We start from the raw sequence: 288,358 nt of genomic DNA on the forward strand, positions 1-288,358 counted from the left end.
TCCGTCTGGTGGTGTTTGATGATATTTTACTCCGGACAGCTAAGAACGCTTCTATTTGGCTTTTTCGCTGATGCTGATGGATAGAAAAAGTGGGAATGAAAGGTCCTTTATTAATAGTAAGCCACTGCCTAATACCCTCACGAAGCAAAATTCCTGATGAAGCTGGACAGGCGCCCACAGCTCAGGCTGGAAGCCGAACGAAGCCTTGATTTTGCCAGGTCCTTGCCTGGATTGCCGTGGAGCACCCCGGGCACTGGGCACGGTGAAGCAGGGCTGTGAGAAGAGGAGAGAGAGAAGAAATACAGGACTCTCCAAAGGAACCACAGCTCGCTGACTGAGATCACAGAACAGCCAAAGAAGCAGAGACAAATCACATCCACGTAGAACACCATAGAGTCACGTTCATAAAATCAGCAATGTGTGGTGCATAGCAAAGGAAAAGCACAATGTTCATAATGTCCTAACATGCTGCTCTCAATGGATGGGAGATAAAATAGTCAAAAGGCATTTCACAAGGGGTTCTGCCCTAGATGGGGGATGTGCTGGGTCATTTCACGTGTCAGCTTGGCTAGGCTTTGGTGCCCACCTATTTGGTCAGACATTAGTCTAGATGTTATTGTGAGGGTGTTTTTATAGCAGTGATTTATATTTACAATCAATTGACTTTAAGTAAAGCAGCAACCCTCAACCAACTGATTGAAGGCCTTATGTGCAAAAACTAAAGTTTCCCCAGAAAAGGGAATTCTGACCCAAAAATGTAACATAGAAATCCTGCTTGAGTTTCCAAACCCCTAGCCTGCCTTGCAGATTTTAGACTAAAGACTGCAACATAAATTCTACCTGAATTTCCAGCCGGCCTGTCTTCCCTGCAGATTTTGGACTTGCCAACTCCACAATCATGTAAGCCAATTCCTTCAAATAAACATCAGCCAATCAATCAGTCTCTGAAAAGACAGAGATAAAGAGCTGAACTCAAACATGTGGAATGATTAATTCGATAAGGCAGAGATAGGGACACTTGAGAAACAGTATTTAAATGCTTAAGATATGTGACAATATATTTTATAAACTATCAATGACATACTGGTTTTCATCTGGCTAAAAACTTAAAGTGATTATATTTATGATTGTAAAGAAATTCAAAATACTTTCCCTCCAACAGAACATTTTCTAACTCACAAGGCATCAGTACTAGTAATTTAAAATATATATATATGAAAACTCAAAAGACAAAAATTATTTTAAATAATTATTGTAATACAACCAAAAATCTCCTAAACTACTCCTGGATCGAGGGGGAAATTTAAGTCTCTAATTACAGAGATCTTTGAGAATGGGATGTATACCCAATGGATGTACTTGGCTTCCTCAAAGAATATGTCCCTCCAAAATTAGATTGGGGCCCTAATCTCTAGTGTGGCAGTGTTTGGAAGTGGGGCTTTTGGGAGGAAATTGGATTTGGATGAGGTCATGCAGGTGGAGCCCCCATGGTAGGACTGATACCCATAGAAGGAGATAGAGACAACAGCTCTCTCTCAGCCTTATGCGGATGCAGCAAGAAGGTGGCTGCCTACGAGCCAGAAAGGTGGCCCTCATTACAAGCTGGCACCGTGATCTCATACTTGCAGCCTCTAAAACTGTAATAAATAAATACTTGTTATGTAAGCTGCCAGTCTATTGGTAGTTTGCAGCCGGAGCTAAGACACTTACCCTCTTAATTTTCTGCTGAGATAAGCCAACCAAAACAAAATGGTTGGGAAAACTGTATAGCACTGCAGGAAAATCACAAGGCATTTTTAACTGCATGTTCCAAATGTCAAGGATCTGTAACTTTTAAATAATGCAGTTAAAATAAAATTATGAAGATGGAGGAGTGACAGCTTCTGCCGCCACCACCAGCAAAGTCAGAAAGAGACACCTTGGAAGACAAACACCTGCCCTGCATTGTTACTGCCAAGAAAAACCTGGTCAAAAGATAATTTTTTAAAAAGAGAGAATGATTAAGATAAAATCGTGACTCTCATACAGGTATACAAATGAACACACATCACAGGTTTTATTTTACTCATTAATGAGGAAGCATGAGGTGTCCCAACCAGTTCAAGAAGCTAATATTAGAAGTACAGAATTCACCAGCACATCAATAGAAAAGAATCACTTTGCGTTGCTACCAGTTACCTCCAACCTATACAGTTGTAGCATAGCTCCCATAGAATCAGAACCACACGCTGTCTTTCCAACAGAAAACCAGGTAGATGCTTCAGCAAATGGTTAGGAGATGCAGACTTTAACAGCTCTGGTTTTAGTGACTTCTGTGTAATATGAATAATCTACTACAGAAGATTTCCCTCATCCTCAGCCATTTAAGAGGTCATGATATTAATCCATTCAAGTTGAATAGTTGATATTTATTTTATACTGCAGACTTGAGAGAAAACCAGAGCCTGCTCCAACCAGGCTCTTTATAATTCCTTTTTTTTTTTTTGAACACCAAGGGGATTTTTGAGTAACAGTCTGGAGGACGTAAAAGAACTTGCCAGACAGACACTTGAGGTAACAGTATTTCAGGTAGGAGGAGCAGTAAGCACAAAATTCTGGAGGCTGGAGTGTACCTGATATACACAGCAAAGAGGCCATGGGGCTGAATTAGACTGCGTATGGGAGAGAATGGTAGGACACAAGATCAGACCAATATTGGGGGTAAGAGTGAAAGAGGGAATCAGATCCAACAGGGCCCTTGCAGATCACTGTAAGGTCCTACGTGGCTCTGACCGTCTGTTTCAGTTAGGACAGAAAATTAACCCAAGAAAAGATCTATTGGTAAAATAAGGAATTAGTTCTCTCATATTTAACATGCACAGAGGCATGGGTATCCTCTTTAGTTATTAGGACAGAGAAAAATATTTCCACGATGACAAACCATTCCACAAAGCATGAACCAAATCGATGTCCTCTGAAACACGGGTGTCCAGAAATCCTCAGGAGAGATTGCTATGATTCAACATCATTTTGCCAACCTCAAATATCATTCACAAATATGTGTGGCAATATTATACAGAGGTCAAGAGAGGAAAAACAGATACAAGCTGTACTAAGTATTTATAAATAAAAAATGTAGAGGCAATGTCAAAAGAGGAGAAAAATACACAGCATCTCTGCTCGCATGTTGAGTAGAGAAAGGAGGCAGATACATTTACAATTTTAAGTTCTTCTAAAATAAGAAAATTCATAGTTTCTAGACTATTTTTTAAATCATCTGTTGAGGTCATAAAATCCATTGAAGCCCTTTCTGTTCCCACTTCCAAGGGTGATTTATTTTACAAAACTATTGCAGATCCTGTAAGGTGGTTTTCACCAAGAACGTACAACCTTGAAATGCAGGCGAAGTTCCGTTTCTGTCTTCAGGAAGCAGTAACCCAGAGTCATTCTCTGTGGGCGCTAAATGAACATTAATTAATGATGAATGGAGGATACTTTACCATCTGTTCAGCACTGATTCAAAATATACTGTTGTTACTTAATTGGATTATTTTTAGTCTTGTAGTTTCAGCTGGGTGAACACTAATGGCTGGATCTGTGAAATGCCCTGGCAAATCATAACTCTCATTTTGAAATCCTTGTCTGGAGGGGTGGCTAATTATTGGAGGATAAGTACATCCAAACAGCAATGAAAGAAGGTCTTTTCTAACATTTGGTTTTCTTAACGTGATAAAGCATTCCCTCTGCAGTAGAATAATTCAAGTCATGTATAACAAGTGACAGCCTAGAGGACTGGGAGCCAGTGGAAGAAAAACATGAAAAATATTTTTTAAGGAAAAAAAGATAAATGGGATTTACATATACATAACATTGTCTTCTTTTTGTCATTAAACCCCCAGCACTTCCTCGCTCGTATGGAGCTGCCATACTGTGCTGCACTCTGAAGATATGTGCTATGATATACCGTGGGACCAACAAATAAAATTCCAATTCAGATATATGACATATAATAATAATATGACAGCCGTTTCTTTATGAAGGAGAAGTGAGCTATTCTTAAAATTACTTAAGGCAAGAGGCTTCTGAGAGGCTACATTCCTTTTTTCAAACTTTCAAATTAAAACTAAGAATAGGAAGTAAAGACATTTACTTAGGTACCCAAGAGGGTTGTGGTTCGATTTTAGTGGACTCTTTTTGAGTTCGTGGATTGCATGCTGGAATAATTTATTGATAGCCCCAAATGCTTTATTTGCCCCAGTGAAGGACTTTATTAAAGGTATGATTTTCCCTTGTCTGCTTTCAGCTGCTCCCACACACCATAACCATCTTAGACATTTAATGATATCAGACTTAAAAGACAGTCAAAATCACGCTTCTGCGAGGCATGCTCAGATTAGCAGAGGGTATTACCGAGGCCAATTGCCAGCATTCAAGTGCTAGTTCCACCAGTACCAGCTATGTGACCTCAGCCTCTGCAAGGCTCAGTTCTGCCTCAGAAGAAAAATGAACATTTTAATAAAATTTGCATCACACATTTGGTTTGAATATCACATTAAATAATGCATGTAAGGTGTTTTGTACAGTACCTGGCATTTTCCATGTTTTCTGAAGTATGTATAATATAGAAATTGCTAACCACACCACCTGTCCTGAGGGAACCCTAACCACTGTCACTCACACAGGCCCCTTCTGAAGGGCCTTTTGCATGTGGATCCCATGAGTTGGACCCAGGCCACGGTGGGTTTGACCAGGGCAGGGAGCCTGGTGCAAGGACAGGCAGCATATAGGCTGATGAGAGACCGGTGAGGTAGCCTAATGCAAAATCTTTCCTCTAAAGGTATGACTGTAATTAACTAAACCAAGGCGGGAAGAACCCTCTTGGGCAAGAAGAATGAGATATATCAGAAGAATCCAGTGGCAGCTGGGGTAGAATTTAGATGGCACAAACATGGGAAAGATAGCAAATAAAAGACATGGGGCAACAGTATATATGAATAAGCAGAAGCATGAGGCAAGGAGGGAGTCAGCCTGCAGGGGCAGAGCTGGTAGGAGGGGGCCAGACAGGGAGAACATGAGTCCACATGGTGAGTACAGAGCAGGACAAAATACATGCTTGCTGCTGAAGAGGCTGCATAATCCCCTGGCCCCTCGAGCTGACCACCTGTGCCTTTCTCTCCAGCTGGACCCATCGTGCCTGTGCCTAGGCACGAGCAGAAAGGGTATTTCTGGCAGCACGCTGCCCAGACTGCTCAGAAACCAGGTCAACTTGTGCAGGGAACCAGGGCTGTGAGCATCCACTTCTCCTCAGTCCTCAGGCTCCACATGAGCAGCAATGCTGAAGATCAAACACAGTGTCGGTATGTAGCTGCCTGCTTTATCACCCCGTGGACTTTGGCAAAGTCAGCAGGAAAAGCTACACTTTTTCTGTCCCTGGAAACCATCTGGAAAATGCCAGCTCAAATTAACCCTTTATACGTAATGTCTTAGTCCTTGCCTGTCTCTGCCTCCTTCATCCAGCCCTTCACTTCCTCAGTTCTTCCTACGTGTGTGTGCGCAGTAACTGCTACAGCAAGCACCTCACTCTCAGCATATTTTCAGTGATTCTGTTCTTTTGATTGGTATTATTTCTAACCCTAATTAATAATAATTTAAAGAGCTAATGAGGTTTTTTGAATGTTTGCCTTATGCCAGACACTGGTCTGAGCATGCCACATGAATTAAATCATTTATTCCCCACAACAATTCAATCAGTTGGTATTGTCATAATCTCCGTTTTTATAGATGAAGAAAGTAAAGGACAGCAATTCTAAGAAATCAGTTCAAAATCATTTCCCGTAACGTTTATAGGTATGGCTGTTCATGTTTTATTTGCTTCTCACTATGTCATTACAATAAAGTCTGAATACTCAGGTTAACATGCACGTTTACTGGTTCCTTGAAGCCTTTAAAAAAAAAAGCCAGACTAAAATTCTTTAATATGTTTTCACATGTATGTGTCCTTAAATATTTTTCCTTTGAAAGTCAGAGTCTGTACAAAGAGATTACTTACTGATGCAGAGTTATAAAGAATCACACTTGTGCCAATACAAATGGCCTTGCTATAGTTAAGAAACAGGGGGCCAGTGTGGCATTACAAACAGAAACAAGGGAGAGTTAAAGGAGGTGAGGTCAGAGTGGTAGCCAGCGGTAAGATCATATAAAGCCTTGCAGGGGGAGGTGGGGGTCTTGGTGAAGCCAACAGGGTGGCAATCATTTGCAGATTTTGAACAGGGGAAGGGCATAACATGATTTGTGTTGTAGAAGAATGACTCTGGCTGCTAGTCGGAGGAAAAGAGAAAAACAGTTGAAATGTGAGGGTAGAAGAAGGAAGATCATCTAGCAATCTGTTACAATTATCCGAGCAATAAATATTGGTGGCTTTGATTAGAGAAGAAGAGGTAAGAGTGTAAAGAAGTGATGAGATTCTGGGTACATTGAGGAGGTAACTGTCAGGATTTGCTAATGGATTGGACGTGATGTGTGCATTCGTTTTCTATTGCTGCACAATTTACCACAAAAGTATCAGCTTGAGACAACAGCCATTTGTTATCTTGCAGTTTCTGTGCCTCGAGATTCCAGGCATGGCTCATCCAAGTTCTGCCTTCAGAGCCTCACAAAGCTGAAATCAAGTGTCACTTAGGCTGCACCCCCATCTGAAAGCGCAAGAAGGAAGGATCTACTTTACAGCCTCCTTGAAATGTGGACAGAATTACTTTCCTCGCAGCTGTAGAACTCACAGCAATTTGCTTCTCCAGAGCCAGCAACAGAGATAGAGTGTTGGTTATTTGAATTCTCCATCTTCAGGGAATGTCTAGGTCCTCTAATAATAGGCTATAATAATGGGCCATGATCAGGTCTGGGATACCCAGGATTATCTACCCTTGGATTAACTCAGAGTTGACTTATCAGGGATCTTATCTCTCTACTTTTACATATAGCATAACATAATCACGGAAATTATGTCCCATGCACTATGTATGCCATGTTCTATAGAAGCACATCATGGGGCCCACTCACACTCAAGGGGAAGGACTTGCACAAGGGTATGGGTATGAGGGGGCAGATATCATGGGGGGCACCCTAGGTTATGTCCCCCAGAAAGTGTAAGAGTTAAAAAAGGGACCCAGATGGCAGCAGATCTTTTGCCCAAGCAACTATAAGAACTGAGTTTCTATTTACTAAATTAGAGAACATGGGCGAGAAGGCTTGACGTGGGAGCAGAAAACCAAATGTTTGGTTTCAGGCATATTGTATTTAAGAAGTTTTTTTGACATTCCAATAGAGATGTCAAAGTAGGCATGTGCAAATTGCAGGTGACATGGGAAGACTGCATGAGCGTCCAGGCAGAAACTAACATGTGGTACCTGCCTGGGTGAATTACCCACAGTGCAGGTTCTTTGCCTTCCATCTTGATAGTTCTGAAATGTGACTGAGTCAGTGCTCAACAGCTGATCAACCTGAGTCTGCTCACTTCTAAAAGACTAAATAAAACACTAACAAGAACACATCAATTTGCTGGAGCAAATGTCACCATAAAGCAGACTGGATATTCACCTAACTATGGTGAGCACTTCTCCTTTAAGGTCTAGGATGGACACTGCTCATCTTTGATGTAATGGCTCTCATTTTTCTATGAATAGACCATAACAGACCACCTCCCTCACCAATGGACATATTCTTTCCTTAACTCAGAAACTTTCCCTTTCTTTTCTTCTTCCCAAACTTTCTTGAAGTATGACCCACTTTTGTGAGAAGTAGTGGCTTATCATCATAATAATTTCTAAAAAGGATTGGAAGGCTTTTTAATAGAAGGATGGGAAGTATAGGAAGCTTAGAAAAACCTCACAGCCACCACATATCATTCTGAAATGTGTCCTGAGTGGGATGACTCCCTCTTGAAAATCCCTGCTTTTGGTTTTTTAATAGGATGGTGCACTTGGATGTTATATATATTAATTTCATAACTCTCCAAGAATAATTTATCACTTTTTTCACAATTTCTTGAGTTTCATCTAATTGTAGCCACATACTGTCTGTACCTAATAAGTTATATATACTGTCCAATTTTACACATAAAAATTGAAGCTCAAAAAAGTTAAATAACATCCCTAAATCTCATAACTAGACAGGATCAAGGAAATTCATGCTCAAGTCTAGAAAATTCCCAAAGCACAAACTCTTTCTTAAACAACTACATTTTTAAAACTGTGGAGGCTGGGGTGGGTGGTGAGGGAGGGTATAAGCTAAAAAAGTTAGAAAATTCTTCCTTCCCTTGTGGGGTAATTAGAGGTAAGTTGAATAATCCTAGAAAACAGTTGTCTATCATTCTTCCAATGTAGTTTCAATAAGTGGGGTAAGCAGATTAAAATATCTCCAAATCCCTATTTCCTCCCGAATTCACTACCGATCCTTCAATATCTAAGTTCAGATGACTCTTCAGTAAACCCCAGATAAAATCAATACCCCTCTCGTAATGTTCAAGACATGCATCTATTTTAGTACTTACCATGTTTATTACAATGTTCCTTTCTGGCCATCTTCCCTACTAGCCTAGGAGTATCTTTAAGGTGGATGTTGTGTCTCAAGCAGCTTTTTATCTTCAGCACCTAGGACAGTTCACATGAGCTTAAATGATGTTCAGCAACTGCTGAAGGAATGAATGAAAGAATAAACAAATGAAGGAGCAAATGAACAATGTTTATGACTTACCACTGTCACCATTATTGCAATAATATAGTGCCAAGCATGGAATTCTCCAAGAAGGAATTCTCTTCTATTTGGTTAAACCAAAGTTAAATGTAGATTCCAATTTGCATCCTGGAATATGTATAGCTTTAAGTAAATAATAATGGCTCTTATTTATGGAGTATATGTTTACACTGTGTAAAATACTGTGCTATGTCTTTTACATATATCTTCAGTTTTAATCCTAACAAAAGTATGAAGAAGTGGGTATTACTGCCCTCATTTCCATATGTAGTAACTGATACTCAGACCTTCCTGCAAAAACCACACATTTAGCATAATATAATACCCTTAAAATATTGCTAAATAAATCAAGGTCTGTGGTAATTCGATGTGGAAGAAAAGATAAAGTAGAACCAACATCTTACAGTTTTGCTTTAGTCTCTATGACTAATTGTTCAGTGTTGCAAAGTGTGTACACCTTTAATAGCTATTTTACTGGGGGACATTAAGAGTGACTCTGGAGAATATCTTCTATCCCTGTAGCATCTCAGTTTGGCACTGGTTCTGGTTTGTCTGATGAAGCTGTTTCATCTGAGATTTCTGTGCATCTAATGTGCGTGTGTATTTTACACTTTGCCCAGCCATTCTGGTAGTAGCATATGGTTAGTTTGTTAATTGGGCTTTTTGTTATGCTGTGTCTGCAAAGCTTCTTTTAATTTATATTCAAATGTTTGTCATCCTCTGGCAGCCTGTTTTGTGATGTCTGTGTTTGCTTTGTGACCCATGACTATAGCATGTTTTTCAAGCTGTATTCTGACACATTATTTGAGGATGCCCACCATGTGCTGGCTTCTTACGACAATATAACTCCTGCTCTGCCTTCTTAACTATCCAGTAAAGCTGGCCTTGGGAGAGGGCAAGGAAAGGGCAGCGTCATTGTTTCAGCTCATTAGGTAACTGCACTGTTAAAAATGCTCTAGATGGGATGAAATTTGGCTTGTTTATCAAAGACAGAAATCTAGGTGATTCGTGTAGCATCTAACATCTACAAAAGCCTACCTTTTGCCAGGCACTGTGCATGGGTCAGGTTCAGAGGATTCAGTAAAAGAAGATGAAGTAAGGAAGCCACCAAGGATGGTACTAATTGCAAACTTTCGAACCTACCTTCCTGGGCTCAAATTCCAGTTTCACTAATCACCAGTTGTGTGACCTTAGACAAGATGCTTTACCTCTCTGTGCTTTAGTTTTCTTGTCTATATAATGTGGGTGACCATAACATCTATTTCATAGGATTCGTGGAAACCCTATGAAATATGAAATCCTATGAACCAGCACCTATAAAGCACTTAGAATAATGTGTCGGACATAGTAACCCTGAGGAAATATTAGCTCTTATTGTTATTACTTTTTTATACAAGTTCTAATAAATATAGTAATCTGGTTAGTACAAGGGGGTTAGTTAATCTGGTTAGTACGATCTATTGCAAAGCAGAAATAAAAAGCCCAAAGGGTCTAATCAATATTTTCCAAACTGCATTCTGGAGCAAATTAATAGACTTAAAGAAAAACGTTCTTATGTTTACATAAGTATGGGAAATTCTGAGTTAAAACAGATGGCTGTACACATCGCAGAGCCTGCACTAAGCTGATGTATATTGTGACTCTCCAAGAGAAAATTCAGCTCTCAAGCTTTTTGAATACAGAAATTCCATATAGATGTACATCTTAAAGGACTAGTTTCCACACAAGATCCTTCGGGAAGTTCTGATCTGGGTAAAAGCTGTTAACAATCATAAGTAGCAATTAGAGGAAAGTTAGAGTTTAGGATATCAACCATACTCCTAAATATTTAAGATTGAGGTCTTGGATATTTATGTGAAATTGCAGCTATGCAATTATGTGACAGCTCACACGTGCACACACACGCACACGCACACACACAGAATTTATCCACGAAGAAATCTTTGTTGTCACCACAGGAGACCAAATCCTGTGACATTTTTGGTATCTCGTTCGTTCTGGAACAACATTTCTCAGAGGAGAAGACTGAGAGCCTCCAAATCTCCAAAACAAAAGAGACAAAACGCGCTAGGATTCTGCAGAGTGCTGGCACTTCCACACTGCTCGTGTGAAATCATGAAGATAGAGAATATTATCTCCAATTTTGCTCCTGGCAGAGAATGTAAAAACATATTGATTTGCTTGTTGGTCTGATAATTTATCAAATGTTTCTCTAATTACAGGGAAGTTGAAGAAAAAAGAGGGTAAAAAGGGAACCTTAGGGAATGTAATGACAGTAGCCAGAAAGTAATAATGTCTGGCAGACAGAAATAAATAAAGCATTTCCTCTTGGCTAAGGAACTTTTATATTTGGCTTTTTTTTAATTAAAAAAAAAAACTTGTATGGAAATATTTAACCAGTTTTAATGTAAATATAAATCTTAAATATCCTTTCTACACTGTGCTAGATGCTAAGGGGGAAATGATGAGAGTGGCACAGTAGTCTCATACCTGTGCTCACAGATAATCACACAATTTCAATTCACAGCTCTGAGCAAGGCCATTTAAGAGCTGGGGAAACACATGGATGAGTCCCTTAACCCAAGCTGACTGGGGAAGAGGACAAAGAATCCTTCCAGAGGAAGTGGAAGCTAAGCTGAGGCGTAAATAGGAGCTAGCAAGGCGATGGCCGGTGGTAGGAAGAGATGAGTCTTATAAAAGAGAAAAGCCTGAGGGCAAGAGAAAGTGAACAGGGCTTGAGAACCAGAAGTAAGCTTAGTGGGACTACAGTACAGGGTGTAAAGGAGCAAAATGATGAAGGGCGAGAGGGAGGGGTGAGCCAGGGGTAGATCATGAATGATTTCACAAATCAGGGTAAAGGACTTGCAGTTTCTCCTGAGGATTCCTGGGAGCTGTGGAAGCGTTCTAAACCAAGCAGGGACATGATCAACTGCTCTTTGGAATAACTCCAATAATGCCATGAGGAAATTAGTTTGGTTGGCGGCAATATTTGTACCCAGAGGATCATATAGGAGACTGTATCTGTTAAATGAAAAGAAAAGAAAAGAAATGATGGTGGATAGTGGATGGAAAGATGTGAGAAGTTCAGGAGGCAAAATGTATGACTGGTTTAATGTGGGAGATACAGAGAAAGAGGAAGAAGGATTAAAGGGTGACTCACAATTTCCTAGATGTGGGTGCCACTCATTGATTCTGGAGAGCAGAGAAGGAGAACAAGGGCTGAAGATAGCACATTTAATTTGAGATACGTGGAGCTGGGCATCTACCTGGAGATGACCAATGGGCAGTCGGAGATGCTGGAGACACACTTGGGTGCTGTTATCATAGAGTGAGATGATGTCTACAGAGTGTGTATCAAGGGAGAAGAATTTCTAGGGAGATACCCTCAAGGAGAACCAGAAGACAAAGAACTCTCAGAGAGACTGAGAAGTCACGAAAATAACTGGAGAAGGAAAATCAGCAAAGGGATAAAGGCATGCTCACTCATGTGTGTTGCGTGATGCTAAGAGAAGAAAAGGTTCCTCCTGGGAAGCGTCTTTTAAGTGCAGCACCACTACCATTGTTTTTAAAAACCAGTAGCTACTGCAGATGGAGCGAGCTGAAGACTGAGAGAAGACCAGGGTGCAGGACAAGGATGTGCTCTCCAGAGGTGGCTGGGAGGAGCGATGTAGCAAGAAGCTGTAGGAGGTTGCAAGATCATGGAAAGAGGTTTCTCCTAGTATCTTTTTCTTTATGAAAGCCTTAGATACTTAAATACGGATGAGAAGGGAATAGTAGATAAAGAAAACATTTCTTTTGGAATTGTAGATTGAGTAAAGCCTCTGATGAGACAGAAGGGATAAGATCTTGAGGTCAATAGTCCTTGGCTTTTTATTCATGCCCAAAAAAACTCAGTTATACGTCTATCATATCACCTCTCAACAGGCCTCGTAGGCCTCCTCTGTAGTAGTTGTCTGTCATGAGCTACATGCAGACAGAAACTGTCTCCATCTCACTCATTATTGTACCAGTCATACCTATAGAAGATGCTCAGTAAACATGCAGTTAGACGTAGCAGGTGATTGTTAGTATTTCCATAATGTAGGTTTTAGGAAAGAGGACTTGATGTAAAGACCAGAAGCCACAGCCGTTATTTCAAGGTCTAAATGTTTCCCAAACTTAGCAGAAGCTCAACAACGTCCTTTTCTAACTCAAACCCTGAGACTCTACCAAGAGGCAGTGTGGTTTAATGCATGTCCATTTTGCTGCCTTTGGACCCAGTCTGAGTCCTATATTCTACCACTTATTAGAAATAGTGGACCTCAGACATAGTGTTCAACATCTCTTAACCTCAGTTTCTTGACGTGCAGAGACTAGGAAGAAAATAGGCCTGGGGGAGAGAGACAGAAATGGAAGCAACCCCAGAGCAACAGAACCCTCCAAGGGCTGTCCGGAAACAAGTATTCAGAACCAAGGGCTGTGTATCTTAGCATCCAAAGATTTTCAGGATTTCATAAAGAAAAATCGAACAGAGTCCTACCAAATAGATATTTTTAGGAACTTGCTTTATTCATAACTAAGGATGATTTTTTTATTAGCATTGAAATTGTACATCAGATGGTTTAAAACATTTATTCTCTTAAGGGCCCCTCCAGTAGACTGATGGTCCCAGCCCAGCTTAATGCCACACAGTTAGCAAGTAACAAAGCTGCGATTCAAATCCATATCCAGCATAAAAATTCGATCTCAAATTCCTCTTAACACACCTACTAGAAAAAGACAGACATCTCATAGAAAGATGGGCAAGAGACTAAACAGGCACTTCATGGGGGGAAAAAAAAGGTATCCAATAGGTAATAAATATATGCAATGATGCTCAACATCATTGATCATCAGGGAAATGAAAAGTAAATCCACAAGGAGATACCACCAAACCCTGGCCAAGTGCCTAAAACGTAGGGGGTTCCCAGAAGAGTCAGGCATCTTATCTTTATAACACAGGAGTCTTTCTGGAGTTACTATTGGATCTATTTATCTATGGTCTTATCTTAAAACACACATTTGAATGGGCCAGAGTTAAAGGAGTTTGAATTCAGCATGTGACGGATTTCATGGTTTAGTTTGGTTTGGTTTGGTTTATCTATTTTTGCAAGTTATAGTGAAACCCCTGGTTGATTTTTCTGTTTCAATTCTGTTTTCCTTTCGGAGTCTAGCTGCCAGCAGGACAAATGTTATCTTTATTGCTACATATTTATATACTGCATATTAATACATAGGCACATATTTATTTATTGAGTTCCATGCTTAGGAAATGTGCACTTTCCTGAAGTATTAGACTTCAAAAAACTTTCTCTAAAAACAGAAAAATGAGCTTCCCCACTCCTCCTCTGCTTCTCCTCTCTTCGTCTTCCCTGACTTGTGGTCCACATCCCCTAGGGCACAGCTCTCCTTTTCTAGCCGACGGTTCCCCTGGCTTCTCCCCAAGCCCTCCTCTGGAATGTGGTTGCCCTGAGTCTACACATCTTCCCTGAGAAGCCAGCTCCCCTCTCCTCTGCTAAGACCTACCCTCCCCCTTCCCACAGGAAACCCCTCTGGCTGTGCGGACTGAGCCTTTTCCCAGCCCCTCACCAGGGTGCCTTTGAGGGGAGGGGAAGAAAGGCATGCATTTCACCTTAGGGTATCTTTCTACATATTGGATCTATTTGCTTCCTGTACTCTCATTTATTTCAAAATGATGTTGATATGGAACTGTGCTGTTCATTTCAAAAATTTCCAGCTAAAAGTTAACCATCTGGGCCCCTTAGACCATGACAGATAGACATACACATGACCACATATATATTAAGATCTTTTGATGGCATCATAATGCCTTCTTTTAGAACTATCCAGGTCCACAAATGCCCTTTTTATTGTGAAGTGTAAAACTATGCAGCAGAATTTGCTACCCATGTGATATTTCAGAATGGACTTTTTATTACGTGGGAAAAAAGAGAAGAAAGCAGCTGTTTTTTTTTTTTTTAATCAGGAAGTTTCTTTTCTCTTATTTCTTTCCTTCTTTTCCTCTCTCTCTCTCCTTCCTTCCTTCTTTCTTTCTTTTTAAATTGTAGATACACTGAAATAGTATCTTGCTCTATAGAAAGAAAAGTTCTTATAATTTACATAGAAGTCATTATAAAGCTAATATGAGAAGCCCTCTGTGATTATTTTTAAGATTGCTTTGCTGACACCTACTGGATAGGATCTTTTACACAAACATATAACACAAGTAAAAGAATGAGGATTTCCTATTCTAATTTGGATGCATGAAATTTTCTTAAATAATAAAATGGATGAAATTAACTAATTAGATTAATTTTTAATTCCTTGTGTGGTTCAAATTAATTTTCTTTTTTATTCTTCCTCTTTCTTTCTTTCTTTCCTTTGTTCTGTCTTTTTTTGTGGGCAGGGGATGTATAAAGACCAAACATTTCAAAGTTTCACCTTGGAAAGAAAAGGTACCACTTTCCTTTAAAATAGTAATAAATTGAAAAAATCTATTTATACTTAACATACTATCTAAATTGTCATATTCCTGCTAGTAGATCTCCCAGTTTAACAAAACAGATGAGATGGGGGAAAAAAAATATTATGTAAATTAATCAGCTGGTTTCCGCTGAGAAGTTAATGTGCTCTCTTCGGTCTTTAAATAAGGACCTTTTGATCCCAAGCAAGCATTTATGAGTATCTGGAATTCCAAAATAAACATGAAGTTTATTTAATGGTTAACTAGAGATAATAAAGCTATACCTCTTAGAGCTACAATTTTAAAACCCTTAATAAATTTATAGCTACAATGGGACTTAAATTGATTCAGTTTAAACATTTGATTTTTAAATTGTATAGATAGTGAGGGCAAGGGCCAAGAACTGAGACAACAAGAAATGTCAGAATGCTGCCTGGAACCCAGAACCTGAATCCCAAACCAATGCTTTATACGGTTTCTACTGCATCATTGGCCCTTAATTGTTGCTTTATTATTTATCCCTTGATATCAACTATTTGCATTAGTTACGGATCACAATCATTCCTTACTTCAACTCATTGGCTTATCAGATGCTCTAATGGAGAACATGATCTGGTGAAAAACTTAGAAAATGTTAGTTATCTGTTGACACATAATCAATAATCACAAACATAGCAGCTTAAAAATGCTTATTTATTATGCATAGTTTCTGTGAATAATCTATAGTTTCTGTGGGTCAGGCATTCAAACATGGCTTAGCCTGGTCCTCTGCCTCAGAGTCTGAAAAGGCTAAAAACAAGATATTGGATAGGGCTGTGACCTCATCAGAGGCTCAACTGGGGGGAGGATCTACTTCCAACATCTCTCATGTTGTTGGTAGAGTCCATTTCCTTATAGCTGCAGGACCAAGGCTTCATCCTCTTCTGTGTGTGGGCTTTCCAAACATGGCTGCGCACGTCTTCAAAACCAACGAGGGAGAGCAAAACCCTTCAAAAGATTGTGCTACGATTTTACATAACATCACCACAGAATAATGCAGTACATGTAATCATAAACACCCATCACCTTTGCTGCATTCTGTTGGTTAGAATTGTCACAGATCCTGCCCACACTCAAGAGAGCACCATGTGCTGGGGATCCTGGGACCCACCCTAGAATCTGTCCTCCACAAAAGAGACCCAAGAATTCTAATCTCAGGTTCATATCCAGTTGACATTTTAAAATATAAAAGTGGCCCAGATATAATTTTGCCTTGAAAATGCTAATGTGTGTCTGTTTAATTTAATATAAAACATGAAACAACACTTGAGTGCTGCTGGTCCCTTCCACAAATGAAACTGCTCCAGGGAAAGAACCTAGAGTGAAGCCACCTCTGATCAGTTGCCACCCTCAACTGTGGGACGAGCCCGTCACTCAAGCGGGGCTGTGAACGCACTTCAGGGAGGGACGATAGATGTGGCAGAGGAGAACTTGCTCCAAAACAGCCACAGAGCAGGCAAAATAATGAAATATATCCATTTGCATGGGCCCTACATAGCACACAACTATTTTAAGTTTTAAAATTAGTTCTTCCGTAAAGTGTACAACCAAAATATTTATTGCTGACACATTTTTCAGCACTTCTTTCAACTGTCTTGATTATATTTTTTAAATACCATACATTTTAGAGTTGTCTCCTAGGAGCCAAGCAGCTGCAGTTTTTTCAAATTGTTTGTCCTTCATTAATTCTTGGAATTCATGAACTTGGATTTGAATAGCACCATAGACAGTACCAGAACAGATGTAAGGAATGTTTTATTGACGTGAATAAGCAACACGAAGTTGTCTCCTAGATGGAGAGAGTTTGGCTATGGCAATATGTGACGGTAATTTTGTAACCTTAAAGATGAGTTATAACCAATTAAGCACTGACTCAGCAAAGTTAGCATAGTGCCAAATTGATAATATATATTCAACGATTCTTATTTAATCTTGGAAGTAACCTTGTAAGCCACAGTATTACCCTTACTTTTATAGATGAGGAGAGCAACGCTTAGAAGTGAGGCAACTAGCCCGAGGGGAAGTAGATAATGAGTAGGAGTGTGCTGCCTTCACATCTACCGCCGTTTCCATCACAGAGCAGCCACCTAAGGTTCTTGTTTTAAATCAGTTTGATTTCTTATGCCTTAACATATCTAAAGGAAGTATCTTTGCTCCCAATTGATATTGTTTGCTGGAGTTCACCCAAAGCTTATGTTGCCGAAAGATCAGCCCCCATCCCTGATGAGGCAAATAACCCAGAGACAAAGTCTTGGAGCTTAGAAGAGAAGAGGCAATTTTATTGCTTTGCTGGGCAAAGGGGACTCACAGCAGGCTAGCGCCTTGAAAACTGTGAACCCACCTTGGGGATGGGGTGGGGTGGTTATACAGCCATGGCTCAAACAATAAAGCATTGATAACAATCAACAGAATCATTTTCTCATCAGAAGACAGAATGGCATCATGATGCCGCCAGGCGACCTGTTAGCAGTTAGATTTCTTTATCTCATAAGCACTCAAGGTGTGGTCTTCTTGGTAATTCAGGCTATTTTGTAAGGTTATAGTCCTGTGACCTCCCTGGAGAAGGACTCAGAGACCAAGCATGATTATTACTTTCAATGACTGGAATAACGTAGAAACAGTAAGACTGATAGCTTTAGTTTTAACAGTGGGCCTGGAACTGTGAGTAGCAACCAATCAGTCAGGTCAGTTGACCGTTTTAAGGGCAAGCATAAGAATGAGTGATCCGTTAGCCTAAGTGCGGCCATTTTAGTAATCTTCCTTCACTTATACCTATGTCTTAAGTTGATTTGAAGAGTGTGGGTGTGTACTTTACAGTTTTTTAATACACCTTGGATAAAAAAATGAAGTGTATAAAAATCAAAATGTCCTTGATTATCCAACTTCTGCCACGACAGTGCTCGGCAGAGAGGGGAGATCTCAAGTTGAGCTCTTGGCCACTGAGATGCACAGATTCCTGCAGGGCTGTGAGAGCCAGTCCAGGAGGCAGCCAAGAGACACTGCAGGGCTTCCATGACAGGAGGTGCTTTGTCGCAAATAGTGAAGCGATCAGTCCGCTAATTGCCCTGCACATATATATGGTGGTTTAGATTTTTAAAAACATGCTCGTTAAAACCGGTTGAGGAAGGATGAATTATTCAATAAACAAAAAATAGCTCTGCTTCACACCAAAACCAAACTTTTATTGCAGTAAATGTAATCGTAAAAATATTAAAATATTATACTTTTGTGTTGGGAAAGGGTTATCACAGCACATTAGCTAAGTGTACACACACACACACACAAATACGCATGTAACTGTAGAGGTTCTCTATTGCTCTCTCTTGCCAGCATCCATTGCCTTGTTTAGAAAGAGAAGACGTCTGATGCTTTCGGGAAACATCCCTTCCTGTTACGTAGTCCTTTTGACTCCTCTTCTCTACTCTCCAATTCCAGATCAAAACCAAGCCCTGAGATGTGAAGCCTTTCAAAGATTCTACTAGAATTCTCCAGAAAAGGACTCTCTTTCCAAGGTCTTGGGAATTAAAGATCCAGTAAGTGTGAAACTGCTGAAGCAGTCAAGAAGGACAGGGAGGGGAGACGAGTTGAAGAAGGGAAGGAGGACAGCAGAAAATATAAGAAAGGAAATGAAAGATGAAGGGAAAAGAGGAAAAGAAGACAATTATCAAGAATCCTCCCTTTGCAACGTGTCTTTGAAATAAGTTGTTTTAGACTTAGGATGATATGCGTGCCCACAGTTTACTTAGAATTATGGAGTGAAAGGCAGTTACCAATTTTCAACATTTGAATTTCTTTAAATGACTATATTCAATCTTGCTGTGTTGGGAAGTTCTTCAAAATTAAGCCAGAAAAAATGGCCTGCTGATGGAAGTGAAAAAGACTTCCCCTAAGAAAGAAAGCTGTGAGTGTGTGTGCTTTCTGTTTTGTTACACCCTGTGCAGGAGACTACCTAAGACCTCTTTTCATGTCCCTTCATTGTGCTCTGTTGAAATTCATAGGGTTTAAAGGAAACTTAAGGATAACGAAGAGGCTGTGATTTGTTGTTATGCAGAAAATTTTAATCATCAAAGAAACCAAGAGCTATGTTAGCAAAAAATACTTAACGTCACATTTTATATTTACCAAAATTGATGCACAATTATGTCAACTAATTTATACTTAATCCATTGTTGGAATAATTTATTTATGAAAATTAACTTGAATAACATTGCAATCAGTGGGAGGACTGGGATGGGGGAAAGCATAAATAGCATAAATAAATAATGAAGTGAAATAAATAAATGAAAAGGAGCTGTAGTTCACACTTAGAAATGAGTTAGGGCTGTGTGTCTTCCCCTCATGTGGAAGATGAGTACAAATGATCTGGTGTGCAAACGTCAAAGAAATGTGAAATGGGCTGAATTCCTGGGTTTCGGGGAATGGCTTTATTTTGGAACAACCAACCACCGCCTTCAGCCATGCTCTGTCCACATTCCTGTCCCTGCTTTTCGTCAGCGTTTGTGGAAGAGTCCATCTTTTTCTGGTCATTGTCAGTTTTGAGAACAACTTCATACAGGTAATTATCAAGAGCACTTATTTTCCACTCCTCACGTGTCCGAGGGACAGAACGTTCATTGAAAGAAGCTCCCATCCCCCCTTTCTGCCTCTCTCATTACTTCTTGAACAGCAGTTGTCCAACACGGCTGTGACAGGGTGAGCAAGTTAATTTAAGGTAAGATTTTAGCAGAGCTGTGTGCAACACAAGAGAAGCCTTATTCTCCAGCCAGAGTTACCTGTAGCTGAAACAATGCTGTATTTAAATTTCCCCCTGTCCAACTTCTAAATCAATCAGTTGCTTTAAACAAAGACCAGGCAAGGAAGAAGGATGTTAAGTGTTCGTTTCTCGAATCCCAATGATAATTGAGATGCATTTTCAGTCATTAGAATTACGGTCTAATATTACATTTGATTCAAAACTTCTCTTCTTCCTTCATGCAGGCCTGACCCACTGTCCACGCACTTCCAGTGGGAAGAGGGGTGTGGTTCACTCTTTCACTCTTCTCTGCCCTCTTATTCACTAGGCAATATCCACCCTTCCAGGCCTCTGTGATGGCCATACTCAGCTCTCCTTCCTCACAGCCAAGGGTTCCCTCACTTCAGCAAGCTTCTGTCTTGGGTGAGTTCTTTCAAGGTAGCTTGAGCCCCTGTCACCATCATGGGAGGAAGTATGCCAGTCAGACTTGCAATATTTAAATCTGAATGTTTCATGTACCAGCCAAGTGACCTTGAGCAAGTCTCAGTGCCCCGTACATAAAATGGAAAACTAAATTACCAATATCACATGGTTGTTTAATGACTAGATGAGATACGTGTGTGTGTGTATACATAACAGACATGAAGTGTTTACTATACTGCCTTGCATTATTATGTGTTATATAAGTGTTAAATAAAATAAGGTGCCAGGGTCTCTTTCTGGGAGGCACTTCCAATCTTTCCAGTGGCTCTCTTGGTGCTCTTCACTGACTTGGATCAGAAGCAGATCCTCAACACCATCTCTAGGCTGACCGCCTCCTTCTCTTTGGGACTTCTCCCATGAACTCCCCTTGAGAGTCCAGCCATCTCCTTACACAGGTCAGATGAAGAGTAGGGGGAGTTACAACGGATCATTGGCAACCTCTCAGCAAGTCCTTGGATGGGGGCATCTGGCTATCATCTTTACGATATGAAATACTAGTTGCCAACTTAGGAACATAACCAAGATTTCAGACAACGGGTAAGCGATTACTTATGAAAAGCTTTCACTATATCCAACAGAATCAAACATAATAACTGAACTGAAAAAGCCTCAAGCAATATGAGTCAGTTCTGGTTAAACCCCATCAGATTAAAGAGGTAAGAGTGTGAGACACCTAGTTAACAGGGATGCAGGTCTCTGTCTACCTTTCTCGTCTCTCATCCCAGCATCCCTATACTTTTTCCTCCTGTCCTCACTGAACTGTTTGTAGTTGCTTAAACCTCACTTTTCACACTTCTCTGCATCCCTGCGGTTCCTCTGCATGGAATGCCCTTTCAGTCCCTCTCTTATGAAACCTTACGTTGCCATCCAGAGAGCAAGTGCTTCCCGTAGCCCCTGCATGAACCCCGTACTTTATCTTCCTCCCACAGCTGCTGTGGGTTATTCCCATGTCTGTCTCAGAGACAGGGAGCCTCTCACGGTCAATATCTCTCTTCCTCTCTTGGCTCCAGCACACAGTAAACTGCCTGGCTCTTTCACAGCCACTCAGGGTTTGAGTAAACAAGTGATACCAGATCGTACATCATGGGTTAAATTTTTGTTAATTTGAGACCTGGGTGGAAGAATTTGTCTTGGGAGAAAGGAGCTAACTAGACTCAGTAAACACCTTAATGGGATGCTTTTGTCTGGAGAGGAGGCATAGAAGTTTGGGGGCGGGGACCTAAATTTAAAAAATGCAAGAGTTATTTGGGATGGGATAAAAGCAAAGAAGGAAAAGAGAGGAGGTCAGGCAAGAGGGAGGACGGGCAACGGCATGATGGGAAGCTCAAGACTGAGTGAAAGAGGCAACCAGTGAAAACTAAATGGGCTGACAGGCTCGGTGTGCTCTCAGCACAACGCCCATTTAGCTGGTGAAATTGCTCTTTTTTAATTATGTAAAGTCTCTAGAAATCGTCATAAGCCAATTATATACGGCAAATAGAGAAACATATTCAAGAAAATTTACTAAATCTCAGTAAGCATAGCGAGAGCATAGCATTTGAAACATGATTTGTTCCAACCCCCACCCCCAGCTGCGTGTTATGAAATCTTTAAACCAGGGAGCTGCATCCAAGAAGATAGGACTTTGTCTCTGCTCCTCCAGCTCCCAGTCTAAGGCTGAGCTTTCACTTCAGGAGGACCAGGCTACTGGTGTCTCTCAACATCCCAGTTCTATGTTATAGACACTCTATTCCCAGTAGGCATGGTAGGAGGGACAGAGGCTTCCTACCCTCATCTTGAAGCCACTTTGGGGCAAAAGCTCTATCCCAGGAGTGGTAGGTCAAAAACTTCGGGGCCCCATCCCCTCTACCCTGCTTATAAAGCAGAGTTTCTATGCTTGAAGAGGCAAGACAATAAGATCAGGGGCCACTAACGCCCCCCACCCACCTCCAGAGCCCTCTTGCAGAGCAGGGAGTGTCACTTGGGTTCTGCCCAGAGAGAGAGGCAGGCCTTATGCACAAATTGCTGTACAGCTGTGCCTGAGAGAACCGACTTTATTTGGAACAGAGCATGAAGAATTGAATACCTCAGTGTCAAAAATAATGGAGATATTAGTGGTAAGCAATTATGAGAAGCAGATAGTTTCATAATATTAGCAGCAATAAATCAAATGGAAGAGCAACAGAATTTTAACAAAGAAAGCCAAGAAAAGAGACAGTCTAGAGAACTCTGGGCTGGAAAAACTGTGTGCAAGCAACAGATTGCCTCCACTCAGGAGCAGTCAGAGCAGGATGTGGGATCAACTTAAATGCTTTGCCTAAGCCACACAAAGAAGCATCAGCAAGGGGCAAGAGCCTCACTGGCACAAGATGTTTAGTAGGTCCCACATATGCCCAAACACTGACTTAATATATAAGCTATGCTGACTCAGGGGCTAGTCCTAGGAAGCCAGGCTTTAAAATAAAATCATACTCATGCCTTGTGGTCTGGAAGAATACACACACCTTCAAAATGTCACCCTCTCAGGGGTGAGTCCAGAGGGTACTGGCAAACCACCAGTCCCTGAAAGAATTTTGGACAAAATATCATAAAATACCTAAAAAGCAGTCCCCAAGCCATACATACATCCAGTGAAAAGGGAGGAAAGTCTAACTGGCTAAGATGCCAAAGCACAGCTTAGACCAACGACCCAGGAGCCACACCTAGGTCGCTAGGCTGTAAGACAAAAACAAGGGGAAAAGAAATCTAAGTAGGGACATCTGAGCCTACGGACTGCTGGGGAAGTAGACTTCACAGAACTAATTCATCCAAGTCTCAAAATAAATAAATAAGTAATGAATCAAACAACCAAAACAAACCCTATGGAGGAAGAGTAAAATCAGTGTCCAGACTGACTGCAGTTTAGTATCTAAAGTTGTTCTATTTTCAAAAAAAAATTTTTGAGACATGCAAAGAAACAGGAAATTTGACTAATACCCAGTGGCAAAAAGTAAGCAATAGAAATTGCCTTTGAGAGGGTCCAGATGTTGGACTTAATAGGCAAAGATTTCAAAACAGTTATTGCAAGTATGTGCCAATAGCTAAAGAAAACGCTGTTTAAAGACTTAAAAGAATTGATTCAGTAGAGTATATTAATAAAAAGACAGAAATTTTTAAAAGAATCAAATGATAATTCTAGAATTGAAAATTAAAACGCTAAAAAAATTTTTTTTTAAATCACTAAAGGAGTGTGTATTAGGGCTTCCATAACAAAGTGCAACTTAAACAACAGAAATTTGTTGTCTCACAGTTCTGGAGGCAAGATGTCTGAGATCAAGGTGTTGACAGGGTGGGTTGCTTCCGAGGGTCATGAGGGAAAGTTCTGCTCCTGGCCTCTGTCCTAGATTCTGGCAGTCTTTGATATTCTTTGACTTCTATATCATCTCAGCCTCTGCCTTCATCTACACATGGCTTTCTCCTAGAGTGTATGTCTCTATGTTCAAATGTACCCTTTTCATAAGGACACTAGTCTTACTGGATTAAAGGCCCATCCTACTCCAGCATGACCTCATCTTAATTAATTTTATCCACAAAAGTCATCTTCTGTGGTGCTGAAGGTTTAGGTCTTTACACAATTCACCCCATAACAGAGTGCAAAAGTAGATTTGATTTGACAGAAGAAAGAATAAGTAGACTTGAAAAGAGATCAATAGAGACTGTAAAAATCTAAAGAATAGGGAGGAAAAAGAATTAGAAAAAAATGAACAGAGCCTCAGAGAAGTGTGGGTATCATCAAACACACCAACTTGCATAATGGAAGAACCAGAAGAAGAGAAAATATGTTCAAATAAATAGTGCCTGAAATTGGAATTAGAGGGTTGAAAGCAGGAACAAGAAAATAGGTGGGACGCAGGAAAGTAGGTGGGGTAGAAAGTAGCTAAAACATGTTTCAGAGGAACAATGTCTATTCAATTTTAGTTTCTACACTATGTTGTGTACCATGTAACCCAAATCTTCAGCAAAAGCCTACTGTACACAATAGCCATATGCAACTAGAGTTGGGGAAATTAAGGAAAAGAACCACTGAAGTGGGGAGGGAAGCACTGGGCACAAGCAGTAAAATGGGAGGAAGATGGAGAAACCAAAGCCAGAGCTGACGGAGCCAAAGCCGCCAGGAATCTTCTGAAAAACTGCAAAAAAAACTTGGGCTTTATCTTAACACTGCACTTACGATGGGGTTTGAACCAGTTTTAACTGAATCTTCAGGGACAAGGAAAAACCAGCCAGGTTGCAACTTTTATTACAAGTTCAAAAATGGAGAATACAGGCTATTATAAGACATTAACTTGTAATGGAAAAGGCTCTGAAAAAGAATATATATATATGTGCATGTATATATACATACTTTTATTATATATATACATATATATATAAAACCAAATCACTTTGCTGTAGACCTGAAACTAACACAACATCATAAATCAACTATACTTCAATAAAAAAAAGAAAAAATTGGAATATAATTATTGTCCAAATGGTACTAAAATTTTATGGAAAAAGAACTTGGTCTGAGTTGCTCTTTTCTTAACTTACCACATAGCTTCAAAAATATGTCTGAACAATGAGTTGCTGAGCCTATGAATTCATATTGCCTTTTTCTTGCATCAGAAAAATATGTGAATTTTTTCCTTTAAGGGTGATTAATTCACATCACAGTTTTCCATACCTTGGGGAATGGGAGTAAGTCAAACTTACAACCGTGATTTCTGCCGTAAGATCATTTCCCCATCTTTCAATACGAATCTTCTCATCAGTGGGAAAGAATTCCAAACTGCCTGGCTGCAGGCTCACCCCATAATACATCAAAACCTCAGATAAACTCCAGCAGGGAGCTATTCCAGAAGGGACCTGCCATTCGCATCATTTCAAATCTCTTCAAAAACAGTGTATTTATTCTGTTCAAGGCGAACCCTTTTGTGTAAGAGATAAACACACTTTAATAAAAAGATTCTGTAAATCTCAGATCTGAGGAAATCTGTAGACATAAACATATATGTGAATGAAGAGAAGAGTGAGATGAGCTAACAGAAAAGTCTTCCTTTGATTGTAGAGAATGTCGTCATCGGGGATTTTCTATTTTTAATGGCATGTACCGCACAGCTGCCCTCTCACTCTACAACATTCTTCTAGAATCAGAAAGACCAACATTAATGTCATTCTTTTCTTGGAATAGAAAGTCATTTTTCCTGGAGTTAAGCAACCTGTGATTTAGATTTAGCAAAGCAAAAGCCCTGCTGAGAAAAGAGCAGTGGCAGCTCCCTGACCCCAGTCAACTTGAAGGTCAAGGAGTAAGTGAGAGAGAACATGTTTGTCTCCAAGCTGAATTTCAGGGTGAGCTGATAAGGACTGGCAGAGACGAACATGGGGGCTGCAGCACTGAATCCTGGGCACCTAGAGGAGGGAACATGAGTGCTGCAGCCAGGATGGCTGCATCATCTACTGACTGAGTGACCTTGGCCCCTGGCCAAGTTACCTATTTTGCACCTTGGTTTTCTCACATGTAAAAGGAAGATAACCCTTCGCACCTCACAAGATTGTTCTGGGGCACAAATGAGACACTGTGGGTAAAACATCTATAAGTTAATTTTGCAAGCACAGGTTTTTTCTCCCCTGTCATCCCCACCTTATAAACTAGGTCTAAAAACAGAGTCTTGAAGAGTAACGATTGATCATTCTTTATGAACAATTGTTCCAAGAAGAGTACTTTTATTGTCAATAAACACATAATGTGGAGACTCTGTGACCATAATTTAGAATGAAAGGAGATTTGAGCTGAAAGCAATGTTTGATGATCAGATGAAGGAGAGTAAAGGGACGACTCAATGTCACCTAGAAGCATCACACCTGATAGCATTTGCTGAGAAATTATTCATTTAAATCAGCAGACATGAAGTTATTAGGAGACAGAAAATGCCGCAAAGCCCTCATAACCCTTTCATAGACTGTAAACAGGTCTCCACCCCAGTGCAATGCAGTGTCTGCTTGTCAGGTTTTTCATCTGTGCAAATGAATAGGAGGCAGATGGCAGGGGTGATACTTGTGTTCTGCTTCTAATTGGCTTTTTTTTTTAACTTTCTGCAAAATAATTTTATTTCATTAGCCAACACTCAGGCCATTGACTGACTGATCCTTTTAGCAAGTCTACAAAATTATCTAGGACAATATTATTTAGAAATGCTGTTCTTAGGGAGCTCAGTTAATCATTCTTAAAGATAATTGATCAAGATAAGATAGTTACAATGTATTATGGGGCTTATAACACATTTAAAAGTAAAATGTATACCAATTATGGCAGGAAGGATGAATGAGAGGGATTGTAATGTTCTCACACATGAAGTGATACAATTTGAAAGTAGACTGTGACAAGCAAGGGTGTATATCTTAAACCCTCGTAAAAGAAAAATTGCACTGGACAATTGTTAAAGACAGCAAGGAAGACTTTACTGAAGACTATTGCAATAGAGGGAAGGAGACTGAACACAACTCTGCTGAAACAAAAGGCAGGAGGATTTTTGCATGCCGGGTGAGCTGATGGAAAAGTGGAGAAGGATTTAGGGAGAGATTTTATTGGTGTGATGAGGCAGTCTGTGTCGGCAAATCGTTTCTTATTGAAGTTAGGCTCCTACCCGCCCACAGAGACTGGGAGGCACGGCCCCATCTTTCTTGATGATTACATTTCGAAGGAATGGCTCGCAGATCCTTGAGAAAGATTTACATCTCAAAGGCTCAGAGAAGGGAATCACACGTTTTCTAAAGTAAATGTTCTCAGAGAAGGGAATGCGGGGCCCAGTAGTCAGGAGTAAGCCTGGCTACAGCTGGTCCAGTTGAGGGGTCAGTAAAGCCATCTCAGTCCCCCTAGGACAGCCATCAAACAGAAAGGACAGTGAATGAGGTGTAAGTCATAAGTCAATAGTGGAGATTAAGTGGAGTCATAAACAATACTTAAAAAACGAAGCAGAAAAAGAGAAAAAAAAAAGAAAGAAAGAAAGAACCAGGAAGAGATGGGACAAATGGAAAACAACGAGTAAGAAGGCAGATTTAAATCAAATCATATCAATAATTACATGAAGTATCAATGGTCTGTACACTTTAAAACACACATATCACCTGTCTTTATTAAAAGGAACAGAATTCTACAAGAAGTCCAGTTTGATTATAAAGGCACAGATGGTTTAAAAGAAAATTAAAGGATAGGAAAACATAATCAAAAGAAATCTGGAGTAGCTTTTTAAGATCAAACAAAGAAACACCAGGAGAAGGAATATTACCAAGGATAAAGAGAAGTATTACATATAATAAAAGAGTCAGTTCACCATGAAAACAAGACGATCCTCAATGTGTGTGTGTGTGTGTGTGTGTGTATGTATATATATATGTCTTCAGAATCCACAAGGAAGTATCATATGGTGTCTTGTCAGCAGCCCTGGTGGGACCTGGGAGCTTACTAGGACAGCCGAGCCTCAGGCCCCATGCCTGCCCTACTGATTATAATTTGCATTTACAACAAGATCCCCAGGTGATCCGACTGAACAGCAAAATCTAGTGATCCTAATGTAGTGCATGATGCCTCACTTCTAATAAGGAACTCCAGTGACATGTTTTCATAACACTTCTCCCAACCAGGGGAAAAAAAAAAAAAAAGAGGTTAATCACGTGAGGTGATGACATGTGAATGAACTTGACGGTGGTGATTGTGTCACAATGTACATGTAAACCAAATCATCAAGTTTTATACCTTAAATATAGACAATCTTAAAATATCAATTAACTTAAAGGTAGGCGAAATAATTAAAATATATATTCCATCCCAAAGTCTGCAATAAGATCCAATAATTCAATAAACCTATAAACACTCAGCCCAATAGTTATAATTATTTTAATTAAAAAAAATAATCTCTTAGCTTCATGGTTCATAGAGAATGCAAAATTTCAGCAATAATATAACAAAGATTTGAAAATTAGAGACTGAAAGAGTGTTCATGTGAGAAACATTCTAATATTACTTTTTTAAAAAGTAGTTTCTCCCCCATCTCAACTCTCTTTCATTAACATAACTGCTCGAAGACGTTTGAGCCACAAATATGCTTCCCAGTTACTTTGTTGGTGAGTGCTGTTCATAGTCTGCACTTGTTCAAGCTTCCATGTGGTGGTTCTCGACCCAAGCTGCTTTAACAGGAGGTCCTGGTCCCGCTCCCAGACGTTCTGGTTTTATTAGGCTATGGCGGGGGACCTGAGCACCAATATTTTTTAAAAGCTTCCCAAATGATCTTAACGTACAGCCAGGGATAAAAGCCATTATTTTAACAAATTAAAATGTAATTAAATAAAAGCAGTTCCTTTGATTTTGTAACCCCCACACCTGCTGCTCACTGTACTTCTCCCTTCTGTCATCTCACGTAGAGGTCACTGGCTTGTGAATGAAATAATCTGCCTCACTCATCTGAACAAGCACAAAGGGAAAGCAAGCTCATTTGACAGCTTATGGTGTCAATGACATCAGCATCAGATGGCATATTAGTGCCCATACTGAGGATATTTATGACACACAACGCAGGGAGAAATTGTAGTGGCTGGACATCTTTGCTTTGGAACTGACTTACAGACACGCACAGGCTAACCCTCAAAAAATGAAAGGAACCCCGAGAAATCAGTTCTCTTTTAAATTGAAAACAAGGAGGGAATGGGCTTGATGGAGAAAAAGCTGGGCTGAGTGCCTTATGAGGAGGAGCAGAAGGACCACACATGCTGAGCATCAGGGTCACCTCTGAAAGAAAGGTCCTCACAGCAGGTGGTAGCAGCCTGCCTCTCCCCTCCTTACATGACCTGACGTGGAACCAGGTCGGGGAAGGAACTGACCTTTGCTGAGCCATCCTTTGTCCTGGGCACTTTCTAGTTGTTTGTCTCTGTTGTTTCTCACAAAAGCCTCACACGTGGAAGGTATTGTGTACCCATTTTGCAGATAAGAAAACATGTCCCAGAAACACTAATCAACTCTGCCAAATTTACCCAGCTAGTAAGTGGTAGAACCAGAGATTGAACCTGTCTGTAGGCTCCAAATGTTCCTCTTTCTCTGATCGCCCTGCTATCTCCCAGGCATCTTACTGGTCAAGAAAGGGTGTGGCCAGAAAGACAGCTGGTAGTAAAGAGAGTCTGGTAGTCTCAGAGAGGAGGGAGTCCCCCAGGCAGATCGCCAGAGCCTAGAGTTACTCACTCTCCCATTCCTATGGTGCCCCAGAAGATAACAGCCACCACAAAGTGGCTTGAGCTGGGCGGGTAGATGACAAAGGTGGGAAAACCAGAACCTTCAGCAGAGCAAGCTTGGAAGTAGGGCTTGAGATGCGGTGTGTGTATGGCGGGGCATTAGCACCCTAGTTTAGAACTCTGATTTTTCCCACGAACATTTTGCTGTAGGGAAGGCTCATTACCTGTGACTAGTGTCACGATTATATAGAAAGATGCTTGTGGTTAGCAGAGCCTTCGGTGAGCTGGTTAGCATCTAAAATAATGTGCCAAATAGAGTGAACAATCAGGCCAGGAGATTCAGGTTTACAACTACTGTCCTGAGGTGCCATTTGGTTTTGGCATTCCTGGACTTTTCATTTTATAGCAAAATAGTATTATTACACTGTTGATGGGAATGTAGTTTGGTGCAGCCATTATGGAAAACAGTATGGAGATTCCTCAAAAAGCTAAAAATAGACTTACCCTATGATCCAGCAATCCCACTCCTGGGCATATAACCAGAAGGAACTCTAATTCAAAAAGATAACATGCACCCCAATGTTCACAGCAGTGCTATTTACAATAGCCAAGACATGGAAGCAACATAAATGTCCACTGACAGATGACTGGATAAAGAAGGTGTGGTATATTTATATAATAGAATACTACTCGGCCATAAAAAAGAATAAAATAATGCCATTTGCAGCAACATGGGTGGACCTGGAGATCATCATTCCAAGTGAAGTAAGCCAGAAAGAGAAAGAAAAATACTATATGATATCACTCATATGTGAAATCTGAAAAAAAAAAAGACACAAATAACTTATTTACAAAACAGAAACAGACTCACAGACACAGAAAAGAAACTTATGGTTACTAGAGGGGAAAGGGGATGGGAAGGGATAAACTGGGAGTTTGAGATTTGTAGATACTAGCTACTATGTATAAAATAGATAAATAACAAGTTTCTCCTGTATAGCACAGGGAACTATATTCAATATGTAATAAAAAAGAATGTGAAAAGGGACATATGTATGACTGGGACATTATGCTGTACACCAGAAATTGACACAACATTGTAAATTGATTATACTTCAATTTAAAAAAAATAGTGCTAATAATAATTCTGTTGAAATAGACCAGGATGAATTTGAACCTACAGTTTCTGCCATGGTCTCATGTGTGAGACGCAAAGTGCCCCTTTTAACGTAGGCTTAAATTTGAAAAAGAATCCGTGATATCTACGGATCAACACCTTTGCCCCACACCAATATTAAGATGCTTCTGTGAAAATTCTGGCTGTGCTTCTTGAAGAGCTAAAGAATAGTTTTTGAAGTGAAGCATAGCAAGCAAGCAAGCATCTCTTTAAGTCTAGGACTCTCTGTCTAAATGCAAGTTTTCCTCCAAGGGGTCTCATCTTAAGCATTTCAATCTGCTGAGAGCCAAGGATATGGCTGAAGGTGGCAATGAGGTAGAGGAAAGGGTCTGTATGTAAAGACACAACTAAGGGTTTCACAACATGGCGGAAGTTTGCCCCAGTCTATACAATCCAATAAACCACCTTGGGATTTATGTTAAAGCCCTACAGATCCTACAGAGCCACGGCTCACCATAAATGCTTTCCTGTCACAGGGACTGGGTGCTGTGGACTGATCCAGTAGAACCAAGAGGACGTGATTTCAGCAAGGTTCAGACCCACGCTGCAGGCAGCAGTACGACAGTGCTCTGCCTGGTGTCATATTTCTTCTACAAGATGTACTTATGAATTAGGAAGAGGCTGGCATGAAATTATATTGCTAAGGTCTATTTGATTCCCAGATACTTCCTCATTCTCTTTTACCATTCACTTAGAGACCCATTCATATTATATTAAAAAAAGGGATTTAAATTTTCCTGAAATGAGCTATTTGATTTTCACTCACATAGAAGACATCGATTTTTAGAACATTACCTATTTGTTCAATGTATTGTACATAATACATATCTGTATGAGTAACAGTATACTACATCTAAGTGCAACATGTCAGTGTTAGCTGGATTCAAAATAATTAAACGTGCGATGATTCCACACCTTTAACAAAAGCTAAGGAAAGTTGCCTCACTATTCCACACTCAGCCCAAATTTGTCAGTAAATTCCCCAATCTTACATGGTGTCAGGAAGGGTCAAACAACATATTCCGCTTTTTTTCATTGAAGACTATTGGTAGGCTTAGCGTAGGGGGAAACAGATTAGGAAAACAAGCAACAAATAAAAATAAATCAAAATAGGCTACAGCAAACAAGATATATTCATTAGCTATATTTTCCAGTTAAGGCTTAATTTTTTAATTTCTAATACAATCATAATTCTTGTTTTCCCAGGACATGATTCAGTTTACAGCAATCATCTTCTTTTTAAATCCCCTCATTTGTGTCACTTATAAATCTTTGTGATCAGTGGTGTAATGTATCAGGGGTTGTAAGATGTGAACAATGGCAATTTATGATGTTCCTAAGACACTGAAAACATTTTCACTATTTGCTAGAATAGGAAAATTTTCTCGGGTCCATGCAAACGATCACTGTTCAAATGGTAAGACACTGAAATGGGGAGGGGGGGGGAATAGCTCAGTGGTAGAGTGCGTGCTTAGCATGCATGAGGTCCTGGGTTTAATCCCCAGTACCTCCATTAAATAAATAAATAAAAATTAAAAATAAATCAGCAGTAAGCATGCTTGCCCTTAAAATAAAAACAAAAACAAGACACTAAAATGTTTTATAAGCTTTTTCCCTACAGGCCTCCTGGGATTTGCTGTATCTGCATAAATTATCAATGGCGACATCACAGCGGACTGGGAGGAGCAAGATGACACTTCGTGTAGATTTTTTTAAATTATTTGTATATAATATTTAAAGGTTACACTCCATTTACGGTTATTTCAAACTATTGGCGCTATTCCCCCTGTTGTACAGGACATCCCTGTAGCCTCTCTTACACCCAGTAGCTTGCCCCTCCCACTCCCCACCCCCGTCTCCCTCTCTCCGCATTGGTGACCACCAGTTTGTTCAACAGAGTGCATGTTAAACCACGCCCAGCAGTAAAGAGGAGTGCCCAGCCTCAGCTGGAGCACAGGTTCTGCTTCATAATCCTTCACAAGCCTGCCCATTCCACCACTTTCCAGGTAGTCTCGCTGGTGTCCTCCCCCACATTCAATCTTTCTCCCTTCTCGAGTGTCCACGGACACTCTGTGTGGCCTTATTAAAATCGACTCCTGCACATAGTATGGGGGAAAACTTAATTGGCTTTCCAGGCAAGTGTGTTTGTGACTATCTTCGATGTGAATGCCATGCATATTAGCCGAAGCGGGGAAATAAATGAAGAAAGGTATTCACCGTGACCACAAAACATGGCTAGAGCGGGGGCAAAGCATCTCGCGGCCCAGTGCGCCCCGGCTCCACCCGCAGGACACAGAGCGGGGAGCAGGGACGCGGGCCCAGTGAAAAACAGCACTTGGCATGCGCGTCACAGGCAGGGCGAGCCTCCCAATCTTGGCCCTGCACCCACCCGACATAAACTCAAACTTGGAACCAATTAAGCCTGTCTATAAATCCAGAGCCTTGGGAAACGGAATGGAGTCCTAAATCAAAAAAGGGACAAAGGAGGCGCAGGAAAAATACTCACGAGGCAAATCTACCCAGCGGCTTCACGGTGTTACTAAGGGAGGAGCCGCCAGGACGTCCAGAAAACCTCAGATTAAAGCCTTTAAGGCATTGAAATTACATTATTAGATCGTAATACTGTTGGCATTTCATAATGAAAACTTCGAAATCCAGGGGATAAGCTATTTTTTAAAGGCTCATTTGAGGACTTTGGGGGAGATCACTCATTCATCATCTTGATCTGCTAGAGTGATTGCTAATCATCGAATGCTCACAGGGTCTGAGGAAAATAAATCCTGACTCTTTCTTATCCACCATCTCACCCAGCTCAGGGTACCTCCTTCCATCCTTCAGTTTCCGTTCTTCCCGCTTAGTCATTCTGTTTTCATTTCTTCTCATGCAAATAAAAGGAGAGCGTAGGATTCAACCTGTAATCACTGTCTCTCTGACTGCTCGGTTTTACAGTTTTCCAAGCTGAGGAACCCAACCATTAAAGCCCCCCCCGGGGTGCAGATGGGGCAAGCAATGCGTTCTGCTCTTGCGATGATAAGATTCGCTGTGTTCAAAGCGCATCACTGAATGAGGTCCCCATTTAGGACAGATGAGAACCTGTTTGTGGATTCACAGTGTCTTAGCCAAATCACAGAGCTGATTCTACAGCTGACCTTGAATTCTCCTCTATCCTTCACTGATGATATTTGTGGACACTTAATATATATACATGTTGGATTCAGCAGACAGTAGTCAATTAACCAGAAGGTATAAACTTTAAAAATTGCTAGAACTCAACACTAGAAAAATCACAAGCTAAAACTCCCAGATCTTTTGTTTTTGTTTGTTTGTTTGTTTGGTTTCACCTAATCTAGAAGACCATATTGTGAGTATAAGTTTATCATTTGTTTTCCATTAAGAGGCATTATTTTGACGTGCTGACGGGGAGCTACTCATCAACAGTAATCAGTTGCACAATATAATTTTTAAAAATCACTTCTAAAACTTGCCTTGTGCTGCAGCTTTGTCACCAAGGGGAAATCGTGTCTTTAAGAGGAAATGGCTCGTTCATATATTTAGTAATTTTTACAATTACTTAAAATTTTTGTGTTGTGAAAATTTTATAAACTACGTTATCAGGATGCATTAACATGTCAGTGTTTTAAAATGTCACATCTTTGAACAAAAATTTATCATTGATAAACACATTGCTGACACTGCGTTTTGTTTAAACTGGAGAATCCTGCAAGCTATGTAATTATAACATTTATGATTTGTCTCATCGTGCCTCTTAATGCTGAATAAATTATTTACAAGATTTTTCCATTGTTGATAGCATTTAACACAAAGAGGTACTTTTCGCTCCAGTGACTTAGAAACACACGATTTCCATCAGCCACTATTCTGTAGTGGGCAGCAGTCAGTACAAGGTTTGCAATATCGTTTAGAAAGCAGCCGTCCTCAAGTCCTGCACTCCAAGCTGGTTTCCGGTCCACTCCTCTGTCAGGCACCATGCATACCTCCTCCCTTCAGGCAGCAAGTAGTGAGCCCCCAGTGCTTGTGAGTCTGAGATCTCTCCCCTTCTCCTTTAGATCTAAATGTAGACATCACCTTCACAGAGCTGTCTTTCCTTATGGCCCAGTCAAATTAGGTCTCTGCAGGGGAAGAGCATCCTTGGTAGAGATACGGCTCAGCAAGACCTGGGCACTGGCTCTGCTGCTCCCTCTGATGGGGGCGTGGCCTCGCTGACGCGGAGTCGGTTTGATGTTTGCCAACATCCCCCTAAAGCGAAGCTCAGAGAGGACTGTAGGAAGTTGCTGTGGAATGGTGATGTAAACCCCAAGCATAAAAGGACAGTTCTAATGTGTCAAAAGATGGTCTTTTGTACCTCAATTTGGAAGGACTTTACTTGCGCAGAGAGGGTCACCAGCCACTGTGAGCTGCACAGGGGAATCAGAGGACCAGGGAAAGCCAGGCAAAGAGGCACAGTGGCTGCCTCAGCTCAGGGTAGCTCCTCACGGCTGTTACGTTCTGTGGCCTTAGTTAAAAATAAATGGGGACACGTAGTATGGCTTCTACCTGCTAATCTGTGATCCCCGAATAGCTGTCATCTCCCTGGTTCCTCTCACTCGTGGCATGCAGTGTGTTTCTTTATAGCACTTAACTCCCGATCTTTGTATCTTTTTCTGTGTATCACCCACGCGTGTCAGGTTATCCAACTATAAACTGAGATCATATAAAATTATGTGCCTGAATAACTGCTTATTTTCTGTGTCTAGTCGTCTTCTGTGATTCCATGAAATCAGGGGACTGTGACTTTTTTTTCCCACCATCATTCCATCAGCACACCAGAATGCCTGACCCACAGGAGGTGCAAAGTTTAAAATGAATCAGGATGGAGATAGAGGAAAGAGACTGCTCTATCATCCTGCAGTGGCATCAAGACCCTCACTGTAGTCTTCTCCATGTTCAAGGCAGCCAGCGACTCTCTCCGTCACCCAGAAGATTCAACTGATTCGTCCTCCCTCGGTCCCTGATTCAGAAGAAAGCTGAGCACCCTTCAGCGGGGGGGAGCTGGGGAGAGGGAGGTGGAGGCGAACTTGAAGGGGCCTCACTGGCTCCCCGATGCCTCAGTGACCTTCCTTGCTGAATGAGTTCCTAAAAATTTCCAGCTGTTTTCATGGTATTCTTTTCCACTCTGGGTCTCCAAAACATACATAAATACTAACGGAGTGTAACTATCACAAAATTACATGAATTATACAATTTGCAAGTTATTTGAGTGTAAAAAAAAAATCCAATTTTGAAAGCTTATTTCTGGATGCTCAATGACACTCAGCCCCATTGCACAGAAACAGCAATTACAATTCAGACATCCATGAACAACTTTTTATTAATCTTCATTATTTTTACATTTTCATTATTTATTCTTCAAAATAAAATGATTATTTTGACCGCAATTCACACAAATCAACTGATATATTAATTCAGACACAAAGCAGCTGCTCAAATGAAAACAGCATTATCCAAGATGGGTAGGTGTCCCATGGATCATCCAGACTTAATTCTCATCATAATTAGCATAAAATGAAACCTGCCAAAGAGCAAACCCTCCTGCAAGGTACCCACACCAGTCTCCTTGTAACCCTTCCTTCTTATAAAACCCTTTATCACCAGAAATACGAAGTTACGCGGAGCTGAAGTTAACCAAACACCTGGAAGCCACAATTCTAAGTCAATACTGACCAAGTTTCCTAGTCAAGGGGTTCTAGATGAAACAGTTTATAATTTATAACCAGAATTTAAAATACAAATATATGAAAAGTTTCTTCAACAGTGTTTTCTTAATTAATCAAAGGCCACGTGAAGTTCCCACCCACCATCCAGATTTATTCTTCCCCTTTTTTCCTCCCAATCATTACATTTTTTCAAGTCAATGGAAACTTTTACCATTTAATCATACCTGTTTTTATTTTCCCTTGTTATCTTCTCATCTTTGTCCACACCAAATACGTCTTACAGGCATCACCACAGCACGTGCGCTAGTCTGTGAATGGCATCGTTCACTTAGCAGTATGTGCTCACCATTTCCACGTTATGAAATCTTCACTATCATTTTTCGTGGCTGCCTAATATTGTCTAACTTCCTTAATTACAGACTTATTTTTGAACTTACAGGGCATTTATATTTTTCCCATTATTAAATGCATTTTTATATATAATTGTGGTCAGTCTTTTAAATTGTCTTCTTGGTCTAGATTTCCAGGAGAGAAAATGAGGATCAAAGCATGTCAACATTTTTCTGGTTCATTCTGTGCTTGGTTATTGAATCATTTCACAGAAAGGATGGGTCGGTTCACATTGCTCTAAGACCTCACTGCAATTCACTTTCAGATTTATTTTTATTACAAGAAATATCAGTTAGTATCTCATTATTCATTATCAGGGGGCTGAGCACTATTCTATTTGTTTATTCTATAAGATTATATGGTTGCCTATTCATCTATTCACATTTTTAACTCAACCTTCTATTTCCTTCCATTTTTTAAAAGGTCTGTTTAATTGGCTGTTTGAGCCATAAAAACAAATCTCTTACCTGACCTAAATGCAAAAGGCAATAGAAGCAAAATCAGCACAAACGTGTCGTGTTACCTTAGAGAACCAGCCTTTCAGCAGAACCACATTAACAGAAGAATAATCCCTTCAAGGGAAGGACCATCTGCTTAACCTAGTCAGTCTTTGGAGTTGAAGGAGGAAGAAAATGTATTACTGCGGACTTGAAGGCCACGCTTTATTAGAAAGTTGTAAATTTTACTTCTAAATCACCAAATAAACTTTTTCAAACACACAGTGATTGGTCATGAGGGATGGAACAGGCTAAATGTAACTAAGAGTCCAACTACGGAGTAAAAGGAAAACCAATGTAGCTCATTCATTGCACAGTCAACCTGATTTACACGTTGTCCAGCACTCACAGAAGAACCAAGGCGATGATGCTTTGGAGCCTCCATTTATCGGGTGAGGGCCACGCTCCACGTTACTTGACATCACAGAGAAGGGCAACCCCACGGAGCACCCAGTGTTCAGGGACCTGGGTCGTCCTGAGGTCCACAGCAGCGATGTAATTCAGGTCTGTTCGGACTGGCTTCTTGTAGATGGGGCAGGAGTACAACCGAGGATCTCTTACAGCTACAAAAAATTCATTTAAAAAAAGCTTTGTGAATTTCTAATTTAAGCAGCCCCAAACAGAGCACATGCAGAGCCAAATTTGTGCAAGCTGAAGGTCATTCCCAAGAAAGATGGGCTTCGTAGAATGAGGGAAACTCTTCCCGAGGTCAGGTAATCCCAGACACACCACACATTTCCAGTGGGTGTGACAAGACACCCAGGTGTCCTCAGGCTTACCCTACTCACCTTTGGCCCCATGTGCTTGACAGTATGACTTCCCATTGCTTCCTCACTCTGCTTTCCACCTGTCAACTCAACTCTCCCCCTCCACCCTCTCTCTTGTACTTCCCCACCGTATCTTGTGCTCACACGCCCTCTCTATTTTTCCCTTATGGCTTGCCTTTGGCACAAGGTACCTGTTCCTTTTAATCAGACATCCAACACCAGTTAACTATTATTTCACTATTATTCTGACTTCAAAATCCTGCCTTCAACCCTCTGTGCCACAGTTCAAACCACATCTGAAATCCCAGGACAAAGATGCTCCCCACCCCTACCAGGTATTATGAATTCTCCACGCATGCAGAGGAATAAAAATGACTGAGAAGCAGAGAGTCATGGCACAGCTCAGCTCTCTAAGACTCAATCTGCCTGTTAGATGAAATAGATGGAGTCCCCAAAATCACATACACAATGAAAGACAATCTGTGCATCCATCCTTCAGATATCCTCTCTAATACATTCTCTCCAGCCTTGGAAACCCCACGTCGAGGACAAATGCAAGTCTTGTAGGGCCTCAAACTTACACAGTTTGAGGAAGGGACTTCTTCCCAAAACCAGAGTGCAGTTTGCAAACACAAAATAAGCTTTGGAAGGAGGCTCTGCACTGAGCAGCCTTGGAGTTCAAGCTTCACCAGCTTCTTGTTAAATCCACTCTACCCATGGTCGTTTATTTGCGCATCTCAGAACATCCATCTCAGGAAGCAGTATATTATCTCCTCTTCTCTCCCAGACTATAAATTATTTCAGAACAAAAGTTATGTCTGCACTCATCCATGCTCTCCTCTGGAAGGCCAGTACTATAAATGACCCTCACATAACTATTGAGACAAAAACACATTTAACTAAGTGGGCACTGTGACAGGAAAACAGTAACTTTCTAAGCGCAATATTAATATATTAATGATACTGGATTTATTTCCCAAAACTAGCTTGCTCAATAATTTAGCTTTTCCTAATACATTACAAAAGCAAGGCACTATCAGAAGTTACAGTCTCATTTTTTGACCCATGTGTTTTTATACCCCCACTATAAATTTAATTAATTTTATTGGAAGAAAGCAAACATTTGAATATGATAACATTATACAAAAGTTTTGATATAAAATAAATATTCTAAAGCTCTGATTCTTAACCAGGTGGAATTTTTACCCCAGGGGATATTTGCCCGTATCTAGAGACATTTTTGGTTATCACACCTGGGAAGGTACCACTGGCATCAGTAGGTAGAAGCCATGGATGCTGCTAACATCCTGTGATGCACAGGACGGCAAGAGTTATCTGGACCAAAAATGTCAATAACACCAAGGTTGGGAATCCGTCTTCTAAAACAAAGTCACAGATATTTCATAGTACTTTAAAACTATGTATTTGCTTAATCCCTTGAAATTTATCATTAGAAACCATCTAAATTAATGTAACACCTAATTTTTAAGTCTAGGCAAATTTTTTAATTACTATGAGAATATCATTAGTAATAATAATTATGCAAATATATGAAAATTCTGATTAAATAAGTCAATGACAGAGAATTTATGGAGTGCAGTTAATACTAACTATATTAACTGATACATTTAAACCCTTTAATCCTAGGATCTGAACATATAACAAATATTTAACTAATTGTTCTTCAATGCACATTTGACGAACAGTCATTTTCTAAATCTTGAAGCAAGCCGTTAGAGTCTTACTTTTGAATCAAAGGATAATTTTAATAATTGCGCCTTGGGAAGTATCTGATTCCTTGGTTTTAATCTCTAAAGAAAGATAGAGTTGGAAAAAATAACATTCTTTTCAATAAGTAGGTTAAAAAAAGCAATTCTCTGAAATATTTATCCAATTTTATTGATTTTTAATTGCTTCAGAACGGAATGCGCCCACGCCATGCCACAGCATGCAGCAACCTCCTGCAGCAGGATTAGAAACCACTGCAAATATAATTTCATAGCGGAAGTGCTGACAAACACTAAAAAGCCACAGAAACAGATCATCTGAAACCATTACCCCTGGTTAGACAAATAACTTTAAAGACAAAAGTAAACATGCGAGGTAGGAAGAACAAATCAACTAAACAGGTTTAAAGCTGTAGGGCCCCCGAGAGAAGAGGCTGTCTAAACTGGTGAGCTATCTGCTTTAAGAGGCTGAGGTTCCTAAAAAAACACCTCGAGGAAATTCCATTTTCTGACTATGTAACGTCCCTCTCCAGCCTACATTTTTCATCCACGTGTCAGTGTTATCATTACATCGTATATTTCTCCCAATATCCAAAATAATCAAGTTACATACAGATCCCCTTTATGGTCTTTAAACCATCCCTTTATTTAACCGCTTTTTTGCTAGTAACATTGAAGTTATTAAATAGCGCACGCTTACATGTGATATTTCTTTTAGTCCTTCAACAAGCATGTGCGTTATCATATTAGTAGTAATAATAATAAAATTATTTATTGTATGCTAATTACGTGCTAGACATTGTTCAGTTTAATTCTCTCAACAACCCAATGAGATGGGTATCGTGATTAAATCCATTTTACAGATGAGGAAACTGGAAGAACACGAGGAGGTGGGTTACTTAGCCAGGGTTGCAGAGCTGTAGGGGATGAGTCACACCTGCCCAGAATGGGTCCAGAGCTTCTGCTCTTAATCTCAGCAACATTTGGGACGTACTATGGGTATGTGCCTCTGTGTCTTTGCAGAAAGACGTAACATGAACTGGAGAAACCTAGATGACTGACTTGTGGCACAGCTGAGACCCCTTCAAAGCCACGTGATTAACTGCTAGGGTGATAAAGCCAGGAGAGCACCCCAGATGCCCAGGCTCCTAGCTCACAGCCTTTTATCGGAGCCCATGTGCCTCCCTAGCGGGCAGGGAGTAACCGTCTTTAACCTGCAGCATGGGGGAGGAAGCCATCGGGAGCAACAGCCCTCACCCACACAGGGCAGAGGCCTTTACTGTGTCTACTTCACCATGTACCTGAGAAAAATAAATCCATGACTCCAAAATGCGAAGGAGCTGTCCTCATTTTCAATTTAGCCTTTATTTTCAAGCTTGTCCCTAAACGCATAGTCCTGAGTCGAACACTACCACGGGAACTCCCAGCCGCCTGCATTCATCCCACAGCAGACAAAGGTGATTCAGGAATCATAGGCAAAGTACACAATGTTTCTAAACCCTAATTTCCCCACCTGCAAAATAGGCATGCTATATCTTACAGATTTGTTGTAAAGATTAAGTAAGTTAAAACATATGAATGCCTGACATAGTATACTGCCTAGAATGCAGTAGATACCCGAGATGTGTTAGATTTCTCCTCTCTCTCTCACTATACACACAAACTCACACACACGTGCACATGTGCACAGACCACTTACCTTTTCACTGAAACAAACTGCCCAGACTCAGGTTCCCCATGACTTTGTTAACAGAGTTCCAGGTTTACAAACTCAAAGTGGATGAAATGCTGTGGGGCTCAGGAGTCAGGAGATCTCCAGCCCCAGGTCACTGCACCAAGCTATTCCCACTCCCAGCCCCACATCTGCACAGTGCTGGATTAGGGTGGGTCACAGGGCATTCTTAGAAACATCTTTTCTCCTGCAGGAAATAGTCTCATTAGCTGTCGGGACCCTGAGATCCTTCTCATCCTACTTGGCAACCAGAGGTACATTTAAGTCTTGCTTTGTTCCCCTAAACGTTCTAATCACTGGCTTCCCATCACATGGGCTACAGCGCTGTAAAGTTATTAGAAGCATCACTCTCTCCATAGACTAAATCTGTAAGGAGACGTATCTTTCCTACAGCTGCCTCTTCCTCTTCCTTTGAGAACACAGGGTCTAGAGTAGGTGGCTTTACCCTCTTGGAGAATTTCGTACTATTTGGGTGACTCTCCATGACAACCTAACAAGAAGCATAAATAAAATAAACATTTGGGGATATATCACTCAATTTTTTAGAGCTGAAATAAATATCTAGACTTCCTTTTGAAAACAAATAAACCAGTCCTGTGTGTAAAATTCAACAGTGAATTATTTAAACTGAAATTGCCCTTCACCTTAATGCAAAAAACAATTCACTGTAAGAATTTTAATTTTAAAACACTGTAACTTTGGAGAGTCCTTTAGTTTATAACATTGTATCTCTTTCTCTCAATTAGAGCCCTATTTAATCATAAAAGTTGAATGAAAATTAAATTTACAGGATGCAAAGAGCAATGGAATGTTAGTTTTCCATCACTAAAACACCTGCTCCAACCACAAAGCTATTTGGCAAAAAGTTTCCACCAACTTCTATTGAAACCAAAAAATGAATAAAGAACTATAGTTTTTCTTTACTTTCTTTTCAGCACTTTGAAATTAGTAGGCCCTTTTTCCTTTATGTATTTTTACTTCCTCCCTCACCTGCAGCTAATGAGCATCACTGCTGACTAATGCCCAGCAGGGTAAGAACAGTTCATCCATAAAAATCTGTCCTTATATAATAAAGGATGGCCTCTATTATAAAATTGTTATGTTACTCCTACCATGCTGAGATGCTCAAAGCCATATAGCCATGGATTTTAACAATTTAGTCACAAGAAATTAAAAAACAAAATAAAACATCTAACTGAACGTGAGAAAGATTTTTCTTTTGCTTTATAAGGGAAACATTTCTGCAACAATGTTGACTAGATGCAACAAAATCTCTAAAATATTACTTTTGGCTAAAAGAACACTTGATTATTATTTCTATAAAATAATCACTTCCCTGGGACTTCACACCACCCTGGGGACTAATAAACATGAAGCCACAGGCCGCTTGCTTGCCTAAGCCCAGGCAGACACTGGGATCCTTTCAGACTCAACTGGGCGTGTAAGGAGGGACACCTTGTACCAAGAAGGATGCTGACCATCCTCACATCTCTCTTCTGATGCTGAGCTCCCTTCATGGGCCCCCCTTCCTTGCACACCATCTTTCTGTTCCTCAAGCACAGCATATCCACTGCTACCTCTTGCCTCCACACCCTTGCCTTTGCTCCTGGATGTTAGTTCGACGTGCGGTGTTCTCTCTGAACTCCTGAATTCTCTCACTCCCTGGAACACCACGGGTGTGTGTTCTTTACAGAAACAAAAACTACGTGAAATTGGTATGTCCATTTACAATCTAGCCTGTTTACACTATTTGTGGGACTTATGTATCGATAGTCCCATGAAATCTGAATTTCCAACCGCTCCTAGGGGAAATGTAGGGTCAGGTTCCGGTGAGTGGCTGGTCACAGAATTCCTACCAACCCATCAATACATAACCTTGCTGTATGTGTGTTTCTGTTTAAAGACACCTTCTTAATGTGCACTGTTGATTCATTAACACTGAAGTCAAGGCCAACAGCACTGTAACTCATGCCTGAACAAAGCTTGTCTAACCCTTGTCTTCCCTCCATAGGGCACATCACCACCTCTTGAGCTTAGGAACAGTAGACAGCCCTTCAGGACTACACTTGGGGGGCATTTTGAACAATGAAAAGTAGAAAAATGTGAAAAACATGGCACTAAATAGACCACGACAAGGACTCTTGTATACAGTCTGAGCTGAAACTAAAAGACAGAGCACAGGCTGGCTCAGCCTTAGCCGGGAGCACACATGTTGGGAGGCCCAGACTGTTTGCTGCTTTGTCCATGTCCGTGAATGACCATGAAAGTGCCACAAACATCGATCTAGGACTACAAATAGATTTTAGCATGTGGGCGAATTCATAAATACAAACTCCTTGAGTAAAAAGGATTGACTACTTTTGCTTCCTTTTTTGGCTACCCTTCCCTCTTTGTGCTCCATGCAAACAGGGGTCCTGCCTGGCCTTTTCTCATTGCTGGATCCCCAGAAACAGAGTCGCGTGTGTCAGATGGTCATTACCAGACAAATGTTCATTGGATGACCTAGTGAGCTGAAGCTAGTTCCCTCCTCCAAGGAAAGTCTGACTCTAATGCCCCATCATGCCCATTCTTCTCCTCCAAAGCACATCACAGAGGCAGTCGCCACCAGCCTCCTAGGCCTGGTTATGCTCTTCTTCTAAATGTCCTAAGCATTCTGAGAGCATCTTTATCACAACAGGTATCATATTCTATTTAAATTGTTCATTTACTTATCAGTTTCCCTCACTAGACTGTGAGTTCTTTGTGGGCATGACCTGGTTCACAATTACCTTTGTCTCTTACACCTAAGGTTGTGGTTGATACATATTAGGCATCCAGCAAATATTTGCTTAAAAAATAAATACCCAAAGTTTATAAACTCTCTTCCCTTGACACGTGTTTACAAATGTGACATTTATCTAAGGGATGGAGATATTAAAAGCTATCTCTTAAAGAAATATTATTTTAGCCCTTGTTTAAAGAAAAATATTTTGTGCTTCTCTTGTAAAATTAGTACTTCCTTGGGATACACTGTCATGGACACCTCTTGAGTTGATGGCTTAGGGCGACCATCTCACTATGTATATGCATATCAAATTATCATGTTGTACACCTTAAGTGTATGCGATTTTTCTTTAAAAAGAAAAGTAAATACATTTTTTTTTAAATGAAATGAACAGAGAATCTTCTCATGTGCTGAACAGTGGTTACTGCGGAGGAGTTGTTAGCTGAGCGAAATGCAAACAACGAAAGCCTCTAGAAAACATCAAACCAACAATGGAAAATAGTTTAAGAATTTCTAGGTTTGTTGAATAGAGCTTTGATAACTTTGTCAAAGTATTCTGCTTTGACACGTGTACTTCACAGAAGCGTTATCACATTCACAGGTTATAACGCGAACCCAGCATTTTACCATTGGCTCCTGGGTGAAGCTGAATGCCCCTGAATTCAATCTGGATTTCATAACCTGGCTTAAATCTCCAAGCCATTGGAGCCACTCACCTCCAGCAGCCCTGTGCAGTGCTGCCTGGAAAGCCTTCTTTCCACCACTTGCCATCTTCATCACATCCATCCTTCCAAGCCCATCCAGGCCCAACAGCCCCTGATGACTTGATCCCACTGTTACCTCACCCTCCTTTCTCACCACTCACTAGCTAACTTGTTTCTTGTCTCATCAGCTAACACTTCATGAATATCCATATATATTTCATCTGCTTTATTAGATAGGCAAGAACTATCTAGAACCAGTGCCTCTCAGTAGCACTCAAGAAAGGCCCTAGTGGTCAGTAGGTACTCAGTAAACACAGGCATGAATGTGAAGCCAGTTGATAAAACAGTATAATCCTTATCACATGATAACAAAAGTAACAAGATCCTGTGTTTATAATGTCACCCAACCCGATAATATGAACCATCCCTGAACACACAAGATCACTTACTGTTGTTTTCGGCATAAATCCTTATGACAGGCATTAACTCAAAGAGCACTTTTGGTTTGGACTCAGTGAGTTTCATGTTTCTTTTGTCCCAGCCAGCACCTTCAAGATACAAGCCGTAGACGTAGACACCCTCTGTGGGAGGGGCAGAAATGTCATCCTTCATCCACTTGGTGACTTCATTGCAAAGCACCATATTGTCCAGGGCCCAGCCTTTGTTGGCTCGAGTTATTTCCTACTCAGGGCAAGAGCAAAGCAAAGGATTAAACCAGCGACTAGAGGTTTGTCTTAATAGAAGGAGCATAACTGTGATGACAGTGCAGCCCCAAATTATCTGAATTCAAAGGAAATAGGATAGTATTTTTAAAGTTTTAAAAGATTCTCTCATAAGCAATACCAATGTCCTAATTTAACCACTTGTACTTTTAAAAGAAATATCAAATCAAATATAAAAAGAACAAATATTTTGAAATCCAAGCTAGCAGCCTGAGAACAAGTTGCTGGATTAACATTCAGGACAAAGTAACTGCTGATAACAAAAAGAGACGATCATTCTCTGTCTTGTTATACTCTTTAAAACCACAATAAAAGAAGAAAGCCTTGTAGAGGCAAATTATAGTAACGCAACAGGTGCAAATCAGAGCTATTACCTGTCGCATTGCAGTCAAAAATCCCTGGGGGTTGAAAAAGCCTGTCATCCAGAAGCAGTGGGGTCGGCCGTTGAAAACCCAAGAGGTGAACTGGCTGTTTCTTTCTATAAGTTCAGTAAACCAGAAACCCAATGTACTTGAAACCCAAGACACCTGAAATGCATACGTTGAAACAGTGGATTAAGACAGGTTTAATTCTGCTGTGTAATTGGCTTATGTTCACAGAATGAAGAAAAAAGATGAAATATCAGTTTCACTCTTAGAATTCAGAAGCCCCTAGGACATCAATTTCCCCTGGGTTCTGACATTTAAGTTTTCAAATTTTTCTTCGTCCTTAATGATATGAAGATATGATAGAATAGCTAATCACCCCGTGACTACCAGATCAAGCTAACTCGGCACACTGTTCAAGACAGCTGAGGTCAACAGACTCACCCTCCACATACGAATACAGTCATGACCGATTCTGCTGTAAAGCAATTAGAACCCTTAATGGAATTAAATTTAACAGGTTTCAACTATTTTTTTCCTTAGGCTACATTTTCAATAGACACATCATAAAACAGGATTTCTATTTACATAAATGTGTTCATGGCCTCATCAGCACTTTAAAATATATTCTGCGAGTGGTAAGTTGCAGAAGCCTTTCTCCACTTATCATTTTTAATGAGGAAAACACCAATTATTTTCTGAAGTTTTTGTCCCTTACCATGCACTTTTATTTCCCCTGATGCAGGACTAGAAATAGAAACACAGGTCTCTTTACCACCAACAAATTAGCTGCATTCATTGCCTGTAACATTCTGCCTGAATTCATATGTGGAATTCTATTTTTGGCACAGACGTATCATTAATTCTATCAATAGCCACGCTGGTAGGTATCTCTAAATCATATTTTATACCGTGTTATTGTAACTGCAACATTTTATGTGTGAATAAAAGTAGGGATCAATCTGGATAGATAAACTGCTTGAATTTCAGATATCTAAAGAACTCTCTTTCAAGAGACACTGAAATTCTCAAAGACTGATAATAAATTGAGTAGAATAAAAACCTGTAATAAAAAGATCTTAATTTAAAAATGAGACAACTCATTCTATCATAACTTTAGAGACATGTTAACTGAAAGAGATGTTTATACATTTGATCTGAGGGCACAGGGAAGCATTCATGAGAGGACGTCTCCTGGCAAGGACCCCTGTTCCAAGGTCTCCGGGTGTTGACCACGCTGGGTGAGCCGGTTGAGTGGGGAGAGAACCTGCAATGGCCAGTAACCAGGTAGGTTCCTTCTCTATCATTGGCAATGAGAAGAGTTAATTCATATTAAAAAATAATAATAATAAAAAAAATAAAGAAAGAAAGGAAAGAAAAAACCCTCTGGCTTTGGCAATAAATTTTTTGAAGGTGAGAAGAGAAAGGCGTCTGGTCAAAGCTGATTCTGAGTTTCTAAGCTGTGTGACTAGAGGGATGGACGATGGTGTGTCAAATAATTTGGAGAAGACAGTGGGAGAGCATTCCCCAGTTACTATAGCTGCCGTCAGGACCCACTGCCGTGGAATCTGCCAGAGCTCTGGGCGAGGCATCAGAATCTCAGCACTAAGGGAGTCTCTTCTGAGAGACTATCAGTTCTAACCCCATCCTGTCTCCCTTTCCCATCTACCTGAGTAACTTCCAGAAGATTCCAGTCACCCCAGGACCCAATCTCATCTCTATATGCCGCCATCCACGGATAAATCTGAGCCCTCCCACCCTCCCAAGTCTTTCCACTGGACACTCAGCATCCTCAGTGCCGTGATCAGGAAGCTCCTCTGCAAGGACACTCAGGTACTCGTTTTTCTTTTCCAAGTAGAAAATTATGTCCTAATGCCACACCTGTCATTTAGCACAATTACCAACACATAATCAGTAAGCATGCTATCAAGTTATTATTGTGTTATCTTGAGAGATACACACTCACATATTTACAGACAGAGCAAGGAAAAATGTTTCTCTTTGGTATGACTTTTGATATATGTGTGTGTCTAGGAATATTCCCTTCTATACCACTAACATCATAAGCTTTAAGTCCTTGAGCTTGGGTTACAATTCTGATTGTTTGACTTCTTAGGTGTGTGATCTGGGGAAAAGATTTAACTTCTCCCAAACTCAGGTTCCTCATCTGCAAAATGAGAGTACTAAATTGCAAGATTTAAATGAAATAATGCATGTAAATTGCCTAGCAGAGCACCTGAGATATGAGAGATGCTAAGTAATTTCCTTCCCTACGTACAATCTAAAAATACAGAGCTGGAGGGGATTAGTCCCTACGCAAAAGAACCCTCCTAAGTACATTATCCTTACAGGGTTTCCACTTGCCAATTACAACTGTGCACAACAATAAAGTGATTAGGCAGAACACGGAGCAACTTAAACATACTTTTTTCCACCCAGCAGGAATTCTGGCGTCAAACATGCAATTCAGTGCATCTCGTAAATTTTCACTCATTATGATGGTGCCGTCAATGGCAAGTTTCAGTTCAGTCAGGGTGCTTCGGACGAGGGTGAGTACCCGTTGCATTCTGTCTATCTCCTGCCTGAGGAAAATATTCATCGGCTGGAAAGGCCCCATCTTCTGCAGCCTTTCTTTTACCTGCCATGGAGACAGACATCCAGCACGTAAAAAATTAGACGGCTACTAATATATATGTAACTAGTGCCCAGGGGCTTCTGAAAGGGCCCACAACTTTACAATTCCATATATAGGAAACTTTTTTTTTTCACTGCCAGGAAACCAAGAAGAAATTTTAAAAAGAAATATCTATTAGATGACCAGCTGATTTTTCATCCCAGGTGGGAGAGAACAGGCAGCCATTAATTCACAGAAAAATCTAAAATGCATGGTCACAACCACACAGCCTTCCAAACGGCAACTGCACTGCCTGGGAAATATTCACTTACTGCCAATCTAAGACCCGCACACACACACACACGGACACACATGAACACACGGACATGGACACACACAGACATGTGTACCCATACACAACCATCATATTCTCTGTCTCAAAAAAGAAAAAAAACTAGACTTCTGTTTTAAAGCTTTCTGTCTTTTCCATCAAAGGATCTATCCATCCATCCATCCATCCAGCCATTCATCTCCATCTCATAAGGATATATTGAGAGTCTTTTGTGGGTCAGATATGATGCCAGACTGAGTTGCTTTATCCTAAGGAAATTCAGCAAGAGGAAGGAGACTCTTCTAAACCCCATACTTACCATGTTTATTTAGGTAATTATCAGTATATCTTGGGCATTTTTATTGCTTTATAAATATTTCGACCCCTGTTAGACATGAATGACTGCTTTTCTGATACTGTAATGAACGGGGCTCATGAAGGCTGATCGCAACATTGATTTTCTCCAAGCAAGTGATCAGAGTTTCTTCCAGGGGAAATTATTCCCTTGGTGAGATTTCCTTGAGGTCAGTCTACAGTACTAGCAGCCAAAATGACCTGTTTCATGGAAAATAATAGGATGCTGAAGAAACAAAATGCTAGAGGTTTTCTTTTGAAAACCAGCTAGAAAGGGCAATATTTAAAAAATGATTGCTCTGTGACAAAAAATGTCTTTCACTCAGTCCAGGTCATTTCTTAAGTAAGCCACTTACTTTTTGCTTTTATCGAAGATTTAAACATGTTATCGGGTAAATCTTTTCACAATATTTGCTAAAATGTCTCAAAAATTAACTTTCATAATTATCAGTTTTGCTTAGAAGTTACTTGCATAGTAAAAAGATAAATCCATTTTCAAAAGCCTTGAGATGAGGAAGCTGCAGAGTTAATGATATAACTACAGACTCCCTGAAATTAAGAAGGCCTGAATTTTAGGGTGCGCATTAAATTGCATAACACTTTTTAAATAATTCTCGCTTTACTCTAAGAATACATTATTTTCCTTCGAACAGATGATAATCTGAAGTACCTCAAGGGAAGGTTCTAAAAAAGCAGTCCTAACCCATCAGCACACACTTGCAGTTTAGTTATGAAATTAGCATTCTCATCAGGTTTCTTTATTGTTTATATCTTGAAATGATTACATTTTCAGATTCAAAAATGTCTTTTTCTGGTTCTTCAGGAAGTGAAGTTTTTGAAGGATTTTTTAAATTTCAGAAAAATTATCCTTTGCCCTCCTCCCTTCATCCCCAGTCCCCCACCCCCACCCCACACCAACCAGACACAGCCACAGCGACGTTTTGTCAGGATGACGTCAACTCACTTCAAATGGACCATAGCCGGGGGGCAGCTTTTCTAGCATATCATCAGCCAGCCGGGCCACCACCGCCTCCCGGGTCTCGTCCCCGCCACCAGAGCTGTCCTTGGGCTGGATGCCCAGGATGGTGTCCAGCACATCCTTGGCCAGCTTGCTCTGGTAGGTGATGTCAGCGTTGGGGTGCAGTCCAAACACCTCGGGACTGTCATAGGTGGGCAAACTCTGAACAACAAATACCCCAGGTAAGCACAGACTGCTGACCCAAGCACCAGTTCCGTGACACTGTCTTAGGAAATCAACATGCTTTAATTAGGACAAGCATTTACATGACACGCCTTATTTGTGGCAGGCCACAATCAATAATCTCTACGCGAAAGCATCAAAAGTTGCCATGAAGAAAATTAACCCATAGACTCACACCTCTTTAATGTCTGCCCCTCAAGCAAATTTAATCAGAGACACGATCTTGTTTCATAACATGTTTGTGAGATGGGAAGGGAACTATAGACTGGTATTTTGCTTTCTGAAGGTCTCATCTAATACAAACCGATTTTTTAAATAAATGGTGTATAACTAATGGTTACTAAAAATGACAGTTTTAGCAATGATGGCCCAAAACAGACCAGAGGTAAGAAATGGATTCTCCCAAGGAGGAAGACAGAGACTAGGAAAAGCGGGAAATATTGAAAGAGCAGCAGAGTTAGAAAAACAGACAGCAGGAGGCAAGGAGAAGCACGGCTAGCAGGTAAACATCCCTCAGCTACTTGAAAAAAAGCTCTCCTACAATTTGACATACATTTATTTCTGTGTGTGAATTGTATCCCTAACTTTATTCATGTTTTCCCTCCCTTCTAGTCCATGATTTTATTCCTTTTTACATAATGCCTTCTTGTGAGTTACCTAAAATTCATTGTGAAATGAGGAGTATATAAATAAATATATGTACAGGCAGATCTAAATTTATACCTTCAAAGGCACTTCTCCTATTCAGGGCTAACGATTTAGAGACACATCTAGTACAGTTAAGACAAATATATTCGTAGATTTGAATTAATAAAAGTGTAGGGGTGGTAATATATGATAAACTCATTACACTCATATATCACAGAAACCTCTAAGTGTACTGATAAATTTAGCTCTCTGGGGCTCTTGTGTTTTAGTTTCTTCACCTGAGATAAATCTTAGGGGCATAAGAGATAACTAAATAGTGATCTAATGAATTCAAGGTATAGAGACAGAAAATGTAGTTACCTTGGAGCACAAATCAGATATTTTCTCAAATTTCTTGTCAAACTCTTATTCCTTCTTAGAGGAGTGCTTCTCAGTCAGAGGTGATTTTGCCCCCCACCAAGGACATTTGGCGATGTCTGGAGGTGTCTTAGGTTGTCACAACCAGGTAGGGAGTGTTACTGACACCTAGTAGGTAGAGGCCGGGGATTCTGCTGACCGGTCTACACAGGACAGCCCCCCACTGCGAGGAGGTACCCAGCTCTGAATGTCAACGGTGCCGAGGCTGAGACATTCAGTCTTACAGGAAGCTCTTATACAGAGTGTGTTCCCAAACATACTCAGATGCTCTTCATTAGGCTAAGATTAAGGAACGGATGTTGCGGGATAAGAGAAGTGGGTAGAGAGTTGAGTCTAGAGGCTGTCTTTGCAACCTCAGGTAGCTGAAGTCTCACACGGAGAGCACCCCAGGGGACTTGTGTAGGTTCCCTGGTTCCAAATCTGCTCAATCTGTCATCTCCCCAAAGGACATTCCTCACTGAGGCATTAAAAGAGAAGGGAAGGAGGGAACTCACGCAAAACACACACTGAGAACAAACATAAACATTTTAATTATAAAATGAATATAAACATGAAGAAAGAAACTATGGTGCTTGAGACCTTCCATGTCCAGTATGTATCACTATTAAAATGTATGTTTAAAGAAATACATGTAGTATAAATAAATATCAAAGAAGTCAACTGGCCATAGACATTTGCCCTGTGCATAAAGTTCTGAAGACGACAAACCTGGATATAGTGAAGATAGTTGTCCACCGTGCTGCATTTTGGAATATTATATCCTTGGTAAAAATTGAAATCTGGTCCAAACATATTTTCACTGAACCAAACCTTAGCAAGTGTGTTCAGCAATCTCTTGTCGTAGTCATCAGTGACTCTGCCTCCGTACTGGATCTCTCCTATCATGTAGCGGATGGTGGTCCAGGAGACACCCTGAGGAAATTTGTAGAATAATTGTGCAAAACTGACCGCTCTCTCATCCCCATTTGCCCCACCACGTAACATCCATATGCTCGTTGTCATCAATGTCATTAATTCCTCATTCATTCAGTCATTCCTCAGTAATGTGAAAAGTGCAGAAAGAAAATTAAATAGGCAAACATGAGAGTTCACTCAATGCTCATGATTATGATTTGAAATAGATTCTCTTGGTGCATTTACACGTTATCATATTTTAATTTCAGCAGAAAAAAAAATTTTTTTTTAAAATTTTGGGGCCATTCTTTAAATATTACACCCTTCAAAAGTGATCTAGACTCTGATTTTCAGTGTTCAGGACTTTAAGAAACAAGTTTCCTTACCCACTCCCTCCACCCTCCAATAGATCCTGGCAGGTTGTCTATATACATAATGTCAACTTGCCTTTGAGAAGTAAAAAGATAATCAAAACTTGTCCATTTTCCCCCCTGAAATCAAGAGGTTAGTGTGACCCAAGTTGCTATGACTTAAAAAGAATGACTTTGCAAGCACAGAAAATCATCATTCTTACAGGATTTACCCCAAGGCTGGGCAGTCTTAGCTCGAGGACCCAAGACCACAGTCACCAGTGGCACGAAGCAGTGTGCACACAGTACCTTTTTGAGATCCATGTCATCTAGGTGGTTTTGGATGAACTGCACCGTGGCGTTAAAGTCGGCTTGGTTAAATTCATAGGGGATGTTCCAGCCCAGGGGGCCGAACTTGCGCCGCTCCTGGACCGTGGAGTGGAGGAAAGCCACGGCGTACAGCAGGGGCTTCCACTGGGCCACGGCGCTCACATCCAGCAGGTCTTGGCTCACGCCTGTTGGGGTCCGTTGTGTGAAAAACTATATCATCTCTCAAACATCTTTATTTTCTACTACTTTTATAAGTTATTAGTTATTTTTGTAAATTCTTGATATGAAACTTCACTGACCTTGAATTATTTTGATCATATTCATATGACAATTATGACTTCACTTTTGGGTATTCCCTCGAAAACGTATGCAAAGAGACTTGAGGGGAGTGGGGGATTGCTAACATGGACCAAGTTCCTGTCAACCTACCAAAATAATATGGGGATAAAATAGAAGTGGAAGAATCATGGCAGTAAAATAAGTACTATGACTATTACTACTACTACTAATAATAATGCTTATTGTTGTTGTTATTACTGTCAGGGGCACGTACACAGGTTGCAATGGCTCCAATAAACTCTATTAACAATTTAATATTAATTAAAATAGTGTATGTAGAAGCCCGTTGCTATTAAGAAGTACAAACTATTAGACATAAAATAAGCTACAAGGATGTATTGTACAACATGGGAAATACAGCCAGTATTTTATAATAACTATAAATGGAGTGTAACCTTTAAACATTGTCAATCACTATATCATATACCTGTAACATATAATATTGTACAGTGATGGTACTTCAATTTAAAAAATTAAAAACAATAATAATAAAATATAAAGAAGCCCACTGCAATCTGAGTATATTCCCCAAATATTAATTATGATTATTATATATGTATATATTATATTGCATATATAAAATTACAAATTCTTTCATTTGCAATCTTTTTTCACTGACATCATCCTTCCACGTCTGTTTTATTGGCAAAAGTTTGAGCGTTGTTAACAACTCCAAGAAAAAATTTCTTTGTTGATTTTTCAGATTGACATGTAATAATTATTACATTGATCATTATTATTATTAAATATACTATTTTAATTAAAATTTATTCCAACTGTCCTGGATAGTTTTCATTATCCCTATTTTAGATACGAGGAAACTGAAACTCAGGTCGTTTAAGTGACTCACACCCGAGAAAGCAAAGCATTTGTTCAGATAGGACCAGAATCAGGATTTCTGACCCCGAGGTTCACACTCTTTCCATGACTGTGAGTGTCAGACAGGAAGCTGTGAAACAGAGGGAGCAAATGTAAAGGGAATAACTCAGGTCCCACTGAGACACAAGGGGCATTTGGTCTGGTTTTGCTGCTAGTGTCTGGTTTCTAACTTAGCTAACATTCTGACAATCCGACTCACGTCTTCATGAAATGAAGGCAGGCCGCAACTTCCATTCAGCCTCTCCTCTTGGAAGGGGCTGCTGTCCGACTTTGGGTGTGGAGCATGAAGACCATCAACAATAGAATTATCAGTTTTAGATGGTCATGGAAAAAGGCAGGGGTCTAGTGGAGAACAGCATAGGCCAAAGCAGAGCAATGGGGAGCTGGGAAAAACAAACAGGAAAAATACAAGGTGGGGTCCTGAGCTCTGGTGCCCTCCCACTGCCGGAGGTACTTAACGTGGAGCATGACAGAGGGCTGTCCCCCCGCCATCACTTCAAATAACAGTACCACTCGCTACAACTAGATCTTAGCTAACTCCTTTTCCATAATTTCTTTAAGGAAACAATTTAAGCACAAGAACGCCCATAAGCTCAGAAGTATTCTTCGACTCACCACCGTACGTTCTTTTCAGTCCTGCCCGGAGGCCCTGTGGAGGCTCATTGGCAAACTTAATGGACATCTGGAGGAGTGTGATGGGAAACTGCTTATGAACCTCGGTGGTCATCCAGAGGCGGAAAGCATCATGTACGGTCTCTGTTTCCACAATTGTGTCCATCAGCTCATCCATGAAATCCAGTCCCAGGTGGCAGTTCTGCAGAAGTGCCCATCCTCCCTAGGTCAACAACGGGAAGTGGAAATTAGGCTATTCTTGTGTTTCACCCAGAGATGCAAATTAGTACGTTCTTTAGAAATCAAGTAGTTAAAATTTAATAGAAAAGCACTTTAAATTAATCAGGGTTAAATCTAAGGATAAAATAATGTCTGACAGAGGTATGCAACATTTTTGTTTTATTCCAGGTATGTGTCCTGCAATTGCAGTAATGATATATGCTAGGATTCATGAAAGTCACCAGACTGAAACATAAAGAGAGATAACAGCACTTTGAAGAGAGGTGGTTGACTCAAAACATCCGTTTTAGCTCAGCTCCTTCCCCAAATTCCATGAAGGACAAAGATAATGAGGGTGAAGACAATTTCAATAACATTTAAAACAGACTCAAGAAAGCTGAACCCTAAACTGGCATTCATGGAGAGCAGAGACATAGCCTGATTTATACCCAGTTACTCCCCACACACTCAAGAATGGGAGACAACGGTCCCTCTGAAAGTGGGAGAAGATGATGGACTAACACAAGGAGATTCAAAGTCCAGACCCCTGACGGGCTCCCCTAATGGAAGATGGAAAGTTGATTTTCTTCAGAAGGCAAAACAGACAGGGTTCCAAGTAGAGGACAGCAGACAGTTAAGAGTGTAAGGACTTCACTGAAAACAGGTGAAAGAAAGTTTACCTATTGAATTTTGAGACCTATTACCTCCCTTCTCAGAGTTCCCAGAACCCAGGCAGTGGGGCGTATACACTCTGGAAGGTGAAAGAATCTTCTCTGGGGAACCTGACCACTCTAAGAACAAGAGGCTTAGAAAATAGTAAGCCGTATCTCTTGTGTAAATCATTCTATGAGGATAAGAAGATTCCTTGGGTAAAGCTACACAGGCAACAATCTAGGTCGTGCAACAATAATTAACTCAGTATCTAGTCTATAGAATATTTTTACTAAAATCATCTACAATATCCGATCATAATCTTGAGTTGTTTTCTTGACTCTGCAACTTCCAATTATTTAGATTTAATTAGTGGAACCTGAGATATTTTTCTTTTCAAGAAACAAACTAAGCACCAGATCTAAAAATCCTAGTAGAGTAACAAAAAAAACTGATGATTTTGGAATTTCACATATTCCCTTAGCTTTTCTTAGAAGTATACAGCACTGCTGAGGGAATAACTTTTTTTTGTCCCACAAACATTTAATTGACACTGTCCATCATTCAAACAAAGGAGAAATTAAATGTGACACAAGCACAAAGAGGCTTCAGAGGCTCGGTGTCACCCAGCACACAGGCGGCTCCTGATTAAAGCTTCTTAGGGGAGATCTTTGAGGCGTCAATCTTCACCCACGGGATCCCTTCGCCAAGGCTGTTTCTTTGTTGTCACCACTTTCTATGTTAAATGTTTTGCATTTTTACTGAGCAGATTATCCATTTTGCTGTTCTTGGGTAGCTGGTCCATTCTGTCTTAGCGCCTCGAACGTTTCTCACAAAACTTTTTAAAACCACTATCATCTCTGACAAGTTATAAGCATGCTGAGAATAAAAATAAAGATTTGCTTAAATTTTACTTGAAATTTGACTACAAAACAGAAAGCATGGATCAACTGAAGGCCAAAAAAATCCCATTTAAATTCTAATTGAGTTGCTGAAACTGTAATTATTAGTCACACCATTATTTATTTTAAACTCAAGTTAAACAAGCGGCCTGTGCCTGTGAGTGTTTTTGTTCTAAGTACAGCGCTGTGCAGAGGGAGGGATGGAGGAAGGAGCCAGGATGGAGGTCCACCAAACCCTCATGTTGGACCAGACCTGGGATTCTCAAACATGGTGGAATTTTTTCATCTCTAAAGGTATTTAAATCACACGCTTTCTGCCTTCCCCCTCCTAACTGCAAACCAAGTGCATCAGACACAGCACAGCACACGTGAGAGGCCCCTCCCTTTCATCAAAGCTGGGGCAGGGCACAGCTTGAGGATGGAAGAGCCTCGAAGTAAATATGGAGGTTCTGGAACCCAGTGGGCTCAGTTCTAGACCGGGGGAGGGACCAGGATGCAGTAAGGTTCTAGATTCAGCAGCTGCACCCTAGAACCCAGTGGTTTCACGGTGAGCCTAGTGTCTGGGGGTTGCAGGGAGACAGCCAGTCCTATCCTCAGTGGGAGGCATTCCCTGGAGGGCACAGAGGAGTTTTGAGATATTGGGAGGAGAGCTCAGACTCAGGGAAGGAAGGTCAGGGTCTGCTCCCTAAAAAGGGCAGAAAAGCATCTGGACCAAGACTGCACGTTGTCCAGTAGGAATGAGAAGCCAAGTGGTTCTTCCACCTCTTGCTTGACCAAAGTGTGGAGGAAGAGGAGACCAGGGATGGAGGCACCCCCTGGGCAGAGTCGGGCACCCCAGAGAAGGCTAGATTAATGTACACGCAGAGGGTTCTGTCCTGGAGCTTGAGTTCTAGAGACGAAATAGGACCTTCTGTATTCAGTTACCTTAAATCCCTAAAAGTGCCTCAGCTCTAGATTTGACTGTCCCAGGAGCAGGGTCACCACGTGTCTCCAGCGATGGTGGCCCCCGGGCCAGGCCTGAGCACGGCATGCTCTGTACACTGCGGAATTTGCAAGCTGCAAAGGGCTCTAGGAGCCCCACCTGGAAGGCAACAGGCCAGGTTTCCTGAAACCTCTGCGACCACCACAGGGTAAGGGTAAGATTCCTGGCGTCTGGGATCCGGGCCAGGCCTAGGGGACTCCAGGATACAGATTACGCACTCTGGAACCCCAGAAAGGCACGGTGTTGTGGATTCAGGAGTGTTGTAGATTCCAAGAGCAGCGCTGGAGGGGCTGAAGGGTGTGGTGGAAACAGGGAGCTGCGAACCCCCCAGAGGGTTCGGGATCCGGAGTGGGCTTTAGCTCTACGCAAACTGGTCGGGAAATAAGATGTTCCGACTGGGCACGTTTTCCATAAGTCAAGGATCAGTAGAAAAAGTTTTAAATTGCATTCATTTTTCCGTGAATATTTTCTATTCAATATCATGCTTTTCCCTATTTAGTAAACAGCGTGCGGTACATTGATCTGAACAATTTACAGGTTCTTTTCTGCACTGCTCTTTTAGAACCTGTAACATCAACATCACAACACAAAAGTAGACATTTGGCCTTACGTTCACCATGGTTTGCTGCAAGAGCTTGCGAGCATGCACCTCCTGGCCCTGGCCCACTGACACGTAACGGGTTTCTATTTTAAGTCTCTTTCCCAAGGCGATGATGGAATCTGTAGGATCTGAGCCCATAGACAGGAGACAGATGAGTGGTGTCCGTGGGTCAGATTCCTCCCACGTCTTCTCCAGGTCCAGGAGAACTCCTTCTGCATAGTTTTCTCCCATGGCATCCACGATGTACTTGCGGGCCTGCCAAAAACAGTACACAAGTGACCGAAACTGGTTCCAGCCCCTTCATGTTATGTATAATCCAGTGTGGTTCCAAAATTCATTTTTGTAGATTATCTCAATCACGTCCACAGTAACCCTGCCAGAGAAATAGAGCAGAGGCTTTTCTCTTGTTTGTTCATTTGTTTGTTTGAAGCCCCACTGCACAGACTGGGAGGCTGAGTTACTTGGCAAACACACGATCACACAGGAAAAAGACCAGAACTCACGTTGGCTGACTTTTTGTCTGGGACCTGTTTCAATACACTGGCTGCTTCATGCTATACAAAAAAAACCTTTTTTTAACTGAAGTGTAGTTGATTTCCAATATTAGTTTCAGATGTATTGCAAAGTGATCCAATATATATATATATATATATATATATACACATACACACACACACATATACACACATTTTATCACATAGGAAACAAACTATGGTTACCAAAGGGGTAGGGGGGAGGGATAAATTAGGAGTTTTGGATTAACATACACACATTACTATATATAAGACATATAAATAGCAAGGCTCTACTGTATAGCACAGGGAACTATATTTAATTTCTCATAAAAAATGCTAATTAGGAAACTCTATTATTGAGGATGCTTTAAGGGGAAAGTATATGCATTCAAATAATCCAGTAAGCAGTACAATGCCTGCTTGTTTATCAAAGAACTAATTACTGAATAACTACTTACTGAAGGAAATTTACTGGAGACTTGTTGAATTAATTAATTAATTTTTTAAAGATTTAATCCATAGTCTTTCTCCTAATCACTATTATCATTCCTTTTCATTTTCTGCTTTCCCCTTTAATGTCTTTTTTTTTTAACTTAAATCTGTGTTTACAATATCAGACTTTGTCACCTATTATTATCAACCACATAAAAACTATTTCTAGTAACAACACAGTGCTTTTTCAAACAAGGTAAAAGAATTAATATCTACAATACTTTTGTGAGTATGACCTTTAGTCTACAATTTCTTCCTAGTAAATAACTGGATTCCCTCAAAGAAAAATTTCCTCCTGATACCTTCTCCCACCACATGGGAGTAAAAGCCAAGTTCGTCCCCACAATGGAATTCCCTGGAAAAGCTGTTCTCACATAACAAGCAGAGCCCAGTTGCAAGTGCACTATGATGTGGAACCTTCCGAGGGCACCATGACGTGGAACCTTCCGAGGGCGCCATGACGTGGAACCTTCCGAGGGCGCCATGACGTGGAAACTTCCAAGGGCTGGGTAGGTAAGCCTCCCCGCTCCCATTCTCAGAGACACAAGACAACTTCCTGAAATCAGACAGCCTTCAGATAGACCTGGACCAAAGGGTGACTGGAGCTGGTTAAATAGTTTTCTTTGCCTTAAAAAACAGCCAGAGTTTAATTCCAGCCAGCAATACAGGTTTTTCCTCCATTTTGCATACCTAGCTATGCTCCACACATCCTCAGAGTGATCGTTGGACCCCAGGTCTCTGAGGTTACTAACTGAGAGGATGTCCCCCACTCATGTTTGCTCTCTTTGCAGGTTAGAGTGAGAAGGCAGTGGATACAGTAAGAACATCTTCCAGCTCCCCTATCTCCTCTTCTGTCTCTGTTAGAAGAGGAAAGGGGTGCTGTGTCTAGAGGATTGAATGCCCAAAGTGTTTCTACTTCCTGGTTCCTCCTGGTTTGTGGAGACTCCCCTCAAAAGCCTGACCATCCACATTACAGAGTAAAGATTCCTCTTTAAAAGCAGTCTGTCATGAAATCACCATTTCTCCCACAAGAACACACAAACAAAAATGACAATTTCCATCCCCTAAACTCATAGCAGCTCATTCAAAAGGGCTGGGCCATTTTGCTCTGGGGTCCCTTCTCCTTCTTCTCAAGTCGTAATCCCTGACCATGATGTCCAGGTCACCAAACCTGTGGCAGATTAAGTGGTACATCAATTTGGTAGAGTGCACAGGTTTTCCTGCCTTGGCAATTATCTCAAAATGACTCCCCAGAGGTCCCAGACGTGGCTGGCAGGACTCGGCCAGTGGCAATGAAATGACCAAACAGCACTTGGGCCCCTCACTCATGAAGATGCTCACCCACCCTACCCTTCTTCTCCTTTACGAGCTCCAGTGCTTGGGAGAAGTTCCGAGGAGGTGGAGATTAGTCCAACTGCATTGGGAGCAGAAGACACCACTTGTTTTTGTATCTGTCAATTTTTTTTTTTAGGTTGGCCAGATCCAGTATCGAATTCCTTAGCCAGAGTATAAACACCTACACGTTTTTTACAGCCTTCTGACGGGTACTTCAAAAGTTTGCCTGACATGTCCCTTAGCTTCTCCAAAAGTCTACTCTGTGTACACATTCGGTCACTCAGGCGTTGTGCTCTGTGGTCAGGAAGGACTTCAAAGCCTGGACGCTCAGGTGTTCCACAGGAGGCAGTCGCTTGTTGGCCACAGATACCTGCCATCAGTGCAGCATCTCTACAGTGTACTCGTCAAGATCCGGGTGCTTCGTACTGTAGCACAGCAAGGAGCTCAAAATGGCTACTCTTGCCATACACCTCAGCACTGACCCAACGTGGGCTTTCCATTCAAGCTACAAGTTAACACACTGTTATGCACATCAGGGGCCAGGTGCTAAATATTGCAGGCTTTGGTGGCCATATATGCTCTGTTCCAGCCACTCTACCTACCTCCCATTGTAGCACAAAAGCAAGCCACAGATAGTCCATAAACAAATGAACATGCCTACGTTCCAATAAAACTTTATAGACACTGGAATTTGAACGTTATATAATTTTTACATATCACAAGATATTATTCTTCTTGTGTTTTTCCCCAAGCATTTAAAAATATAAAAACCATTCTTAGCTCACCTGTACATAAACAGGCAGATGCACAAGACAGCCTCCTACAGTGCATCATTCTTGCAACCAGGCTTCTGAATGCCCCAGTCATGCTCAGCCAAAATGCTGAGAACAAGCCTGATGCTGCTTCTGGGGGAATAGGGATTAAGGAATCTACATTGTAGACCTTCTAATATGCGTCCCAGGAAGATGTCTCATGGAAAATTATGAAAGCATTCTAATGTGTGAATAAGAACTTCAGAGGAGAGAACAGTTTTCCAAGGAACCTTCTAGATCTTGTTAAAGACTTGGGTGTTATCATAAGAGCCATAGGAGCCATTAAAGGAATACCATAATGATATTTCCCTTTCTTCTAGAATATATAGGATGGATTAGAGTGGGCAAGAATGAACTACAAGAGGCAAGTTAGGAAGCCATGGCTGTTGTCGGCTAAGGATGACAAAGGGCAGGATGAAGAAGACAAAGTTACAGAGGAGCGGGGGAGACTTCAGTTTCAGCATTGAACCCAATATAGTGTTAAATTAAAAAAAAAAATAAGAAAGAAAGAAAGAAAGAAAGAAAGAAAGAAAGAAAGAAAGAAAGAAAGAAAGAAAGAAAGAAAGAAAGAAAGAAAGAAAGAAAGAAAGAAAGAAAGAAAGAAAGAAAGAAAGAAAGAAAGAAAGAAAGAAAGAAAGAAAGAAAGAAAAGGAAGGAAGGAAGGAAGGAAGGAGGAAGGAGGGAGAGAGGGAGGGAGGGAGGGAGGGAGGGATGGAGGGAGAAAGGGAAAAAGAAGAGGAAAAAAGTGGGGGAGGGAGAGAGAGAGAGACTACTTGAACCTTCTATACTTCCTTTAAATAAGGCAACTGTTTGACAATTCATCTGGGAAGGATAAAAATAATGAAGTCGAGAAGAAAAACCAAAGGAAGGGTGATCTTAGTGCCCTGAGTGGCAGAACTCATTTTTCTTTTCTCAATAAACCATTGAATCTGGTTGTTTTTATGACTCCGCAGCACCCAGGTGGGCTTGGAGGTGGTTATTCCATATGTTTTGAACACTCCCTCTGGAGGGTGACAGGGATGACTTCCTACATTCTATTAGAAACTCTAGCCTATTGTTACTTTATGGCTTATTTAAGAAGTCTGTTCAAAAAAATCAATGTCTATGAATATTAAAGTTTAACTTTTAGCTGTGAAGGCAAGACACCACACGTCTGTCTAGTGGGTGAACTTCTATGATAGTAGGGCCAGCAGATGAAAAGCCTTTGAAAAGATGGACCTTCTGGAGGAAGGGTTTACATTTAAACCGTATGTACCATTCAAAGAACGTTAGGCCAGCCTGCTTTCTTACATGGAGGTTTGTGACACGCTCCAGGGAAATGACTGTGAGTTTGGGAATACTCTGCTTCCCTCTGGCCTCTCTCTCCCCTCTAGTACCTGCACATCCTTCCTCCATTCAAGAAACATTATCTTTCTTGTAATAACCTTTAATGAAAATGAATGCATGTATACATATGTATATGTATGACTGGGACATTATGCTGAACACCAGAAATTGACATATTGTAACTGACTATACTTCAATAAAAATAAATTAAAAATAAATAAACAGATAAAAAAAAATTTTTAATTAAAAAAATAAACATTATTTTACTATTTCCCCCACTAGCAAAGTGGAGGAGCTGTATCACTTTTGAGTTAATATAAAAATGATATGGAAAAACATTACATCACCTTCAAGCTATACCGACATACTCACCTTCAAAACATGGTTTCCTCATTCACTCTTATTGTACCACTTAGACCAAAGAAAATTATCAAATCACGTAGCCCACATGTATGCCCCAGTATATTTATTTGTTTGTTTTTTCCATTTTTCACATCTGCATTGCTAGAAAATTATATAAAAGCCTACAAGAAAAATTCTCATTGGGGTGAACATTTTAAATAGTCTCTTAAATTTAAAAGGAAATTCTCCTTTATAATATTCTCCTATTTTTAAAATATGTACTTTTTACCTGGGCAATGGTTCTGTCAGGACACCAGGCTCTAATAAGGAGAAGACGTCTGAAGCAGTCAAGAGATTTATCATAGGCGTTTGGAAGGGGTTCCTCCTCAGGGTTTTCCTTATCAAACCAAATTTTCCACATTTTTTCATTTCTTGATATCTGAAAATGCCAGGGGATAGGAAATGTGTCACACCACAGAAAACTCTTTTCCTAAGAGTTCACATTTTTCCTCTAACTTTCTGACCATTGCAGACATGTGTGAATGATATCCCTTGACTATTCTTTAAAATTTTATATTCTAGTGCCAAAAGTTGGAGAGTCTAAAATCAAATGTGATTTGTTCTAAAGTCAGTCTGTATTAATGCCAGCCTATGTCTCCCTTTCAAAGGAGGGTGAGTCCCGGGTTGTAATTTCTTCTATGCCTTTGTGGTAGCAAATTTGTAACAGAATAAAGAGATCAATAGAAATTCATTTTCATTATTTTAAGGAAATATGATTTGCTCCAAGAGATCCCCTATGATTAGGAACCAAGTCTCGTTCACTTATGTTTCCTCATTTCCCAGGACCGTTCTTGGAACAAAAGAAGACATTTAATACGTGTTTGTTATTGAAGTTTTTTGGTCAATACTGTATCAATCTAGAGTAATTTGAAATATACCACTTAATATTGTCATCAAATGAATAATCGCACTTGCTTCCTACAGGCAATTAATAAAGGGAAAAAAAACCACAGCCTGTTATCCTTTGGAGCTTAAAAAATCAAAGAGAAACAAGCATTATATGGGCAAGTATCTGAAACTCATAGAATAACATCTGCAGATAAATTTAATCTTATATTCTCTGGTAGATCCCCTTTGATTAAAGCCCCAAATATATTTTTTGAAGGTCTAATTAAAGGAAAACACATTTAGGTTCGTAGTCAGAAAATATCATGTAAGAATAAAAATCACCTCTTTCAATCATGAAAGACTATATAATATGGGTGGATTTCAGGCATAAAATATAACCTCCAGAAGAGAGCTACTCGACAGACAACGGTCCAGGAAAGGTCACTCAGCGTCATCCCCTGGGGGAACAAGCTAGAATGCATTAAAATCTCCCAGGTGAAAGTTATTTAACCCAGTAGGATGGTTTGTCCCCTAATTGCATGGTAATCACCAAGATTAAGCCGAAACATAAAAATATAGCAGAACTTAATCTTCCAGTCAATTTAGAGTAGAGAAGTCAAGAACCAGCCCTAGGATGTTTTTTGGTCAAAAAAAGCCTTCAACTTGCAGCTAAGAAAGCCACCTTGCTGGTCCATGTGACTTCTCTCTGGTCACCAGATTTTCAAGAACCTGTTTCCTGGCTTGTCCTAATTCAGTTTTCTATACCCAGCTTCCATGGTCCCAACAGATATACCATCCATCAGGAACTGGCTGCTTCTGAAAGGACAGCTCCTGAAGATAAAAGGCCAGGTGGCTGCGTCAGACTCACACGCAGACGCCTAGCTAGGGCAGTACAATGAGGAGCAGGAGGAAAAGGAGGAGAGAGAGAGGAACGAGACGCAAGAAAGAAAGGATATTTAGCATTTAGACACAGGATGTTCCTATTTCTGTCCAGTTAATCTCTAGAAAGAAGGCAGAACCTCCTGAGCATCTCTCATCATGCGACCCAACTGAACCTGCCAGTCTTCCCGCTTGCGGACCTCCAATTGGTGAACCTGACATACGGCCCAGGTCAGCGCTGGTTAACCTTCCTGGGCAAATAACGTCTTCCTGTGAGGCCAGTGGGCCACGGGTGGAGTCTGCTTTATCAGAGCACGAGTGGGCTGTAGAGAAGGCCGGGCACTGGTCCTACCATTGTGTGAGTAACCATAGCAAGAAATCTCTCTCTCCCACAAGTAATGTAGCCACTGATAAATCACTGTGACATTATCATAAGTTTATTCAAAGCATAAGATACCTGATCAAGGACATCTGAAAACTGTCTAAGTTTGCTGAGTTCCACCAAATTCAGCCAGGTCATGTCCAGGATCCATTTGGACGGTTTAGGAGGACAGGCTTTCAAGTCCAACGAGGCACCACCTTTCAAGTGAAACATCTAAAATTATTACATTTTTCTTTCTTTACTGTAAAATCATTTCTTTATAAAAAAAACTTGCTGAAACTATTTTAATTTCAATTATTTTACCACCTTGACATTTATTAAACTCAGAAACATGAATCACAGTGACGAACAAGCTTTAAAATGTAAACAGAAATACATGGTTTTAGGGGAAAAAATTTTTAAGAATCAATACTATAGGTTTGGATCCAGACAAGTGCTGGATTCTATCTTAGCTCCACCTGGCCACGGTCCAGGACAAGCTCATCTGTCTGGGCCTCAGTTTCCAAATATGTACAATGGGAATAATGAAGCCTGGGTGTCTGAAAACAGCAGAATGATAGAAAATATATGTGTAAGCCACTCAAAACAGGATCAAGGACAAAGCAGAGGGTCGCTAAATGAGCAGCTACTGTCAGCATTAAGAATTGCCGAATGTTGACATAAGCTCATTTTAAGAAGATAATTTACCTAGAAATGTTAGTAGCACTACCTGTGTTTGAAGGCTTCTCCCCTATAAATCAGTGTATCATTTACATCATTTTGAGCATACCCAACGGCCTCGTGTTATGGCACTTATTTTTGGTCAGTCTAACCACAGCAAACATTTCCACTGGGTACCGACTCTTACCTTTTTCCTGATGATTTACCCAAGCTCATGTAACTCCCATAACTCTCACAACACTATAAAATAAATGACACCTTAAAATGTTGTTGCTGCCCATCTCAGAAAAATCATATTTTAAGTCAAAGAGTTAGCAAGTCTTCTACAGGATGAAATACACTATTTAATAAATAACATCTATTAAAATGTTTCACAGAAAATATGCTCTAAGCATAATTCATAAAAGGATGTAACCAATCCATTTGGCTACACTATTTTTTGGAACAGAGCAGGTCATAAACAAATGATAATGCTCAAGATATTTATCGAGCCAATCTCTACTTTATTTAGATACCATGGACCCCACTAAATTGCTGTCTTTTGCCAAATCTATCTTAGTATACTTCCAAGGTAAGCGGAACAAAAGGTAAGGGAAGCCATTTCAATGAAAATATTAACTCATAAAATCAAAACAGATTGCTTGAACACCAGGGAGCAGTTAAAGACAATGGCACTGTGTTGAAAAATGTCACACCAATTTCCAAGGAAACTGCCCATTTTCTGACCAACTGAAAAGAATAAGGTATTCACCACAGAGTTAGGGAAAAGCTATTCATGGGAAAGAAAGGATGTTCCTTGCAGCCAAAGCATTATTCATTACTTAGTAGAGGGTAACGAGGTCATGATTATCTTGTCTGCCTCAAAAGTGTACAATGGGCCACAAAGACTATTGTAATGGGCGGAAGGAGGAGGAGGGACATATTCCTGGATAATATGACACCAGATTAGATGGACTCCTGCTGAACGAACAGCTGGGATGGGGATAATTCAAAATAAATTATCAACATGATTGAGAATTATGCCAGTCCCTTCAAACCCTCAAACCCTCACTCTGGGGAAAAGTAGATTTAAATCTTTATCATAATTCTTTGTAAAAATGATACATGCTTTTAATGAAAGATTTATACAAGTTATACCATGCAGTCATAGAGTGGCATAGCTAAGACAGATTTAGAAAGTCATCTAGGCTCATCCTTTCCCATCCAGAGATGAGTAAATTAATTGAGACCAGTATCTAAACACTGTTGCTAGCTAAATAACATTTTCAAACAAGTGATTTAAAAGTTCCTACAGAGGGATCATGCCGTTGGGCAGCTCTCACCAACATAATTAGCAAAAGGAAATCTTATGAAACTGTGTCTTAAAGCAGTACAAAAACCAGCTGTTGAATGCCAAAGGCCCACGAAAACCAGTCCAACCCATGCAAGCCTCAGACCAAGCAAAATAAACTAAAAAACTAAAGCTGATATAATCTGTCACTTGCTGACCATATTCCATCTGCCAGGGTTTGTGTAAGTTGTGTGAATTCTCAATAATCCTATTACGTATATTTGACTACCCTTGTTTTATAGTGGAGGCAACTGAAGCTCGAGAAGGCTGTCACCTGCTTAAGACCGTTCATCCAGAAAGAGGCAAAGCCGCTCTTTTCCCTTCAAGTCTTCCTAAGCCTAAATACCATGTTTGATACCATCATGCCAAACTGTAACGTAATTTACAATATTTCAACCAGTCCAGGATGCTATGTCCAATGTCATTTCCATGGGGAGATGGCTCCCATGCCTGAATTGAGGAGGTCAGGCACAGCTTTCCCATGGGAAGCCCCACCAGCTGGAGGACCAGACCCACTGAGGCCAAGAATTAGTGATGTATGAAGACTCACTGAAGGGAGAAGGCAACCCCTACACCTGCATGTCTATCTAAGGGGATGTCTCTCCAGACCATTCATCTTCCCTGTGCTCTGATTTAGGAAACTGGGAAAATAAAGAAACCCAAGGAGCAAAGGCTTGAGGGCTAAACACAAAGAATAGAGAAAGAAATCAGCCACAGATCAGACATTTCTAAATTTTCAAGTGTAACTGAATGAGTCTTTGTTGCTGCTATAAGATATATGTATGCACAGGCCTGTGTACATGAACATGAATATGTGTAAGTAGGACTCCGACCTATACACCCCCACGTGGGCCCTTCCCTTCTGCCCCGACCAGGGTCCTCTTCAAGCTCCTCTGCAAATCTACTCTCCAGGTGAAATCGTGAAAATCCACCCCACTCTGAAGATAAAGTTGTGTCTTATCTTTAAAGATAGACCTGGGACTCTATTCAATTTCTTGTAAAATAATGGAAAGAATCTGAAAAGAAAAAAAATACATATATATGCATGTATATGTATAACTAAATCAATCGGCTATACACTTGAAAGAAATACTGTAAATCAACTATACTTCAATAAAAGTTTTTAAAAAAGAAAGATATAGTATATAAAACCGTTTCAACCCCAGCATCATTTCCACGGTTATTTTAAATAGTTTTTTGTCCAGACTTTCAAGAATGTGTTAGTAAATGTAGGTTTCCCAGCCTTCCACAGGGCCGTCTTGTTCCAGGGGCACAGGGGACCCGCCTGTGAGTGATGTCACAACAGATACAGAGGAAACATTCAGGGCATGCGCGGCACGGTCACCTTACCCGCTCTGCTCCAGCCCCCCTGGTTGCCTGGCTTTGCCTCCATCACACCAGGCTCTGAGCCCTTGATGCCATCTCCTCATCCTTCAAACTTCCTCTAAATGCCCCAGGACCCGCATCCCCTGCTCCTTCAGGCCTTGGCTCACCTGTCCATGTCTTGGGAGTCCTACCCAACTAGAGACCCCACTAAATATCTCATTTAAAATGTTAAACCTCCCCCTTGCACACACCCTGTAACGCTCCCCCATCTCCCTTTCTCTGTTTTTTCCCATAGTGCTTACCACTTTTCTATGTACTACACAATTTACTATTGTTTATTATCTGTCCCAAGTACCTATTCCGTGTGCCAGCACACAGTATGTTTTCAATAAATATTCATGCAATAAATGAACAAATAAAAGATCTCACATAAATGCGATCTTCAATGAGATGCAAGGAAAACTGCCATTGCCAAAAAAAAAAACAAAAACTGCACAGGACCTTCACAATGATTCCTACATCTGCACCTGTGCACAGCGCTTCCTGTTCTTATACTGACCTTTGATAAGGGTGAGAAACTCTTCGTGCTTGACTCGGTTCCTCTGGATGTCGATCTTTAGGGTAAGCAGCAAGGTGAACAGGAATTTGTGCTCCTCGTACAATCCCCGGGCTGTGTACTTGTAAACCTCGTAGGTCATGTGTTCGATAATATTAGCGATCCTCTTGCTTGTGATTGGGCTTTTGACAGACCTGGAGAACAGAACACTTCAGTCAGGCTTATCCCATCGCCCTTTTCAATCGTCCCTAAAAACAACATCTTTAACGTAAAATAAGTAACTCTGGAGGACCAATTCTTACTTTTTACACATCTAGAGTAAGCCTCCTACATCTAAAATAACAAGCATTTTCAATTGTCCCTAAAAACAACATCTTTAACGTAAAATAAGTAACTCTGGAGGACCAATTCTTACTTTTTACACATCTAGAGTAAGCCTCCTAAATCTAAAATAACAAGCATTTTCTCAACATGAACTAATGTAACAGAATCCTCCACATTTTTGTCTGAATCAGTTTTACCCACGGGGCATTATCACTCACAACAACGTCTTGGTAATTTTCTTGTTTAGCAGAAACAGGGGAAACCAAAGGAATCAATCAGTCAATGAATAGTTGGTAGAGCTTTCTCTGAGCATAAAATGACAAATGAGAATGATTTGTTAACACACTGGTAATTATGCTCATCTGATGTTAAAAAAAAAAAAAAAAGAATCTTAGTAGCAAAGGGAAAAGATGTTATCAATGTAAGGTCATCATCCTAGCCCACAGATAAAGAATTCAGCTTGGCTTCCTGAGTACAGACGTACCTGGCTAAGGAAAGGTCAAACAAGCCAAGAAACTGGCGGAGCGAAGTCTGATACATCTCATTAACCAAGTGCATCTCCGTGATGAGGAAGTAGAGGATGCTGCCTCGTGTAGCGACTGAAAAGACAAAGAGCAAGGTTGCTGTCACTACGAGCGTGGAAAATAAATGACCTGTGCACAGAGCAGTCTGAAGCCTAAATGAAAACAAGTTTTATTTTTATGTCTTTTCAATGACCGTCTACCAGCAATGAGAGTCTAGAGCAACGTTCATCATATATATTTAATTCTTCTTTATAAGCTTGGGACAGGGAGTCTGCTATTTGTGTTCATTAAATGATACTTTCCTTTTTAGAATCTCTAGATCCCTTATAAATATATTTTATTACATTTTTTCATAGATAGAAAAGACAACCAATGGGATAGCACAGGTTATAACACCCAGCAGATTGTGTGTGTAAGCGTTGTAAGGACCTCCTTCTTATGCTCCATGAAGAAGCCCTGAATAACCTTGGCCTCAAGTTGGCAAATCAAGGCATCGTAAATATGACGCCGTTGACTCTCCACTAGCAGATATTGTTTTGATTATTTTTCCAGGAGGAATGATAAATTACCAAAGGAAATGGAAGTCTTTTAGCAGGTTCCTTTTGTAACCCACAAACAATAACGATTTGCTAATTGGTAGATAAGGCTGACGCGTTCCCATGAGACCAGAGAACTAATACAAGGCTACAATCAAAACATACAGGCTTATGGTTACCAAATGATAAACTAGAGAACAGCCCACAAATGCAGCATGGATTCCTCAACTTCACTAGTTTGTAGTTGGATATCCTTTAAAAATTCTCCTCTTTAATTTCTAGTTTAAAAATAAGTTCACAGGAACCTTAAAGAATTTGTCAACTAACATGAATTATAAACACCTAGAAAATCTGCACCATCAAAAAATGTCTTCATCTTTTACTGAATATTTCCCAAAGAAAAGCGACAAAACAAATAGCCACTTCACTTTGCATCATCATTTACATAACATCCTTCCTTACTTCAATTCCTCTAATTCTCATTTCTTGCTTCATTTTCCTGCGACATTTGTCTTTCATTACCAAACTCACCAGGTCTGTATTCCTCCCGGGCTGAGTTAATTTGAATTTCTGTCTCGGCCGAAATTTCCAGCTTCTGTGTCACCTCCTCGGCTGTCTTTTTTGTGTTACTTAGCACAACGATGAGACTCTCATCTTCCACCAGGGACCCCTGGGTACTCGTCAGCCGGTAAAGCAAATTATCTTCGAGCTCCTTCATTCTCCTTTTGTTTGCAGTTACGTCTTCCATGAGACGAGTTCTTTCTTTCTCCAGTTCCTGTCAATTTGCATAAATATATTTTCCTCCTTAATTAACAACTATTGTTTGGCCATTTCTTGAAAAGTTAACCTATGGGGCTACTCTCAAGCTTCTGTACTGTAGTCACCATATTTGACTGAGGGAAATACAGACACCAAAATAAGAGGAGAATTAATGGAGGAAAAAATTGGTGGCAAAGAATGTAAAATTTGCTTTAAAAAAAATTACCAAAATCTCCTTTACTATCTATTTATTTCCTAAAGTCAAATCATTTTTAAGTGACTTTTGTGATTATATTTACTCCTGTTTTGAAACTGAAATATATTTGAAGACAAGTATATATGTCTCGGATTAAATACATTTACCCCTATTTGATTTCTGCTGTTGTTTGAATGTGATTATTTTCAACTTGCTTGTTGAAATAGTACCCAATTCTGCGACAAGCAAGTGTCCAAAAAGTTAGGCAAGCAAACTGTGCTGCTACTGCAGGTACATTTAAATTGAAAAATCATCTTGACCTGAAAAGATGCTGTTCTCACCAAGAGAAGTGAAGCTCTGACTCTTTCCTGCAAGACCTTTATGGATAACTGGGGAGAGAATGGCTTTGGAAGATTATTGTCCTTACTGGCCACCTTTTCCACTTGGTAGTTTGGAGAGGGGGAGACAGTGAAAGAGAAGGAAAGAAACGATGGGGTTGGTGAGGGTGGGGGAAGGAAGAAATGGCCATGACACTGAACAAGCCAAAGGCAGCAGGAAGCCCAGAGGCTGGGAGACAACAAAGAAAATATGCTTCTGGCACCAAGTCAAATTGTACATTCATGAGTCACATTGTTTTATGAGAGACTTGAAGCTCATAAAAGAATTAAAATAGGAAAAGGCAATGAGTAAATAGTATTTAAGATTTTGAAGAGAAAGGTAGGCATTAGTGGGTAGATCCTATTGGGCAGCTACCCGCGCACGTGGTACCAAGCTCACATGGCTAGAGTAAAGCTTCAGAAAGATAAATCTCAATCAGGTATTCTGGATATGGCTCAGCAGGTTTTGTAGATCCGACTCCCTACTGAGAAAACTAGAAATCTAAAGTTAAATGCAGTGATGAATCATATGAAATAATATAAGACATAAGAGGACTACTCATTAATTGCAATGATTATTTACTTACTTTCTAACATAAGACATAATTTAATAGTTACACTCCAAGGATTTTGGAGTTCACTGACACATTCTCCAACTCTTAGCAGAATGCCTCATACGTAGTAGGCTCTCCATTAATATTGTGGAGTGAACGATTAAAGGCTATACCCATTCTCAAACTGATAAACTGAAACATATGGTTAACTCAAAAATCTAGTCATGTCTTAATGCTGGAAATACAAATATGAAAATTCTCCCTTTGTAACTGAAAACCATGAAGTTAAAAATAAAGGTTGTGGTGACAAAATCGCATGAACACAAAGAGCATTGGCCTCTGTTTTAAAAGCCATTTAATAAGCATTATTCCAACCAGTTAATAACCATTGGTTGAACAGGTAAGGGAAGGAAAGTAAAGCAGTGGGAAGAGGGAGGATTTTGACATCAGGAAGATATGTCTGAATCCTAACTCCCAGGACTTATTAGCTACACAAGTCTATAAGCCTCAGTTTCTTCATCTGCAAAGTGGACATAAAAACAGCTCAGAGAGTGATTGTGAGGATATCACTAGACAAGCAGCTGAAACCAGTGACTGGATCATGATAGCTGCTCAGAATACATCTCTTCATCCCCTCCCTTGATTCATTTCCAGCATGTATTTTCAGATGTATTACAATATTTATTTGGAAATGAGTAGTTTGAAAAATAAAATTATAAGTTGGCACAAAATAAATCATACTTTAGAATTTCACATATCATCATAAAAGCACAATGAAGTAGCTGAAAAGGAATTTTTAAAAAAGGAGAACCTTCTAATCTTGCACATGCTTTCATGTCTGCTGGAAACAAGACCATGGGCTGTCAAATCCCAAAACTGCACCAAGTCTTATTGAGCCTTCCAACATAATCATCTTTCTTCTCTCCATCTGTTCCAATTACACAGCAATTGCCCTAATGTAGTCTTTAATTACTTCTTTAATCATAACTGGTCTCCCCGCAGACCCTTTGCTCTGCCATCACCCCCTTTTCTGCTCCCAGTCACTGAGGGATCTCCCTTAACTATTTGGAAAGGTCCAAAATTTTCAACATAGTTTGTAAAACCTGTTACAACCTGTATTTCCAATCTCATCTCTCGCTGAGAGCTATGGGACTGAGACTAAAATCGTGCCTCCACGTTGCTTATGAAAACCATTATTAGTAAAATGAACAGTTATCAGTGATGCATACAATAAGGTGCAAATTATTCCATTTCTGATTTTAAAGATAATAAGTAAAAGCTTGAATATTATTGAGATGATTGTGGTCAATTTAATATCATTGTTAACAACACTAATTAAATAAAACTTTCAATAAATGTAACGCGTATATTCCCAAAGGATTAAAATAAGGCTAAGAAGTAAATTTCCCCCATAGTTTGAAACTGATGAAATAATATACTCTAAAGTAAATACTACAACTTAAGATAATATTTTGGATTATGAAAACAAACTATTAAATAGTACACCAGCAGCCAGACCCTAGAATAGGACAACAGTTACGGGACAAAGAAAGTGATCTCTGAAAGAAAACAGAAAAATTGCTATTTGCTTTTTATTTGAGATTTTAAAATGGAAAACCTAGTTTGGAGTAAAGTTTTCGGCATATTTTCATTTGTATAACTGATTTAAACACATTTCTGTTGAATTACAACTTTAGCTCCATAATATATAGGATCATTCTTTTCTAAATTAATATTAAGAAATTAAGAGACAAAATTAATCAAAATAACTTTGTCTATAAGCATTTTGCCCACAAAAGGGAGTATCTCAATACACACACACACACGGAACAGTAAACATTTGTGCTATGGATTGTATATACTAAGGCTAAAACATAAAAATTTTACAGAACTGTGATAATGTGCAAAGTATCGCCGAACTGAGTAAGAAAATGCAGCAGTGATTCCATAAAATTTCATGAAATGTACTACTAATTAATTAAATGATCAAAATTAAGTGGCTCATGAAGGTACAAACAAAAACTAAAATTCTTTGTGCACATAAACTTCATCATTTTTAAAGCAGATGACAGCCTTCCAGAGCTCTCATTTTAAAATTATCAGCCAGGCTTTCATTCCTGAAGATTCTTTCTCTTCTTTACCTTAATTAAAATAGAAAGATTAAACAACAAAACTCAGAAACATTTTTTTTTTCCTCCACCACCAGTGAGCCGGTGATAACAATGCCTGTTTGGTGTCTTACTAAATTACTTCCCATGTCAGTTCCACCGAGTACAGGTCCTTCCAGCTCCAAAGGAAATAAATCACACATCTGTTCACTCAACCAAAATTCTGAACAATGATGAGACTTGAGGCCTTGTATTCTGTGACCAGTAGCTATTAGTCAATATTAGTATTTTTTCCCTAATAGTACATAGCTCTCTTTGAGATTCTGTCTTGTTCTCTAGGATCAAAGTGAGAGTGACCCTAAGAGACTGGGTTTCTTTAAAGGAAAGTTTCTGAAGGGCCACTGGTTTGCTGCCTGTTTAAAACGGTCTCACCACACACCCTTCGGGTGACAACAGCAGGCTGTCTAAATCTACTCCCAGGTACATCAAGTCAACAACTGAATATGACCTTGATGTGAACTTGGCAACAGCCCAGGCATTTAAAATGACTGCCTTGAAGCACACAGAAAAGTATAAAGCCAGCTGAAGATCTGCCGTCCTTGCATTCGTATGCTCTGAGGTTTCCATTTGTTTCTGAAGCAAACAAATCGGAGGGTCCAGCAGGCTGTACAGCTGAGCATTCATGAGACCAGATCCTGTGTGACAAGGAGGCTCCTCACTGCCTGGATTCCCAGGACACTGGGCGGCTGGTGAATTTATGAACTCCAGAGGAGAGCAGCCTTTCCCTTGCATCCTAATTTACTGTTCTAAGCCGCCTTTCACCAGAAGAATCAACAGAGCGGTGAAGGCGTAACTCATCCTGACAGGATGTTCACCACTTACGTCAGCCCCACTTTTGGGGAGTTTCTTAGATGCTTTCCAATATCAGCCTCCCATCTGTGGGTTCTTCCTAGCTTCCAATAGCCCCGACTTCACCCAATGACATTTTATGTTGATAGTTTATATTTACAGTCACCTAAGAAGTAATCACGGTCAGAGAGACTGCATTGTCACGGAAGTCAAGGGAACAATTTGGACTTAAAAAAAAAATTTGTTTCCATATCTGAGTCCATAGGCAAAGACATAGGCTCTTTCCAACCAAGTCACCAGATGATCAGAAATGCCCTGAAAGCACCAGAGATCAACTCAGACTCACTTGCCACCACCCAGGCTGAAAAGATTCCTCACTGTGGGCTGATTCGGGAGTATGGTGGGCAGAACAGATGCTCCAAAACAGAAAATCTGCTGGCAGGAAGAATACTACGTAAAACCATCAAACTGACATCCAGCAGCTCACCTTTTGCGTGAGTCTTTGATTTGGAGAAAAGAAAACGCAGGTTACATGTTGTATTATAACACGATTCCGGGCAGGATGACCCTCTGTTACTCTAAGAGAGTATCATGTCACTCTGCCCACACTTTGCTAAGAATTATTTACTGTGAGTCTGGAATGAAGTCTGATAATAAAACGATGGTAATTTTAAAATTTCTCAAGACACTCAAGTTTGCTAGGATATTAAAAAAAAAAGGTCTGGCCTGGGATCCACACTGGCTTTTCAAGGCTGTTCAAAATCTTTTCAAAGGAGCTCAGAGAGCTCCTCAGTCCATCTTTAACCTCTGCTGCAACAGTTACGGCTCAGTCCCGGACCTGTTGTTTTGTTTTGTGGCAACCAAAACTCTGGGAGGCCAAATTATTTTTTCCAAAGAGACTGTATTCATCTCAGCTGAACAGAAAGAAAACCAAGGGCAAGGATATTATTCAAACTGCCATCAAAGTCCCTTATCTCCCTGAAGCCACCACCAGAGGGAAAGCAGAGCCTGAGAGATGAGGGATGGACGCTGCCCCGAAGATTCTGAGGGATTCCCCATCTTACCATGACTTGCTGTTGATCAAGAATCCCAGTCCTTCCTGAAGAAAGGGTGTGGCAGGGCTAAACTTCCTCAACCACCTCGACTGACCCTCCAAAAACAAACCAGCACATATCTGGAAGGCTGGGACTACTTCGATAGCCAGTCTGTGGTGGGAACTCCAGCATCCGTCCCTGCCACACTGAGGTCACCAACCATGTGAATTTATGAAGCTGGATTAAATACTCTTAGTCAACTTCCAAGTGTATAACTCTGTGATTTATGTACAATAAATTTAAAAATAAAAAGAGATGATTCAAAAAAGGAAGAGGGGAAGGAGAGAGAGAGAAAGAAACATAAGGAAGAGCTCAGAAAAGCAAGCACGGTATGACCTACAGAAAAGGTAACAACACTGGGAGGGACAGAGTCCAAAGATTTGGGCCAGTAGTTTTAACCTAAATAAATCTCTAGGTCAGTGTAGAAGGGGGGCATAAAGTAAAGTAACCTCCTCATTGCTATTGAGCCCAGGAAAAAAAATCAATAGCCACTCAGAGTTCATGCAGTATCCCCAAAGCAGTTCTATTAAAATCCTCTAGATTTTTTTCCTTAAGACTCAAATGTTCCCTAGAGAGATGCTGACTTAGAACAAGGAAGTTTATAAATTATTGGACATTTTTCAGGGAGAGAAAACAGACATGGAGTTATGCTTAGAGCATAATTAAGCCAGTAGCTTCCACAAGTGCAGAGTGAAATCTGGCTTCACAAGCTTCCTGCACAGAGCTCTCTCTGAGATAACAAATCAGAATTGGCAATGCTGTGTCACCTGAGTACAATGTTTTAAGTTGTCATTTTTATATTCCAAAAGCATAGTAATGAATCAAACGAAAGAAAAACCTAACCGTGTGCTAGAAAGCTAAAAGTCAACAGGTGACTAGAGCTACTAATAGAACAAACTTCAGAAAAATAAAGTAATATAAAACCAGAACAATGAGGCTGAAAATGAGAATAATAGTGTCAGAGTTACATCATTCCTCTATATAAAACCAATTAATGATTTATGTGATTTATGAGATGCAGATGAAACCTACTGGGTAGATAATTGGTTAGTGGTTATCCAAGACACTTGGAAATATATAATGGAAAAAATATAGGAATTAAAGGGGAGAACTCAATCCTGTTACCACCTTTACTATATTATTTTCATCAGTGAAAGAATCACAACACGATGCAGAAAAGGGGGTGGCCATACTTCACTCACCTGCTTCTCCGTGAGAATGACTCTCCCCAGTAACTGGTCTTCCAGACCTTTCATGGTGACAGTGAAGTCGATGATGGACGTTCGTGCACTTATTTCAGGGGTGTAGGCTGGATTAGGCAACTTGGTGGTGATGTAGAGTCTGAAGCCATCCATCACATCTACCTCTTTGTCACTGACTTTCACCTTTTTTGTGAAAAAGAAAGTTAAAAGTAATAAAATAGAGATATCTCACCAAGTCCTTTCTGTATAGGATCCAGTATTCCTTTAAACGGCTATGTACCTGGAGATCATTTGTATACTAAAGAAGAAATGGTCATTAGGCATTCACAGGGCTTCAAGCCACGAGGACAGAAGGAAGGGAGGAAGCTCAATATACACCATACAATCAAGATAGAACTTACCACCAAAATTGCAATGATCATATTGCAGAGTGAGATGGATACCCCACCCATAACTTGGTTCAGAAGTCAAGACTGATGATGTCACATACGCATCAAGAGAGAACGAAAAGGTTTATTACTCACAGGAGCTTCTCGGGGGATATTAGGTCCTAAGCAGCTCTGAAAAATTGCTTGAGAGAGTACAGAAGGGCAGCTATTTTAGGTTTTTAACAGTGGTTAGTGGATTGGGCTGGGATGAGGATTCCCACACATGGGCGTGAACAGGGGTTGCATGGTTTGAATTTCCCACAAGTATCAAAGGAGAAAGGATCCAGGTTTTCTTATCATCTTGCCAAGACTGGGGATGGAGGGGAGAGGGGCATGATGAGGCTTGAAAACTGCCCGTGGTCAAACATCAAAATGGAGTCAGACTTTATTACACAAGTGAAGTAGACATTTCTAAAAGGACAACTGTTGAAGTCTTTAATCCCAACTCAGGAAGTGTGGAAGAGAAAAGCAAATGCCTCTTGCCACTGACTCAGATTTGAGTTGCTGCCTGTTGAGAAGCCGTCATCTGTGCCACATTTAGCTGGTCCCAGGGTAATCACTCTGCACGTTGTTCTCTACTGGCTTAACCTACCTTAAAGGTGGACCCGGTCTTAATGAAGTTTCTCTCCAAAACATTATCCAGGGCTGGATCTAGTTCCTCCCCAACATCTTCAATAAGCAAGGGCCTTCCAAGAGAAAGACTGTCTTCCAGGTGGTTTCTGAAGTACTTGTGATTTAGAGATGTGACCTAGAAATAGGACCAAAGAGGTGCTCTTGACAGACAGGATCACAAGACAACTGACAGAAAATGGTGCCTTAGCATTCTACACCAGGAGACAAATACTGAGATTTTCAGAGAACCTTACTTGGAACCATACTTGGTGAAATGGTACAGAAAGCGTAAACTGTTTGCATTCTCTCCCTTGGCGAACCATCACTCCCTCTAACAGGGAAGCACATAAAGGCTCTAGGTGGCAACACTGCCTTTTCCTCACCAACACCACGCTTGTGACAAACAATAATGGAATAATGAATGGTGAATTGTCCTTATAAAGTGCTGCTCACTTGGGGTGATACAACCCTGCTCTGGTCTGTTTATCAAGGAGATCCTCAGGTCCTAACTGGAGTCTGAAACCTTTAAAAGATGGCATTAGGAAAGACCAACACAAATGCAAATGATGCAATTTTTTTAGAAATTGTTTCCAAACATTAATATCTAGATAGTAACATTTAAGATTCTTTCTAAATATCAAATATTTCCTTATCCTCAGATACTCATTGATCTGGGGCACTAAAATGGATTAGTAACATAAATATACTCCAACACAGATTACCTGGAGTTCATTTCGGCTTTCTTTATTTTTAATCCAGATCTTGCCTTGAGTCTGTGGATCGATTAACAAAGGATAGCGAGATGCCTTTGTGACAATAATTCCATTCTGAATGGACAGGTCATCGTTTGGCAGGCCTTGGAGGTTCCATTCGCTAATTGTAGGAGCATCAATCAACATCTCATTGAGATTTAGATTATCTCCAAATGGAATTTCGCGGGCTTTCATTTCCTTCTGCCAGTCGTTTAACAGCAGATTGCGAAATTCTTGGTTAAATGGACCAGAATAAGATAGAAAAGCTGTAGCCAACAACACATCCCCTAAGACAGAAAACAAAACACCACTGAAATACTTTTTACTCAGCCTTGTCATTGTGCAGAGTATTAAAAATGAAAAAAAAAAAAGACAACTATTCTTTCAAACTAAATTTCAGAAACCAAATTGTAACCACACGTGGCTGTGTCGCAAATAAGCCGTAGTTCAGTTCACTGTTAAACAGACTGCAAACTGTCCGCCGAGTAATAGCTGCTAGCACATAAGCACTGGATTATTTTGACTCTTGCGGGATGTGAGGGGGTGACTTCCAAGTTTAAGGGATGCAAAGCCTCAGAAGACAGAGCCTTCATTCAAAGCGACCTTAATCAACATGACCATTCACTCCTAGGAGAATTCAAAAGTGACCTGATAAGAGCTTTCAAGGTCATTAACACATCTAATAAGAGTTGCCGAGATGCCAGACCAACACTCGCCCTGCTGAAATAGCTGGACACACACACACAGAAGAATCTGAAATAATCGAGTCTTGGTTTGATTGCTAATGTTGACTGAAACAAACGCACAACCAAAAAGTTGAGAGTTATGTTTTATTCGGCGGACGTTTCTGAGGATTCAAACCCCTTCAAGCCTGGGATGACAGCCTCCCAGGTCGCTCTGAGGGACTGTTCAGAAGAGGTAGGGGAGGAGCTAGGATATACAGGAGCTTTACCACAAAGACCAGGTAGTCAGAACATTAAAAGATTACTTGTTAACTGAAGAAAACCAGGCATCTCAAGTTACAGAATTTAGTGCCTTTCTATGTATGGGAGGGAGAAAACATTTGGGCTCATTGAATTCATTCCTTTGACAAGCACCTAGCTATCTAGGGCCAGTGTCCTGTCCTTTCTTATTCTGAGTCCCCTCAGGGTGCACCATTGTGAGTGGCTGCAGGGGCCGGGCTGCAGGCTTGTCTTCACAAGGGGGTGGAGGCACCCGCTGATGACTTAATGGCTTCAGCATCCTTTGTTTACTGATATAGTTGGCAGTATTTTTCGTTCACAATGCTCCCCCTTGGTCCTAAATTCGACCATATTTTGGGAGAAAAATCACGACCAATTTTATCCCAAGGTGCTGGGAAGGCTCACTCCTAGATCAGACAGAAGATTTTGCTGACGTGCCTCTCAAAAGTGTTAACAGGGATCAGGCCCTGTTGATACTCAGAAATTCTCTGGATCATCTGTCTTACTCATCTATCATGATCCAGGAAAACAGTCCCCCTTGTTGCTTCTTTCCATATCTAGAGTCGCACTACCACAATCATTGGTCTCATACAGAAGTATATACCTGATCTACTGTTTCAAGTTGCCTCGTCATTATTTTATCAGAGACTCAGTCATGCATTTGATAATGCAAGAAACAACGATTTTGTAAAACAGGCAAAATACAAATGATGCAGTTAGCAGTGTTAGTAAGGTCATAAATAAGAATTAAAGCCAAAAACTTCCACTAGGTGCAGCTCAGTGTATCCCCAGGTCATCTGACTTAGTACCAACCCTTACCTTTAAGGAAGATGTTACACAGACATTGTTCATAAGACACACAGCCAAATCCTAGTGTTATTAGGTTGGTTATCTTTAGTATAGTTCAATTTTTTTCCAACATTAGAGAGCCTTTAAACGTAAATGTCCATACCCTGGTGTTAACCATATAAGTCCTTTCTATAATTGAGGGAGGTTATATTCTTTGGCTGAAATTTTGCTTGTTGCCTTGATTAAGCTTGAGTGATTCTTATAAGAAAATTCGTATTTACAGCCAGGCTCAGAGCAGGTATTATTAATTGGCCAGATGATTAAAGCTTAAGTTTGTTCACTCCCTCTCACAGTCAACACAAGATCTCATTCATAAAGGAATCTACATACCTACAAGTCTTTTGGTTTGTGCAGCAAACTCTTTACTTTGCTCCGTCCACCTTTCTTTTTCTCCTGCCAACCCCCCAATCAGTGCAGAAGCCGCCTGCATCTTATGTCTGCACCTCTCTGCATCTTCAAGCAAGGTCTAAAAACAGCCAGAAGCAGAAGAAAACTTTGTTCAGATAAATATAGCGTCAGGCTAAAAAACCATAATTTTAAAACATTAGATGTTATCTGCCTTTCTAAGACATGGGAGCCATTTATTTCACAGGAAGCATCCGATTCCATTTCCGTGTGTCAGCTCAGCTTGTCTCTTACGCCCTGTCTATGGAACATGGATGGATTCCTCATGAGGGGCCCTCTGCCCTTGGGCAGACCCTCCCCAGATGTTAATAAACTGAGAAGTAATGGAAATTTGCATCATTTATGACTTCCCTACCAAGAAAAATTAGAAATAAAATACAAGCATACGTGCTGATACCATATAGCACAACAGGATGAAAAGGAATCCACATTCCGACTTTAAAATGAGGCATATTTCTCCTGTTAAAGTTCTAGCATCATTATTGCTTTGTCTAACGCCACATCTCCTTTCACTTCAGGTGAAACTTCAGATTTTCTTCAGGTTGTGAATCCTGAAGTTCATTCACAAATTCCAGCCACGCTGACTCAGCAGGTCCCTCCCTGCTGTTCCCCCGTCAATAAAAGCCTTTAACCCGACCTCCACACACCACTGACCTTGGAGTTTTGTTCTTAAAAACAAATGGTTCTATTTCTCTATGTTTAAGAGACAGCTACTAAGTCTACTTGTAAAAATGCATACTTATGAAGTTATAATGGATATGGATAAAGTGACTCTGGGACCAGCCACTGGAAATTCATGTATAATATTTATATATATTCATGTAATATTTTACATATATAGCATGCATATGATAAATGTCTAATAACGGAGGATTATTTACATAGGTTATGGTATATTGTGAACGAGAATACTCTGAAGCCATTAAAAATATCTTATAGAAATGTTTATAATGAAGAAAAAAATCCTTAAATTAAAAATTCAATTTATAAAGCAGTATGCACTGAATTATCTGTCAGAGTTTTACATGGACTTTTAATATATGGAAAGCAGGCAGGTGTGCAGATATGAAATGAAAAAGAGCAAAATATTTTTAGTCTTCATCTCCAGGGTTACTTATGTGTATTTTCTATAAGGGACATGAACTGCGTTTGTAATAACAACACAAGGCAGTGTTTTTCAGAAGCAAGATACTTGTTCCGGTTTGTTCTAGTCTATCTACTCTGTTCTCTGTCCCACTAGACTTAATGCAGAAAACTCGAAAGCCCAGCTGAAAAGTGCACGTGCAAACCTACACCAGCCATGTTTGTTTGCTTGCTTCTCCCCAAGAAGGAAGAGGCCAGTTGGGAACAATGAGACCACATCGCTTATTTCTGCCTACCTTTAAAACAAATTTTTCATCTGAAAGATACTTTTAATATTAAGTTATTTCCCCTAAATTCTGCATCCCCACTCCCATGTGGCCAAATGAAAAAATGGCCAGCTCCTCCCCTCCTGGCTTTTGCTTTTGGGAATCTCCCTTTGGGGGACTGGGAAATGGGAGGGAAAGGAACAAAGGTCTGAAAGCACAGGAAAGACATGCAGACTTTCCCTCCGAGCCTGGCTGGAGGAGTGTGCAGAAATCCTTGGTTTCTGTGAATAGGGCTCCAGCCCTCTCTCTCCTAGCATCCCAGAGGGTGACTAGCTGTCCAGAGTCCCTAAGGAAGTGGGCCCCACCCAAAGGCACTGCCCTGTGCACAGAGCAGCAAGACACACACTCCTCTGAGAACTGCACAAGCCTGGGTGGTGAGGTGACCAGTGATGACTATGCACTATAGACTCGAGACCCTTCCCCTGCCACCCTGTATTCCATAAGCTGCTGGACTCTCCTGGAGCCTCATGGAGGGGGAAGAAGCAACCAAAGGACGAAAGGTCAAGTTCACTCCAACACATTGGGGGCAGGAGGGTGCACAGCCAGATTTTGTTTTCTTAATGAAAAATACGTGACATTTGTTGGGCGTGGGACAGTCCCTCTGGTGCCGGAGGACAGCCACCTGCTTTTCGGTCATGGCCTGCTCATACTCGGCCTGCACCACATCCAGCTCTGCTTGCTTGTCGTCCAGCTCGGCCTGGGCCTTCTGCAGATCCTGCATGGCCAGCAAGTAGCGATTCTCCTGCACCACCAGGTTGGCCTGCACGGGACACACACAAGGTGAAGGGATGGGCAACAGACCAAACATCGGCAGGTTAGAGTCTGAGAACTCAGCAAGGTCACGTGTTATACCTTTCCTCTGCTCCACCCCTGGAGTCTTCCCCAATTGCATTAAGTTAAGACCAAATCTTTTCTTTTTTAATTGAAGTATAGTCAGTTTACAATGTTGTGTCAATTTCTGGTGCACAGCATAGTGTTTCAATTATACATAATCTTTTTTATTATAGGTTACTACAAGATATTGAATATAGTTCCCTGTGCTACACAGTATAAACTAGTTGTTTATCTATTTCATATAGAGTAGTTAGTATCTGCAAATCTCTAATTCCCAATTTATCCCTCCTGACCCGCTTCCCTTCCTGGTAATCATGTTTGTTTTCTACACCTGTGAGTCTGTTTCTGTTTTGTAAATAAGTTCATTTGGTTTTTTTTTTAGAGTCCACATATAAGTCATATTATATGGTATTTTTCTTTCTCTTTCTGGCTTACTTCACTTAGAAAAACAATCTCCAGATCTATCCATGTTGCTGCAAATGGCATTATTTTATTCTTTTTTGTGGCTGAATAGTATTCCATTGTATAAATATACCACAGCTTCTTTATCCAGTCATCTGCCAATGGACATTGAGGTTGTTTCCATGTCTTGGCTATTGTAAATAATGCCACAATGAACACTGGGGTACTGTATCTTTTCAAAAAATAGTTCCCTCCAGATATATGCCCAGGAGTGGGCTTACTGGATCATATTGTAAGTCTATGCTTAGTTTTTTGAGGAATCTCTATACTATTTTCCATAAGGCTGCAGCAAATCTTAATGGGAACTTGACATAAATATATGTGAGCAGAAAATTATAATTCATTAGAATAGAAGTTAGCAAAATGTTTCCATCAAGTGTCAGATAGTAAATATATTAGTCTTTGGGGGCCAAGAGGCAAAATGAAGACTATTGCTTAGGCACTTATTTTAAAATTTCATGAGCCATACAAATACAGGTGGTGGCTTAGATTTGGCCTGTGGGCCAGAGTTTGCCTGTCTCTAGATCAGAACATTATAATATTAAATGCATAAGGCAAATTGCAGAACATTGTAATATTGAGTTGTAGGGGGAAAAAAACTGAGTATTTAGAACCATCTGCCTAGCAGGACCCATCAGTGTTGATGAGGCTGTTAAAACAAAGGATGAAACAGAATTAATCACTGAATTTAAAGATGCAGGTTTTGTGGGTAGTTGTGATCTGGATGTCACTCTTGTAATTTTCATATATTGCTTGCCTTCCAGAAAAGAATTAATACTTGAGCTGTGACCAGATAAAAACATTCATTTTAAGGAAGCTACTAAATTAGACTCAAAAGGCATAAAAGTAATATTGGAAAAAGATAGAGTGTAGAAAATAGTCCATGCTGGCAGGAATTTAAATCCTTTTGAAAAAAAATTTTGAAATCATAGTTCTCCCTGTTCAAGTCTTTAAAATGTTAAAATTAACCCTCCTACACTGCTGGTGGGAATGCAGTTTAGTGCAGCCACTGTGGAAAACAGTATGGAGATTCCTCAAAAGACTAGGAATAGACTTACCATTTGACCCAGGAATCCCACTCCTGGGCATATACCCAGGAGGAACCCTACTTCAAAAAGACACCTGCACTCCAATGTTCATAGCAGCACTATTTACAATAGCCAAGACATGGAAACAGCCTAAATGTCCATCAACAGATGACTGGATAAAGAAGCTGTGGTATATTTATACAACGGAATACTAGTCAGCCATAAAAACCAACAACATAACGCCATTTGCAGCAAACTGGATGCTCCTGGAGAATGTCATTCTAAGTGAAGTAAGTCAGAAAGAGAAAGAAAAATACCATATGAGATTGCTCATATGTGGAATCTAAAAAAAGAACATAAATACAAAGCAGAAACAGGCTCAAGAACATAGAATACAAACTTGTGGTTGCCAAGGGGAAGGTGGGTGGGAAGGGATATACTGAGAGTTCAAAATTTGTAGATACTGACAGGCATATGTAGAATAGATAAACAAGATTATACTGTACAGCACAGGGAAATATATACAAGATCTTGTGGTAGCTCACAGTGAAAAAAAATGAGACAATGAATATATGTATGTTCATGTATAACTGAAAAATTGTGCTCTACACTGGAATTTGAAATAACATTGTAAAATGACTATAACTCAATAAAAGATGTTTTAAAAAAAAGAAAAAGAAAAAACAAAAAAACGTTAAAATTGACTTTAATAGGGAGACCCACTACTAGAGCCATATTTTTTCTGAAGTGTTTGAGACAAAAAGATTTATCTTAAAAATATTCTTTAGAGATAAATTTTTTCCTATCTGATAATCTCAGGTTCCCAAATTTTGGCAGAATAATTCTTGAAAGGAAAATCAGAGTTCCGGAACTGACTAGAACTGATGACAGCAAAAGAGTGGCTTAAAAATGACAGATTACGAAGAATCTGTCTCCTGGAACATTTGCTCCAAGCAGCATCTGTTGCCTTGGCTCAAACAGAGAAGGAAAGCAAGGCCACTGCGTCAACTTACTAAGGTGACCCGCTGAGTCAAACTATCACAGCCCCAAAGATTTTGAATATTTTCTAGGACTTTACTCAGGAAAAAAAAATACTAATTTTAAATGAAGCTCTCAAAAGTTACCAACAGAAAAGCATAAAATCTTTAAAGTCCAACTGCTCACCTTAGGAGCTGGAGGAATCTTTTAAAATTACTTAAACTCTGTGAGCTTCAGTATCTCCATTAAGATATTGAAAAACTACATCCTAGGATTTGTGTGTGTGTGTGTGTGTGTATGTGTGTGTGTGTTAAATACGATAACATATGTGAAATCCCAAGTCTGGGACCTGGCATATAACAAATTTGATAAATAATATTGTCATTGTTATTAACTGTATTCAATATTTAAAGCTCCACTCCTGTAACATTCCGTTTATATGAACTGATATTTACTGGTTTTCACAGAGTTTCCAAGAAGAAGTCTCAGTAGAATGAAACTGAATAGAATCTAAATTGTTACTCTTGCAATTAATATTTAAGTTTATTCACTTCCAGAAGTCACTTGGCCCTTCTGTAGGAATTGTAAGATGACAGAGAACCGCCCCCTCACTGTCTCCATGACTAACTAGCATAGGAGAGGTTCTGACTGGGTTTAAGGTGTGTCCTTAACCTCTCTTTACTTGGGAAGTGGGAGATTGTAAGTGAAGTCCCTCCAGGAATAAGTGAAGTTAGAGGCCTTGGCCTGTGTTTCCTAATACACTGAGCAGAATTTCCCAATGATAACCTGCACTAGCGTTGCCCTCTGCTTATCCCTACGCAGGGAACGTGTAGCATCCATGTAAGTACGTTTATTTTTCTGACTGCCAATAGGAGGGACCTGACAAACTGAACGTTCCCAGATGCTGGATGCTCCCAAGAACACAGGAAGGCACGCCCTGGACAGGCTTCTCAGAAGAGAAGCATACTTCCAGCCACGAGTAGAAGATTCCCCTCCTGATGGTGCTCTCTCCACTTCCCACGGTAAAAGCTAGGTTGTCCTGGGACTGGGCGGAGCCTGAAACATACTGAACACAGGGGAGGAGGTATCTTTGTCCTTACATAAGACTTGTCAGAACATCCATTATTTTGTACTGATTTCAGCTCATTTTACTTAAAGTTACTTCTACAAAGTAAATACTCCCCACTGTGAATTCTGCATAATTCCTTTAAAGACACTTATATAAGCTTGCCCGGAAAAATTTGCAAAGGATGCCCATCCTTTTCATTGCATGTGGTGGTTATAATTCAGTCAATATCAGAATGTGCAATTGTGAGCTAGGCTGGAGTCTTCAATGGTCCCAAAATCCATCATGTCAGACAGCATGACATCAGTTATTTGCTCTAAAAATCTCTGAGCCAAGTGAGTCTCCTCTCTTTTGAGTTGCTCTAGGACCCCAAGGGCCTCCACAACTGAATACACGGCCCTGCTACGGTAACCATGAGAAAATAAAATGGGACCTGTAACTCTAGCCCTAAATTCTTTCTATTCTTGATTATTTTTAGCATGACTATTAAGTTCCAAGGGTTTAGAAGTGTAAATGGACTTTAATTGATGGTTGAGAGAGTGGACTCATACAAAAGCAAAATAATCATCTAAGCCATAAGGTGTGATTTTTGAGGCATCAGGGTTTCATTTTCAAAACACGTACTTGCCTCTCCAGCTGCTAAAGACTGAGTGTCACTGAATGGTGGAAGGATGTGGACACATGTGAAGCTTAGAAATGTAACAATTTAAAGGGCAACACTGACATATTCTCAAATTACATTAAATATCCAATGATACTCAATTCCTTTCCTGAGGGACAAAGGAGGATCTCCCTACAGTCAAGATCAGCCACCAGCAACTGTGTGTCAACCTGCCTCCTTCCCTGGATTCCCCAGCAGGAGATCTTAGACATTATTGGTGGATCCTATGCTACAGTTTTCTATGTTTCTTTTTTTCAAGTTGACAGTGGGGGAAAAAAATTGTCCAGCAGCCTCACAATGGACTTAGGATCTTTGTAGGGAGTTTATGCTTAAGGCTCATGCAATTCCGACTGGAGGAGAATCACAGAGGAGAAACATCCTGTGCCTGGCTTATCACCAGCTCTCCCTGTGGACTTGGGTGTAACAGCAGAAGCTGAAGGCCCCGGTGCTGAATGAAAAGAGAAGCCCAGGTGACCTAGAGACCCCCGGCCGGCACACATCAAGCAGCTCCCCCAAGGAGGCTTACCTTCAGAGGCAACACCTCTCTGTTTATAGAAAAGAAGGAAGCCATGGCCTTGGTCCAGGAACAAAGACCTGCGACGTTCCCACACACACGTTTAGCTGTCTCGATGTTGTAGTCTGCCATTTCAAAGTAGGGATTCAGAAATTCTATCACTTCTTCATTGATCGTGTCTTTTGGGAATTGCTATGGAAAAATGGAGTAAAACAAAGTCAGAATACTTCTTGCCATATGCTCACAATGCCATTGAAACCATTAAAAAATAAGAATGAATGAATGACATCTTATTTTGTCAATATTTCAAAATATTAGACAAAAGTCATATATATTTCGACACATATAAACATACATACATTTAGCATTATGTATAAAGCAAATATATAAAGCATATATATTTAGCATCAACCAAATGCTTGCTTAATACATGCAGACAGAGGTTCTAGTAAACTTACCTAAAATGTGAGGATTATAAAATAAGTTGGACATGAGGTCTTGAGGGTGATGAATTCATTTTTAATCATAGAACTATCAAGATTATGAGAGAACTGTTCTCTTCTGGAGGGATAACATTTTCAAATGCTTGAAATAAATTCAAAATGATAGTTTTTCTCTCCTGTGAATTTTCACTATTGAAATTATTAAAGGAACACTAAACTTTCAAAAAATAATAAAAAATAAAAATAGTAGCAGAAACAGATTAAGAATACCTTCCAGCATCAAAAGAGAAGACTGACCAAACAATAAAATTGGACCTTTTAAAAGTGGTGTTTGATCATCTAAATGAGGGTGATTAAATGTTTTCCAAGTAGAAAGAAGTTTAGCACCTAAATAATTCAGAGAAAAAAGCCTTCACTACATACATAGAGTGAAATATACTCTCGTTCAGTTCTCATTTAATGCAAGTTTCTCTTATGAGATTTAAAAAATAGTGAAGCCAGAAAAATACCTGGGAGCATAGAAGGGTGGTGGTGACAAAAGGCAACTAGCAAGGTAGCTCCTAAGAGCAGTGGCTCTGTACCAGGTATATATAAGGCAAGTACAATTCCACTGTCACATTTTTCAGTGAACACTTTTTGAGCCACCCCCCCCACCCTGATCCTGCCGTCACCACTGACACTCCACACTCTCACAATCAGATGAATCACCACCTCTTCTCCACTCAGATAGCATTATTCCTTCATGGTGGCACCTGTGTCCTGGAGTCTCATATTTTAGTTATCTGAGACAAATCTGTATGGCCTACTGGTTTCATAAACTTCTTGTTGTAGCTGCTCTAAGGGGCTTCACAAGATGCTCTGGCCATAGCATCCACATGGGCAATGGTGAATTTAAAACTGAATGACAGATAGCGCTAGGAAGTTGGGTGGGTGTTGCCAATTCATTGTCTCAAGATCCAAATATGAAAGCTAAAACAATAAAATTTCTAGAAGAAAACACAGAAGCATTTATTCTGCCTTAGAGATGGGCAAAGATTTCCTAAACAGAACACAGAAGGCACTATTAAGGAATATAGTGATAAACTGGACCATACTAAACTCAAGAACATTTGCTTATCAAAAGACATTATTAATGGAATGAACAACTAAAGCAAAAAGAGGGAGAAAATATTTGCAAACATATAAATGACAAATTACTCATTTTTATATATAAAGAAATTCTACAAAGTAATAAATAATTTAAATGGACAAGAGACCTGGACAGGCACTCAACAAAAGAATTCCCAAGGGGCTCATAAGCTGATGAAAAGATTCTCAACATCATTAGTTATTAGGAAAATGCAAACTAAGCCCACAGTAATGAAACACTACTACAAACCCCTCAGAAGAGCTAAAAGTAGAAAATGGTCAAGATGTGGAGCAACTTATACACTGTCGGTGGGTGTGGAAACCGATACGACAACTTGTGAAAACTCTCTGGCACTATCTACTCAGGCTCATTAAATGTATAACCTAAGACCCAGATATTCCACTCCTGAGTACAGAGCCAATAGAAATGCAAATATGCCCACTAAATGACCAGTATTCACCGTAGCTTTATTTCTAATAGCCCCAAACTAGTAACAACTCAAAAATCCATCAACAGTACAATGCACAAACACATTAAAGCAAATTACAGCAGTTCACACTGGTGCTGACTCATATAAGCTCATGAGAAATGATTGTTCAATTTTCTGAAACTTCGCAAACTGGTTGCTAAACACAGCCATTATTAACAATTAAATTACATAAACTTACAATTAAATAAGCGTTATTTTAAACAAAAATAATGTACAGGAAAATTTGCCACTTTCTAATTACTGCATTTTACTATCTACGTTTTTGAGATCATTTACATTTATATGGCAGAAATATCTTATAACAGCATCCTACTACGTACCACTTCTCAATTCTACATTCGGCAACAGCATTCTAGTAGTCTGAAATCAGCCACTGTGGGGATATTTATACCATGAAAATTGGCAAACACTCCAAGTCAGAGCTTTTTCTTTTTTCTCCCCAGAGAACTAGTTGCTAAATAGCTGTCACATACTACTGCATTACTCATAGATTGAAAAGCTATATAGCAATGAAAAAAGAATGAACTACTGTCCTGTGCAACAATAAGAAGGAATCTCACAGACATGCTGAATAAAAGAGGTCAAAACAAAAGATTTTTATGACATGATGTCTTATATGTAAATTTCAAAACAGGCAAAACTAATTTTCAGGATAAAGGTCAGAATAATGGTTATTTTAGGGGAGATTATGTGTTGGGATACTAGAGATTTCTGGGGTCTGGAAGTGCAAATCTTGATGTCAGTGTTCATTAATAGGTTCATTAATGAATATGTAAATATTCATTCATCTCTACACTTAAAATTTGTGCATTTTATCATATGTAAATTATATCTCATAAAATTTAAAAGATGCAAATCAATACTCAAAAATTTACTATTGAGACTTGCAAAATATAAATATACGCATGTATTTGTACATACAATATACGCACACATTTTGGTTCCTTAATTTTTTTAACTTTTACTAAAATATGTCACTGATGATGCTTTAATACACCTAAAATCTGTCAGGAAAAACTCTAATGCTTACAAGACCTCATATTTAAAGGAGAAAATTCTACTCTGAAAAAATACATACATGTTTAAAATATGTACAGAGAATATTACTCAGGCTTAAAAAAGAAGGAAATTCTGCCACTTATGACAACATGGATGGACCTGGAGGCTATTATGCTATGTGAAATAAGTCAGACAGAGAAAGACAAATACTGCATGATCTCACTTATATGTGGAATCTAAAATACTCAAACTCATAGAAACAGAGAGTAGAATGGGGGTAGCCTGGGATGAGGGGGAGGAGAAGGAAAGGGGAAGACATTGGTCAGGAGTACAAAGTATCAGTTATGCAAGATGAACAAATAATGGGGACCTAATATACAGCAATGTGAGTATAATTAACAATATTGTATTGCATACTTGAAATTAGCTAGGAGGGTAGACCTTAAGTGTTCTCACCACAAAAAGGAAAAACAAAGAAAAAATGGTAACCATGTGAGGTGATAGACATTTAACTGGCTGTTCATTGGATTTAATGGATGGATTGTAGTGATTATTTCACAGTGCAAACATATATCAAAACATCAAGTTGTATACCTTAAATATATACAATTTTTATTTATCAATTATACCCCAGTAAAGATGAAAAAACTTAATAAGTAAAAATACGCATGTAGGGTAAATTATTTTTAGAAGCATATTCAATTAAAGGACCCAGATACTCTTATGAAATCTGAGTCCCCTCTTAGCCCATCATTACTAAACTACCAACCTGTAAATTCTGTAGAAAGTTTCCTGCCGTCATCAGTTTTAAAGATTCCTGCCAGGAAGGAATTGTACAGCTTTTTTCAAGATCAATTTTCACAGCATTGACTTTCCTTTGAAACAGCAGCAACACACAATCCATGATCCTCATGATGAGATGAGGGGGTCGGCCCAGCGTGCGGACAGTGGCGATGTCTGAAGGCTTGATGGTCTGGGGGAGGAGAAAAGGTTATCATTCAATCTCAGACAAGAAACTGCAGACAAAAGAAACTTTGGAGTTGGTTTCTAATCGCATAGTGCTGTGGTCGGAAAAGATGCTTGATACAATTTCATTTTTCTTAAATTTACTGAGGCTTTGTATAATTGAATCACTTTGCTATACACCTGAAACTAACACAGCATTGCAAATCAATTATACTTCAACAGAGGAAAGCAAGCATCTTTAAGTTTGGTGCAGTCATGGGGGCTAGATGTATATTTAATCCCAAAGAAACACATGCCCCACCAAAGTTCAGATTTTTACAGTTCCAGCTGACAGCGAGAGGAGAGACAGTGAGAGACATGTTGGTGAGAAGATAAGGAGCTGTGTCTTCTCTAAAATTGTACAGACCACTTAGTGTCAGAAAAAAAGCTGTCACCTGAAAGGAAAAGAATCTTCAGCACTTAAGTAGATTCCAGGGATTCCAAGTCAGGAAAACTCCAGGATTTGCAGTGCTTTTTCACTCATTAGATACGTGGGTCGAGAATCTGCCTCTTTCTCTCTCAAGACCTGTCACCGCGGACTGACACTAGTGAGTAGCCTAGAGGCTGCCAGATTGAATAATTAGAGGTTTCTTAGTGGGGAATCGACCTTTAAATGATGGATCTTGAGCCACAGGAATTTCACTAAGCTCTTAGAAGAGTTCTGTTCCATTTCTAGTACAGAGATTCTTACAGAGTAAATTATCTAATAGTTACCTAGACCCACTGTGGTTGATAATAACTGTTCTATCACTTACACTCTTTATGGAATTGGAAAAATATTAAAAAGAAGCATCTGCAACTGTCCTGTTTCTAAGACATCGTGCACATGCATCCCTTCTAGGTCTTGAAAACCTTCCATCTTATTTGCATTTACATTCCTCCTGCCAAAGGAAGGTACCCAACAACCTTCTCATCAAAGGTAATGACCTTTTCTCTGAGGACTGGAAAAAAAAAAAAAAAAAAAGAGGGAAAATCACAGAACGTGGTAATTAGGAATATAAGTACATACACTTGCCTTTGTGAAATCCAGACAGCTGGACGTGAAGGAGAATTTGTGCTAAAGAACTGGAAATGGCAGACAGATCTTTATTTGAGATGAGAAATATCGTTGCCGACAGAGAAGCAGGGTCAAAGTGAAGTGATATAAAAGAGCTGGACATGCTTATTTCACTTCAGTTTTAAAAGGGGGAGTTTTCAAACAGAATTGGGCTCAATTAAGTTAGGTAGCCACGAAAAAGGAGATGAGGGGAGGAATATATATGAAATTCAACCTATTTCAACTAAGTATTAGATTCCTATTTTTCCTTCAGGCAAAGCAGTATGACTATTATATATATATATTTTTGTGTCTAGTCAGATTAGCATTAAGATAGGAAGAGACATTCTTTGCTGTTATCTTATTTGTTGTTTAGATTTATGTAGCCTGATGCCAAAATGTTAGAGTTTAGATGCACCTGGAAATTTCCTCAGTATAAATTGGAAGTAGCAGATTTCAAAAGCTCACAAAGAGGCAATAAAATGGAGACAGAACATGAAGGAAATTATTGAAAACCTCCCTCACATGCCCCATCATCGTATTCCTGTTTCCACACATTTCTGCATTGATGATTACATAATGCTGAATATTTTAGTGGTAGAGAGTGCAAAATTAAGAGGATACCGGAAAATGTTTCATAATGTCAAGATAGATGCCAAGCTTTTCAAATCTTGGTAAAATGTAGGCCTTTAAGACCTGAGATGCCATGTGCTCTATTCCTATGATGTTGTTAGGTGACATGTGTCCAATAAAGGTGTAGAAGTTTCTTTACACTGTCACTGTTTTCTCTGTTGATCAGAGACTTTCTGCTGATCAGAGACTCTCTGTGAAGCCAGTGTCTTAAAAGGGGCAGGGGAGGATAAGGATCAGGATCTTGAAGAGATACCTGCACCGCCATGTTCCCTGCAGCATTACTCACAGTGGCCAAGATAGGGAAGCAACCTAAAAGTCCACTGATAGACGAATGGATAAAGAAAATGTGATGTCTACATACAATAGAATATCATTCAGCCTCAAAAAATGGAAATTGCAATTTGCAACAACATGGTGGATCCGCCATGATGCTAAATGAAATAAGTCAGACAAATAAAGACAAATATTGCATGATCTCATTTATATATGGAATCTAAAATAGACTCATAGACACAGGGAGGAGAGTGGTGGTTGCCAGGGGCTAGGGGGAAGGAGGAAGTGGGGAGGTGATGGTCAAAGGGCACAAAGTTTTAGTTATGCAAGATAAATAAATTCTAAAGATCTACTATACAGCATAGTGCCTATAGTTAACAATACTTCATTGTATAATTAAAATTTGTTAAGAAGGTAGAGCTTGTGTTAAGTGTTCTTACCACAGAAAAAAATAGTAATAATAATAACAATAAAAGGAGAAGGAGGAAACTTTGGGAGGTGATGGACATATCTATGGCCTTCATAGGTGAACACTTATCACCAAACTCACCAAGTTATATATATTAAATATGTCCAGCTTTTCATATGTCAATCATACCTTCATAAATTGGTTTTTAAAAAGTGGTGGGGGTAGAAATGAGGTACCCACCAATCTGAGAGACTAAAGACCCTGGAGGACTTCTAGGATTAAAGAGGACAGCTTAGCCAGTGCAAGGAGGAATGGAGAAACAATGAGGAAAGATATAACACATATAAGAGTAGCGTGAAAAGTTGCAGAGATAAAAGAGAAGGCAATATCTTCATTGTCTCAAAAGAGCAGAAATTCATATGTTGTATATTGACTCAGAAAGCTTCAAGACTTAACTTGGATCAAAAAGATTCAGAAGTGTTTCAGGCAGTGTGCTGAGAAAGTGGTAAAAAGATTAATAATTTAAAAACATTGGCGTGGAGGGTGCAGAGCTTCCACGCCCTCTCCGGCAGTGTATGAGAGCGTCTATTTCCCTGTAGCTTTCCCATGAAGTATGGTGTCAAATTTCGAATTTTTGCCAATCTGATAGGTGAAATACAGGATATAAGTATAGTTTCTAAAAACTATTTGTTGAAGTACAATATACATACAGAAATGCACACACCACGAGTATACAGCTCACAGAATTTTCACAGTGAACGCATTTGTACAGTCAACACCCAGATCAAAACCAGAAGGTTAGCTGCACTCCCGACCCCTCCACGTTCCCTTCCAATCGCTGTCTACCTCGCTGCGCCCATTACCCTGACTTCTAATAACAGAGATTAGTTTAACCTCTTTTCATCCGTTTCATAAATGGAATCATATAATCTGTTTCTCATTGGGTTGGTTCCTTTGTGGGGGTGGGTAATTAGGTTTATTTGTTTATTTAATTTTAACAGAGGTACTGGGGATTGAACTCAGAACCTCATACATGCTAAGCACGCACTCTACCACGGAGCTGTACCCTCCTGACCCCCATTTATTATGATTAGCAGCAATCTTTTACCAAGATGCATGCCTAACTACATATATTTCCCAGTCAAAAAATCCATAAATACTGGCTCCTCCCCAGTTCCTCAGAGCTATTAAGAGACTGTCTTCTGGGCTATAGTTCTCAGTAAGGTCCCCAAATAAACTAAAACTCACCAAAATTTATTATTATTATTGTCATTGTTGTTGTTATTATTATTAATTTCATTATCAAGTAATGATGCGTGTTCAATGACAATTGTATAACTTGAATTGGCAGTGGACAGATCAGCAGCGTTCCATTTCTCCAGCCACTTTCTAGGCCAAGAACCAATAACAAGGCAGTGGAGGAGTAAGACTAAAGTAAAAGCATCTTAACTTGAGTCCAAAAAAATCTCAAACTGGGTCCTCAAAGAAGGACCAGCCCTTTAAGGTGCAGCCCATCTCATATTTTCTCAGAATGCAACCTCCCTTCTAATTTCATCATTTCTGCTATTGCCACACAACCACATTGGATAACGGTGTCGGAAGCCTGGTCCAACTCTGATGTTCATGAGCTACATTAGATCAGTAGTCCTCTACTTGGGTAATTCATAGAAATACTCAGAGAATATTGTATCTTACAGACTTAATCCAATGTCCTCAATGAATGAGTGAAAAAAATGTTATTTTAGAAATTTTGTGTGACTTTCCCAATGTCACAGAGCTTACTGGTGACAGAGTTAAACTGAGAACCCAGGACACTGAACCACCATTCCTCTGACACTGCTCACTACTCATGAGTGAGGAAGATGAGATGTGAAGCATTAAGTGCAATATTCAAAAAAAATAAAAAAGCAAACATCTCCAAGCAGAACATGTGACTGAAATCACTCCAGGGGAGAGAGCTCTGGTCTGAAGTGCTGGAACACTTCCTGGATGTGACTAACCATTTCTGCCTTAGTCCCCCTCCCAGGCCCTGAAAGCTGGCATCTGTTACACCACACAGATGTACCTGTAAGGCTGCCTCTGCTTCTTCTAACGCTGGTTTGGCTGCTTCCAGCTTTTCCTCAGCAATGGCTTTATCTTTAGAGATGCTGTCGACAATGGCCTGGGCCTTGTCCTTCACCTTCTGTACCTCGGCCTTGACCTTTTCGGCAGCCTGTGCTTTCATCATCACTTCTTTTAAGACCTAATTCAACACAAAACAAACAAACAAGAAAACCTCCTCAAAAATCACCAAAGACCCAGTTTGGACATGCACATTTTGCTCGAGTTGTTGATTTTGTCCACTTACACGATGTTTCATACATAGAGTTAAGAAAATTGCATTCTGATGGAAATAAAAAACATATACTTCCATGGTTCTGAGTGAAGGAGCACACAGCATTAACATGTATGAACTGGGAATTCAAAAGAAAATGTGGTCCACACGTGAACGCCCACCCACCGTGTCGGCTTTATCATTGGCCACTTGGAGCTCCTTTTCTTTCACTGCCAGTTCTCTGCTCAGGGCTGCAACAGACTCAGAGGCTTCTTTTAGCTTTTCCAATCCGGTATTCATTCTGATGGAAAATCCAAGCAGGCAGTGTTAAAATGTGTGGTTCTTGGCCACATTTTCCGGGTCCCGGTCTACTGATACAGACAGTAATGGTCATATTTGAAGACTGATGCACCTACAATAGCAAACCCAAGAAGGCTTGGCAAAAAACGGTAAACCTCCAGGCTTGATTCCCGACTGAAGACACTTGTATGTTTGCATAGACCGGGCGTGGAAAGAGTGAATCTGCTAAGGACGCTGCATGCCGTAAGGAACAATGGTGTCCAGATTCTATTTCACGCAGGAGACATGCTGAATGACCTTTTAGCTATTATGACAATAGACTGCAAATGCTTGAAGCCCTATCACGGAGCGAAGGAAATAAATAACTTCTGTTTTTTTTAAAGACACCAATGAAGTTAAAAGAAGAAAGACTTGGTATCAAGAAAAAAAAAATTTAAAGCCATCAGAACAGCCTCCTGAAGGGACCAGCTGCCTGCCTGACCCTGAAATAATGTGATCTTAAAGACTGGAGCCCTTGGAGGCATTTAGTTCAGTCACCCACCCAGAGGTCCCTTCCATAACCACCCTGGCTGATTCTGGCCATCTTCAGGCAGAAGATACAAGTGTTCAGAAAAGAGCTGGGCAGAGCAGAGAAATGTGGAACAAATTTCAGTGAAGTAGGATATTTACTATGCACAGCACATAAGCGTCAAGCAACCTCTTCTATCCCAGACACTCAGAAAGGGTGGGACCAGAGAGATGAGAGGACAGAGGAGAGGATGTCTGTATTCTCAGCTTCCTTCTCAGCCCACTATTTCTATCATTGTCACTCAAAATTATAGAAAGTGTTGGGCCACATGAAAACTCAGCAACACTTAATCCTGTTGGGTGAGAATAAAGCCCCTCGCAACTATGGAATAATCCTTTGAACGCACTTGAGAATGTTTCTTAACCTCAGCACTATCGGTATCTGCAGCTGGATGGCTCTTCGTGATGGAAGACTGTGCTGTGCACTGTCAGGATGTTTAGCAGCATCCCTGACCTCTAACTCTTGTGATGCCGTTAGACCCCTTAGCCCCTCAACCCTAATTATAGCAAACAAAAGTGTCTCCAGTCATTGCAAAATGTCCACTTAGAGCAAATGTGCCCCTAGTTGAGAATCACTGCTTTAAAATAACTTTATATTTGATCTTCATCCCTACCTGTTGGCCAGAGTTTGCACTTCCACAAGCTTTTCTCCATAAATGAACTTATAGCCCCGAATAAAGGAGAGGTATGATTTGGGCGTCACATGGGTAGAACGTCGGAATCTTTGGAAATAATCAACACATTTCTCAGCCACCCCATCCTGGAAGGAGCCCATGCACTGGACCACTTCCTTCTTGGTTTCCAAACTGCAGTCAATATCATAGGAAGAGAGGAAGTGTTCAGACACTGGAAAGAATAAAGACAGCAGCGTGTGAGATATGAAAGTGAATTATCATTTTAAAAGTTAACTGGCTATTTTTTAAAACTTAGACAATCCTTAGGAATGCATGCCATCTTTATAGCCCCAGCTAGCTAGATATATGGCAGCAGTTTTGGCCCCAGGTCTCTGACATCAGAATTTTATCGTCCCTTTCATGTACAAAACTAGAACAGACTTTAAACCTATCATAATTCTTTGTTTTCTGGTACACGTACAAAGAAGTCTCTTCTCCACAGCTGTAGGTTCTGGTCAGCAGCCAGCTTGTTTTACGGTTTACATAAGGACAAAAGTGGTACAAACAACTCAGAAATCAATACCCACCTGGTACTCATATTTAACAACCCCAGTTATTTATTTATTTATTTATTTCACTCAGAACCTGCCATAACCTTAACTCTCCAGGTGCGGACTGCATTTGGCACGTGGAATGCTCGTCATTACATTTTTTTATGCCTGGGCCATCTTGTCCTTAAATGTGGCAGCTGGCCATCTGTAGTCAATTCAAATTTATGGTATCCTTTAAAAATGGATGAACAAAAGTCTCCTGTTGTAGACCTTTATCTTCCCAACAGTGCCAAACACGGGACCAATTCTAAGACAGTATTTCTTATTATAAGATTAGGCCATGAAGTCAGAGCTAATCCATCATCACTTACATAGAGGATGTGTGCCAAATGCCCACCACTATGACACTTGGTCTCAACTCCAAGGAATTCACAAGGGTTATGCATTACACAGTTAAAAATTATCAAAGCCATCTTTATGCATCTTAGAAAAAAAATGGCCTATGGATTGGCTTTAAAAGTGCTAAAAAGTATTGAATAATAGACATAAAAGTTGCAAATAGAAATACGGCCCATAAAATGGGAGGGAAAAGAGGAAGAATCAAGGAACCGAGTGAACAAACCTATCAAGTCATAACTTGACAGAAAAATGGTGCCTTTCATCAGTAAGTCTCACTATATCAAGTTCTTAATGCCGTAATTGTAGGGTGGTGTTTACATTTATGTAAATAATAGAGACAATTGATCAGCGTGGTTACAAATACAGTTTAACATATACACTGAAAGGCAATAAATTAAGACCCTCAGAAGTCATATTTTTTTCATATGTAGTTAAGCAAATCCTATCAACAATTTAAATTCTAGGAAGGTTAAGTCTGATCACTGGAAATATAGGAACAATTCTTTCCCGTGACAAATTGTTTGTCAGTATTAATCACAGTGGCTGAAGTACTGTCTGTGTGCTAGGAATGACACCAAGCTTTATCCTCAGGGACAACCCCACTTTCTGAAAACTTTCTTGTATTTATCATATAACGATTTTTTTCTTTCTTACATAAAACAGAGAGTATCAAAATGGTGCCTTTTTTCTTGATGTAGCAAGTTGTCTTTTTGTCTCTCCCAAAAGTCAAAGAATAAAAATGGGATGGATTCAAAACATATTTTTCCATAGACCCGCAATCTCCGATGCCAGAAAGGTTAAGGGGGGGGGGGTTGCAGTTCCTCTTAGGGTGACCTAAGCCTGCTGAGACTCAGACGCAAGCCATAGAAAACCCTTCTGTCACCTTCACTGTCCAGTCACCAGAGCAGCAAAGCCAGTTTGGGGGCCCACCTTTAGGCTGCTGTCTGAGGCTGCTGTGGGTTATATCCTGGTATTGTTTGCTCACTTCACCTGATGTAGAACAGATGAGGTGGGATAGAAGGGAGGACACTGACCTCGGTCCCTGAATTTTGATGCCCTCAAACTTCCACCTCATTTGGATTCGATGAACTGAAGGAATAAAGTGAGGAAGATGCATTTGTTGCCTATCCAGTAGCCATTCCCTCTTTGTTTTGTGTTTTTTTACTTTTCACTTCTCACATGTACTTTATTTTTTGTATATATATATATATATATATATATATTTTTTTATTGAAATATAGTCAGTTTACCATCCCCTCTCTTTGTGACTTAAAGAATCCCAACTTTGCTTAGAGTAACAATCTAACTCCCAACTAAAACTCTTTGATTCCCCAGACTGTCTTGTCACTGGGGCAGGGGGTGAGGTTCAGTTCTGGCCAATGACACATAGACAAAAGTCCCCAGGGCAGAATCTTGCCCTGAAGTAAAAGGCAAAGCTTCATGAGGCACCAAGAGACGCAAAGCCTTGAGATGCAGCCGCCATCTTGTGCCTGTAAGAGCCACAGCCTAAGGGGGTAGGAGTAAGGTTCCCAGCGGCATTGCTTTGACTGCACGTCTCTGCATTTTCTTGGTACCAGGAAAAAGAAACAAACAAACAAAAACCTACTTATTTACACCACCGCTTCTCTGATTTTCTCTTACAGACACATTCTTAACCGATCCATTCAGAGGCAAGCATATCTAATCCCAGCAGATCCTAAATCACAAAACTTTATCAGTGAATCCTTACAACACCCCTAAATGATGGATATCACTATGTACATTTTGTAGATAAGGAAACGAAGCTTAGAGAAGTTTGCTGGTAAGTAGCAGAACTGGACTTCAAAGCCTGAGATGATGAATTCCAAAGCTCACATCACCTTGATTTAGAAATTCAAATAAAACAATACTACACAAAGTCTTTTTAGTGCCAAACAAACATTTTTTAAATTAAAGCCTAAGTTCAAAGATATCTGCTAATGTGCTTTATAAACAAAAGATGCTAATTTTTCTGGGAACCAGTGGGAACTACTGTGGTTGGCTTTACTTTCTGAGCAGTTATTGTGTGCAGTTGTCTCACCTCTCTTTCTGCTGCATCATTAGCTGCAAACAGTTGCAAAAGCAATGGTGGCAAACTCATAAGGCCAAAATCTTGTATAGTATAAACTGAGTAATAATTTTCAAAGAGGGCCAGTTTATTTACATAATTAAGATGGCGGTCTTTGAAATATGCCAAAAATATGCTATTGATTTTAGTTCCAATTTAATAATACTGTACTGATATAAAATGGTGTCTAGTCAAACATTAATAATTATCTTTGCCTTGGAGAAATCTAAATGAATTTAATTGATTTAATAGTAACTTTGGAATCACAAGGTTTCATTAAGAAATGCGATACCCCCAGAATGAAGATAATACAGATACTTAGAAACAACTCAAAACAACTCCACATAAAGCTGAAAACAAAGATTTGCCAAAATGAAGATTACTAAATGGTGGGAAAGCCTAGAGTTTTACAAAGCATATTTTCCTTTAAATGTTTCACCCAGAAATTCAGTCCATTTCAATTCATACATATTAAGAACTCACTTTTTAAAAAAGCAATATAGTTATTAAAATCCTACAAAATCTAGCATCTATTGTATATGTGGGATAAAGGGGAGGACACTTGGCTCTTTCTGACTATATTTAAATTAGAAAAATACTCTAAAGAACAAGAATAAACTATCCAAAAAAGAAATTAAGATAATAATCTCACTTATATTAGCATCAAAAATAAAATAAAATATCTAGAAATACATTAAACCAATGATGTGAAAGATTTGTGCTGAAAACTATAAAACACTAACGAAAGAAATTACAGCAGATATAAATATAAAAGAAAGATATCATATGTTAATGGGTTGGAAGAATTAGTATTTTTCAAGTATCTATACTACCCAAAGCAATTTACAGACTTAATGTAATTCCTATCAAAATTCCAAAGGCAGTTTATACAGAAACAGAAAAAAAAAAAAAAAGTCCTAAAATCCATAGGGAACCACTGAAGAACCCAAATAACCAAAATCATTTTGAGCAAGAACAAATCAAAATCACTTTCTGATTTCAAAATATGTAACAAACCTACAGAAATCAAAACAGCATGGTACTAGCATAAACACAGACATGTAGACCAGTGGAACAGAATAGAGAGCCCAGAAATAAACCCTGACACACATACAGTCATACGACCTTCAGCAAGGGTGCCAAGAATACACAGTGGTGAAAGGACATCCTCTTCAATAAATCCTGTTGAGGAAACGGGGTAGCCATATGCAAAAGAGTGAAATTGGACCCTTATCTTACACCATACACAAAAATCAACTCAAAATGGTTTAAACACTTAAACATAAGACCTGAACCATAAAACTCCTAGAAGAAACTGTAGAGGAAAAGCTTTTTGACAATGAGTCTTGGTAATGATTTTTTGGATGTGACACCAAAAGTGCAAGCAACAAAAGCAAAAATAGACAAGTGGGATTACAGACTAAAAAGCTTATGCCCAGCAAAGTAAATAATCAACACATGAACAGGCAATTTACAGAAGAGGAGAACATATTTGCAAACCTAATAAAGGGTTAAATATATATATAAGGAATTCCTACAACTCAATAGTAAAGAACAAGTAACCTGATTAAAATGGGCAAGGAACTGAACAGATATTTCTCCAAAGAGAAATGGCCAACAGGTATATGAAAAGATGCTCAATGTCACTAAGCATCAGAGAAATGCAAATCAAAACCACAAGGAGATATTACCTCATACCTGTTAAGATGGCTATTATAAAAAAATTTGTTTAAATTTTAAAGATAAAGTATTGGCCAGAATGTAGAGAAACAGGAACCCCTGTACACTATTGGTGGGAATATAAGTTGGAACAACCACTATGAAAAATAGTAAGAGGTTGCCTCAAAAACTTAAAAATAGAACTACCAAATAATCCAGCCATCCCACTTTGGGGCATATATCCAAAGAAATTGAAATCAAGATACTGAAGATATATCTACACTCCCTTGTTCACTGCAGCGTTATTCACAATAGCCAAGACCCAGAAACACCCTGAGGGTCCATCGACAGATGAATGGATAAAGAAAATGTGGTATTAAAAAAAAAAATGTGGTATTTACATACAATGGAATATTATTTAGCCTTAAAATAAGAAGGAAATTCTGCCATTTGCAACAACATGAATAAACCAGACCAGAAGGAAAAGTACCACATGATACCATTCACATGAGGAATCTAAAACAATCAAATCATAGAAGCAGAGTAGACTGGTAGTTGCCAGGGGACACGAGGTGGAGAAAATGAGGAGATATTAGTCAAAAGATGTAAAGTTTCAGTTACACAAAATGAGTAAGTCCTACAGATCTTCTGTACAGCATAGTGCCTGCAGTTAGCAATACTCCACTGAATAGTTAAAATTTTGCTAAGTGGGTAGATCTTATGGCAGGTGTTCTTACCACAAAAATAGTCATTATCATTGTCATCATTAAAGAAGCGAGGAGGGATCTTTTGGAGATAATAATGCATACATTTATGACATAGATTATAGTTTAACAGGTAAACACTCATCTCCAAACTTGTCAAGTTGTATACATTAAGTATGTACAGCTCTTTGTATGTCATTCAGACTTCACTAAAATGGTTTAAAAAAAATAAAAATAAAGTACATCTTGAGGACTAAATAAATTAGAAAAATGCACAATAATTCAGTACTTTTATGGAAAACATTTATTATAATCTAAATGAAATATGCTAACAAAATGGTATCTTTTCTTATTGATGTGCCTGGAGATAATAATTTAATTCAGAATACAGATCTTAAAGGCACCTTAAATGGTTTTTCTCGAAATCTTGTTCCTAATTTTCTAAAAAGAATAAATAACACTTACACCCCTAAGTGGACTGAGTACTTCCAATGCCCACAGATGGTATTCCTTCAAAACAACACAAGGCAGATTAATATTAAGTGTAGATGTCGGTTTTCCCAACAAGGTTTTATATTCATAAAACAAAGAAGGTATGTCTCGTGTCTTATAATTATTTTATCCACGACTATGACTAGCACGGTACTGTGTATGCAGGCAGTAGGCTGGCTCTAAACATTTACTAGACTAGATCAGAGACATAGTCACAGTAGCTCACTGGTTATCAAAAGGTTTAAAAAGATTGAAATGCCCAGGTGCATTATATACGGTTTAAGTGCTATAGACATAAAAGGTCTAAGAAAGGGGGAAAAAACTAAATATTCCTAAGTGAACAAAGGATCTGATGTGTCTTGATTAAGCTTTGAAACTTAGATAAAAAAGATGGCAGAGAACAGTCTTGATAGGGGAGACAACATGGGGGAGAACACAGATAATCAGAGGATATTCAGGGTTCAAACAGAAGAGGTATATCTGAAAGAAAGAAGGTTTATGTTGGATTAGAGAAGACTGCAAGTAAGTCAGGGCCATATTATGGAAGGATGATGAATCTTAATGGTCTGATTCATTGACTCAACCCTGCAGGCGTCAGGCCCTGTAGCTCCTGAAATCGTGAACAAAGATTATGTAGTCTGTGAGCCCACGAAGTTTTAGTTTTGTAGGACAGATAAGCATTAATCAAATCACACAACTAAGTATTTAAATTGAAAACTATGGTTATTCCGAGAAGGAAGAGCAGAGCGCTGTGAAATGCATAACAGGACAATTGGATTAGTGGGGGGTGGGGAGGAGCAGGGGACGTTTTCCCTGAGGAAGTGACATTTAGCTGAACCAGCAGTATCCGGACAAAGGGAGGAGGGCTCAGGGAGAACGGGAGGAGGAGGGCAAAACATGGGAAGAAAAAGGCCACGTTCAAGACTCAAGGAGAACAGAGCAGGAGGAAAAAGTGACCTCAGGTGAGGCAGGGGAGGTGGGCAGGGCCAGCTCTTCCCAGCCTTGCAGGCCATGCTAGAAACTGCTTTTTCCTGAGAGCAGTGGAAGGTTTTGAGTTGAAAGCAATGTGATGGGGTTTGTGTTTTTCTCATTGTTCTGTCGGCAATGTGAGATGGATGAGAGACAGGCGAGAGGAGGAGCGACCACCAGAAAGCGATTTGAGTCTTCCAGGTGAGTTACAATGATAGCTTGGCCTAGGATGCCAGCGACAGGGAAAGGGTTGGATAGTTTCCAGCAATATTCAGGTGATAAAGTTGACATGAGTTAGCGATGGAGTAGACTTGAGAGTTGAAGAAAAGGAAGATGTTAAAGACAAAGAGTTCTCTGATTGCCAAGTTACATGCACCATCGTGAGACTTCCTGGGAGACAGTAATCAGAAGAGAACCAGTTCAGTTTTAGACATTTTCAGCTGAAGGAGCCTAAGAAACATCTATGAGAACGTATCAAGCAGGCAGTTGAGGGCACAGGTTTTGAAGCCAGAGGACAGGAGAGACCAGAGATAAAAATTGATGGTGCATATTACACAGGAGGCTGTGGATGAGCTTGGCAGGGAAGAGGGTCTGGAGTGAAGAAATGAGTCTGCCTTATCCTCCAATATGCCAAGCTCCATAAGTGGCAAGAAGCTCAACAAATACATTCTAAATAAATGAGCAAATAGACGCATGCATGAAAGTCAGGACGCTTGCTAGGAACTGAGGAAACAGAAACAAAAGTTTCCCTGCCCTCCATATAATCTTGGCTTGGGTTGTTGCAATAAGATTTTTTTAAATGGGGCAGATTTGTGAGAAATAAACAAAAGAAGGACTTTTGTCTTGTAATAGGAGGGACGACCGAAATAAAGACTTAACAGAAAGAGCTCCATTATTTAAATTAAATCATCCTAATTTTGGTATTAGGTGTGTGTCACTTGAAATTAATTTTTTATTGAAGTACACTGAAGTTACAATGTTGTGTCATTTTCTGGTGTATAGCATAATGTTTCAGTCATACGTATACATACATATATTGGTTTTCATATTCTTTTTCAGTGTAAGTTACTACAAGATACTGAATAGAGTTCCCTGAGCTATACAGTAGAAACTTGTTGTTTATCTATTTTATATAGAGTAGTGAACATTTGCAAATCCCGAACTCCCAATTTATCCCTTCCCACCCCCTTTTCCTCAGTAACCATAAGTTTGTTTTCTATGTCTGCAAATCTGTTTCTGTTTTCTGTAAATAAGTTAATTTGTGTCTTTTTTTTTTTTAGATTCCACATATAGGTGATATCATATGGTATTTTTCTTTCTTTTTCTATCTTAAAATGTTTATTTTTATTGTTAATAATACCTTACATGAGATTCCGCCCCCTTGAAAAAGAACACAAATGCTACCTAAGAGATTAAAACCTCAGTGCCCTCCTGTGACATCCCAGAACTTGCCTGGGGACCAACTGAGACAAAGCTTTCCACCACACTGAAAACACTGAAATTTCTGAAAATAAACCCAAGGAGTATAGACTGAAGATCTCATTCTCTGATAATCACACTCTGGTGGGAAAAAAAAAAAAAAATTACCTGCCAAATGAGAAAGAGCACCTTTCAAAAATCTGCAAACTTTGGGCAAAATTGGGCAAACTTTGGGTTCAGTCCAGTAGAGAGACAGCAAACAGCACAGAGTGTAAATAAATAAACACACACACACACATACACAGAGCAAACCAGAAACTCTGACGTAAAAATTTCCACCACACTAACCAGCAATTAAGGCATCCTTGGGCCATCGGCTGAACCAGTCGATAGTGCATCCTGAAATGAGGGCGGGGAACTTCAAAGCTCGATTTCGAAATTTCTCCCCCACCGGGGAGAAGCAGAGCACAATGTGAAGGTTCTGCCGGACTCGGCTCATGAAGTAGTCATACAGGTTCTCGTTCGTAGGAGGGCGCCTGGGGTGTTCCTTTTTCATGGCAGATATGAGATCACTACTAATTTCATCAATTTCTTCACGAGCGAACAGGCTGGAGACCTTCAAGAAAAAGTCAGACGTTCCAATTCAGCACAGGCAACAGATCAGAACAGACAGCTTGATACGTATGATGTCTTTCCTTCATTTGTGTCTTTAAATTCACCTTTAAAAAAATCCACCAAAAGTCCTCAAGATGAACTACACCACATTTTAAAATACACAAATGATTCTATTATTAGCTGGAAAGTCATAGCCCTTTAAGGGGGTAAATGGACATATCAAAAATCCAATCAGCTTTCCTTATAACCTCCTTCTTCTGTTTTTCCACTTCTCATTTGGAGCTTTCATTAACGTTTTCAAAGCACAGCTCCACATTTTGACTGGAAGTTTTATTCTTCAAAAATCTAATAGAAAAAGCCATTCTTCATACTGATCACCTAATCCCCAACAACAGCTCTTATTCAGAACTCTAATGGAAGGAAAGACAGGGAGCTCAAACGTTGGAAGGAGTCTGAGGAGGCAAAACACATAAAGGAGAAATGAGCTCTTACCTCACCCGATGATAAAACGTTGTTCATATATTCCAAAAATGACTCATCTTTTATCTCATTGTCAGTGAAAATAAAAGTGACTCCTTTGCCTTGCTGACCGGCTGTTCTATACAAAACCTTTAGGTCTTCCATCAGATTTGATGTGTTGTAGGATCTAAAGAAATAGTGTCATTGCGTCATTAGCTCAAATATTTCAACGGGAAGGAAAGATCCTTATAACAATGCTTTATGACATTTGGTTAAAAAAAATGCTAATATTGTTCCATCAGACTGCAGGTAAATGTTACTGGTTCATTATATTTACACACAAAAATGAAAATAATTTTTAAAACTGTATTTTATAAAACATTCTATTTTTACACACACTCAAAAATCTAGAGTGAAAAGTCAACCTGAAGCAAAAAGTACAATTTTTACCACAACTAAATGCCATCAGAATGTGTATACACATGTATCATTTTGAAAACATTTGTTGGTCAAGATAATGAAAAAGCCAAACTGGGATGTTTCCTAAGCACCCATCTGCAACTGATATTTTAAAAGAAGTCTCATAACTTGAAGTAAACTAAACTCAATCATTTCAAGCCTTTGCTATATGGGGTGAGGGAGAATCTCTGAGATAGATGGTACCCTCCTCATCCCCCAACACAACTATCTTCACTGCATCTTTGGATCTCACGCGAAAGAATGTTCAGAGCAATCAGTACACGGCAGTAGAATCACTGGAAACATTATTAAATATCCCACTCTAAATCTTCTCTCAGACCCAAAGCAATCCTTTAGTGGAATCAAGCAGCAACCATGAAATGTTAGAGATCTCAATATAGAATAGCCCATTACTGCCAAAAGTGAAAATTTAAATATCCCAATCCTGGAGACTCGGATTCGCTAAATTAAGTTTTCTCTCTTACAGGAGGCAGCTATCACTGTCTTTGCCAAATAATAAAATTAGTATTTAAGCTTATTTTCTTCTTTGTCTTTTTTAATTCCATCATCTATGCTGTATTTTGGCATATTGCATCATTAAATAAACTCAGAGTTCAGAGTACAAAAGCAAACACCTTCCGATTTTTAAAAGGCTACCAAATATTTAACTTCTATAGTCCATGCTTTTTTAGCATCTAAAACCATAACCGTAGAAGTAGAAATATCAGTACCATGCATCAGTATTTTAAGTGAGATCTGAGAGATCAGAAAAAAAAATTTCAGAGAAAGGTCCCTAAAGGAAAGAAAAAGGAAGGAAGGAAAGAAAGAGACAGAGAGAGAAAGAAAGAAAGAGAGAAAGAAAGAGAGAGAGAAAGAAAGAAAGAGAGAGAGAAAGAAAGAAAGGAAGGAAGGAAGGAAGGAAGGAAGGAAGGAAGGAAGGAAGGAAGGAAGGAAGGAAGAAAGAAAGAAAGAAAGAAAGAAAGAAAGAAAGAAAGAAAGAAAGAAAGAAAGAAAGAAAGAAAGAAAGAAAGAAAGAAAGAAAGAAAAAGAAAAAGAAAGAAAGAAAGAAAAAGAAAAAGAAAGAAAGAAAGAAAAAGAAAGAAAGAAAGGAAGAAAGGAAGGAAGAAGGAAAGGAAGAAGGAAAGGAAGGAAGGAAGGAAAAAAGAAACGGAAGGAAGGAAGGAAGGAAGGAAAGAGGACAATGGAAAATACCTCACCCCAGCTTCTCATGACGTGAGGGGAAGATCTCAGCCCAGTCCCCTCGATCTCAATGACCCCACTGCCTGAAACAATACGACCGTGTCATCTAACCTGTGCTTCCCAAAGGAGAGGCACTTGCTTCCTGAGCCTTGGTCACGTGGCCGTGCAAAGGCTAAGGCAGTAGGATGGTCTCTGGAAGACTATGAGAAGGCAGAGAAGGCCTTGCCCCTCCTTTTCATCAGTACTGGAGCATTCCCATGACAACACGCAGAGGAACTAATGTATCACAGGAAGAGGAGAGGCAAGGTATTTTTACTGAGGCAGCGGGGGGTGGTGAAAGTCATGGCAGACCAGAAACCAGAAATATTTTTGCCAGTTCCCAGGTTTATTGGAGATTTCAAACAAATCTTAGCCTCTCTGAGCCTCAGCTGCGAGATGGACTAGATGACCTGCTAACCCACAAAGCCAAAAAGTTCTTTTGAAGATCAGATTAGCTCATGCATATAAAAGTGCTTTGAAAACAATAAGGTTTCATAAAAATGTTACGAACAAAAATCTCAGAGTTCAATCCCTTTCCTGTATAGGTTATCCTTTATCTAACTCGGTTTCCATCCATAAAGTAAAAAAATTATACACAAGGTAACGAATTCTTTCTCTCTGTTTTAGTAGTTGGTAAAAATGGCGAACTTTTGGATTTATTCTCCAAGCAGAACCCTACAATTTAGACCAAATAAAAGGTGTAACCACAACAACTTGAGTATCTGGATCTCCAAACCCAATGTTTAATAATTTTCAACCTTTATCCCGGCAGGTGACTATGGATCTCCATCAGTGAGACAGATCAGCAGCATGTCTGCCCTACAGGGCCAAGTCAACACTTGGTCAATGCCCAACAGGCAAGACTCTTACTCTCACGCCTAGAAATTAACTTCTGATCACTTCCAGCCCAATTAAATTTCCCAAACTGGCCTCCTGCTTCTCACCTCATCTTGGTTACTCCCGAAGTTCTGTTGAGCCTCTCTGCATCACCCCTGCTTGTATCTCTTCTGTTCACATCCCACCTTCTACTTCTCCCTGCTCTGCACACACTCCAGGGGAAATTCTTCTGGCTTCCCTACCTTGATGAATAGCAGTGCCATATATCAAGTTCCTCAAGCCAGAACTAGGATGTACCAAGTCCAAAAGCTCCACCTTCCTGAGGATCTCTTAAATCTGCTCTCTTTTCTTCAACTCTCACTGCCACCACTCATGACACCACCGCCTCTCGCTGAGATCCCTGAGTCAGCCTTCAAACCCTTCCATCTTAGCTCCTTCCATCCACTTTCTGTACATGCAAATCCAACATGCCTTCCCTAGTGATGACTGGTTTCCCATCATACTAGGATGAAGTCCCAATTCCTGATGACACTTTTAAAGCCCTCCATTTCTCTTCCCTTCCCACTTTCCTCCTAATCTGTACACCAGCCATATTTAACTGTTTCCAGGGCCTCAACTGGGACTTCACATGTGCTGATCCTTTTGCCTGGAACATTCTTTACTGCTCCTCTTCTCTGAGATAACTTTACCCATATTCAGGTCTCAGGTGAAACATCCCTTTCTCTAGGAAGACTTTTCTGATCATCCTCGAAACTAGGTTAGGAATTCCCTGCCCGTGTTTCAGCAGAATCTTATCTGCATTTATTTCCTTATCAGAGATAGCGTCTACCTATCACACCTCATTTAATGAGTTGCTCAGTTGTCCCCATTGAACTGCTATAAACTCCATGATGACACAGATCTACCTTGTAGATTCTTGAAATCTGAATTAACATTTAGTAAGGATAAATCTCTTCTGAAATGCACTAAAAGGAATACACACAATATTCATATCAAGCATAACATAAAAACAGAGAGGCAATTCTTCACTGTAACGAGATGCTGGAGTGTTTCCAAGGCAATTTATTAACGTGAAATTTTCATGGTCCATAACAGAGGTTGAAAGGGGAAGGTGATAACTCGGCATTCAAGAAGGAAAACTATTATAATTCCTTCAGGTATGAGAAAAATGCATTCTTAACTCCAAGTGGCCTCTGAGAACCGTTTATCAAAATCCATTTCAGGTTAATTAGAGTGGAAGCGTGTTACCTTGTCAGAGTGATCTGGAAGGAAGCGTAGCCAGCAATGAATGAAGCCAACCTTGTCAAGCTCTGCTTTCCCGATCCGCCCACCCCAACCAGGAGGGCATTTCCCCGGGGAGTACGAATGACACGCGAGATCTAGAATATGGAATACGAAAAGTATGTATCATTTAACAAGTAAATATTCCACTTATTCCGTTTCCTCAATACAGGCATACCTCGGAGATACCGCAGGTTCAGTTCCATACCACCATAATAAAGTAAATATCACAATAAAGCAAGTTACACAATTTTTTTTTGGTTTCCTAGTACATATAAAAGTTATGTTTACACTATACTATTCATGGTGCAATAGCATTACATCTTTTAAAAGTACATACCTTAATTAAAAAATACTTCATTGCTAAAAAATGCTAACCATCATCTGAGCCTTCAGTGAGTGATAATCTTTTTGCCAGTGGAGGTTTGAAATACTGTGAGAATTACTGAAATGTGACACAGCAAAACAATGTGAGCAAATGCTGTTGGAAAAATGGCGCTGAAAGACTTGCTTATTTAACACAGGATTACCACATACTTTCAATTTGCAAAAACCTCAATATCTGCTAAATGCATTAAAGCAAAGTGCAATGAAACAAGGTATGCCTATATAAGCATTTTGGAAGGCATAGATGTCTTGGGGTCAGAATAGAAAGATATGCTGGTTGGACTAATGCAGGCATTTCTGAAACAGAACAGTGTTTAAGAAGTATTGGACAGGGTGCGGAGTGGGGAAACCGGGAGAGACCAGCACAGAAAAGTCAGCAGACAGCCCAGACTGTGGCTTGCTCTGGGTCTTCAAGGAGAGAAATAAAGGGGACTTTGGGATTTCCTTTCAATTTGCCAACCTAACTCAGTAGGATAGGAAAGACAACAGAAATTTCAAAATAATGTGTATCCTTGGAATATAGAACACATGGTTATTTAGAATATCCTCCACATTTGGAAACTAACAGAGTTTAAACTGAAGGCAAGAAAATTTTCAAAATGTGGCAAAGGTGATGGAATTAAAAAAGAAGAACAAAATAAGCATAAGCGCTCTCGTTATTTGGCAAAGTGATGACTAAGGCATCGACTGCGAAGCGGTTACAGATGGAGCAGAAGTCTACTCTATGCCAGTCAGCAGCCCCAGACCATTCCGAGTCACGGTGGTGGTCACAGTCCACGTTTCTTTGGCCTGATTGGCATTGAATGAACTACTTCCACCATCAGGTCTCCAATCCCACCTAAAAGGGATGCACTGTAGAATTCTCCTGGATGCATTTTTCACCTCATGTGATGACTAGCTTTCCTGCCTAACTGCAGTTTGAGCCTGCAGTGTTGCTGGCCTGTCCGTTCTAATGTTCTCCACAGCTACATGGGGGCTGAGAAAGGGTCACTTCTCTGCAGCTGGGGGAAGCTTTCTGGTGTAACCCGGGCTGTGCATTCTGACAAGGTTTTGTTCAACACCCTTTCTCAGGATTCCCTCTCTGGCAGGGGCTATACTCTATTTCTGTTGGGACTATTCCTGCTTTTGGATTATTTCCCCCAATTTAGTGGAGACCATTTTCCCACCTCTGTTGTGGACCTGAGAACCTGGTCCACCGATCCCAGCAGGACTGGTAGGTGGTCACTCTGCTCTTCCAGCCTCCTGCTCCTCCTCTCCATGTGATTCTCTCCAAAGTCACTGTGGGCAGGGAGGAGTGGCTCTGGCAAGAATTCTTAGGCTTGTGCCAGAGTCTGTTTATGTTCTTTCCCTGGCATCACTTCTAGAGGCATAGATGAGGCAGGTAAGAAGCTACCGCCGGCCAGCCTAGAATCTCCTGTGTCTTTCCTTGGTTAACATTTTTCAAAATACATGGCTTTTGTCATAACCATTTCCTTTAGTTGATACTGGTGAATATATTAAGGATTTAAATAATGGTTCTTACTTCGGTATTAGGAACTTTCATCCCAACACTCTTTTCCTAAACTGGACTTAGGTCTTAACATCAAAATTTTCCATTCCCAGTTTCTGGCACATGATAAACCCTTTAAACATACTGACAAATGACTACACATGTGAACAAATAGAAGACTTTAAAAGCAGACTCAAAAAATTCATGATCTAGTTAAAAGCATAAATTATAAAACACAGTCAAGTGAGAACGTAAAATGGGGCTATTCTGTCCTATTATCTATAGATTGTGAGATAGAGATATTCATTTTTTAATACCTTTAGCAAAAATTTTTTTAATTTTTTTAATTGAAGTACAGTCAATTACAATGTGTCAATTTCTGGTATACAGAACAATGTCCCAGTCTTGCATAAACATATGTATATTTGCTTTCATATATTTTTCCATTAAAGGTTATTACAAGATATTGAACATAGTTCCCTGTGCTATACAAAAGAAACTGATTTTTATCTATTTTTATATATAGTGGCTAACATTTGTAAATCTCAAACTCCCAAATTTATCCCTTCCCACCCTCTTTCCCCAGCAACCATAAGATTGTTTCCTATGTCTGCAAGTCTATTTCTGTTTTGAAGATGAGTTCATAGTGTCCTTTTTTAAAAAAATAAATAAAATCATTTTAAAATTTAAAAAATAAAATAATTTTTTAAAAATTTCAAAAATTAAAAAAATTGAAAAGCAAATATTTTAAAAATAAATAATGCCCACCCTGCCCTGCAGGTGTTCACACTCTAGTGGAGAAGAGACCATGGACGCAATACTGCACTACGGTGAATGCTGGAGAGGAAAGGAATGGTGGCAACGGGAGGAGAAAATGGAGAGGAAACATCACTGCTTACGAAGATGAGTCCTAGGTGTGGAGCTGGAATTTGATCGAGATCTTGAGTGATGACTAGAAGTTTATTATGCAAAGAAGGTGGCACACTGGGCAGGAGTTGGGTTAAATTTTAAGAAGAGGGGATCCATCCAGTGCACAAAGTCTCTGAATCAGCAAAAGGCCTGAGAGGACCTCACAGGGGTGGGAACTTCAGTAGCTTCAGTGCCAGGTATGGAAATATTGGGAGATGAGGTAGCAAAGGGTTGTTCAGGGCCATACTGGGGACTTGGTTAAATTCCAAACGTCTTTATCCAGCATCACAAGTGTGCCTGTCTCCACAGTACTCCAACCTGTGAACACTGAGCTGAATAAACCGAGTACCTGCCCTCACAGAGCTTATGGTCCAGTAGAGAAGAGGAACACAGGTAAGTTCGACGCAACACCTGCTGGGGATGCAATACTGGTGAGGTGCTCTGGAATCAGGATGTGTTTAATCATAAGCAGTTGACCTTTTCTCTGGGGTGCACCCTAAGCAGAGAGCACCACTCACCAGGAGTAGAGGGGTAGGTAGGGATTAGATCATAACAACTATGCACATTATGATTTGAACTTTAACCAAAGAGGCAAAAGAGATATGGCAGAGATATTCTCCACTTTCAAAGAAAATCATTATTTTAATTAAGAAAGGAACTAAGAAGTATGCTTGGTCTCAGATCACATTGTGTTTTGCTGCAGTTTTCATCTTCAATTCTGTCTCTTGGCTTCTATCATGTCTTACCACTAGGTCACATATTTCAAGGCTCACACCCACGTAACACAGAGTTTGGATGGAACTGTACACAGAAAGCAAGAGTGTAGAAAAGAGGGTTGGCCTAGAAAACAGTGAGGAATGTAGCATTTTAGCTCAAAACCTCCAAACATGGATTCTTTGGCCAATCCCAGAGCAGACACGTTAGAGGCTGAGAGGGAGGAAAAACACAATCAAGGACCCTGTGCTGAAGCACACATGCCTTGAATGTCAAGCCCAAACAAAGTAAAGAAATGCTTGTAACTCATCATCTGTGCTGTAAAACCCATAAAAAAGACAGTTCTAGGGAACTTCCTCAAGCATAAGACTAACATAAATAACCTTGTTTCAGTTTGAGCTGTTACGAATCTGATTGGCTTGGGAAAGCCAATCAGATTTTGTCTCCAATAGACAACAACTCATGAAGCTGCCTTTGATATTATTTATTTAGAAAATGTTTTCCTTTTTGTCTTCTTTCTTGTAATCATTAAATATGACAGTATCTCTATTCTTCCTGAGAACAGACTCCTAATTATAAATTAGGAGCTAACTTCAAACTGTTATTTATATTTAGCCTTGGAAGAATATTTGTGCTCATAATTCAGTAGACATGCCTCAGATTCCAAGAATTCAGAGTTTCCAAGCTAAATGTCCTCATGCTAGGGAGAGCCAACCCCAGAACACAGTCTTCCTCCCTCTCCCACACTTACTCCAGCCCTACAGAAATGCCTTCACACTTTTCAGTTTTCAGAGGGAAAGTTGACTAGATATCCTCTAAAATCCTCTCCATTTCTAAGACTCAGTAATTATTACAGGTGACAATTTGTAATTACAAGATTGTTCCTCATGGTGAAACTTAAGTAATGGAAGACAGCCCCAAACTGTCTTCTTTCTAATTAAAAAGGATGTAGTCTGAAAAAATAATTGACATCAACATAGTGAGAATATCAACAGTGGGTTTTTAATAGCATTATTATGTTCCACCATCAACAAATTAGGCCATGTAAGTTATCAGGTAAATAATATATTTTACTTCCAACCTTTGAGGATTAACTGTCTTCTGAACAGAAACTGTAATGACTCGTATGACAAAATAGAAAGGAAACTGCACTTTCCTGGCAAATTTCATTTTCACAGAATTTTCATCCCAGCTCATAGTCAATTGTTTATGCACTATTTTTCATTATTGTTCCTAAGTGTGGTAAAATACACATGACATAAAATTTACCATCTTAATCATTTGTAAGTGTATAGTCCAATCGCAATAAGTACATTCTCATTGTTGTGCAACCACCACTTCCTTTCATCTCCAAAACTCTTCATCTTGCAAAAATTAAAGTCTGTACTGTTAAACACTCCTCATTCCCCTCCACTCAGCCCTCGGCAACCAGCATTCTACTTTCCACCTAGAATGTACTCTAGGTATCTCATATAAGTGGAATCATACAGTGTTTGTGCTTTTGTGACTGGCTCATTTCACTTAGCATAACGCCTTCAAACGCACTATTTTTTTATAGTTATCCTTTGCATGATGCAAAAGATAAGCAGACTTTGTGCCTGTGCTCTGGACTCAGATGTCAAGCACATTCATTCTACGTAATGAAAACACTGTGCTGAAAGCTGTACAGCAACGCTGAATCGAATTATCACATCCCACATTGGAAGTACACATGCTCTGATTTTAAACCTATAGGCATGACACGTTGCATTCAGTTTAGAAAGTAAATTGGAATGTTAACATTGAGTTTATTTTTAAACTGAATACTCTCTTAGGAGATGAAAATGAAAGAGGAAGGAAAGAACTTCTGGTGTGAAGGCAAGTGGTCTGTCTCTTTGGGGCGGTGCTACTGGGCGTGGCCACTGACCTTGACTAAGTGAACCATCGCATCTGCAAAGAACACCAAATCCATGCCTGCGCCACGGATGCTCTCATTATAAAGTTGCAGGAACATATTCAAACGCTCCTTTAGGTGATCAAAAGACTCAACTGGCTCATAAATTTTGGGCATCTCAGCATCAGCTTCCTCAGACGTTTCACCTGGGATTGGGGAAGATGAATCGACTAAGTTTCTTCACATCACTGGACTTTACCGCTTTCTTCAACCTAAATTAATACACTCATAGCTCTGCAATTTAGCACAAAATAATACTGATTTTCATCCAAATGTCGTAGTACATACTTTTAGAAAAGAAACAAACAATAATAGAAGCATTAGAATTTTTCTGATCATATGCAGTCTTAATTCTTCCACGTCTTCAAAGGGCCAATTTCAGATAATGACATATACAGTGAATTTAATTTGAACCCATAATTTACCATTGTCATTTCAAGAATCCTCCCTGAGATATTCGCTTAGTGGTCAAAATGAAGATCAGAAAAATAGGGATTTAAGGTCAAAATCAGCAAGAGAGATCAAGAATTAAATGATTTTTAAATAAGGATAAAAAGAAAAAGGTCATTGTATTCACTTAAGAAATTTTTATGATTCAGGAATTTGGGGCTAGTGGTGAGGACAGAAGTAAATTTGGGGGAGGAGGTGGAGGATTGAGAAAAAATAGAAAAAAATTTACTAAATAAATAAACTTACTGAATTATTTCACTGGGAAAAGTATTAGAACCAATACACTTTTTTAAAAATTAGAAACACATAATATACCAGTTTAACACTTTTCCAACTTCAACTTATAAAGCATAATGTCAAAGAAAAAGCTAAATTGTACATATAAAAATTTGCTACCGGTTGACATTAGTCAGGAAACAGTGACAGGAAAAAGGGTGACATAGTTGAATAAACGAATAAAACTTAGAAATTCACTGGGTACTAGAAAAGTGAGTGGAGCTTCCAAATCTAATAGCAAATAACTACTTTCAATTGATCCTGTCCTGATATAACAGTGTATTAAACATTTTATGCCATAGCAAATAAATTGATTTAGCATAATCATTAAGATTGGCCTATTTGCAAAGCTCTGACTAATTTAATTTCAATAGTTAATTATTTCATAAATGTTCAACTCAAGCTTTGAGAAACAAAGTGCTTTGAAGTCATGAAAAGGTCTATGTTTGCCTCTAGACTCGTTCACCCCATCCCCACCCAAACTCCCAACCCCCAACCCTACCCCCACCCCACCCCCACCTCGGAATGCTTCAGTTGTGCTTTGCTTCCTGAAAACCATCATCTAATTGTTTATCCTTCTGCATTAGAAGAAATTAGATATATAAATTCTAATTACCTTGTAAACGCTCTTACCCTTACACAACTTTTGAATATGTGTGACCTGATTTAAAATAAAACGTGTCAGCTTCTTTCTGTGGAAGGATCATTCCAACTGCATAGCCAGCAATAAACCTCCTTTTGCAATTGTCACTCAGAGACTTAACAGATCACACACACCCTCATCCAATCTAGTAAAGGGCTGCCTGGTCATTTTCAATCATTTGGAAGATATAAATAGCATGTGTTTAAATATAACTTTTTATATATGAAAATTAACTTAAAAGTCACCTCCAGTATTAGAGAGGCTTCTAAATGAAAGAAAAATGTTCTGCTTTAAGCTCAGTTATTTCTGAGGGAAAAAATATAATTGGAATACTGCCTCTTTTCATAAGAAAAATAGTATATTTCAATTTTTCATGGAACCATAACCACAAAATCTTGCCTCCAAATCGCCCACCTCTTTCTAATTATATTCAGTGGCCCTCTCAGATAATTTGAGGTTTTTCTTTTTATTTTCAACACCTGGGAATACTCAAGTAATAATGATCATATTTTTGATACCTTTCATTTGGCAGTGAGCACAAGCCACAGACTGCCCAAGCCGTCTACTCGTAACATTTCATCTACTTCCCCCAGGATGCATATGTTAATATTTCCATTTTTATAAAAGAGGAGAATGAGGCTTAAGAAAGTTCAGAGACCTGTCCAGCTAATGTGTGGGAGATCCCTTCCTTGATGTGACAGCCGTTAAGCCTTGTGCACTTTATTCCCTATCCTGCCTCCGGACTCTACCTTAGTACCCAAGACCGATATGCATGAACATGGTTAATCTTTCAGTTCCATGAGTATGCATTTAACCACTCATTCTATGTTCACTGAGCACCTACTATGTCCCAAGCTTGTTTCAGCAAAGTTTACTAGACAGAAATTCAACATCCCTGAACTGAATCTTCTGTTGTCGGGTATACCTCTAAGGAATTTCAAATTCTGCTTCAGTGGTTTACCTGTGGCTTCAGGGGCATCCCTCAAGAAATCCACAAAGTAAGTGTCAATTCCACAGTCCACCAAGAGTTTTTTCTCTGCACCAAACTCCTCCTCCACCAAGCTGACTAAAGTCCTCTCAAACCAGGTCACATCATCAGACACCGTGAAACGATCCGCTATCACACGTTTGCACTCGTGCTTCCACAGCCGTAACAGTTCCTGTCAAAATCATTATTAAAACGTGTTACTAATCCCCATGATGCTAGAGTTGGGAATGCAAGTTAACGCTGTCGCAGAGTACTATCCTTTCTGTTCTAAGAGGCTACGTTTTAAAAAGTTAAGGCTGACATTATTGGTTTCCTTTTAATGGGAACAACATTAGAAAAGGTCTGGGGACACATTAGAAAAGATCTTAGACTAACGGTTTTCATTTGGTATTTTATCACCAAAGGACATTTTTGGTTGCCAAAATGATCTAGGGGACATTACTGGCATTTGCACAAGGGATGAAGAGATATAAAACTTGTTTTGCACAGTCTTAGTAGACAATAATTTTTCTATGGAAATAACTGCCCTGTTAAATATAAACAAATAAAATTAAATGAAAAGTTAAGGTTAAAATATACTTCATTTCAAATTGGTCTCATGCAAGTATATTAAATAGAAAATATTCATTTTCAGTCTTTAAAACAAAAACATTCCTAGACAAAAATACTAAAATCATTCTGAACAACCTACAAACTAATATTCTATGTAAAAGTCTTATGTTTGTGATCAATTAGTCTGTTTAGATAAGACACCTACATTCATGTGTCCAGAGCATAACATAAAATGTAGCATATAAACAACTCTCATCATGCAACTGAGATAATTACAAATGTATATTTACTTAACACAATTTGAATGAATATATGGGAAAAATCTGGATTATCTGAACAAAGCAATCACCTAGTCTACATAATCCAGGGCCCAAATCTAACTGGAAGTTGAGGGAATTAAATGCTTAATATATCTGTTCCTATAGCAAGAATAATGAATGTTTGTCTAAACTCCTTATTTGATGTGAAAGACTGGTGGAAATTTCTTAACTTGGTAACATTTTGCAAGTTAGAAGGTTTTTAAGCCACTATATTACTATTGATAAAATGTTATTGGGTTGCCAGGAAATAAAAGTTTAGTAAAATATTTTTAATGATTCAGTTAAGACAAAAGGTCACAGTAACACCAATTGTTGGAACTGTTTATGTTGATTTTTTTTAAAGCACCAAAAAATAGCTACTCAAAAAGTAATATTGGAGAACTACATTCCACAATTTAATTTCTCAATAACTTTGAGGGGGAAAAAATTCAAATTAAAATGTTCATGCTGCTAAAATGACTCCCAATTCTCTGTAAAAAGGAGAGTGAGTTTTCCCCAAAATGTCTTATCTTGGAGTCAGCCAGTGCAGTTACCTACTTTGTGAACATCTGTGGCAAAACTGGGTTGTTGTTTTTTTTAAAGTCAACACCTGATGTGCCTACAGTTTGATGGATACCTCGGCTGTCTCTGTGTTTCTGTGGAGAAGTCTCTGAACACCTGCTTCCCTAACCAGCACCCCGGGTCCAGGAAAGTCTGCAAAGGAGGCTGATACTGCCATAGCCTGAGTACACAGGCTATACCTGGGCCAAAAAAAAAAAAAAGGTGTACTGTGTTTTTACGTATTACATGCATACTGCAATTTACATACTAGAATTCCCTTCTAGTTCAAAGGGGATTCTTGTACAGCTGGGAAATGTTATAATCAAGTGTATGTACAAATGCTCCTTTTTCTGTCAAGTGAACATTCTACTCTTCTGCCTCTTTTCAGTTTTACCAATATTTGTCATTATTTTAGTGCATCTACTTATATGGAGAAGAAAGATCATGGACGATCAACAAAATGGTTTTATTCTTCAGTTTTGGAAACTTATTTATAATTACTTTTTAAAGTTAAAATGTCAAGTTTATGGTATGAAGTTTGTAAGATGAATAATATGAAGACTCTTAGATAATAAAATCAACAGAAATTCTTTCCATTATTTAGAATAAGAAAATTATCTGATTATGAGAAGATAAAATCAATTACTTCTTTTATTCCATTCATTAGAAAATAATACTATTTCCTTAAACATAAACCAAATCTATTGGAATTTTTTAAGAGAAATTTTCTGATGTACTTCTCCCTTACTGATGACAATGAAAAGCAGCAAAGAAAAAAATCCAAGCGAAAATATCCCAAAATATGTTCATAATTCCACTAAATATGACATTACTAAGAATATCTATAGTTTGTAATAAGTAACAATGTTATTTGCTTTACTTTCTAATGTATCACTTACGTCTGGTTCCTTGATAACCTCTGAAGTAGTGTTCAGCATTCCCTGCCAGATCCTAGAAAGATCTCGAAGGTTAAATACGTAATGGAATTTTGCAGGGGTAGGGAGCATTTTAATCTTAGTCATCTGCCACAGTCGGCGTGTCAGGGGAACCAATTTCGTCACTGAATCTCTCACTTCTTCAGAGTAACCCCTTTGGGTACAGTAGTACCCTCTCCCAATCACACCTGAAAAAAGGAAAAAAGCCGTAACATTTTCACTAACAGTTCAAATTCACTAAATTAAAATGAAAAACATGATAATGTAGAGTACAAATAAACTACACATTTTAATAGATAACCACATATTAAAAAATTTCCATTATTAATGTTCTTTGAAGGTTTTTTGAACATCAAAAGTGGATATAGGTTCAAGTAAATTAGCATTCAAATACTGAAAAGTTGATTAAGAAGTTCTACTAAAAACTCTAGCTGAACTAATTAAATATTATTAAATGAGTAACAATGACGAATATATAAAATTGCCTTATAAAAAGAAAAGAAAAAGGGAGGGTTTGTGAAGCCTTTAAGATTTCTCCATTCTTTTGTTGCCTTTCCATGCATTATAAAATATTTTAATTTACTTTATAGGTAAACCTTTCCAAGCAAAAAAAGAATAATTAGAAGCGGTAATAGTCCCTCTCTCTGGTCCGTTTTACTTCTCCCAAGTTCAGATAATTCCCACGTCACTTGGTTTCCAAACCTTTGCCCATTGCTGTGAATGAAGGCAGATACTGTCAGATGCCACTAGCCTGGGGGGCTAAGATGACATTCTAGTCGGCCAGAAAGTAATTAGGGTAATCCTAAGGAGTTTGTTCTCAGTCCCAGTTTCAGAAATGGTAAATCAATACCGAACACGAATGCATGAATAACTTTATACTCTTTTTCTGGAAAGAATGATTCCACGATCAGTTTCTAAACTCATTTTCATTACTCAGTTAAATAATTATGGTTATCTGTTGGGCTAGTGTTTCCTCAGTGAACTTATTTCTGAAATACTACATATGTAATCAATGAATAATTTATTACCAATCATATAAATTACTCTGAGGATCAGACTCTTGACTAATTTCCATGCTGTGCAATGTTATTTCTTTGGTCAAAATCATTATATGAGTTGGTTAAAGTATCAGCTACATAAACTTTTGGTATGGTATTACATCAATCCAGACCTCAAACATGTGCATCCGTGAAGAAACTATCTCACCATGTCCAAGACCATTTGATGTTTAATCTTGCTGGCTTAAGAAGCTAGCAACAGTTACTTAAAGAAAAACATAGGGATAAAAGATCCACCTACACACCCAGCTCAGTACATATACACAATAAATCCTTAGATAAACAAAATACACTACTTGAGAATGATGGAGGCAGTAGGCTAATTAATCACCCAGTGCTCCCCACTGTGTTGACCTCTGAGTGGATATTGTCTCATTGGAACCCAGGCTGGTGTTCTTCCCTCCCAGGCCCTATTGACATTCATTTTACCAAAGATCTTGTCCATGGAAGCATCAGAGGGCAATGTGCAATTAAATATAGAGAACTGCCTCTTGAGTCTTTGGGGTATATCATTGCGTCCACCCCCAGGATGGATCATGGCTGCTAAAAGCTGGATGTCCACAATGCTGGTAAACTCCCCAGGCTTCTCCAGGTTATAAAATCCATTCTGTTCCATCAGCTGTCGTACTATCTCATTAGTAACCTAAGAAAGACAAGTCGAAGAATTAAAATGTCATTTCTTTATATCCCGGAACCTAACTCTTTGAATGTTTTTAAGTAACGGACTTTATTGGAATTCAGGAATTTACACGCTGAAAAAGTAGAAAAATATTTACTCATCAAAAAGTAAATTGATGATGAATTAGACAAGTAACGTGCACAATAGGATCGGTATACCTGGTCTCCCCACTCGTTGATTATGGGCATATTTACATCATCAATAAAAACAGTCATCTTCTTTCCCGCTGGAGGGCCATATGTTGTACCCATGCGTTTATCCACATAGCTCTCTATTGTCCTCTGTTAAACAAAAAGCCAACAGGAGCATCTGTGAAAATATCCCCTAAGACTTGGTCAATTATTTTAAAATCTAGGAACCTCTGAAATTACAAGGATTAGAAAAACCCAAAAATTCTCCCTTAATTCTGGAAAGCAGGGCATGAGGTACCAAAATGTTCTTGGGTAACATTCATAATCTTTGACAATCTGGTTTGATTTAGGAGTAAATAAAATTCCAATCAACGTGAATTTTGAATGGGATGAGACTCTTCTGTTTATTCCTACAGATTTTGTTTTGTCGTACTGTGCCCCTGTTGATGACACTATAATCCCCAACCCCCATTATTCAAAGGGCCCAGCCCTGCTCAGTTTCCTTAAATTCAGAGACAAAGCTAACCGGGCTACTGTCCAAGAAGCTTCTCAGGGCTGTGCTCTGAGCCCCACCACAACCTGCCCTAATCTGAAGGATGGTCTCTCTTCGCTGAGAAGTCTGCCAACTGACTTCTGTAGCCTGACACGATCGGCTTTGGGACAGACGCAGTGACACTGAATCATTTCTCTTCCCCTTCACAAAATGGGGGACAATGCCTTCTCTTTTCTATGTTGAGCTTGGGTGGTACAGGAGGGTCCTATACTCTGCTCTATAAAAATATTCCTAGCAGTGTGGAAAGGAGTTATTAGAACAGATAGAAGGGGTGCTGGCAGGGGTAAGGGGGACCTGGAGGAAGAACCCCAGACTACTGACTACAGTATTATTATTTCCATGGTAATACAATGTAGTTTGGAAATCAATCCATCATTCAAAATGTATGTACTGAGTAACCAGAGCTAGCACTGCAGGGAAAACAAGTTTCACAAAGCTCAGTCTTAAAAACCTCATTTCGTTCCCACTATGACAGGAACCTACTGATTCATGATTTTTAAGTCATGTTGAAGATAATATATAAATATAAGAGAAAGTGGAGATGTATTGAGATAAAAATGCATTCTCCTCCTATCCAAAAAATGTCTTCTTATTTCATGATGAAGAGCAAACCAGTTAAAATGACATTAATAATCCTTCAAGATACAACCACAAAATAAGGCCAAGATATAAACAAAAATCTATATATCTGTTCTTGGAAATCTTCGCAGTTTGGTCATTTCAAATTGTTAAGTTTCCATCAGTTTAATGAATAATAGCAAGAGATGTAAAATTTTCTCACTATTTTTTAAATAGAAAGATACATAAATATATTACAATCCATTCAATTACAAAATAAATTTCCCATGACAACGGTACAGTGGCAAAAGAAAAAAAAAGCCACATTCCCTTGACATAAAAGCAAACTGTTTAAAGTAATGCACTAAACTAAATCTAGCTCTGCTTCTCAATGAATCTAAATGCATAAAGCAATTAATAATCTTTTGACAACTCCCTACGGCAAAACAGAGCCTTTCAGGCATCCCCTTTTCTGTTAATGAGAACTTACAGGCACATGAAGATTTTATGTCTTCAGGAGCCTTCTGAGAACTAAAGCCACAGATGGAACAGGTGAGATAATATGGAGTCATAGTCACATGCCTGCACTTTCTTCCCCTTCATTACAACCCTAATTTCTTTGAAATAGCAGGAAATTACTAGTGAGTGATAAATATCATAAAAAAAGCTAAGTTGACCAAAATTTAAAAAAAAAAAAAAAAAGGAGGGAGAAAAATTAAATAGTTTGTGAACCTGGAAGTTGAGACTTCTTCCTGTTTCCAGAATTGCTGCCCATTAAATAGATATCGAATGACCTGGGGAGTCTGATAAGAGCTCCTGAAGCCCTGAAACACAGTAACTTCATGCTCTACTCCATCTTAGATCTATTTCTCTGGGAATGGCTGGGAAAACTGTACAATTGGACTGGTATCTCCAACTGGACTTTCCCGTGTAGGTGATCTATAGCATTGCAAAGCCAACATATCCAAGCAGACGTCTCTCACTCATCACAAAGTCTGCACCCACTGCTCGGTGCTCATCTCACGGATCAACACATCTACCTAACGGCCCCGCCCACACATGTCCACATCCAACATCCATATGTTCTTTCTAGTATAATTTCAGTCTTGCTTTCTAATGTCTCTCCTCCTCTCTGAACAACGCTGTGCCCTAGATCTAGATACGCCTAGCGTTATCTGTCTTTCTCATATGGATTAGTGTTACAATCTCTTAAATTGCCCTCCCTACCTCCAGTCAGCCCTGCAAATTTCTTTTTCTAAGAAGTCATATACACTGTCTCTATTGTGTGAGTGACAATTTTATCCAGATTCTTCTGTCTCCCCAAAGGAATCAGTCTAAAGAATTACCATTCATCTTTGTAGTATTCTGCCATTCACCTTCTCCCTGGTCTCCTTGATCTATGTTCCCGCCTCATCCATTGTTTCAGTGGAATAAATCACAGTCCAGTTAACACAACCAAATAGGTATAGTTACTCATTTGATTTATTGTCTGTCTCTCCCACTAGAATGCAAGGAAGGCAGGCTCCTTGTTTGTCTTGTTCATCACAGCCTCCTCAGTGTCTAGAAAGGTGTCTGGTACAATGTATTTTATCAGTAAATATTTGCTACATAGATCAAGAAAGACAAGAAACTTGGGAGTTATCTTTAATTTTTTTCTCTCTCTCTCCTATCCCACTCCTCCAACAAAATTCACTCAACCAAAAACAAGCCCTGTCAGTTCTGCTTCTCAACCACAACTTGAATGCATCCTCGTACTGTTTTCATTCCCGCTTTTACTCTCCTGGTCCAGCCCAACCCCTCTCCTGAGGAATTACTGTAACCACCTCCTCTGAAGTCTCTCTGAGGAAAGCCCTGTCTCTTCCATCTGCAGCCAGAATGATCTTTCTAAGTGGTGATGTAATCCTGCTCAGCATTCCAGTGGTTCCTTACTACTGATTTACAGGGAACATCATGATGGTCCCAGCTCAACTCTCCAGCCCTAATGAAAACAACCTATCGAGTAACAGATGTGTGTCCTTGACACATGTGCCATCATGAGGACAACAGAGGGATGGACAGTATCTATTTTCTCATCTACAATTTCAATTTGGTTTGGCTCCAGATAAATGGGAGACACAGAGACCAATGCTCAGCTCCACCAGCCCTTGTTTAGCATGAAGAGCTGAAAATTATAGTGAGAAAGTTAATTACAGCAGTTTAGCTAATTGAAAGCTTTCTGAAACTAATGAGTCTAGCTTAATAGAAAGCTCTGATGCTTAGCAGTCAAAACAGCCACTAAACAGAGTAGATGATCCTGTGATAACTCTGAACAGAAAAAGAAATAGTGAAATGCTGAAACCACCTTCTTACTGAAGGCTGAAGTTCAGTAGTTGTGAATCAGATCATGGAACCCTAAAGAATACAGGTGTTTATGTCTTGAACGCCTGCTTCATAATTCTTCTAATGATTATACTTCAATGCAGTACTGCTTCTAGAAATTTATTATATGGTTTATGAATTTGTATATTAGTAAAAGATTGTTTTCTAGATCGTGTGTGCCCTTTCCCAAGAAATTAATAAATATTTCATGTTATAGAGACATAAAGCACAGATCTTTACCACCTGAGAGGGGTAAATATCACCAAGAGTTACTAGCAAAACTATGTGACAACTCCTTGCCTTATACTAAAGAATTTCGCTCACTTTTGTCCCTGTTTCCTAGGAGGGAGCCTTTAAACCCTTGGAGTGTCCTGAATGATAAGAATGTCTTTGTTATTCATGGTGGACCTCTCAGACCACTTGTGACAGAAAGACCAACCATGTGATTAGAGGGTTAGAGCTTTAAATCATGGGGTATCAGCTGACTTCCTTGGCCAGGGGAGGGGGGGGTTGGAGATCGAGTTCAATCACATGGCCAATCAATCATGCCTGTGGAATGTCACTTCAATAAAAACTCTGAACACTGAGGCTCAGGTGAGCTTCCTGCTTGATGACATACACAGATGTGCCTGGAGAGTAATACATCCTGAGGACAAAGACAGTTCACACTTGGGACACTCCCAAACCTTGCCCTATGCATCTCTTCTTTTGGCTGATCCCGATTCATATCTTTTATGTTAAAACCATAATCATAAGCATATCATTTTCCTGAATTCTGGAGTCATTCTAGTTAATTACAGAAGCTGACACGGTCATAGGAACCCTTAAGTCTGCAGCCAGTTGTTCAGAAGTGCTGGTGGCCTGGGACCCCCTGAGCTTGTGGCTGGTTCTAATGTGAGGGAAGTCCTGTGGGAGACTGAGCCCTTCACCCATGAAGTCTGCACTAACTCCAGGTAGTCACTGTCAGAACTGTATTCCACCCCTAAAGATGTAATTCACTCTCAAGAAATGTGAATAGCTAGATAGCGACCCTACATAATGAAAAGAAATCATACTTTAATGCTGATGAGGACAGTCTAGTAAAGGAAGAGGGAAATGATGTGTAGGAGGAAGAATAAAGGATTGATAGAGCAATATCCTCGAGTAGGAAAAAGGGGATGAGACCTCGTGAACAAGTGAACAACTAGCTTTGACAGAAGCAAAGATGCTTTATTTGAAACAGAAGCAGAGTGTATGGTGCGGGTGTTGGTAGGGAGGTAAATGGGATGTGGGATTTTAGAAATTCACTTCTGATTAGTTCAATATTCTCAGTGAAATAAAAGTTTATCCCTGAGAATAAGAACAGGGAAGCAAAGCGGAGAAGGTGGGGAACAGTCCTTCTAGGCAAGGGGGGAGAGAGGGAACGGGGGATGAACACTTCAATGGCCCAATCAAATCAAGAACCCACTGAGGTTTACAAAATGAGACAACATGACTGTGTTTTTTCTCCAGAGATATTCAGTTGCATGGCTACAAACTTGGAAAGGCAGAGAGATTCTACTTATCTAGGGTTGTGACTTTGCTAAGCAAGTAAGGAGCCAGAGAGGGCAAGGGGAAAAAAATTCAAAGTTTAATTAAACACTTAAAAATCTTCATCAACAAGTAAGGTGATAATTATAACCTATAAGGAGAACTTCTCTTAAAGTAAACAAGAGTTCTTTAAATATAAAACAGTATCCAGGGAATGTGTATAACGTTAGTATCTTGCCAGTCCAGGATAATTTAGTGTGCTGTTCCCCAAACACAAGAATACCACCGCTGAGTCACTGCGATTTGGGGCTGATAGTCCATCCAGACCTTCCTGACACCACACTGTGTAAATAATATTCATTCGATAGAAGGCCATCCAGTTTTGGAAATTCCATCTCTAACAGAGGAGCATAATGTTTTGGCAGTCTTATTTAGAGACTTAACCAATAGTCATTTTATTTGCATTCTGCAGTCATCAATTACACTCAGTGATAAAAAGTCACGATTTAGCCTTGATCGCAAGAATTTTCATTGCTCTTTGATAGTTTATCCCCTAAAACTAAACAACAACAAAGCTAATCAAAAGCAAAGACCTTTGGAGCTTGGATTCCCCTAAAAACTTCCCTTCCACTTTCAATTTATGAATGTACCTTTTCATAAATCTTTTTCGTATGTATCTCTGAGTGTATCACCTCATACAGTTCAATTTATAAGGTGTATCTTTTTATTCATGTCTTAATGTTCTAGTAAAGATATCAGAGGTTATTTGATATCAAACCCTTGAAGCATGGACTGACATTTAGGATTTCCTATCTGGTTTCAAAAAGGTCTTAAATAATTTAGGAATGGGAGAAAAAGAACCAGTTAGCCTATGCAAGCCCAGTTCATTCTTGGCAGCTTCATTGACAAAAGCAATGCAAACTTGAGAGTTTTTCTCTGTTCCTCCTCAGTGATACCATAGAGTAAAATCTTTAACGTGATAAGATTCTAAGATTTGCATTCCTTGCTGCAATTGATAATAGAAGTTATTACGGAATATTAAGTCAGGGAACAGGATAAACATGGCAATATAGGAACCAGAGATTGGAGAAAGAAGAGAAGCTAGGTTGCAAGAGAATTAGACTTGAAGCAAGACCAGCTGGGGCTTCTTTGATGCTAACACCCTGTTGTGGAATCATGAGGAAGCGGATTATGTAGAGATGGGTGGGGAGAATGAAGAAAAAAGGAAGAGATGTGAAAGTATTTCCTTAGATACATTAGCAACCCCTGACTCAAGAGAGACCCACCAAAGATGACTCTAATGTGTCTAACCTAAAGGCTAGAATAACAGTAACACTCCCAGAAAAGCAGAGAGTGGGGAGAAGCAGTATGTTTAGGTGGGGAATAAACAATATTTCTTTTAATTTTGGATTTGGGGGGATGGTATGCTCAGTGGTAGAGCGTGTGCTTAGCATGCACAAGGTCTGGGTTCAATCCCCAGTAAATCCATTAAAAATAAATAAATAAACAAACAAACAAACAAACCTGATCATCTCTCCCCAAAATTAAAAAAAAATAATTTTGGATTTTTGGTGTTCACAGGCTTTTCTACATAGATATTCTAAACAGTATCAAGGTTTTGAACATCTTATTTAAGCTTTTTATTTCTCCATAAGATTATATGTTATAATCTAACGAAGGAGAGATTCCATTGCAATTGAATGATAGAGATAAAGAAGACATACACAGGGGACTTAGCACAGCTGTGAAAGTACAGGTGCAGTTCGATGGGCACAGTACAGCTGTCAGGGGATTCAAGCCTCTGACGTCTATCACAAGCCTGGGCTAGATCAGCAACACCAGGGAGCCAGTACCTGAAACGTGAGCGGGGTGGTTGCAGAAGAAAAGTTCAGACTCTTGATCATGTGGTTTTCAGGATCATATTTTGACATAAATCCTTTGATTATGACTGTTTTGGCTGTTCCTTGTTCACCAATTAACAGCACAGCCTAAAACAGGAGTCAAGAAAGAAATACAGAAAATACAATAAAATAATCGTCATGGGCTGAACGGCATCCCCACAAAATTCATACGTGGAAGCCCTAACCCCTCCCTCAGAATGTGACTGTGTTTGGAAACAGGGTCTTTCAAGGGACGATTAAGTTAAAATGAGGCTGTAACTGTGGGCCACTGTTCAATCTAACTGGCCTCTTTACAAGAAGAGGAAACTCTGATACAGAGAAACCGCAGGGATGTACGCTCAGAGATAAAACCATAGGAGGACGCAGTGAGAAAACAGCCCCCCACAAGCCAAGGAGAGAGAGAGAGAGAGAGAGAGAGAGAGAGAAGGCTCCAAAAAAACTAAACCACCCACACCTTAATCTTGAACTTCAGGCCTCCATAACTGTGCAGAAAGAAATGTTCATTGCTTAAGCCACCCAATCTGTGGTATCTTGTTATGGCAGCCCAGGCGAAATAAGACAAGGATCAAAAGAGAGGGCTCTCTCTTTAGAAAACTAAGTCAAAATTCACTTTCTCTCAATATATGAGAAACAATTACTTAATTATGAATTAGAGCTATGCAACTCTAAGACTGTTACTGAGGACTAATAAAGGAAGGGCTACTAATCTGGGCAATAGTTCTATTGATTCTAAACAGCAACATAAAACAGCCTAAGACGAACGCAAGACGCCTCATGTTTTCAAGTGATGTTTTTATTTTTAATGAAAGTGAAAGAGCTGTACCTTGCCCTGTGAAGCGATGGTTTTAATTAGGAAGTCAGTTCTCACGTTGTCAACACTGGGCACCAAGATGGAGCCATACTCTGGGGTGGAATGAGGTGGAAACACATACGCCTCAGTACGTGTGTTCCAGTGCATCCATTGACCTGAGGTGAACAGACACCATTTACATCTTCATATCCCAGTGAATAATTCCTATAATAATTGTAAGACCAAAAATAAAAGATCCCAGGCTGCCATATATATAACTATTGCATATCTATGTACTTCATATATGTGTATATGTGTGTTTTATACACGTGTAGGCACAAATAAATAAACTTACAGTGTATATACAGAGATACAGGTGTATAGATACACACACCCATTTCGTAAAAACATACTTCACACTTCGTAATTGCTTTTCTCTTTTTCTTTTCCTTTTTCTTCTTTTCTTTTCCACACTTTGTAATTTTTATGTAAGTTGCTGATTACATCAAATGAATAGCTGAAATGGATCTGATTTGGGGATTTTTAAAATTTCTTTGTAATTCATTAAAAGTTCAGTACGCAATATTTTAACAAGAAAATGTGCATTTGGAACATAACTGAAATAAATATTTGAAAAAGAAACAAGTGACTATCATACACATATGAAAATTTCCATTTTAATTTTACAGCCAACAGTTTTAACTATCATTTAGAAAAAAAAAATATATATATATATATATATACATATACATACATACACACACACACACATATATACGGTGTCTGTGCAAATATTAGCCACTTGGAAAAAAAATGTCCGCGCATGTGATGGGCAGATGGAAGCAATGTGCTCACCATCGGACGCGACGTAATAGTCAAACACGGTGTCGTCCGGCCCCGCTAGAGGCGGCAGGTCCAAGGCCCCCGCCTCCCGGGAGCGCAGCCAGAGCTCCAGCCGGCGCCGGCCGTCCAGTTCCAGCACCGCCCCGACGCTCCACATCAGGGCGAAGACGAACAGCCTCCCCAGGTGCTCTGCTGTGACCTCCGCACCCTGCTCCTGAGCGCGAGAGACACGTTTTGTTTTTAATTGCTTCATCCTCAAACCAAAACTTTGCTTTGAGGTTTTAATGAAAACAGTGAAGATCTAAAAGAGACAACAGTTCCCCACACACACACACACAAAAAAAAAAGGAGGGAAGGATGAATAAAGCTGGAAAACAAACGCAGAACTGATCTCTGGGAATACCACACTGGTTTCCAAAATAAATTTGGAATGATTTTTAGATGATTGCAAAAACCTGCCACAAAATTACAAATTCATGGTTTGTGTGTGAAAAAAAAAGAAAAAGAAAAAGGAAGGAAGGAAGATGAAAAAGACACAAAATATGTAGAGTCCATGTTTGAAAACTTCTCCCCTTCCCCATGGTTCTAAGAATGGATTTCAAATATTGCAGACCCTGCACAGAGTGGCTCAACTAAAAGGAGAGAAACTTCTAGAAAGCTGAGAGATTTACCTTGGGAGGGATCAGGCCTTGAAGCATGCTGATGCTCTGCGTGATCACAAAGGCCTCAAGCATCTCCATCCGGTGTTCTAAGCTCTGAACACTGAAGCGATACAGGTCTGGAAACGACTGGGTGTACAGCTGCCGAAGAATTTCGGCTTCTTGAGGCGAGCATTTCTTAAGAAAACCCTGTCAGTTTATAGATGAGTGTGTTGATTAAATTTATTAGCACCCCAGAATAATGGCCATTGTTGGACGAAAGTTTTTAAAATATCAACTAACAGTAATAATATCTAATGATTAACTTGTGCTTCTGATGTACTAGGTCTTGATATAAATTCTTTCATGTATTACCTCACTTAAGGCTCAGAAAAACTCTGTGAAGGAGGAATTATTATGCTTTTGCAGATGAGGAAATGGAGGCCCAAGGAATTTAAGTAACGTCCCCTGGATCCCATAGCTGGTAGGTAGCAAGGTCAGATTTCAAACCCAGATTCCGACTCCAGCGTCTCTACATTCAGCTATTACATACACTACGCGTGAGCTCAGGTCTGGAAGCCAAGACGGAGGACAAGGTTTTCAGCTTTTGATTCAAATATACTAGAGAAAATGAGGAGGATTGAACATGGAAATAATTTAGAAAAAGGAAAAAGAATAAAAGATGAACAAAGGAAATCTATCCTCAGATTTTTCAACATGGGAAACAAAGCTTTATCCCAAGTTATTTTCTTTTATCTCTTCTAATTTAACTAATAACCAATGCAGAAAACATAACAAAGAATACGCAGGAAAATAGAGAATTTAGTCATTTGGGAAAGCCAATATTCGGAAACTGCATGAACTCTAAATATTTGTTAGCTAGAAGTGTAAAAGTATTTTTTAAAAGCCTCTGTGAATTTGAAGTATTTGGGGAAAATCACAAATACATTGGCGTTTGCTCTATCTGGGATTACTAAGCCTGAATCTATTGTGGTACTTTAAAAAACAATTTTTTAAAAACAGTAACTCTTGCACCTCCCTCTCCAGAGGTTCTAATTTGATAGGATTGAGGTATAACACAATCATCTGTATTTTAAAGCACCGTCATTGGTGATTATTTTTGCAAAGCCAGGGCTGAGAAATCTTGCTCTGTTTTCTCTTTAGTGGGTGGATAATGTAATGGTAAAATCTGAAATCTTCAGAAGCATTTTTAGTGACACGTCCAACTGTACATCAGTATCATTTTGCTTTATAATCCCCTCCTTCACACCTTCATCTACTTGATTTAAACTATGAATTCATAAGTTCTCAATCAAAATACCTTCAAAAAACTTATATAAATGAGAATATTTATTTGATCAACAATGTCAAAAAAGATTTTACAGGTAGCTTATCTAATAAGGATTCTGCCTTACCTTATAGTATTTATTTAGTAAAATATCTAAGTATGCAAGGCATTTAATTATAATCTTATAATCAATATATTCTAGCATATATTGATGGTAATAAATAATATACTTTATCATGAATTGAACAGATTTTACCTGAAATATTATTTTCAGGTGCAAACTTAAAACTAACATTATGACTATAATAACTATTGAATCTCATAAAAATTCTTTATATGCAATTTTAATAAATTGTCTCCTTCAAGTTAATATTCTAAGATAGTTGCTTCCAAATTTTATGTGAATGAGTGCCTTTTTAAAAAATGTCACGAATCCTCAAAGTGAATGCAATTAAATTTTCCTTATTCAGTCATAGTCTGGTGGGATTATTGATTCACTGAAGCCCTGCAGTTACTCTCCAGCCCACAGGGTGGACATCACAGGTCTAAAATGATTGGAACTGCAGAACCCTGAGCACTCAAGAAACCTGTAAGGGACAACCTGCGCTGAATGTCCCAGAGCATTCAAGGATGTCCACAAACATTAGCACTAAAAGGCAATGCAGGGCTGCAGAAGAATCAGCACACACTCTAAAAGAATGCTAAAGGATCTGTTTTCCCCTTTAATTATACAAAAAAAGAAGAAGATTGCAATCATACCTCAAGAATAGGACTCCAGTCGAGGATAGAAGAACTCATGAAAACCATTCCATTTCTTGAGACAGTAGCGGGCGAAGCGTTGTCGATGTTATGAGGTTCAAAAACAATCTTGCAGTTTGGAGCCATGGGAATCCGATCGCCATTGGCAAGGGTTAGAGTTTTGTTATCATCCAAAACGGAATTCAGATTTTCAATCCAGATGGCGTCTACTGGACCATCGAGAACTATCCAGATGTGCTCCCCTAGAACATCCCGCCAAAGGCAGGAGGGAAAGCACGCATATACATATGTGCATATATACGTAATCACTGTGCCTAAAGAGGTACAATCGTCTGATGTAACTTTCATTAATTTTTGAATAAAGCTTTCATCTAAATGATTAGCCTATTTTGTCACAGAGGACTCTTCCGGGTCTTAATGGAGTAGTTGTTTAAAGCCCATAATCAAAGCAAAAAGTCATTTGTTCATTGAACAGATACCCACTGAGCACCTTTTCTGTGTCAGCATTGTTCCAGGGACATCGTGATAAAAAAGACAACATTCTGTCTTCACAGTGCTTCCATCCTAAGGAAAAGCTGATAATCACCAATACGTACGAAATAGATGTGATAAGAAGAATTAAGCAGGATAAGAGGATGGGGCATTTTAGATAAGGTGGTCAATGGAATATTTCTGGAGGAGAATGAAATGATGTAAATAAAGATCTAGAGAGAACATTTTTCAGGCAATGGGAATAGTAGTTGCAGGTACAAGCTTACAAAATCCTAATTATGCTCTTTAAACTAGCAGTTTAAGTAAAATGATGATTTGATCACCAAAATCCCTGTGAAAGAAAAGGCACATGTTGCCTTTTTTAAAAGGTTTAAAAAAAAGAAAAAAAACTCTCTGAGTTCCTATTCTTTGATGCAACATTTGGTTACTGGATCTGTGTTTATATAGTATTACTAGACCAAATCAGAAACAAAATTTTATTAAATTCCAGTAAAACAACAGCAGTTTCTAATATGAGCACACTTTAGGAACGAGGTGCCTTCACGTCTCTTCTGACAGTTGGTGTTGGGTTGATGAGCCATGTTCCCTACAAGGGAATGTCAGTGGAGCCACCTCAAACGGTTTTCAATAGAACACTGTGACCCAAAGCATGGACTCGTGAAGTGAGCCCCCATGTCCTGTCCTTCTCCTGCAGTCCCCCCCGCCCCGTCCCTGCAGCTGCATTCACTGTGCCTTTCACCCACTCACTGAGGAGCAAGAGAATTAACAAGAGGAGAGTTGATATCCCCTCTCCCATCTGAGCTTACCTCCTGGGACCACTGGGCTCAATTTACAGAGCCCATAAGTGAGAGAATATTCAGAGTGAACCACTAGCCCTTAACGAGTTTGTTTAAACAACAACCAAACACCAGTGTACATCTAAAGAGAATAATTTGTCAGGCTTCATCTTTGATGTACACAGTTTTCTTCCCAAAGAAGCCCATTTCCTCCTGTGATACAGTTGCTCTACTAATTTTAAATAGCCACCAAGGCTTTTATTTAGAAGTACATGTCAAAAATAATACTTGCAATTCATTTCTACCTTTTTTAGCCCTCAACGTCTTCCTCCAAAGAGTAGAAAATATCCCATCGGTCCAATCATTCGTCGCCACGTCAAGCCGACCAAACATCTGCGGGGCTGTAATCGCTTTGGGATTCATTCTCATTTCCCGGTGTGGTTTTCCACAATCTGTACCAAGTAAATCCAAATTTTAAACAACTCAGATGCAGAATGAACCATCATTAGGCAGCATTGCACCCATCGGCAGTGTACTGTCAGCAGGTGTTCAAAGTGTGAGAAATGCAAAATTAATCATTCAAAATGTATGCCTTACTGCATTCCAAGTTATCATAATTAGCCTCATTATATCTTATTGACTAAAGCACTTTTTTATCTTCTGGAAAAGAAAACTGTATGTTACATAAGGGGGAGAAAAAAGATACCATGCTGGAATTGATGAAGAGATTAATACAATCTAGAAGTTCTTCAAAATGTCACAGCTCAAAAAATCTTTTGGTTTATGGTATATTAAATTAAATCTTATGTCTGAGCTATCACTTAGAAATATCACTATCACTTAGATTTGCTGAGATATGTTCTTGGCCATTTGGAAAAAAAATCAGCTAAACTAATGTTACAGGAATCAAGGATTTTTCTTTGGTGGCCAGTCTCAAAAAAAGGCATTCAAATCTTTCAATCCCTAAAACTACTCTTAAATAAGACAGATTCTGTATGTAGGGGACTGTGGTTAATAAGCAAAAAATCAAAGAATAAGGCTTAAGGTATAAATTTAAAAAAAACAGATGCTAGAATATTACATACTGTGTGGAAAGATGGACAAACACAGGCACACAGACATAAATGTGCACATTGGAAACGAAAACCCATTTAGAAAATTAGATTTAAAAAGAAAGAAAAAGAAAATTAGATCTTAGTTCTCTTTTTTCAAAATCACAAGAAGAATCAGGGCAATTATTTGCAATATTTTAAGATGCTAAAGTTCAGCTTAATCACAGTTCAGCTTTTTCAGTAAATGACATCCAGAAGACTGGGAACACATTTTTTTAAATCTAATCACACTCTACAAAAGGGCAGCAAACTCTTCAAATGTATGACAGCATCATAGGTGAAAACTGGACTTGGTCTGTTGCCCATACAAGAGAAATCATCAAAAATTATTTCATTACAGTTATAGGTAGATTGTATCATTTTCATTTAAAATACCATAACATTTTTATAAGAGCTTGATAAGAAAAAAATGCTTGACTTTTAACTTGTTGGTTAAACTAATTCCTCTTAATTCTTTTCCTAGGCACTGCTTGACTGTCCTGATCACTCTGTCTTCATGGACTCTGTCCTAACGCAACCGCCCTTTTCTTGCTGTCACCTCCTTATGGAGGTCCCTAGACAGCCTCTCCTGTCGTGCAGTCTCTTCTCTACATGGCCACCAGGTGCTCCTCTACACACAGGGCTAGTCACATCACTCCCCAGCTCTCTGGCTTCCAATCACCTACAGAATAAAATCTAGATATTTAGCATGACCTACAAAGCCTCTATGCCATGCCATCCACACTTAACTTGAATTCTCCCTGGAAGCAAAGCCTCAAACAAAGACATGGGTACTGGGAATTTGGATTCAGGGGGAAAAAAAGAGTGAGAAAGGAAAGGAGAGAAAACCCATAAAGGGCTCCTTGGTGAGCTGGTCACAGATGGAGTGTCCCATAAAAGACAGGAGGAGATGGGACATTTGCTCTTCCCCCCACTGGTTGAGGGAATGGCTGCCTCGGAAGTACTAATTTCCATCCAGCCCCTTCTTCCAGTTCCCTAGCTTCAAGGAAAGTCACAGGGCTGAAAAACCAGGAGACAGCACTGGTGTTTGGGGGAGAAACTGTCCAAAAGCTACATCTGTAGCAGGGAAGGGCCAGAGGGATGTGGCACTGGGCACCAAGGGCATCTGCTACAGCCCCTCATCTCCCTCACCCCACGCATACACACATGACATTTCCTCCACGCCAAAGCACTTCTCCAGGTGTATCGTGCTCTCGCCAGTCCCCTCCTACCTGCTCTGCCTCTTCATTCTGCTAAGAATGCCTTTTATCCATCTGCTGCTCAACCTTCAAACCTCAGGTGAAGTAGAACCCACTCTGTAAGCCTTTCTAGAATTCCTTGGAAAGGTTTCAGATCTCCTTTGCCTCTGCCCACAGGAGAACTGTCCAAGTCGTCCTCCCGTCCAGTCTTCCATGCTGAGTTACAGTTACCTGTTTCACTAAACCACACTGTAAACTCCTTGAAGACATGGCCATTTTTTTTCATGCCTGTTTTTCCAATTCTAGTACAAAACTCAAAGTACAAAACATCAAAGATATTTGATGAGCAAATACACGATGAATAAAGGAACAAGTAACATACATGGGTCTAGTAGAAGTCCAACCTTCTCAATCTTTTGGATAATGAAAGTTTTCAGTAAGAAGCAATGGATTATTTAACATAACAAATGTTTACCCTACATACTAAAGCCAAGAACAGGCTAATAAACAGCAAGTAGTCTAATAATTAGTTCATCTTTGCAAGGAACTTCTCCGAAACCAGAGACACCATACTGACTACATAATTCAGTCACAGTACACATAGTGTTTCATATTCGTACTCATTTTGTTCAAGTCATTGTACCACGTGCATCTGTAGTTTACTGTTGACAGGAGGCAGCTTCATAACAACAATAAAAGTATTATTAAGCATAATTTGAGAGGAAGAATATGTCATTTTAATGTTACATAAAAAATCCCAAAACAGAATCTTAAAGGCACACGTGAAGCCACATGCTAAGTCCTGCGGGTGCGACCTTTCAGTCTGGGTGGAGGTCTGTGCCAGCTGAAAGCGTACCCCTATCTCAGTGTGCAGACCCCTGGCAGAGTCCTGATGTACAGAATTTACTTCCTCCTAACTGAGGAAACTCAGAGTAAATCCAGTGAGTGCAGGTCAGTAGAGCAAATATACACCATTGCCACTGACCACCAACTTAATATCAGTGCACTGGGGCTCCACCAGCTGACTGGAAACCCAGCCAGGCAGCTTCTCCCTTTGGGACAATGTAGGATGCACTCCAACAGCCAAAGTTCTGGGAGATTTTGGAACTTAACTGCCACAGCTAAGGGCTATCAATACGTTTAGGAAGAAAGTCATTGATGTCTAATCAGAACCAGAGAATACAGGAATAATCATGAACATGGCAACGTCCATGATCCCTAGATGACCTCGAATTAAGGACTTGGGTGTAAGGCTTAGGGACATCTGGAAATTAAATGCATTTATTTCACTCCATAAGAAAAGTATCTGATTCTGGGTGGAAAACTAGTTTGTAATTAGGAAGATCTTTCAATACATAGAATTTAACAGTTGAGATTGGAATTATTGAGAGGTAGCATCTTGTATCAAGTTATTATTGGGAAATGGTATGGTATACTGGGAAAAGTCTGGGTTTCTCATTAATGGACCCTGACCTTAATTTTGACTCTCATTACTTACCATCTTTTTGACCTTGAGCATTTCCAAAATTGAGCCTTGACTTTTTTGTACAAAATGGGGTTAGTAATAGCCACATCTCACGATCATTTTGAAAGCCATGTAAAACATACAGCACAGTGCATAAAGTCACTTTTAAAAATGTTTTTCCTGTAGCATTATTCAGAAGAGCCAAGATATGGAAGCAACCTACGTGTCTGTCAAGGAATAAATGAATAGAAAATGTGGTATACATATACAATGGAATAGTATGCAACCACAAGAAATGACATTTGTAAAAACATGGATGGACCTTGAGGGCATTATGCTGAGTAAAATAAGTCAGACAAAGACAGATATTGTATAACATCACTTACATGTGGAATCTAAAAGAGTCAGACTCAGAGAAGCAGATTGTAGAATGGCGGTTACCAAAGATTGGGGGGTGAGGGAAATGGGAAGCCACTGGACAAAGGGTACAAACTTCCAGTTATAAGATTAACAAGTTTGGAGATCTAATGTACAGCATGGTGATTATAGCTAATAATATCGTATCATATACTTGAACATTTCCAAGAGAGTAGATCTTAAATGTTCTCATCACAAAAATGAAATGGTTATTATGTGATGCAATGGAGGTGGTAGCTAATGCCAGGGTGATAATAATTTTGCAACATATAAATGAATCAAATCAACATATTGTACACTTTAAACTTAAACATGTTATGTGTCAAAATTATACCTCAATAAAGCTGAAGAAAAATTGTTTTTCCCCTCTGGTCCATTAATTTAATGTGTTATCTCTAAAACGTACTCCATGTTCAATAAAGCAGCATTCCCTCCTATAAAAATATATTAACGTATCTACCTTAGTGTCCTCCTTGGAGCATTCACAAGTGTCACAACTATTTAAACGTGTTGCCCAGAGTCATGCAGCGTGGCAGCCTCCTTACCTGTCATGGCTTTCATCAAGGTGTGGATGCACGTGGTTTTCCCTGCTCCACTGGGTCCCAGGGTCATCATTCCATGCCGCACTCTCTGTGTTTCAAACAGTTGGATGACCTTCAGTTTCCAAGGAGGGTGGTTGATTAAACCAGCCTCTTCAACCTGAAAATGTAACAAAATCCCCACATTGGGCCATATGAACAGCTATCAGGACTCATCATCGTGCTCAAAATAAGTATAGACATGCAGTGAGGTTAGAGGTGTGAGGAATTACCGTTAACGCATATGAAGTTTCAGTTTGGGAAGATGAAAAAAATTCTGCAGATGAACAGTGGTGACATTTGCACAATAGTGAATGTACTTAATGCCACTGAACTGTATGCTTAAAAAATACTTTAAATGATAAATTTTGTGGTATGTATTTTACCACAATTAAAATAGTGCATAACAAGTACCTATACACAGACAAAAAGCAAGCTAACATAATCAAAATGATAGCCCAGAAAATTAACAAGAAACACCTGCGTTTGTCTTTGGGAATTGACTACATTCATATTAACATGTTATTGAATGTACATATTAGGAGCAACTTAAGAATTTAAAATGCATTTTAAATTGTTAATTTAAAAGATGGTATTTAATTTAACAAGGTAATTTCAAGCATACCAAATTGACTGACTGTCTTTAGACATCTATCAAACACATGTATGGAAGTTCTTTTTTTTCGGTGGGGGGATAATTTGGTTTATTTATTTATTTTATTTAAGTATTTATTTTTTTAAGGGGATACACAAGATTGAACCCAGGACCTCATGCATGCTAAGCACACAGTCTACCACTGAGCTGTACCCTCCACCCTTCAAATACATGTATGGAATCTACTCCACCAAGCACTATTCTACTTGTAATATTCTATGAGATTAGCACTATTGATACATTCATTTTACAGAGAAGGAAACTGAGGCACAAAGAGGCTATGCAATTTACCCAAGATTATTAGTTATAAAGTTATAGAGCAGAGATTTGAGCCCAGAAAATCCAGCCTTATGGTCCATGCTTTTAACCATCAGCTGTGCTTAAATCCAGTATAAACGATGCTTTTATTTTTACTTAAGTAATTTTGGGACAGTAACCATGTATCATTTTATGCTATGTATTTGCTCTTCAGATTTTTCATATGCTACAAATCACTAACATAAGTCACCCCATTAACTACTCTACATTTAGCTTTTGTAGGCAGTGCTACAGTTAATTTGGCCAAATGATGAAGAAGCCATTTGCAAATGAATTATCACTTTTACATGATTAGGAGATTAAGATTTTTATACACTGATTTTTAAAGGGAAAATATCCACTACATAATACCATATTTGATTTTTATTACAAATCTCTTTAAAGAATTGAAATGTATTTTATAAATATGAGCTAATCAACCATTTCTATCAAACTTTTTTTTCTCCCAAGCTCTTTTCCGTAGGAAAGGAAATTGAGGCATGAGGTTTTTCATGACTCATTTCCATTCCTAGGAAGACTATAAAAATTTAAAGCTGCACGAAGTATCATGGGAAATCCAGACACCTCACGAGACACTTGACATGATGGATCCCCAGGGCCCAAGGAAGAAATCACGAGTGGTCCTGAGCCTGGGGAGAAAGAGTGACAGCGGAGGAGCCACATGAGATCATTGCCAAAGACACTCAGAGGCAGGAGTCCCGAGATCAAAGCAACGTGGTGAACACCAGGGCCACAGAGAGAACCAAGCCACACACGGGCAACGCAGCCGGCCAAGCCCCACCAGCACCTCTTGACCCATCACATTCCATTTGGGAATCCAGCGTGGAATGTTCGCCATCGGTAACCATGGGCCACTAGCACATGGCTAGCTGGACACATGATTGTGCAATAGTAGGAGACCCCTGGAAGGAAGACCTCTATCATTCACGATGTGCAATGACTTCTCCCAAAGCAGTCATCCCATCCGCCGGTGGTGTTCTTGGAGCCTGTAGATTTAGGCCATACCAGCTCCATTAGGTTCCCATGAAATTCAGATGAAATGGACACAGTACTCGACGTCCCGTGAAATGTATTACCTGTCTACTAATTGCTGTTTCCAGTTCAGGGTAACCTGCCTTGTCCAGAAGAATATTTGGGAAGAGATCTTCAATCAGACTCAAAAATAAGGGTTCATCCTCATCAATCTCAAAAAGAAAATAAAGGCAAATCATTCCAATTATTTTGGCACAATGTCAGATCAACTGAAAATGCCCAATTCAGCCGAGATTACTGTATCACAGCCAGTAATTAACAAAATATCACTGGTTCTGAAGTTGAAAATATTTTCATCATGTTGCCCATAAATCAAAAATTAGTTTTAAAAAGGAGGAAGGGAAGGAGGAAGAAGATGGGGGGGTGGGGAGTGGAATAGAAGGAAAGAAAATACTGCCTACCTGAGATATTTTCCATCAAATAACCAGTTTGGGGAGTTATTATATAACCTAGAATTTCTCATTTAAATTAGAATTTTAACTTAAAGACTTTTTCAAATGAGATATAGTGGCAAACTTATGAGTTAGAACTTGGTTTCTGTTTTTATACTGAAATAAAAATGTATCACCCTGTCACCCCATACGTAGATCCACTGATACTGGACAATTGATTGTCAGTCTCTACCGTGAAATCAGAGTGTGAAATGATTACACACTTGTCAAATTTACATATAATTTCCTGCCAAGATCTGCTTTAAAGAAGGCGAGATTTTTGCTCTAAAACACAAAAATGATTCAAGGTATTTGGAAATGTAACATGGCGATTTTTGAAAATCCGTTTCAATTCTATCAGAATAGGCATATGTTAGGCTAAATGTGAGTCACCACAAAAAGTACTTCTGAAAAAAGGATTAATTTAAACTTGTGTTCTCCGGCGCTTTATCTGATAATTAAGAATTTAAGCGAGCATTTTAAATAAATATTTCTAAATCTCTTTTGCGCTCAGTTAGTTAAACTAATATTTAAGTGGGCAGAACAGTTCCATCTGTGACTCTTACCAGTTTAGAAAGATTCATGTCTCGTAGTACACGCATGACAATTGTGGATTCTGTATCCGTGGGGCTGGCTCTTTTTGCTGCTCCCAGTGTTCGCAGAACTGACAGAATGTTACGCAGACCAAAGTCATAATGTACCTGAAGAGTAAGAGGAACACTGGGGTTTATTTTCTAATATTAACTTACCCATGAAAATGGTACAGATTTGGCAGAAGACCCATTTGCAATAATGAATAAACCCTGACTTTCCTTTAGAAAACTTGTACAGTGGGTGGAGCAATAAACATTTTTATCAATAGATTTTTTTGAGCAAATGGAGAATACCCAAGAGTCCGCTCCTGAACCATCATTAATTTAAGTCCTGAGATCAGAACTACTAGACAGAGTTTGACAGGGAGGAAGGAACAAATTTCCTCTTGGAGTATACATGTCCCCCCGAGCCTCTTCTTAATCAATCATCCATAGGAAAATATCCTCATATCTTGAAAGCTAAAACTCCGAACAGTATTAAGCTCTGACCTCACTCATGACCATCACATAAGGTTAAAAGGCAGGGGAATTGAGGAGAAAGAAAAGTAGCTACATTCCACGATCACCCAGGGTCAGGGGAGAATAAGGACAAATCAGAATGTCAACCCCACCCCCAGCTTTGTTATTCCCTTGATATATATTTATAAAAGCTCAATCATGCCCGATTTCAGCACATATAAAGTGAATAATTAAAAACCAATTATCCAACCACTATAGGAAACAATATCCCTGGAAATTCCTCAAAAATTTTAAAATAGAGCTGCCATGTGACCCAGCCCTCCCACTTCAGGGGTTATGTCCAAAAGCACTGAAAGCAGAGTCTCAAAAAGATAATTTGCACACTCATGTTCATGGCAACACTATTCACAACAGCCAAGAGGCGGAAGCAGTCCAAATGCCCATCAGCGGATGAATGGATAAACAAAATGCAGCATGTGCGTAAATGGGAATGTTACTCAACCAGAAAAAGGAAGCAAATCTTGTCACAAGCTACACCGTGGATGAAACTTGAGGACATTATGCTGAGTTAAATAGGCCAGTCACAAAAGACAAATACTGTATGGTTCCACTTATCTGAGGGACTGAAAGTAGTCAAATACATACAAACAGAAAGCAGAATAGTGGTTACCAGGGGCAGAGGGAAGGGAAAGGCAGGAGCTGTTGTTTAATGAGTATAGTGTTTCAGTTGTACAAAATGGAAAAAGTTACGGAGGTCTGCTTCACAAAAACGTGAATATACTTGACACTACTGAACTGTACACTTGTACACTTAAAAATGGTTAAGATGATAAATTTAATGTTACATATTTTTTACCATTGTAAAAAATAAACCCATAAGAAAAAAACATTATCTGCTAAGATAATTAGGAGCAGTGTGCCTCACTTAAAGCTAATCATTTGGAGGATACAACACACAAAAATATTCAGATTGAGTTTCTGCCTTCCAGGAGTTTAAGTTCTAATCATGGTAATAAAATAAAAATATGAGCAAAATTGCATACGAGTAACAATAACTTGAAAGGGCTGCCTGGTGGAATTAATCATGGAAAACCTATCAGAGTTAGACTCCGTTAAATCTGCGGGCACAAAGTGAGATTCACAGAATGTTCCCCGAGGGATCAGCATGGGGCCAATAGTATTGTACACATGGACTCATTTCATTTGACGATGACCTTGTGAACAAGGGCAGGAGGGGCGAAGGAAGCAGAAGTGAATTAGAGAAGAGGGCAGAAGTCAGTGGTGTGGGGGATTTCTCTACATACACGAAACAGCGTAGAAAAGAGAACAATGAGTGGGTGAAGGCTGCAATGGGCAGAAGAAACCAAGGAGGTTTTGAGTGCAAATATAATTTAGTTGAACCCGTGGGTAGAAGCTAAAATAACCTAGATTGAAAGACGTTTGGATGGAGAGGCTCCTCAAAACCATGAAGAAACATAAAACATATCACGTTAATGTGCAGGTGGAATAAAGAGCAACTATCAATATCCATAATTCTTTGACTTTTTGTTGGTTCAGATAGTATTTGCTTCATTCCTATGCCGTAAATATTAATTTCTTCAAATGTACTTAATAAAACAATGTATTAAAATTATTTGTGTAGTATTACTTTCTACTCTGTATCAAATGAAGTAAGTAGTCTGCCAATAAGCCCTGTCTGCAATTTTTTAAATGAGAAAATTCCACTGAATAGAACATTCAAACATGCCTACGCACATAGGGACCTTCAGAACATCACACCTGCTTAGAAAGCTGCTCCTCACACAGCTTGTAGAGCATGAAAAACTTCCTGGCCAAAATGATGTTGTCAATGAAGCCACAACTAGCCAGCTTCACCCTTATGATAATCTGTCGGTCAGGGACCATCATGGCCACGGAGCGGAAGTTAATCTTCAAGTTTTCAGGGAGTTCCTGTCGCCCAGCATAGCCAGGATTCTGTACAGAAAAGAAAACCCAAGGATGAATGATACCGTCACCAGGGAACAAGCGCAACACATCAACATGATATTAAAAGATTTGTTAGGCACAGACAGCAAATCTGGAATGACAACCGGGAAATTCATTCATGTACCTCACCCTCCTTTTAAGTGGAGAGACTAGATTATGAGTTGCTGATATGAGCTTTACTTAAGACTGAAGGCTTTCAAGCAGGAGTGAAAATTACAATCCCAATTTCCATTCATAGAAAATAAGTGACACATGACCAGGGAGATGCAGGAAAACTGTGATAAGAAGGTTGAAGTTCCGTAGCTCTTCTTGTGGTTCCTTACCATGGTCAGAAAAAGTCCAAATTCAGGGTTCATAGTCACATTATCCCCATCAGTAAAAATAAAAGACTTTTTACGCTCCTTTTTACATGTCAGAATGATGGAAATCTGCTGGGCTGCAACGGAGAGAACTGGTAGGTCGATGCGGTTAAATTCATCAAAACAGCCCCAGGATCCAGACTGTGCCAGTCCTTAGAAGGGAAATTAAACAGAAAATCCAATTAGTATATAATTTTGGAAAACCAAGGAAAAGAGCATCATGCAGCTGCCAAGACAAGCCAGAGATAAGTTTGTTCAAAAATAAGGTTGAACAAATAGATCATACATAAAACATCCCCAAAATAACACACAACGTGACACAATAACTCAATCTGCAGTGATAAATTAGGAACGTTACAAAGGCAAGTGATGTTGACATTTGACCCACACAACGCTGGTAAGATTCAGGTTTTCCAAAAAGTTTTACAAAGTTGGAAAATGACACTAAAACATTGAAAAATAAATCTCAGCAAGGTAGTTCACCTTAGCTTAAATTTCTCATCAAATAAAAAATATAACCCTCACCTTTAAAAATCCGTCCAAGTCCTCGGAAATCCATCTGGTCCGAACAATTGAAAACCACAACATATTTCCCAAGACATCGTCCCATATCTTTGGTGGTCTCTGTTTTGCCTGTTCCTGCAGGTCCAGCAGGTGCTCCCCCCATGCTCATCCCCAGAGCTTGAGCCAATGTGATATAACACCTTGAGGGATAGAGAAATCACTAGAACCATCCCAGTCGCATCTGGAAGACCCTTCTAAGACATCACAGTGAAATGAAACTCGCATGAAATTAAAAAACGGAAGATCCTGGCCATTGTCCCTATGCAACATGTCCAAAATTTCATTCTAAAATGCACTTATCCTTATATTAACATGTGTTGAGGTAAAGGAGGGGCTGGTCTATGGTCAAGTAAGTTTTAAAATTCTTTAAAAGGTTAAAAATTTTTTATGATAATGCATACTGACAATGTCCAAGGATGAAAAAGAGTACCTAGCACTTCCAAAACTTATTTGGCAACTTCTTCACAAAAATCTACCAACATCTAAAGAATAGTATTCTAGGAAACAGATTGGAGACAGTTAAAGTAGATCAATCCCCTTTTGAATCTAAGAGTTGATAATTTGATGAACTTGGCAACAATGATCACATGAGATTTAAATTGCTAAATAATCACACCTTAAATCTATTTCTCCGAGCATCTGCTTTACCTGCCAATAAATTCTACTGTATATTACAATACGATATTAGCAAATAAAAGATTCTGGTGAGAGAATGCAAGAATGCCTGTGAAAGAAAATAATTAAATGATCACTTGCTGATGAATTATTCAGTTTTCCAGCATCACCCAGTGCTATAAAAGGGGTAGGACTTTCTTATGGCCAAACTCGAAAGCATTCATCTGGACTTGCAATTTTTTTAAAGAAAATAAAGCTACTGTCCAGCATGAAAGGTGGGAACGAGGAGCAAGCACACCCACTGGAAGCCCCCAGGGTCTCAATTTTATTGGATCCAGATTCCTAAAAAAGGCAAGTAAATGACTCAGCCCTGAAGGCACACAGAGCCTGGATCCAAAGATGCTGTGAGTGTAAACTCAGAAGGACACCTGAGCTCACTTTGATTCTGCCTTTTAACACAGGTCTTATCTCTTGAACTTTTATCACCCCTTGCAGAGCAGTCTGTGTAACAGCAGCTAACATGATGCTATAGGAGCGCCACCTACATATCTCACTTCAGCCCCACCGAACCCTGCGGGGAAGCTACTGTCACTGTCCTCATTTTACAGATGAGGAGAGAGGCTCATAGAGACGGGATACTTTTTCTCAGAATCACGGGGAGACAGCTGAGACTTGAGCCAGCCTATTGGGCCGCCAAGTCCTCATGTTGCCCAGATCTAGGAGATGTCCACACTCTCAGGATAAGGGCTAAATCTCCAAGAACTCTGGCCACCCAGGTGCTCTGTCTTGCAAACCATCTCTGTAACTGAGATCATTTGGGTTTGCATTTAAACTGAAGAAGTAGCAAGTTGTTAAGTTGCCATAAAGAAATGATACTATTTACGTAAAAGATGGGCAGCCATGCCAGGTGACATCGTTCACTTTCTCCAATGGGTGGGGCTTCAGTCCAACTGCTCTGCTGTACCCACACCCTCTAGGACTTGGCCTTTCAGAGACAAGCCTGGATCTGCCAGAGCATCTTCATGTACATGTTGACATGACTCTCCCCAGAGCCTTCTACATGTATGTGTATCTCACTCCCTCCCTTCTCCACTTTCCTTTCCAGTCTCTTTGCTGCTTTCAAAAATGTCATCATTCATGGATGGCTTTGAACTTTTATGTGGTTTTATGGCCTTTTCACAGCTCTATTACAGCTTCCTGCCTCCCCACTAACAGCCATAAGGTCTCTGCTGTCAGGAACAAACTCTAATTCACATTTGCACCCCCAGCTACTTGCCTAACCCCCAGGCACCATGTGCTTTATGAACATTTGTTGAATAAATGGCTTGTGCTTGTCCAGCCATACACTCTTGTCTGCTTCCTCCTGTCCCAGTAAGCTACCAGACTCAGAGATGCAGAATGTGATCACGGCACCAAATGAACAATGAACAACCCTGTGACTGAGGACTCATTAACATGCAGTGTTACTGTTAAGTATTCATAGTACTCTGGATGCATTTCACGGCACAGAAACCAGAAACGCTTTCCGTTCTTAACCTTAAACAACATTGAGTCCAAAACGCTGAAAAACTCGCCAAGACAATAATGGTAGGTATTTTTCAGGAAGGTATTTTTCTTTGTTGAGAGCTTGGTTTAGTTACAGACTCTTTGATTACAGGACATGCTTAAGGAGAAATGAAAGGAAAGGTTGGTAAGGAATGTGTTATCAGTGATGAACTCAATATTGAAAAAGCAAACAACCCAATCCAAAAATGGGCAGAAGACCTAAACAGCCACTGTTCCAAAGAAAACATATAGATGGCCGAAAGGGACATGAAAAGGTGTGCAACACCACTAATTATTAGAAAAGGGCAAATCAAAACCACGATGAGGGATCACCTCACACTGGTGAGAATGGTCATCATTAAAAAGTCTACAAATAATGAATGCTGGAGAGACTGTGGAGAAAAGGGAACCCTTCTACATTGTGGGTAGGAATGTAAATTGGTGCAGCCACTATGGAGAACAGTATGGACTTTACTTAGAAAACTAAACATAAAGCTACTGTATGATCCAGCAAACCCACTCTTGCGCATATATCCAGAAAAGAGGAAAACTCTAATTCAAAAGGATACATGCAACCAAATATTCATAGCAGTACTATTTACAATATCCAAGACGTGGAAACAACCCAGGTGCCCATCAACAGATGATTTGTTTAAGAAGATGTGATAGACACACACACACACACACACACACACACACACACACACACACACACACACACACTGGAATATTCCTCAGCCATAAAAAAGAATAAAATACTGCCATTTGCAGCAACACGGATGGACCTGGAAAATATCACACTAAGCGAAACAAGTTAGACAGAGAAAGACAAACATACCACTTATATGTGGAATCTAAAAAATTATACAAATGAATCTATCTGCAAAACAGAACCAGACACACAGACATAGAAAACAAACTTATGGTTACCAAAGAGGAGAGAGAGGGAGGGACAAAGTAGGAGTTTGGGATTAACAAATACACACTACTATACATAAAATAGATAAGCAACAAGGATTTACTGCTAGCACAGGGGATTATATTCAGTATCTTATAATAACCTATAATGGAATATAATCTGAAAAAAAATGAATCACTTTGCTGCATACCAGAAACTAACACAATACTGTAAATTAACTATACTTCAGGAAAAAAGAAATCCTAAACAAAAAAAGAAAAACAATAGTCACATTAACAATACTAATGATGACTAACACTCACTCAGTGCCAGGCCCGGTGCTGGGTCCCCTCCCTACCTCACTAATAGCCCAGAGGTTCATTCTGTGAAAACGAGTAATATTCAGCTTCAGTTTCTATTTACACCAAAAACGGATTGTAACGTTCAGCCATTTTGTCCAAAATAAGCACTCAAAGCATCCCTGAACAGCACATATACAGTTGGCTGATGCCACAAAGTTCAAGTTGGACTAAGTGAATTACAGAATTGGTCATGGAAGGACCCTTGGAGATGAAGAAACTGAGACCGGAGAAGCCGCAGGGGTGCTAGCTAACACACTTGGTAAATAACAGGCAGAGGGTACCACGAAGAACTCCAGGTGTTCAGGGCCATGTCCTCTCCACCACTTTTCACCAGTATTCATACTCAGTTTCTTTCCTGCTAAAAAGCCATCTTAATTGTCTCTGTAATCACAACAGGTGCCACAGTCCCCTAAAGCAGCCCTCAGAGCCCATGGTGACTTGTACCCACTGACACGTGGTGGTTCATATTCCCTCTTACCCCATCTGGTGCCCACTGGGGTCATGTAAACCTACGCTCCCTGAGGCCGAAGGCAAAGGAAGCAGAGTCCGCTTCAGTCACCTCCTAAACCCCATGTGAAGATACATGTGTAAACCTAAAAATACTGACTTTCAAAGACTTTAATATAAAAAAGCTATAAACCCTAAAGAGGCCGTAAGTCAAAATCCCTTGAGCGCCTGGAAAGAATGAAAATGTTGGGGTGAGGGAGACAGAGGTTGCAGAATCACAGAATCCTTCCATCACCTGTCTGTGAGGGGAGTTATGACAAGCCTGTCGGTGCAGCCTAAAAATTCGTTCTGGTAGATGAACGGCACATCTGTGATGTGGATCATCATCTTGTCAGCATCTTCGTTAAAATAAAACCTGCACTGCTTCAGCCACTCAAAGTCTGCAGGGCTCTTGATGTGCATGCGACACTGAAATGCAAAAGGCAGGTGTGAAAACTGAGGTGAGAACCACTTATTAGCCACACACGCTAGCATTCAGGTAGGTCGTGATGTGAAGCAAGTAGAACTCAAAGACAACACAACTAGTTCGGAGATGCCAACTGCCTCGTCATCCAACTCGCTCATTTACTGATCAGCAAAAAAGATCCTTTCAAAGATGTGGGAAAAGGAAAATTCAAGAGAAACCCATAATTGCCCCCCCCCAATTTAAATAGCATGATCTTTAATAGTAAGATGTTCATTTCTTAAATTTCATCCTCAAATGCCCAATATCACAGTGCTACCCATGAAATACAATCTATGAAAAACATGTTTGGGCTTACAAAGATAGAAATAAACAATCTCTTTGGGGGTGGGGGGAAAGGCATCTCTTATGATTATAACAAAGTGCATTGTTGGGTTTTTTCCAATCCATCCATTATTCTTCCAAGGACTTGTAGCAGGCCAGAATTTCTAACATCTAAATGGCAGGTTATTGTCCAGTAATGCTTTCGTTTGAATTTTTTTAACCAAAATTTTAAGCCACTTTAATCGTTTTTCCTTGACCAATAATAAGAAATCTAAAATTACCCTGAGCCCTTTATTTCTCAAAGAGGCAAACGGTGTGCTTAATTCTTAAGAGAGGAGATTAGCACATAACAGCTTGAATTTGCTGCCTTTATTTCTGTTACATCAGAACCAATTTTTCATAATCTTTTTTTACATAATGGGGTGAGACACAATCCAGAAAATTATTATGAAAATAAGAGCTTCATGCCTCTTATCTAATGTTGTATTTTAGAGTAGAGGACACATTTCATTTCTTTCCACATTTCCTATTTTCTACAGCTACTAAACTCTCTTTCCCATCCCTGTTCTTTCTTTAAAGGCGAAGATCTGCATGACACCTGAATGTCACAAACTATATTAGGAAAGGCCATTTGCAATCAATGACATGAAATGTAGCAAAACTTGTTAAAGATGTGATTTATAAAAAGCCTTAAAGGAAGTGCTAAGTAGCTCTACCAGCAACATTACTTATTATTTCTGTAGCTCGAAACTAACAGTCTTCAAGTTTAATAACCAAAAGGAGCACAAGACAAACGCAACCTTTTCAGGGTGCTCCGTGACATTTCAGCATTAAAAAATGATCACATAAAGAATTTTAAAATGAAGTCTAATGCCTCCATAACACCTTAGCAGAGATCATTGGAATATAACTGAAATCTCGTCTAAAGGAAAATCTGACAATCTCTCATCATGAAGATGATTCTTCGCCTGAATTCGACCTTTTCTTTTGAATTCTTTCCAACTATTTCCAGTGGGTAAACACAGACAGGTTCTAGTATTTGCTTTTCTGTATACGCCACAGCGTTTGTAAAGCATTTACCAGGTCATCAAAGATATCTCTTTGGTGCACATGAATAGTAATCAAAGTCTCGTATTTAACTCGCTCCATGGAACTCAGATCCTTTGTTGTCATGTCTATCAGCGTGTTCAGTAGCACCAGGAAAGACTGATTGGTTTCCTGCATGATTTTTTTATCAAACTTGGCATTTTTGAGGGCCTCTTCTGAATCCCGTGTCCATATCATTTGAATTCCTAATAATCCAACCTTATGGAAATAAAAAAGGATTTCTGAGTGCGTATGGCATATGAAGACATTTAAATAGAAATTACAATATCGTGATCAGTTGTGATTATTATGCAAATGTAAAGCCATCCTTGATTGCATCATCTTGGTACGTTATTTTGAAACCTGTGGAAACTCCATTCATATCGTTTACCTGACAATTAAATATGTACAGCCTCATGATGTGTCTACAATTTTTCTTTTTTCATTTTAAGTCCTATCTCTCCCTAGACAGAGTTTAAGCACTGGCAGGGAAAGAATATGTCTTAAACCTGCTTTCCCCAAACTAACACGGGGTTAACACTTAGCAGATGCCCACAAAATCTCTATTGAGCACATGACTAAGAAATATTTTCTGTACTTTAATGCTGAAATAGATTTCTCATTTTTCTGGTAAAGCATACATTCAGTACGTTTTTAGGATTTATATACTAAAGAGATTCAGTAAGAAAAAATTATTTTAAGTTAAAGGAAATCTATCAAATATCTCTACAGCACAAATACATATATTTGAAACTATACACATATATAATATACCACATCAAATAATTAAAATCTTTAAGCTTATTTATGTTTAACAAATCCTCATGGAAATCTTAATCTTGTTCCAGAGTTAAATTATAGGCAGTTGCGTAGTTTGCAATAGACAATGCCTGTAGTCTATAATGGCTATCCTGTAAAACATACTTCCCAATTTCAATACACTGACCTGAGCAGGGAAGGAAGAAAGAAATTCGATCAGTTGGAAACCTGTTTCCCGAATATTTGCAGCTGCTTGGCGAATCACAAGATGTAATGAGGACTGAGATTCCTCCAATAGAGAATTAAGCCAAACTTCCACATTGCCCTCTGCTATCACGGGTTTATCCAATTCAATCGTCTCACCCTCTCGAGAGGAAATTGACAGAATGCAATCATAGATCTGTGTTGAAAACCCAAATAAAAAAGCTATATTTTTATAAAGAATAAATTCCTCCATTGCCCTCCTGGCAATGTTATCCTTTCCGTAGAAAATTAAGCTACATAATACAAAATAAAAGGCAAAGTATGATACAAAATCAATTCCAAAACATTTTTAAGCTATCCATGAAATCGAAAAGGGAATACTAAATCAATTGCAAATAGTCTATATTTGAGAGAGGATAAACTTGTTTTCTATAAGAAATATTTGATAGACATGTGATGATCAAAAAAATGTCTGAAGTGTCCCCAGATGACTTCTCTAAGAGCCTGTCATTCCCCCCACAAGCTTCTCAGCTGACAGCAGCAAAGGCCTGGTCAGTAGATCAATGCGAACATCTTACAAGGTAATTCCAATCTGATACTAAACATTGTGCTCTTTACAGGAGCCCTTGGTTGCGCATCATGTTTTCTAGTTCAAACGCAGCTCCTAGTCTGGTCATTTCACTTTAATTTCCATGGCATAATGAGAACATTTGGAGTATCTGGAGTTCCAAAATACAGTTCAAACAGTGCCCTGCTATTCACCGACCATGCAATATTGGAAGGCACACCACTGAGACTAAATTTCTTGCCTCTAATCAGTCATTAAAAATCATGTCTGCCCTACTTCCTTAGTCCCTATTTCCCTACGCATCTCACAGGCTACTCATGCCAACTGAAACACAGTTGGCCCTCTGTATCCACGGGTTCCGAATCCACAGATTCAACCAACAGCAGATGGACAATATTTGGGAAAAAAAAATTCCAAAAGTTCCAAAAAGCAAAACTTGAATTTGCCACATGCTGGCAACTATTTACACAGCATTTACATTATATTAGGTATTATAAGTAATCTAGAGACCGAGGGTATGTTATACATAAATACTGTAACGTTTTATATAAGGGACTGAAGCATCCGTGGATTTTGGTATCTGCTGGGGTCCTGGAACAAATCCTCCCAACAGATACCAAGGGAAGGCTGTGATGCAAACCATAAAATAAATACAAATGTTTGTTGTTGGTTTTGTTCTTTCATCAGTGGAATGGTGTTCCCTCGGGCTCGGACTTAGTCTGTATTAATGAAATCCTCCTTAGTTGTCCACAGAAGTGATCTACGAAGAAGCTAATGAGCCTTAGGCTTCAAGGACCCTCGCTTACACAAACCCTGAATATAAACCTATATTTATAATTGTATAAGATTTAGAACCCACAAAATCAGGATCTGCCCCTGGTTGTAGAAATCCTACAACAGGAACAAGAACAAAACAAGAAAAAGCAAGCTATTTATTTTTAAGAAGTAATTGCTATGGACAGAAGCTAAAAATGAGGAAGTTCAAACTATCTTCAGTGTACAATGAGGTGGGGAGAAGCTTCACTCCAGGACCAGGAAGTCCTGATGCTAAAGCAGAAGGATTTAAGCAAACCATCAGGAAGAACTTCCTGGGTCATTCAGTCTCCTCTTGCAACCCACACATCCAGTAGATCTACAAAAAACATTGATTTTTACCATTCAATCTATCCTGTCTTTCTCTCCACCCACCCTCCTCATCAGGGCTTTCTTGTGTCAGCTCAGCCTTTTCCATGCTGACTTTGCAATCACTTCTGACACTGGTTTCCTTGCCCCATTCTATTCCACCTCCTACACTGAGCCAGAGGATCCTTCTGAAACACAAATCAGGTCACTGCGCTGCTTAAAACCCCCTATGCCTTTTGTCATGTTCATGAGGAAGTATGTGCCTGAGTGTGATGGACTTGGCCTTTTGGAATTTGGTCCATGCCTCCTTTTCCCTTTGCCCATCACCCTGTGTCGCGGTTTAAATGTGTCCTCCAAAAATATATGTTCAAGTCCTCAGCACCAAAACCTGTGGAAATAGAGTGTTTGCAGATGTAATCAAGTTATGATGAGGTCATCCTGGATGAGGGTGGACCCTCATCCAATGACAGGTGTCCTTTGAAGAAGAAGGAAATTGAGACCCAGAGACACAGACACCCAGGGAGAATGCCATGTGAAAACAAAGGCAGGGATGGAAGTGAGGTGTCTATAAGCCAAGGAGCACCAAGGATGGCTGACTACCACCAGGAACAAGGAGAGAGGCACCGAGCAGATTCATCCTTGGAGCCTCCAGTAGGAACCAGCCCTGCCAACACCTTAAGTTCGGACGTCTAGCCTCTAGAACTGTGAGAGAATAGATTTCTGTTGTTTTAATCCACCGAAGCCCTAGGAAAGTAATACACTCCCTCACATACCCACCCTTCCGGCATCCTAGGCTGCCACACCTCCGGACCCTTGCACCTGCCCTTCCTCTGGCCAGACCACGTGTCCTTTCCCCACCTGCCTGGTCACATTCCACTCGCCTTCAGAACATAAGTGCAAACACTGTATTCTCCTGCAGGAAGCCCTCTCTTACACCCTTTACACCCAGGCCAGGGCTCCCTAATGGGCACTCCCATGTTCCTTGTGTGCAACACAAGCACAGCAAGCCAAAAATATCAACATTTTAATTGCTAAATTTCTCTTGAATGTTGTACTGCATAAAAATGACATCAGTATGGGTTATGCCATAGTCGTCCTTGAAACCCTAGGACTGGCATCATGCCTGACGCACAGCAAGGGGCTTTTAATGGCTTCCAATGAACCAGCTCTACCACCGCATGAATTGCACTCTGTAGACTCCACCAGAGCACGAGTTCCCTGAGGATGGTACGTTCTCACTGTTAAGCACAACATCCAGTCCAGGGTATTTGCTCAACAGACGCAAATTGCATTCTAGGATGAATAAATAAATGATACTGAGGTTTGTACGAAGCACTAAAGAGGAACTCGATCTGTTATCCAACAGGAAGGGTCACTTTTGTAGGGAAACTGGGCTGAAGGGGTTAGACAAAATCTTCTGGCAGCTGTGCGAATATAGTCTCCCTCACATGCAATGACCTCTTTTGGGTTCTATACAAGTTCTTCCGTGACTCTAGAAAATTGTTGGGAGTGTTTTAAAAAACGAAAAGAAAACGTTTTCAATGGAGAATGATGAAAAACATGGAAGACCATCATGCCGAAAAACGTCTGAAGCCTGATCAGAACAGTCAAGTCACTGCGGCGATTCTGTTGAGTCAAGGCACTGTCTGATGAGCAATTAGTTTCTTTGCTTTGTTGAATTTCTAAGCAATTAATTTGGCATGTAAAGCCATGAATGCCACATATGACGCATTCCTAATCATATTTAAACTGTTTGTTATTCAAATCTACACGCTGAATGTTAAGAAATGACATAATCCTGAAGGCAAATTGGGCCCCAAAGTTGTTGGTGTTTTTTTCTCAAGTCACTGGCTGATAGTTAATGGACAGAAACGTAATTCTTTGTAAACACTATTGGAGAGCTACTTAATGAAGACAGCTGAGATTCCATGATATGGTCATTGCTGGCCAATAATGAGAATCAGGCAAACCTTTTCGTGAAACTTGACGGTTTTAATGTTGTCAAACACATTCAGCAGATGGGCTTGTATAGCGTGGGTGTCCGATGCCTGCCCCAGGATCTCCAGAAGGGTAGGGTCTGAGACAAAGAAGAACCGAGGAAAGCAAAGTCGTTTTTTCTCCAAGTATCTAAGTGGGGAGGGAAAGACAGACTTCATAAACACACAAACCAGGCTTTTCTAGGAATAAATTAATCTGGATGACAAAAGGGGGAAAGATTTTGAGACAATCTAATTTTCCTGCACACTCCTCAATGTTTTCGTTTTGTTCTGGGTTTTTTTGTTTTCTTTTGTTCTGTTTTGTTTTGTTTTTGCAACTCATTTGACCAAGTAGCATTCCATATTCTGATGGGGAGACATATTTTCCCCCAGAATTGATAAAATTGCTTCACTTTTCACAAGTGTAATGTATACATTTGACTTAATCTGGAAATTTTTATACTTTTTTTGTAGAGGACAAGAAAAATTACACACAGGGAGGTTTTTTTGGTTTTGTTTTTATTTTGTTGAAAAGCACAGTGCTATATCAGCTAAAGGCTGCATCTCATTCTTGGAATTGTATCTTAAAAGAATCCAATGATCCCATCACTGAAGCAGAAGCGAAATTCCAGCTACAAATGAGCTACATGGAAGGGCCCTGGCACTGCTCTCCACCTCCAGGAGTAACGGAAACCAAGTGAATGAATGTTCCTCTCTCATCGCCCGGCTTTCACTGCACTTTTGTTTCTATATTTGCTTTATTTTATGGTGATTCCTTAAGTCATGGATCTATTTTTCTGTCATTCTCAGATCTATACCTCTGTGTCTTCAGTGTCTAGCCCGTCTTGAAGTAATTAATGCAGTTTTAACTACAATTTCTCTTTGAAATCTCTCTTGTATCAAATATCCTTCAACATTTACTTGACTTGATTCAACAACTTTATAAATTAAATCATAATACCAGATCGTCTAATTTTTCTAAAAATTTATGTTGGAAAATCTCTTTGCAATTGTTCTGTTTTTAAGTAGACATTTAAAGGATGCTCCACTGATATTTTATTTAGCTGTGATCATAGTGTTTCATAATGCCTGCTTAGGACAATTTTTTTCAAGGGAAAGTTTCAGAATAGGCTTGTCAGTTAAAGTTTCAAGTATTTTCTACAGAAAACTGTGGCCCTGCCTCCAGCTACTACTGAACCTGCCTTCGTATGCAGTGGGACAGACATCCTTGAAGGATGGTCTTGTTGGCTCTTCAGCTTTCCTGAAAGCATGTCAACTTTGTCACCTCCCCGCAACTGAACGCCGAAGCCTGTGGACTTGTCCTTAACCAGCAGTGCGGACTGTCTTTCCTCTAGACACTTTTCAGGGTTAAATCTCCCTCATTTGCACTGCCCCATATTTTCCATCAACTTGAATATGAAAACGATATTAGTCAAGGGTTTTTTGAGGCGGATGCAGTCATTCCGCTCCCCCAGTTCCCTGGATCCGGCCGTTTTACGGGACAGGCTCACCGACTCACTGTGACAAGAAAGCATGTGAGGATTCTTCCCCGTCCTCCCTTTTAAGAGGACGCACAACAGAATTTCCCCCATGGTATCACTTTAAAACAAAAATATACTGTTTTCCTGAGCAACTGGGACCTTTTATTTTCCTGTGAATGTTGTACCTAATCGTACACCTCTCACTGCTCTGGTCCCTAGGGAGGAACTTTGGTCTTTGAGCCTGGGGTCTATTCCCAGCTTTGCTCTAAGCCAAATTTACCATCTTCGTTTATTAGCCCTTATTTTCCTTTGACTTTACTTTTCTCAACACTTTATTTTTCAGCAGCCATTTCTAAGGGTTCTTTGGTCAGCCAAGCATAAATAAGTAAACCCTATTATTTTCATGTTATCACACAGGTGTTTCTTCTAGTTTCAGCTTTGTCACTATTTTTTTTTTTTTTTTGGTTCAAGTTTAAGCAACTTCTCTATTTCCTTCACAGAGATCTTCCCAAAGTGCCCAGTGTTTTAACCCCCACCCGTGACTATGAGCACAGTCCAGCATAGGCGGCCTCAATTCTTCAGTGCACAGGACAGCTGCCTGTTCACAGGCAGTGTTATGGGTACTATTATAGGTACTGAGGACAGGGGGACATCTGGATGGGGACAGGCCACCCAGAGTCAGCCAAGGCAACATGATCATTTAGTCTGAGTTAAATGCTCATAGTATATGACACTTCATAAGTGTGCATCTCAGTGCAGTTTTTTAAAAATCTTCCTTTTATTTTATTTGTTTATGTAATAGCAGGACTGAGGATCGAACCCAGGACCTCCCACGTGGGAAGCACGCACACTGCTGCTGCGCTACGCTCGCCCCCACAGCAGGGTTTTCATCCCTGACGCTACTCCCACCCAGCACTACAGATAACTGTGATGGCTTATTTTAGGTGTAGGTTTGATGACACCACGACACCCAGTTATGTAGCCACTGTCCTAGATGTTTCTATGAAGATTTTTTTGGATGAGTTTAACATTTAAATCAGCAGACTTTGAGTGAAGCAGACTACCCTACATAATGTGGGTGGGCCTTGCCCAACCAGCAGAGGAAGAGGGAATTCTGCCAGGAGGCGGCCTCGGGGCTTCAGCTGAAGCAGCCTCGACTCTTCCTGGGTCTCTAGGCTGTCAGCCTACCCTGGGATTTGACTTGCCAGCCTCCACAATCACATCTCTCTCCATTTCTCTCCTCGTGTGTGCGTGTGTGTGCACACATGTGCGCATGTGTGTGTGTGTGTGTGTGTGCGTCCTATTGGTTCTAATTTCTAGAGAACCCTGACCAATACAGTAATCACTAGTTCACCCAAAATTTCTCCATAGACACTGACTATTCTAAGGAGATTAACAGAAGGGGAGATATTCAAAAGCATGTGGATTCCAGTTATAAAACAGTTAAGACATGGGGATACAATGTACAGCAGGGTGGCTATGTTAATTATACTGTATTGCACATTTGTATTGCTAACAGAGGTGATCTTAAAAGTTCTCATCACAAGAAAAGAAATGTGTAACTCTACAGGATGATGAATGTTAACTAGACTTACTGTGGTGATCACTTTGCAATATATACAAATATAAAATTACTACGTTTTACATCTGAAACTAATATTATGTGTCAATTATACCTCAATTTAAAAAAATAAAAAGGAAATAAAAGTATGTGTAGGTAACTGGTTTTTATAACATTACTATTTAACATATTTCTACTTCATGATTTTATCTTGATTAGCGAAAGAGGGAGAAAATTCATTATCATTCTTGGAATTCATCCATATATGTAAGTGCACGTGTGTGTGTGTGTTGATGGATATCAGCTCAGGCTCTCATTTTTGTATAATCTTGACTTCTTGTGTACACTACACACTATTCATATTGTTCTTGGTTGAATAGTAATGGAATAGTTTGGTTCTTCAGATGTTTATCAGAAAGATCGGCATATTAATTTTAAAAACAAGGACTGTATGAGAATATTCACAAGATGTTGTCCCAGTGATGGAAGAAGCCATAAGTCCTATAATTCCAGCATCAGGGAAAATCCAGTAACTTGGAGAGACTATAAGTCTCCAAACTATCAGCTTTATCTATGCCACAACATTCGACATGAATTAAGTCTTAGAAAAAGAAAACCAGTTTGGTTAATCCTGTCTAGTCTCTCTGATCCCTTTCATCTCTAGGCAACTAAGAGCCTTCACAGAGCCAGCGAACTCACCCAGTTAGGGATTTCTGGCAGATCTCCAACTGGTCCAGCAAGTGCGGTAACAGCTGCCCCATGGTCTCATCGCCAATGCAACACTGAACCACGTTGGGCGTCTCATGCGCTCGAGTCATGATCTTCACCCAAGATTTATCTATATTGGAAAAGCGCTTGGCTTCCTGTAAGAACAAGAGCAAAGCACACTTCGACACGTTGGTGATCTCAAGGACAGAGCATCTCACAAACCTCCCACTGAGGCCAGGCTTCTGACCAGTCTGGATACCCAGCTACACATGCCTGAAATGTCACATGTGTTCTAGTCCAGCTCTCCTCTGGCCTTTTGTACCATAGCACCCCCTTTTCTTAAGCAAGACTCTTTAGCTCAAACTTGATACCCCATTTTGTTAACTAAAAACAGTTAAGACTAATAATACAAGACAAGCCCATTTGGGAGGAAAGGACCCTCCCAGTTGTTTCCAGCAGTTAACGGCCAAATGCAGTGAATCTTGTGTTTTTCAAGTTTTCTGCATAGAACATTGAATTGTTTGTGTATTTAGAAAACAAACATTTGAAAATAAGGTACAAAATTAATTACAGGATGACCTTAATATTCTGAAATTTTTAAAAATTGATTTTGTATGAAAAATGGAAAATGCACAGATTATGTTGAAAGAGTAGGAATAAAGTTTATTTTCTTCCTTAAGAAAGAAGGTGATGTGCATTTTACCAACAAGCACATACCATCAAACATGAGAGCAAGAAACTTCACCCAGCTCCCTCAACAGTGTATGTGAAAGTTTCCATTATTAAGTCCAACTTGAGATGCTTCCTCGCCCATCAAAAAGAAAAACAGGCCAAAATATAAAAGCAAAAATAAATACTTAAAATTTGAATGTCTGGATACAATTCACTGGTAGCTAAAAAAATAAATCAGCTAACAGATCTGTCCCTTATAATTAAATTTAAAACTAACCTAAAAGAAAACTAGGAAACGTAAACGAAGCGAACACTCAACATAACTGTGTTTCTAAAACTCAAATATATTGCTAAAACGTTATAATTTTGCAAACAATTTAAGGTAATTGGATAAGAATTGTTGAGATTTGGCAAAAAAAAAAAAATTTTTTTTAATCTCAAAATACACTAGTACCTAGTGAGATGATTACAGTTTGATGAGAAAAAACACACTCAACATCTTGAGAAGAAGCCCTTTTTGTTTGGGAGTTCTGCCCCGCAGATTTCCACCCCTCAACTTTACAGTACAGATATAATTGAGTACATTGTATAGCGTGAGTTATTTTAAACTGTCAGTGGTAGAAGAACAAATTATCCTACCATTGTCAAGATAACTAGTCTGTAATTCCACCCTGTTCCAAATTCCACCTTCAAATTATCTGAAGAAGCGTATCAACTATGCAGGCATTCATTCTTTGTTGTTGTTTTTTTTAACCCCCCCATTTCCTATAAAACTTCCCGGTTTGGGAGCATTCTTACTGTCATTTGCACGCCCCTTCTTTTCCACAATTACTCTCTCTCTCTCTCTCTGAAGAGAAATTCAACAACAAAAACAAAAAGATTGGGGAGAGGGTAGCTGAAATAAAGGTTAAAATATAACTGCATTTTTTAAGGAATTATGAGTTGTTAGCTAATTCTTTAAGTTCAAAATCTAATGAAATCATAAAAAAAAAATTCTAAAACCTTGGGAAGCTGCTTGGCAATGTCTCCTCCCACAAAGACGGCTTCTAAGTAAATCCACAAGTTTTGCACCATCATCCAGTTCTCGATGATGTCTGTTGAGTTGGAAAGGTGATGCACCCACTTTTGAATCTGGGCTTTGAATGGCGTATTGTACCTAAAATGAGAAATATGTTCAGAATTTGATTTTTGGGGTGTTTTGTTTTTATTGGTGTTTTCCAACTAAAGAGGTTTGTTTTTTTTTTTAATCCTAATTTTGACCTATTTCTTTACAACTATGCTTATGCCACTGGCTTTTAAAATGATGCTACCAAGTGATTAATTCATCACCACATACTGGATATTGTACCAACTTTTTCCCTTTTGACCCAGAGCACAGGGAGGCGGGAGACGTATCATCTAAGGAGTTCAGGGATCACCCTGGACTCCACCCAGCTGCTGGAATAGGATCACTCTGGTCATCGTTGCTGCGGCCACGAGTAAAACATTTTCTCTGCTGAGCTTCTGTGCTTATTCCGGACAGCCTCCGGTTTCTCATGTGATATGGAGCAATTACAGAGCTGTTGGCAGGGGCCCAATAACTAATTCAATTTTCAAATATGATACTATCTGGACTCTCCCTGCAGCTTCCCCTCTTCTGGGCCTCTTTCCAACTTCCCATCCGCTCCTGTCCACCCACGTCTGTGTGTATAAGCATGTGTGAGGGTTTCTGCGTGTACACACGTTTACCCTGATGGCCACTTTTCTGCCTCTCTCCCAGTTAATCTATCTTCCCTTTTTCTTCTTGAGGCAGAAACTGACAATGGTCCCCTAATGTCTTTTTCTCCTCCTTTAGAGAGAGCACCCCATTTCTACCTTGATTCACAGCTGCCTGGTTAAAATACTGAATTTCACAACCTCCTTTGCAGCGATGTGCAGTTGCAGGGTTAATTTCCACATCAATTGTCCTCAGGCTTAGCTGCACATTCTAACTATCTGATAAATATTAAAAACTACCAAGGCCTGTCTAGATCCCACCCCCAGGAACTCTGATTCAGTCAGTCTGGGATGGGGCCCAGGCGTTGAGATTTTTTTTAGATTCCCTAGGGGTTTCTATTGTGTAGCCAAGGCTGAAAACCACTCTTCCAGACGAGAAGTGAGCGGCACCATTGGATGTAAGGGGTAGAAGGAAGGAGAAGGGCTACACCTGGACAAGACAGAAGAGTGAGCCAGACAGAGTGTGGGTCCCCAGGGACGTGGTGGAGTCCACACTCCGACCTGAACCATCGATCTCGGGACTTCTTTAACTTGAGAAAGACATCAACTTCAGTTTTGCTGAAGCAATGTTGAATGTGGTGCTTCTGCTACCTGCAGACGACCTTAATCCTAAACAATGATACTGCCTTCCATTGTTTTCTTCTTCTCTTTCTTCTCCCTTTATTAATCTCTCCAGGCCAACATAATATGGACTTGAAGTCATCACAAATATTAGTCGTATTAATGAGTAAAATTTTAATTTCCATATTCTTAATTGTTAACCAGGTTCTTTTAATAATCTACACATCTTTCTGGGGTTTTTTGTTTATGCTTTTCACAAGAATATAGGTCCATTGCAACAGAGATCTTTGTTTTATTCACTCTTCTATCCACAGCGCCTAGAAGACCACCTGGCGCATAGTAGGTGTTCCATAAATTTGTGTTGAATACGTGTTCCTCATACAACTCTGTGGATCCGATGCCATTGGCAAGGAAAGTTTCCCCATCCCTAACACAGGTGATGTTTACTTAATTTATACATGTACTTTTTCTGCCTCCATAGGATATGTTATCTTCCACCTGTCCTTAATTCTGACTGGGTGTGAAGAACAACCAAATTTATTAAAACTCACCAAATCCTAAGTAGTTCAGACTCACGGTTAGCAGTGGTCTAACTCTCTAAGATCTAATTTTATAGTCTATATTACTCATTTCAAACACTTAGGTGTATCAAGTAAAGTAGACGAATTTTTATCAAAACAGTCTTAGGTGGTTATTACTTCCTATGTTAAAATGATTGATACACAAATTCACAGAGGATAGAGTGACATTTTAAAGATAGGATAGTACAAAAATTCATATCTCAATGATATCCACGTTTTACACCATTACCATTTACTCGAGAAAATCCTGGTGAACAAAAAATTATTTCAGAAAAAGCAAAAGGAAGCATTGAACCAAGGAAATCTAAGTTTATGAGTCTCTGGCTCGCATGTCCAAAGCATGACGGCTCTGCTGTTACTGTCAAATGGAAACGTTAGGCTGGCATTAGTCTGTGCTGTTTTACTTCTGTTTATGAATGAAATTCATTTTCTATCTTAATCTGTCATCACATTAAAGTATGTACCCAACTGAGAGTGTCTAGTCCACAGATGTTGGCAAAAAGGTTTTCCAAGTGGCATAATTATTCTAAAATTCAGAATAATTTTCCCCCTGGAATCTAGAGCCTGTTGAGCTGTCAGCTGTGCAGTGAGGCTTGTCAGAAGTGAAGTTGAAATGTTCCGTGAGATGCAAGTCGTTAATTACATGTTGCATTATTTCGTCCAACTGATGGTCCCAGACACATCCCACAAGTAGAGGATAATTAAATAGAAACAGTTTTATCCGTGCTGTGCCAAAGGCTAAAATTAAAACAAGTACTTTTAATGCTGAATAAATTGTACAAGGGGCATTGTTGCAATTTTTGATCAATTTCCCTTGAAGTGTTTGTTAGTATGGTTCTCAAATCTCAGGGAAAAGATGGATGGTTTCCCTACCTGTTGCTCAGTAGGGAGCCCAGTAACATCAAGCTGTCCTCCATGCTGGCGATGATTTCCGACGTACTGTCTCCTCGCAAGAGGAGCTCTCCACGGGTTTTAAAGCTGCCAAACGTGAATGTTTTGTGGTCCCATTCATTAATCACTTGCTTCAGCTTTTGCTCAATGTCTCTCTCTTTCACCGCACTGATACAGATGTCCTATTAAAATTTCATCATTTTATCACATGAAAGGCACACATGCTTCTTGAATAGTCTTGATCAGCAGAGGTCCTATCTTTTGCTTTATATGTCTCTAAATACACTTATATTTCTTGACCTAAACTGCAATATAATAAATGGCGTCTATGTAGATATAGATTTACCCTAATTTGTAAAATTTCCCACCAAACTAGTCCAGAAAGAAAGATGACAGAAAAGATAGCACAACAGTGAAATATTATTTGGCCGTTAAAAAAAGAAAGAAATCCTGCTACTTGTGACAGCATGGATGGACCTTAAGTACATTGGGTGAAGTAAGTCAGACAAAGACAAATACTATATGACAGCCCTTGAATGTGGAATCTTTAAAAAAAAAAAAAAAAACCTTGAAAAAAACAGAAAGTGGAATGGTAGTTATCAGGGGCTGGGGGTGGGGCAATGGGAGAGATGTTATACCCATTCGCAACTAATAGATAAATAAGTTCTAGAGTTCTAATCTATGCTACAGTGATTATAGATTGAAAACTATATTATAAATGTTAAATTTGCTAACAGACTGGATCTCAATTGTTCCCACCACTAAAAGAAATGATAAATGAGATAGAGTTGCTAGCCAATGCTACAATGGTGATTATGTTGCCATATAAATGTATCAAATAATATGCTGCAGATCTTAAAGTTACATAATGTTAAATATAAATTATATCTCTATAAAAATTAAGATTAAAAAAGATATGCAATAGTCTTTTAAATTTTGAAGCTTTAATCAAAGACAAAATTTAACGTGTCTCTGATTTAACTCTAAAGTCAAATCAATGCAGTATGAGAGGAGGGAATTAACAGAACCTGACTTCTTCCCAGCTCTCTGATCACTTTCTCTGTCTTCTCTGCAGCCTTATCTTCTCCTGGACCATTGGTCAAACCCTTCCTTGCCCTCTTCTTGTCTCGCTCTGCACTGCCTCTCTGAATAGATCCACATTCATCTGCCTACTGGGCTTCTCTGCTTGGATGCATCAAGGGAATCCCAGACACAGTCTGTGAAATATCAAACTCATGCCCTAAATCAAGCTCATAGTCTTTGCACCTTGTCATTCCACCTGATTCCCTTCCAATATTCCCTGTCTCAGTGACAAGCACCATCATCCACCTAGATCTCTCAGCAACAAAGCTGGAGTTCATCCTTAGCTCCCCCCCATTTCTCTACCATGTTCTCTCCATCGTCAAAGTCTACCCAGTTTTCCTCCTGTCTCATCAATCTTTTCTCCCCTCTCCAGCTTCGCTTCCTGCCACCTCATCTGACCATCATTATCTCTTGCCTGGGATATTTGTATAACCTCCCAATTGGTCTTCCCAGCATTGCCCCATGGCCTCCTCCAGTCCTTCCTCCTCACAGCGACCTGAGTGATCATCACAAAATGCAAATACCATGTCATCCCCTGCTCAAAATGCATCTCCCAGATGGCCTCCTACTGCTCCAAAGACTGAAATCAATGGCATGTTCTAGCCCCACTCCGTCTCCCCATCCTTAGCTGTCTCCTTTCTCCCCGCTCTCCATGCCTCAGCCACCCTGGCCTTCTGGTGCCCCAAACACACCTCAGGACCCTTCACACATGTTGTTCCATCTGCCTGACATTGTCTTCTTTGTACTTTCCAAGCCCCTCATCACCTCTCCACACAAGCACACCATCTTCACCCAGCAGTCATGCACACACACCCCAGCCTCCCTAACCTTCATTGCTCTCCCCTGACTCCTAGACAGGTCCAGCCCCATTATCAGAGGCCCTCATGGAGCAGCATACTTCCACTTCAGTGGTCAGTGGCATTTACCGCAGCTTGTAACTCTACCTTTATTTGTATAATTATTTAATTATACAAGTTAATGATCTATGAATGCAGGAATGCATTCTTATATCCCCAGCACTTAACACAGAACCTGTCTCCTAAACACTGTTGAAGGAATTAATAGCTAAATGTCAGGAAAGGAGTTTTAGTTGTCCTAGCATGATTGACTGCTCCAACAGTCCATAATGTAGGAATACTATCAAATACATCCCACGGAACCTTCTAATTTCCCACCACATTGTACCCTCCATCAGTGTACCTCTATTTCCTCTTTGTATTTCAGAAGCGGTGCCTCCACAATATTTCTTAACTTAAAAGTTTCATTCCCCACATCTAAACTGTGCCCAGTGAGAGCAGCTATCCTTTTCCAGTGCCTCTCCATCATGGCCTTACTGGCCATGTGCTCCAGCAATGGGCAGCACTCGCTGAAGTCATCAATGGTCTTCTTCAAATCCAAAAAAGCCTGCCAGTCCTTCAAGGCCCGGGGTAGCTTCCTACATCTGCAAAGAAAAGCCAATATGCAGGGAACTATGTTCAATACCTTGCAATAACCTTTAATAGAAAAGAATATGAAAATGAATATACGTATGTTTATGCATGACTAGGACATTGTGCTGCACCAGAAATTGACACATTGTAACTAACTGTACTTCAATAAAAAAAAAAGAAGAAGAAAAGCCAATACGAAAGATCATTTGACTATAAGCCCGGATGTCTGCAGTCCAAGACTGACTGTTTGCACATCTATCAAAAATAGTCGCTTTGAATACCTGTCACTTTTGTAAATCTCATGACTCAGAGAATAGTTGTTTGTAATATACTTTTGCATTATAGAACATTACTCCTTCCAATCAGGAATGATTTTTTTTTCAATTCCCTCATAAAAATTAACTACATAAAAGGCATTATTTGAAAGCATAGGGGTACTTCCCAATTCAACTCAATTCTACAAACACATATTGAGACCCTACTAAGCACAGAGCACAGCACAGTGTACTAGGCTGTCAACTGAAAAACACAACACATGACCCTCCATTTTCTTTGGGTTCAACACTTAAAAGATGTAGAAAAATCACAGGGTTCTTGCTTTTATTCCGGGAAATCATCTAACATAAACTTCAAATGTTTGGTAACTGTAATACAAATAGAGATCAGCTCCCTCTAAGCTGCAGAAAAGCCCATGACAAGATTCATCCAGGTTTAAAGGATGTGCTTGTCTCACCAGGCACACACAGGGGTAATTAATAAATAGTGTTTGACAAGGGTGATGTCAACGGACAAGAGCAATGCAGCACGTTGTGCTTTTGAAACATCCGAGTGAAAAAAGAACTTGACAGCCTATCAAAGAGGAAAGCATTTGAGGTTCAAGAGCTCTGGGCATACTAAACACTTAATTTCTCACCTGTTCTGGAACTCTAAAAGTTCACTGTTGATTTTTTCAATATTCACTTCTGACCAAAGGATATCGTGATAGCTATCTACAGTTTCTATGACGCTGTTGTACAGAGTGTATATTTTCTGTAGAAGATTTAGTTGCTTCTTGATTTCGAGAAGCTGGGGATACTGCGTAACTGGCAAGCCAAAAAGCTCCTCTCCCCCAGTATAGGTGAGGTATTTCCGATAGATATTATCAAACTGATTCTAATAAAAATACAAGTGAAAACTCATCAGAAATGATTCACACATGAATAAACATACAAATGAAAAAAAAAAGATTGGCAAATGATGCATGATCTCTGAGCACATGTAAGTAAGAACACTAAATGAGTATATTTAATTACATAGAAACCAATTCTAATTATAACCATACCAAATCATATTTTTTAATGTAACTACATGCTATATTCCACAATGGGCTTCTCTATATTAAGGGGAAAAATGTATGTGTTTAAAATACATTAAGGTTTTGATTGTATGGAAGGTCAGAAAAACTAAAAAGGTCACCTGGAACATGATAAGCCTATCACTGGCTTCCTGGGGTTTCAAGCCGCATGCCATTGGCCCATTCTGAAACAACACGTTAAAATAAACAGAAAATAAATGAAGTGTTTGCATACAAATTTCATGAGCTCAAAGTATTTGGATATCAAACTTAGTTCTCATGTACTAAGTACATGATAGGAAACTTAGTTTTTTATTTATAAAAAAGGACTCAGGAAAGTGATTCATTTGAAAATATTTTCAAGGCCAAAAAAAGCCAAGTTAATGCCACAACTTCCATATGTCAAGAAATTTTGAAAATTAAACATGTTAGGTGACACAGGCAAAGAAGGGTCAATAACTATTCTGTAGGAAGCACACACAATGTCTGGTTTTGACCTAAAACACTAATGCCAGATACCTCACAGAGTTCACCACTCTAATCTTTTTGTAAAGTGCCCTGTAATATTAACATTCCAATCAGGTTTTCCTACAATAGACCATCTTAGATATCTGGATTTCTGTGCTTCTTTATCCGTGAAGTTGGTGCATGAATCCAGTCTCCTAACTTCATTCACTTTGTGGTTTGTGTGCTACTAGTTAATATACACAAATTTTACCCTACAGGCTACATATTTCCTTTCTGTAAAACATTATAATTGGCTGGAAATGGTGTCCTTACACAACATATTCCGTGTAGAAGATTCTGCACTGAAACTTATTTATGTATGATTAAATTATGGACTCCATCTGGCTTGTCCACTTTTGCATTTTCAGCACCAAGGGCAGTTCTAAGTATTTTCTGAACTAATGGGTGCTCTGGGAAGGACGATCACTACAACCCTATGCGAACAGTATTTGTCCACACAAATCCAGAAAGATTCAACTTCAGTAAGAGACCAATGATACAACATAAACAGCACTTCTAAATTTTCATTTTACTGTTAAGTCACTCTGGATGAAACGTAAGGGGGAAAAGGATTGTGAAAGGGTACTATCTTTGCTCTCATGAAAATAAAACTTCCATTCCTAGCAGATTTCATTAAATTTGACATATAATCTTTAAACCACAACTACATTTTGCATGCTATATTCACTCTTCCCCCAAATTACAAACAGAGAAAGCTCAAGTCGTACCAAATCATAGTCCAGATAGAACTGGTGACAGTCTTGGAGGAAGACCTGCACGGTACTAACAAGTTCTTTCCTGAAACTGGGCTGCAGTGAGACTAATTCATTCTGAACTTCACTGGCACGTGCCAGAAGCTTCTCCCAAGTGTAACGCAGAGTATCGACTTTGTCCATCTCTTCCTTTGCTATCAGAAGCCCACATTTGTTAAGTAGGGCATAGGACTCCTATCAAAAAAAAAAAAAAGGAAAATTTAATTTCTGCCAGTCAGATGCATATTAAAGCATTAGAATGGAAAAGCTCAGCATGACAAGGAAACTGCCCAGACACTTATAGTTACTCTACTTGCAAACTTGGAAAAGCTTAAGTGAGTAACTGAGTCACTAAGCTTCAGTGTCCTCATCTGTAAAATGGGAAAATTTGCTGACTGTGTCACAGGATTTTCTTGAATATTGAAAAATATCACTTTAAATGCATTTTGAAAACTGTAAATCAGTATCCAAACAAAAAGCCTTTTTACTTAGGCTCCTAAAATGTATTTGAAGACTGCAAAATTAAATCAAGTCAATTAAAAACATCCAACAATTTAACCGCTAATTTTAGAATAACAAAATAAACCAGAGTTTTAACTCCATTCCATTTCACTTTGTTGGTAAAAGATTCCCATAGTAAGACATAAGAGGGCATACTTGAATCAGAGCCTGGGCCAAGTCATTGCCCTCAGGATGCAAAATCCTGGCCTAGTCTCTTGCCTAGAAGATGAAAATGAGGTAAAGTTTGGTTTTCATGAGAAAGGATTTTTCCTAAGAATCTCTGGTCTCTTCTCCCACCATTGCTCTTCCCCATAGACACTGAATGAATACGTGATTATTAAAGTAATGTGCAACATTAATCAAATGGTATAACGTCTTTGATCCTCAGTTTCCTTGTGTGTAAGTTGTAGCAAGGATTAAACGAGTTAAGATAGGTAAATCCATGAATGGACACTGTCAGTGCCCCATCCAGGTCCTGTTTACCAGCTGGTATTTACATCCCCAACTGTTGGGTGTGCTGGCTTAGGGATCAAGCTGCCTTCTTCCCCTTGAAAACTGTCCTCAGCCAATAGGGGCCTCCTCATGGTGAGATTACAGTCAGTGACCAACTGATAAGGGGAAATAAAGGACAGTCCCCCTTGCCAAGGTGGCATCAACTGTGTGGTGTAAGTCATGCTCCAGAAACCCCTATGGGATTAGGTGGAAGTTAGTCTACAGCTAAGATCACACCCTCCCTTCGCTTCCTCCCACCCCTGACCTCGTCCTTCCTGTTGTGCTCACTCCATTGCTCCCATGTCATCAATAAATCACTCGTACAGAAATCCTTATCTTAGGCTCAGCCCTTAGGGGCCTTAGATGCCATGGAAAGGACTAGAACTGACCCATATGAGGCACCCTATAAAGTTAGATATTATCATTACTAAAATTGTTCTTCTTAGGTTTAGCATCTATTTGTAACTCCAGTCCAGACCTAGTCAATATTTCAGCTAATAGTACCCAACATATGTAGACATTTCTATAGAGCAAACTGTTATCACTTACCTCGATAGGTCCCACTTGAAAGTCAATGGGGATCTGCTGCTCCCTAATTTCCTTCAGTGCTGCCATAGCAATTCGAATATCATCAAGGTCTTTAATTGGCCGACTCAGTTTCTTATTGAATTCTTCAACAAGTGTAAAAATGTTTTCCATCTCACTTCTGTATTTTTTGTTACAGTGACGGCCAATGACAAACATCCAGGCCTTCGTCTCAGCAGTCAAGGTGAACTTCAAGTCGGCTGTAAAACCCAAATGCCCACAGTTCAGTTTGAAAAACTTGAACCGGTATGAGGAGACACAGTGCCACTGTTCACCAATAGTAAATACTTTGCAGGCTGATAGCCCTCTAACACCTGAAAGCTCAAACTGGAAAAAAAGTTAGTTTTTCCTAAATATTATATATTCATTCACTTTATCAAGCTTGTTTTGCCACAGTTCAGAACACATTTCAAAGTGCCAAAAAATATTTTAAACGTACATTATCAAAACTTTTGGGGATAAGCCTCAAATGTTTGTTATTGTTATTTCTTAAAGAAAGTTTTTTTTTAAAAGGGTACATTTTAACTCTAAATATAGACTCATCCCTCCTCTGAATTAGCACTTATTTCAAGGTTTAGCAGCAAAGTGTTCAAAATAGTCCAGAATAAATAATTATGTGGAAGGGACTTAAAAACAAATCTACAAATTGGTCTTAAATCTTGAGCCTCATAAAAGGAAAGTCAATCTTGAAGAGAGTTAGAACTCTCTGGAATACTAACCTAGGTAGAGAGACAGAACAACACTGCTGGATTTTTATGTCTGGAAGAAGATGAACCAACCTGTGCACAGAGCAAGGGCGCCCACACACATGTACTCGGGCTCCGCATTAATTTCCTGCTCTAGTTTTCGGAAGTAGAGAATCTGGGATTCAAATTCAGAAAGCAAGGGGTTTTTCATAATAAATGTCATAACTGTTTCTTCTTTCTCCTTTTGCCAAATGTGATTGTAGCGTTTGAAGCAATCCATGGATGTAATAACTTCCTAGAATACAAATAAGAGATTTGTGTAGAGAATCAGAAATGACACCATGACATATGTGAATATGTCAACTCCTGGTGGTTCCCAGGGATTTATTAAAATGTCTCATTTAGTGACCTGTGTGACTAGTTGAAAATGCCACAGAACTGGAACTAGATACAATCGTGTAAACAGTAACCCAGGATTATTAACAAATGAAACTGCTACTGGCCCTAGCCAAAAAGAGAGGGGGACAGGTTCTAGAGGGGGAAAAGAGAGAGAGAGAATCCATGAAATCTCCTGTGGACAGGGCCCTGTGAACTGGAGCTGGACCTCAGGTCAAAAAACTGCAGTTCACGATCATGCCACAGAGAGGGTGGTGCTGAGAGGGGAAAATGCTCTGAGGTCAGTCTCTTCCCTCGCTCAGAGCTCCTCTAAGAGTCTCATTGGTTGAATCTACTGGAAGCCTCAATGGAAACCTATTGACTTGCTCCCTAAATTCAGAGGGTGGAGATTAGATCTAGAGGGGCAAACAGAATATATTCAGCATCAAACCCCATTGAAAGATTGCATGGAATTACATAAAATGTGTATATATTGGCTAAGGACTGGCATCCATACAATATTAAATCAGTCCATCCAGAAACATTGTATATATTTCTGAATCTTCCCATTCCTATTTTTTTAATTATTCATTCTGTTTTAGAGAAATCTTCACAAAGACCCCACAAATTTCTGATTATGTATGTTCCTAGATATTTTTCTGTGATGTTGCTACTGTAAAAAGGATCTTTTCCCACTATTCTTATAACTTTATGGATAGCATATAAGTTTTCTTAAAACACTGGTTTTTAGCAAACATCCTATTTGCTACAAAGTGTGCTCCCGTAGGATGAACTGGTTCTCTCACAACTGGCAAATAGGGAATGATGTTAATCTGATGGGAAGGTCACATTATCAAAAGCTTACTTGTCCCAGCACTTTGTTCTGTACCCACTAAAGCAGCAAGTCCTACAGGGGCACAATTCTTTTTGCCACTTCTTTCTTTCGGGTCAATTTGGTTACCAATTTGTTTTGAAAATGTTTTCTGAACAATTAGACTTGATCTTTGTATATTTTATCTGTAACTCAGCATTTTCAACTCTTTCTTACACTACCTTCTACTAAGTTTCTTTCACCTTTTGATAGTAAAGTTCAATACTGATTATAACGTCATTGATAGGTTAATATTTTACTCTGATTGGTGTTGTTTTTATTATCTGGTTACAAAATTTCCAAAGTTTGGCATGTCTGTCTCACAGCCTTTTTTCTCATAATCCATGTTATATTAAGTGCGCAACTTTGCAAAACAGGCTTTTCAGGAATATATTTATTGCATTACAGCAGAAATGCCTACAGTTATCTTTGAACTGACTTTTAACTTTCACTGGGCCATATTTTTTTTCAGGTTAGCACCCATGGATTATTTGGTACATAATCATATCATCTAAAAATAATTAAAATTTGTCTTCTCATTTCTAATGTTTATACTTCATGGTAATCAACTTTTCTCTTGGCTTATGTTATCATTTCAGAATTACTTCTGCATGAGAAAAATATCTTTAAACTGAAGTAGAGTTAAAAAAAAATACCATTTAAAAAAAAATAGAGCATCACCAACAGCACTCTAAATGGTCGAATTACTTAAAGCAAATTTCACCAACCTGTACTAAGGCAAGGAGTAACTTTACTCCAACGCCACACATGCAGCTAAAAGGTCCCTCAGAACCTCAGAATTGAGATGTCTCACTCATTAAAATGCAGAAAACTAAGCCTGTCACCACTTGTCCCAGCCACAACTGATCCCCTGCCTTGGGCTGAGAGCTTGACAAGCACACTCAGAATGCACTGCCACAGCCTGTAGACATATTCACAAATGTATGATGGTTTGGAGAATGAATTACAGATTGTCAAAGATTCCTGAATATGGGTATAAATTCCCAAATCCTGAGCTCTTTCAACACCCAGTAGTTTATAATTTTAAGAACATACCCTAACTAAATAAGTTTTAGACTTTCATTTGTTTTATCTAAAAGTGTCTGTCTTTATTAGATTGGAACTTATGAAAGCATAGGTAACCTCAAGCCTAAAGGAAAAATTACATGAACTACATATGTAGGGCTGCTCTACTTAAGTTATTTGAATTGCCAAGGTTATTTTGAGTGTTTGGTCCAGCCCATCGTTTCAAGTCAGGCAGTGTTATAAGTCGATGACCAACCTATGAAATGTGCTGAGTGTAGGTCAGATTTACATTGTTTTTTTTAAATTGAAGTATTATTGATTTACAAAGTATTGTTGATTTACAATGTGTTAGTTTCTGGTGTACAACAAACTGAATATATACATATATATATATTATTTTTCAGATTCTTTTCTATTATGGTCTATTACAAGATACTGAATATAGTTCTCTATGCTATACAGTAGGACTTTGTTGTTTATTTTAGATATAGTAGTTCATATCTTCTTATCCCAAACTCCTCATTTATCCCTTCCCCCTTTCTTCTTTGGTAACCATAAGTTTGTTTTCTATGTCTGTGAGTCTATTTTTGTTACATAAATAAGCTCATTTGTGTCACATTTTAGATTCCACAATATAAGTGATATCATGTGATATTTGTCTTTTTCTTTCTGACTCATTTCACTTAGTATGATAATCTCTAGGTCCATCCATGTTGCTGCAAATGGCATTAATTCATTCTTTTTATGGCTGAGTAGTATTCCATAGTGTGTGTGTGTGTGTGTGTGTTTGTGTGTGTCAATGGATATTTAGATGGCTTCCATGTCTTGGTTATTGCAAATAGTGCTATTATGAACATTGGGGTACATGTATCTTTTCAAATAACAGTTTTCTCCAGATATATGCCCAAGAGTAGGATTGCTGGATCATATGGTAACTCTATTTTTAATTTTTTAAGCAACCTCCATACTGTTTTCCATGGTGGTTGCATCAATTTACATTCCACAAACAATGTAGGAGGGTTCCGTTTTCTCCACACCTTCTCCAACATGTATTACTTGTAGACTTTTTAATGGTGGCCATTCTGACAGGTGTGAGGTGATACATCACTGTAGTTTTGATTTGCATTTCTCTAATAATTAGCAAAGTTGAGCATCTTCTCATGTGCCTGTTGGCCATCTATATGTCTTCTTTGGAGAAATGTCTATGTAGGTCTTCTGCCCATCTTTTGATTGGGTTTTTGTTTTTTGTTATTGAGTTGTATGAGCTGTGGTCAGGTTTACATTCTGATCCAATCAGCTATGGCCAGAGGAAAGGGGCTGGGATCAGAGGATATTCTGTGGTTGAGGAAGAATCATTCAGAAGGGTTTATGGCTGTGGTGGCCATGTCTAGCACTATGGCCAAGTATGCATATATTCTTCCAGAAATAGTTTGGCCATCCTATCAGTGTGAAAAAGGTCCTTCAAGTTATTCTAAGTGCCAACCCTTTCTATTATTTTAAGGAAGACATAAGATCCATACATCTCCTCCATATGATATAAAGGCAAATGGAACAAAAATGACACAGATTTGTTGCCAGTAGTATATTGATTTCAACTACTGTCCTACTCTTAGGTTTTCATAATAGTGGCTGCTTTATATTCAGAGGAAAGAATGGACTTTATTATTGATTTATTTTATTGTATTTTCTGATTACTGAGACACTTGAAAACATATTTGAATGTTTATTATCATCAGAGACTACTCTACTTACCTTTATCATTTAGAACAGAGTTTGATAAACTAAGCACTAGACAGACATCTATTAAATTGAATTATGTGAACACTTATCCTAGGGCAAAATTAAATGCAGGACCTTCAATACATTAAGAAAGGAAAATTGAAAATGCATAAATGCAAAAGCTTCCAGCCTCCTTAGGAACACATTAAAACTAAACTTAACATTTCCTCACATGGTGACAGCAAAGGTAGCTTTTCAAAACACTTGCAAACAAATGAAACTCATTCTATCAAAACTGAGTAACAGAAAAGATAGATGTATTTACTGAGTAGTAACTGTTCCCTCAACACTGAGAAACAGTTTTAAAGAGTCAGCAAGTCTTAGTGGCCATGTGAATATAGATTTTTTCTTATGTAGAAATTGACTTCACGATTTTGAACCTTTTTGACCACAAGAACAGAAAAATAATTGAGAGAAGAGCAAGTTGTAAGAAAAAATTAATTTGAGTTTATATCCAAGTCCAATAAAAGTTTGTGTTGATAATATTAATATTTTTAATATTCTCAGTATTATATCCACATGACTATACAGATAAATTTTCATCTGATAGTTTATAAGATTTGCCTGACTACACAAATATGAAAAATTGAGTGTAAATCTTATTTTATTTCAAATGATACAAGTCAGCTTTAGCGTCACTGACTCTTTGAAGGTGGATTACCGTACCAGTCCAGTTTGTGGTTTGACATATCAATTTTTTAACAGATTTATTTATACTACATAACTACATAAATAGTTTAAAGGCACTCAACAGAAGACAATATAAAACACAAAAATAACAGTTCTCTTTCCCCTTGCAATCTAGAATGAAAAATCTTTAGTTAAACAAACATTTGCTGGGCACATACGAGATTCCGTAAGCTGCTCTCTGGAGGCAGAGTGGGTAAGACCCAGGATCCATGGAGGATGAGCTTTTCCACTGAACTTCACACAGACACATGTTGTACAGCACAGAGCCCTGGCTAAGAATCCTCTTGGCATACCTTTTTGGTGGAGTTGATGATTGTGCTAAGCACGGAGACTAATTTTACAATCTCTTTGTTTTCAGACACATTCTTATAGTAGTTCCTGGCTTGCACAGGAATGGGTAAGTTTACAGATGCTACCTCAAAGGTATCTAAAAGCAAAAAAAAAAAAAAAAAGAAAGAAAAGACAAAAACATTTATATTAACAGCACAGGGCACATGCTTTTAAAAGGTGAGGGGATTTCTGTAACGGTAAAGTAAGGACCCCAGAAAATCTTTATAAAAGCAATTGAAAACACTGGGGAAATTTGTCAATATCAATTTTTGCAGGACTCTGGAAATTAACCAAAGCTTCCAACACTTCAAGGAGTGTTTGTTTCCTCAAGAAAAAATTTGGGGAATTTTGGTAACAACAGTGAGTTTTATGAGGTTTTGAACTTGTTCTACGCCCACTGCCCGCTGGCTGTGTGGTGGCCCTGAGAAACAGGAGTGCTTGGAGAACCACTGTGGCTGTGAAAACCGCACAGCAGCCTAGCAGCCGCCAGAGGGGCCAGCCTGGGTTTACAGCGCCTCAAGACGTCCCATAGAATTCACCATTTGACTTTCTGGAAACTCCCTGGGAAAGTCCCAGTCAAAGACTTTATCTGTATTTGACCTGAGAAAATCCCTGTCCCCAAGGCGATTGTCAGACAATAATCAGAACAAAACAGAAACAGACTCAGATACAGAGAAGAAATTCATGACTGCCAGTGGGGATGTGGGCAGGGGGTGGGCAAAATAGAAAAAAGGGATTCAGAGGTACAAACCTCCAGTCACAGGATACAGCGTACTGCGTAAGGAACAGAGTCAATAATGTCGTAATCCCTCTGTATGGCAACAGATGGTAACCAGACGCAGAGTGGTGATCATTTCATAACGTCAAAAATATCAAGTCACTGTGTTGTACACCTGAAACTAACACTGCAAGTCAACTACACTTCAATTAAAAAAAAAAAAAAAGAAAAAGACCTGGGGGAGAGGAGTGTATAGCTCAGTGGTAGAGTGTGTGCTTTGCATGGGTTCAATCCCCAGTACCTCCACTACAAAAAATAATATAAAGTAATTTTTTAATGTTTTTAAAAAGATCAGTGACAATTAACTTCACAGCTGCCTGAGGCAATGATATCAGTTGAGGCAAACGAGACGTTTGGGGAATGGGATGTCCACAAAAGGCACTGTGAGACCCTGACATGTTCCCAGGGCTCTAGAAGGTCATGCTTCTGTACACAGTTGTGCACATGCCCAGGAAAGACCCAAAAATGCCCAGTCTTTCACTCTGGCTGAACTGAGGTCTTGCACAGACAGTAAATAAAGGCTAGGGCAGTGCTGAAAACTTCTTGAGCTTTCAGGTGCTCCAATGCACACACAAATCCCTAGGCAAAGGGTGGAAGACTTACTGGTTCAAAGCATTAAAGGAAATTTCTGTGCAATCATAGTTAACTGTTAAACTAACCAAGCAGAGACCTCACTGGTGCACTCCACAGGGAGGATGAATTTTACAGAATTAGTCCAGGGAAGTCAATAAAGAAACAAACAGTAACAACAACAGACCCTGGGGTAAAGAATCGGATTTCAGAGTTGCCACATTATACTCTTTAAAGTATTAAGTTTTTAACAAAAATAAAAACTGTGAGACAAGCAAAGATACAGAAGGGTGGTAACCACACATAGAACCAAAAATAGCCAACAGAAACTGTACATGAGAAAGCCCACTAATGGAATTACTAGACAAAAAACTTTTGATTGACTTTTGATCAACTTTTAGTTGACTTACAATATTATATTAGATTCAGATGTACAACATAGTGACTCAGATTTCTTACAGATTATATTCTATTTTAAAGTTACTATAAAATTTTGGCTATATTCCCTGGTCTGTATAGATCCTTGTAGTTTATTTATTTATTTTGTACATAGCAGTTTGTATCTCTTAATCCCATACCCCTATCTTGCCTCTTCCCTCTTTTCCTCTTTCCACTGGTAACTACTAGCTTGTTCCCTATTATCTGTAAGTCTGTTTCTGTTTCGCTATATTCTTTCATTTGTTTTATTTTTTAGATTCCACATATAAGTGATGACATATGGTATTTGGCTTTCTCTGTCTGACTTATTTCACTAAGCAAATTACCCTCCAGGTCCATCCATCTTGTTGCCAATGACAAAATTTCATTTTTTTATGGTTGAGTATTGCATTGTGCATATATGCCACATCTTCTTAATTCAGTGGTCTGTGGGCACTTGGGTTGCTTTCTGGCTATTGTAAACAGTGCTGCTGTGAACACTGGGGTCCAGGTATTTTTTGAATTAGTGTTCATTTTTCCAGATATATACCCAGGAGTGGAAATGCTGGGTCATGCAGTAGCTCTATTTTCAGTTTTTTGAGGAACCTCTGTACTGTTTTCCACAGTGGCTGTGTGAATTTACAATCCCGCCAACAGGGTAAGAAAGTTCATTACTCCACATCCTTGCTAACATTTGTCATTTACATTTTTGATTGTTTCTCCGTTTTTGTTTTTGTTTTTGTTTCGGATGATGGTCATTCTAACAGGTGTGAGGTGATATCTCATTACAGTTTTAATTTGCATTTCTCTGATGATTAGCAATGTCGAGCATCTTTTCACGTGCCTGCTATCTTCTTTGGAAAAATGTCTGTTTAGGTCTTCTGATCATTTTTTAATCTGGCTGGGTTTTTTTGACATTGAGTTGTATGTACTATTTATGTATTTGGGATATTAACCCCTTCTTGGTCATAACATTTCCAAATATTTTCTCCCATTCAGTAGATTGTCTTTTTGTTTTGTTGATGGTTTCCTTTGCTAATGGGTGCATCATTACTAAAATAAACTCAAAATGGATTAAAGAGCTACAAGTAAGACCAGGAACCACACAACTCCTAGAAGAAAACAGAGGCAGAACACTCCTTGAGATAAGTCACAGCAATGTCTTTTTGGATCTGTTGCCTAATGCAAAGGAAACAAGGAAAAACAAAGAAATGGGGCCTAAATAAACTTAGGCAAAAATTTTAAGTCAGCTATTAAGGCATGTTCAAAGGACTACAGAAAACCCTATCCAAGGAATTAAAAGAAAGTCTGAGAAGTATGTCTCACAAAATAGAGACAATCAATAATGAGATAGAAATAGAGAAGCAAATCAAATACAAATTCTCAAGTTGAAAAGAACAATAAATGTAATGAAAGCACTTGCAGGGCTCAACAGATTTTAGCTTTTAGAAGAAAGAATTAGTGATCTTGAAAATAAATTTCTTAAAATAGAAGGTGAGGTTACTGATTAGAGACATTTCTTATTTTGTAGTATCTGTGTTCAAGATTATAAATTTCCCTCTAAGCTCTGTTCTAACTGCATTTCATAAGTTTTGGCGTTTTGTGGTTGTCTTTGCACTTATCCTATAACTAATTCCTAATTTCCTTTGTGATTTCTTCTTTTTCTGATTGGTTATTTAAGAGTGTGTTATTTAATTTGTATGTATTTGTGAATTTCCCAAATCACCTGTTACTGATTTTTAATTTCATTTCACTGTGTTTGGAAGGTATACTTTGTATTATTTCAGTCCTTTTAAATTTCATTTCAATACTCCTCAGACTGACTTATGAAATGTCCAGAATAGGCAAATCCATCAAGACAGAAACTGAATTAGTGGTTGTCAGAGGTTGAGGGGAGGAAATGGAGAGTGACTGCTAATCGGTAAAGGGTTTCTTTGGGGGAATTACTAAAAACCACTGAATTGTACACTTTAAAAGGGTGAATTTTATATTATCTAAATTGTTTTAACTTTTTTTATTGAGTTATAGTCATTTTACAATGTTGTGTCAAATTCCAATGTAGAGCACAACTTTTCAGTTATAGATGAACGTACATATATTCATTGTCACATTTTTTTCACTGTGAGCTTATATTACCTAAATTATATCTCAAAGCTGTTATTTTTAGAAAGTGCAGCTTACTTCCTTTTTTTAACTCTCTTTTGTCATGACAAAAATACATGAACAATTTTTCATTTAACATTTTTCCTCTCAAAGATATAATTCATGATTGAATATATTTTGAGTTTAGAAAATTCTGAATTTTAAACTATTCCAAGAAGTTAAGAAATGTCCCCAAATGATATAAAAATTAAAATTAACATAATAACATGTGATTTTTATCTTAAATAAATAATGTAATTTCTGGATAAAGTTGTTTTAAACTGTTTTCATCTTCCTCAGTAACAGATTATCTTAAAGAAGAACTTGTTTCAGTTTCTTCCTCATGGTTAGTTTACTTAACATCCCAAGGGATATGAGCGCTAATTGACAGTTACACAAGCTCTGCTGTTTGCACAGTTGGTTTAAAAGAAGTTTGTAGTTGGGGGAGGGTATAGCTCATGTGGTAGAGCGCTTGCTTAGCATGCATGAGGTCCTGGGTTCAATCCCCAGTACCTCCTCTAAAATAAATAAACCTAGTTACCTTCCCCCTCAAAATAAAATAATTAAGTAATAAATAAAACATAAAGCTAAAAAAAAGAAGATATTTGTAGGACTATCATTAGCAACTTGGATGTCATATGCTCCTTAATATTACAAAATATAAATGAAAACCATGAGATATACAGCAAAAAAAAATCACAGCATGTTAGCAAAACAGGATGCATATTGAGTCAAAATACAAAAATATCTCTCAAATGTTAGGGAATATTCATTGTGATGATGACAAGTTTCTCTTTACATTGTGAAACAAAAATCCGTCTTGTCCCCCAGTCCATCACCCCCATTACACTGGACAGTGATGCAGCCACAACAGTCGCCAATGTATTACTTACAATGATGATATTAAAATACATGAATCTTTATATTTTATAAACTTAAAATTGGCCTACAAATTAATATTCTGATCTAATCTGATTTGAGAATTGCATGGAGGGAAAATACATCTTAGCTCAGTAAGTGTTGATTGACAATGACTAGTTAGAAAGGACTAAAACAGCACTTACCTTGAGGTTCATTTTCTCCCATCTCAACATCAGAATCACTGTCTTCATTATTCTGCAAAGCAGCCACCTTCCTTTCATGCATCTTTTTCTACAACGCAAAAGGATATTTTTCATCTGCATCTGATCTATAAAAGCAGCAGCTTCCACGTGAAATGATTCCTTCATCCCACACCCACCTTGGACAACAGCTCACTGCTCCACTGTCTAACCCCCTTGGTGACAGTGACGATGCACTCCACGGCTTTGTTCAGCGTCTGCTGTATGTCTTCCAGGGTGGGGACCATGGCGATGTTGGGAATGGTCAGGGTGATGCTTGCCCGGAAAATGGGCAGACAGTTCTGCTTCGTTTTAGAGGCACTGTTACTGTCTGAGTTAACACAAAATAGGGAAGATTTAATTTTTTGATTTAAAATGGGATTTATTTCATTTTTTATCAGAAAAGTTAAAGCATCTAGAACAATACATAATAGGTTTATCATTGGACAATATGTATTTATTGAATGGATGAATGAAATGAATGAATAGAAACTAATGGAGTATCTAGTTTTACTCAATATAACAGAACAGTTCAGGGAAACCCAAGCCATTTTCTGCTGATTACCATCTACAGGTACACTCTCCAGAAGGGAAACGCACCGTGCAAAGCCAGGCCAAAATATACACACTCTTATCTAAAATATTGAAGATGACACCATCCAAATAACAGGATACCAACAAATTAAATGTAGAATGAAGAACGTGGACAACTGTCAGAACAAGCCTAAGTCAGAACAAATAGCCAGTCTGGAATTTCACATAACACATGTCTTTCCTACCACTGTGAGTATATCCAAACTGGGGGCAGTTAGAGTGGAGAAGAAATAAAGTGTGATTCACCATTTACATCTAAGAGGCTTTTAAAGTTGGATATAGGTACAAATATAGACATATAAATGTGGCTATCTGTGTGTTTAACTATACATATAGCTGGAGATACTTGTAATATAAAAAGTTGGGAAAGACATGTAACGATGTTCAGCATATCAACCAACAGTTGCTAAGTTCTAATATGATCCCTAAGTCAAAGGACTACCCTCCATTCTGAAGTGAAAGGAAACATAATAAACTATGCCATCAAACAAAAAATTATTTTAATGTTTCCACTTCTATTCATCCACTTTTAATTAAATATTAAACACACTTTCCCTAAAACACCAATATTTAAAATAAATAAAAAGGTTTTATTGCCCTATTATTTTTTCAATTTTAATTATTTACCATTACTTTTTTTATATTTTTAATTTAAAATTTAATTTCACCATGTCTCGAGGTTTGAAGGATTTCTGTGGCCCACCTGGGAAACACAACACCTATTTCTGAAGGATGCTGAGGGAAAGATGATTGTATTGAGAATGAGAAAACCAGCCGGAAAGTACTAAACTGAGATGAAAATACGTTTAAAAAAAAAAATACTCCTTTGGAGTTCACAGCATTAATAAGATCTTTCTCATTTTATAAGACTGGCTAATAATCTAATAATTTAACAATGAAATTATCTTTCTATATATCTTCTTTTTAAAGTATGTCTATTTTCTTTCACTAATTAAAATAATTCATTTCACATGTTTTCACCTTATTACAAAATGATTAAATGGGATGCCAATTATAATGTTGTTAGCAAAAGCTAATCGATTTTAAGCAAATTACTTAACCTCCCTGGACTCCAGCCTTCTCAGTTTTAAATGAGAGTAATGATAGTATCTACTTTGTAGAATTGTGGGGAAAACTCGAGTTCATAGTATATCAACTTACAAGGAGGCACTCAATAAATGGTGAGGTTTTTAATTATGTAAATTTAACAGGAACACATGCGTACACGCACACACAGATACACACACGCGTGCAGATACCACACACAACCAGCAACCACGCCTGGCCAGCCAGGAGGCGAACTGTGTGGAATCATTACCCAGGAAGTTCATCGTGTTGGAGGCATGAACTCGCTTGCGAATGGCCTCTAGCGTATTCCTTGTGACTTTCAGAAGCGCTTCCGTGTTTTGGTGATTGAAATGAGAGAGCAACTCGAGGGCTCCTTCCTTTAACACCTCAGTCTCTCTCTTCTTCCTCATGATTGTTGTCAAAGGGAGGGGGCCTGCCCCGGCATTAAGGGACGATGTCAAGGAGTCAGAATTTCCTTCTTCTCTTTTTGCTGTTACAAAATGAGAGAAATTGAAAGAGATGAGGTGGGAGGGGTGGAGGATAGCGGGGAAGAGATTAAGAGAGAGAGAGAGAACCATCTATTGCAATTAAAGAAAATTAAGATAAATTACACGCAAGTTTGATAACACTTAAACATCACACTTCTTATGAAATGACGCTGTCAAAGAGGATATTGGGGCCCCAGGTGGACTGCTGGAGGCCTCTCCTCCTTGGTGTGAGGAAACAGGAGGAGAGGCAGAAGCTATGGCTGCAAAAGCAAGACAGGGTCTGGGAGCTTGGGTGCTGGTTCTCTGGATTCCCTCTTCTACCAATAACCATAAAACCCTGGGGGAATAGCTCCCCTGGTCTGCCTCTCAGTGTCTTCATCTGTCCTGCAAACCATTTGGTCTGGTGTAGAAATACTCCAGTGGGAATTCCAATCCAGAAACCATCCTGCTTTACTGATAAAGTGAAAAGACATACACTTGTACATTAAGTGCAAAGAGAACTAACCAGGGCCAATGCAAAGTATTTCTAGGGTTTAACAAAAAAATAACGGGAATTAATGACATGGAGCCATTAAAATGTGCTCTGAATCATAATATCAGATTTAGAAATGTCCTTATAAAATTGGGAGGGTATTTGTAGAAGTGTGAAATGCACTGCCATGTAGAAAATTAAATTTTAGTTTTCAGTAATGTCCTAGAAAAACAAGACCCTTCCATTACCTCGTGTCTTACCTAAATTTTCATTTTTTGAATCTGCACTCTTGACATTGGGTACTTTTTCATTTTCTTCCTTAGATGGAACTTCCATCTCCAGCAACATATTTATGAGCTCATTGACTGCTTCCTCTACTAATGAGCTTTTAAAGTGTAGTATCTGAGCACCATTTACACAAAGGTCCTACAAAAAAAAAAAATTAGCACATGTCATGTTTGTTTATCCAGCTCTTGAGAGCACATTAGTAATGATACTAAGCTATAGGTTCAGCTGCCAGATGAGATGTTGGCCTCCAATGATGCCTGGCCACACCTCTCACACTAACCCAGGCCAGGCATCCTGTGAATGAACGTGTTAAAGACAAGAGAACCAACCAGAGCAGTGTAGTTTGACCAGAATCACACCTACTTCTGCAGCAGCAGAAAATATAACTCTAAAAGCCATGAACAGCCTCTCTTCCCATGCAGTTTTCTTCATTTCACAGCCTTCCTGCCCTCCTCACCTTTGCCAATGATCCCAATTAGCCAACTCCTAATTAATTTTAGATAGTCCCCTCGCCTCCAAAAAGATTACACATTTCTAAGGTGTTGGGCACTTTAATCAAGACAGAGATGGGAATAGATGATGTAGACAGTGATTTACCACCTAGCTGGAAAATAAGCCCATGAAGCAACAGGCTCTGAGCTGGTCATAGTCTCCAGCTCCATTGCAAGCTCCACCATCATTCATCTTGAGCCTCTCCAACGGGCTCATGGACCATACACTCCAAACACCAGCTTCACGCTTCCCTTACCTCCTCATCACCCATGACATCCACCTCCAGTCCACTGCTACAAGGCATATGGCATTTTGATGCCATTAAAATAGTAAGATTCTGATGTGTCCTGAAACTATTAAACCTCTTTATCATCAAATAAAGTATAAAATAACAACTTCGTTCCCAACCCAGAACTTCACCCAACTACTAATCTCCAACCCCAGCCTAAGACAAAGGCTATATGTCCTAAAGACAGCTATGAAAAAGACCCAGGTCGGAGACTGGGTAAGGGATGGGATAGTACAAAGCGAATGGAGGCCCCTGTGTGGCCCTGACTCCACACTCTCATCCAAAAGACAAACCAGTCTCCCTCATTAACTCTTTTTCTTCCTTGTTCAGTGAATGCAATGTTTCTCCTTCTATTTAAAAATACAAAGTCACAGAATCTGAGTTTTAAGTCACAGACTCTCCTGCTTCCCCAGAGACTATACTTACCACCCATTCACTTTCTCCTTCTCCACTTGATTATCCCCCTCAGCATATGAACATACCCATTGAACTTCAACTCAACATCTTTCTATCAGAACAACAGGCCTCAGGGCCTTTGCACTTGCTATTCCCTCTGCCTGGAATGCTTTTCTCCAAAGATATTCACAAGGCTGGCTCCCTCACTTCCTGTGTTCAGATGTAATCACAGAAGTCCTCCCTCACCATCATCATAAAATCACAACCCTCTCTCAGGTACTCCTTTTGTCCACAACCTCTTAACTTTTCTCCATTGAACTTATCACCTGACATGTTGGTTTATTGGCTATTTTGTTTGCCTGTTTTTCTGTATCCTCCACTTGAAAGTGGGCATCGTAATGGCAAGGATCTCATCTGTTTTGTTCTCTGTTGTATTCCTAAGCAGTGGTTTGCATAGGAGCACCACAAAAATAAATGAAGGAATAAGTGAATTATAAGAACTAAATTCAAGGGAAAGTTTCTGTTATATTGATAATCATTCACTTTAGTAATCAAAATGCAAATTAAAATTAGGCTCTATGATTTTGCTACTTAAACTAAAATTAATAAATTATAATTATTTATTATAATAAATGTATTATTATATTTAATTATAAGAAATGTATTGCTCTTTTATGTAACTTATTATAATAAAAATTTTATTATAATTTATTATAACTATAATAAAACAGTGTTTGCTCAAAGAGAGTGAAATTGGTACTATTGCACTGCTGATGGCATTGCAAGTTGACACATCATTTTGAAAAGTAATTTGGCTACAAACATTAAGAGCCATTAAATGAAGACACATCCTCTGAGACAATAATCCTATTTTGGAGGAGGAAATACTCCTAAAGGGGAAGAAAGCATGAAATATATAAATATATTCATTGCAGCCCTCAGCAAATTAGCAAAACTTTGGAAACCATTTAACTGTCCAACAACAAGGAAGTAGTAATTAGGGTACAACAATTCAATGGACTATTCTGAAGGCATCATTAAAATGGTGACTATGAAAGCCATGTAGCAACATGAAAAATAGTTTGTGAAGAAACAGTAGGTGGGAGGAAAAAAACACTATTCAAAATCTGCTGTATGTATGGTAGGGATCACAAATTTATTAAGTATAATTTGCCTATAAGTAGGCAATACACCAAAATTATGATAAAATGGTATAAAAAGGCAGTACACCAAAATTATAACAATGGTGGTATAGTTGGTAAAAATGCTATCTTTTCCAATTTTTTTAAATATTCTTGCTTTTAAATTTAAAAGAAATGAATTTTATAAGATAATAATAAAAATAGGGATAATTAATATTAAAAATCGTGAAGCCCAGTGATTTCTCTGCTGGGGGGATATAAAAAAACGCACAGGAGAGACAAGATGGGGTTTGGGGTCTACCAACAGTTAGTGAGTCTGAGAGAAGGAAGAACCGGAAATTTCTAAAGTCCAGACATTTAATTTTGATTATATAATAATTTAATATAAGCTAAATATGACCACATATGCAGAAAAAGGCTAACACGGCAGGTCTGAGATCGCTGGCCTGCTGGTGAGGTTGGTCTTTGGCGGGTGTCTGGGAGCCTAGTTTCGGGAAGGTTGTAAAGAGTAACTATTTCTCTATGCCTGGACTGCCTGTGCAAACAGTGCGGTTTATGCCAAAAACCTGCTCTCCTTCTGGGTGTCTGGAATTTTAGTCCACGCTAGGCAGAGGGTGTCTGTGTGATGAGACCGAATAAAAACCTTGGGCATTAAGTCTCTAACAGGCTTTCCTGGGCATAAATGTTGCAGACCTGTCGCTGTATTCTTGTTGCTGAGGGTGAGGGGACAGTGAGCTCTGTGTGGCCCCCCCATGGGAGGGAGAAAGCGTAAGGAAGCCCACTCATGCATTCCTGCAAACTCTGCTGGTCTTCTACCTTATGGGCTGACTGTGTATTCTTCCTATGTAGCTGTGACAAATCTTAGCCTTTAGTGATTCTGAGTTCCATGAGTCCTTCTGGTGGGGCTGGTCTTGAGGACTCCTGACATACCATATTAAAATCACCATTGATGAGTTTTTGTAATCGAGATGCCTAGTGGAAATGTTGCAAATGATGCTGAAGTGACGTTGCCAAAGGGTCACTTCATGGAGCACTGCCCCCGGGATCCTAGTCCTGGCACAGGGAAGAAAGTGTCCCGTTTGCTAATGTTTGAGAAATAATAGATTAAAGAAATAATACATTAAATAGATACTTTCTCAGGAGAACTTCTGAATGTCTTTATTTTAATATGTTAATGTGAAAAGACTCTGGAAGGGAAAAAGAGGGTACAGTCTTTACCAGCTTGAACACAGACCCCACCTTTCCCAGCTTTCCCAGCAACGGCTCCAGAACTGTGTCTGTGCCTCAGAACACCAGTTTGGGAAACACTATAGAAATGTTCAAAAAAGAAATTCTGTCCAGAGGCTGTTTAAAACAATTATTTTATTAATTAACCCTAACTTACTAGAAGCTCTTCAGCAAAATAGCTCTATTCTTCAAAACTATGAAAAAAATGAGAAATGTGTTCCATGGCAATTTCCCTCCTACCGATACGAAAAGAAATGATTTGTTCTCTGTGTCTGAGTAAATCCTCAGATATATTCCTCTTCATTTCCAAATTATTGTCAGAAGGCTCCTTGTTTGAATCACATCTATCACACACCAATCATGGGTAAAGAATAAAATGTAATTTATGCTTCCAAATAATGGCTTTATAGAAAAATAAATCCCCCCAAATTTTGTTAAATAAAAGCATCAATCATCTAATAACCTTTGTCATCTGGAGAAACTCTTCGCAGGTAAGTGGCTCCTCCTGGGGGAGCTGACAAAGAGGCGTGCTACTCATTTCTTCTAGGATGGCGTCAATGCGGAACTCGATCAAATCATTGACCCTGTCGAGCAGCAATTCCAGGTCCTCTTTAGGGAAAAAAAAGGCGGGGGGGAGATTAAGCATTTTTTTTTAATCAACATGATTAAACTTCAGTAGGAAAATCAGGATTAAAGTTGCTCCATAGAGCTGTTTCACACTTGGTTTTCTCACATTGTTCCTTCTTTAACCAGTCTCCTAACTTTCTCAGCCTGGCTAACTCTTGACTTGAGATTTAACTTGAAGTTTGAGCTCAAACGCATCTCCTCCAGGAGGCTTTCTGTGCATCTGCACGTACTGGAGTGCCCTCCCCCTCCTGTACCAGCACCAACCCAACTCCTGAGCACCCCTCCATCTCTGCATACACCAGGTTGTCTACTTGTGTCTTAGCTTCCTCGGGAATATCACCTTTTTCATCCTTGCATCTTCAACACTTAGCCCAGCGCCTATTCCACAGGAGGTATTCAGCAGATATTATTGAAGTCAAATTCCCTCAATTTTTTTTTAACTGTTACTATCACAAGGTATATTTTTTTTAAGTTGTGCCAAAGTAATACTGAACACTAGTTTCATGGACAGGAAGAGTAATTCCAGAAGAAATTAACGATTTACATCAAAAGTAGGAATGATAGTTAATGTATCTCCATCTAAGGGGTAAATACATTTTTCAACAGATATCATATGGTAAGTTTTCTTTTTTTCTGATACTACTTGTTATACACATGTTCTATCCTCATGATATATCAAAGATGTAAATACTTCCTTAAATAAGTGCCTTTAATTCCTAAAGAGTAAAGCCCTAAAAGTTTTCAAAAATGTTGAAGCTAATTATCAAAGAGACTACTCAAGATACCAAAGAGTTCTGCCTGGTAAGCTTATTCGCTCCTAAAAGAGAACCAGAACTTTCATCTAAGCATATGCACTCAATTACTATTGAGCACTCTTTACTATTTTTGACTGATCCTTCAAAGCAGCTTCAAGGATATGTGTGATAAGCTGAATAATGGCCCTTCGAGAACGTCCACACCCTAATCCTCTGTGAATATTACCTTACATGGAAAAGGGGACTTGGCAGGTGTGCTTATAAGAGGGAGGTAGAAGGATCAGAGTCAGACAGAAGACAATGTGACCACAGGACACAGAGAAAGAGATATGAAGGTGGTATGCTGCTGGTTTGAAGTTGGAGCAACCATGAGGCAAAGGATGTAGGCAGCCTCTGGCATCTGGAAAGGGCAGAGGAAAGGATCCTCCCTGGAGCCTCCAGAAGGAACTATCCAATGTTGATTTTACCTCCTTAAGATTCATTTTGGACTTTCTCACCGCCATAGCCATCGTATTTTTTTTTAATGGCTTTTTTTTCCATTTGTTTTTATTTTTATTTTAGGGGGGGTTTTTAGGGGAAGGTAATTAGGTTTGTGTATTTATTTATTCTTGGAGGAGGTACTGGGGATTGAACCCAGGACCTCCTGCATGCTAAGCATGCACTCTACCACCCTAGCTATACCCTCCCCCTACAGCCATCTTATGGTAAGCCACTAAGTTTGTGGTGGTTTGTTACAGCTGTAGCTGGAAACCAAAACAACATGTATAGACTGTACAAAATCATGTCAAAGATGTCCCGTGTGTTGTTTTGAAGAGTAGCAAATGCTCTCTTAACTGCATGATACAAATAACCGCCTGTAAATAGAAGTGTCAGCCCACTAATCCAATAAAGAACCCAGTTGTTGCTGGGATTCAACATAGTTTGCCTCCCAAAGAAATCTAATCCTTGTTAGCCCTCAGTTTCTTCATTTAAATAAGAAAAAAAAAAAAAGAAAGAAAGAAAGAAAGAGAGAGAGAGAGAATCAGAGAACTAAGAGTTTCTTGAGAAATGATCTCCTGTCTCCAGCTAACACTAATAAAACATCCCAACTGTTAACACTCCAATTCTAATACTCTCCAGGGAGAATAATACTGAAGTCTGCCTTGGCAGTCAGTTCTAATTTGGTTGTGATGACTCTTATTATGAAGTTTTTATACATTTTACCAATGCTTCCTCTTCCTTTCCTCTTGTTTTATTTTCTGGGGAGATGTATTTTGGAAGGAATATTGGTTTGGAGGCCAGGAAACTGGATTCTAAACTCATTCTTGTTTCTTACAACACCATACAACATCGGAAGCCACTTAGCATCTGTGGGTCAGGGTTTTCCAGCTGTACGTTGGAGGTCTTATTTAAGATTGTTTCTACAACGTTCTCCATTCTTATAAAGCTATGGGTGTCTGATCATGCGTTTTGTATGATTCAACCTTCAAATTATAATGAGCCTGAAACACACCCCATTCATATCCAAAGGCCCCTTCACACTTTGCCTTTGAATCTGTTCCCCAAACCTGTGAAGTAAAACAAAGAGAATGGAAGAGCTCAACCACTAATTCCTCACTCCTCTACCCCACTCAACCCAGCACCCACCAAATATTCTTGAGCACACAGCACCTGGCGAAATAAATGGCTGAACCCTTCTGAGCTCTAAGTTATTTGGAAGGTACAGTGAAAATCTGCTATTAAAACAAGCTCTTGACAATTTAGGCGGTAGACTATGTACTGCTTCAGCAGCCACAAATACGAGACGGCGAGAGAGAGAGAGCGAATAAAAGGAGAGATATGTAGAAGGGAGACTCAGGAAGGGGTGACCCAGAAATGAGGTGATGGAACCAAAGGGGTAGGAAAGAGGTTATGGAGGTAAAGAAATGGAAACCCATTAACTATATAAAACTATTGCAAGTATGAATCCACACATGTATGGGTGTCTAGTATGAACCCAGCTCAGAGGAATACAAAAGTGTAAGAAACAGCTTGATTTTCAAGCCCTTTGCAGTCAGTTTGGGAAGAAAGATGGAACCATGAGAAGAAATCAAAATACAGAGTCTTTAGTCCCAATGAAAAACACCAGGAGATCACAGGAGGAAGTGGCCCCGAGTGGTAAAACAGTCTGAGTGGGCTTCCGGGCAGTAGGACTTACTCTGGGCCTTACACATGGGGAGCATCGGGCCAGGAAGAGACGGTGTGGACACCGTGCAGGAGAGGAGAATGGCGATTTCTAAGTCTTCCTGGAACAACCCCTCCATCACCGTGGTCCAACCTGTGTTCCACCGCCCACCATGGAAGGTCTACAGGTGTTAACAGGCTCTCCTAGGAGGCAGCCAAGGGATTCTGGGGAATGTCACCTTCAAAAGCCCACTTTAGGAGACACTTTAATATGCCACTGGACAATGGCATATTAAAGGCTCTGAAAAGTCCTCCAGAAAAGAAGCCTGTTGACTTTGTTTAAACTGGATTTCCAGGCTTACCTGAGCCTAGACTCTTTCTTTGCAGCATATTTGTACACATTCTGGGAAATCATGTTTTATGGAATACATCACCTTACCTATATTTTAAAGTGTATTCTATCCCTCATTAAGAAAAAATATTTGCTTAACCTTTTCCCATGTGTCCTGTCCAAATCTCCACATCATTCAAATCGGAGTCTCAAAAACACACTAACTTATTAGTATAAAAAGCTGAATGACTCTAAAGTTCCTTTAAAGTCTCATGTCAAACAATAAGTATAATTTTAAGATGTAGCTCATCTCTGGGGATAAAATTAAATAGCGAATGTATATAGTTTCCAGGAAATTAATGACTTCATATATTTGGTAAAATTCCGTAGGGAACAGCTTAAGAATAACACTCCTCGTTTCATTATCTATGTCACAATATCTCTAAGAAATACAGTAGACATTTAAAACTCAGCCTTTCGTACTGAAAAATAATAAGCACTTAAACAGACGTACGGATCTTTGCAAAAGCGTTTTTCAAGTACATCTCAATGTTCAGTGATGTCCAGGTCAGTGCAGCCACGCCGGGCTGGAGGGCTTCATCCACCTTGGCCAAATGAGGGACCATCAATAGCTCCATGATGGGAGGCATTTTTGACTTCACTCTCTGATATTCAGCCAACATCATCTGCAATGAAATGGGGGTTAAGTAATCAATTAATATCTCACTTTTAATATCTATTAATATCTCATTTTTTAATCCAAAAGGATTACTTTTATTTAGGGTTCAGCTGTAGGGCTCCAACAGTAGCCTGGCAAGCAGAATCAGACAAAACAAAAGAAGAATAGAACAGAAGACAAGAAATCTCTTCATAAACATAAATTCCTAATCCATAAAATACCACTGAGGAGAGAAAAAGAACTTAAGAGTAAGAGTTTCTCACCCCCTATCCAGCCCAAAAGGGGAGAAAAGTTCTGAGGTCAAGTGACTTTTCCAAACCAGGTTAAGTCATGTTACCAGGGCCTTGGCCTGTGCATCACTCAGTTCATTCATTCAACTTTGCACACTGTCACCACGGGCTCCCTGCTCCACTGAGCACTTCCTGTGGATCAGATTCAGTACCCAAAGTGTGTGGGTGAGCAGAGGTCTGCTCAGCCCATTGCTGGGATCACAGGCCAAGTCTTGATGCAAGACCCAAAGCACAAAGGGAGAGAGTCAGGAAACCAGTGTTGATGTCAACAAATACCATGGCTTTAAGTATCATCCATAGGCCGAGGACGGTGAAACTTACATCACCAGCCCGGATCTCACTTCTGAAGTCAAGATTCATATGCGGCAACAGCCCACTCAATGTCTCCACTTGAATATCTAACAGACATTTCAAACTTAACATGTTCAAAACTGAAAGTTTGTTCTTACCCCAAAACCTTCTCTGCCAACAGCATTCTCCATCTCAAATGATGGTAAGTCCATCCTTTTAGTTCTCAGGCCAATTCTCAAAGTCATCCTTGACTTTTCTCTTTCTCTCATACTCACATGCAATCCTTCAGAATATCTTGTTTGTTCCATATTTTTTAAAAATCCTGTATCTGCCCTGCTTACCATATCCACTGCTACCACCATCACTGAGTCTCATTGAGACTACTGTAATGGTCTACCGCTGTCTCCCTGCTTCCACTCACACCCCCTAAATACAGCCTATGCTCAATCTAGCAGCAAGAGTGATTCTTTCAAACGTTAAGTCAGATCATGTCACTCCTTTGCTTACATGGCTACATGACTTCCCATTTCCTTTGGGGCTACAAATTCTCATGTTGGTCTACAAAGACCAACCCAGTCTGTCCTCACTACTTCTCTAGTCTCATCTCCAATCACTCTTCTCCTTTCTTACTTACTCCTGCCCTACTCCTGTTTTCCATGCAGGTCCTTAGGGCCTTTGTGTCTCCTTCAAATATTTACTCAAATGCCACCTTCTCAATTAGGCCTGTCCTGACCATCTATTTAAGATTGTAAAGCATCACCAAAAACAACCGACACACTCTATCCTCTTTGCCCTGCTCCATTTTTTTCTATAGGATCTATCACTTTCTAATAGACTATATAATTTACCTATACGTTCATTGCTTATTTTCTGTCTTACCCAATGAGAATACAAGTTCTATAAGGACAAGAACTTGGCCTGCTTTGTTCAATGTGCCTGAAACAGTAACTGACACATAGAAGATGATCAATCGATATTCTCTAACTAATTAATTAGTTGTTATTAGAAGGAGCATTTGTGATTAGCAAATCATGGTTCTCCATTAAAATTTTCCTGTTGCACGATGTTGAACTGTGTCAGTATTTTGTTCATATATTACGATTTTTAAATAAGACTATTAGTATTTCTAGCCTACCTTTTATGGTAATGTGAATATTAATAATAATTAATTATAAGAAAACAACTTTAATGTACTTCTTAAATACAATTGCTTTTTTTTTTAATTGCAGTATAGTCAGTTTACAATGTTGTGTCAATTTCTGGTGTACAGCACAATGTTTCAGTCATACATGAATATACATATACTCATTTTCATATTCTTTTTTACCATAAGCTACTACAAGATATCGAATATAGTTCCCTGTGCTATACTGTATAAACTTGTTTATCTGTTTTATATATACCAGTTAGTATCTGCAAATCTCAAATTCCCAATACAATTGTTTTTAAACTCATATATTTGTAATGCGCGTGCTGGTGTTACTTTGTTGTTTTATCAATGTTTCCCAAAGTAATTTCCCTGAAATGCTTGCCCCAAGAAATTCTGTAAGAAAAATTGTCCCTGGATGGTAAGTTTGGAAAACACGGTGCACAATATCTCCCTTAGTGGACAGTCACAATTAATATTTCGGCTTCTAAAAAAGCTGCAAGAAGGAAGTAAGGAGCCCAATGGATTTCGTGAATTTTGTTAAACTCAGAAAGAGTTTCCAAAATGGACCACATAATCCTTTCTTCATTTGACATGTTTCCACCATTTCTGTAATATCCTTTCAATTTCCATGAAAAACCTAAATTTGATAGTTCTATCAGCAGCTACTTATTTATTGCCTGAACTGTTTATCCTCGGCTTACCTTTTCTTCAATGTTCATCACTTCTTCTATCTGGGAAGCAATTCTTACAATCAGCCTCTAGCAGCCCTTCTGCTTCCAACCTTAATCCTTTAACCCCAGGAGGTATTATTCATCCATTTTATGAATGAAAAACTGAGGCTTATAAGGGTAAAGTAATTTGCCCAAAGATAATGCTTTGAATCCAGATCAGCTTTAGAATCTGTATTCCTAACAACTAGTCCATGCTGACTCATCTCTTTCTAGTTTGAACTGCCTTCCAAGGACTAGATGAAGAAAACAGACTCTCAGCTACTTCAGCATATCTATGGAAGCCTGAAAACTCTGCTAAATATTCAGCACAATGACTCAACAACACCTGAGACAATCCCCCAAACATGCCAATAGATCTGCTCTTACCAGCTACTCATGTTGGGTGGGAACCTTCTACACTTTCATCTTCAGGTTACAATAAATGCCAGCCAGATGATAATTCACTTGCTAGAGTCGACATTTACAACTGTAGTGGTTTTAAAACAGCTTTTCAACCCTCGTCCCTTCCTGAGGTGGGGTATATGTCTCCTCTCCATGAATCTGGGTGGGCTACGGAGCCCAACAGAGAGCAACAGAAGTGATGCTATGAGACATATGAGAATGTCCAAAAGGTCATGTGGCTTCCTCCTTGTTTACTATAATGCCCACTATTGTAAACCTGAATTGACTTATAAGAAATTCTACTGCCTTGAAGCCTCCATCCTGGAAGGCCACACATAGATCCTCCAGTCCTTCATCCCATCTGAGCAAAAATTCCAGCAATTCCCACTGAAGAACCAGAGAATAAGTCCGTCTTGGACCTCCCAGAATGAACATCTGCCAATCGAACTAAACAACCCTGTTCAGTGCCACATAAAGCGGAAGAATCACCTAGTCAAGCCTTGTGCAAACTCTTTACTCACAGAATCATGAGATACAATGAAGTGGTTGTTTTAACCCATCACATTTGGGGGCTGTTACATGAAACAGCAACAGAAACAGCAATACTCTGGACAAAATTATCATTAGTAATTATATTTCTTAGTAAAAATAACCATTTTATTCACAAATATGTAGCCTAAGTTATTTTTCTAACATGCAAGAAAAATCTAAAAGGCAATTCCAACATGCTGACTAGTATTTGATGAGCTTACATTTGAGGAATGTCTGTCCATTGCCAACATTAACTTTTTAACATAACATGGAGTGGGAAAACAGTGGACTACAAGTTTGAGTTCTGGTCCTACTTCTGCCATTTACTAGCTAGGAGATCATGGCTAAGTCATTTAATTTCTCTGAGCCACAGTTTTGTCATCTACAAAACAATATAATAGTATTCTATCCCAATTATCCAACAAGGCTGTGGAAGATATCAAATGGAGTATGACTATGAAAATGGTTAAAAATGTAAAGCATTATGCAAATTCATGGCCTTATTGGCCTTATCCCATGATATTGACCACTATAAAATTCTACCAATGGTTTCCATGTTGACAAATATCATGGCTTGCTCTCTGACCTCACCATGAGTGTCCTCTGGGCAACATTTGTCGCTGGTGACCAGTCCCTCCCTGATGAGGCTTTTCTCATTCTTGGCTTCCTTGACTCTTGGTTTCCACCTACCTCAAAGGCCAATCCTTAATTTTATTTGTACATCTGTCCTTTTCTATCAGGCCTTTAACACTGGAGAAACCCAGGGTTGAATGTAGACTCTCTACTCTTTAGATCCTCTTCCTTGGAAATCTTGTGCAGGACAATGACTTTAAATAGCAACTATATTCTGATAACTCTCAAAAGTATGCCTTCGACTTTGACTTCTCTAGTCAACTCCAGACTTACACATCCATCTGCATGGATAACACCTCCACCTCAATCCCTAAAGATCATCTTATACTTAAGAAGGGAACTATTGATTCCCTTCTGCCCCCCAAAATAAGCTATTTCCAGTCTTTGCCATCTCCATGAGTGGAACTTCCATGCAGGGCCACTGCATGTTATTGAGCACGTGTGTAGAATCCAACCAACACAGTAATACTTATTAGTCCCACTTTGAGTAAATCCATCTAGTTGCTCACACCAAAAGCAGAGGAATCATCCTTGAGTTCTTTCATAACCTGCCAGTTGATGTAATTCTCTAATTCATTGATATACTTCTCAACTGTCATCCTAGTTCAAGCCACCGTCATCTCCACCCTGAACCAGTGCAACAGCCCACCAATTTGGTTTCATGTTGACACTCTTGTCCCCTTAAAATCTATTCTCCACCCAGCGGCAAGAATAATTCTTATTATAAAAGACATCTTGCCTTTTCCTCCTCCTCCTGGCTTCCTGGTGCACTCAAACATATAGCATTGGTTTACAAGATCTATAATGACCTGGATCTTGCCAACTCTACAGTCCCATCCTAGCCTCAGTCACTTCACCATAGTCATCCTGGGCACTTTCTATTCCTCAACGGTGACACATCACGAGATTTTTTTTTTAATGCAAACTGGGGCTAGCCAGGAAGGGGAAAAAAAATAAAAGTACTATACCTTCACGTTACTGAAGTTCTTTTTGTATATATCTCGTTTCTGGAAAAGGGCAGCTGCAAATGGTGAAACTTCCAGGCCCATCTGTGACATGCACTCTGTTTCTCTAAATAAGGTTAAAATCTGAGGATCAAAGTTTACAAACAATTTCCCTGTGCCTGGAGCCTTCACCAATAAAGACGCCTCAAGTCCTACGTGAATTTCTTCAGTCTGTGAGAAGAGATCAATATTGTTACTATTAGAAGGTTCAGTGCATATGGGTATATAGCTCTGCCACTTCTGGGAATGAAGTTCATTAAGTGTTCTTCCATGGATTTGAGTTTCTCAAACTAAAGACAGTGGGGTCCCTCACTCTTCTCCTAATTTCAATCTCAGAAAAGAGACTTCCAGTTCTTGGTGGTGATACACAGTCAGTTCAACAAAATCCTTGGGTTATGAATCTCTGACACCTTGTAAGTGGATACTGCCATACTGGTGACTTTGCAAAAGCCATTTTATTCCCTGATACCTTCATGCCTACTCAGTTATTTTTCCTAATAAAAGTTTCATGAAACCTACTAAACTCAAGTTTTCAGTTATCTAGAAAATCAATGAAAACCACTATGGAGACATCACCATTAATGATTCAGACACCAAAAGTTGACCCAGGAAAATGAGATACCATTTTAGAGGCCTTATAAGGCTGAATTTTTATCCTCCAAAATACTTCCTGCCAATCTACAGAGAAACGCAAGTGTTGGCAGGGTATGAAATATAATTTGAGTAATGTAGTATGGCCAAATAAAATTTAAGACTTTGTTTAACAGGCATACTAGTGTTTATGGACACATTAAGGAACTTAATGGAGAAAAAAAGAAATCTTAATCAACCAGGTAAAGGAATCAATAAACAGGATCTTCTCCCTTAGGAGTTTGTAAATTAAATAAAGATGAGTCACATGACTTGATCTTTTGTTCAAATTTAATTATTATCTTTCTTCATGTACATATTATACTCTCTGATTACTCACCTAGAGCCAAACCCTGTCTTATAAAATATCCACAAACTCAAATCTCTATGGAATTAAAACTGTCAAATGTTAGCAGGGGGCTTCCCATGGACTTGACAATGGGAACATCTTTTAAATGTAGACTCACTTGCTGAAGCCATGCCCTGTGGTACAGAACCTCGAACTCCAGGAGGACCTTGGCCACCCTGTTGTAGCTGCGAATCACAGGTTTGGCTTCAGCCGTCTGGAGCACGGTTGGGTGCTGCTGGAAAAGCTGCATTGGTTGCTGAATCCTGTGGAAGAGCTGACGGGCCCACAAAATCTTCCCAGCAATGGGAGGCTGGTCTCGAGCCAAAGGAGGATCACATCTCTGCTTTGTATACAGCTTCGAGATCATATCAATGTCAGCCCCATAGTTTTCAAGGATACGCCGGTATTTGTCATCAATGCCAAGATCAGGTATATTCAATCTGATTTTTTTTTAAAGTGAAAGGCTTGAATTAATGGGATGATATCCAGAAATCTTGTTTATTAAAAATTTGTTTTAAAACGCATGCTGATGGAAGAGAATGAAATATTTATCTGGCCTACTAAAAAAATCAAAATGGAGTCAATCCATCAATCATATCGCAGCAGAGTGTTTTTTTTAAAAAATAGTATCAATCCTTAAAATATAGTTAAAACTATTGGTAAAAGTTTTTTCAAATTACCTAAACATTAAATAATATTATGACAGGCAGTCACACGGTACTTCAAAGCTGAGAGGAAATATACTCTTAATCCTCTGAAGAACTTAAAAACCTTGACCTTGTTATTCAGATTGTCAAGAGAGGATTATCGTTCCATTAAAATATGAAATAATAACATAATGACATAAACTAAACTATGTTTATATTACCCACAATTTTAGAAAACAGAATTTAGAAAAATCTTACAAATTTTTACCTTTCAAATTTCTTTAGCATACTTAGAGCTTGATTGGTGTTTTGAATCTTTTCAAACGTAACATCCATGAACTTCTGCAACTTATTCTAAAATAGGATAAAGTCTGATTATGCACAAAGAATTAGCATTGTGAAAAATCCTATTTAGCTATAAGATAAAAGAGCTCCCCGTTCTCTACAAACACAGACAACATAGGACAAAATATAACATAAAATGTGATACTCATCTAAGCTTAAAGAAAGATAAATGTCCAGAAACTGGAACAAAGAGGAACTTGTAAGTCAGAGCGGTCATGGGGGTTGGCACTTGTCTAGGGGCGCTGGACCAGATATTTCTGCAAACAGCACATCCTAGGATCAAGAAATCTTCCTGCACTAAAGAACATTACAGTGAGCCTACCTAAATAAACACTCAGCTTTCAGAGAAAAATCTTTGGTTATAAACTAGGCAGAGCTAGAGCATTTATTCTATTCCTTCCCTCTAACTTCAGACACAGTAAGTCTTTATTGAGCCCTAACTCTTAGACCTGGTTGGTTTTCCTTGCTTTTCTAACCTATGGTTTCGCAAAGGCTGACAATGAGTTCCTCATGAACACCCAAGACCTCAAATTAGTCTTCTTTTCTCTCTGGACCATAGGTTCATTCTTAGAGTCTTTCGGAGTCTGTAGTGGAATCTTCTAGGTCTCTTAGTTCTGGGCTCTCAGGTCCTACTCAGTTTTCCCTTAACTCAGCTTGTCATCTCAGCAGCTGGTCCTTACTAAATAGTGCCTTACTTTGCCTGCTGGAGACAGCATGCTTCTAGACTTTCAACAGCCCACCTGGTCCCAATGCCCTGCCTCTCTTTGGTCTATCAGTACCAGCATGAGCCCTAAATCTGGACAGGATCCTAGGCTCTGATCCCCTTGACAGTGGATCCCTGGACACAACCCTGATCCAAATCACTCATGTACCTGTCCCGCCAACACACACACTGTCTGGTCTTACATCTTGGAGATGCCACGGTTACTAGTCCTCTCCATTCCATCTCCAAGACTCATCACCCCCACTCACTACATTCAGAGTCATGGGAAAGCCAGTATTTTCACCCAGTTTTATAGGGACAAGGGCTGAATTCATGCAAATAGGTGGGTTATTTAAAGGAGAGAGTATAAAAAGGTAAGTTAAGAGACAGTAGATGGAGAAAGGGACGAAGAAGTCAGAGGAAAACTGGTCAGCAAACCAAAGAGAGAAGTTGACCATTTTTGAAATGGAAGACAAGATGAATAACAGTGTTAGATTTCTAAAAATTAGTTTTTAGGAACTAATATCTATGACTAATGCTTTAAAACCAGGCTGTAAAACATTTATAAAATTTTATTCTCAGTATTATAAACAGTGGGCACCACCTTGAAAAAGCCTCCTCCGTCCTCTCATTCCCCCTCCATTTACTTGGAAAACATAAACAGGGTTCTAGCACAGGCGAGGCTCCTCTCTGAAGCTCTTCCCAACCCCAGTCAAGCAAAAGTACACAACTCACTCCACACCCCGTCTTACGGGCTGTAGCAAGTCTCAGTCTGTGTGATTTTTTGCAGGTCTGTCCTCCCTATAAATTTCCTTCTTTCTTTGGAATATGTCTTTTTACCTTTGAATCCTCACTTCCTAATAGCATATCAGAATATTATACTTTAATAATTAGTCATTTTAGCCACTATTTATCCTTTTTTAATGATACATTCATTACACTGTTCTAACATCTATGTACTTATATTTCAATCATAGCCCATGTCTGATATGAGCTTTGAGGACAAATCAATGATTGATTGATTGATTGACTGATTATGATTTATTTCTGTATTCATAACCTACAGCATAGAAGCCCAATACATAATTAATGTACAGTAAATGCACATTTAATTGCAATAAATCTCGTTCTAGAGAGGATGGGGCTTGAACACCAAGAGGGGTCCAGGTGCTGAGTGGGTCCTGGTACCACTGTCTCAAGGCCAGCTGTAGCCCAGGCTTTCGGATTGGCCAAACATCACTGACCATTAGCTTGAGCTACCCCTGGTCATAATCATTGCTCTAAAGCAAGAAGCAAGCAGAAGCAAATTTCTATATTGTAATAACACTGTGTTTCAACAGAAGATAAAAGTTAATTCTCTAAGATCTAAGATGAAACACTTGCAGAAGTCTGTGATTACAGATTGTTATCCAAAGCTATCCTTATGACCTTTTAATCTATGAAAAAGAGCCTTCAATTATTAATCCAAAATCACAAAATGCAGGCTGAGCTTGCTATCGGTCACCTCCACAATGAAGACGCTTCTCCCTTCTGAATGGGTAATGACTAGCAGTATTGCACAGAATGGAAAAAATAAACACCAGACTGTCAACAGGAACTGTATTATACAACCTACATGAAGGTCATTAGTCTGCTTGCAAAACTCTTCATAATCCTGCTCGAAATCCATTTTCCGCTGGTCTAAGAAATTATATTCCTTTTTCTTTATAGTGGCAACAATACCCTGAAATGTTATGAAAGAAATAAGACAATACTTCAGTCTTCTTGCATTACTTAAGTAAATATGGCCTTTAAATATAGAACCTGTACAGTCATGCCCAAAAATCCAAAGCATTAAAGGAGCCTTTTTTTCTTTAATTATTCTCATTGCTTCATGCATATTAGGAGCATTACTCTATTACCTGGTGCATTCAAAGAAATCATTAAATCATTTGGAAAGCATTTTTCTGAGGCTTTATGTATTTTTGAAGAAAAATATAAAATAGAAACTACATCTGAACAGCAGGAAAGATGTTTTGTCTAAAAAATTCTTACTAATTACATCTGAAATTTAAAAAAAAAAAAAGAAGCCCAAAGTAGAATTTACTAAAATACTTTTCATTGAAAAGTTTAAGTCTTCTCAGGAAGTAAATGAGGCTTTTACAGAACACAAACAATTAGGAAGAAAACAGTTATGTTATAATAGCTACAGATGAAAAACTATCTTCCAAGCCTCAAATGTCTTAAATAAAATATCAAACCACAATCTACCATTTAAAGAATCTCTAGAATTAATTGCTTCCTCCTGCCCTGCAAAGCCACAGTCTGTGACTATAACAGTACAGATTGGGTAACGCATCTTCTTGAAAATACTATTATCTGAAGTTTTGTTTGCTCTGAATAATGAGCTATGATGCTCTGTGATCATTCTTCACCAGGTCCTAAGCCTTTCTCAAACCTGGGTGCCCACACTGTTGACACAGGCATTTAATTTTTATGAAGAATGTTGGGCCTCCTTCCACTAACTCCTCTTCAAAGTCATTTCCATTTAAACATCAGTTCAAATCCCTCAATAGACGAAAGTGTCTAAGATGCATAACTTCTTGAATCAAGCTGACTATTTAAAACAGCCTCCTCTTTCATGCTGTATAACCACAAAGTTAGGTCTATTTCTACATTTCAAAGTGGCATTTTAAAAGATGTGGAGCCCTTGGAAAATTCTGCTCTATAATGGAATTTAATGGTCGTTTAAGAGCATTAAGTTAAGTAAATAAACTGATTAACCATGACCTTTAAACCAACTGATCAAACTCAATCTATTGAACCATTTACCTGACAAATTTATTGCACACCTATCATATGCCAGTAAATTCTGGAGATACAGGAATGAATGGAACAAAGAAACTTTATTCTGGAACTTACATCCTCGGCTGGGGAGAAGGGATCAGAATCTACAGAAGTCACAAGTAAATGGGCAGGATAATTTCAGACATAAGTGATAACATAAGTAACATGACATAGAGGGATGGAGGTGAAACAGAGATTCAGGAAAACATAACTGAGAAGGTCATTTAAATCAAGATCTGGAGGCCACAGAGGAAACAACCAGGTGATGGTCCAGAGGCAGAACTTTCCAGATAAAAAGCCCCAAGGTGGATTCAGGTGGCCTGTTCTGTACCTGGAGAACATGGAATGAGGAGAGGAGGAGCAGGTGAGGAGGCTGGAGCAGGGGATGGGGCCCTGGCAGCCACACAAGGGTCCTAAGTTTCATATCCATGGTCACCATTTTGGGCTTTTTACATTGGTTCAAATACAAGAAAATCTCACCTTACACTTTCATGCACCATCTGCATTTTATCTCACTACTTTCTGGTACATCCATTTTAATCAGTATTTCACTTTAGATTTGGAAAGCAATTTTTCTTCCCAGTATTTTTATCAGGTTAGAACAGTCTTTATCTGCATTTAGATGTACAGTTCAATTTCTCCCTCAAAAATAAACTTTGAAATATACTCCAAAGTTATTTTTTCATTAAAAAAAATAAGTAATTAGATTCCATACTGAAAAATAAATGGACATATTCCATCTTTGTCTTGCAAAACTGTCAGTTTCAAAGTATTGTTAACCCACATTGCAGATTACACACAGCTCACCTAAAATATTTTCTGCTATATAAAAAAGGTTTTTTCTTTTTCTCTCTCCAAACCTGATATACTCAGGAAAGGAAAAGGATTTCTTATATTGACTTAAACTGTTAGAGTAGGAAAAAAAATTAATGTGTGACAGTAAATTATATAGTCCTTTTCAAATTCAAGTATAAAAAAAATTTAAGTTTTAGTGTCACTGTTCCCAAACAAGAAAAAACTGATTATACCCACATTAAGAGTTTAAACCACATCTTGTTTATAAATTGTTTTTCAAAAATCTTCAAAACATTATTAGATCATTGTACCCTCTTTAAAATACAGTATTAGTTATGCACATACCTTTACAAGATAAAGCTGTCAAAAATCAAAATAATTAGGAATGGCAAAGCTAAAATAAAATTCAGTCACTATTATATTTTTAACATGGGTCCATATAAAACGCTTAAATGCAAAGATAGTCAGATACTACTCAGAACTCAGTGTCAACTAGAGCCTGACACAGTTTATGCTTGATTAAATAATTCTTGCATGAATAAATAAAATAATATGTTATATTGAAACATTTTTCTTGTGCTACTAATGAAAATGCTTTAACTAATGATGATTAATTTTAGACTATTGGAAAGTCATTCTCTTAATCACATACCTGAAAAGAATATATTAGCACCATTACACAATTCTCAAATGAATTTAACTTCTTTATTGTTTAAGGGCCATGAGCTTATCTTTTACATTAGAGACTGATTGCTGGAAGCATTATAGCTATAGCTATTTGCATAAAATATTAAAGGTTTATTTGTGGAAAAGGGTAGCAAATTTAGTTTTGAGGTACAGTACCTGATATTTAGTCACCATATCTTCTAGGCCTTCAATTCTAGAATCTTGCAGAACTGAATACGTCTTGAAGGTTGTAAAGATGTCCATTATCTTGGCAAGACGTCTATGGAAAGTTTCAAATTTTCCAAAAATATACATCTCACTAAATTCAAATTGTTTTTCATTTGGATCTTGTTTAAGCTTTTGTTTTGTCTTGTGAAAGCAGTGCTGGTATTCCTTAAAGTAAAGACCAAAATATAAGAATGGGAACATAACAAAGATATCAACCTTATTCTCTAATGTGAAGGTGACGGCAAATTTAGGGTGGAATTGTGAATCCCTTCAGTTTCATGCCTTTGTCACTACTCATTCATCAGCATGGGACAGCATCTCTTCCCAGCCTCCAACCTGGCAAGCTCCGAATTGCTCATGATGCAATTCAAGGATGCAGCCTTTCCACCTGCGTCTCGGTATAAGCCGAACTGTCTATTTCCCTGTGCGTCTATGAGAAGCTTAAGGACAACCACCTCATCCTTGTACCTCTAGTATTTCGTGTGGCGTCAGGACACAGTAGGCCCCCAAAAAGGGTAGAGTAAGTGATTAAATTTGGGGGCAGATTTATTAACATTCAATTTTTCTTAACAGTAAAGAACTGCTGCTCTTTTTAGCAACAACCAACACGATCAGCTATATGATTTAAGACGCAGTGGTGAAAACAATATGAAACTAATACAACATTATCCAAAGACATCATTAAGCTGGCCGTTACCTGCTTAAGTTTAATTGCAGACAATATTTTCTCCACAACGACGTCCTGTGGCTGGCTCCAGATCGAAGCAGTTCCATTGTTAGTGATATACGCTTTACATGCGGCTATCATCTGATTGGTCACCTGGAATTTCCCAAACAAATGATGTCAAGTACGTTAAGCAGCCATCGATCATAAATTGGGCTAGAGGGTCCTGACCTCTTCCACCTCTCAGAGTGAACCATCTGTGAACCTGAACTTTGGATTTACTTTTGTCCACCACATCTATAATTAAGCAGTAGCCCATTTTTTCCAGCTTTATTGAAGTATAATTGACACAATGTGTGTATCTTTAAGATGTACAGCACGATGCTTGGTATACACACACGAGGTGAAATGATTAGCACAACCGAGTGCTAACGCGTCCATCACCTCGCATGATTACCATTTTGTGTGAGTGTGTGGGGAAAACCTTAAGATCCGTTCTCTTATCTCTTTCAGGGATATAGTGCAGTATTAACCACAGTCACCATGCAGAAAACTAGATCCCTAGAACTTAGTCATCTTACAACTGAAAGTTTGTAGCCCTTGACAACATCTCCCCATTTCTCAACACTCCTCAGCCTCTGGTAACCACCCTTCTACCCCTGCCTCTATTTGTTCAATTTTTTTTTAATTCTACACGTATAGCATCAAAATCATTTGTAAAATCACAGAGTTAGAAGCACTATGGAAAATCAATCATTCAGATGAATGTGTTTATGCATAATGAATGTCTTAACCAACCAAGAGAGGGGACTCCCTTCTCTACCTAAAAGCTGTTGAGAGCCTCCCCGGTCTCCTTCAGCCTGCTCTCACATCCAACTCAACAGTTTCCAAGTGCCATGAACTACCCAGATCATTTCATGACACCGTGATCGACAGCAGAAACGTCAAAAGGAGAAGGCAATAGACAAAAGGGTGAAGATAACATATGTGACCCCTAACATTTTATTTATGCCTTCAAACTTTAAAAAAAAATCTTCGGAATTTTTTTGGTCATTTTGTTTGTAAATTAAAAGGAAAATTAGATGCCTGTGCTGTACGTATGGAACGACACAATGTCTGGGACTTGCGGCACAAAGGTTAAGTGAAACAAGATTGGCCACGTGTTGATAGCGAATGAATCTGGGTGATGTGTACATGGGGGTTCAGTATACAGTTCTGTTTCCTTTTGTACCTGCTTCAATTTTTCCATAAAGAAAGGTTTTTGAAAATGAGATAAATAGTGTTTTCACAATTTTCTCCTAAAATAAGACTTGCCAATAACATGCGTGAAACCTGGAATAATAACACAAATTGACTTTTGAGGCTTCTAGTCAGAGAATAACCCTCATGACCCTAACGTAATGTTAAAGTGTGAAAAAGGTGGGAAAGGGTCCAGCGGATTGTCCTCCTTTCTACCTGAATATGAGAGCAAAAGGAAGTTTCCGTCAAGTTCTCCAAGCTAGATGTCCCTATTCCCAGGAAGAATCATGCCTCCCACTGCATCAGTGTTTACAACACAAGTCCTGAAGAGCTGAAAATGCCTCTATTTGAAGACAACATTCAAAATTTTCACCTTGGTAATGAAAAAGCCATCTTCTTCTTAGAGACTGTTCAAAATGGGAAAGGCAACGTGCTCACCAATAAACACTTACAAGTTAGGACATGAGGTTTAAACAGCATTATGCTTTTTGGCAGAATCATTATAATTGCTTTATGGATTACTGGAACGTTGCAAGTGGCTTTTATTACCATGATTACTGTTCTAATAACACCAAGTAAACAACTGTGGCATCAAATAAATTTGGATCTGTGGCACATAAAATATGAAACTGAAGATAGCCAGTTAAATAGCTTTTCTTAATTAAAATTTACCCAGTAGGAATAAATAATGTGCTAAATAACACAGGGAAAGAAATTCCAAAAAAAAATCTTTTTTTCATTTTTATTATATAAATAATACAATATTTATTATAATAATTACTTTGGGAAATAGTGTTTGTTTCATGATTTGCTAGAATCAGCCTCCTATATACACTTACTTTTGGCTCTTTTGAGAGATTCAGCTTTTTTAAAAATTGTGGGGTACATAGACATTGGACTGTGCCAATTTGGTAATTTCTAACTGTCAAAAAATTAACCATTAGCAAAGAAATATAATGTTATGCACTTACCTTTACAAACAGAGACGTGATCTTCTCAGAGGTGTTATAGTAATGAGAGATACTGTAGATCATTTTAATTGCATTTATAAGTGTAGGAATAGCATCAGTCATGGATATCTGGAAGACAGCACAGAAGTTTTCAGGAAAATAGGTATCAAATTCAGCAAAATTCTGATAGGCTGATCATTCCATCTGCATTAGGATAAAGTTTAGGCAAAAGATTTTTATTTAAATTTTAAAATATTATCTAACATTTTACATAAATATAATATATTTAGAGGTAATTTTATTTTTACCCTTTAGTCATAGACAAGTAAGCTTTGTTTCAATGCAAGAAACACTAACTTTCTATTAATAGCAAGGAGGCTGTGTTAACAGTAATAAATAAAAACGGGCACTCCCTAGAGTTACATGATTGAAAAAAAAAAAAAAAAACAGCTGATGACTCTTTCCACAGTTGTTTGAGTTTAGTCCAGAATGTCAATTGCAATATTTAATGGAAAATGGACTGTGCAATAAATGTTTTTAAAATATAACGTTGCGTATCCATCTTAGATAGATAAATAGATGATAGATTGATAGATACATAAATACATAGAAATAGATGTGTGTGCACACACACACACACACACATAAACTCTCTTGAGAATGAACAGATGTTTCTAAGATTTTCCCAACAGACTATAATATTTACAAACCAAAAACTCCACACTCAAGTCAGCTAGTGTAAAAGGGTCATCAGTAGACCAAGGGGATAGAAATCTCTAACTCACAGGGTCACTACTGTACAAGGGGTCGCAGCACTTCTCAAGCGTGTACAAATATTTGACGTTGTCCTTTGCTTCATTAGCTGCATCAGTAATTCGAATATCCATCTCCCGCCAAGTCTAAGCACAAGACAGCAAAGCAATGTTAATGCAATTATTGATACAGAAACATTCAATACAACAGCTGCTAAACGTCATCACAAGCCCTGGGGGTCAGACTCTCAGTCTGTCCTGTCCATCTCACATGAAACTGAATCCAGAGTGGTGAAGGGCATGACCACACTGAAGAGCAATGTTTTAATTTTGGCTAAATTTTTGACCGTATCTCTTCCAGGTCATCTCTTATGAAATCTATTGAATTGCTAAGACAGAGCATCAAGAGGCAACTCCTCCATTTAAACCTGTACCTCCTCTCCTCCACTGGCTGCTGGATCCAAATGGCACCTCATTCCCGTATTTTCTATAGTAAAGAACTGAAAGAAACCTCTGGGCAGCCAGCAAGGAACTGAATCCTACAACAACCACATGAGCAACTTGGAAGCAGATCCTCCCCAGTCTGACCTTCAGATGAGTCAACACCCTCCCTGCAATCTCAGGAGAGATTCTGAGTCAGATGCTCCCAGCTAAGCTGCACCCAAATCTCTTCCTGGCCCACAGACCTTGAGATAATAAATGTTTGTTGTTTCAGGTTGCTAAGTTTTGGAGTAGTTTGTTACACTGGATAGAGAACAAATACACTAATGTATAACTCAATTGCTTTGCTGTACACATGAAACTAACATTTTAAATCAACTATACTTCAATAAAAAATAAGAATTAAAAAAGGAAATATACTAGTGTTTAAAAAAAATAAGGTAAGTTCATTATTACTACTCCTTGTTGGTCTGAATTCATAATATATATACAGTCATGTCATTATGTTACATCTTAATGACTTGCAATGCCCTCTAATAACATATATACATACTTACACACCAGCCAACGAATACCTTTCATTCAAAGGCTATTTCCATGATGGAGCGCATGCCTAGCATTCACAAGGTCCTGGGTTCAATCCCCAGTACCTTCTCTAAAAATAAATGAACCTTATTACCTCCCCCTCTGCCAAAATGAAATAAATAATATAATTTTTAAAAAACACACCACAAAACTAAATAAATTTTAAAAAGTCTATTTCCATAGCATCCAAAATTATAAAAGGGCAATATTATCCAATCTTAAAGTTTTTTTCATAAAGGCAGAGTAACATTTTTCTGTTCCTAATTACCCTACGGGTTCTGCATAGAGAATTTTCATCCCTACTTCACAAAGCAAAAAGCAACCTTCAGAAGTTTCGACTTGGCGGCAGCAAGCACTGCCAACACAGCCTTCACATCTGGGCTCTTCAATTGATCCAAAAGGTAGTTAAATTTAGATAGTCTTTTTTTCCAGTGCTCCAATTCTGCTCGCGGCCCAAGGTCATCCGCTTCCTTCCGCAGCTGGTTGTTTTCAGCAAGAACCTGTAAAGGCACAGGAGAATCATGAACCAAGGAGCAGGGTTGGAGATACGGAAGTGATACATAAGAAGGACAAAAGGAAATAAGTAAATGATGCTATCTGAACCAGGATATATTTGTATTCATTTGCATGCTTCGCATGACAGGCTTTTACTAACCTAACATGTATCCACTTTTTAAATTTCAACATTCTAACTGAAAACAACCTGTTTAAGGAGCTTTAACGAACTTTTGAAAGGCCTGACCTAAGCAAGTTTCCTTGGCTATTCACTTACAGCCTTGGAGCCCCCATGCCTTCAGTTGGTCAATTTCCACTGTGCTTACTTACTGATGTAATGTCCACTCTCACTTGGGACTTTTCTGAAAATATTTTTTTAAAGGTTAAGTCTTAAGCTTTGTTTTGGAGGACACACTGAAACCGAAAGCTCCTTGTACTTCTGCAGAGATTCTCTCCAAAGTAACTTATACTTTGAGAAAATAATCAGTCAAGGACAGTCTTCTGTTATATAAGAATATAAAGTCATTTATTTTCATCTCCTAGAATTCTTATTATCTCTTCTTAACTAATGCCTATGAATTAAAATTGCATTGACCCTTTCCCCTTTTTAGGGACTTGTGGTAAAATACGGAGACAAATAGGAACAGGATGTGATATACCTTCTTCCACTGGCTGGCTCAGTAATGTGGCATCTGAACTAGTTGGTGTTAAGACAGCTAGTTTCTGGTGCTTGGTTGCTGAAACTTACCTGTTCTGCCTGCTTGATCCATACTCTCATACAGCCTTCTATTCTTTCCAAAGTCTCAGGGTTATTAGCCAGAGTCAGGTAGTCGATCGGTTCCTTTAAGGTTTTCAGTTCCAATATGTCACACTTTTGAAGGTTCACCTAATTAAAATGAAAGTTAAATAAGATGATGCTATTTTAACACATGCACGCACGCATGCACACGCACACACACGCACACACACTTTGGGCTGATTGACAGGCTGAGAAGGATCTTAGGGGATCCTCTAATCTAACCTACCCTGCTCCCTGAGGAAGATGCATGAAGGACCTGACATGCTGCCCGAACCTCCCCAGACCCTGAGCTGCCCGAACCTCCCCAGACCCTGAGCTGCCCGAACCTCCCCAGACCCTGAGCACACAGCTAGAAATGATTGGCTCTGATGTCAAATTTTGGGTCAAAAAATAAAAACAGTAAACTAGAAAGGGAGAGAGAGAGAGAGAGAGATCTAACATCACGGAATTTGGGGATTAATACGGAACTTGGGAAATTGAAGAGTCAACTCACGAAGCCAAAGAAAGTGGGGGGCTTCAAAAGAACTGATTTAAGGGAGGGGTAAGTTCTAATCTATCGCGTTCTTTTTTGAAACTAACCAGAGGAAAAACTCTCATGTCCTTACCTCCCAAATCCTTATAGTCAGCAAGTGCAATGGCAGAAACACAGATTCATTTCCAGAATGAAGGGAAGAGAGGCGTAGGAAAGGATATGCATTGGATTTTGATGTGACAAAGAAACCTAGTATATTTTTAAACACACACAACCCACAAGGACTTCGACATTCGATAAGAACATTTTCCTTCTGGTACAGGTGCACCTGGCCCTGTGAATCTCTAAATTCAGATCTCAGGCCCTCCTCCACACTGGACCTTTTTTTAATACCTCTACCACAGTATGAAGTGGAACCACATGAAAGCACTGCTTTTTTCAGTCAAATAACTATTTAAGTTGGTTCAACCTGCATTTAGTATGGCCTGCATGATCGCTATATATATATATATATGTATGTATGTATGTGTGTGTGTGTGTGTGTGTATAGATATATATATATATATATATGTATGTATCTCAGAGGTTAGCTAGAATCATTCTGCCCCTTTCTGGATAAAATTCACTCAACTTCCCCATTCTACATCCTTTAGAAAGCATAGTACCTTCCTCCCTCCCAATATCCCAACAGGTCCCAAAAGCTCTCAGTATTCCCTGGAGAGCAATGAGTGTTACATCATCATTGGTCTCATGGAATCCACCCTTTCTCTCCCACTCATGCCTGATCTAGGTGGTCATCTATCATGGTTTTGCACCCACCATCCTCTACCCCAAGCAATCACTAACACAGGCTTACTGTAGACGGCACAAAGTCTATGGAAGCTAAACCCCACAAATGCCAAAGTTATTCTTAAAGGCCCTTTTGGTCACTGGCTGGACCACAGGTCCTGACCCACTCTCTCCAGATGTCAGTTCTTCTCCACCTCTTCAGGATTTCCTTCCCCCTCCCCACCCACCCACCCACGTGCACACACACACACACACACACACACACTGGCTCCAGGTTCCTTTCCCTCCAGGCTGCAGAGCAACACCACAAGCACTTCACACTCTTCTCTTTGCAGCCCAGCCCCTGACATGGCAGAGCAAATCCCTCCATCCCAGCCAACATTTCTACGGAGCCCCAAACTCATTCATCACTCCAAACTATAGGAATTTAAATCTAGTGAGCACCACATGTTGAGGGGCCAATAAAAACGCTCACAGATTTTTTCCAAGATTTGCAAGGCAGTGGAATCAAGACCATCTGAGAGAAGCACGACCCACTTATATGTTGATCTGTTCACTGTCCAATAATTTTTGAAGCAACATCTTTATTCATACCTTCTCCTTCAAACTCTCCTGAGCACCCGACAGGACGTTCACAAAGCCTTCCAGAGAGCCCAGGAACTCCTGGCGAATACTGGCTGCTTCCGGAAGCCCCTCGAGCTCGCCCCAGCCGTGGCTCGTGGCTCTGAGAGCAGGAATGAAGATGTCGGACAGCAAACGTCTCACGCTGTTAAGCAGGCCCCCATCTGCGGTGTCTAACACATTGAAGCTCACCTCCTGGAAAACGATTGGGAGAACATTTACTATAAAAATGATCCTCAACTGCAGCGTAACTCCTGAGTCATTTCTGCATGACGTTCATTAACTATATGTCCTGTGGGCGTAAATGAAGACCAACCGCATGAGAAGCAAAGCAAAGGTTGTTTATTCAGAGCAAGACTCTATTCCTTGCAATAGCAAGGGAGTCGGCCACCATCACCTGCATTTCGGCAGAGACTCAAAGGCAGCGAGAGGAGTGGGAAAGCTTCCTAGTGGAGAAAAGGGAGGCACCGAGGTGCCCTGATGGGAGGCTGTTGGCCTGGGGAAGCTGGAGGCAGGCTAACGAGAAGCAGGGCATCCTATGTGATGGGTTAATGGTGAAGATTTGGCTTTCTCTGGTTGGTCCCAATAAAGTTGTTGAAAGTATGGACAAAAATGAAGGAGGCTGGCAGTCATGAATCAAGTCCTGGGCATTCTGACCAACTGATACAGAGTTATTGTTTCATTTCCCAGCTGGCTTCCTACCTGGCTAACACAGCAGGCTGGCTACCTATGTTGTTTATTGCAGGTAAGGAGGTTGATTTCCTGGGCAGGTTGCTGAAGGTTGTGCATCAAAGTTCTATCTGTAGATGGTCTGACCCTTGTCTGTGTGTATATTCAGTCTTTCAATTCAGTAAATTATTTTGATATTTAGTTAAGACATAAGCTTTATACTATTCTAAATTACAATCATCGAAATAAAAGCATGAAATAAACAGAACACAAGGACGTTTACCAGTTTATTTGCTCCAAGCAGGTAACACACCCATTGAGGGCAGAGAAGACTTGTCCACATGCACTTTATTTTGCAGAAAAAATAAAATTACAGAGTTGACCTTGAGCAACACAGGGGTTATGGCCTCCCACCCTCCGCCCAGTCAGAAAATCCGAGTGTAACTTAAAGTTGGCTATCCATATCTACAGTTCCTTACCTCTGGTCCCGCTTCCTCAGATTCAACCAACCACGAAGCATATAGTACTGCAGTATTTATTATTAAAAAAAAAAAAAAAACCCATGTATAAATGGACCCGTGCAGTTCAAACCTGTGTTGTTCAAGGCTATATCCACTTTAATAGATCTTATTTTAAATGTATGAAATTTACCATTAAGTAAATTACATATGCGGGAATTCTTTTTAAAAGGAAAGACCTCACTGTTTTACAGACACACACAATGCTATATAAAATTGTCAATAAATTGGATATTAAGTCCTTTTAACAGATTTCAAGGAAATGTCCTCTTAGCTGTTTAAGTGCTTGTAACACACTTCTTCGAAAGCAGTTTTAAATATTTAATGAAGAGAATGGTTGTCTCCATAGGGAGGGATTTTTTGGTAGACTGTGTGATTTGGGGTAATTCAGGATGAAGGACTGCTGCTGCCTCTTACCTGGTGGATGTTCTCAGGGGTGATGGCTCTGGAAGGGTTGGTTCGGATGAAGAACACACAAACCCCAGTAAGAGCAACATCTTTTCCCTCGGTCACAAACACCTTAGGTTTTTTCACCTTTCCAGAAATAGGATTGGCTCCTCCTGGAGAGCCGAGTTGTCCTACAAATGCAAAAGAATTTGTTTTACAAACTGTTTACAGTCCATGTGGTCACCTCTTCGAATTAAGTTTCCTTGTTAAACACTGTCATGTTGACTTTTCCATGTGCCCTAGAAACTCCACCACCTGGACAACCTCTAACCTGAGCCCTGAAGGGATCTAAAAAGGTCTGCGTTTTCATGGTGATCATTTTGTGATGTAAAAAGTATCAACTCACCATGTTGTACACCTGAAACTAACATAATATTGCAAGTCAATTGTATGTCAATAAAAAATAAATAAAGAATAATAAATAAAAGGATCTGCTTGATTCCAGATCACAGGTTCATTTCAAAATTATTGTTCTAGGAAAAAACAGGAATGGAAGGAGCAGGAATAAGAGTTTGGTCCAGAGCAGATTCTTGCTAGAGCTACAAAGTCATCATTCATGGGGGCAGTGAGAAAGGGTGAGGGAGGAGACAGGATCTACCAGCATGTGTCGTGTGCCAGGCCCTGTGCTTGGTACCATGTCTGCATTACTCAAACTCCCTACAACCCTGAAGGCAGCTGTGACCCGGCCCCAAGTCACAGCCAACAGAGCCGAGATCAAAAACCAGTTCTTCTTCTTTTTTTTTTTTTTTTTTTTTGTATTATTATTTTTTTGGCAGGGGAAGGCAATTAGGTTTTTTATTTATTTTTAGAGGAGGTACTGGGGATTGAACCCAGGACCTCATGCATGCTAAGCATAAGCTCTACCGCTTGAGCTATACCCTCCCGCCAAAAAGACAGTTCTGACTACAGAACTCCAGCACCTCCACTCCTGCTGTTGTGGTCTTGCTGGTCCTAGAGGCAGGAGAGAATGGAGGCAGGACGGCAGTGATGAGTGATGTGGGCTCTACAGGCAGACACCCCGGACTTCCATCTCATGCTGCACTTCCTAGCCACGTGACCTGAGTGAGTTACTTAATCTTTCTGTGCCTCAGTCCTCTCATCTGAGCCAGGCCCAGAGAATCCAGGTCAGCCAGCTCATGGCAGGTGCCAGTCAAGGAAAAGCTCTGCTGCCATCTCTTACCCCTTGTCTCTGCCCTGCTTCAAGCCCGACACCGTCAGAAACTGGGGTTAACATGATGGGAGCAAGGGGCTGAAGGGTAAGTTGAGGGAGAAAAGGAGAACCATGGGCCCCTCTCCCACCGAAAATGTCGAATTTCCGAGGCCTCTGCTGCCAGCGAGTGGGGGATGCAAGGAAGAGGAAGGACCAAGATTGGAGAAGATTTAACTTTAGATCAACTAGTTTTGACAAATTGTGTATTTTTAGTTCTGAATTGGATGATGTTTGTAACTATAAGCAACCATAGGAACTTTTCCTATCTAAGAGCGTCCAGAAAAGTCATGGGATTGTCGTAATTTCAATCCAAGGTTAGAAAAAAAGCTACTCCTACTGAGAAGGTTTAGAGAAAGAGAAGGAAACAAAAACAAGCTTGCGTGTGTGTTTACACCCCACAAACCCTTCTTATTCGATGTAAGATTTACACCTAAAGGCCAGCTTCCCCCGGTGCACAGTTCATGAGTGAAGGTAACATTCACCTGACCTTATGTTTTGCAATCTGGGATAGAACTGAAAATTTCTGTCTTGTTTTGATTTTTCACTCAAAATGTAATGCCCTTTCTGACCACAAAATATCAAATGGATAATTTGGGGAAAATGCCAGTCACTTTGAGTAAGCATGCATGATTTCCTCCATTTTCAAACAAAAAAGCATGGTCATTCTCTACGCCAAGGGCAATAACTATTTTCCCTTTCTTCAGAAAGGGCATAAAAGGACTGCACATGATATTTTAATATAATCACAACATATCTGTTTATGTCCCTAGTTTGGCTTTAAAATTATATTAATTCACATAAAAGTAGAATGGTATATGCCAGTTGAATCCGCATAAAGATTTGCAAGTTTCCCTTAAATGAAAATGACTAAACTTGTCATTCAATATTATTCATTTGAATCACAGTCAGTAGAAAATAAACATGATGTGATATTTAACTGGAAAATTCCTGTTATGCTTACTGCCAACACTTTCTATGTTAAAAAGAAATAGAGAAGAAACAGCTGCCCAAAAGAAGTTCCAGAACATAACTGCATAGAATGAACGAACACATAAGAAAAGGAAGGCTCAAAACATACATTATTTTATTATCTCCAATTACAGCACAGCCTGAAAAGGAAAACAAAATAGCCCAAATAAAGTTAGACCAATCAGGCTAAATACCCACCATTATCTGCCCTTTGCTTGAGATGAAAACAGAACCCGTTCCACTGGGCCTCACCCACCACACCTTACTACTCCCACCTGCCCCACCTCCCAGGTAGAAGCGGCCAGTTCTCACAGTGCCTTCTGCGTCACGTCATGCGTGGATAAATCCAAGAACACGTGTCTGGGTTACGTCACATTATGTTTGCATACCTGTTTCTGCCACCTCCACATCCTGATAGTAAAACATGAGGTGGCGGAGACCTCCAACAGCAAAAAGCTGGTCAATTCTTTCAATCTGGGGGCACAAAAGGGCCAGGGTGAATTAGAAACCACATTTAAATCAGCACTGATTGTCTTCTTTCTTATTCAGATAGGACTGCCACTCACGCAAACCATGTAGAAGGGGTCATATTTTTTAACACGAAAATCATGAAAGAATAAACATCTTACTTAATTTTAGTAAAGATTCAATTCAAAGAAGTAATTTGATTAATCATAAAAATATTTGCTACATACACACATTTGAAAAGAGATTGTCCCTCCATGTTTGCTAATTTCCTAAAGTGTTCAACTGCTAAAGACAGGTATAAATACAGACGAGTATTTCATTTTCACCCAACTGCAGATCAGAAAGCGAGAACAAACCTTTCAAAATCCAGTCTAACACACTGCAGATAAGTAATATTAAACTGCCATGACGAGAGCATGTATGACTACAGAGAACTCCATCCTAAAGCAACTTGGTCCCACCCATGGGGTTCACTGTACGTGCAGAGGTAACACCTATGACTACGGAGCACTCCATCCTAAAGCAACTTGGTCCCACCCATGGGGTTCACGGTACGTGCAGAGGTCTGCCATCCGGCCTGCTACCAATAGAAGCGATTCTTTAAAACAGTCAATAGCAAAATTCTGAACTCAAATGGGAAGAAAAAATGATAAAACCTACATAGCCGTTGGGATGGCTACTGTCAATAAACCAAAAGACAATAAATGTTGGGAAACTGGAACTCCTGTGCACTGTCAGTGGGAATGTGAAACAGTGCGGCTGCTGGGGGAAACAGTGTGGCAGTTCCTCAAAAAATTAAAAGTAGAATTATTATATGATCCAGCCATTCTGCATCTAGGTATATACCCAAAAAAACTGAAAGCAGGATGGTGAAGAGGTATTTGGGCATCCATGTTCAAAGCAGCACCATTTAGAGTAGCCAAAAGGTGGAAGCAGCCCAGCTATTCACTGATTGATGGATAAATAAATAAAATGTAGGATATACATATGATGAAATATTATTCAGCCTCAAAACATTTTTGACACACTGACACATGTTATAACATTGATGAACATTGAAGACATCTTGAGAAGTGAAATAAGCCAGCCACAAAAAAGCAAATACTGCATAATTACATGTTTATGATGTATCTAAAGTAGCCAAATTGATAGAGACAGAAAGTAGAATGGTGACTGACAGAGGCTGGAGAAAGCGGAGAATGGGGAGTTGTGGTTTAAAGGATACAGTTTCAGTTTTGCAAGATCAAAAGAGTGTTGTAGATTGGTTGCACAATAATGTGAATGTACTTAACATTACTGAACGGTACAATTAAGAAATGACTAAGGTGATAAATTTTACGTGCATTTTATGGCAATTTAAAACAAAAAAATTTTAAAGGATAAAATTTAGCCTGAAAATTTAAGTGTAAAACATAAGATCACCTTCAATTTCTATCATGTTATAGATAAAACCATCATTCATAAATAAAAGCAAGTCACCCTGTTTTCTTTGGTACATTTCCTTGATTATGGATGCCACACAGATGAGTAGAATGTACTCATTAACTTTCAAGCTAAGAATGTGATGAGGGAGGTGCTTCCATCACGGGCGGTATGAAAGCTCCTGCCCCTCTAGGCCCTCAGGCTCACTGAATAGGGCACAGAGTTGGACTTGGGATTCCTATAGTGCAGAACCTTTATTCAGTTATTCCACCTGCGTTATCTCAAACCCAGATGTCTAAACTGGGACGTAGGGTAGAGTTAAGCATTTCACCTCTGGAATGATCTCCCCAAGACTGTACCAGCTATGTGAACTTGTCTCTTTCCATGCCTCCAATTTGGAGGGATAATATTATCTACTTCCTGGTGTTACGAAAATTAAATGGGATAATAGATGAAAATCAGAACAAGACTGACACATGGTAAATATCTAGTAAATGTTAGCTACAAGGAGGAGGAGAAAGAAGAAAAGGACATTTCCTCAACTCCTAATTGACTCACTCTATAGTTCAACTATTTTAGTGTTATCCACCCTTGATTCTTCTACTGACTCCAATTAACTCTCCCCAACTGACACAGCAGGAAGGGACAAGGCCAGCAGAGGCCTGGAGTTGGCTCGGGCAGGCTCAGCCAGCCTCAGCCAGCCTCAGCCAGCCAATTGACACAACTCTTCCCAACTCAGTGCTTAGTGACATCATGTTGGTAGTTTGGAATCAGCCATGTTGGGAATATTACACCACAGACTCAGCAAATGCTCAAACGAGTGCCTCCCTCCACCCTCTTGCCCAAAGCCGATTGTTAAACGTTTACAAGCCTATCACTGAAAAGCACTGTCAACAACGTGGCATCCCTGCCAACAAAAACGGCTTCTTCCTTGCTTCCCTTTCTTTCTTTCTTTTTTAATGCCTAATAAGTTAAAAAAAAAATTTCAGAAAACATTAGAGACCCCCTGGAATGACTTTCTCAGTGCCCAAGAAACTGTATCTTCCCCTGTTTGGTCTTCCCCATCCAAGGTCAAATCACCACCCAAATCACATCCCAGGCTTTTGTTGGGAAATCGTGGCAGAAAATGGAAGTCACGTTCAGGAACAGAAGAAACCAGATTCAGCTGCCAAGTCAAAGTCAAAGCCAGAAAACTACAGCACAATTCAATCTCCTGGGTTAGAACAGGATAAACTGAAAAAAAGATAAATAAGCAGCAAAGAAGAGATTCGGTTCTCAAACCTCAGGTTCCAAAATGGCACCTGAGCCCAGCTCCACTGGGTGTAGAGAGATGCAGACATCGCCATCAGAAAAAGGGAACTCAAATAACAATTTTACGTCCCTCATTCAACATGGAGAGTTGGAGATCCCTCAACTCACTCTGCCACCACCTGTACTAAGTCAGGATGGAGTCCTGTCCATGCCGAAACAGACACCCTCCTCTAAGACCCAGCACAGATCCTGCCACAGGACAGTGTCGTAGACCCTGTGTGCCCTCTACCACCAAGTGAGCGAGAACTCAAATGGACCGCACCTGAGTCCCCTCAAGAAGGGCATCCTCCACTTCAGCTTTGTTCAGGTCCACGCAGGAAGCTACAATCCCAAATACGTAGTCATGTCGACCATCCAAACGAGCCCGCTTGGCTTCCTTCTCCTCCTTCAGTCTTTGCTACGAGAAAGGAATAAACATGCTGTTCTCAAATGGATTCATTTTGTAATCATTTCATACTATTGTTGCTTTTTCAAGTCTTGGGTAGTCAGAAAATAGCTTAATGGTACCAGTTTTTATGTACTATCCTCTATTTTAAGAAATAATGTTATTTCTATTATGAAAGTAAGATGTGCTCAATTGTTTTGAAATTATATAACACAGGGAAGCCAAAAGAAAAATAAAAATCATCTACCAGCCAGACAGTATTACTATTAACATTTTGTTCTAAATCTTTACAGACTTGTTTTTATGCATACAAAAGTATTCAACAAACACCAAAAAAATTTCCATTTTTGTAAACATTCGCTAGACCACCAAAGTAATACATATTCTTCTACATTCTCTCCTATGTTTATTGTTTTGTCTACAGGTTCATATCTGGTCTTGAAATTGATTTCTGAATCCCATTGCTTACTTTTAACCTGTTGACTACTAATTACAATAATAAAGCAATTCAATGTAACCAAGGTTGGCAGTTTGAAGCAAATCAGTCCGTATGCACTCTGCTCACACAATCAACTGCAAACGTATATATACATTTCTATTTATATTTTGCTATAAAATGTTTTCATGCATTTTCCCCTTGGACCCCAGGTCCACATTCCCAGGCCCTGGGAATGCCACCACAGTCCACCTGCCTCCAGGCTGGCATCACGCCAAACCCCCTTCTACACTGTTGGCAGAATGACTGATTTTTTTGATGCACCACAGACAACATCTCTCCTGATTTGAAACTCTTCAGTGACTCTCCATGGACTTTAGATAATGTTTGTACTTTCTAACGAGGCCCGTAAGATATTTTATGATCTGACTTCTTTCTCATTTCCTATTATGCCTTTCTAGTTCTTTTTAGTTCAGCCATCCTGGCTGCCTTGTGGTTACTAGAACTGCCATGCTTTCTTATGTCTCTTGGCCTTTGCATGTGCAGAAATGCCGCTACCCCAGGGAGTGTGGCCAGTTCTCCCTCAGCTCTAGGCTCAAGCCACCTCTTCCTGAAAGTTTTCCTGGATGTATACCCCTCCTCAGCCCTGTGCTAAAGGGGAATCCTCCCTTTTGCTTCTTCTCTGAAGCCACATTAATGCCCCTGCATAAATCTGATGCCCCTGTAGCAACCATAATGCCATCCTGTCATAGTCCCATTTTCTGTTCACATTCTGCCAACTCGGCTGTGAGTTTTTTTGAGGTCACTTGGTAGTGTTTACCTCTATAGTGCTCTACATACTTGGGGTTTAATAGCTGTTTGTTAAGTACAAGATGGGATCCAGAGGGACTACCTTTCCTCTTCCCAGCAGGAGCTACTGGTTAGCATTAAAGATAATGCATTTAATTCAAAAAATGAATTGGAAGTTGAACATCCACCAAGGGTAATATGGTTGAATAATTAAGGCACATCCATATTGTTGAATATTCTGCAGCTGTTACACAAGTTGCAACAGTCTGTATTAAACTAAAAAGAAGTCTGTGATGTACTATAAAGGGAAAAATACCAAAAAAAATAGATATTACGGGCTAGATCTTACTTGTAATTGCGTTTACAAGATGGCAGGAGCACACCTCAGCTCTTCTACAATGTGACTGTGCCACCAACCTACCAAGAGATAGACTATTTTCCCTCCTCTTGAATTTAACTGGGACTGGGACCAGTTTTTACCCAAAGAATGTGGGAAGAAGTGAGACTGTAAAACTTCCTAGGCTAGTCCTTAAGAGACCTCCAGCTTCTGCCTTTGCAGTTGGGAATTCTCCCTAAGGAACCCAGCCACCATGCTATGGGAATTCCAAACCACAGGGGGAGACCACATGGGGAAAAAAATCAAGGCATCCTGGCCACCAGCCCCAACTGATCTCCTAGCTGACACCCCAGCACCAACTTGCAAACCATCTTGGACATTCCAACCTAACAAGCCTACAGATGACTGCAACCCAGCCAATGCCACGTGAAACAGAAGAAACACCCAGCTGAGCCCAGCCACTCACAGACTCAAGAGAGATAATAGATAACTGTTAATAGATAACTGAAAGCTAAACAAATAGATAATAGATATTAGAAAGCTGGTAATAGATAATTAAGCTGCTAAGTTCTGGTACAGTTTGTTACGGAGCAGTAGATAACAGAGTGATACTTGTTAGAATAATTTCATTGGTTGGACAGAAAGCAAATGGATATAGACTTGAGAAAAGAATGATTGGGAAAAAAGAAACATAAAGACAACTGAATATAAACTATTCTTTCCAGAAACTTGACTCTAAAGGACAGAGATGTAGTACTAGTAGACAGAGGGGAATTTAGAGTCAACGGAGAATTTTTTCAAGATACAAAAGATTTAAGAAAGAGTAAAGAGGAAGAAGTTTTCAGAGTGACTGAAAGGCCATTGCTAGACCTATGCTATTTGTATTTGTTTTTCCAAGCCTGAAGGGACTTCTTGAGAGAAGAATTTAAAGGGGAGGTGCAGGGAGACGTTAAGATTTTTTAAAAAATAAACAATCTACCTATCTTCTTGCCATCTCCTTAAAAAGGAACTAACACAGGTCCTAATACAAAGTATATGTCCCATAAACATCAAATAAAAGTAAATTTAAACCTCTTTTCAAATGTACTAAAACCAGGGAAATGTCCTATTCTTTGACTATTGTCCACATTGTTGGCAGGGAGGAATAAGATGCTTTTCTCAAAATGATCTTTCTGAGTTTGTACTAAATGTCTTCAGCAGCTTGAAGACACAGCAGGTTACCAGGGGAGTCAAGAATCCAGCAACACATCAGCAAGATGGCAAACGCTGGGTAGCCAAAAAGAAATTCAAAAACCAGAGTACCAGAAAGTCAGGATGTAAACCAACTAAGGCTTCCAAAGGATATAGAAACTTCTCTAAAATTCTGCCATGGCAACACATTGATCTATGTCCTGACTTTATAAGATTCCAAAGGAAAAAACTATATATTCATAGTGAAGGAGAGGAGAGATTGGCCTTTAAAATAGAAAACTAATCATTTTATTTTTACTTACATATAACAGGGGGGAAAAAAAAGTCCAAAGCAATTTTATATATACAAAGCAAATTATCAAGGTGTCTTTAAAGTAACTATTTTCAGAGCTCTATTTAAAAGCATGTTAATCATCAAATACATTCTTACAGAAACTGATTATTCCATCTCCTAATGATATGTAACATGAAGGAAAGCCCATTCCGTGTGGAAGACCACAGTGTTTATAATCTCAACTTTCACTGCCCGATACTAAGGTATCCTGGAACAATGAGGGACTTTTTTTTTTATTACCACAAAAAGTCAATAACGTCAAACAAATGTTTAGTGATCAGATCAGTACACTGTCAGTCTCTAAACTTAAACCTGCAGCTTTCTGGCTGCCAGGGAACTACAGCAACAAACGGTCAGATGACCAGTTGGCGGTGGCGTGTCCTCTTGGCCTGTGAAACATCTAAGACACTTGGAGAGCAGTGTGGAATGACGAAGGCAAGAGGCCAATTATGGGATTTTTTTTTTTAAGAATCACATTAAAATTATTTTGTGTTGCATGAACAAGCACCAACCGGGGGGGGGGGGGGATGGCCAAAATTCTATTCAACGTCCAAGGAAATCTCGAACAACATTTAAAACATTTCTGCACTTTGGTGACAAGGGATATGACTGCTACCTTGGAATGAAAGACGGACTAATGTGCTACCTCACAAGACACAAGTGCTCCTTTCAAGGCGAAGCAATGTCACGTACACAGACGAGCCCTGGTGTAAGAGTGGGGTCCAGTCCCAGCACTGCCACTGATTGCAAGACCTTGCAGCTGTCATTGAACCTCTCCAGGCTCCGGTTGCTGCAACCTCAAAATCAAAGTGTTGGACTAGGTGACAGCTAGGCTCTGTCTCTTCTCTAGCATTTGGTCTCCTTCTCGTTGGTTCAAAAGTTAATACGAAAAAAAAAAAGAAATCAGAAAGAATTGATACAGATAATACAATAGAAAACACTGAAACAAGTCAACAATACACTAAATTAAATCAATGAAACTGATATCTGATTGTGGAAAGAACAAGGGAAAAAAACTTTGACAAATGTAATTATGAAAAAAAGAGCAAACACACAAATGATCAGAATAAGAAAGTGGACAGTGGATATTTAAACGTTTATAAGAGGAATTCTAAATGTAGGAATTTATATCCTACATTTAAACTCTAGAAAATGAATGGTTATCAACATTAACACAAGAAGTAAGAGAAAATTTGAATAAAAAATAGCAATATAAGAATCTGGGGGAAAAAAAGTTAATACAGACAAGAGACTTGAGATTTTAAAATACAAATCCAAAGACCCAGTGCCACGTACTTTCATAATAAAGCTCTGTGACTTCTCAAGACAAACCCATCCATCCAATTGTTCTCAATATGCTAACCTTTGCCTTTAACCCTGTAGAATCAAACCCAGGTCTACATGTTTGTGCACATAAACTGTCCATCAACTACACACATTTCATTTTAGCTCCAGGTTGACAATCTCCAGCTCCATGAAAGACCTTACCATCATCTACAAAACAGAGACAGAAGTCCAAACTTGAAAGGTATTTGTGAGGATTAAATTAGGTGCATTCTTGGGATAACAGTAAGGCGATCAGCATGTGAATAAACATGGCATGACCAAGACTTTGACCCTGGACATCAAAATTCAAGTGACAGAAAAAAACTTCTGAATCATGATTTTTTAATTGTACAAATGTTTAAACTCTCTCCATCCTTAGAAAGCCTGGCCCTGTTGGCGGCATTGTCTGAGATCCAGGCCCACCCCATTAATGTCACTGGCCACCAGAAGCGGATGGAGGATCAAGCTGTCAGGTCTAAGAGCCCCTTTGTGGCTGAGCAGGGACACCCTTGTCCCCAACCCTCCTGAAGGCATCAGGGTACAAAAGCCCTATGAAGCAGACATTACTATTTCCACACAAGGAAATCGAGACTAGAGACCATTAACAGTTTTCCCGGGAGTGCCCTGGTAAGTGGCAAGGCTGGGTTTCAGGCCCTAGCATGTCTGTAGAGTCAGGCCAAGACATGGGGTGTCCTTGGCAACTAAGAATTTTGCATCCATTCAAACTGATGTTCCACAAACATCCTATCTGTAAATTTCTACTCGAGGATTACCTAGGGCTCTCTTGGGAGGAGACCCTGTATACACTGCACGCGTTATAGAAGGAGTTGTGGGTGGAGACTGGAGTTAACTGGCACCACTTTCTGAGCTACACTTGTAGTATTTCAGTGCCAGGATGAACTGGTGCCCAGCCACTTCTAGCAGGCACGCCCTGTGTCCAGCTCGCCCACCACAATCCTATGTCTCAGCAAATGCTGACTCTCCACCACATCCTCACCTCCTAACGTGCTTAGGACTCAGGCTCCCGGCCTGGGCACCTGGTAGGCTGGGTTCCATGCTTTTCCCAACTGGTTACTAGTCAACTTCACTTTTATCTACATCATACTATTCACCCCAAGTCCTAATATGATGCCTTTGCACAGCAAAGAATGTGGGGCAAGGAATAGGTTCTCCAGCCAAAAAAAAAAATTTTTTCTTTGTTTAAAAAAAAAAAAGTTTCTCTAGGTAGCATGATCAGCCTCGTTGCAGGTCTGAATCTGAGAAAGAAAGGGACCTGTTTTAATGTGGTCTATTGCATCTTTTTGGAAGAATTTATTTCCTTTTTTTTTTTTATTTGGGTGCTTTGTTCTCTATGTATATGTACGCTCCCAGCAATGTAACAAACACAGTGGAGAAGAAGAGAGTATAACAGTATAACAGGTTTAAATCACCCCTGGAGATCATTGTAAGTAATGTGGAGTCCAAGAATAGCAGTTGAAACTCCTTATTTTAAATCACCAAATACTTCTGAGACCAGTTTCACTTTGGATCTCCATATCAATCTCAAGCCCATAGATAATTAATTTCTGGATGAAACAGTGCTAAAGAGGCCATGGACATAGGTTTGATCACCTGAAGCCAGTTTCCATTCTCCCCCACTCTGGATGAATCAGGGCAAATCCATGAGCAGAAGCAAAAGTTACTCAAAGTGTATGCCTGGCTAAAATGCCTGGGTATTGGTAAAATACGGGGTTTCTTTTCCTTTTTTTTTGAAGGATATCCAAATGGCCCAGGCTGGTTTAGCTCACTTCTCTGCCATCTAGATAACCTGATCCTTCCTATCTCCTGAGGAGTAAAATAAAATCAGTATCAAAGGACTCTCATCATTCCTACAAGACCATTTGCTGCACAGGGAGGGATGGTTTCTATGTTGATTTGTGAAATATCCCCAGTGCCCAGAACAGTGCCTGGCACTTCAGTAGAGCCTCCATTGATATCTAATCAGGGGATGATGAACCACGTTTATCACTTACAACTCATTCGCAGGTAATTAAGGGATGGAACAAATTATCCCAGCTCGATGCGAGTCTGTGACTGCAGATGCAGAATTCCCTCAATGAGCTCCTATGTCTTCCATGCTGTTATGATTCGAGCACAAACCACTGCACGAAATTCCATTAGTATGGATTAGCTCTCCCTCAACTCACAGCAAATATAACTAACCTCACTTAGCCTACCTCCCATTCAAATGTGCTGAATTACAGAAACCGAGGGGCGCAGTTCTCCTACTCTTTTCTACAAACAAAAGAGTCCTCTCTACAGAGTTAACCCAATTTCCACGTCTGCCAACAAAGAAAAGCCTCCCTTTCTGTCTTCCAGCATTTTCACTCTAACCCACAGGGCCCCCATTTCCTCTCTGGGAGACGCCGCTCTGGGATGCTTCCTGGACCCCCCAAACCGGCTCGTTAATTGGCTGGAAGAACCACAATTCAGCAACTCTCTACTCTTCACTGTACTTTTCGCGTCTCAGCTTTTCTTCCTCCCCTTTTATTTCATTTCTGCAGGTGAAGGGCCACGGCTGCAGCGGAAGCGCTGTACCTCCTTCCCACGTTAAGAGCACTTGAGCAAAGTGGTTCCTGGAAGCGAAAGACACTCCACGCTGGCTAATCCACTCACAGCAGGCGCTGCAGTGAAGCCCTCCTTTACTGAACAGGAGCCACGCTCCCCCTCCATCACAAAGAGCTGGCACTTAAACGGAGCCCAGTCCCATCAATTTTCTTACGTCTTGAGAGTAAGCTCTGGAATCTTGTCTATTTTTGCTGGACTTTTCAGGTCCCCCAATCTCCCCATTTACCAGCTCCAATATCTGTCATTCTTTCCAAACAAATAAAACACCCCTCTTTACCTGTCACTACATGTGGGCTTTTCACCCAAGCCAACCCAAAACCTGCTATAGAGGTATTGCCATAACCACAAACGCCCCACGACCCCAACATCCCATCATCCAAACTGTAACTTAGAGTCCATTCTCTCCGTACCGAATTTCTGGACCCGATGGAGACTTAGAGGGCCTTCACATGGCCATATATTCTACCAACCCCCAACTCTACAGTGGTTTTACCCCAAAATCAGGATATACCTCCCTTGGAGAATCCCAAGAGCCCCTTCTGGCAGCAAGTGTCGTATCATTCAAGTGGATTTCACCCATATGTTAAAATACACATACAGTGTCATCATTCACATTATATACGGCCCAGGGGTGAAGTTCCAAAACCTCCCTTATTCGTCACAATGAGCCAGAGTGCTTAAAGCTAACTGCTTATTAGAATCACCTGGGAGCTTTAAAATGCTGATTCCTTTGCCTCCTACCCCCAAGAAACTCTGACTCCTCTTGTCGGGAGTGCGGCCCTGGCATTGGTATTTCTCAAAATTTCCGCCGGCAGTTACAGCGGCAGCCTCCCCAGAGAACTCTGCTCCAACGGAATGCATTTTATTAATTGTTCATGACGGACAAGTACTACCAGGCTCTCACACGAGGTAGGAACTTAGAAAGTCCAAGGGCATAATTCCGGGATCCTGTAACTCTCGACCTTTTTTCTCTCGTTACTAGAGTTGTGTGAAAATTGATAGGAAGAACAAGTTTCAGCTCAACCCCATGAGGCGTGGAAGTGCTCCTCCCTGCCACATGATGGAGCACAGCGCCTGGCACCAGTAGGCGTCCAGCAGGTGCTTGTGGAGTGGGTGGCCCTTGCACCTGGAGCCACCTTCTCCTGGGGTCCAGCTACGGCGTAACTACAGTGTGGCTATGTTGGGCATTAACTTGTTCAGGCTCAGGAGTGCTCAGCCCAGGCATTAACAAGCCGGCTACATCCTAGAGCCATTCACCTTCTGATGCTCAAGGAAACTGTTTTGACCTGTACATGTGAATTGTGTTCACTGGGCCAAACATGCCCAGGCCTGATTAACAGAGGATACTGAAACCGGTTTGGCTATTTTGCCAAAGAATAACAACACTGACATCCTTTCAGCTTTCAAAAGATATCTGAGAGCAAAGGTTCTTTTCTGTCTTGCTTCCACTGCGTCCTCCCAGGGGAACCCTGGCCCCTCCCTGCAGAGCTTCTCAGTAGGGGAAGGCGCTGCCCTGTCTCCCCCACAGTCCCTACCCCACATCCCACCCCCGATAATCACTGTTTGCAGAAACCTAGCAATCTGAAATTCGATGAGCAGCAGTACTCCCTGGCATCAACAGAGAAGTGCTGAACAATATATATTCCAGCAGTGGGAGAAAACAGGTCCCCATTTCAAAACTAGCTTTGCAATTAGGTGAATTTTAGGTCAAGAGGACAGTCATCAGTCTCTCAAGTGTTTTTTTTTTTTCTGAAGGTCAGCAAAGTCAACCAGCAAAATTATACATTTCAGTTTAATCTTAGGGAAGGAAAGAGAAACAGAATCTATAGGTCTGGAATTCATGTCCATTGTACACTTGCACTGGAAGTTGGTACTGAGCATTCTTCAGCTGTGAGAAAAGCAGAAAGCAGACAAACATCACATCTGAGCCATATTTTTATAAGTGAGTAAGTGAATATATATAGAACGATTTCCAGTTTCTTCACTGAAAAGCATTTATGTCTATTATGTAACAACAAGGAAGTATGGCTTGACTTTTCTAAACCCACAGAGTCTCTGGTTTATTTGGCTGTTATTTATTTGCATGTGAATCCTGAATAAAGTCAAATATTATATTACAATAACCTAATTATAAAGTAGCATCATTCCAGTAACAGTCTCAGACTAAGGGTAAATAGAGAGAGATTTACAGTTTGCATGTTAATTTTGAAATCATTGTCATTGATTATTTTAGGTCACAAAGTCATAATTTAATTAAGTGTCGTATCAGTCCACTAGATAGAAAATGTGCAATTATTCACATAATACACTGCAACATTATTAAGGTAATTCTGTTAACATCATACTTCAGTGGGGTGAACAGAACCAGCATCTGAAATATATAAATGAAACTTCCACAAAACTTACCATACTCCCAGAAGGCAGCTCATGCCAAGAAGGAATCTAATTCGTTAATTATACTCAAAATGTTATCATTTATTTTAATTTTTTAGACTTGGTAGTAAAGTATAGAAAAGTGAAGAAAAGAACAGAAAAAATGCGAAAGTCTTAATTCATTCAATTTATTGCACAAGCATAAATTGAGGTGTATTAGTACCTGACTCTGTGTTAAGGGAAGGCTGTTTGAAATAGATAAACAATATGGTCCTACTGTACAGCACAAGGAAATATATTCAATAGCTTGTAGTAATCTATAATGAAAAAGAATATGAAAATACACGTGTATAACTGAAACACTGTGCTGTACACCAGAAACTAGGACAACATTGTAAATCAACTAGACTTCAATGAAAAAAAAAAGAAGAAGAAGGAACACCATCCCTGTCCTCCAGGAACTCACAAGTAAACACCTGTCATTTCACTGCATTGATGTGATGAGGGCTCTAGCAGCCAGAGAAGCGAAGCACTGAGAGGACCCAGGGAAGGGAGCCCTCGCCCCCTTCTCAAACTGTCAGGGAGGCTTCTCAGAGGAGGTGACACTGCATTTGGTCTTAAAAAATGAGTAAGTATTTGCAAGCAAACCAGTTCACTTGGCTGGAAGATGATGACCTTGGGAAGGATGCATGAGAATCCTGGGGCTGGGGGAAGTGGAGGGTGGCTGGCGTTGGAAAGCTTAGGAACGCTTAGCAGAGACAGCATTCCTGTGTTTTGTGGTGGAAGAGTAAGTTGCTGGGGACAAATGAAAGATACAGTGATGAAGCCCTGAGGAAGCATGTGTCAGCGCTGAGAACCTGGAGAACCTCCATTTTCTTCAGACGTTAATTAGCAGTGGAAGAGGTTCCAAACCCCTCTTTATACATCTGCATAATAAAAAGCTGCTGAGTTGAGTCCTAGGCAGGCGGAGCTCATTCTTCAATGAGACTCCAAAGACACATCCTTGCATCCCAAGGTCTGTGAGATTTCCAGGCCTACAGAAGGCAGTGGGATGGCGGGTGGGGCGGGGTGGGAGGAGGGGAGGCCATTTCAAAGAACCTAGAAAACCTGCAGCCTTAACCACCTCTCATCACCAACAGAAGCTTACAGGTCTGGGAGAATGCAGTCACCAAAGCACCCTGAAGGGGTTTTGTCCATCAGGCAAGCATCATCCCAAAAGATGCAGCCTGTATTTCTACAAGTATTTACAGTTTAGGTGGAATGTGCAGGAAAGCCTAAAGATGCAGTACCCTTTTTTTTTATTTGAAATATCAACATGTAGCCTTGCACATGATCCAAAAATTAGTAGACTAACATGTTTCTCACAAATTCATCAGAATATAACTTTGAACCTTTTGCAGGAATTTTGGCCCCCAGGCATGATAATCCGAGACACACAAAAACGCAAGCTTTCCTTACCGTTAAAACTCGGGTGATGCTCTGCTTCCAGAGCTGTCTCCTCCCGAGCCTGAACATCACAGCGGTCTGCTCAGCTTATGGACGATCTTCTAACTCCTGGGAGACCTACTCATTATCCGACAAGCTTTCAAAAGAAAAGTCCTTTGGAGGACCAGAAGTTCATGCTTACATGTCTAATTTGCAAGCATTATTCACCACATACACAGGATAAAAATTACAAGTGCACCAGTATCATTCAAGCTTTCCTTCTAGAGTCTCTCCCCTTAGCCTTCTCCTCTGTTGCAAAGCCTTGTGTTGTTAGGTAATACTGTTTACATGCTGTATCATTTACCCGTGTCTCTTAATCCTGCTTATCAACCAATCAAAGAGTCTGAACCACTGGGTTGCAACACAACTTCTGATGTTCGTCTAATTCTGCACACTGCCCAACAGTAAGCTTGGAGTCCATTGAGATCTTTGAATCACTTCTTTGAACAATGAGTAACTTGAAACCGTATCAAAAGAGAAAGCAGAGAAGCCACAGCTCGAAATAATTTGCAGAGGAAATTCCGTCTGTCTCTGTCTAAACAACTTTGTGTGCACAATTACCTGCCAGCATCATGACGAATTGTGACTGATTGTCAGAGAGGTTCATTGTAACCCAGTGCAGCCATTTCCTCCCCATAAAGAAGCTTATTCATATGCAAATTGCAAAAGATGTCCATAAATTACTTGTATTCACACAGTTGTACATACAAATAAACCGAGGTCATTCATTCTTCATGACTAAACATTTCGATCATCCTTCCTTTAAAGACAGGATGGGAAATCACAGCCCACATGATCTGAGAGATCTCATCCATGTGATTTCTCTCAACCAGATGAATAAAAGGCAGGACGTTTAAGGTTGGGCATGTTGAATCCAGGACTGCTTGAAACTCAAGTGTCAGGAACTCAAATCCCATCAGGTCATGCAAGGATAAATCAGGAAATAGGGAACCCATCCCACCAAATCCTGCTAATCAGCCTCACAAGACACTCACTTGAAAGCCAGGATGCTAATTTGGTACTGACACCTACTGCTAATTTGGATGCTAATTTGGTGTCTGCACTTGGGAGGTTCACCTGCTCAACAGCAAACACTAGGGCATGGCCTCCATATGCAGAGTTAACAGAGAGACAGAATTCAGATCTGAATATTATTTGGTAAGCCAAGCACTAGAGCACAAGAAATTAGAGTTTATTTATGGGATACTTTCTAAATCAACCTCTGGGTATTGGTAAGTGGCTATTTTCTGTTCTAACGATGAAGACTGTGTCTAGACTAGAAGTCATTCTCCTCCGTGCGGTGTCGAAAGGTCACCAGCAAATCGCAGTATTTTCTCATCCTCCTTGCTCAGCATCTAAGTATCAGTCCTGAGACTCCTCTGTCAACACGTGACCTCAGGACAGAGGTCACAATTCATTATGTGACCGCTGATCCTTCATTAGTTACACTGAAATTGGTGCTTTCCTGTTGGTATTTCGGGCACCATCCTCATTTCATCAGTAGCCGTTTACAACGTATCTCTTGGGAAGAGTTACTTTCTGGGATGATTTCCACAGATGGCTGATGGCATTCATTCCACGTCTGGCAGGCGTCACCATGGCTCTCATGAGGCTTTGCAGTAAACTGCAAAGTCTTCCAGCCTCTGTGGCTGGATTTCAGCCTCCTTTGGGCAAAAAAGAGGCAGTAGGTATCTTAAGGGATCCCCTTGAATGAAGGAGGCTCCCAGAGGATTGTCATTAAGCAGCACAGAGTAAAGCACAAGCCTGAATCTGCATCTGACCACCTGCCCCCTAATGGCCAGCCTGCGACGAAACTGGTTTCTGGTCACTGGAGAAGAGTTAGCAAATGCTGCTCAGCGAGAGACTCAGAAGGGTCTTCCTATGAGCAGTTTCCACCAGGCAAAGGCTTCTGTGGGCAAGTCTCCTCCTTTAAGAACTTTTAAGCCAAAGTCCTCCAGCCCCATCTGCTTGGACGATGCACTGTTCCAGGCTGAGAATATCGTCCATTCACAAATCTTAAACCAGACATAATGAGAAAACAAGAGTGGGCAGTGGGCCACATGTAGGCAGGAGACTTCATCCAGAAACCCAAGTATCTTCAGGCAAAGTTTAAAGTTCCACTTTCATTCATTCATTCATTCATTCAGCAAATATGAGTACCTTTTAAGGGGCCAGGCACTGTACTACATACTAAGCACAGAGCAGCTAATTAACATCCACACTTAATCACACATTAAAAAAATATTAATTGTAGGATGCATAATTATTTTATGGAACACTCAAAGAGGAAAAGACAAAATGCTGCCAATTACACTTATAAATACAACTTCAATTTTAAGTTGCATTCTGAATTCACAGATGTTAAAATGTGGAAAGGTGTATCTCAGAATCATCGCCATCGTTCCTGCCTTCACTGGGGGAAGATGTAAAATAAATAGAGCATAAATGAATACATAATTCTAAATAAAATACGATTGCAGATTGTGGAAAGTATCATTAAAAAAGAAAAGAAGGTGCTTCTCTTGGATCTGTGTTCCAAATTATTGCCATTTTTTACCATTTAATACATTTTACGCTTACATTCCAAACTGGGAAATTTCCTGAACTCATCCCTAAATTATGAAGAGTCACCTACTTTGGGTCTTGCAGACCCACGTGTACCACCTACGCCATGTGATGTAATAGAAAAGTGTCAGCCCTGGGGACAGAGAGGCCTGGATTTAAAACCCAGCTCTGTCCTCTCTGAGCTCTATGACATCAGAGCTTTGGTTTCCTAAAGTGTGCCCTAGAAATACACCCACCTGCCTAACTCACTTGCGATGGTTTAAATTTACGTAAAACTCCTGGACCCCTACAGGCACCTAATACATGAAAATTATGACTCTATTCTTTAATTGCAAAAAAGTTAAGACTACAATCCATGACAGTATCAATGTAGGGGACAAATTCCCAAGGAATTTAACCTAACCCACAAGTTCCAATCCAAAGCTGTTGGGAAATTTTGCCCTTGATTTCTGAGTATGTCCCAAGAAAAAGAGTGGATCCAGATTTTATCAGTTACCATCGACACATTTTTTTCATGGATTTCCACCTCTAAGAATGTCTTACTGAGGCCCAGCAGAATCAAACACATTCATCAGTTTAATAGCCTTGTAAACAATGATACAGGGGGGCAGCATATAAAAATGCTGAATGAGTTCAGTGGGATGAGAAAGTACCATATTTCACCCATTCTGAGTTGCACATTTTTTCCCTTCTTACCATGTTGAAATTGGATGCATCTGATATGCACCCTCATAGCTGCTGGTTGAGAGCAATCCTGACACAGGTGTCATTGCCAGAGTTGTGCAGACTCAGTTGCCACTCTGAGCGGCATGACAAGGCCACTCCAGCACCCTGATGTCACAGGCAACAAACAATTCAACATCCAACTGAGGAAGGAGTGTGTGTACCAGCTGTTTTCTGAAAATCTTCCACTGACACCTTCTGGGAAGATCAAGAAAACACCAGCATTGCAGCTTACAGAATGGATGACAGCAGATGGAAAGAAAATCCCAGAAGAGGCAGACCCTGAGTGTGAAAAAGGTTTCGAAATTTCTTAACCAATGCATTGCACCTGTATTTGCATGGGTGCACAAGGGTGGACATATAATTTTTTTCATCTATTTAATTCAGTTTGAAAGCGCTTTTTCAATTAAAATAAATAACAATTCTAAGAAAGCAATGCATCCTACTTTAATCATCAGCTGTTTTTCTATCTTAGTGGTGAAGGGAACAGTGGCATGTCTTTTATCTGACGCTGGCTTAGCTCAGATAAAATACAGGTTTATGACAGCTAATGAACAAAGAGAGCTTCTTGGAGAAGGTAGGATTTAAGTCAAGCTTTAAGGGAGAATAAGATTCAAATAAAGGTAGGGCATAATACAGAGGGCGAAATATTACAAGCAAAGCACCAAGGTTGGAATTCAAAAGAGAGCTTCATATGTGGAATCTAAAAAAAAAGGACACAAGTGAACTTATCTACAAAATAGAAACAGACTCACAAACACAGAGAACAAACGTATGATTGCCAGGGGGTTAAAAGGGTGGGAAGGGGTAAATCAGGAGTTTGAAATTTGTACCTCTAACATGAGTGATTAACCTCTGAAAGGTAAGCTGAGGCTGAACTTTGGTTGTTAACCTAACTAGCTGGCCCTTGTTGGCATCAGAAAGTCACTGAAAAGCACAACTGATGGAAGAGTTGAGTAGGAAGATTATGCTGAAGGACTAGAGTGAAGAGAGACTGAAGTCAGACTCCTGGGCAGGAGGAAACATAGGATTTAATGGAGGGATGGAGAGTGGTCACCAGAGTCTCTCAAAAACAAACAAGCTACCCCTAAGCTCCTCCTACAAAGAAATCCTGGTTGAAGAAAGAACGGAAGGAATAGAAAGATAGAATCTGACCACTGGCAGTGGAGAAAAGTAGACGCAGTTGTCAAAGACGATTCCACTGTGTTGAGCACAGGTAAAGTGAAGAATCATAGCAACGCACACGGGAATGGGGGTATCTAGAGAAACAGAGCGTGCTAGAGACTACGTGACTAACGAAATCTGAATAAAGCTCTGATTCTTTACTTTTCCTACTGGTCTTTTCATCTTGAAACCATGAAGGTCAATATACACGAGACCAAAAAATCCAATACCTTTTTCTTTATTTCTAATTTCATAATATAAAGAAAAAACTCATAAACAAAAGAAAATGAACCAATCATACATTGATTCAATAATTATTTGAGCTGCCTCCCCTCAAAAAAAAATAATAATTTTAAAAGCTTCAAATGAAGTGGTATGGTTTGTTGATTTTTTGCCATTTCCATGAGTTGAAATTGTACAACAAATGCTTAAAAAAGATGCACAGGTTTCTTGATGCCTCATGCATAAAAATTCAAGAGCAGAAGAAGGAAACACAGGTGAAATCTCAGAGGGGGACACAGAAAGCAGGCGCATTCAGAGTACAGCCTACCCTAAGCAGAACGTCTAAGTTCTGCAGGCAAAGATTGGAAGAGAGATGCTCGATGCTAAATGCACATTCCAGACGTTATTTTGTATAGTACCTTTCAAGTGGACAGTGTACGAATCAGGAATTTGGGGCACTGAGAGCAGGTTACACATACAGCAAGAAAACCTCAGGAACCCACCCCCACCCCCGACTTCTCTCTTTGTCTTCCTCCTGGTTCCACCTCCACGAATCTCCGTAGAAACAGTGTTGTCCTGGCTTTGGGAAGCCACGTTTTTGATCCTGACTCCCATATACGGGTTGGTCATGTGACGTTGATAAACCACCAGCCGCACTGGCCCATGAAGTAGGTGGCCAGGTGACCTTACAGGCACCGTCCAGCTCCAAACAAGATGTATGAGCTAAGTGAGTGATCCCTGCCACTTGGATCCCACGCACACAGCGTACTTAAAGTAACTGAAACATCGTCTCAACATCAATTCTACCCAGCCAGTCTGACAACATGGCATACGAAACACTGGAAGGATTATGATAACATCTGGAATGAGGTTGATCACTTTAATGCTGCAGCTCTGTGACATCTTTGACAATATTGTTTTCCCCGTGGAAATTTTTTTCCCATTCTAGATGCCCAATCTTGAACAAATGATGCTCTCTGGACCATAATGCTTGTTCTCTGTGTATAAAGCTGTGGTGCTTTATAAGATTCCCTTCCCAAACCTAAACACAACCTCAGATGCTCTGAGTGAATATGTGGATATCAAATCTTGGTGCAAATGACAGAGTTCATGGTAGTAAGCCCTTCTCACATCCTGCTTTGGGGTCGCAGCTTAGTATGGTTATAATTTTTCATGTTAATCCTTTCCCGACTATATTGCCAACCTCAGTTATCCCAGTTACTCCTTGTTTAAGACCAAAATTTTAGCATCATTTCACACAAGTGAGAAAAATAACACTTCTCTAATTAGAATCTTGTCTGTAGTTAGAATCTGAAGCAGCAGCGTGGAAATGATCCCGTGGCTTAATTATGTGTTCTTTGAGAAATCGGAGGTCCAAACAAATATATGGCCAGTATTAAGTAGAGAGATATGAAGAGAACCCTCATCGATGCGATCATTCTTGCTCTGTGAAAGCAGCAGACACGAATGATCTTCACCTTCAAGTTGCCTTTTATTTGCTATCGTTCCTCACATGGGCGTTCTAAGGCACCAAGCCGTGATCATTTTCCCAAATGTAAAGCAACAGAAACTTCAGCTCATATTCCCTCCTTTTGGTTTCTGATTTAGTTTATCAGGTATTTACATAGAAGGAAAACATATTTCATTGCATAAGTCACTGCCCATCCCAAGATCTGGTCTCTGGCATTGAAGACGTCGAGAACCAGTGAGTAATACTGAGAAACCCCTCAGCTCACAGGCACCCACTCCTGCTGACTCACCAGCAGACACACACAGCCTGCAGGAACCCAAGACTTCCAGCTGCAGAAATGAGGATGGGGGCCCAAGGGCCACGGGAGCATCACTTTGAGGGCCATCAGCTGTTGTCACAGTGGTGCTTGTTTTGTTCAATAGAGGAAGAAAAATGTAGAGTCAGGTTCACCAGCAAACATAAAAATTCTCACTTAATCCTGCATCTAGTGCTTTCCTCTGGTGCTAAAATATCAAAAAATGGTCATCCCAAAATCTCGTTCCTTTTTTTCAGAGAATAAAGTAAGTCAAACATCATCTGATGCAAAATCAAATCCTAATATTAGGGATTATCAGTTGATTCACTCAAGAGACCTCTTCTAAAAGCAATAAAAAAAAAATAGCACATCCCAGGGCTTCAAATATCAAAAGCACATTAACTGGCCACCATCATGGAGAACTTCCCAATGTATGATAGCTTAACTCTGCAAATCTTCATTTAATAGGATATTTATCATAAATAAATACAAGCCCATGGAAATAATCAAGACATATTTATAAACACCAACGGTCAGCACTCACACCCACGCCAAGGGGTCTGGCAGTAAATTGAGATGCACTGGTCCATGAGACAGAAAATCTTTTGATTATAAGAATGTGATCAAATATAATGTATATGTGCCATCAAACTGCAATAATTCTACCTAATAAAACTGAAAAAGGGGGGAAAAAAGAACGTGATCAGATACAGAAAATCCATTTATCTGAAGCCAAGTGGTAATTTCTGGAAAGAAAGTTTTGTCTCTCTGTGAAAAGCTTTAAGGAAAGGCTTGGGGAGACATTAAAGGAAGATGTGTCCCAGGGCCAAGAATGATTTGATCACTTCATAAAGAAAGGAGCTGACAGAAGACCAGAGTTCAAGGGGAGACTCAGATGCCTTGCTTTTGGTGACCTCTGACCTCCACCAAGACCACTGCAGACTCTTAGAGGTCTGAGATGGATCGGTCTGTACCACAGCTATATTTGTGCTGCTCATTAAGTGAATGAAGAACGGTTCTATTTATAACCTCATCCAGGAGTTAATTAGGTCTTTAAACCCCAAACAACCTACAGTCGAAAAAGAGTACTCTGCTATCAACAGAGCACAATTTACTTTGCCAAAGAAGACAAAAATAACCCAATTTATTTACCTGTTAGTGTCTTCTATACTTCACCTTTCTTAAAGACCATAACATAACTTGTAATAAATGTCGTTACTGCCTATAGATTTCACAAGACAAATCTCAAACGCTGCTGTTTCCTTTAATAACAAAAGTGCGAAAGTATCATTTCAGTGAGCAAACATGAACTCTGCTATTGCATACATAAAGAATAAATTCATTTTATTGCTAACAAAACTAAATTATATAAACACTATGCAGATCGAATGTTCTTTCAAAGCTTCTTTAAGAGGAGTTTCCAAGCTTACTTCTTACCAAAACCAGCACCACAACTTTCCTGACAGAGCAGGGATAAAAGGACACCCAATTAATATTAACAGAGGGGGGATGGATATAGCTCAGTGGTAGAACACATGCTTAGTATGCACAAGGTCTTGAGTTCAATCCCCAGTACCGCCATTAAAAAATATATATGTATACTAATACATACACATACATTTCCTACCATAAGTACATTTCACAGTGCTCTATAATGCAACATCTCATTCCTGCTTCTTAATTGCAAGCTTCCTGACTTTCCATCTGTCATTAACTCTTCCACTGAAAACAGTGAACATTGGGCCCTGTATTTAAGGGTAGCGCCCCAGACAGATTCAAACAGCCAAGGAAATGGCACAATTAATTACACAAACTAACTTCCATTGATTGAATTAAGTGCCATTATTATGGAGGCATAAATGGTCCAGGTATGAAAACATGTAGCCCAGGATAAGGCAAGGTTTGTGAAAACGCAGCCCTTGCCTGGTGATTCAGTGTCAGGCATGAAATTAATCTGAACAATTTCTTTCAACCGTTTTAACTTTCAAACATGACATCATCCAAAACGTGGGAAAGTTCCTGTTTAATAGGAACCGAAGATGCAAAGAAAGACCCTTTCTTTGGATTGTGTAACCCCTGTCCCAGGTGGTAAGGAAATTAATTCCATATTATAGGTGTGAGTGAAGAAAAAGTGTTATACATTTTAAGAGAACGTTTTAGTATAGCTCATTAATCTCATCAAAGTCAACCGTTTTTTGAGCTTCTCTGATACACCCAACACAATGTTATTCAAGTATAAGATACAAAGAGTTCATAATCTAGCAAAGGAGATACAACCTGAATTAGCCAATGATAAAGCACTAAATTGTAAGACCCTATCAAAGTATATTGGAATCCATGCTGCTGTATCAAGATCATGAGTCAATGTATGCAAAATATACCCCTAATATGCAGTAAGGTTGAAAAGATTTTAGAAAAGAACTTTTTATAAAACTCAGCTTTGAAATTAGTCTAAATTACTCAACTAAAGTGGAAGCAATAGTACACCTAAAAACTAAGGGAAAAATTAGGGGGAGGGTATAGTTCAGTGGTGGAGTGAGCTGCTTAGCATGCATGAGGTCCTGGGTTCAATCCCCAGTACCTCCATTAAAAATAAATAAAGAAGCCTAATTACCTATCCCCCAAGAGTTTAAAAAAAAAAAAAGAAAGAAAAAAGAACCTAAGGGGAAAAGTACAGAGCTAAAAAAAAGTCTGTACCATTTTCTTTTCATAAAATAAAGGAAAAACATGTTCCTGCAGGGAGTGTTCTGAAAGGGAGCTAGAGCAGGCCAGGAGAAAACATGTTCTCTCTGCGTTTCCATTTTCTTCCTCTCCTTTTCCCAAAGCAAAGTGTTAACATTTGCATCTGCTCCAACAGAAAATTCTAGAAGGAGGACAGCATCTGTCGGTTCCCCATAAAATCAGCCTGGCATTCGTAGCACTGCCACCTGCTGAGTAAGGCCTGTTCCACCTTCTACATCTGGTTCTTCCTCATTCTCCCTTAACCCCCCTCCGCAATCTGCTTCAGTCTCCCTCCCTTCTTATCCCAAAGCCCAAAGGAGAATCATCTCTCAGCCAAATCGCATGTGTTCTCTTTCACATCATCACTGATCTTCTTGCCACTCCTGAGCATGATTTTGAAACAAATCAGGGTCAGACCGTCAGCCTGAAGACCAAGGCAGACCACCAGAGCATTACTTTGGCAAGTGGGTTTCCCAGCCAAACAATGGAAGGAAGAAAACCAGGGGCGCCCAACTGCTTATTCCATCAGAACAACAAAGCATAGAAAAACAAAAACTGAAGGTGTTAATTCACTGAGTGATGTAGAGCAATGGGAGAAAATCTATTGCTTTTCAAATCCAGAAAATACACAAAGCTGAAAGCCACAACCTCCTAAGAGAAAATATGAGGCAATTATGACTAAAAGAACTATAGCTGAAGGCAATTTTTCTCCAAACTATGATCTTCATTTGGGAATTACATTTCTCCTTTTTTTTTTTTTTAAGAAAATTAATGAAATGGAAAACATCTCTAAGTCACAAAAGTTTGTCCTGCAGGAAGTTTTCCAAGTGGTAAGCAGTCTATCTGGCTTTATTTTTCTCTAATTAGTTCCATTCAACTCTTGTAGAGATGAAATCTCATTAAACCAGGTCAAAACTCTTATTCAATGTTAAAATTTTATTCTGATATGTATGGAAAAGCAAGACTTGGAGAGGGGAGGTCCTGGCCAAAAATATGCAACAATGAAGAGAGAAAAGAGCTTCAAGCCACTTCCTGCCCTTTCCTGCAGACCTCCACCTTGTGCAAGGACATCATCCATCGTCCGCTCCTGCCAGTGGGGGCCCATGCTCTTCTCCAGATGTAACCTCCAGAATCTGTCTGAAACACACTGCCCTCCTTCTGTGCAGGTCAAAGTCCCATTCATGTGTCAGGGATGTGTCCTCGTGTTCCTTCCTCTGTGGAGTCCTTCCTGAATCTCAGGCTTCCCTCCTCTGAAATTCTATTGCTCATTCCTTGATTCTAATAGTTTCATGCTAAATAATCATTATATTTCAGAAATATAATTATTTGTACTAGGATGTTTTTAAAACAAGGATTTTGAATATTATGATTAGTACTGCATCTGACACACAACACGTGATCATTTTGTTATTGAAGGAGATTTACAATGTTGTGTTAGATTCTGGTGTACAGCAAAGTGATTCAGCTACATATATAACTTTTCAGTTTATTGTCTATTATAGGTTATCACAAGATATTGAATATAGTTCCCTGTGCTATACAGTTAAGTCCTTGTTGCTTATCTATTTTATATATAGTAGTGTGTATGTGTTAATCCCAAACTCCTAATTTATGCCTCCCCCTCTTTCCCCTTTGGTAACCATAAGTTTGTTTTCTACATCAGTGTGTCTATTTCTGGCTTGTAAATAAGTTCATTTGTATCACATTTTTTTAGACTCTACATATACATATAAGTGATACCATATGATACTTGTCTTTTTGTCTTACTTCATTTAATATGGTAATCTCTAGGTCCATTCATGTTGCTGCAAATGGCATTATTTCATTCTTTTTTATGGCTGAGTAGTACTCCACTGTGCGCGCGCGCGCGCGTGTGTGTGTGTGTGTATCACACCTTCTTTATCCATTCATCTGTCAGTGGACATTTAGGTTGCTTCTATGTCTCGGCTATTGTAAACAGTGCTGCTTTCAACATTGAGATGCATGTATCCTTTCAAATTAGAGTTTTCTCTGGACATATGCCCAGGAGTGGGACTGCTGGATCATATGGTAACTGTATTTTTAGTTTTTTAAGGAACTTCCATGCTGTCCTCCATAGTGGCTGCACCAATTTACATTCCCATTACATCATAAGTGATAATTTTTTAATTAACCTATACTGCATATAGTAATAAACTAAAAATGATGTTTCTTTCTGTTAAGTAGTAACTCTATTTTTCTAACTCTCTTGAAGGTGTTGTTTTTCATGCCATCATTGTTCTCATTCTTGTTGTTGTTGTTCTTTTTTAATTTGTTGTGTCGGTGGTAATAGTGGTGTTTGGGGTTGCAATAGAATCATTGAAAAATGTGAAAGGCAGATTCCAGCCCCTCCTGTAAGAGTCACTTTTCCTCCTCTGTGCCTATGTTAAATAGAGGGTGTATACTTGTTTATTCTGCATTTCTACTTTCCTCAATTAACCCAGACTGAAGCTAGAGGTTTATACCACAATCAGCTCTTACACATTTTCTTGCATGGAAATATACAAGCAGGTGCTCTTTTTTTTTATTATCATTCTACCGAATGATTATCAAATGCGATAGAACTGCAATTCAGAATTTTGTGAACTGAATTATTTATTAGAGTGAATTTCAATACACTAAGCATCAACTTACCATCGCTCAGAGCCATCAGCTAAGGTTTACAAATACTTTCCTTACAGGGAATTGTTGTCGCAGTAGTGTTTGTACTACGGGAATGTCAAGTTGGTAAAGCTCTACTATTAATAATCGATCAGGAGACGCATGAAGGGAGCACCGTGCCTGCGATCAACAGGCTTTGGCTTATCAGACTTTTTTTCTTTTCTTTTCAAAAAGAAATCCTCCGAATTCCAGTTACAAGATTTACAGCATTTCAATCGTATGCCCTATAAAATCTTATGTTCGGAGGTTAATAAAATGAGATTAATCCAGAGATACCACATGTTGGGTTCTTTTCTTTTTTCTTTTCAAGCACAGAACATTAGATGATGCAATCTAAGCTCTGAAAAGGGGGTGAGGGGGTTGGAAACGGCTACTAGTGGAGGTTAGCTGCCATCTAGCGGCTGGAAGTGTAATTCACCCAAACCCATTGCCACAAGAGCTAAGGAAATGCAGAACTCAGACCCGTGTCTCATAAGAACATAAAAGGCTATCAGTAATCTACATTACTGTCTCATATTTACATAAAGACAGGTGGGCAAATGATGGGCAAATGAGTGAATGCTTTAATGGAAGAAAAGCCAAAGTATCCTCGTTTAAAATTCTAAACCAAAAGTAACTTACCTTTATGTTCAAATTGTTTCCCTTTCAAAAATTCCCAACTTAGAAACTTTGCCTAGCTACATCATATGAGCTAAACAAGATGATGAAGTGATTACCAGTGACAAAGCAGACCTGACCGCCTGGGAGACAGCACACTGAAGAGGCAAAAATTTTGATATCAATCTCTCAAGAAGAAAACCATGCAAATACATCCATATGGTGATCACAATATTGGTCCAGATACTTAGTGAGTTCACGTTGAATGATTTGGATCATTTTCATTTACATAAAATGTAATACCATCCTCATTTAAAACCCTTACCCTCCTTTAAACACTTCTAATACTAATGTTTTTAAATACAGCTTTGAGGGGGCGGGAGGTGGGAAGGGACAGACTGGGATTTCAAAATGTAGAATAGATAAACAAGATTATACTGTATAGCACAGGGAAATATATACAAGATCTTTTGGTAGCTCACAGCAGAAAAAAAAAATGTGACAATGAATATATGTATGTTCATGTATAACTGAAAAATTGTGCTGAACACTGGAATTTGACACAACGTTGTAAAATGATTATAACTCAATAAAAAATGTTAAAATAAATAAATACAGCTTTGATGCTTATTTATTACAAAAATATTGCACATTTATCGTGAAAAATGTAAAAAAAAAAAAAAAAGTAAATATCACCGTAATCTGAGAATGACTAACAGCCTGCTTTCTTTGACAAATGCACTGGTTCCCATTTCTCCTTTCTTAAGAAAAAAAAAAGTATTTTTATATGTATATATACACATACATACACATATATGTATATGTGTATATGCATGTGTGCACCTGTATTTTTAGTTTACAAGGTATTATGAAAATTTTCTCATGTTACTGAATAGTCTTTAAAATACGATTTAATGGCTACATATTGTATTGGTCAGACAGGTCTTCATTTGTTTAGGCAATACTTTTTTTAACTTTTAGATTTGTTCCAATTTTTTACTGTTGTAAACAATAATACAATGAACATCTCTGTGGGAAAATCCTTGTATGGGTCTCTGCTTATTTATTTCACTAAATAATTAGAAAAAAATATTCCTTAAAAATTATATGCATTGGTTCCCATGAGAAACTTAGTTAATTTTGCTACATCTCTGTCTGCATGACAGACAGGGAATGGTTAAGTCTCTGTTACCCCATTGCTAGTTTCATCTTCAAGTCTTCGACAGTAGTGAAACTCAACATTTCTTACGTGTTTATTGGACATCTGGCAGGGGTGGGGGGAGTTGTAAGTGAATTTCCTGTTCATGTTCCTTTCTCTTTTTCTCCTGGTGATTTTCTATCTATTGATTTGCAATCTCTTTTTAAGACTGGATGAAGACACAGCACACATACAGAAAATAAATAGCTGCTTCAATACTACTATCAATAAAGTAGAACTAACAACAAAAGCCTTAAAGATTTGGCCCAAGGCAAGCATTTGATTTTTATAAAGGGTATAATCCACTATGAGTTTATGGTAGCTGTGTACTGAAAAACAGTCCTAAAATAAAGTAAGCAAAACCTGTTAGAAATACAGGCAACATTAACAGAAAGACCATAATAAAATGATGTTCTAATAGAACGTTTTAATACATTAAATACATTAAACCTTATATTCCCCAAATAATACTATTCTTTTAAAGTGCTGTAGACAATCAACAAAAATTAATCATTTATTAGAACACACAAACCACACAAGGCACAATCTCTAACAATAATGTTGTAAATTGGAAATTAATCAGGAAGGAATTTTATGTCTTTCAACTGCTTTAAAGTTTAGGAAAAGTTCTTTTAAATTGCTATTGGATCCTTGCAGAACTCCAAACCACAAATGCAGATCCTTTGGAACGTAGTAAATCCCACTAAAGACTCAAGAGGGCCGAACAGCAGACAGAGGGGAGAGAGCATTCACTCCCAGTGTCCCGTGATCGCAGGGCAGCCAGCTTCGGGAGAGGGGTGCTCCCGGTCTTTCAGGACCAGCCCAGAGCCCGCAAGTCCCCGGAGTCTTGGAGAGAAGAGACGGGGCACAAAGGCGAATCCAGGGCAGAGAGAACAGGGAGAACTGGAGGTGGTCTCACCACCCAAGGACTCCTTATTCATTCTTTTTTTTTTTATATATATATATATTGAATTATAGTCAGTTTACAATATTGTGTCAATGTCTGGTGTACAGCACAATTCATCAGTCACATACAAATACACATATACTCAATTTCATATTCTTTTTCACCGTGAGCTACTATAAGATATTGACTATATTTTCCTGTGCCATACAGTATAATTTTGTTTCTCTATATATACCAGTCAGTCTTTAACCGGTTCTCAGCTCCCCTTTCTGGAACTCTCTCAACATTCCTCATCCCCTTCTCCAGGAAAGGAACCCCCAAATCTGGACCCTCTTCACGCAACAGTGGAATATGAAGGTCCGAGTAGAAAATAAGTGCTCAGAGGGGGAAAAAAACAGTCAGAAAAGTGAAGTGACTTGTCCAAAGCCTGCGGATAAAGGCTTCCATGTTCATAACGGAGTGTTGTAAGTTCTATTTTTAAGTTGCTTCTCCCATTCTTCCTACTAGTCGCTGGCTCTCAACTACTTTGCCATCTGACTCACAACTTACCTCCTCCAAGAAGGGTGCCCTGATTGACACCATCTCCCGACCCTGAGTACTCCCCTACAGAGAAATCAATCCTTAAAGCCTTTAATGTTTGTATGTATTATTTTATTTGCATCGGTTTATGTTTTGCTTTGAATTCAAAGCATGTGTCAACGTGTCTAGATTCTTTTATAGAAGAAATAAGCACCTGAATTCCTGTGTAAACTGAATGCTAGAAAATCAAATAATACTCTCATTAATATGTTATCACTGAAATTTTTCACAAAAGAGACTCCAAGAAACAAGGAAAAATCATGTTTTGATACCTTGGAAAGCAATTCGTTTCTAATAAAACATTCAATATGTTTACATTTTAATATTATAGAACACTTCTGTGTTTTTTAAGATTCTTTTTGGATTTCAAGGAACAGGAATGTGCTCTTATAAACACAGGTGTTAAGAGAGACTGCAATGGACACTTGTTAAAAAATTAAGACAGATTTGCTTCAAGCTACTGCAGTAATAAGGAAGCAAGATTTCAGTACAGAACTGAGCTTAACTCCAAAGACAGCAGGGGCAGCTGGCAGTTTATAGCCAGCAGTCAAGAGACAACGAATAGAAAATTACCAAGAGGATCTACGTGGTCAGGCCCCAAAAGCCCCCTTCTGAGGTCTCTACAAAATACTCACGTGGAAATGTTCCAGAAAAAAAGCTGGAACTGTAAATCTGTATCTCTGGAAAAAAGGAGGGGGCTTAATGATACGGATGTGAGCCATCAGCATAAAAGAGATAGTGATGTAAATTAGTTCCCCCAAGGAGAAGGTACAAAGTGAGCAGAGGGCCAACACGGAGCGTCAGGACTCAGTGGGATTCCGTGTGTGAGCTGAGGGGGGGGAACAAATGTCTCCCATGGATCAAAGAAGAAAAGTAACCAATAAAAACAATCATGACTGCAAGGGGTTGAAGCAGAAGATACGTAAGATCCGTGATTTCGTGGTGATATTTTAAAAACAAAAACAAAAATTGTGAGTGGAATTTTGAATATGTAAAAATTTCAGTATTAGGAAAGCTAGGAAAATTTTGAATATATTTGCCATTAATTCAGTAGAAACCTGGTGACTATCCAGCCCCATGAACGATATAGCTTGTATCAAAGAGAAATTCTCCAAGACTATGGCACTTAATGAGTGTCAGATTAATGGGGGAGATTTGCTGGAAGAGGTTGATGGAATTCTATATATCAAATAATGCCTTAGACCAGGGGTGTATTTCAAACTGATGTGTGCTATAAGACTTTGTTAGTTGTTTAATAATATAGCTTATTTTCTCTAGCAATAAAAGGGAGTGTATTAAAAAGCCTGTTTTACATATTGATTTATATATTGATTTTCACTCATGTACAGGTTGTTAAATATTATTAATATGCTCCCAACAATAAATGTTTGAAGGGCTCGTTCTAGCAGAAGGGGAGAGTCATCTGAACACATGGTCACGCTGCACTGGGCCGTGTGTAAGAATGGAAGGGTGTAACGATGGAGGGCAGGGTGATGCTGGGGGAAGCTTTCCTAAGGTGAGTCCTAAGAAAACTGGAAGCAAAAAATAGGGACTTACCAAATGGACAAGGCACAGGGCATTTTTCACAACAAACCCAGGAAACAGCTCCCCACAGGAATGTGGATCTGAGCTTGGCCACCTGACTTGTATCCAGATGGGACACTAACAGTCATGGCACCCAGTGGCAAAGCAGCTACTTAAACTGTCACTTGTGGTGGTCTGGGATGAAGTGACATTAAAGGCCACGGCCCCAGAAACCCCAAGGTCTCCTGCAGTTAACAATTATGGGGAGCATAAAGAACACAGGGCTGTCGGGTGGCAGCCACTGGGCAGGGTGACTGTGCCCCAGGGAAAGGAGATGCCTGGGCCCTTGGAAATCCGTGACTGCAGCTCTGAGCCAGCCAAGAGCATGCCATCGTGGGCCACCAGTCAGAGCAGGGGAGGATGGGGTTAGGGATAAACAGTGTTTGACTCCAAGTCACTCTCGCAGTGACCCAATGGACATATAAACTCATCCTGTGACCAGGGGACATGTGAACTCATCCTGTAGTCACTTCCACGATGCCTAAGGGTAGGATCGGAACAGATAACCTTGGCCAATGGCAGGATCCTCCATCTTTCCAGGTATGGATTCTCTGGAAACCCTCTCTCCCTCTGAAAACAGAAAGCAGCGCCACCATCAAAGATGCAGCAGACCCGGGTGGCAGTCCCTACCACAAATCCACTGAATTTTCCTTTTCAACCCATCCTTGTCTCGAGACAGATGACCGCAGGGCAGGGCCCCTCAGCCTCGGCACTGCTAATGTTTGGGGCTGGATAAATCGTGCAGTGTGGACTGTTTCGCAGTGTCCCTGACCTCTAGCACACCTTCCCCAGTTGTGATGTTGTCTCTAGACATTGCCAGATATCCTCTGGGGGACAAAATTGCTCTCGGTTGAGAAGCACTGAATGACCCATAAAGCAGCTTCATTGCGGACTGACTCTAATTACAGCTGCTCTTCCCAAACATGATGTCTTTTTTTTAATTGAAGTATAGTCGATTCACAATGTTGTGTTAGTTTGTGGTGTGCAGCATAGTGATTCAGTTATACGCACACACACACATATATATATACTCCTTTTCATACTCTTTTTCATCATAGGCCATTACAAGGTATTGAATATAGTTCCCTGTGCTATACAGCAGGGCCTTGTTCTTTATCTACTTTATATACAGTCGTGTGTATCTGCTAATCCCGAAATGATTTCTTGAACTGGAAAGAAGCACAAGTTTCACTGAGTCTCTTTGGCTTTTGGGCGCAATAGATCCCATATTTGGGCATACTGCTCCTGCCACGGGCACAGTAATGTAGATGGCTTCCAGCTTTGAGTGGGACCCCAGGCAAGACACAGCTCCATCTGGTGCAAATCCTTCTGACCCTGTGACTGAGCTCAAAGTTTCTGGGGAAGATGGGATGCTGCACGGAGCCCTGGGGAGAAAATGATAGCAAAGGCCCTCTGCTCACTTTGGAAAGAACTCCTCTCTTCTTGAAACAGCTCCAGGTGACCATAGTACCTGAAATTCCCATCATAAACCCAGTGTTTTCTGGTCCTTCTGGCTGTAAAGTTGGGCTTTTGCAATGACTGTCCTCTGGGTCCTAAAAGCATAGATAAGTTCCGTGAGCAGGAGGCTCGCGTTCCCGGGACAGCTACACCTGTGCGCTTCCTCATCTCTCCCAGCCCTCCCGGGGCCTCCTCAGAGGAGAGGTCCCTTGTCCTTTTCCTACACATTGCGCAATGCTTCCGCTTCCCTCCCACTCTTAGAACCTGGAGCGCGGAATCTCAGGAGATCATCTTTTCCAATTTCCTCACAGGACAGATTAGGAAACTGGTACCTAGAAAGGATGAGTCACTTCCCCCACATGAGGAAAACAGGTGGTGACTCGCCAAGACGAGAACCCAAGCCCCCTTGCTTGTGGTCTTTCTGCGTTCTTGAAGGTAAAGAGCTGGTCTAAGATTCTCTAGTAAGAAGTGATTCTGCATCCAACTTCAGCCCTCACCATGTCTAGAGAAAGAAAATCTCACCATCTGCTGCATTTCACAACACTGTTAAACTTCTAGAAAAAACAGGAAAAACGTTTCAACCACATAACACAAAACCTTCTCATCCATCCAGCTGTTTAGTTGCTCCATTCCTAGATGGATTACCTAGCATCCTCAAGTTGATAAAAAGTCTTTTTTCATGCCCAAGGTAATCTTAAGCACCTTTTATTCTAGATTTGCTCCAAACTCACACAAGTGAATAGAATTATGAAAATAATCCTTTGTGCAGGAAATTAAAAGTAAGCCTCTTTTTTGAGACGCCCGTGCAATTAGAATCAGTATCACCAGCTGAAGTAGCTTCATCACCTATGAAAAATAACATTTATGAAGTCTCACACAAAATGTACTGGTCTGGTTCTATAAAATGTCATGGTATTTTCCCCAAAGGGTAATAATATTAATATTCAAATGCATTTTGCTTCAATTCCTTAACCTTGAGCAGTATGTCACTAAAATCTTTTTAGGCTTCTCCACAAGATGGGGCTACTCTCCAAACAATTCTGTTGCTAAGCACGATGGCATTCTGAAAAGGTTCAATTATAAAGTGTCACCTACATAGCAGTCTTGATAGGATAGTGCATGAACTGTTAACTCTAGGAGTCATTAAATCAGGTGAAGGACAAATACTTCTGGCACCATCTGAGGAGCTGTAACTTCTCAGCCTCTGCTCGTGCATGCAATGGTCTTCAAGTCAGGGCTTGGGTTCTCCACCTCCCCCGTTCTCAGTTTCACTGGCAAAGCCAGTGAGGAGACAGGAAGCTCGCCACTCTTCCATCTCTGGCCCCAGCGATCTGTACCTCCTTATCCCTGATCCCCTCAGAAAAATGCCATGTTAAACGTCACAGGTCTTTAGATTTCCATTAGTTCAGGAGAAGCAGAAAATCTATTCAGGTCTATTTAGATGAAGGGCAGGGCAGAAAGAGGGGGAGACTGGGGGAAGGCTTGGAGATCTTTGCTGAGCAAGTCCATGTGCCAGGAAAACCTCTCCATGCCTCATCTCACTGGACCCCTAGAGAGGAGGGTATATAGCTCAGTGGTAGAGTACTTGCTTGGCATGCACAAGGTCCTGGGTTCAATTCCCAGGACCTCTATCAAAATAAATAAGCCTAATTAGTCCCCTCTAAAAAACAAACAAACAAACAAAATAAAATGGTCATTGGACACCTGTAACAACCCTACAGGGTAGCTTGATTCACCCCACCTTCTGGAGGAGAAAATTTGCAGTTTTAAGAAGCATCTCATAGTAGGTCATCCAGCTGGTATGCAAGCCTTCTTACTTTTCTACCACACCGCGATCAGGTAGGCATTTGTAACCCAACTTAAAAAGCTGGGGTCCACATGGCTCAGTCTTGCCATGGAGTCCCATGTAAAGCATTGGAGTCCCGGAGCCAAAAGTGGTTTTGAAAGAGTCTAATTATTGAGGGTGGGTATAGCTCAGTGGGAGAGTGCATTCTTAACATGCACAAGGTCCTGGGTTCAACCCTCAGTACCTCCCATAAATACACACATACATACATACATACATACATACATACATACACACATACATAATTCTTTTTAAAAGTCTAATTATTGCTTGCATATCTAAGAATATTAAAGGGGACTTGATTCATAACCCGCAGCAGCATTTCTCAAAAGCCCCCTCCCTCTGCTCTGCTATCCTCTCACACCCAAAAGCTGTTCCAGAGTTTCTCACACATAGACCTTCCACAGTTTTTCCCTCTCCCCCTCCCTCCTCTTTCCTGGCTTTGGCTAAATCGACCCCCCTTTCTTGCCTCCCTGGTTCGTGGCTAGACTAGCAGCTCCTTATTCTCCTGTGAGGGTGGAGGGAGTCATCACAGATGCCCCCACAGGGATATCCCCGGTCCCGGCCCAGGCCAAATGGGATTCAAACACACCTGGGCACATCTGGACGTCTGAAATGAGCTGCAGACGTTCTCGGGGAGGGTGGTTCCTAAGAGGGGGGTTACCTAGGGGTTTTAGGCGTTTTCTTCCTGTTATTTTATTTTGGTCAATGGAGAAGAAAGTCTTGCACAGGATCACAGAGGACATCCAGTGAGGGAAGAACAGAAAAGCAGTTCTTTCAGATGACATTGCAGGTCCTAAACCATGGGCTCCATGGAAAACCTATGAGAACTGAGGGGAAAGCTGGTACAGCTTTGATGCTCCCAGGGGCAGCCATCATCCCTTGTGAGAGAAGGCCACTGAGCACGTTCACGCACAGACACACCAGGGTTTCAAGTCTGTGATGGCACTTACCTCCTAGCCAGTTTACAAAAACCAAGAGAGGCATCTCAGCTCCAGAACCCGACAGCTTTCCCCCTACTGGATGGTGAATTTTATTTGTGTACACGAAGAACCCAGACACTTGGTCAAACACTAGTCTAGAGATTGCTGTGAAGCTATTTCTGAGATGAGATTAACAATTAAATCAGGAGACTCTGAGTGAAGCAGATTACCCTCCATAATGTGGGTGGGCCTCACCCAATCAGTTGAAGGCCTTAAGAGACAAAAGATGGGGGCACCCTGAAGAAGAGGGAATTCTCCTTCCAGGCTGTCTTTGAACTTATGCTTTGGCATCAGCTCTTCCTGGGTATCCAGCCTGCTGACCTACACCACAGATTTTGGACCCACCAGGCTCTACAATTGTGGGAGTAAATTCCTTAAAATAAATAAAGCTCTCTTGATGATAGATAGATAGATAGATACATAGATAGATAGATAGATAGATAGATAGATAGATAGATAGATAGATAGATAGATAGATAAGATAGATAAGATAGATAGACAGACAGACAGAAGACAGACAGATAATATATCTCCTATTGGCTCTGTTCCTCCAGAGACCTCTGACTAATGCTACTACTGCCACTGGCCCCAACCACCAACCACTATAATCTCCCCTGACCAACCTCCTCTGTCCTCCAGTGGGTCCCTCTTTCACTCAGAGTAAAAGTGAATACTTCCCACAGGTATCCAGGATCCCCACCCTCTTTACACAAACCTCCCAGCCCCCTTCACCTCTCCTACTCATCTCCTGCTCTCTCCTCTGTGCTCACCCCCTCCAGCCACTCCTGGGCCCCCAGTGCTTCCTTTGCTGCAGTGGTCCTCCCCATCTGTGCACACGCCCAAAGCCCATGCCTCTGCAGGTCCTTCCTCAAATCTCACCTCATCATCAGCCCTGGCTTGGGGGGCAGTGAGTCTCAAAATTTTATGTCCCGGGAACCCTTTATGCTCTTAGAAATTATCAAGGACCCAAAGCCTGTGTGTACGTGGGTTTTATCTGCTGGTATTTACTCCATTTGAAACTAAAATCAAGACATGTTTAAAACACAAGAATCTACAGGCACACATCCCATCAGCCATCAGAGCAATGACACTGCCACATGTCATGCAGCCACTGGAAGGCAATTCCACAATCAAGATGTCTCACAATACACACAGAGTTCTGAGCTCAAAGAGCCCCTAAAAGGGTCTGAGGCCCCCAGGGCTCCTTGGTGATACTTAGAGATCCTCTGGGCTATAAGAATGGGCAAAATCCCCAGGCCTCTTGCAGGAAACACGACCAAACATTGGCTGGCATGATTCCCACTTGGATGGGAAGCAAAGAGCATTCTCAGAAATGAAACCTATACAGCAATCAGCTAAAGTTTTGTGGAAGCCACCACCCAAGCCTGTGTCTTGCTCAGTTCCTCAGACAATATTCAGACTCCAGTGCTCACAACAGAAAGCACCCACTGCAGCAGGCAGAACACCACCCCAGAGGGGAAGCAAGCAGGAGGCGTATCCTGCGTTATCCAGGTGAGCTCAGTACAATCAGGGCCCTTAAAGGTGGGTGACCGAGGCAGGAGACGGGGCCAGAGACAGATGTGACCAAAGAAGAATGATCAGAGAGAGGCCGTGTTGCTGGCTTTGAAGGGGCCACGAGCCAAGGAATGTGGGCTGTCTCTTGAAGCTGGAAAAAGCCAGAAACAGCCTCCCCTAGAGACTCCAGAAGGGAATGCAACCCTGCCAGCGCCTTGATTTGAGCCCAGTGAGACCTATGTCAGGTTTCCAACCGACAGAACTGTTGGAGAATAAAGGTGTGCTGCTGTAAGCCACTAGGTTTGTGGTAATGTATTTCAGCAGCCATAGGAAGCTGACTCACCTGTTAAAACTGAATTGCATTTGAATCTTGTACCTAACAGGGAACTGCCCACAGAGCCCTGAAGTGGGGGATGCCTTCCTGTGGGTAAAGCCTGGTGCGAACAGGCCAGGCAAGGAGCTCCCAGCACTAGCCGGTAGGCAACAGGACGCGTGAAAATCCCTGACCCGCCACCGCCCCCACTCACCCTGTTCACAAATGCCTCATGCTGGACCAGTGACCATTCCACCCTTCACCGAGGCTTCTGCTCCTTTTAGTGTTTTCCAAATGGGCATTTGAGTTTTAGCAGTCCTGTTCCCCACCTGCCACCCCCAAGATGTCACATCAGTCATCTTAGGATAATTAAATAATTTAGCGCTTGGTCTCCAGTTGTACGGGTACTCCTTGGCCTGGGTCATGACCACACAGAAGAAGTGACCACCACCAGGAGACCTTGAGGCATCACCAGTAGGTGCAAAAGCTGAACACAACTTCGGGTTGGCTCCTGCAGGCTGCAGAGGGGTTGGGGGAGGCAACACTTTCATTATGGGATGAAAGCTGAAAGGAGTCTGAGTGTGTGTTCTCAGCAGCCCCACCGCCCAGGGGTGGAAAATCACGTATCAGCCCCAGAACACAGTAAATCTGCCCCTGCCCTGGTAACCTCTCCTCTTGGCCACAGGAGTCATTTCAGAGATGGCCCGGCCTCATCTGCAGCAATATGAATGGACCTAGAGATGATCACACTAAGTGAAGCAAGTCAGACAGAGAAAGACAAATACGTGGTATCACTTACATGTGGAATCTTTTTTTAAAAAATGACACAAATGAACTTATTTACAAAACAGAAAGAGACTGCAGACATAGAAAACAAATTTATGGTTACCAAAGGGGAAGAGGGGAGATAAATTAGGAGTTTGGGATTGCAGATACAAACTACTATGTACAGAACAGCTAAACACAAGGTCCTACTGTACAGCACAGGGAACTATACTCAATAGCTTGTAATAACCCATAATTAAAAAGATATATATGTATAATTGAAATACTATGCTGTATACCAGGAACTAACACATTATAAATCAGTTATACTTCAATTTTTTAAATAAATAAAATATACAATTCAGGGCCAGGGCGGGGTGGGGGTGGGGATCTGGCCCGGCTTCCCCACCTTACAGGACTGGTGGGATCAGAGGAGAACACTTGGCCAAGCTGGAGCGGTTGCCTCCCTGGCATTCGGAATGAGAGCCAGGAGAGAAGCCATCCTGGTGGCTGGAGACATGAACGCTCAGACAGCACAGGTTGGCTGCTTCTGCAGCACACGCATGCAGACTATGGACACAACTCCAGTCTTCAGAAAGATGCAGCAAGAGCGAAGCAAAGAGCCCACGTGTGCGGAGATGAGAGCCAGGATAATTGCTCATCCTGGCTCCCGCCCTTCCTCAGATCCAGCATCATCGCTGCCCACGCCCAGGACTCCCCAGGACAAGCCTGGCCACTTCAGGCCCACTCCCCATTCTCTACCTTCGCTGGTTTTGGTTTCTGCAACCAAAAAAACCCTCATCTCCACATGGTATCTCTACTCCTGGGAATCCTGCAGGAAGCATTTACTAGAAAAGATATTAAAGTCCATAACCAACATTATTTAGTGCCTTGAAGGGCTCCTGTGAGCAGAATCTGGGGTAAGCAAGGTCTCTGAGTCCCACACTTTCCTGCATCACCTCTCAACCGTCCTGCCTCGCCTGTCTCTGCGGCCCTGGACCACTGGCTCTGCCCAAGCTGCTGTTCGGCGTTCACCTCTGGGACCCCTTTCCATACACGCAGCCCACAACATTTCTGGCTCCATCTCCAGACTGCACACCTCTCACCTCCCGCCCCAGGGTTACCCTGTTGCCTGGGATCTGCTCGTCTTCCCTGACACACAACCCAAGGAGCAAGGGAATGAATGACCGGGAGGGAGGTAGAGCACAAGGTGAATTCTCCCTTCTTGCCTGCTGGTTCAGTCCCAGCAGATGGCTACCAGCTAAGTGCCACACCCTCGTATGGGCTCTCCCTCCTCCCCTACCTCACTCTTCCTCCCCTCACTCTTGCTTTCCCAGGATTGCACTCCTAATACACTGGTAACACAAATCCACATTCAGACTGTTTTATTTATGGAACGTCTTCCAAGATGTTCTTGATTTAAATGAGGTCGTTGGTAAAGTGAGAAGCTGAACAGGATAGAGATGAACAATCCCTGGCTACCTTCCTTTCTGGTAACTGAAAATGCAACAGGATACTATGGTAACTGGACACAAGGCATAAAGCGAATGAGTCCCCTGCCAGTGAGTTACCCTGAGCGTTACCGTAGTAACAGATCACCAATTTCTCACACAAGAGAATGAAAGCAAAATCATATTAGCAAATGACCTAAGTTTAATGTCTCCTTATCTACAAAATACGAGAGAATTTAATAAGATGTTTCAATGGGACCTCTCAAATAATGACTACTTTTGTCTGTAGAAAAACGAACACGTGGTGATAAGGGCTTGGAAACCCAAACCGAAGAAGGCCGACTTCAAGGACGCCACTTCCTGGGAAAGCCACTAGGTGGCGAACTTAACCATCCCTCGGATTTTTTTCTACCTAAAAGTCACCCCAGGGTTGGCTCTGATCTTATTCTGGTTAAGAATTTGCTATTTTGACAAACTAAAATTTATTTACGATAATATAAGAATTTCAGAAACCTCTAAATTTAAAAAGTTGAAAATGGTTTTAGTGCAGATACAATAAAAGTAGGATAAATTTAAAGCACAGAGGTTTTTCTTGTCCACTGGCTGCCTGTGCTCCATTTCTCCTGTTCCTCTTGGGAGGGAGGCATCATCACGAAGCCTTGGATCAGGGCTTGGGTTTTGGTTTACTCTGCTTTGGAGGGATATGGGTATTCGCTGTTTAAACAAGGTGTTTTAATAACTAAAAAAAAAAATCATTTCTCAAATGAAGCCAGGGCAGAAATGGGAGCCTGAGGAGAGAGAAAGGACCAGGGGGCGGAGGGTGTGATGTCTGCAGATGGGAGAAGCAGCACAGGGGTATCGTGATGACAACAGCATATATATGTAAATATATATATATAATGATTAATGTGAGAAATACTTTACAACAGAATCTTCACAGCTTCACAATAAAATTCATAAAATAACTTACTATAGAGCTGTACAATGGAATCCTACACAGTCATTAAAGATCACGTTCAAGAGGCATTTTAATGAAATTGAAACATGTTTATGATACATTGTAAAATGAAAAAAAAAATCAAGCTCCAAGAGTACAAACTAGTTTTTATTTTAAAAAGTTAATAAAAAAATAGGTTACAGGGGGGTGGGTATAGTTCAGTGGTACATGCTTAGCATGCATGAGGTCCCAGGTTCAATCCCCAGTACCTCTATTTAAAAAAAAAAATAGATTACATATACGTGTGTGGCAATAGAAGGAGAAACTATTATTAATAGTGATTATTTCTGAGACTGAGAGGTTTACTTCCTTATTTTTATGTCATCTGTATTTCCTAGGTTTTCCTCTGTCTTATTTTTATTTTAATTACTAGCATTACTCTTTACCTGGCCCTGTTCTAAGCACTCTATAAACAGCAATTCACTGAATCCTTACAACATGCCTATGAAGCAGTTACTGTTACTATACCTACTTTTATAAGTTAAAACATTGACAAACAGAGAAGTCAAGTTATCTACTAGAGGTCACACAGCTAATGAGTGCTAGAGCCAGGATTCAGACCCAGGAAATCGGGCTCCAGATTCTGTGTTCTTAAACTAATTTTAAAAAGAGAGAGAGAGAGAAAGGATAAAGAAAAAACATAAAGAAAAAGGGAGGAAGCAAAAAAAGAAGGAAAGAAACCATTTGCCACAAGGGAACAATACACATTTGCTTTAAAAAGCTTTTAATTTTTTTTTTGATAGTGTTTTTTTTCTTTCAGCACTTTATTTATTTTAATTATTTTTTAATTTTTGGGGGGGACAGGTAATTAGGTTTACTTATTTATTTTTAGAGGAGGTTCTGGGGATTGAACCTGGGACCTTGTGTATGCTAAGCATGCACTCTACCACTTGAGCTATATCTATCCCTCTAAAAAGCTTTTAAAAATCAACATGGAAGCAACCTAAATGTCCACTGACAGATGATTGAGTAAAGAGGCTGTGATATATTTATACAATGGAATACTACTCAGCAATAAAAAAGAATAAAATAATGCCATTTGCAGCAACAGGGATGGACCTAGAAATTATCATACTAAGTGAATTAAGTCAGACAGAGAAAGACAAATAGCATATGATATCACTTATATGAGGAATCTAAAAAAGTGACACAAATAAACTTATTTACAAAACAGAAACAGACTCACAGACATAGAAAACAAATTTATGGTTACCAAAGGGGAAAGGGGGATAAATAAGGAGTTTGGGATTGGCAGATACAAACTACTATATACAGAATAAACAACAAGGTCCTACTGTATAGCACAGGGAACTATATCCAACATCTTGTAAATCGCTTCTCGGCCTTTTGGCTAAGATCAAGTGCAACATCTTGTAATAACCTAGAATGCAAAAGAATATATATACATATGTATAACTGAATCACTATGCTGTACACCAGAAACTAACACAACATTGTAAATCAACTATACTTCAATTTAAAAAAAAACTTTTAAAAATCACATAATGCCATTAAAATTGTAGTATTAAAAGAAATTTTTAAACAGAAAAGTGTAAACTGACAAAAAAATAGATAACAAAAGGAAAAGTGTAAGCTGACAGAAAAATAGGTAACATTGAAATGTCTAATACCGAAAAAATCAACTGCAGGAATCCAGAATCATACAAAGAAAATGTCTGAAATAAGAGGCTCTTAAATTTTTTTCTGAATGCTTTGTGCTGGCAGCTGCCCCTCTCAGAGCAGTCGGCGTCAAGGGGCCGCGTCCACCTCTCTTCCCTAAGCAAGTCTGGACTTCGCCTCTCCAGGGCATGCCTCGACCTGACTGGCACGAAAGTCATTTTTTTTTTTCAAACCAAGTAAAAGAAAACCAACGTGTGAAAAATGGGGGCGGGGGGAGGCAGAATCCCCAAGCTGAAAGGATGGCAAATCTTAAATATGCATTCAGATTCTGTAAGTTTGTCTTCTTCAAGACCAAGGGCTGAAAGCTAACCAGTGACATCGTTCTGCTGCAAAAACCAAGCAGCCAGGTGGGCAGCGGCTGCTCTGCTCGGCTCTGTGCAAGGAGGGAAAGTGCCAACCTGAATGGGTCCCTTTCTAGACACATGCTCTTCAGGTTGACCAGACCTGAGGGCTCAGGCTGGGGTTCAAGGAAGAGGAAGGAAAAAGGGAGAGGAGGGGGTTGGGGGGAAGAAACCTGGAGGATCAAGGAAGAGCCGTGAGAGGGAGGAGGGGGAGGCAAGACAGAAAGAGATGGGTGGGGAGGGGGGCCGTTTCATTTTTCTACAACTGGGGTTCACGTGTCGAGGAAGGGGACCCAAACAAAGGTTGAAACTCATGAAGCCTCAAACCAAAAAGAGCACTATTTCTTTCTTGTCCTCTGTCCCTAAGTGAGGACTTCAGGCAAAAATCATCTACAGAACAGATGCCTGGGTCTTTATCTCTTCAAAACCTGATCAGGGAGAAACTTTGCAAAGAACTTTGAGTGTCCCATGTAACAAGCAGTCACCCAAATCCTTTCTTCCCAGGCAGTCCCCTCCAGCACACAGAGCAGGAACACGCAGACCTCGTTAGAAAGTAATCTTAATATAAAGAAAGCAAGTGCCATTTAGGCCAGGAACACCCAAGCCCCAGCAGCGGCAGTGGTGTCACAGAACCCCAAGGAGTGTGACAGAAGTTCACTGGCCCGTTCAGCTCCCAGAATATCCAGCCTCCAGGAAACAGGTGTTGTTTAAATAGTCAAGGACTGAACTGTTTCCAGATCACTGTCCCTGGGAGCTCTCTGCTCCACTCCACAGGGCCAGTGGTTGTCTGGTGGTTCCTACTTGAGTTACAGGAAACAGGAATTGCTGAGCTCAAATGAACAGCTTCGAAGAGCCTTCAGAGAACATCCTTAAACCCCAATGTTCTGCACATGCTGACTGATTACCGCCCGCCACAAACACACTAATCCCACCGTGTACCCCAGACCCCAACCCAAAAAGTCCACCTATTCCCAGATTACCCACAAAATTTTACACGGTGTACTTAAGAAATTCAGAGAAGGATGGAGATAAAGGTAAGAATGAAGGAAAATCTATGGTAGCTCTTTGCAGAATGTTTGTGTCACTGTTCCAAAAGATCATTTGCACCTCAGCTTTGCTCTTAAGCCCAAAACAGATGAACACTTTAACCTAATGTCTTTATATTGATTCATTTACCGGTGACGTACTGGACCCTGTTTTGTCTCATTTTAGTGCCGGTGGCCTAACAACTTGACTTTAAACGTCTATTTTTTTAGAAATTTCACTGCAAGAATATACCTGTATATTCGGGGGATTCCCTCATAACGGAGCTGTACTTACATAACATACTTAATGAAGAACCACCAAGTTATTGGTACCCTACTCTCATCTAACGTTATTTCCCAATACTAAAAAGAGATCCAAAAGGTAAGAATACAACATTAGCCATTTTTAAGTCTTTATAGTAAGATTTAAAATATTACACAACTTAATAACAACAACAACAAAAACCAATCCAAAAATGGGCAGAACTTAACAAGCATTTCTCCAGTGAAGACATACAGATGGCCAATAGGCACATGAAAAAATGTTCAAAATTGCTAATTATCAGAGAAATGCAAATCAGAACTACAGTGAGGTATCACCAGTCAGAATGGCCATCATTAAAAAGTCCACAAACAATAAATGCTGAAGAGGGTGTGAAGAAAAGGGAACCCTCCTACACTGCTGGTGGGAATGTAGTTTGGTACAGCCGTTATGGAAAACAGTATAGAGAGGCCTCAAAAAACTAGACTTACCATATGATCCAGCAATCCCACTCCTGGGCGTATATCCTGAGGGAACTCTAATTTGAAAAGATACTTGCACCCCAATGTTCATAGCAGCACTATATACAATAGCCAAGACGTGGAAACAACCTAAATGTCCATCGACAGATGACTGGATAAAGAAGTTGTGGTATATTTATACAATGGAATACTACTCAGCTATAAAAAAAGAATAAAATAATGCCATTTGCAGCAATATGGATGTATCTGGAGATTGTCATTCTAAGTGAAGTAAGCTAGAAAGAGAAAGAAAAAATGCCATAAGATATCACTTATATGTGAAATATTTTTTAAACAGAAAAGAAAAGAAGACACTAGTGAATTTATCTATAAAACAGAAACAGACTCACACAGACATAGTAAACCAACTCATGGTTACCAGTGGGAATGGGAGTGGTAAGAGATAAATTGGGAGTTTCAAATTTGCAACTACTAACTACTGTGTATAAAACAGATAAACAAGTTTCTACTGTGTAGCACAGGGAACTTGTAGTAACCTATAATGAAAAAGAATGTGAAAAGGGACATATGTATGTATATGCATGACTGGGACACTATCCTGTACACCAGAAATTGACACATTGTAACTGACTGTACTTCAATAAAAATAAATATTTTAAAAATAAATAAAAATAAAATATTAGCTCACTGGGTATATACTGACATACAGTTTCTGAAACATAACTAAAACTCCCAGGGTGAACCTTAGCCTCTCCTAAACGAACTATCACTACGGCGGCCACTGGGTAACGACCCGATTCCATCTTCAGCTGCCTTCATTATCCCAGAAACACCAAAGCTCTTTTTCTGAGAAGTGGAAATCTATTTCTGTTACTCATTAACACCCTTACAGGACATGTAAGCCAATGAAAAAGCAATGAGAAGTCACAGGCACGGGGTCTGATCAATGTCCTCCATGACGAGCCAGTGGGCACCCAATTTTTCCCTCAGTGGTACCGGCGTACACGTGCTTAGCTTTAAAATGGAGAATCTAGAATTCTAACAAAGATACAATTAGGTCCCAAAGTCATTATGAAGTTAATGAACAAATATAACCACGATGCAGATGCTACAACAATTCCGGAAGTTAAACAGCCTGTGTTTTTCTTCCGCTCTCTGAATGTCCTCTGTAAGCAGGTGGAACATATTTTCAAGGTAAGTGAGGTGACCAGGAGGCAGTTCTCGTTTTTAAGTTTCTAGGTTTCCACAAGCCTGAGAAGGGGGTACTGAATACCCAAGAGTTCCGAGATTAATTTTCTTGGCAAAAAGAAAATCAAATATTCCACCCATTCTATGATCAACTGTAAAGGGAACAAAATAGAGATTACATAGAATTTGGTCTCATGAAAAGACTATTCAGTTAATAAACCTTTTTAATTCCCTAGTACACTTAGCATGGGGCTAGATACATACAGACATCGATGTTTCCGCTAATAGCATAAGGGCACAGAAAAAATGAATCCTATCATCCTCAAAAAAGGTTTGAAAATCTTAAGCATGGCCACAGAAAGAAACCTGCTTCATGGGTGGTTCTGGAATCAGCTTCACTAATTTACAGTCACACCCCGGGGCAGCGGGATACCCGGAGAGACTACGATGCACTAGCCTCCAGAGGCTAGAAGAACCTGGCCCGAGCACCCACTCCATGCCTTTCCAAGACTTCACTGGACCCTCAAGGGGCTGAAAGGCTCAAGGTCACCTCCAGTTCTGACTTCTTCCTCTGGGGGTCCACGTGTACCACACAGCCCAGTGCTCAAATTCCAGGAAACAATGAAGTAGCATGTGAATACAATGGACCCCTCAGAGCAAAAGGGGGAATACAGTTTCCAAATGAACGGCAGGCATCCCCACTCTCGGGCTCCCTGCTCATCCCTCGCCTGGGGGGGGGGGGGGTCCCACCACGACTGTTCCACCACACTTGTCCCAGCCTCCATCTCCAGGCATCCCCCAGCCTTGCTGCCTAGGGCATCCATCTCTCCGCCACCCCTTACCCACCCAGACAGTGAACTTGCTGTAAGCTGTTCTCCTGGGTTGTTCTGACTTTGCCCGCAGATCTCTTCTCCGATCTCTAGTGACTTAACAGGAGTTTGTTTGCTTTTCCCAAAGACAATTTCCTCACTCAAAAGGAATTCTGCCATTGATATAATGAATTATGTGCACTGACCTTCCTGGAAAACTACTATCATCAATTCTATAATGGCTGAAACAGTAGGAGACATTAAAGAAATGCAGACCTTTCAAATCATCACTGTAAGACGCTTCAGCGAAATAGTCACACCATAAACAAAGACGGCAGAGTAGAATCCTGTTGTAAGATGACTCACTCCACATCACAAGTGTGAAAAGATACCTAACCCAGACACAACAGCTATGTATAATCAAAGCCCACTGTGACGTGGAAAATAGGTTAACCGTTCTTCTGCGTTTTTACTATAAAGGAGCCACCATAGGGCTCACAGTCTCCTCCACTTACAGGCTTCGATGGAAAAGGAGGCATAAGAGGAAGGTCCTCAACTTGAGAGCTCTTTGCCCAGCTCTGCCTCTTTGCTCCCAGACTGCTGCTCACCTAATCCGTCTGTCTGCTGCCATTACCACATTTGCCTGTAACATCTCTTCCTCCTGTGTGGCTAGCTGCTCGCCTCCTTAGGTTCACTCGGAACTGCTGTGCGAGTTCACGGCCACAATCCATCTTCAGCAGCATCTGTCCATCACCATGAGTGGCAGCAAACTTGGAACGATGCAGCCAGGCTGACCACGTTCCAGGAACTCCCAGACACAAGCTCATCATCTGCAAGTGGCTGATGGAGGCCAGTTTGAGGCTTTGCCCCACATTGACCCCCCTGCACTGTTCAGGCCACGATAAGCACCTGCATTTTGTACTGAGTCGGTTTTCATTTTAACTTGTCTGGGATTTTCAGCAGCATTTGACATGCTGGTCTTCCCAATGAGATGGTTAAATCTTTTTGAGGACAAAGACCCATACCTTCGGTCTCTTTCAAGTCTCACACATCGCCTTGTAGAGCATCTACTACCAAAGCCAGCCAGAGGGAAAATCGTGCTGAAGGCAAAATTAGCCGCTGGTTCCTTTCTTCCTTCCTTCCACCCCCTTTCTCCTTCTCCCCTCCCATCCTTTCAGAGCCAAGATCTCCCAAGCCACCCACAAAAGCACTTACTTAAGCCAATGGTGGGGGTGGATCTTGATTAAGTGGGTCTGAGGTTTATGCAAATCGGGAGTCCCACATTAAGAAATAAAACACAGAATTATAGACACAAAGTTAGGCATTAAAGTGAATATTTAACTAGAAAGAAAAAACAAAATAGAAAAAAATTACATTTTTAAAGCTGGCAACACAAAAGCCAGGAAATAAATAACAGAATATTTGTATTAACTTCCTGGAAGACTTCTATGTCAAATAGATACGCATATAGAGAAATATACCTGTGGTTTTGGCTGCAAACTCTCTGTCTCCTCTTATACAACTTTGCAGTATTTTCCATAGAACGAAGACAAAGATAATCTAACCCTTCCACCAGGAGGGTTGATAGAAATTTGTCTTTTATTATGGAGAGGTGGGATGCTCAAAACATGTAAGTTCCCAAACAAACGCTATTTACAGTACAGTTTACAGATATGTACCCTACCAACATGGGATTTTGATCACTTCTATTTTGCACAATTCCCATCATAAAAGAAAAAAATGTATAGTGTGTTTATAATTGCATTATTACATTATGAAGAGCAGTCATGACAGAACAGAATGTACATTTTTGGGTGTACACGGATGAGAACCAAATCCTCTCCACTGTGGGCACTTTTGATCATTAAAAGTGTTTCCCTAGACTAGCTTCTGGCTCATCCATTTCAAACCTAGTCTCTCCTCCAAGGACCACATCCTTCCATGCTGGGCACCATAAAACACTTTCACATTCATGTGACCTCAGCCCTGGACCTTTAGGTCCCGACTTAGCAGAAGGAATGACTGTAGTGGAGACACACAGCAAAATGTATCCGTGCCATCACTTTAACATAACCCCAAACCCCATAGGAAATGTCTTCTCCACTCAGCTTCCCCTGAGCTGGATCTTAAAAATGCCTGTGGCCATTCCAACTCAACCCAAGAATAGGGGAACTTAATGAAGGTGAAGTTAAAGTGGAAAGAGACAAACATGATTCTTCACCCACTGCCCTTAAGATACCTCACTTCTGCCAATTGTACAAACACACACCTCCATTGAGCTCATTGCTTGGCCCGTCCCATGAAAGTAGGGAACCTGGAACCTAATCTTCGTTAGTTTCTCTGGGAGCCACCCCTAGACCATCCTCTCTGCGTGGGGAACATGAATAACACCTGTTAAGTAGGTGCCTTCTCTCACACTGTATTTCACATCCACTAGCTCATTTCATCCTAACCATCACTTTGTGAGGAAGGTAACATTTCCATCTTATAGATGAAAACACTGAGGTGCAAAGAAGTTTCTCAGAGGACATCCAAAGTACTACTGACATGATTGCTTCCAGGGAGGAAACGAGCAAGCAGGGCTGGGATAAAGACATGCTTTGAACTGTACACTCTTTTATGTTATTCGAGGGGTTTTTTTTCCTTTTTTTTTTCTGTGATCATTAACTACTTTTTAAATTTAAAACTATAAATTTTAAAGAATAAGAATTCATACTAAGAGGGAAATTACTAATAGATTGATGCATTTTATCACTGCTTTATGTTAAATCATGTCCCCCCAAAAAAAGATTATGTTGAAGACTTAGCCCCCCCAATACCTCAGGACATGACCTTATTTGGGTATAGAGTCCTTGCAAATTGAACCAAGTTAAGATGACATCATTGGGATGGTCCCTAGTCCAATAAAGCTGGTGTCCTTATGCAAGGTGGGCATTCTTCCCATTGAGTGGTGGGGTCTCTCCCCTCAAAATGAGGAGGGAGGAAGTCGTGACTGTTTGACCAGCAGATCACAGTAGAGGTAGCTTCTGTGTTTAGGTCGTAAACGTGACGCTGGTTCTGCCTTGTGTTCCAGAATACTCGTTCTCACAACCTTTCTACCACCGTGAAAGCAGCCAACTGTCCTGAGGCCACCTTGCTGTGAGGAAGCCCATCCAGAGAGACCCACCACGTGGAACCACGTCTCAGACCGGCTGTGTCTGATCTGCTACACAGGAGGAGAGAGAGATGCCTGTCCAGCCTCAGCTACTCCGGCCCCTCAGGCCACAGAGGAGACCCTCAAGCCAGAACCACCAGCTCAGCCTGTTCCTGGCTTCCTGATCCATGGAAACTGGAAGAGTAATACAGTGATTGCTGTTCTTTTAAGCAACTAAGTTTGGGAGAGATCTGATGTGCAGCCATGATAACCTCCCATTTTCCAGAACTTCCTCTCTCATTAGAAAGGAAATGCAGCTAATATTGCTGCTTAGTGCCTGTCTAAACATCATTTTTTGTGAAATAGGGATGTTAAATCTAAGTGAAGGTTTCTCCTGGCCCAGCTGTTGCTTGTCTGAATGGTAACAACCACCTTTCTGCTAAGTCGGCTGAGTTCCCAGCACGGTCCCTGACACTTAGTTAACTCTCTTTTGGGAAAGCTGACAGAGTCAGCGATGATTCCTCCCTCTGGGCAAGGCCTTGCTTTGCTTCTTTAATGAGCAATAACACGGGTACTTCAGGACACTAGTGCATCGTAAGTTCTTCTATTCTTTACCCCCAATAAGCTAAACAATGTTCAGAAGTGGCTCACACAGCTTTCAGCCCTCCAAGAGTAAAATGTTTTATTTTTTCCAATATTCAAGCAATCAAAGGAAGTCCATGACCTCTCCCTTGGGGATGGACACAGGGGGCTTTGCCCCCATCCCACAGCCGAGGCTTGTTGGCTCAACCTGCAGGCTGCTTCAAGCAAGACGGACATTCTGACTCTTCCTATTATCTCCCCGGGGGCAAAAATATTGGCCATGGGATCCGATCGTAACTCTTCTACCCGAGCTGGGGTAGGAACAGTGGCAGGCTTTCTTTAAATGACCTTCCTAAAATAACATAAACCCGGGGCGGACCTAAACTTTGTCAGGAATCTGACAAACATCACATGTTCTCTCTCCTTTCTCAATATGTACAATCCACCTCCGGCAAGACAGGCCCAAGTTATTTACACAAGTTGCTCAAAAACAGTAGGCAGTGGTCACGATTTATTGATCTCATTTGGTCCCCAAAGAAAAGAGGAGAATAGCCATTAATTGTGTGGTTGTAACTACGCAGGTCCCTATGGGGCTTTCCCAGAACAGACCCCTGCAACCCACTGCCATGTCCTCCACCTACCTCTTGTTTGTAGAAAAACTTTAGCCTCCTAAAGAGTTTCAAAGAGTCAATTTAATCAGAGAAGTGAGAAAATGCAGAAGAGAAAATAGCCAAGTAAAATAAAATAATAGTTTAGCCATTAAACAAAGTCAAGGACCTTTAGTTCCTCCTCAAGGGCTACAGATAACATTCTAAGTCATAGGCTTTGAGCTGTTTTGCAGATACTAAAACCCTCACTAGGTGGAAAACGTTAACTGTATGCCAACCATAAGCACAGAGACCCCAGACCAGGTGGAACCAGGAGGCTGACAGTGTTGACTCCTGATGACCTCACCACCAACCAATCAGAATATCCACGAATGGTCACACACTCTACAGCCCCCCTCCCTCACCCCATCTTTAAAAATCTTTCCCTAAAAGCCTTCAGGGAGTTCAGGCCTTTTAAGCACTAGCTATCTGGACTCACTGCTTGGTGCCCTGCAATAAACGCCGCACTTTCCCTCACGACAACCCAGGGTCAGTAGATTGGCTTTACTGCGTGCAGGTAAGCGGACCCAAGCTTGGTTCAGGAACATAGTGAGTGTAGGGGGAACCTGAAAATCATAAAGAGGAATTTGAGAAAAGGGTCTGCCAGAAAGCATGAGATATATATTGTAGGAGGAGGAAAGGAAAGGAGGGAGGGAGAAAAAGAGGAACAAGGGAGGGGGAAGGAGGCAGAAATGAGGGAAGAGGAAGAAAAGCAGGAATGAAGAGAGAACAGAGGGAAGGAGGGAAGAAGGGAGGGGGAGGGAGGGAAGGAAAGATGGAGAAAGAAAAGAAAGGGTCATATTCCCCAGAGCACTTCCACCACTAAACAAAGTAGGTGTTTTAAATAAGTGTTTTTTTGAATTGAACTGAACTGCTCAAGTATCCTCCAATTCATCTTTCCTACCTCAGACTCACTCTTGAAGCATTTTCTCTAGAGAGGATTTGATACAGAAAGAAAGTGTTCATTCAGATCCCAACCAATAAACCACATGTGAGACCTGGCTACGCGGTGGACCTGGCCCTGAGGGGAAGGGACACACTGATCCAGGTCTTGAATGCTGAACTCCTGCCAGCAGTGCCATTCAATACCCTGGGAAACCCACGTATTCCTGATAGGCAACTTACTCTTGAGTTGAAGCTATTGGGTTTTGTTCATAAACAAAGTCATAAGTGAGCAGTTGTTCCGCCCTCTTTTTGTATATTTGTCAAAAGTAAAGGCTACAAGGAGTAAAGCCAAATGCAAACAGCAGAGAGGTATAAATAAACAGCCAGGGGGCTCTGTGCCAGGAAAGAGCTTAGCATGACTAAAGAAGAAAACGTAACAGGTACACTTCCTCCTGACATTTCTCAGGCAGCAGGAACCAATTCCTCGAAATAGCCATATTCACAGCAGCCTTGTTCTAACGCTACACTAGCCTCAGGCAAGGGAGAAGGGCAGGGGGCTGGGGTGTCCTCTTGCCTCCCCAGGGAACTGAAAGCTCTGCAGAGTCACATTCCCCAGCTGTAACAACTCATATGCTTCAGTGTCCACTTGTTTCTATTTTTCCTAAATAATGTAACTGCAGAAATCCATATTGAAACTGAGTAGAACCTTGTAGGACCCTCCGGGGTACAAAAGCCCCTCCGTGTCTCCCCTCTCTTGTTTGTAGGAAAGGTTTTAGGACTTCCCTGAGTTTCAAAGAGCAGACTTAAATAGTTACTAATCAGGGAAGTGAACAAATACAGAAACAGAGGAAAAGAAGCCAAGAAAGAAAAGTAATGATAAGTTAAACAGAGTCCTGTTCCTCCTCAAGGGATATGCATAACCATCTGACACATATCTTTGAGCTGTTCTGCAGGAACTAAGACCCCCACCCAGGTGGAGGATGGTGACTACATGCTGATCACAAGCACTTACCCTCAACAGTTTGGAACCAGAAGGTTGATGATTAAGATTCCCAAGAAACAGCACCATTACCTCTCCACCAACCAATCAGAAGCAAGTCCACGAGCTGCAGTCCTCACCCTAAACGCTGCCTTTAAAAACTCTTCCCTGAAAGCCATCGGGAGTCCAGGTCTTTTGAGCATGAGCTGCCCATTCTCCTTGCTTGGTGCTCTGCAAATGAACGCTGTACTTTCCTTCCCCACAGCCCAGTGTCAGTAGATTGGTTTTGCTATGTAGTGGGTGAGCAGACCCACGTTCAGTTCAGTAACAGTATCTGCAGCATTGATGATAAATTACTATGGCCACTAAAACCCCTTCCGCATCAGCCTTGGATTAGGGGCAATAAACCGCCACTGATGAGGGCTAGGAAAACAATCCCCTGTGGAAAACAGTACTGAGCCCCAACAGTGTCTCGTTCTTACTGCTCTTCCCATCGATCTGGGCATGCTCACTTACCACCTTCTAGTTCCAATTTATGTAAAAGAGGCTGCTCACGCAGCTAGGTGAGAGAGCGTAAGTTGCAAAATAGTATTTACAAGTAAGTGACCCATGTATGCACTGAAAACAAAACATTTACCAAAGGGTGCTGTTTGTCTTACAAAAAGTAAGTTGTGAAAACATTTAGAGAGCATTATTCTTTATAATTTTTTCTGAATATATATATATAATTTATAATTATAGATTAATTATATATAACAATGTGTATTTTACTTAACTATATAATTTAAATATATGATAATTTACATTTAAATATATAAATATTTATAGATTTATCTTGTGTATATTCATTATGAAAATTTTTTAATAAAGAAAACTAAAATCTTTAACGTCACCAGCCAGAGATAAACAGTATCAATATTTTGGTATATGTCCTTTTGTTCTGTTTTCTATACATACTTACATACCTTTTTTTATTTTTACAAAACTGGAGTAATATTGCTTTAGTGGCCTACTTTCTTCAATCTTAAAGTGAGCATAATTAATAAGAATATGGTATAAGGCTAATAGCCATGTTTTATACCCTTACAAGGTAAACTTGATAAATTTATGTAAGATTACATAATATATAGATTTTAAATTAAGATATACAAAAAAGTCATTGGTTTATTGGTATTAGCTATAGCAAAGCCATCTGTCATTTCAGGGTCTCTATTTTCCCGGGCAGAAAATGGGTAAAAGAATCACTAAAAAGACTAAAATGAGCAAATAAGTATTAGTCTTAATGAAACACAAAGTAAATGTACTGGAAACTCCATTTATGACATATAAGTTACATGAAAATAAGAACATTAATGAGACTACCACAGCAAGATGCTCAAAAGAATAAAAAAGGTAATTTCGTGCAGGGTAAGTAACTCCAGAGGGGAGGAAAATGTTGAAGTATTACACACATAAACTATATGCATTGCTTTTAACTAAATAAGTATAAATTTACATTTTATTAAATTATGACAGGATGCATATTTTAGTGGTTAGCATAATACATTCCTATGGTAATATAGCTGTAGATAGTGTAAATGAAAACATGCATAAATACAACCACTTTTGAAGATAAATGCAAAAAAAAAGTATCTGGGTTTTTTTCACTCCATAATATCCATTGAAGAGAGAGAGAGCAAAGCCAAACGAAGTGAAAGCTGATTCAAATGCACAGAGTTCTTGCCAGCCGTTTCTCACCTGCTGCGCGCTGAGGCAAATGTAAAAGACACAAGGAAACTGCCCAGTGGGGCTTTCTCTGCTCACCATCCCTCTCCCGCTCTCCAAGGGAACTAAACATTTGCTTTTGTCCAAACGCAATGGCTAAAGAGAGCTAGTAACAACCAACAAACTTCACACAAAAGCAGCCTCCGCCACACCTGGATATATTTGATGCTCGCTACGGGACAATGGTTCGCTTGGTGCCACGACGCAACGACTAGTGGCCTTTCTTAAGAAAGATAAAGGGGAAAGGAGGTCCCTGAACCTATGCTTTGGCATTTTACCAGTGCGCTGGTGGACATGGTTGACCACCACCTCCCGAGAAAAACATGCAAAACTCAAAAACCAGCGACTCTAGCCCCACAGGTTCATGAAGGCGCTTTCAGTCCCCACGCCCTGAGGTTGAAGCCGGGAACAGAAGCCGGCCCCTTCCCGCCAGAGCGGGGCCCCGCGGAGCCCAGAGCTCGGGGCAGCTCGCAGGCCGCGCATGCGCCGCGGCGGGGCGCGCCAGGCGTGGGAGCCGCGCGGACCGAGCACGTACAGTACCGGCTTGTCCATGGCGCTGCGCTCCGGAGCTCCGCGGGACATGCCACCGGTGGGGGCCGGCCGGCCGGTCCTGGGCCCCGCCGGCGACGCCACCGTCCCGGACCGCGCTGCTCCCCTGCGTCTGCTCCGGCCGCTCCCCGCCCGACCAATCCGGCTGTTTGCGGCTCACGCGGTTGCCATGGCGACGAGCTTCGCTCCGCCTGGACCAGGCTCCCTCCGCCGGCTCACGGCACTCCAGTGCCTCCCCGCGTCCGCGCGCCCGAGCCGCTTACGTCGGAGCCGGCTCCCGGAGAGCGGAGAGCTTTCGGCTGCCGAGCTGCAGATGGTATTTCTTGGCTGTTTTCCATCAAGTTTCTGCTGGCTCTCAGCTAAATGTTACTTCTAGCATCAGCCAAGTCCACTTATTTGGAATTTCTTTGAGGAATATTATGTTTCTAGCTTCAGGAGAAAAAAATATTCAAAATGAGATTTAGAATATTTAATTTGCACATCTTCCCACAGTCTTGACTCACACTTTGGTTCCTCTCATTGCTTCCTCGTCAGATACCTTCAGAGCAGAACTTCCTGGAAGTGTCTAGCCTAGAGTTTTAACCCGGAGGTGACGAAGATAATGTCCTAAATGCTGTCCGCCTGTCAGAACAGTAACTGCATTGGCATGTGTGAAGTTCCCAGGAACTTTGCCCTAAAAAAATTTACAAAGGAAAATATAAATATTTCATGTCTGCGAATTGTCCTCCCTCATTGGGACTAGGACTACCTGTTAGAATTATAATATTTGCCACGTGTCAGCTTATAGCTTCTAGAAGCCACATTTTAAAACGTGAAAAGAAACGGGTGAAATTAATTTTAATATTGTTTCATTTAACACAATAGATCCAAAGTATTTTTGATTTATTATCAATATAAATATTATTCGTGAGATAGTTTACATTTTTTATTGTACTATATCCTCAAATTTGTATGCATATTTTACAGGAACAGCACATTCGAAATCAGACCAGCCGCATTTCAAAAGCTTAATAGTTCATATGGCTGGTGGCTACTGTATAAAACAGTTCAGATTTACTGGACTGTAAGCGCTAGGAAGACTAGCTCCAAATCTCCATGGGAAGAAGATTGCATCTGTTCATAAGGGGTACTAAATACATGTGTAACATGGTTCTGGCTGATGAACCATAAATGGCAGTCTACTGGAACTCCTGGGAATGCCTTTACTTTCTTCATGAAAAAGACAGATTCAGCTGTCCCCTTCACATTTTCTTACAGCTGGAATGTGACCATGATGGAGCTGTTGTAAGCAACTATATTATGACTGTCTTAGTCAGCTGGCTTTACTGTAAAGAAGTATCGTAGCCTGAGTGGCTTGTAAACAAGATAAATTTATTTCTCATAGTTCCGGGGGCCGGAAGTCTGAAATCAGGGTGCCAGCATGGTCTGGTTCTGGTGAGAGCTCTCTTCCAGGTTAAGGTGCTGACTTTTCATTGTATCCTCACATGTTAGAAACAGAGCCAGCTAACTCCCTAGCCTCTTATAAGGGCCCTAACCCCATTTATGAGGGCTTCACCTTCATGACCTAATTACTTCCTAAAAGCCCCACCTTTTAATAGTATTATATTGGGATTAGGGTCTCAACAAATTTGGGGAAACACAAATATTCAGTCCATTGTGATGACCATGAGGGGAAATCCCGTTGAATTACAAGAATGATAGCTTTAATGTCTTTGAGTCTGAACTAACAATAGCAACTGCCACTTCCAAACCACTTGTTAGGTAGGAAATTAAACCTCTATTTTTTTAAAGCTTTGTACATGATGTTTTCTGTTCCCTGCAACTGAAAGCAGTCCTCAGCGATATGGCAGCTGCCAACCATTTGATTTTTTATGGGTCAATTTTATTTTGCGAATATGAGTTATAAATTGGATAGTCTCAAACTAAAGGTAACTTTCACTGCTGTCCCAACCAAAGAAGAATAAATAAAGAAAGGGTCAAATAATTGGTGAATAAAAGCTCTAGCCGGTTTTGTTCAAATCCACTCAAGTACAGAGGCCAGGTGAGTGGCATCTGTTCTACTCCATGACTGCCACCATCTCCCTTGGTATCCAAAACCCCACTCTCTTTTGCAGGCAGGGGCTAAGAGAGTTTACAAATGCCCTTGGATGCTGAAGCAGGGATGTCCTCCCCATTTGGTAAGATGAGCCAAGTAAAGCCTCCAGGCACAGGTGGGTATCAGTCCTGTTGGAAGTTGAGTACATGCCCTGAGGTCAGCCATCCCTGGAATGCTTTTGCCTCGTGGTAATGAAAAGGGCTCCATAGGCACCATTCAGAGATGCTCCTTTAAGGATCCATGGGTGTTGGCCAAGCCACTCTGTGCAGATGCCCTTTTTCCTTCTGGTCCTCCATGGTCCACAAGGCCCAAGGTCACTATCCTCAGGTGTCCTTCAACCACCTGGCTACTCCTCCTTCTCCTCCCAGTCTCGCCCACTCTGCTTCCCTGCAGGTCATAGCCAGGTGCTCCAGCATTACTACTCCAAGGAGTCTAGGCTGCTACGGTCATGCTGGCTTCCACAGAGGGGTGGTGCCAGAAGGCACCAGAGTAGACATTTGTCCTCTTTGACCCGCACCCAAATCCACCCCCACCCCCACCACACTCCCCCCGTCCCCGTACTTGGAGAATTTCACACCAAGCAGAGCTCTCCTTCCCCTACAGAAACCAAAAGTACCAAATATTCTCCCCACCTGCTTACCGCTAGGGCATCAGCATGTGACCCAGGCATGACCAATCAAATTGTGCCAGCCTTGGACTTCAGCCAGGAGCTGGGGAGCCAAAATCATGGGACAGCTGAGAATGCATTCTGGCAGAGGGTGGCTGCAACAACACTGATTGAATTTCCAAGGCAGTTGTTGCAGTGGTAGCCCCCTATGCAGTGCACCCCTCAGTCAATCAGCAAGGTAGCAACATCCTCAACAGGCTGGTTTTGTGGCAGGGTGTCTGATCAGTTTCTGGTTACTGCCAAAAGATCATCCTGGCCATTTTCCAAGCCCTACTGTCTAACTTTCTCAGCTATTCTGAGCTGCCCAGTTGTCTTTTTTTGCTTCAATCCATTGTAGTAAATTTCTGTTACTTGCAATTGAGAACCAGGATTTTGACAGCCACACGTTCAATACTGTCCCATCCTCTTAGTCTCCTTAACAACATTAACTTGAGGCTGTTGTGTGTGTAATGAACTTGATTAAAGTTGGGAAATACTAACAAATGGAGGAATTACAGAAGGAAGGAAGGAGAGATTTAAAGCAGCATAGAAAATGTAACCTTCTCGGATTTGGGTGGCAAATGTTGAAGAGTTCAGCTCTTCAATGGGAGTTTCTTCACAGGGCAAAGGGGAACAGTTCGCAAGTTCCTAGCCCTCTTTACCGATTTCAGAGGTGAAGCAGTCAGGGTTCTACCAGAGAAAATGAACCAGCAGAATGTGTACATATAGGAACACTTGCACACACACAGGCACACACATACACAGGCAAACTATATAAATTATACATATTTCAAGGAATTGGCTTTTCACAATTGTGGGGGCTGGCAGGCCTAAAATCCTTAGGGTAGGCTGTCAGAAAGATCAGGTTGGAAACACCTGGGCAGGGTCTGAAGCCGCAGCCCACAGGCAGGATTTCTTGTTCCTCAGGGAAACTTCATCTTTGCTCTTAAGACCTTTCCGCAATGAGCAGTCACGTGACAGCAATCAGCTACCAAACAAATGTAAGAGCTATATTTTGCAGTACACTATTTGCAAAATGTTGTTGATACAAATACTTTGATAATTAAAACTTAAACTTTCCACTAAAAATAAAATCTTATAACATGGAAAGCTAAACACACCGGATAAATGCTTTTTTTATCCAGGAAAATATAAAATTGCCAGAAGTATTAAACTAAAATGGTACAGACTGAGAAAAGAAACAGAAAAGAATTTTCCATTGTACTTGATATTTGTAGAATAATTGTTTACCAAACTATTTCAATCTAAAGTATTACCCACAAAAACAGTATACAGATCTCAATATCTAATAGTAAAATTTAACAAGTGGGGTGTGCAATTACAATAACTGTTAAATGCCAGCATGAAATGTATATAATAAAACTACATTTATTTTTTGCCAAGGTGCAATGCTCTAATAAAATACCGCTTTATAAAAGGATTTACATTTTAATCAAAACAATATTTTCCACCTATATCTGAGGATAGCCAATTCGTTACTTAAATGTTTGAAAAAAATTAATGATGAAAAATAAAAATGGTATAAATGCATAAGAGTTCCTTGTTATTTAAATTGCCTTTACATTCTATATTTTAGTTTGGGCCTTTGGGTAGGACCTCCGATTATCAAAAACAAACGAAATAATCTATCAAAGAAACATCTGCTTTCTGGCACTTGGATGGCCTTACCAATAATTTTTAATATTGATGTGTTAAAGTAATTTCTTAGACAAATTGAAAGGAGCATGTATCAAGATTTTATTTCAAATTTTCCACAAGAGCAGAGCCAGCCAATTCAAAGATGTCCCTTCTGTTAGAGATAGTCATAAGAAAAAAAAAGAAGTGGCTGTTAAGAAATATTTTCCAAAACTTAGAAACAAGGAAGAAAGAAGCCTGTGTGACTTTTCAGTCTTACAGTGAAAAATCATTTAATAACTGGCCCACCCAAGGATTACTTAATTCTTCAGAAGAATGCACCTGTGTCTGAATTATTACCATGAATTAGGGTCCAGACTCTGAAGTTATAGGTTAACTGGTAGATTTCTGTCCTGTAAAAATGAAATGATTTCTGAAGTATACAATAAACCACCTTTTATGGAAAAAAAATGAAATGACTTCTATCTGGGAGAAAATATAATCACAGGAGTTCCCATTTCAAGGTTATGTAGGATATTAGTTTACATTCCATTGATGATACTCAGTATTTCCCATAAATTTGAAACTAGCTGCATCTCTCATTAATGAGTTAAATAAATCTTTGACATATGCTGTTTTGTATTTATAGAAGAATCATGCTTTTAGAAGTTTTGAGTTATACTTCCATATGACACAATATAAAATATGCATGGTGGCCTCGGACTCGTACAAAGGCAGATGGTCAGTTGGGTGGGTAAGGAGGCACATAACTTTCCAAAAGGGTAGCTTAACCTCCTTAAAGTCTATCAGAAAATTGCTCAGAAATGCTAATTATTTCCCAGGAGTTATAAACTATGTCAGCAAAAAAAAAAAAAAAATGTATATACCAGACCTTGTTTGGGACCGTTTTCCTTCTCAGTTGCCATTTTTAATTGGGAAAACATTATATATATCGTCTACCATCAATTGACAGAAAAAGCCATAGAATTACACTGTTTCACAGGATTATGCTGAGGGAGGAATATCAGGAAGAAAAATGCTGAAGAATTCTTAGAATTGGGCACCTAAAAAATTTCTCCTGCCAATAAAGAGGAGGCTTTATCACGTGACTGTCACATACTCCCAGCCTATCTGCTCCTTTCTGAAAGCGCAGGCCAGAAAGGGAGAGTGAATTTTCAAAATATCTCATCTTTGTCAAGTTTTTTGTTGAAAAGTAGGAGAAACCCACTCACATGGGTTTAAGCAAAGAGGAAGAGGGTTGAGGAGGCTACGGGGGTGTCTCAGTAGCCCGAGGCAAGATGGAAGCAACCAGCAGGTAACTGCATCTCGTCAGTGGGACCTGCTCCCTAACTCCTCCCTCTCTCTAAATAGCTCTCCCTAAAGAGCTTTGCCTCTCCATGCACACGGCAGGAGGTTGCTGTCCCGTGACACCCTGGTTTACACGTCCTTAGTTCAGGTACCCAGCAGAGACAGACAGACAAGCATGTCTTAACCCCAATTCCTGGAGCGGGGATCTTAGGTCCAGCGCTCACCTGGTCCAGTCAGCTCCGGTCAGTGGAGCCAACAAGACCTGGAGAGCCATCCTGCTGAAGGAAGGAAGGGTGTGGGAAAAGCAGGCACCCAGTAGGGGTCCGCCACAATCCAAGAGCATCCTCTCCAAGTGTGTGAAGGCTTTCTTCTCACTTTTCCAACATCCCCCTCACACCATAGCATTCCATTTATTTCTTAATTTATTCAGCAATCAAACACATTGGAAATCCTGGCCATGTGCCAGGAGCTGTACTAGGGGGAAGAAAAGAAAACACAGTCCCTGCCCCCCACTTTTTTTTTTTTTTACTGTCAAATGAAAGTCCATTACACTTCTTGAACAAATAAAGACATTTCAGTTCAAGAAATATGTCAATTCTCCTTGAAAAGGGAACCCTCCTACACTGCTGGTGGGAATGCAGTTTGGTGCAGCCACTGTGGAAAACAGTATGGAGATTCCTCGAAACACTAGGAATAGACTTACCATATGACCCAGTCATCCCACTCCTGGGCATATATCCAGAAGGAACCCTACTTCAAAAAGACACCTGCACCCCAATATTCATAGCAGCACTATTTACAATAGCCAAGACATGAAAACAGCCTAAATGTCCATCAACAGATGACTGGATAAAGAAGAAGTGGTGTATTTGTACAATGAAATACTATTCAGGCATAAAAAATGACAACATAACACCATTTGCAGCAACATTGATGTTTCTGGAGAATGTCATTCTAAGTGAAGTAAGCCAGAAAGAGAAAGAAAAATACCATATGAGATAGCTCATATGTGGAATCTTAAAAAAAAATAATAAATACAAAACAGAAACAGACTCATAGACATACATAGAATACAAACCTGTGGTTGCCAAGGGGGAGGGGGGTGGGAAGGGATACACTGGGAGTTCAAAATTTGTAGATACTGACAGGCATATGCAGAATAGATAAACAAGATTATACTGTGTAACACAGGGAAATATACAGAAGATCTTGTGGTAGCTCACAGCGAAAAAAAAGTGACAATTAATATATGTATGTTCATGTATAACTGAAAAATTGTGTTCTACGCTAGAATTTGACACAACATTGTAAAATGACTATAATTCAATAAAAAATGTTTAAAAACAAAAAAGAAATGTGTCAATTCTCCTTAATGACCAAACATACTAAAACCAGATTTCTCTCAAACCAGTTCCTTATTTGACCCATCGGCCACTGCTGACTCTGCAGACTGACTCACAGTCAGGCTACCATCATCTTCACTATCCCAGTGCTCTTAGATCAAGATAATCAAGGTCCGTCTGGATAGAAAAACTTTTGTTTAAAGTAATTTAAGTACAAAATTGAACCTTAAGAGACTTAAGCAGTATGTAAAGACTTAAGGAAAATTAATATTTGACTTCAATGTAATTTTTTTAAATTAAATGAATCTCGTTTTATGCCACTTGTCATTCCCAGTATTGAGACCACCACTGTGCATTCTTCTGAGCTTTGCTCACTGGGGCGAGAATGACGTGGTAAGATTTTGGGGAATCCCTGTTCCCTCTAAGGTGACCCAACACATCCACCCTGTTTGGTAAACATAGGGGTAGACCACCTCAAGACTCTAAAATTTCAAAGGCTCATAATTCAGACTCCACAAAACTGGACGTTTGTGAATAACAGATAAGGGCAGGGCTCATGTGTCTTTTCATTATTTGTAAAGAAAGGATTTGCTGAATAAATGAATGGTGTACACAAACTTTATCTAAGGGGAAGATAAAGTGTTTTGAATCCTTCTGTAAGTAATTTTCAAATATTTGTAAGCGCTCCAGGAAAGTACATATTCATAAATCATTGATACATTCATTGGAAAGCATTCTTATAGAGCCATCAAATCTGATTCCCTCAGGATTCCTGCTAGGCAATACTTTGCTCTCCTGGCCTAATTGCTGTGTGTACTTAAAAGTAATAAACATTGTACTGATGGCCCTCAGGTTAGGCTGCCCCAAAGTGGCATATCAATTATTTTGAATTAAAGTTACTTGAGAAACAGCTGGTGCAAGAAGGACACACTGACCCTCATCTCTGTCCTCCTGGAAGCAGGAAGTGAATTTCCCACGTGAAAGGTACCCTCCCAGCTCCAGGAAGTAGGGAGACGTCCTTATCATCAGAGATGGGCAATTCAGGGCCGAGAAGGCTGTGTAAACAAATTCTACTTAATTTCTTCACTAATAAGTACCCAAACCTGAGTTTCTTTGTCTTGACAGCACTTCACAAATTTATTGTTTCTTTGTTTAAAAAGTACAAAAGCTGCCTGCTTTGGTCGTTTCTTTGGGTGCTGAGCTATGAGACCTCCGTACGTAAGTGATTAAATTTGTTTTTTGTTTTTTTTTCTCTCCTGTTATTCTGTCTTGTGTCAATTTAATTATTGGGCCACCCAAAAGAACCAAAAGGGGTAGGGAGAAATTTTGTACAAGATCTCTCAAAAGCAACATGGATGCTCCTGGAGAATGTCATTCTAAGTGAAGTAAGCCAGAAAGAGAAAGAAAAATACCATATGAGATCACTCATATGTGGAATCTAAAACAAAACAAAACAAAACAAAACAAACAACAAAAAAAAGCATAAATACAGAACAGAAATAGACTCATAGACAGAATACAGACTTGTGGTTGCCAAGGCGGTGGGGGGTGGGAAGATATAGACTGGGATTTCAAAATTGTAGAATAGATAGACAAGATTATACTGTATAGCACAGGGAAATATATACAAGATCTTATGGTAACTCACAGAGAAAGGAATGTGACAATGAATATATATATGTTCATGTATAATTGAAAGATTGTGCTCTACACTGGAATTTGACACAATATTGTAAAATGATTATAAATCAATAAAAAATGAATAAAAAAGCAATTTAAATGAATAAATGTTTCAATAGAAATTCTTTAAGTGACAGAACCAGCAAAAAATATAATAAAATACTTCTCTCTTGTGTTATCTCCTACCTTAATTTTAGAGCAGATTTGAGAAAGTTAAACTTGAGCAACCAAGACCTTGTTTAAGCCTCTAGGAGGCTCAAGAACGCCGGTGACAATCTCACTTTAAGCAGCTAAAAGGAGAAACAGGCCAGGCAAACACTAAGTAATATGCTCAACTCCACTCCATTCTCATCTAACCACATCTTTCCTTGGTAGTGTTCCAAGAAGGTGGCTAAAATATTTTATTTTCTATTTATTTAACCTTATTTATTTTATTTTTATTCTTTGGTGTCATAAGTACAACCGCCTGTCAGATGAAGCCAATACTGAGGAAAATTCATTGCCAGAGAGTGAACATGCCATGTTCTTTTTAGACTTCAGTTTTCCAAAATGTTCATTGACATTCCTCTAAATCATTGCAGAAGTGGTTGTGTATATCTTACAACATGAATCATAAATAGTGAGAGTCAAAATCCTGGGAAAGCTGTAGACCTGGTTCAAGTTAAAGGCAGGATCCTCTATTCTTAGACTCGTAATAGACATGCAGTGGTTACATTACTCTTTCCAAAACTATCATTAAATAGATTTCTGAAGAGTTGTTGCTTCTGAGAAGAGTGTTTTGGTGTCCACCAATAGCAAGTTCATTAATACCGAAGGGCACGTGTCCTTTAAACTGTGGCAATACTTATTTCCCAAATTCCATGGGCCGAAGTTACTAGAAAGTGTATCCTGGGTTCTCAATTTACTACAACATTGTTGCCGTCTGCTTAAAAGGCTGTGCCACGAGAGGGAATGTAATGAGGAGGGTTAATGTTCCAGCTACTTTGAGTGTGCATATTTTAACAAGATGTGATTTAAAATTCTGAGAAGCACAGATGGTTGATCAAGTGCAAGAATTGTGATGGATGGAGGATCACATATGAATGCTGAGCCCAATTACAAACATCAAATACCACTTGGATTAGCATTCGCTGTAATGTTTTGGTTATCCTCCAACAAGAAGTTAATGGCTGATGACACTACAATTCAACAATACATTAATCTATTTTGTGAAAGACTCATCCTCTCCACTTTCCTTCCTTCTTTTGACAGAGTTTAATAGTAAAGGGTGTGAGAAGTTGAGTAGCATTTCCCACTCATTCTAGAGGAACTTTTCAAGCCCCTCGGTACCATTGTGGTTTAGAATAAGAAATATATATGTGTTCTTCATTCCTAAAGCTCTCGATATGTCCTGTGATGAAAGAGATAAAGTTGTCTTTTGTTATGTTAATGATACGACTTTTGGAAAAGACCTAGGGTGGAGACTGGTTGCCAGGAGAACTAATCAGGTGATTAGAGGGTTGGAACTTCCAGTCCCACCGCCCTGACCTCCAGGGAGGGGAAAGGGCTAGAAGTTGAGTTCAATAGCCAATGGCCAATGATTTAATCAACCATGCCTAAGAACCAAAAGCCTCCCTAAAAATCTCAAGAAGACAGGGTTCAGAGAGCTTCTGGTTGATGAACACATGGAGATGCCAGGAGAGTGGTGTGCCCAGAAAGAGTATGGAAACTCCTCACCCTTCTCCTATACCTTGCCCCACCCATCTCTTCCATCTGGCTGTTTCTGAGTTATAGCCTTTTATAATAAGCTGGTAATCTAGTAAGTAAAATGTTTCTGAGTTCTGTGAGTAGTTCTAGCAAATTAATCAAACTCAAGGAAGGGGGTCAATGGAACCTCCAATCTATAGCTGGTGGTCAATAGCAAAGCTGACAACCTTGACTTTCAATTGGATCTGAGGTGAAGGTAGGTGGTAATCTGGTGGGACTGAGCCCTTAACCTGTGGGATCTGTGGCTATTTCCAGGTAAAGAGCGCCAGAATTGAGTTGAATTACAGGACACTAGCTGGTGTCAGAGAACTGCTTGTTGTGGGGGCAAAACCCACACGTGGGAATTGGAGTCAAAATCAGTAGTCCCTTTCACATTCAGTTCTGGTAGTATGGCAATTAGTCAGCTATTAAAGACTTAGCCATCTCTTGCAGTTGGATTGCCCAGTTACAATCTCTACTTTTTGGACATTCTGCCTCCTTTCCACAGCTTGTCTGTTACACTTCCTGCCTATAGTTACAGCCCACTTGTAGGTTTGGCCCTTTCCAAAACTTGGCATCACTAGAAGGGAGACTACAAGGAGCCCCAGACCAAAACTTAGCCTCAGGGCTGCTTTGGTTTGACTCTTATTCTAGACACTGGGCTTTTTCGACTCTCCACTGAGTGCCTTTTCTGGTTCTGTGCAGTCCCTGCCCCAACAAGACAAGGATCGTCCTTGGCTCCTTCAGGTACTCCAGGACCTGGACCTTTATACATCGACATGGGAGAGACTTGGGACTACACACCAGTTTATGTGTATGTGTGTGAGCCTGTGAATATATGTAAAAGTAATTTACTGCTGAAAGTCTTCTGTTTCCTGGTTTCTAGGTGATGCCTCTCAAAAGAAGATATTAATTCTATCTGAACAGAATACTATCTGTGACTCCCTGGCTTCTCTTTGATATAGTTCAGTATTTTTGAACACTTATTACACAGCAGGAACTGAAATATGTAGGCAGTGAGATACAAGTAAGATAAACATGGCCCCTACTCTCAAAACCCCACCAGTCAACCAATAAATATAATAATACAGTGGAAACTCTTGAATAGTAGAATCACAGATGTGCAAGGTATAGGCATCAGGGAAAGAAATAGGACAAGAACATTTGTAAATGGTAAGTAGTTCTGAACAGAACTATGTAATTGTAGGTAAAGATGTTTAACTATGTATGTTGGGGGAGGTGTAAATTAGTGTTGATGGGTGAGTGGTACCCAGTGTATAAATTGGATCTATGCGTCTGATTTTTCTCTAACTCTGTTTCTTCCTAAAATGACCTGAAATCACACGGCATTAAATAATTATTGCAATGAATGAATAAACACATATACAAAGGAGTCAATCATTGTATTTTATAAGCACATGGGATGCTTGTCCTCCCATTTTAAGTTCATTTACTGAAGTAACTTCCAACTCTGAGTTCTTTTCCAATGACCCAGGCATGGAGATTTTGGGTTCCAAGTGTCATTTAAAGGTAAACAGAAAGTTCTGTATTTGAATTAAAATACGGGGAATCATTTCATTCTCTGCCCATCCAGATCCTCCCTGTTCCTCTGGGTGATGTGCCCATCATCCTTTGCGCCCTGGGCATCACCACAATTTCTGAACTTCTTATTTCTGAACCCTTACTGCCTGGGCTCTCATTTGGCCACTTTTTTTTTTTTTTTTTTTTTGATGAGGAGAGGTAATTAGGTTTATTTATTTACTATTAGAGGAGGTACTGGGGATTGAACTCAGGACCTCACGCATGTTAAGCATGCACTCTACCACTTAAGCTATACCCTCCCCACTACATTTGGCCACTTCCTTGTCTTCCTTAACAAGCCTGTAAAATCACGGAGAACATGATATTTTGTCCTCATGCTTGGTGCATTGAAGTCTCTCCAGAAACGTGTAGGAGTGGGGAAGATAAAGAGACAGAGGGAACACTTGAAGAGATGCTCAACATCAGTCATCAGTGAAATGCAACTCAAAACCACAATGAGGTAACACTTCACACTAGAATGGCTAAAATAAAAAAGACAGACAATAACAAGTATTGATAACGATGTGGAGGTATTGGAAGCCTCCCCTATTGCTGGTGAGTCAAATGGCAAATGGCAGATGGCACAGCCACTTTGGCAAACAGTCTGATAGTTCCTAAAAATGCTAAACACAGACTTCTCGCATAACCCAGTTATTTTATCCTAAGTGCAGACCCAAGAGACTGAAAATTAAAACTTGGACATAAATGTTCATAGCAGCATTATTCATAATAGCCAAATGGAACTAACCTAGATCATTGAATAACATTTTATTATCTGGGAATACCACATTATCTATCCAACTGATGAATGAATAAACAAAATGTATTATATCCACACAACAAAAGATTATATGGTAATAAAAAGCAATGAACTATTAGTACATGCTAGAGCATAGGTGAATCCTAAAATTATAATGCTAAGTGCAAGAAGCCGGTCACAGAAGACCACATATTGTATAATTCCATTCACGTGAAGTGCCCAGGATAGGCAAATCCACACCACAGAAACAGGAAGTAGATTAGTGGTTACCTAGGGTCGGGGAGAAGGGTGGGGGAATGATGAATGACTCCTAATGAAAAGAGGTTTCTTTCTGATGTGTTGAAAATATTCTAAAATTGGATTGTGGTGATGGAGGCACAATTCCATGAATATATTAAAAATCGCTGAACTGTGTACTTTCAATGGGTGAATCTCGTATTATGTGTAATATAAATATCAATAAAGCTATAAAAAGAGAAAAGGAAATGCTTTATGAGACTTAACGTCAAATCAGTTAGATACATTCTTGAATGTAAATACTCATGTTGTGAATGACACTCCCCCAACAGAAGTCGGCCTCATATGAGCAGCATTTTTCCGAAGGCGACAAATTTCCTTGTTTCACTCACTCTGGGAATTAAAGTCTTGAATTTAATAGATATGAAGAAGTCACTAAGTTCAGAAAATTATCCATAACAACACATATGGATTTGGTGAGAGTGACTGAATTCAGTCCATGGAGTGAAAACTAAATATAGTTGACAATAGACTTGACTTAAGCATAATTATACACCCAAATGACAATGATACAGCGCAGGAGGAAGTGAACTTCAAGTTAGTAACTTCTGGCTTCCGCATTAGGAACAACGTGAGGGCTGGTTCTGGAGCGTGTTTCTGCGCATCCCGTGGCGCTCTTGCCTCGATCTGGTTGGTTGTCAGATGTCACTTTCTGGTTGCAGAACCTCTGTTATTTGCAGAAATTAGCCTCTGCTCAAACTTTACTTATCCTCTAGGACCTAATCAGTGGCATGCCTAAGCCATGAAATCCAAAAGGGTCTACTGATAATTTCTTCCTGCCCCTAAGTGGCTTCTGTGTCTCTGTGTGCACATGCTGGTCCCAGAGCTTCCTTCTGTCCTTTTAGGTCCTGCATTCTACCCTGTGCTGAAGCCTGTACGATCCTTCTGCCTTGGGCAGGAAGAGTGATTTAACTCAGCCTGCCTTGGAATCTTTGACTGGGGTCTCCTTTCAGATGTCCCTGGAAAGGCACTAACACCTCGGATGTTAACCTCGGATGATAATTGCTTAGGTTGCCCTCCAGTGCTTGGGACAGAGGGGACAACTGGGTTGCTGTATGGGCATCCTTTTTCTCCTTCCTCCCACCCTCTGTTTCTCCCTGATGCCATTCTTTCAGGGTGCTTGATTCTCCAGAGCCCCCATGTTTGCCCCAAGAATTCACACCTTGAATTTTGCCTTAAGCTTTTGGAATGAAAGCAGAGAACTGAACACAGTCTTATTAGTCAAAAGGAAAGGGAAGGAGAATGGAAATCAGAGGACTTTTCAGGACCATAACAATTAACATCCCCAGAGCAAAAGCAGATTCAAGACTTGGGGTCAAGACAACCTACTCTGCTCTGCAACTGTCTAAATGCTGATGGCAAAAAATTTCAGCTGAGCTGAGTGGTTCCACTACAAATCTATGTTTTCCATCTCACAGCTGGGTTCTGAATGCATCTTGACAATGATTTTCCTAATCACCACATGATTTCCTTTCCATCCCTCTCTGCAGCTGTTACAAGCCTTCACCATTCTCCCAGTTCCCCACCCCCACCCCTACCCTCTTCCTTCCCTCTCAGTGGATTTCACCTTCAGCAAAAAGGAGACACCATGGGCTGTGACCTTCGTCAGCATCCCTTCCTTTGGCTCAATGTCCCTTTCTCTGCTAAGAGTTGGGTCACCATTTTTCCTTCTGGTCTCTCTCGGGGAAGAGTCCTGAATACTACCAAAATCAGCCCTGCATCCCTTGTAGGAAAAACAGGTT

General features: G+C 39.9%; 1 protein-coding gene across 1 annotated transcript; it reads right to left on the reverse strand.

The window, feature by feature from the left end:
* Positions 1-36,216: 36,216 nt before the first annotated feature.
* Positions 36,217-230,190, reverse strand: DNAH5 (dynein axonemal heavy chain 5). The gene is made up of 79 exons (XM_074353814.1): positions 230,071-230,190; positions 222,187-222,321; positions 219,113-219,197; positions 216,515-216,675; positions 214,884-215,105; positions 212,978-213,115; positions 212,058-212,234; positions 210,742-210,855; positions 209,978-210,085; positions 207,801-207,923; positions 207,053-207,268; positions 204,204-204,311; positions 201,809-201,894; positions 201,012-201,333; positions 199,879-200,085; positions 194,739-194,910; positions 190,833-190,978; positions 186,796-186,961; positions 185,826-186,065; positions 184,054-184,244; positions 183,878-183,965; positions 178,870-179,003; positions 173,929-174,130; positions 173,114-173,349; positions 171,548-171,766; positions 170,435-170,497; positions 169,893-170,131; positions 168,750-168,990; positions 166,449-166,648; positions 163,681-163,834; positions 161,998-162,161; positions 158,251-158,407; positions 154,574-154,786; positions 153,622-153,846; positions 152,050-152,222; positions 147,849-148,027; positions 147,288-147,475; positions 146,758-146,952; positions 144,493-144,627; positions 143,540-143,647; positions 141,458-141,611; positions 137,046-137,192; positions 135,473-135,714; positions 133,459-133,635; positions 132,800-133,001; positions 131,978-132,120; positions 131,107-131,241; positions 124,303-124,425; positions 123,895-124,108; positions 122,372-122,595; positions 120,034-120,232; positions 117,677-117,849; positions 112,239-112,369; positions 108,489-108,642; positions 107,730-107,997; positions 99,103-99,334; positions 97,808-97,922; positions 97,373-97,549; positions 92,721-92,924; positions 88,903-89,082; positions 83,970-84,107; positions 81,864-81,999; positions 79,693-80,009; positions 78,951-79,106; positions 77,931-78,113; positions 71,323-71,566; positions 70,216-70,330; positions 69,411-69,601; positions 65,611-65,732; positions 63,676-63,825; positions 58,574-58,819; positions 55,213-55,432; positions 53,359-53,564; positions 52,514-52,717; positions 50,504-50,719; positions 48,666-48,878; positions 46,250-46,402; positions 45,603-45,834; positions 36,217-38,022 (listed from the first exon to the last, which is right to left on the reverse strand). The coding sequence occupies exons 1-79, from the start codon at positions 230,188-230,190 to the stop codon at positions 37,871-37,873; spliced, it is 13,938 nt and encodes a 4,645-aa protein (XP_074209915.1). The 3' UTR covers positions 36,217-37,870.
* Between the last annotated feature and the right edge of the window lie 58,168 nt (positions 230,191-288,358).

Source organism: Camelus bactrianus, chromosome 3 (assembly GCF_048773025.1).
Source record: "Camelus bactrianus isolate YW-2024 breed Bactrian camel chromosome 3, ASM4877302v1, whole genome shotgun sequence".
In the NCBI taxonomy this organism is placed as follows: Eukaryota; Metazoa; Chordata; class Mammalia; order Artiodactyla; family Camelidae; genus Camelus; species Camelus bactrianus.

What these genes read in the sequence shown, in the direction of transcription:
- DNAH5 (XM_074353814.1), bottom strand. Translation starts at nt 230,190, where the DNA reads ATGCATTCCGTTGGAGCAGAGTTCTCTGGGGAGGCTGCCGCTGTAACT. An exon ending in GGATCAAGCAGGCAGAACAG is followed by an intron (nt 212,235 to 212,977) that starts GTAAGTTTCAGC and finishes GTGCCTTTACAG; the next exon opens with GTTCTTGCTGAAAACAACCA. An exon ending in TCATTCTCACGGAGAAGCAG is followed by an intron (nt 71,567 to 77,930) that starts GTGAGTGAAGTA and finishes GCAAATTGACAG; the next exon opens with GAACTGGAGAAAGAAAGAAC.